Genomic DNA, 243,793 nt, shown 5'->3' with positions numbered 1-243,793 from the left:
TCCCTGCTCTCCCTGATTCAGAGTAATTTTTCCATTCCAGATCACTCTAAATCAGGCAGATCAATGACTTGAATATAGGTCTCCCATAGCACAGGTCAGAACCTTAACCATCTGGCTGTAGAGTAACTCTGTCTGTCTCTCTCAGAAACCTTCCTGATGAGGATTTTGTGGAAACTATCACATCACCAAATGTTTTGGCTTTAACAAGAGTATTTTACCAAAACGTCATTTCAGCATAAGTGTCCTGACTAGCTCCAGTAGGACCCAATTCTGCAGTCTTCCTCAAACACTTGATTTCCATGAGACTACTTGATTGTAAAATCAAGTGTGTGAGAGTCTTTGCAGGACCAGAGCTGTTAAAGGGTGGGCTTTGTCACCTGGATTTCTCTTTGCAAGCAGTCCTCATATAATACTCTTTTGTAGGTTCATCAAAGTGTACTTTATTTACAATGTCATAGGCAGCTTCCTGTCCCATTACCACAAAAGGTGCATTCCAGTGGCGAGGATAACCCCAACATCTGTTTCTGCATAGTCTGTCCTGTTCCTTCTTTCTCTAGCTCCTACTTTGGCTTCTTGGCATCTCCCCTGGTCCCTCACTCTCTAGCCATTTGGTTCTCCAGGCATTTCTCTCCTTCCTTAAAGGAAAAGAGCTCTGATTTGTCATAATTAACAGAGATTGGGGCAATGCCTTGACAACTCCAACCTGCTTCCTCTGAAATGTTCCTCCAACTTCCAAAGGCATCCTGGCCACTGGAAGATTTTTCTTTCCCTGTGGATACGTTAGCCTCAATCTTTCTCCCAGCACCCAGTGTCCTAACCAACAAGCATCCCTCAGCAAAATCTTCTAGACCTGTCCCGTGTCACCACCCAACTCTCAGAGAGACTATGAGTGCTTGCTTTAATTGCTTCCTTAAGATTCCCCCCCTCCCACCCGAACTTGGCAAGATTATACAGTAACTTCTCACTTAACGTTGTGGTTATGTTCCTGAAAAATCCTACTTTAAGCAAAACGATGTTAAGCAAATCCAATTTCCCCATAAGAATTAATGTAATAATGGAGGCGGTTAGAGTCCAGGGAAATTTTTTTCACCATACAAGAAGACATTATATAGCAGGGATCAGCAACCTTTAGCCCATGGCCCGCCAGGGAAAGTCCCTGGCAGGCTGGGCGGGTTTGTTTAACTGCAGCGTCTGCAGGTTCGGCCGATTGCAGCTCCCACTGGCTGCGGTTCGCCGTCCCAGGCCAATGGGGGCTGCGAGAAGCGGCGCGGGCTGAGGGATGTGCTGGCCACACACACGCACACACACACACACACAGTATAAGTTTTAAACAATACAATTTAATACTGTACACAGCAATGATGATTGTGACACTCAAACTGCCTGGCAATTGCCCCCACCAGCTAGCGCCAACGGGCTGCTCTTCCTGCAAGCAGTGGAGAAAATAGGCGGCTGCCAAAAAACACTATAAGGGAGCATTGCACAACTTTAAACGAGCATGTTCCCTGATTGATCAGCAACGTAACAACATTAAGTGAGGAGTTACTGTAGTCTACATGGGGCAGTCCGTTTTCAGATGTCCTGAGCCCCCACACTGATAAACAATTTGGCAATTTGTGGGTGGGGTCTCCTTCCTCTCTTCTCTTTTCTTCTCCAGCACTTTGTAATCAGTAGTTCCTCATCTTTCCTCCCCAGGTCATGTTCTTTAAATGAACATCTTGTTTTACTAGGGACACCAGCTTCCACAAACTCCTCGATGAATTTAACAGTGGCTTCCAGAATAGTGGGTTAGTGCCTCTGCACCCAAGACCTAGTGACTTTGGGGAGGCACTGAAAAAGCTGTTCCAAAATAATAAAGTCCATGATCTCCCCAACTCCTCACCTGGCCTCAGCCACCCAGTGGTCCAATCCAATAATTTGTGCAAAGCCCCTAGGTCTTATCCCCTGTGACCACCTGGCTGCCTAAAACTTCTGGCTGTATCCATCTGCTGACAGACCCATCTGATCTAAAATGGCAGCCTTTATGGTATCATAATCTGATGCTTTTTCATCCCACAGCACCCTATAAACAGCTTGAGTTTCTCACGAGAGGTTGATAGGGAGCCCATACCCTCTTTACCCAGTCTGCTCCTGAAACCACCCGTTCAAACATTAACCAGAAGGCATCAGGGTCAGGCATATGGCCCATTTTGCACAGCCCCATGACCATCCCCCACTTATCACTCCCTATCATGAGACTCACCAGCTTCTCTAAGAAAAGGAGGACTTGTGGCACCTTAGAGACTAACAAATTTATTAGAGCATAAGCTTTCGTGAGCTACAGCTCACTTCATCGGATGTTGTTACGGCACCTGCGACTGGCCTGCAATAAATTGCTGTAGGCTTTATTGCTGTTCTGCTTTGTTTGCTCCCCAATGCTTACTGGCCCGGTACCTGTCATCCCCCGCCTGTGATTTATTACCAGCAGGTTATGGTCTGCAATTTGTTTGCTACCCCTGGCCGATTATAACCATATTTTATAAGCAATCGATGCCAACTGAGACAATCCCCCGCTGTTGTAGCAGCTCCTCGGACGCCCTCCTATGTCCCATCTCCCCGGAGCAAAGCTCCCGGCCCTGCCAGGATTGCGCAACCGCCGGCCCGGGGGGCAGACTCCACATGGTCTAGCGGAGGGCAATGACCGAGGGTTACTGCAGAGGGCGGGGCTGAGGCTTCGCAGAACCCACCTCTATTGGCTGCGGGAGAAAAAGCCGCGTCGCTCCAAAACCGCGGCGGCGGCGGCGCTCGCCCCTGGCCCCGCCCCCTCAGGAGACGCGCCCCGTCCAATCGGGCGCGGAGGGGGCGCGCGCGGGGCTTTTAAGCGGCACGCGGCGGGGGGTGGCGCGCCGTACGACCGGGGTCGTCGCTCCCCTTCCCGCGAGCGCTCTAAATTTAAGGGCACCTGGTGCCTCCGCCAGCCCGCCCGGCCTGCGACGCGGAGCGCCCAGCTCAGGTAAAGGGCCGGGGGCTGCCCCTTCTTCTTCTTCTTCTTCTCCTCCTCCTCCTCCTCCTCCTTCAGGCGGGCGGGGCTGGTGCCGTAGGGACGGGGAGCGATGTGGGGGCTGCCCTTACCCCCCCTCTCAGGTACTGGGGAGGGACGGGGCTGCCCCCTCAGGCAGGCGGGGGGTGGGTGTGTGTGGGGGGGCTGCCCCCTCAGGCAGGCGGGGGGTGGGTGTGTGTGGGGGGGCTGCCCCCTCAGGCAGGCGGGGGGTGGGTGTGTGTGGGGGGGCTGCCCCCTCAGGCAGGCGGGGGGTGGGGTGTGTGTGGGGGGGCTGCCCCCTCAGGCAGGCGGGGGGTGGGTGTGTGTGGGGGGGCTGCCCCCTCAGGCAGGCGGGGGGTGGGTGTGTGTGGGGGGGCTGCCCCCTCAGGCAGGCGGGGGGTGGGTGTGTGTGGGGGGGCTGCCCCCTCAGGCAGGCGGGGGGGGTGTGTGTGGGGGGGGGCTGCCCCCTCAGGCAGGCGGGGGGGGTGTGTGTGGGGGGGGGCTGCCCCCTCAGGCAGGCGGGGGGGTGTGTGTGGGGGGGGCTGCCCCCTCAGGCAGGCGGGGGGGTGTGTGTGGGGGGGGGGCTGCCCCCTCAGGCAGGCGGGGGGGGTGTGTGTGGGGGGGGGGCTGCCCCCTCAGGCAGGCGGGGGGGGTGTGTGTGGGTGTGTGGGGGGGCTGCCCCCTCAGGCAGGCGGGGGGGGGTGTGTGTGGGTGTGTGGGGGAGGGCTGCCCCCTCAGGCAGGCGGGGGGGGGTGTGTGTGGGTGTGTGGGGGGGGGGCTGCCCCCTCCCCCAGGTACGGCTTGGTGATGGAGGGGCTGCTTCTCCCCCGGAGATGGGCTGGTCGGGGAGCTGGGGGGGGGGTCCCCTGCTCCCTTCCTCTCCCTCTGCGTGGGCAGGAGTTGGCTTGGCGGCGGCTCCCTGAGCGAGGCGCCGGGCGGGAGCTCCGGTGACCCGACCCGCCCCGCCCGGGTGGAGCCGCTCGCTCCCTCCCTAGCCCGCGGGCCTGAAACGTGCCGCGGGCGGGAAGCCGCGTTGCTGGACGCTCCGCTGCGGCGGGCGCTCCCCGCTGGCCCCCCGGCACGGGCTGGTAGCGGCGGCTCGGCTCGGAGAGGGGCTGGCAAGGCAGGTGCCTCACCCCCTACAGCGGAGTGAGGGCGTGGGTGGACGGCAGCTTCCTCAATGAGCTCATGGCTGGATGGCGCTTTTCCGGCCATAAAGCGGCAGCATCCGTGCCACGTACTGGGTTTCCCCTCCGGGGGCGCGCGCGTGGCGGGGGGAGAGACGCATCATCTGGGGCACTTGAGGTTTTGTGTGTCTAAGGGGAGAATCGGAATTTCCATTTTCTCTTTTGGTCCCCCCTCCTCCCCCCCCCCGGCACAAAGAGTGAGCGTTTGGCCGCTTATTAGCGCGTTTCTGATATGTGCTTGCTCAGAGGGGCCCCCCCGCCCGAAGGTAAAAGTCCTTCTAGCTACAAGAACATTAGTCTGTTCCCTTACAATTGAAATCTGCCAGGATGTTTGTAGTTGTCACCTGGTTTCTAGACCTTTGTTTTGTTGACACTTCCTTATGCACATTAATACAAAGGTTTCAGAGTAGCAGCCGTCTTAGTCTCTATTCGCAAAAAGAAAAGGAGGACTTGTGGCACCTTAGAGACTAACAAATTTATTTGAGCATAAGCTTTCGTGAGCTACAGCTCACTCCACCAAATGCATCCGATGAAGTGAGCTGTAGCTCACAAAAGCTTATGCTCAGATAAATTTGTTAGTCTCTAAGGTGCCACAAGTCCTCCTTTCTGTTTTTATTAATACAAAGCTATGCCTGGGTGTGGGCTAGTCACTTATGTGTGTCACGTGATGTGATAAAATTGTTTAAAAAGACTGTTTCTCTAATTGCTGAACTAAAATCTTCATGACAGATTTCAGAGTAGCAGCCATGTTAGTCTGTATTTGCAAAAAGAAAAGGAGTACTTGTGGCCCCTTAGAGATGAACAAATTTATTTGAGCATAAGCTTTCGTGAGCTACAGATCACTTCATCGGATGCATTTGGTGGAGTGAGCTGTAGCTCACAAAAGCTTATGCTCAAATAAATTTGTTAGTCTCTAAGGTGCCACAAGTACTCCTTAAAATCTTAACGTATCCCATATTCTTAATTGGTACTGGGGCTGACCTCATCAAATGTGAGATCTGATCAGATTTGGAAAAGTCAGTCTCTCAATGCTGAGGAACTTCCTGCTGCAAAAATGATGTAGATTGTGCTTGGTATATTTTATACCCTTTCTTCTGTAGCTGTCATGTAAAAACTGCCAGTATACTTCAGAAACTGGTGCATATTTTTTTAAGTTTAACTGCCTATTTCCAGTTCTGGACAAAATGTTTGGAGCTAGGGTAGTCCCTAGAGGAGAGATCTCATCATCTGCCTCTATTGAAACAAGATCAATATAGCGGTGTATCAAAGAATCACCAGTACACTTCCTGCCACGTACATAACTTCCTGTGGAAAAATGGCTATAAACTGTAAACAGTGCTCTATAGTTTAATACTGATGAAAGTGTTTTTAGCGTGTGTGTCCATCTGTGTGAGTAACTCGTGGTACCTCTGCTGTCTGCCTCAACAGGAAGAAGTGCACTTGTGACATCTACAACAGGTTAATGTTCTCTAGTAACCTCTAAGCTTATTCATTCAGTGTCTTGAGACTATCATGTGTCAAAATGATGACTTGTAATGTCTATTGGCTGAAATAATCAGGTTACACTTGCATGATGCTGTACAGGGAGCCTGCAGTGTTAGGAAAACAGTGCTGAAATGACTAACATTGGTACAAGACATCAGAACATTCTGCAACCACCAAAAATTAATAGTTCATTCCAGTATTTTACCAGGATTTTTAAATGTCCTCTGTGTGCATTCAGTAACTCAACATTTTTCTAAACTTATGTCAGTTAAATCCAGATGTCAAGTAGAATTGCTATATAGAATGATTACAGTAGTATCTAGTCCAGGGTTTCTGGATTTTTCATGAGGTGGTTCACATCATAATTGTGCCATATGGAACACCACCACTTCTGTTTTGCAGTAGTATGGACCACCATATCTGCCAGTAACTATCAAAATACCCCTGTGGCAAATACAGACACTGCTCTTCTAACATTGTTCTGTGGAAGCAAGGTGGCTTAGCAGATGGCTACAAGGGAAGTTGGAAACCTGTGACTATGCAGTCTCAACAGATCACCAGTGTTCCATGGACCACAATTGTTCTAGATTTGAGATCAGATTTATAAACGAAAGCTAAACACACAGTTAAATGAGAGAAAGGAATCTTATCTTAACCAGCTCCTACTAATTAACTTGTAACTAGTGTAGCCTTAACTAGTGAACAAAAATTACTACACTTGCTGTGATGGCTCACCAAATTTAACTGGTGGAGTTCAGGCTGCATATCTAGCCACTTCCACTTGTGTTCTGGATATCTGCAGTGAATTGTCCTTTTCAGCCTACAGTTCTGTATTGAAAAATGCATACATTTATTGTACATGAGAATTTTTGGGAGAGTAGGCAGGGAAAATGGAGGTTTTAGCATCTGGTCAGAAGTCAATTGAGAATTCTGGCACCCAGAAAGGGCTGGATAAATTTCCAGTTCCCATTCTGGGCAGGAATAAAGAAGATTAAATGTTTAGAGGGGGGAGGAGAGGTTTATATCTATTACTCTTCCCTAAGCAGCCACTAGCTGCCTACCTACATTTCCCTGTCTCCTGTATTTCCCCATCTCTCTCCTGGTGAAATATAGCTACAATGTACTAAACTTCTGATTAGTAGAAACAGCTTAAAACTACCTTAGATTCAGTAGGGGTACCATTGACTTGAAATTCAGTCAGTTTAAAAATTCAGGTTAAAGGGATAGTTTTGAATACTACACCAACACTCTGGTGGTCCTGTCAACTTTTGTGGTTTTAAAATTACAGCATCATGCTTCAAAAAGTGGCTTTTCACTGTGTGATGGGAGGAACCCCATTCAAACAAAAAAGGAAACTGACTGTATAGTCAAACTTATTTTGAACTTATGCTCAAATTTTATGTACCACAAGTACTCCTGTTCTTTTTGTGGATACAGACTAACACAGCTGCTACTCTGAAACCAGTCAAATTTAGGTTCCCCTGTCTAATGTGCTATCAAATGCACAAACAGAAAATAGCCTACTGGTAAAGCTATGCTGGTAGGGAATTTTAGCAGTTTCCCATACAGATGCAATCTCTCTAACCTGAAGCATTAGCTTTTTTTAAGCATAATGTTTAAATGTCAACTATAATTGTTTGTTACCATAATCTGTTTGACACCCCTCTGCTGTAAATCAACGAAACCTTTGAGAGAGGTAGTGAGGAAGCTGTAGTAACGGTCACGCTATTTCCCATATGTAAGCAACTCTCCAATACAGGGCAGAAAATTGCAGGAAAAATCATTTGACATCCATGCTCCCTTTCCTCCACCCATTAGGGTCATTTTCAAGAAAATAAATGCTTGCGTAGCTTCCTCTATGTCAGTGCCTTGTGCACAAGGAGATCAAGAATTAAAACCATAAAGTACTCCTGCACTAGAAACCATGTAATCTGAAACCTCTACTCCCTGCCTTTTGTAAAGGTACAACCTGCTCTAAACATTAAGGCCAAATTAATTTTAATACAATTGCCAAATAGTCCCTTTCTTGTTCAAATAGTACAGTCTCTGAAGTGATGTTACTGAAATATTAACTCTAATAGTTCCAATATTAGACTAAGGGACATCAGTTAATTCAGTTTTGGCCAAGAAGCTGACTTGCTGAAATTATCCTGTCTGGTGCAGCTACTATTTTCAGTGTGTTCAGTTTCAGAAATATTTCCAGAGTACTTCTTAAAGTTAGACTTTCTGCTCCAGCATCCAGTGTTGTTGCTGTGTCAATCCCAGGATATTGGAGAGACTAGGTGGGTTAGGTAGTATCTCTTAATTGGACCAACTTCTGTTGATGAGACACACAAGCTTACACAGAGCTCTCCTCCCGATCTAGGACCAGATCTACACTACCACTTGTGTAGCTCAGGATAGGGTGTGAATAAGCCAACCCCCCCCAAGCAATGTAAGTTACACCAGCTGTTCTCAAACTTCATTGCACTGTGACACCCCTCTCCCTTCTGACAAATTACTACATGACCCCAGGAGGGGGGACTGAAGCTCAAGGGCTTCTGCCCTGGGCAGGGGGGCATGTAACCTTAGCTGCCCCTTCCCTTCCCTGGGCTGAAGCCCTCAAGCTTTGGCCCCAGGTGGTGGGGCTCTGACTTTAGCTTCAGTCCTGGGTGGTGGGGCTTTGGCCCGAGGCCCCAGCAAGTGTAATACTAGCCTTAGTGACCCCATTAAAATGGGGTTGACCCACAGTTTGAGAACCCTTGATTTATACTGCCATAAGCATCAGTGTGGACCATCCTATATCAGCAGGAGAGCTGCTTCTGCCAACATAGAATCATAGACTATCAGGGTTGGAAGGGACCTCAGGAGGTCATCTAGTCCAACCCCCTGCTCAAAGCAGGACCTAATCCCCAACTACATCATGCCAGACAGGGCTTTGTCAAGCCTGACTTTAAAAACCTCTAAGGAAGGAGATTCCACCACCTCCCTAGATAACCCATTCCAGTGCTTCACCACCCTCCTGGTGAAAGTTTTTCCTAATATCCAACCTAAACCTCTCCCAATGCAACTTGAAACCATTACTCCTTGTTCTGTCATCTGCCACCACTGAGAACAGTCTAGATCCATCTTCTTTGGAACCCCCTTTCAGGTAGTTGAAAGCAGCTATCAAATCCCCCCTTGTTCTTCTCTTCTGCAGACTAATCAATCCCAGTTCCCCCAGCCTCTCCTCATAAGGCACGTGCTCCAGACCCCTAATCATTTTTCTTGCCCTTCACTGGACTCTTTCCAATTTTTCCACATCCTTCTTGTGGTGTGGGGCCCAAAACTGGACACAATACTCCAGATGAGGCCTCCCCAACATAGCTACCACCTCTCACGGAGGTGGATTTATTATGCCAGTGGGAGAGCTCGCTCGCGCTCTCTCTCTCATCTGCATAGAGTAGGGGTGGCCAGACTTGTGGACCCCCTAGGCCACATACTGCCATCTTCAGAAGTTCAAGAGCCAGGGCATGCCAGCCAGGGCTTAGGGCTTCAGCCCTGTGGGAGACACCTGATTGGGCTTCAGCCTTGCCCCTGCAGAAGCCCCGAGACTCCCACTCGATGCTGGGCAGCAGCCCCTACCACCTCCACCTCACTGAAAAGCAGAGGTCCCAAGCTGCTCCCCCAGTCTGGTAGGTGGGGTGGGGGGTTTGCAAGCCACACTTCAACAGTAAAAAAGCCACATGGGGCACTTGAGCCACAGTTTCGCCACCCTGGCATAGGGCATCTTGACCAGATATGCTACAGCTGCACTGATGCTACTGATGTATAGGCAACCCCCTAGCGATGCAAGTTTCGCACTGTAAAGTGGCTGTGTAGACAGTGCTACAGTGCTGGGAGCCATTCCCCTCACAGAAGTGGCTTTATTACAGCACTGGCAGAGCTCTCCCCCAGTGACGGAGCCATGACTACACAACCATGTTAAAGTGCTGCCACAGCAGAGCTTTAACATGGCTGTGTAGGCATACCCTAGAGCTGGGAAACTTAACTGAAGTGTCACAGCTAAAGACAAGGTGGAACAGATTGTTTAGCATAAGTAGTTAACATTTCAAGGTGAAGTGACCTGTTAACACATTTCAGTCAGAGGGAGGAAAGGGGGAGGGGCAGAGGCTTGTAGACTATTGAACCTTAAATCCAGCCTTGACAACTGTGACCCATGGCTAGAAAGAGTTAAACATCCAGTAAAATAATCACAGGTTTCAGAGTAGCAGCCGTGTTAGTCTGTATTCGCAAAAAGAAAAGGAGTACTTGTGGCACCTTAGAGACTAACAAATTTATTAGAGCATAAGCTTTCGTGAGCTACATCGATGCATCCGATGAAGTGAGCTGTAGCTCACGAAAGCTTATGCTCTAATAAATTTGTTAGTCTCTAAGGTGCCACAAGTACTCCTTTTTTCAGTAAAATAATGTTTGTGTATATGTATGAGTAGGGTGGACCATGTAACAAAGACTGATTACTACAAAGGTCACCATCCGATGAAGTGAGCTGTAGCTCACGAAAGCTTATGCTCTAATAAATTTGTTAGTCTCTAAGGTGCCACGGGTACTCCATCTCTGCTGTGAATCAGGATTCAATTCATTGAGTTTCAATCTGTATGTATATTGATCTTTTAACCATACTTTTTTGTTTAATTTTTAATTTAATAAGAATTGGCTGTAGTGTATATTTGGATAAGCTCTGAAACCTTCATAAACCTGGGAGGTAAAGTGTCCAATCCTTTGGGACTGGTAGAACCTGTTCTTCTACATGATGAAATATTTGACATGCATACCTGGATGGGGGCCTGACCCTGGATCACTTTAAGGAAACTGTTTGGACTTGAGTAACCAGTAAGGTAACAAACAAGCTGTGCTGGTTTGGTGAATTTAAGTATTGGAATATACACCAACTTTTTGGGGATTGTCTGCCCCATTCTTTGCAGTTCACCCTAATTGAGTGACCACAGCTAGCTCCCCCACTAGGACCCCAGTAACAACTGACCAGATCATTGTACAAGATTCACTTACGTTATGTAACTACAGACATTACAGCAGCACAGCTGTACCACTGCAAGGTCTCCCATGTAGCTGCTCTTTGCCAGAAGGAGAGCCTCTCCTGCTGACATAACATTGCCCACACAAGCACTTTTGCCAGCAAAACTTATGTCAGTGAGGGGGTGGTTTTTCATAACCATGACCGACACAAGTTTTACCAACAAAAGTGATGGTGTAGACAGCCTCTAGATTCAGTTACCCAATCCAATGGCTAAACATTAACAAATTTTGTTTACTGTTTAAGTAATTACTTATGCTAAATGAAATGGAGGCTGAGAAATCAGTCTGTCTTCATATTAAGAATGTATACAAGGGCAGCCAAGCTATTTACCAACAGTTGTGCTACAATTAGCAACTATGGTAACCTTTTAAAATGAGTATTTTCTCTAAGCTAGGTAAGTTAATACCTGAATATTTGTAACTAGTGCATGAACAAGTGACTAAATGGTACCATGTAAAGAAATGTGTAACGCAGCAGCTTCTTGCCTTCGCGGCAGACAGTGCAGTAGGACAGAGCCATCCGTCTCCTGGGTGCTCCTGGCAGACCTTGGTGAGGTTGATCAGGTGTGCCTGGACAGACATGGCTATCCTCCTCCTAGAGCACCGAATGGGAGCCAGAGACTCCAGGTCATTCTCCAAGTTTTGTCTCATGAAGATTCAATCCTGCCTGGAATGTCATGCGAGCTGGAGGCTTCAGCACTGTGCAGTCACGCCTACCCCTTGTTCCCATGGCTCATGAAGCGTGGACAGTAGTAAGGAGCAGTTCAACTATAGGCTGAGCAAGCGCAGAATGGTGGCAGAATGTGCCTTTGGCTGTTTAAAAGATCACTGATGCTGTTTGCCAACTAGGTCAGATCTCAGCACAACCAACATTCCCATTGTTGCTATTTGCTGTGTGCTCCATAATATCTGAGTAAGGGGGAATACATTTATGGCAGGGTGAGAGGTTGAGGCAAATTGCCTGGCTTCTGATTTTGACAAACCAGACACCAGGGCATCTAGAAGAGCACAGCAAGGCACACTGTGCATCAGAGAGGCTTTGAAAACCAGTTTCATGACTGGCCAGGCTTTGGTGTGATAGTTTTTCTCCTTGATGCAAACCTGCCCCCTTTGTTTTTAATTCCCTGTAAGCCAACCACCCTCCCCCCTTGAAATAAAGTAATTATTGTTTTGAAACCATGCATTCTTTCCTTATTAATTAAACAAAACCAAAAAAACCTGACTGGGTAGCCTGAGTGAGGTAGGGAAGGACAAGGCCACATTGCTTATTGTAGCAATGCTCAAAATCAAACTGTTTGTTTGAATGACAGCCTTCTGTTGCTTGGGCCATCCTCTGGAGTGGAAAGGCTGGGTGCCCAGAGCCTTCCCTTCCCCTTCTCCCCCCCCCAACATTCTTGAGCATCTGGATGAGGTGGCTATGGAACATGGGGAGGAGGGTAGGCCATTATACAGTGGATGCAGCAGAGGTCTGTGCTCTTGTTGGCTTTCCTATTAGCCTAGCATCACGTCCTGCCTCTGCTCTTCACGCTCACTCAATTCTTTCTGGCCTCTGCCACTGAATGCCTCCATGCATTAAGCTGTGCCCTATCAGTGCGGGAGGACTGCATGAGCTCAGAAAACATGTCATCGTGAGTGCTTCCTTCCCACCTGCAATCTCCTCAGGGATGGAGATGATGGGGGAGCATAGAAACAGTCTACACTCTACAATTCTGGGGGGACTGCATGGTCATCTGTGCTGCTGAGTTTGCCATGCTAACCAAACAGGAAATGAAATTCTAAAGTTCCTAGGACTTCTCCTGTGTACCTAGCTAGCGCATCGGAGTTCAAAGCGCTGTCCCAAGCAGTCACAATGGAGCACTCTAGGATAGCTCCTGGAGGCCAATACTATCGATTTGCATCTGCACTATCCCAAATTTGACCCAGGAAGGTCAATTTTTAGCACTACTCCCCTCATCAGGGCGGGGCACAAGTTTATTTTAAGAGCCCTTTAGGCTGATGGAACAGGCTTGCCTATGTCAACGCAGTCCTTTTTAAATTCTGTCTAATGCAGCTAAATTCAATCTAACCCAGTAGTGTAGACCAGGCCTTAGTCTTGCTGGATGTTCTGATTTGATTTGGGGTCAGTTTGAGCCAGTCTTTAATGACTTAGCTCTTCCACTCAGACCACTAGGTGACACTCCTACTTCATGCTTTCTGCACTGTCTTAGCAGGAGACTTGTACTTTTTTTACAGTGCAAAGTACAGAGGGGAAACAGGCACAAAGGCTTCATAATAACTATTTCAGAGAATTCCCATATTGTCTCCCAAACTGGTGGCTTGACTACCCTCCTATCACTGAACATCTGTAAGAATTTCCGACTGGGATAAGAATCTAGGATACTATAGATTGGCCATGGTGAGACAACCACACAATATATTTTGAAGAGTTGCTCTGATGCAGCAAAATGATTCAGAGCTGCTATTACCCTCTCCTCTCAGCCCCACAGTTCAGCAGACTCTGTGCTTCATGACTAGCTAGAGGAAAGCAAATCAGCGCTTAACCTAAATTCAATAAATGGGTTTTTTAGGTTATCATAGTGCCTTGTATTTATCACTTTAAAGTTATTACAATGTCTTACTATTTTTTTATTTTAACTGTTTAAGAGGCATAGTTCACCATACTTGTTAACAGGAATGTGTTTTCCTTCCTGTTTATAAGGTGATTCTCTTCCAGGCAAATAAAGCCCAACCCAACTACCCTGAGTTTGAGGCCCGTGTACTAACTAATGCAAAGCTCAAGTAAAACTGACATTTCTTCTAGCATTAGGTTAATTTTAGATGAACAAACTCAACCTTTAAGACACAATAGTGATACATTCACTTAATGCTGACTAGGAAACCCACTTGGGAAGAACACAGCTACTGAACATTCATTATAAAAATGAATTGTGCATACTATTGTGTTCAAATATAATAGATACTTTGCATGCAAGTGCTAACTTGTACTACAGGCAGTCAGTAACCCAGTTCCTGTGTTCACATCACAGCTGTTGTGGATGTGTTCCAGGCAGGAAAAAGGAAACTATCCAGCATCCTCTAAGAAAGTAATAGCATGTGCTGGTGTTGCAGGGGGAGGAGGAGCAAACATATGATCAGTCTTTCCATATAAGGAGAAAAGTGGGGTGATGGGCTACTTCCAATTGCAATGCAGAGAACACATGACCTAAGATGTTACAGCTCTTCCTAGTAGGTACTAATTTAAAAAAAAAAATAAAGGATGTTGCACATCTGTGCTCATGCTGACAGACTGCAGAGGAGAAGGATTGGACAAAGGCACAGAAAATGCACTGAGATTCTAAACCATAATTCTGTGGTGGTGGTTGGGTTTTTGGGGGTTAAGATCTAAATTCATTATTTCTGGCTAAATAGCATAGGATATAAATGGGAACCTTTTTATGAGATGTTCAAAATTGTAAGCAGTTCAACTATGACTATATAATTTTTAAAATGAATTGGGAAAATCTGACAATTAACATCTCATAGAATATATTCTATATCTAGCACTATCCTAGTACTGGACCAGATAAAGAATCTTTGCAAATACAAATATTGCTGCCTTCAGAGACAGTTGTTTGAATTGGCTTGTTCAGATAACAATGTTGATGAGAACTGGTTTCCTTAAAGCAATTTTAAACTATCACTTTGTCATTTTAATCTTTTGCAGGGACAATGCTGTCTGAATCAGAAATGGGTACCGTATTGGCAGATTCAGCTCCTAACTCAGATGTTCCAGTGCCATGTGGGGTGTCTCTTAGTGATGTCTTGGTGAACTCTCCATCCAGGTTTGTCCAGTTTCTTTAAAAATTTAACTCCATTTGATTAACTAGAATAGTTTCCATGATCTACATTAACATGGGCTTGTACTATTAAAATCTAATGCTGTGAGGAAGGAAAAGAGCAGAATAGAACTTGCTTTTAGTGCAGTGACTAGCTTCTGAAATACACTGTGCATTTGGCTTATGTTCAAAAAGCATTCTGTACAGGCAGATTCTCTCTTATAAGAGTATGCATTTAATGTTAACTCTCTGGCAGAATTTAAATCTTTCTGTAGAAAGACATTGGCCGATACTTAACACTTCTATATTATGGAATGTTGCTATACTGCAAACAGAATATTGGGTGTCTGCAGGGAAATCTCCAAATGTAGGAAAGTACATCTTGTTTGTGCCACATATGAGGGAAGTAAGGGGGATTTTGTCAAAGTAGACCATGTGTAGCTATGTCTCTTAAAGCCTGTGAGCAAAACTAAAAAATTGGCTGCACAGAGATGGGAGATCATTGTGCAGCCTCCTTCTCCCCCCACCCCCGAGGACACACACTCAGTGGTGCAGCTGCACCCAACCCTGACACCACACAAGGAGCAGGCCTGCCCCAGAAACATCCCAGGGCCCTTCCCCTCCATGCAAGGTGATTGGCGGGCAGGCTCAGCAAGGCAGGATCCAAGAGTGGAGGGGCTTAGTGTAGGGAGATCCAGGTGTGGGTTGTGTGGGGCAAAGTGGGGAATCTGGGTGCATGGGCTTGATGGGGCTTCCTGCAGGGGGCTCCAAGCAAAGGTGGCTAGGGCTCAGTGGGTGGGAGTGCAGGTGGCTCAACAGGATGGCCCAGATGCAGGGGGAATGGGGCTTACCAGGGGGTGCTGTGGGAAGGGGGGTGTGAGACTCAGGAGGAGGGTCTAGTTATGAGAGGGTCTGGATGCATGGGGGGTTGGGCAGACAGTGAAGCATTTCTCTGTACAGGGATCCCTCCCCTTGCAGCTGAGGAATGATGGGCATAGGAAGCAGGGGAAGTTTGCAGAGTTTCCTGCAGCTGGATGAGAAATCTTTGGGTGGGTCTGACCCAGGTCCCAGATTCCATGTGGGGGAAGAGGAAATCCTGTCCTCCCCAGCCCAGCCAGGACTAGCAGCTGAGTCAGGCACAGGGTAGAAACCACCAGCCAGATCTTCCCCTGCCCCACAGTGATTTACATCTCTGCTGGCTGCCCTGGGTACCCAAACCATACTGCTGGGGAAGGTCACATGATCACTCTTGTGGCTTTCCTTTGCTTCCCTGTCATTTTTCTGCAGTATTTGGGGAGGAGAGAACTCCATAGGTTCACCTGACCAGCTATAGTCTATCCCTCCATGGCCCATAAAACCTTCCCTAATTTAGGTGGCCTGGAACAAAGATGTGTATAGCCTTGAACCCTAGCCAATAGGGAAGTGTCTTGCAAAAGGTAGCCTTCATTGAAGATTAAGGTGATTTAAGCAATTGTATTTCATTCACACTTGCTCCTGCATAATTATAGCATAAGAGCCTTGTCAAACCAACTGCTGCTGGAGAAATTGATTTTTTTTTTTAAAGGAGCCTAAAAATTAGGCTCCCCAATTCAATGAAATTAGTGGGATTTAGGTGCCAAACTCTCCAGAGGCTCTCTGTGTAAGAACTTGTCTCATTTTATTTGAAACACATGAAGACAACTTTTGCCCTGATGTAGGAAAATGGCCTGAATCTCCAGGTAAATCAAAAGGAAAGCTTGTGCTGTGGTGGTAGCATTGTGTTTGGAAGTGTTTGTATACTCCAGTGCCACAACCTGCTAGAAAAACCACCCACATCTTGCTAGTGAATACCAAACCATGTTAAAAAGCTGGTACCTCTTAGCCCTGTAATAGTTTCCCAAACTTCCTTCCATTAATAAGCAACCTCATTGTACTGCTAATAGAGTAAATTTTACCATTTGCAAATACTGCAATACTGCTCCTCTCCTATTTTCTTAATGATGTGGCTTTACTGTTTGATCCATAAGATTCAGTAAGAATGACCAGTCTGGCTTTTCAGTGGTTCTGCATCCATTTAGCAGTATTAAATTATCCTCTGCTAGCTTACAGCTACCAAATGCACTAGTGAGAAGTTTCTGCAACCTCTCATTGGTCTTCAGTTTTATGTACCTATCTGCCTGATTAACAGTCCTTAGTTTATCTCCCCTTCCCTTGCTTTGACCTCCTGAACTACTCTCACAAATACACAAACACTTCAGCAAAATGAACACTTAATAGTGACAAGAAAAGGAGTACTTGTGGCACCTTAGAGACTAACAAATTTATTTGAGCATAAGCTTTCGTGAGATACAGCTCACTTCATCGGCTGTAACTCACAAAAGCTTATGCTCAGATAAATTTGTTAGTCTCTAAGGTGCCACAGGTACTCCTTTTTCTTTTTGCAAATACAGACTAACCCGGCTGCTACTCTGAAACCTGTTAATAGTGACAGTTATTTATGCCAATCTGTCAACAGAAGTGCAAATTGATATGAAGTATACTTTACGCTGGCCCTGCAGTTAAGACTCCATAGCTTGCTGAGCAAGGTTAATGGACAGACTTGATTACTTTCTCCTGTTCTGGATTGCAGACCTAGTACGAGAAGCAAGTTTTTTGTTTGTGCAGTGTCAAAATAGCTACCTCAGACTTAATTGCAGTGGTTTGAATCCTTCTATTTTGGCAGATCATGAGAGAACCGCCTCCAAATACAGCAGTTGTGCACCCACCCCTGGAACTCTAGGGATGGTACAAGAACTTAACTTTACTGATTCAAAACCAGTGACAATGTACTAACTGTAAAATGTCAACACTTCTCCTCCCACATCTGCTTGACTACCAGTTAAAACAGTCACCTCTCGTGTAATGAACAAGTTTGCTCATTTTTACAGTGAGATAAACATAGCACCTCAAATGCCAGTATGCTTCTCCAGAAAACTACATTTTAAGCAGAACAGTTAAATTTCTCTTCCAAAATGGGGAGAACTAGAAGTTTGGGGTGAAGGACACAAGTTCTGACTGAATCAGGAACAGAAACATGCCTGGGACCAACATTATCTCAAACCAAAGCCAATAGCTGAAACTACCAACCTGTCTATAGCCAATCATGTGCCAGGACTCTTGTATGTCACAATGATCTAGCTAAGATTTGCATTTCTATAGCAACAGTTAGTGTCCTAGTGACCCTGCCTGCATGTAGGGTCAAAGTGGATACCTAGTGCTAGGGACAGCCTAGAAGTCAGTGATGTCATAAGAACCTAGTGAGATCTAGAAGACTGGCATTTACTCAGAAAATACTCTGGAAGTGGACACTGAGGGATACAGTCAGACTTAAACTGTGGATCAGTACTTAACAGAACAAAAGGTGGGACTCTTCCCCCACCTGACTCTTCATGAAGAGTGAAGGTTCAGTGCTGACATGAAGTGCTCACCAGCCTATCAACCTGCAGTGATGTCAGAGTGACATACTTTAGAGAAACAGGAAGGCAAGATAGATGGGGAATATTCAATCCTTCTGAGGTGGATAATTTTTATATATAGATTCTTTGGCAGTCATGGCTGACTAATAGGAGTTAAGGTGACTGAATGGCATGTTGTACATTGCAGGGGAGCAAGCACCAGCCATATGAATACTAGGAGGGCAGGACAGTTACACTTGTAGCTCAAGGGATCTCATTCTGGTGAGTGGTTCATGAGTCTCCAAAGGCCAGGCCAGAGTTCAGCTTCCAGTTAGGTTATCTGGAAGGTGCAGTTTGTGACTGCTGGCAGATTCATTATGCCAAACATGCCTGGTTAATGAGGGCAGAGAATGAAGGTCTGATAGATAAACCTGTCTTGGAGAGGAAGAATACAAAGTATTCATTCCTATCAGCAGCCTAGAGGGGAGTTCACTTCCTCCCCATCTTCTACAAAAGTTAAGGGACAGTGCTTACCAGGTGTCTTCCAGCAAGGTTGAACGTGGAGTAGAGCTACTGCCCAGCACCATGATGGCATGATCCCTTAACCTTTAGGTTGATGACTCAATTAACTCTAGTTGAGGCTGTTTTAGTCACTGGTATTTTTAGTAAAAATCCTGGACTGGTCATGGCTGGGGGTCCAGGCTCTGGGGTGGGGCTGGGGCAGGAGGTTGAGGTATGTGGGATAAGAGCTCCAGCTGGGGGTGCAGGCTCTGGAGTAGGGCCAGGGATGTGGGGTCTGGGGTTCAGACTGCCCCAGGGCTACAGTAAGGAGAGGACCCCCCAAGCTCTCCCCCCACAGCAGCACCTGGGCTGGGGGAGGGGGTGCCTCTCCTATGGCCACAGCAGGCCTGGGGCTGGGGGGAGGAATCTCTCCCTGCTGCAGCCCTGAGCACCTGCATGGAGCTTAATAGGCTGCTACACAGCTTAGAGAGAACTTAGCCCCTGACCTGTCCATGACTTGTACTATACCCCTGACTAAACATTGGGGGGCACTGTGGGGGGAGTTGGTGGGACTGACAGGTTCCCAACCTGGCTTCTTGGAAGTAACATGTCCCTCCCTAAGCTCCTAGCTCTGTGCACTGCCAGCACCATAGCTTCCATTGGCTGGGAACAGTGCTGGCAGTGCCTGTGGGTGGAGGCAGCACACAGAGCTAGGAGCTGAGAGAGGGAGGGACATGTTGCCCCTTCTGGGAAGGGCCCCACCAAAGTAAGTGCTGCCCAGAGCCCTCACCGCTCCCACACCAAATCTCCTCCCACCACTGGGGGGCAGGCAGTGGCCTCAGACTGGCCCAGTGGTGGCTGGTGCAACTGGCCCATGGGCTGCCCCAGAAGTTATGAAAAGTCATAGAATCGGTGATCAACTCACAGCCTAAACTATATAGTTTGTCTGAACTTGAGGTGAGTCATACATAACTTTGAGGAGGTGATCAAAGTCTAGACCATAAAAATGGTGAAACACTAGTTAGGTGGTGGTTTGTCACATAACAGGTATCTCAAACATTGTATGACTTGTGAAAAGCTACTTCCATGGCTTTTTGGAGGAGGTGGGGACTAGTGTGTGTGGTAATGCCCTAAAAAGGGACTGGAGATTCATGGTGGGCTAGGAAGAGACCTCAAGACTCTATTGAGGCAAACAGCTTAGTAGGAGTCAAAATAGACTTGTATGGCTCAGATGATCCACAGTTCCATAAGATGGAATGCAATAGGATATAACCTTTATGCTTCAGGAGAAAAGCCAACCATTAACTGATGAGCATTTAGGAAAAACTTCCCTTAATGGACTAACCAAACCAGAGTGGATTTCTTTCATCTTCCTTTGAAGCATCTGGGGTTGGCCTGTTGTGGTTTCTGTTGACTAGTGATGGCTGAAGCATACTAGTTTGGGCAAAAGTAGTGTTGTGAAAATTTACCTACTTTCAGGCTGCTGAATCCTTCTGAGGGAAGTTGGGGCCTCTTGGGGACTTTCCTGAGAGAGTGCTGGGTGACCACTAATCTGAGTAGTTAGAAGGGAAAGCTGCTGGGGCCAAGTGTCCTGGATTGGCTCTGTGATAGTGAGCAGGGAAGACCTGCTCCCTAGAAGGAGCAGAAGAGAGCTCCTCCACTTCTGGCATCTGCTTTTGTAAGTCCTCTACTTAGGAAGTTTGTTTTGTTTTTTTTCAATTGTGCCAGCCTTCTTAGCTGCCAGTGGATGCTAAGCTTGAGTTCAGACACAGCTTGCCTGGAAATGCAAGTAATCAGTTTGTTGGTCAAAACCAGTTCTGTTTGAACTTATGTTAACAAACACTTTAGATTTAGATTGTAAACTTTTTGAGGCTGGGACTGTCTTGCTAGTTTAGCCCCATATAGACTATCAGTAAAAGGAACGACAATCCCAAATCCAGAATATTGGGAACCAATAACATAGTAGGAAAATTCCCTTCCTAACATCAAGGGATTAGCAAAATGAAATTATGAAACTGAAAAAATCTGAACTGATGGGAATATGCTATGCACTTAGGTTGGTGTACTAAAATAACATCCAGTACTTGTTACTGCTTGCAGAACTGCTGAGGACCATAGTGCTGAGACAACTGAAGAGACTAAGACTGAGGAATCTCAGTTAAATATGTTTGGATCCAAAGGTAAGCAAAAAGGAATCTGTTACAACCATCTTTTGTTGTAGACTAATATATTACTCCAAATTGTTTGAATTCCAAAATTGTATCTTATAGAACAAAAATGTGAACTGCAGGATAGTCTCCTGAGAAACCATGCTGAATTTAGCTTTGGTTGCAGTGGTGGTAGCCCTCAGGGAGGGTAAATATCCACTGGCACAAAGTGTAGTAACACAAGTCCCTGCTGTGGGTGGGGCAGAGGCACTGAATGAGTTTGGCCTCTTGTGCCAGTTGTTCCTGTACAAGCATCTTTTGGCAGAATAGCACCCTCTAACAAGGAGGGTATGTGAAAGTATTAATGGGAGGGAGAGGTTTCAAGTTCCCCATTTTTGTTCTTGCATACAGCTTGAATATAGCTCAGGTTTCAGCAAAACTCCAGTCTTAAAATAGAATCTGAACTACCTGCCAACTTGTCCAAAGTACAGAAGTGATAATTCACATTATACCTTGGGTATAATCTCACATCTGACCTCTTTTTTTCATAGTAGCAGAAGGAAATATCTAAATGCAAGACATTACACTAACCTTATTTATTTAATACTAGCTTCATCCCCTGCCTCAGGCCTATGGACAACACGACGGGATGGAGAAGTTAAACTGAGGCTAGATCAACATGGTATTGGTAGTGAGACACCAAAGACTGTTCATGAACTATTCCAGGAAGCTGTTAAAAAATATGGGAACTATTTTGCCCTTGCATCAAAGAAGGGTGACAAGTGGATAAAGCAAACTTATAAGCAATACTATGAGGAATGTCGGAAGGCAGCAAAAAGCTTTATAAAGGTATGTCTTGTAGAATTTTTATTCACCCATCCACTGTTCTGATTGCAGTAAATGTCCATATTCAGTTACTGAAACTTAGGCAATGTTTAAGTATGCCCTAATCTTACAGGAAGAGGGTGGGGCACAGTGGATAGTGTGGCTCAGTATCATGGAGTCTTAATGAGATACATTTGCTAACTGAATTGTTCTGTCAAACTTCTCATGTGCTCATGCCAGAGGATGACTCTTCAGGAGGCATGAGTTGGCTTTTCATCTTGGATATACTTAACATTCCTCAAAGGAATGTTAAACTTCAACTCCAAACTTTTGGCTTATTCTGTTTTAACTAAGTCTAAAAATGTGGATTAATTCTGGACACTTGTTATATATGTTTAATTTTCCTCCCTGCCCATTCAAAAATTCAAGACAACCTTACAAAACTGTCAAACTTGCCAGCCAAACCTCAATCTATTTGCATATTCTGCTGCAATAAGTAATGAGAACTAAGGATGTGATTACACTCTCCAGAACAATTGTTTCAAGTCTGGTTCCAAGTGGTCAGGCTCTTAGACTTCTCAGCAACTGGCAGGGGCTGCTGCTTGACACCACTGTTTGACACTGTATGCAAGTGTCTGCTACTGTCCACGAAATGTTTTCTGTTAATACTGAAATATTTTATAAAGGAAATGGCCAAACTGGGAAAAGTGACCTTTGTATAAGAGTGAAAAGTGGCTTCAAAACTTTCTGCTTGGCTTTTCACTAGCATAAGTCTGGTCTGCCACCCTCTTGCAGAAACTTATGGCTGAATATATTAGACCTCTTTTGTACAGGTTTCCCTCATGACTAGAGGATTTGTCAAACTAAAAATAGCATGTGCTTTCTGTTAACCTATTGCCCTAATTTAAAGCTCTGAAATCCAAGATTCCTGCCCCTTCAATTGTATAAGTTCCTGCTGCAAAATCAGGAGGATTTTAGGTGAAATCCTGGTCCAGTTGAAGTCCATAGTAAACAAACCTGGGCTTCAATGGAGTCAGGATGGATGCCTTTGATATTACTGATGCATCACATTTTAAATTGACTAACACTCAAAGTAACTATGTAAGGTACTAAATGCAAGGGTCTCCTACTAACTTTCTCTTTCTGTACTTTTTAGCTTTGCCCAGGTCCACAGAGGGAGCAGATATCTATCTGGATTAAACTCAGGAGTTCTGATTCCTGATCTGGTCTTGCACGATACAGTATTACTTCATACTAATGAAGTGGTCTTATTACATTTGCACTGTGTCAGCATTGAACAAAAACAGCAATATCTTGAAATTAAAGAAATTCCCTCAAGAATTAGCACAGAACCAAAACAAGTTTAAATGTAATGTGAATCCTCCTGTACACTGGCTGGGGTTTTTCCTGAAGATTAAGCTCAAAGTATATGCCTGCTTCTAGCAGCCATACAGAAAAGATGTTCAACAAACTAAGGCTATGTCTATACTACTAATGTTGGCAAAACTATATTGTTCTGGAGTGTGGAAAAACACATCTGAGCAACACATTTCACCAGCAAAAGCAGTGGTGTGCACAGGGTTATGTCAGTGGGAAAGCTGCTCCCACCAACATAGCTACTGCCGCTTGTTGAGGTGGTTTTATTACCTCAACAGGAGAGCTCTCTGTCAGCATAGAGTGGCTACACAAACAATCTTAGAGTGGCACAGAAGTTTGCTAGTGTATACATGGCTTAACTCATCTTAAGGCATTTATTTTTCCCAAGAGAAATAGATCCTATCTGATCTTTATTTACAGTTGGGATTGGAGCGTTTCCATGGAGTGGGCATTCTGGGATTTAATTCTGCAGAGTGGTTTATTGCTGACATTGGAGCTATTCTAGCTGGGTAAGAAACCAATTTAGTCTTTAAAGTGCCAGTGCAAGCTATTACATTTTCAGATGCCAATAGATGTTAAAAACATGATTAAACAATTATTGTCAAAGGCTCTACTTTTTATTTGTGGTTAGCAGTTTGTTTAGACTCTAGATATACCTCTTTATCATTAGTACCTCTAACAAATGAACAAGACAGGCTAGAGGGATACATATATAGCTTGATTAGAGCAGAGGTTCTCAACCTTTTTCTTTCCAAGCCCCCCTCCCACATGCTATAAACTCCACTAACCACCTGTGCCACAACTGGTTTTTCTGCATATAAAAACCAGGGCCGGTGTTAGGGGGGCACAAGCAGGGCAATTGCCTGGGGCCCCACACCACAAAGAGCTACATGAAGCTAAGTTGCTCAGGCTTTGGCTTCTGCCGTGGGTGGTGGGGCTCAGGGCCTCAGGCTTCAGCCCCATGCAGTTGGTCTTCAGCTTTCTGCCCTGGGCCCCAACAAGTCTAATGCTTAATGGACTCCCTGAAACCCGCTTGTGGACCCCAGTTGAGAACCACTGGATTAGAGGATGTGCTTCCATAATGCTGAGCTGAAGCAATAATATGCTAGTCTGAAAGAATATTTCATTGCACTTCATGTTGGGGGGAGGGAAGTGAGCAGAAGTTCTACAAAGACAATCTAGTATATTGTGGCTCCTGAAAAACACACATTGTAGATCTTTATGAATGGAATTTCAATTTCTAGAATTTAGCACAAAGGAGGTATCCTCATTACCAAAAAAAAATTTAGATTAATCTGTCTTTACATCATGGAGCCCTTTTCCAGGTGGGAAGGCTCTTCTGTTAAAGAGGCCAACTTCTGAGACTGAAATCCTTTATTAGTTATCTTCTAACTTTGATTTATTTATAGTGGTTTTGCTGTTGGCATCTACACCACAAACTCTCCTGAAGCCTGCCAGTATGTAGCAGAGAACTGTGGTGCTAATATCCTGGTTGTGGAGAATCATAAACAGCTGCAGAAAATCCTAGAAGTAAATATCTTTTTATAGAGTTGTTTAGGGGTGGTAGTGGCATATGGAAAGCATTTGGCTGGGTTAGATAGTCAAGCAAGTATTTAAACTCCATCCCTAGCTCTACCCTAGGGTGTGTTCCTTCTCCTTTTTATTCATTCTGTCAAACCAAGAAATGCCTGTTCTTTCTGGGCTGGGGATGGAAGGGGACTTGACAGTATAGCAGAACTCCCACTTCCCCCTACAACTTCAAACTGCACCTGTGTGCATAGCACTCTAAAGGGATATGGTGGAGTACAAACACTCACTAATGCTTGCAAGCCTACCTGTGAGTGGGCAGGGAAGCCAAATTGGGACTAGAGTGGAAAGGTGATTGCAATCTTAAATATAGACTGGAATCATTAAAACTGAATTTGAACAGTCCAACCTCTGAACTTGCCTATTGGAGGTGGATGGGAGGGGACTGGTAGCCGAAGCAACTTTAAAAGGGAAGTTAAAATTATAAACTCTTCTAGTCAAGGCTCTGAAACAGTCACAGAATACCACAAGCAAAAATTAAGTATCACTAAAAATTGCATGATACTTCCTGGAAACCAAGGTGTTCTTCTAAAACTTCAGGTAGTTAGAAAGTAATTATCCAGAGTGAAGTTAGAATCCAACAGGCTTCAGACTATAGCATTAATATTCTCCACTCCAAAGGTGGCTGCAATTTCAGTTGTGGGTGAAGCTATTGTCTTCAGACAACAAAAGTTCTGTTGCATACCTCAAAGGAAGGTGCAAGAAACACTAATTTACTCTGATACCTGGCTTCCTCTTTACTGCAGGTTCAGCACAAGCTCCCTCTTCTGAAAGCAATCATCCAGTACAATGGAGAGCTTAAGGAGAAAAGACCAAATCTCTACACTGTAAGTATCAGAGTAGCAGCTGTTAGTCTGTATTCACAAAAAGAAAAGGAGTACTTGTGGCACCTTGTAGACTAGCAAATTTATTTGAGCATAAGCTTTCGTGATGCATCCGATGAAGTGAGCTGTAGTCACAAAAGCTTGTGGCACCTTAGACTAACAAATTTATTTGAGCACAAGTCCTCTTCTTTTTACACTGTAATGTTTGAGGTGTTACTTGCATATCACAAACGCCTCTGTGAATAACTAGCTACACTTTGGTGCTGCAAGTACACCTCGACGCTCGGCTGTAGTGAGTAAAACTGGCAAACTGTCCCACTGCCATCTCTCATGGCTCACTCATGGAGGGGCCCCTACTAGATGACATTCTTGTTAATTAGGGAACAGTTTGGGGTGGGGAAAGTTTGTTTTTTTTATAAATTGCTTACACTTGTATGCAGTGGATGGAGGTAGGGGGGAATATTACAAGATAAGAATTCTCCACTCACACAAGTGGTAACTTCACAGCTGTGTACAGTGGATGTAATGACTATCCAAAGTAAAAGCCATGTAGAAGTAGGTCCTTCATTTCTCAATCTCCTGGAGGGTAACCCTTTCCAATAAAGCACAACAATGGCTTTCCTGCTAGTGTTCCCCATCCTATTTTTAAATAAGCCCTTAGACAGGACACCACCAAGACTCAATGAAATCATCACTACCAGCCCAGGAAGCTCCCTTAAAACTACTCCCCCCCCCCCCCCCAAACATGGCTTCATGTGTCAGAACAAAATCACTGCACTGGGGCCGCACACAGACATCCCTGTATTCCTCCCCATATCCACAGCTTTATATGCTGTATTGTAATTGAAGTGAATTCTTGATGGAAAGATCTTCCATGGACTAAGAAGATATATGTGTAAACTGTGACAAAGCTCTGTCCTCTCCTCCATGGGTCCCATGTTTCCTGACAGATTTCACTAGCCTCAGAGGCTCACTATGACCCTCCACATAACCCTTCTCTCTAGAGACAAGGGTCACAGTCTGAGACATTTTTATCATAAGCTGGTGAGGAGAAGTTATCCTTCTTTGCACAGTCTGTCTCCCAGTCTGTGATTAATCAGGGGGCAAAGGGGGGGAACCCAGGCCCACCCTCTGCTCCAGCCCAGGGACCCTAATAGTATCAGCTATGGTAGCTGACCTTTTAGAAACATGACATGTACAATTCCCTGGGCTACTTCCCTCACTTCCTTAAGCTCCACTTCACCCTTACCTCAGGGCCTCCTTCTTTGTGCCTGATATGATGTGTACTAGTCAGTCTCTCTAACAGCACAACTTCCTCCCACAGCTCCTGACATACATGCACACCTAACTGACTGGGAGGCTTTTAACTAGTTTCAGCCAGCCCCTGATTGGCTTCAGGTGTCCTAATCAACCTAGCCTTCTCCCTGCCTTCTGGAAAGTTCTTAACTGACCTGGAGCAGCTGCCATTTCACTTATCCTGGTACCAGGGATTTGTTTAGCCTGGAGCTAATGTATCTATCTCCCACTACTTTTCTATAGCCATCTGGCCTTGCCCTGTCACAAAACCTATGAAAACTCACTGGAAAAACAATAGTGGTCTTCGCCAATTTAAATCCCTCCACCTACCAATCCCTTCCAGACCGCTTAGTTGCATATGTGAAAGATGATGTAAAGCCTGACCAACCTCTTTGCTTTTGAATGCAGTGGAGTGAATTTATGGGCCTTGGCAGAGGTGTTCCAGATTCCCAGCTTGATAAGATCATTGATTCCCAGAAGCCTAACCAATGCTGTATGCTGATATATACCTCAGGAACAACTGGACAGCCAAAGGGAGTTATGCTCAGTCATGATAATGTAAGTATTCTTGCCTAACTGCTATTGGTGTTCAGACTTCTCTGGGATGCACTATTTTTTTTAAATGGTATTTGAGGTTGGAAGAATGGCTCTAGCCAAAATATTTTAACACTAGGACATAATTGAAACACAAATTAATTTTGGAACAGTTTCTCTTTTCAAGACCACTTTGTTTAAGCAAGATTTGGCAAAATTAATTTACTTCTGGTCAGAGGCAAATCTTGCCTACCTTGTCATGCCCCACAAGTGTATGTCCCAAGCACCCATGGTTTGGTCAGAATAGATCTCTAGGAAAAGAAATACTAGGCATATTTTGTCCTAAAAATGCAGACAACCATTTTGCACATGTAGTGACAGACTAATTTCAACAAGGGCAGTACTCTCTCCTATAACCCAGATCAGGACACTGAAACTGTTACTGGGTTTCTTGTAGACTTGAGCCCTACTGTTCATTACTGCTACTAATAGCTAGCTCTTAGGTCTCTTAAGTCTCAAAGAAATTTACAAAGATCAGTAGTTTCATTTTATAAAGCTTAACCTTGGCCAGCATTCATGTGGGCTATTAATGTCATAAGACTAAAACCCTCATCTTGCATCAAATGGAATGGCAGAGCCACTAACCTAGGCACTCCTCCATGGTGGCCTCTGCATAGAGGTGACTGAAGTAGTTTAGGGTAGCTTGTTTCCCTAGTATTACTGATGCTGTTTTGCACACCTATGTAGTTTGCAATTAGTCTGCCAGCAAAAAAGTCAGATAAAACAGATTCGAGATGCTGCTAGAGATTATGCTCTTTGTTCAGCTGGTGAGTCTTAAGACACCAAGAGAGCCTCTAAAAAGCAGAGTACTTGGATTCAAGGGCTACACTGTGTGTGTGTGTGTGTGTGTGTGTGTGTGTGTGTGTGTGTGAGGAAGGATAAGTATGGGTCAGATCAAAACCAAGGCTTTAGCTTAACTCCAAAAGCATTGGACTGGTTTGTTTTGTGGTCGTGACTTGGTCTTCTGTGGATGCAAGTTCATACAATTTGCTTTTAAACCCTCCTTAAGCTCTAAGTCAGGGGTAGCCAAACTACAGCCTGAGGGCCACATCCAGCCTCCAGACTTTTTAAATCTGGCCCTCAAGCTCCCACCAGGCAGCAGGGTCAGGGGCTTGCCAGATTGCATGCAGCTCCTGGAAGCAGTGTATGTCCCATCTCCACTCCTAGGCATAGGGGCAGCCAGGGGGCTCTGGGCACTGCCCCAACCCCAAGCACAGCCCCTGCAGCTCCCATTGGCTGGGAACTGCAGTGGCAGCACCTGTGGACAGTGCAGGGCACAGAGCTTCCTGACCGCACCTCTGCATAGGAGCCAAAGGTTCATCTTTGTCTTCAAGCATTCATGTCCTGCCATACAATTTCCATACCCAGATGTGGCCCTTGAGCCAAAAAGTTTGCTCACCCCTGCTCTAAGTGCTACAGTCCCAATCTCCCAGACAGCAATCCTAGATTGAAAGCAGAGTAGTACTGGCCACAGACACTAAGGCAATCGAGGCAAATGTGACTGAGATGTCATGGCAGGTGTAATCTCCACTTTCTCTTTGTAAGTAGCTTCTGTGTACACAAAGTGTCTTTGCCCAATTCTCTTGATCAAAACTAATTCAGTGCTGGGTCCAGGATGCTTTCTTGGTGCCTGCACAGGCCCAACAGTGAGCATGAGGAGAATTTCCAGACCAGTACTCCATCTAGTCCAATAGCCTGTCGAAAAGTTCAAGACTGCCCTGCTGAAAGCAGTGATGGAAATACCTGCCCATAAGTGACATTTCTTCTCTGCTTCCTCAGAGTATAAATGACCTGCCTTCAGTCACCCCTGGGAAGGGGTGGTATAAAGGGGGAGGTTGACTGCTGCCCTTCCAGTAGCAGGGAGCTGAACATCTGTTCCTAGATGTAGGCTTCAAGTAGAAGTAGGCCATAATACAGGATGGGGGACTCTAGTCACCAAGACCCCCCAAATCTTTGAGTTATTGCTTCCAAGGATAATCAGCTGAACACAAACTCCCAGTGTGACACTGACCTAAAGGGCTAATGTGATCTTTGGAAGCATAAATGGGAGAATCTTGAGTAAGACTAGAGGGGCTTTCCCTTTTATTTTAAATTGGTCATTGTTGAGATCATAGCTGGACTACTGTATCCACAATTCAAAAATGATACACTGGGGGTGCTTGGAGAGTCCAGAGAATGATTTAAAGGATTGGAAAACATGTTTTGTATAGGGAATGGATAGACTCAAGGTATCCATTCCCTACTCAAGTGCCCAAGTCCCAGTTCTGGCTCCAGTGTGATCCACACCCCTCCTGCTGAATTCTGTAGGCGCTGAAACTCACTTGGTGCCTAAGCTTCTTGTTCAGGGTAAACATTCCCTCAGTGCCTATGTTTCATGCTCTAGCCCAGCCTAGACAGTGACTCTCAAATCAAGGAAAGACAGGCTTTCAGCAACTAAAGCCTCATGCAGAGCCTGATCTCATAGGTGGCCTCAAAGGAAGCCCACTGGAGCAGCTCTCATTCAAAATCTGGCTGGAGGAGAGGGTAATGGTGGTGCCCACTAGCTTTTAGCCTCAATAGCTAAAGCACTCACCTGGATTATGGGAGACCCAGGTGGAATTCCCACTGCTGAGGTGGGCTCTACCACTGAGCTATAGGACATTCTGATGTGGGGCAGTCACTGGACAAGAGAATGGGAATGACTGTAGCCCAATGGTAGGGCACTCACCTCCTGGGTCCAGTCACACATTATTTACACACAGTGGAACAGCTTCCTCAGGAGAAACTGAGCCCCACATCAGAATATCCCAGACCTCAGTGGCTAGAGCACGCTTCTGAGAGAGACCCTTGTTCATATGCTCCCTTATCCCCCTCTACCAAAGGGGGGGGAATCTAACTTGGAGTTCGTTTCCTAGGTGTGCTCTAACTTCTGAGCTAGAAGCTGTTTGTAAGGTGGGCATCACCCCCTCCAGCCACTTTGTGTGGAGTCGGGCAGAGTAACTCAGTCTCATGAGAAATGACTTCAGTGCCTAAACTGCCTCATCCAGATGGCAGGTTCCCATTCATGGATTGCTAAGCAGAGATAGGCACCTTTAGGACACACCCCTCTGATCCACATCTCCCACTGGCTATCTTAGCAGGCTTCCCATGTGTAACAGCTTTTGTGAATTGCATTCTTAGGTGCTTATCTCTCTCTATTTGTTAGAGGAAGCTTAAGTACCTAACTTGGCATTATGGATCTCCATGTTTTTTCCTGTGACTTTCTGGATGCCTAAAAGTTGGGTGCCATGATGCTCAGCATTGCAACACCTGAGTCCTTTCATGAATCCCACCCAAGGAGCACTAGGATAGTTAGCCTCAGAGAAGGTTAAAGGGTGACTTGGTCAGCCGACAGGTATCTAGAGGGGGAACACATACCTGATTGTCTCTTCAGTCTAGTGGACAAAGGTATAACAAGCCAATGTCTGGAAATTGACACTAGAGACCTTCAGACTGGAAATAAGGTGTAAATCTTTAAGAGGGCAATTAACCACCGGAATAATTTACCAAGGCTCATGGTAGTCTTAATCAATGGCAACTAGTAAATAGCCGATCTTTTGGAAAAACATCTGTAGTTCAAAAGGAATTATTTTGGGAGTTCTATGGCTTGTGTTACACAGGAGGTAATTAGATCAGTGGGCCTTTCTGGCTTTGGAATCTAGTAATCTAATTCAGTTACCTGCTTAACCTTAACTGAGGCTCATTCTGACATTTCCACCCCCCCGCCCCCCATTGATTAATTTAAACACAAGTTTCAAACTAGCCAGAGACACCAAGAAAAGGGAGAAACTCTCAAAGTGAAATGTTTAATGGATTTAAAACACACACAGCGTACTTGTTATGAACTGGAGTATCTAAACATTAAATGGCATCAGTGTTGTGGCTTGCAGACTTGTTCAGAACCACTAGTGTGAATGGTAATCATGAGATGCTTCTGTTTTCAGATAACTTGGACTTCACTATCAGCAGGGCGCTATGTACAACTGACAGAAGCTACTGAACAACAGGAGCTGGTGGTCAGTTACCTTCCCCTCAGTCATATTGCTGCTCAAATGATTGATATTTGGCTGCCACTAAAATTTGGTGCACAAGTTTTCTTTGCTCAACCAGATGCACTGAAGGTAAAGACCATGCTACTTAATCTAGATGCTTATGGACAGTAACTGGGCTGTATCTTGGGGGGGTGTTGTCACAAGAGGAAACCTAGGTTAGCCATGAACAAAGCTGACACAATCCCAAGAAATTCAGATTACGTTGATCCAAGTAATAAATTACACCAATTTTGTAACATAAAACAGACCCTTAAACTTGACATGAGCAAGTAACTTGCATCTATTCACCTTTCTGCTCTGTATGGTACAAAGATGGATAAGGTGACCATGTTCTCTGAATCTATATGAATATATTGGGTCCTTATGTCACTTCAGACACGCTATTCTGCAACTTTCCTTTCTCTTAGCTGGGTAGTGCCGTGGGTTTACTGGCCATACTCCAAAATCTCTACCCTGATATGCAAAGGGCCAGGTTTTTGCCCTTGATGCAGAGTTGGCATATGTGCATCTGGAGTCCAAGTGAGGGGCATTAACATGCCCTGGCCTTTGAAAACCAGAGTTTCTGACTAGCACTCAGAAAGCAAACTCCTCTCCACACTGCTAGCAATACAAAAGGTGAGGTGGCTAGTATGAATTTCAGGGCTAGACTAATTGCTGAGCATAAGAGGTTAGTTTCTGGGGGCACCGAGCTTTTGCTTGGGAGTGACATTTGACACTAATCTGGAGTCCAGAGTAGGATTCCTGAAAGTTGAGCTGAGGGCTGATTCTGGGTTTGTGCCCCTTGAAGATGAGTGTACTATAGAAATGGAGTACTCTACTCATTAGTAATAAGTACTGACTTAGTTCACCATCAGTGGCTTTTGGAAGGAAATCTAGGTGTCAACTAGAAACTATCTTCTGAACAAAAGTGGTTTTAAACATTTAAAATTCTACTTCGTTTAGGGCAGCTTGATAAACACATTACAGGAGGTCAGACCAACAGCTTTTATGGGAGTTCCTCGCGTCTGGGAGAAAATGCAAGAAAAAATGAAATCTGTGGGTGCAAAATCATCTGCTCTCAGAAGAAAAGTGGCAGCATGGGCTAAGGAAGTAGGATTACAAACTAACCTGAAACGAATGAATGGGTAAATTTTTTTTTTTTAAAAAGCAATTTTAAATGCAGCCTGTAGATCCTAATAGCATCCCATCAGATTAGAGCATAATATGCTATCAAATGTAATATGCAGGATTCTGTCTTTAACTAATGGTCTAGTAAAAAGTTGAGTATCTTCTGAAACTAAGTAGAAGCTTGGCTGTCTAGGCTGGTCAACAAGGACAAGTGAAGAGTTCTGCACTTAGGAAGGAAGAATCCTATGCACTGTCATAGGCTGGAGACAGACTGGCTAAGCAGCAGTTCTGCAGAGAAGGACCGGGGATTACAGTGGACAAGAAGCTGAATATCAGCAGTGTGCCATTGTTGCCAAGAAGGCCAATGGCATATTGGGCTGTATTAGTAGGAGCATTGCCAGCAGATCGAGGGAAGTGATTATTCACCTCTATTTGGCACCTGAAGTACTGCATCCAGTTTTGGTCCCCCCACTACAAAAGGGATGTGGACAAATTGGAGAGTCCAGCAGAGGGCAACAAAAATGATTAGGGGGCTTGGGCACATGACTTACAAAGAGAGGCTGAGGGAACTGGGGTTATTTAGTCTGCAGAAGAGAGGAGAATTGATAGCAGCCTTCAATTACCTAAAGGGGGGTTCCAAAGAAGATGGAGCTCAGCTGTTCTCAGTGGTGGCAGATGACAGACGAGAAGCAATAGTCTCAAGTTGCAGTGGGGGAGGTCTGGGTTGGATATTAGGAAACACTATTTCACTAGGAGGGTGGTGAAGCACTGGAATGGGTTTCCTAGGGAGGTGGTTAAGGCCTGGCTTGACACAACCTTGGCTGGAATGGTTTAGTTGGGGTTGGCCCTGCTTTGAGCAATGGATTGGACTAGACCTCCTGAGGGCTCTTCCAACCCTAATAGTCTTTGGTAAGATAGACTAACCTGAGCCTCTTTCACTTCTTCTCTTAAAGGGCTTCTGAACTCCCAGTGAACTTCCGTCTAGCCAGGCAGTTGGTATATAAAAAAGTTCGGAAGGGTCTTGGGCTGGATCGATGCACAAAATGCTACACTGGGGCTGCCCCAATTACTAAAGAGACTCTGGAGTATTTCCTGAGTCTGGACATTCCTGTGTATGAGTTGTATGGCATGAGCGAGAGCTCTGGACCTCACACAGTCTCTCTTCCAGACACATTCAGGATCACTAGGTATGTATTCCTCATTGTGGAGAGGAACTAGATAACTGACTCTTACATAAAGAACAACTTCATTAGTTTCTCTCATACCAGAAACTTGTATACAACTTGGGTCACTGCTGCCCTCTACTGAGACAGGCAGCTCCCCTCCTTCAGCCTGTACCAGCATCAGCTAGCCACCAATAAGAGGGGATTGGGAGCAAGCAAACTTCTCAACTTTTTGGCTGAGGTACAGGAATGGTGGAACTTGGCAGTGGCCTATAGAACAGGAGCTCTGTCTTAAAGCCTAAATCAGCCAGGCTCTCTAGGAGGTTCAATTGAGAAATGGAAGGATAGAGAGAAACTAGTAAAAGAGGAATAGTCATTTGTTTCTCAATTGTTCTTCATGATATGATTGATACATCCAGTAACTTAAGAAAGATCAATGTGAATATATTGCAACTTTTGAAATCACAAGCCCCAGGGTATTCAATGTTTGGAATAAATAGCTTAATTGTAATACAATTTTCTAAACCTCAGGTATTCTAAAACAATCTTCTGAAAACACCAAGGGCAGATCTATACTTAAAACACTGCAGCCTTGCTGCTGTGGCACTTCAGTGAAGACCCTACCTGTGCCAGTGGGAGGGCTTCTTCCATCAGTGTAGGTAGTCTACCTCCCTCAGAGGTGGTAGCTAGGTCAACAGGAGAATTCTCCTGTCAACCTACTGCTGTCTACGCTGGGAGCTAGGTCTGTTTAACTGCATCACTCAGGTGTCTGGATTTTTCATATCCCTGAGCAACATAGTTATAGTGACTTAATTTCCTAGTGTAGACCTGGCCTAAATGCCTAGTACAGGGGTGGCAAAACTTGCTGAAGCCCCAAGCCCTGGCAGGCACCTTCCGTGGGGCTGAATCCCCTAGCCCTGCCACAGGGCAGAAGCCCCAAGCTCTTAAACTTCTGAAGATTATTGTATGCTGCTTGGAGGGTTGGTAAGTTTGGCCACCCCTGGTCTAGTAGGTCCTAATCTCTCTCTGGTTAATATCAGATCAGTTGTAGGTTTCATTACACTGACAGGCAGCTTATAAACATGAATTCCTTGCTGAAAGATGTGACACAACAACCTGAGTATGTCTCGTGGCTTTGTGCAAATACTTAAATTTTTAAAAGTGGTACTGATGGGGAATCTAACAATTCATAGCTCCTTAGCATACTAAATCTTAAGGAGAATATCTCTTTTAGCTGTGGAAAAGAGATTATAGGCTGCCGGACAATGATTTACAAGCCAGACAGCGATGGCAGTGGAGAGATCTGTTTCTCAGGTAGACACATCTTTATGGGCTATTTGAACATGGAAGATAAAACCAAAGAGGCCATTGATGATGAAGGCTGGCTCCATTCGGGTGATCTTGGCAAGCATGACAAGAATGGATTCCTTTACATCACTGGAAGAATTAAAGGTAATACCTCATCCTTGGTTTGAACTATCTAGCTGCACCATCCTGTGCTATGAACTGTTACTACTTGCAAGCTAAGTAGGCCTCTATCATGGCTTGGTATCTAATAAGTACCTTGGGAGGAGTTATCCACTTATGACCTAGCCTGGCATCAAGGTGATGTGGTAGAGTATATTCTAAATGTGGTGTAAAAATGCTGCAAAACCAGAGAACAAATTGTGAAGTCAAGACTTCAAAAGGTGGGGGTTAAAGAGCCAGTGGCCTGCTCTGCAACATGATAGTTGTCTAAGGCTGACTCTTTCTAGCTATAGTCTGACTTGAGGGAATCAAGACTGGTAGAGTAACTTTTCTAGTTTCAGCGGGCTGTGGTATTAGCTGTTACCACATCATCCACCTTCTCAGTCAGATGAGCCAGCTATTTGGATATAAAACTTTATTAAGGGAAGCTGTTTCCAGGAATGGCCTGTGTATACCATTCCTTGCTATGAAGGACACCTACTTAAATCCAAGTTACTATAGGACAGATACAAAAGCAGATCATAGAATCATAGAATATCAGGGTTGGAAGGGACCCCAGAAGGTCATCTAGTCCAACCCCCTGCTCAAAGCAGGACCAAGTCCCAGTTAAATCATCCCAGCCAGGGCTTTGTCAAGCCTGACCTTAAAAACCTCTAAGGAAGGAGATTCTACCACCTCCCTAGGTAACGCATTCCAGTGTTTCACCACCCTCTTAGTGAAAAAGTTTTTCCTAATATCCAATCTAAACCTCCCCCATTGCAACTTGAGACCATTACTCCTCGTTCTGTCATCTGCTACCATTGAGAACAGTCTAGAGCCATCCTCTTTGAAACCCCCTTTCAGGTAGTTGAAAGCAGCTATCAAATCCCCCCTCATTCTTCTCTTCTGCAGACTAAACAATCCCAGCTCCCTCAGCCTCTCCTCATAAGTCATGTGCTCTAGACCCCTAATCATTTTCGTTGCCCTTCGTTGTACTCTTTCCAATTTATCCACATCCTTCCTGTAGTGTGGGGCCCAAAACTGGACACAGTACTCCAGATGAGGCCTCACCAGTGTCGAATAGAGGGGAACGATCACGTCCCTCGATCTGCTCGCTATGCCCCTACTTATACATCCCAAAATGCCATTGGCCTTCTTGGCAACAAGGGCACACTGCTGACTCATATCCAGCTTCTCGTCCACTGTCACCCCTAGGTCCTTTTCCGCAGAACTGCTGCCGAGCCATTCGGTCCCTAGTCTGTAGCGGTGCATTGGATTCTTCCATCCTAAGTGCAGGACCCTGCACTTATCCTTATTGAACCTCATTAGATTTCTTTTGGCCCAATCCTCCAATTTGTCTAGGTCCTTCTGTATCCTATCCCTCCCCTCCAGCGTATCTACCACTCCTCCCAGTTTAGTATCATCCGCAAATTTGCTGAGAGTGCAATCCACACCATCCTCCAGATCATTTATGAAGATATTGAACAAAACGGGCCCCAGGACCGACCCCTGGGGCACTCCACTTGACACCGGCTGCCAACTAGACATGGAGCCATTGATCACTACCCGTTGAGATAGATCAGTGATCTATCTGTCCTGTTGTGTCCTCTTTGGAGAGAAATAGTTGATCCTTCCACCTTTGGGCTGTCAGTAGCACAAGCATACTGGGGGGGCAAGGGGAGGAGGTAAGGCAGTGGGGGAAAGGATTAGCATTTTCCTCATGGGGATGGGAGGGAAACTCTCTGGCAGCAGATCATTATACTGCAGATGTAGGAGGCACTGCTTGGCCATATAGCAGTTGTATAGGGTATCATCCACTATGGTTCTGGTGTGTACATACTCCACTCAGTAAGTGGGGGAGAGGGCAGTTGGTGGGTTTTTTGTTTTGGGGTTTTTTCTTTGGCCTCCTCTATACAGCTGTTTATACCCGTGCTATCTGTACCCTTACATGCTACTGTAAGGGAAGAAATAGCCTTCGTCCCATCTCCCGCAGCCCCTTCTCCCCCAGCCCCTTATCCTCTTCCCAAAGGGTCTGAAACTGCCTAGTTCTGAGCCACTGTAGCAATGTTCCCCTTCCTGTCTCACAGCTCTAGGGCACCTCAGACTGACACTGTCTACCCCTACCCAAATACATGGCTGGTCTTGAGTCTCTTGAGTACTGAATAGGCACCCCTCTGCATTGGCACACACAGGGAAGAATCTGCCTCTGGGTCCCCCTCCAGTTCTGATGCCTGGCTACCAGCACTAGAGTTCTGGTAAGAACTGGGTTAAATAGGGTCCCTCCCTGCCTGTGGGTGTAGAAGTATGGCCCAAGACCCTCAAGGGAAAGAGTGGTGAACAGTCAGGTACAATAGCTTAATGGCTCCAAATGACACCTACAGCAACAGCTCAAACTCCATAATCCTAGATGGTGGATTGTCCCCAGGACCTAAGCACAAATAAGGCCAAGGGAGGGGGTGGGGAAGAGAACAAATAATGGCAGATAGGGCTGAAGACCTTTTTTTATTCTTTGCATGCAAAGGAACACTAGTCTCTTCTTTGCTCTTGGGGGGGGGTGGTTCCTCTCTGGGCTTTCCTAATGGGAAGATTCTCCCCATCCTAGTTGGATCTGCACAAGTCAGGATGACCATTGTCCCAGGGAATCTTGGAGTACTAAGCTGTTAAAAGGTTCACTGACAATAACCTGATACTCAAGGCCCCATGTACTACATAGCCAACTGTACCTAAATTCTGCAGTCCAAGTTCTCCAGTGCATTGGGGGAAAAACACCCCTCTACAGCAGTTTTAAATCTGTTTAGTCACTTGTGTATTTTAATAGCACAGCAGACCATGTATGTCTTTACTAAATTGACTTCATTGTTTGGTAGCTACAAGACAGAAGTTGCTGTCTAACATGCAAGTGCTGTAATCTTTGCACATGTCAACTTGTCTCTGAAACCTACACTTCTCAAAACACACAACTGAAACAGTAATGAAAGATCATATTTTCATAGTTATGCCTTACTGTCTTCTAGAGCTCATCATTACTGCTGGAGGGGAGAATATCCCTCCTGTTCCAATTGAAGATGCTGTAAAGGAGGCTGTTCCTATAATTAGTAATGCTATGTTAGTTGGAGACAAGGCAAAATTCCTTGCTATGCTTCTAACTCTGAAGGTATGGTTCTTTCCATTATCTCCTGATAGCTAATCTTATTTTCTGGCTACTTATCACCTTAGCCAGAATAGCTTACTCTGGGAGTAGAAGAGTTGAGGGTTTGTTGCTGTCAAATCAAAGATCTGAAACTGTATCTAATACCTGCAAATAAGCATTTCACAAACTAATCCTCTGATCAACACCAGACAGCATGTCATGCTGTAACTTTAAATTACAAGAACCTGACTGTAAGAAGTACATGGGAGCAACTCTGACTGCCTGTTTAGAATCTATGGCTCTAGTTTTGAAGAGGTGCAATTCATCCCTCTGTATATACATATTCAGCAAAATAGAAGGGAGTTGAAGTTCAGGACATGGAAGCAGTAAGATGCAAGAGGGAAAATGTGGTTCTCACTTATATTTCCTCCCCAGATCTCACCCACCATAGCAGTAACAAGCTGTAGCTTCTTTGTTTTAAATCTGATTTGCTTTAAAAGTTTCCCAGGTTGGTAAGGACAAGCTCAAGAGCCTGTAAAACACCTGTCTCGATCTTTTTACCAAGGAAGATTGAGCTCTAGATTTCTGGAGGCTCGTTCCCACTCTCCATAATAAGAGCTGTTGGGTGCTGAGCTGTTAAGAGACACTGACAAAGCAGTATGGGAAGCCTGTACTGCATTCTTGTCTGTCAGTGCTGCAGGCCTCTCCCAGATTCAATGCATTTCTCTTTCTAACTCCCTAGAAATGCCCCAATAATCAATGGGAAAAGAGCACAAACCACAACTGTAGCTATAACAAAATAGCCCTAGAAATCCTCTACCTACTTCTAGAGCAGCCTAGGTGCTGAACAATTTTTTCCCCAGCATGCTGAGATCTGAGCAGTTTCACTTGAACATCTCCTTCAACTACCAACTGTCAGTCAATTGGTAAACTATTGCACCAAGGTAATAGGAAAATAAACTTTGCTGGGTTAAATAACAATGTGACTATAGAAAAACTATTCTGTAGTGTAGCTAATATATAAATTGTTGGACCAGTGAAGTCATGTTTTTCTGTCCTTCCTCTTACAGTGCAATGTAAATGAAGAAACGGGGGAACCAGAGGACAACCTTACTCAGGAAGCCATAGCATACTGTCTCAGATTAGGCAGCAAAGCTACAAAAGTCTCAGACCTTGTAGGTGGCAAAGACAAAGCTGTTGATGCTGCTATCCAGAAGGGAATTGAATTAGTCAATGAGAAAGCAACCTCAAATGCACAGAAAGTACAGAAGTGGGTCATTCTAGAAAAAGACTTCTCAGTCTCTGGTGGAGAGTTAGGTAAGTGACCTGGGCTACTACATATTGAAACAAATGCAGGACTCCTGATTTCAAATTAGGGGGTGGCACATCTTCTCATTGCCCTAATGTCCTGAGTGATGTGATCTGTTGCATGTATTATGATACTAAAGGCAGTCTTAAACTGCCCTGTGAATGTACAGTGTGTGCACTCCACTGTGCTGGACACTCAAGCAACTTAATTGTAAGAGCCTATCAGCTAGGTAGGTTGTACAACAACCACTTTTGGCACTCTGAAAGTCTGGCATGTAGTAACCAGAAATTAGCTGAGGTTTCTGGTTGACAGGAGTGAGGGGAGGAGATGCTGTCTGGCTTGTGGGTGGAACTGGTTGTGACCTTAGTCTTTAGAGTGGGATGGGTTAATATTTCATTGCCAACTCCAACAAGCCTTGCTGGTAACCATCTGCACCCTGGCATCCTGTTGTAGCAACTTGTTGCTGCATCTGTAGCAGTTGAATAGTATCCAAATCTTTGATTTAATGTCCAAGCTTCAAAGTGAACATCCCCCAGAGGTATGGAAATAACTTGCACTTCTTGGAATTAATTTCTGGTGCCTGCTCCTACTTAGACACGTCCAAAAGGGTAGAGTACTCTGGGAGCACAAGTAGGTAGCTATTTGCAGGGCTGCTTAATTGCACTATGTGAGGGAACCTGGTTAATCTCAGGGCTTGGCTATACTTGCGAGTTAGAGCGCATTAAAGCAGCCCTGGGCGCCCTAGCTCACTATCTGTCCACACTGGCAAGGCACGTACAGTGCTCTGACTCCATGGCTAGAGCACTCCTGCTACTCCACCTCAGCAATAACACTGGCTGTGCCTTGGCTGAAACACCCCAGGTGTCGGTGTGAACGAGGGGTTGCGTTACTGCGCTCTGCCCTTAAGTCATGTGGCCACTCCTCATCGTTTTGGAATCTCCGCAGGAATGCAGATATGCCCTTTGAAAGCTGTTTCTGACAGCCAGCATGCTTATCAGGAGGGAGAGCTGCTGTCTGAACTTACAAGACAGAACTTACAAGACAGGCATGCTCTCAGCTTCTCTCCCCCCCCCCCGTATGCACATGCTCCCTGTCACACTCCACACCCCACATTTGAAAAGCATGTTGCAACCACTTGCATGCTGGGATAGCTACCACAATGCACTGCTCTCTGGCCATTGCAAAAGATGCTAATGTGTGCTTGTAGTGTCCGTGTAGACAGATTGCAGCGCTTTCCCTACTGCACTCTACAAATGCTGACTTAACTCAAAGTGCTCTACATCTGCAAGTGTAGCCATGCCCTCAGTAACAAGTGAATACTGTTAAAGAATGTGCCAAGCCTAAACTCCTTCCTGGAGGATTGCAGTAAGCTGCCTCAGGCTGTCATGCACCTCCCCTCTGGTGCCCACTCACCAAGAACCATTCAATTCCTGGCCTGCCAAAGGACTCTGGTGCCTGGACAGGCTCAAGCTCAAGACCAGGCACTTCTGTTCACTACAGCCCTGAAAGTCTAGATGGTATGGGAAGCCAAGGCTTAAGCCTTCTCTCCCTGGCTCTGAAGTTGGCAGCCTTGCTGCTTCCTTCCATCTGTACACACTGCCCCATTCAGCAGTTTTTTTTTCTTGTGCCTTTCACCCTGATAAGTGACTTTCTTCCAAGATGAGAAACCATAGTAACTAAGGGAGACTTTCCAAGTTGGATGCCCAACTGTCTCAGGTCTTCCTTTAGAATCAGCAAGCAGCCTTGCTTCAAGAAATTAAACTCTTTGGAATTGGTCTTAGTAGGATAAATAACAGTTGAAATACTACTTCCCTTTTACAGGCCCAACAATGAAACTGAAGAGGCCTGTTGTAACAAAGATGTATAAAGATAAAATAGACCACTTCTACACTGTGGAAACCACATCAGCAAATCCTCTTTCAAAGTAACCTTGGAACACTGCAGGTCTCAACATACAATTCTCCAACTCTTCCATTGCTGTGTAAGTGTGTGTGCATGCTGTTCGTTGCTTCAACTCCCAAATGAAGGAATAAATGCATCTCTGAAATAAACCAGGCTTAATATTGTAGCCCTGCAATCACTGAATATTTATATAAATTCCTTACTCCAGTTATTGGTGGTGCTGCACTAACATTCTCTCTTTGGATGGACTTTTTCTAATGTCCATGGTCTGCACAATTGATTGTGCATCATATATGGGCAAATAAAATATTTAATAGTACCTTAGCACTACTTGGATTGTAAAAACCATAACTTATTTTTCCACCAAAGTTTTTTTTCTCCACTGAAAGTGAATGTAAAACAAGCAGGAATCTTGGTTTCTTTGTAGTTACACTTGAGGGCTGGGGTACTTTTTTTAATAGCAATGACTTTTGTAAGTAAATTGTATACATCAAGCATATAAAGGATTTCTATAAGGTACAGATGAAAAATACAGGTTTACTTGGTTTGTCTAATACTGGCTTTTAGACTTCCTAGAACGTCTTAAACTTCTCACTGGTAGAACTTCTAGGTTTTTAATCGTATAGTACACTTGGGGTGGGTGAGAAGTCTTAATGACTTTTTGCAAGTATACTTTCAGGACAGTAATGGACAGAACCGTTTTTTAAAGGCTAATTATCTCTTGAAAGGAGGAAATAATGCATGTGTTAAACTAGAAATGCTCCAATGACTTGTATTGCCTTTTCTGGTAAAAGGGCTAATTAGGGGGAAGTTCAACTTCTGGTGGGGGTGTGTGCAGGGAACTAGATGTGTGCTGCATTTCTAGAACATCACGCAGTCTTGCACTGTAGGCCCCTCTACAGAAGCAGGCAACTCATGATGAATTCATGGATGCTTACAGTAAACTCTATTGCACAACCTGTTTTTGCTCAGGGGCACTCTGCCTGATGTGAACAGGCATATCAGTTACCTTTCTGCTCTATGCCTGGAGGAGTAAATTAGCTCTGCTTACCTCCTCCTGTTAACCAGTTATGATACAGTAGTCATGCAGAAATCTGTATCATTGTATGATAGCCTAACTCCAGCTAAGTTCAGGGACCTTAAATGTTTGAAAGATCTAACTTTTTTTTTTTTTGGAGAAACTTGTATTCATCTGTGATCATGAACACTGTATGAACCATGTATGAGATTGTGAAGGATTGAACAAGTGCAATCATTCTAGCTACTTTAAGACTCAACTCTTACTGATGTAGTCTTCAGTTCATTATCTTTGTCAAGTGCCTGGAGTGGAATGTGTAATGAGTAAATAAGGCATCTCAAAAGGCTGAGTAATACTTCAGGACACAAGGATTAAATGGCTATTCTGATTTGTATATCAAATGTAACTTTGCCATAATTTGAGCCACATCAGGATTTGTTGTTGTGTTAAACTGCCATCTGTAAGATGGCAAGGGAAGGAATTTAAAGCACTTATACAAGAATTGAGGAGCTATATGTAACAAATTATAATGAAGATTCCACATGTGTACATAAGCTTGTAATTTGATAAAGTGCTATGCACTATTACCACTGACTGGTCTTCTGTATCTATTTATGGGACAAGTGTGTGAAATGTCAACTTTGTTAATGAATGGTTAATAAACATCTGAATCTCATTTGTCTTTGAAATAGCATTTCAGTAACTTGCCACAAAGTAGGCTTTAGTTAAATGTCACTAAATGAAACTTGGACCAGCAAATTAGTAGTGAAGGGGAAGTTGAGCATCTATCTTGGTTCATGGGAGAGTAAGATTTAGAACAGCTGTACAGAAAAAGCAAGCTTTCATAAAATCAAGTGAGGTGACTCAACCCCTCTAGGAACACCACCTGTACAATACATCATGTTGGTTATAGTGCTGACATTCTGCCAAGTTTTTTTTCTTCATAGTGACTTGCAATAACCTTCACTGCCTCTAAAGTAGGGAGAGGATTCAATTTCTCAGGTAGAGAAAATGAGGCCCTTAACTATCAGGTTTTAGAACTTAAATGCAAGGACCAGTGCTTCTCCTGAATAGCTAACAATCCCTGCTCTAGGAAGGAGGAAGCCTAAAAGTAAACAGTGGACAATGCAGAATGCAAATTAATTGGGCTCTATAGCTGACTTAACTAATAGCAGAGAACTCTAAACATTAGAGAAGAGTATTGTTTAATGGAGAACACATTGAACTGCCCCATCAGCCCTGTAATTAAAATACCACATTTGCCCACCTGTGCCAAGTAACTTAGACTCCAGCTAAGGAGCTGTTTAACTGTGGTGTAGATTTTCAGGCTCCAGCTGCAGCATGCACTCTGGGATCCTCTGACCTCAAGCTCTTAGAGCACATGTTCTAGCCAAGCTTTAACAACTCCAGGACTCTGGTTAAGGGACTGTTTAATTGTACAAGTCACCTGGCAAAGGTCAGCTGTGGGTAAGTGCAAGTTAACAGATTAAACTCAAATTAACATTAACAGGATGATTAAACTTTTAGAGAATTCCTTAAATTTTCAAATATTGATTTCTATTACAAATATTTGCATTGTAAATGATTTCAATTCACTTCATACACTCAAGACTGTACTACAGTACTTGTAACTTTTTTTTTTGTTACATAACTTCAGAGCCTATAAGACCACTCAGTCATCCTCCTTGTTTGTCATAGCAATTGGCAGAACAAGTTTTACATCTATAGACAATACTGCTGACTGCTTATTTACAATGTCACCTGAAAGTGAGAACAGGCATTTGCATGGCATTTTTATAGCCAGCATTGCAAAGTATTTGTGCCATATATGCTAAACATTCATATGCCCCTTTTGGCCACCATTCCAGAGGACATGCTTCTATGCTGATTTATTTAAAAAAAAAAATAAATAAATTTGACTGACCTCATTGGGTGGGAGAACTGTCTCACCTGCATCTGTCATTTCATGTTATGGCAGCTTTGGATGATGACCCAGTACATAGTTTAAGAACACTATCACAGCAGATTTGACAAAATGCAAAGGTACCAATATGAGATTTAAGGATAGATACAGCATCTGACCCAAGCTTTAAGAATCTGAAATGCCTTCCAAAATCTGAGGGATGAGGTTTAGAGCATGCTTTCACATCTCTTAGAGCAACATTCCAATGCAGAAACCGTAGAACCTGAACCACCGAAAGAGAGAATCCATCTTCTGCTTGTGGCATTTGACTCAGATGATCCTTCAGTAGTCCACTCTGCCTTGGATCATTATCTAGCAGAACCACTTATCAGCATGGATGCACATCTTCTGGAATGGTGGTTGAAGCAGGAAGGGACATATGAATCTCCTGTGCATCTGGCACAAATATCTTATGTTGGCTACAATATCATTGAGAATACCTGTTCTTGCTTTCAGGTGACAAATGAGATGTGGGTAGCATTATCTCCTGCAAATTGTCTGAGTGGACTTGTAGGTTCTAAAGTTTTACATGTTTTCTTTTTTAATGCAGTTTGTTTTTTGTACATAATTCTACATTTGTAAGTAACATTCCTAATGATAGACTCCAATTCACCTAATGCAAGTACTGTAGTGCAAATATACTTTTTTTTCACAAGGCCCATCTGACACAATGAGTACTATACACTTTTCAGTATAATTGAAATCAATATTTGAAAATGTAGAACACCCCCAAATTTAAATTGGTATTCTTATTTAACAGTGCAATTAATCTTTAAAATCACTTGACAGCCCTAGTAGACATATGATGTGGTCTATAGAAACAGGTTCCAGCCCAAAGGGAGTTGGGGGTATTTAATAGCCACCTTGTATAAAAGGCTAAAACTCCTTATACAAAACAGTACTTGAGCCTTTTCCTATTAAGAGGGCAATTCAGCACTCCACTCTCTCTAGAGAACTTGGGGGGGTGGGCTGTTTAATTCCAGTAGCATCAAAGAGAAATTTCTACCTTTATCTACAAAAGGGTGATATACACTAGCTGTCCTAAAGCTTAGGGTGAAATAGGATGTATTCATGTTTCAAATGAACTCCACATTCAAGTACCATCCTAAAGAGCCTGTACTCCTTATTCTAAATATCCTTTCTCCCTTGAAATACTCACTTTAGAAAGTGATGTAAAATAGCCAGTTATGAACTCCAGGAAAGAGCAATGACAGGACTGGTTTTGGAAAGGCAATTAATTCCTTTGAGTGGAATTTAATTGCATTACATAGATCCATCTAGCTCAGTCTAGGGGCCAGCACCAGCTCCTTGAGGAAGGTAGAGAACCTGCCCACACCAAAAGTTTCTTCCTAGCCTTTTCCAGTTTGAGGCTGGATTTCTCTTCTGAAACATAAGCCTTAGTTCTGGATAGATACGTATCCTTCTGAAACATATGCTCATGGTCTTATCCTAGAGTGCTACATGCTGTCACATTCACAAAATGTCACTTAACTCTAGAAGTGCTTGATCTACCTTTCACACTTCACTTACCTTTTTACATGGATCTAGGAAGAGAGTAGGACTCTTTCCCTATCAGACCCTGCTTTCTCCTGGTGATAATTCTAATGCCACTCTCTCTTCATGGAGCCATGGGCACCAAAAATCTCTGCTTCAAAGCTATTCTCCTGGGGTTGCTTTAAATGTAAAAGTGCAAAATGCTCTTTAACTCAGAGCCAAGCTCTCAGTGATGCCCCCAAATTGGGTTGCTCAATGCTGATGAGGCAGCAGGGAGAATTCAGTACACTTGAACTATTTTTTTCAATTAAACATCTGTCAAAGGGGTTGAGGTAGTACACATGGTAATACTTCCACAACAGCACTCACAATTCAACTTCCAAGATCATAGAGCAGGCTTCCTAGTCATGCACTCCAAGCCCAGGGGACTTGGATCTACAGAAGAGGGGGAAACTTTTCCACATGTACTGTCCAGCCTAATGAGAGCTGCAATAGTTGTAGTGTTACCTTAAGTCAAGGGTTTTTAAATCCATGTAGGAAGTTGGGTCTTAATTTAGCATTGTACTGTCTCCAGCAGACTGTAACCTGCAGGCAGGGAGACAGAGGGTGTGTTGGATTAGATCTGTGGTTCCAACCTATTTACCACTGTGGGCCACACGCATACATTCTACCTGTATGGCCCAGAGGATGTCACATGGGACATATCTGTGTGCTGATTGGGCTGCAAGTTGAGAATCACTGGAATAGAGACATAGGCAGAATGTCCTGCCATCATGGAGAATTCTGTTCGAGATCATGAGCCAGCCACCCTGTAACCAACCTGCTACCAGTGCTGTTAAATCTGATGGGCAGGTTGCCTCCTGCAATTATTCATTTTATTATTATGCATTGCTAATGGGGGTGTGTTCACTGCCCATGAACAAAGAGGACAAAGTTAGTATCATATGGCAGAAGCCGGGATAAACACTGATGTGTATTGCTTAATCCTGCAGTGTATTCTAAGGTTTATAAACCTTTGAAAACACCTGTTAAGGGAATTTTAGTAACACTACTCATAATTCCAGCCAGAAACAGTATCCTTACACATTAGAAAACATTCTAACCCCACAGAAAATAGTAGTCCTAGTCTGACTGATCACAAGAGATTTTACAGTAGACTAAACAGCTCCGGATGTTCACCATAAAATTCTACCACCATACCTGCCAATATACAGTTTCAATTCCATGCAAATACTTTAACTTCCAAGGTAAAAGTGTAGTGAGATCTTTAATTGGTGACCTGGAAAGGAAAGACAATTGGGTTTTATTCCATCTCATTTTTGTGTTGTATAAAGGCAGCCAAAGGCTGGGGGAGTTTTCCTGCTTGTTTTGCTACCTTAAATATCAAGTTTGGACTTCATTGCTTTTGCTGAAAGACACTGGGAAGTGTGAGAAGGGGTAGGGAACCTTGAGCCTCTAACAAAGATGGCACAAATATAGTCCTGAGGTTAAGATGCTGACTTGGGAACTCAGGAGGCCTGTTTTGATTACAAGCTTTGACAGACTCTGACCTTGGACAAGTCAGTTTCCCAAATATAAAATTGGGATAATTCTTCCCTCTTTAGGGGTCCCATGAGCATAAATTCCTAAGTCTGAGGTAGTCTTATTGCAGTGATGGGGGGATCCGTTGGTTGTTAGATAACATTCAAAAATAACACCCATGTGAAAGAAAAGCTGAAACTTGAATTTTAAACTCTCTTCCTCTTACTTAGATTTCCCTTCCTTGGTACCCAGTATCATAATCACAAGTTGCTGTGCCCCACAGCCTCTTCCAGAGCAGACAAGACCTGCATTTCTCATAAAAATAAGCAGAAAGCGTTCGTTAAAAGCAGAAACTGCCTGGACAGTAGAGTGCTCACTGACAGTTACTGCTAAACAGCAAGTTGTTCCTTATGGCCAATACAGGCCAAATCAGAATGCACTACACACCACACTGATGAAAATTAGTTTCGTGTGAGTGGTGAACAGTTTAACTCAGAAGTGTGATAACATTTAGCACTTGTGCCCTTTTCCATTTGTCAAGTAGTTACTGTTCTGTATTTAATGGAGCAGATGACAAGGCTCTAGAATAGTTAATATTTGTCCCAAGTATTATTGATACTGCTGTAAGAGCAGAGTTGCAGGGGTCACATTAAGTTGATTATTTCAAGTTTAAGCTAAGGCCACTGTTTCCATATTATTTCTCTAGGGGAAAATATTTTCTGAAGCAGAGATTTACAATGTAGAGGTCATTTTCTAGTAGAGCATCTCCTTTCCAAGTCAGGAATGAAGTTAAGAGAAACAAAATACCCCTTCATTTTTACTTTTCCATCTTACTTTATTTCACGTTTTTCTATAAAACTCCTCCATAATTCCACAAATTTAACAAAAAGTTTAAAATTCAGGACAGAAACAATCCTGTAACTTATTACAAACATTATTCTTCTCTCTTTTAATCTTGGGGGCCAGATGAATTTCTTATAGTTGAGTGAAGAACTCATTTCCCAGCACAACCTTTCATATCCTCAAATGACAAGGTATTTAATACCTTGGGTTTTAGGGAGAATACAATTAAAAATCTAGAAGCTGAAGTACTTACACACTTTTAGGAGTGCAAACTCATCTCTTTAGTTCTTGATGGCTATTTCATGCCTCATGAAAGCAATACCCATCTGATTTTAATTTATCTTTAAAAGTAAGAATCATTACAAGGTGCACAATGGTTGTGTCTAGTTTTGACACTTCAGAATGTCAACTAGCAAGTGCCAGGCACCTGAAATGATCAAGGAAGCTTCTTTTGAGTATATCAACTGTGCTATAGTGCGTGTAAAGCCATCAGTGGCCATTGGACATTACATTTGAAATTTACTGAACCAATAATGACACAGGTCTCTGCATGCAGGGAATATGATGGGGCAAGTTCCATAAAGGGAAGTTTAAATGTTTTACCATCAAAATAAGTTAAAGATCTCTGACAAGAACTGGTCCTAGATTGTTGCATCATAGCTCCTTACGAGTTCTGATGCTCCCACCATGGAGAGCAGTATAAGAACTTGTGGCTAAATCATTGCACTTCCATATATTCAGGCTGACTACATCAAAGCCTGTTTTACACTACTATTGTGTCCAATGTTCTTCCTAACTGGCATTCTGTGATCTGGTCACAACCTTTTGTCCATTTCTACAGTAAATGCCAGTAATGAAAGCCTCAAGGCTTAATACAGATCAGACCAAGACAACTGGACAGTGTTCTTGACCCCCTATTCTGCCCTTTTATACAAAGACCAAGGGCAAAAGAAAAGCTGTGCCCTGATCTCACATCCACATTACTCAAATCAATTACTCTTAAAGCCTTCAGGTTAATCATTACTTGTACATGCCCTTAATACCAAGCTGAAGGACATTTAGAGTAAACTTGAGTTTTGTCCATTTTCCTTGGAAAAATCATTATGGCTAAAACAGTCAGACAATTGCATTATTTTAAACAATGCAAGTTACTATGCATTGTCGTACAGATTTGTAGTGGTACTATCAGTAGCAGTATCAAAATCTCCTTTCTATTTTACAATTATCCACCCATGCTCTCAAGAGTGACACAAGAACAAAACACTTTATCCACAAATACTTGTACATGGCATGTTCAGAATACCAGTCAGCCTACTAGAGAATCTAAAAGTGGAACTTTTCTTAAATGTAACTAAAAGGGGACACAAAGGTTGGGAGGTCCATGATTTAAGCAATTTTTCCGTATTTGCAGAGTCATTCCTCATGTGGTCCCCAATCCTACCACCACCACCCCCCAAAAAAACTAATGATTTGGTAAAATACCAGCAAAGTACTTGTGAGAAACAAAGTACTGTTAGTAACAAACCAGCAGGTGCACACAAAGGAGAACACTATTGTTGGGGAACATTTCCATTTCAGGTTTCCCAGATAATTATAAACAGTCTAAAAAATTCATATGTAAAATACCTTTTATAAAAAAAAAAAAGATTCCCCATGAAATAGTAATACTTGTTAAATTTCACAAGTAAAGTAAAAGTCCGGGACAAGACGGTGCAGTGGCCACAGGGGGGAGCCCTAGGCACTACCAGATGGCACAGCTATGTTCAGGGACAACCTCAAGACTCTTGCTCCTTGGCCCAGCTGGGGAGCATCATGATAAAGGTTCTGTTTTTAACATGATGGGGAAGTGTCTGTCTGTGTGCCTCTCTCTAGTCCTTTGCGCTATATATCTGGAAGCTACTTTGTCCCAAGGCCAATACAGTAAGTATGGGTGCTAGGGGTGAAGTTGATTTAGAAACGGGATTTGGGAGCAGGGAAGGAAGTTGATCTCCGAAGAAGAGAGGAGGTGAAAGTCGTAGGGACTTTCCACACAAACAGCTCAGTTAACACTGTTGCTGTTACATGGGAGGGGAAGGCCTCACTCATCCCTTGACTAGAATCTCCGGAGCGAGGCTATTTGGAGGCTTTGAATACCCGGAGCCATTCTCCATACACCCAAAAACTTCTGGAGTGGGCTTGGACATGTTGCAACATGACAGAATTCACTCCCTCCATCAAAAATAGTCTCAACAAGCACTGACTGCTCTTATAGTTTAAAAGTACTCAGTAAGCCCTGAACAGCACAAGGGATCTGCAGAGCATTAAAAAGCTAAGTCTCTGGTGCGACTTCCTTCACTTAGCCATATCCAGTTGCAGAGCTTGAGATAGTACTGTAGTCTCATCCTTTCCTGGTAATCCTCTTAACCTTGCCATAGCACATTCTTGTACACAGTTTCTATCCAGGCTTGGAAATGTCCATCAGGAAAACAAAAACAGATCAGATCACCGTCAGTGTGACAGGGGATAGACCTGGCATGAGCTTGACGTTTCTATAAAGACATGTGACAGATGGTACAAACAGACAAAATTAACAGGAATCAGGTCAACATGACCCAACTCAAACAAGCTTATCATTATATTGCCACTTTAATCTATTAGTTGCAACATTTCCATGATAAAGAAAGGGAACATCCAAAACAAGGGACTACAATTTCATATTGAAAAATGGTTCAGCACATGGGAGAAGCTTTAGAATGATCTTTTATACCTCATCCAACTCCCACGTGGAACTTTTAAAGAGGTTTGTTTGTTTGTGTAGGGTTATTCTGAACTGTTGCTTTCCCCACAATTTTCGGCCAGCAGCCCATTTACGACTGGCAAAAGCTTAGAACTTGATTGGAAAAGTGAAAATTATTTCTTTAAAAATAGTGACTTTAGGAAAGAAGAGTTTAATCTATTTCTGAAGACATGACAGGTATTTCCCCCACCTCCATCTGGAAGTTGAACTAGGGTTAGTGTTTGCCATTACCTGCCATCTTTCGAACAGGTGACAGAAAAACCTGAATTCACTTGTTCCAAGATCTTTTCGTTTTCTAGGAAGTGTCCCAGGATTAAAATACTCCCTTATTTTGGTTTTCCCAGAGTATAGCCACTACTATAGGGGCCACTATAGGAAAAATTCATCCTTGAGAACACAGAACAAGAACCAATGACATATTTTGGCAAAGTTATTCAAACACTGAAGAATGAAAGTGAGACAGGTGAGTCCCTTCCAGAGCACAAAACGCTTTGAAGATCGCTGTTCAGCTTTCATACACTAAAAATTGTTCACAAGAGGCCTTTTAACAAACAAACAAAGTCAAATCTTATTAACCACCCCCCTCCCCTGCCATTACCATTAAAAAAAACATAACAGAAAAAACACACCTTTAAAATCTTAAGACCCAACTAGGCCCTTCTTATACATACAGTACATACATATATATAATATATATATATATATATATATAAAATATACAGCTTACAGTTTTGTAGTCCTATTACAGTTAAAGCAGACTGAAAGAAGTGAGACTTTGTTTAGGGGCTTGGATCAATAAGAAGTCTCAAAACCCCAGTGGGAGACAGCAGATTCTGGAAGCCTCTTCAAAGAGCACAAACTCTGTCTCTCTGAGAAGCTGAAACACAGAATAAGGCCCTGCACTCTGCATATGAAACAATGCCTTCCAGGGATCAGGGACCAGATTACATACAATAAGCTGTTGTACCAAACCGCTCTAGAACTTGCAAATGATCAAAAGCAACAACTATCCACTTCCTCTGCAACAGACCAACAGGACCCATTGGGAAGCATTCTCTGTTGCAAGTCACATGGCTAGCTTTGTAAAAGCCAATCTTGCTTACACAGCACGAACAATTCTTCCCCGAGCTGGGAGAAATCTGACTCAGTCGAGTCTCTCTGTGGGAAAGTTGGTCCCTGGATCCAGCGAAGAAAGCATTGTCCAAATTCCTTCAGCTCTCAGAGACACCTGAAAATGTATTCTGAAAGACAATTTCTTGAAGTAAAACCAAACAAGGTCACGCTCTTGTGTAGTTGGGAGCAGCACATCTTTTGCTCTACTCAGTACCTGTGCCCAAGTGTACTTACGAAGCGAGGGAGGACAGACTCAGCAATACGGGTGCTTGTTTGAAAAAAGTGCAGCAGGCTGTGCATTCACAGAGCATGGCTGTTCTCTAAGGCAGTGCTTCGGGTGAATTGAGAGAGTAGAAAGGCCTAGTTCCAAGGGTTTATTTCCTGGTACCAAGAGATGGGATTTCTGGTTTCAAAAGCAGCCCGCTTCCAAGGCTAAGCGTCATGTTGCCACTGCTTCCAAATAACTCTGCAGCTTACGGACGGTTGTTTCATCCAAGGAGAAAAGGTCAAAGTCAAAGGTTGTGTTGGTAACGTTGAAATGCCCAGTTTCCTCAATAAGATTTACAATCTGAAGAGAAAGAAGCAAGGATGTGTGTGAGGAGCTCAGATTCAGCCATACCTATTGCACTGGAAGGGAAGAGTCGGTTTGGCCCAATCAAACCCCCTCTCTTAGCCCTCTTGTGAGGGTGAGGGTATCTCCTGGCAAGGACAGGTGCCCAGCCACAAAAAGGCACTGGCAGGCCATTTCCCTTTAAATCTGAGGCATTTTAATTATCGGGACGCTCCAAGGAGCCCAAGTTGGGTATGGCTTGAACAAAATACGGGTAGGAAGGGTCCTGTACACTATATTTCAACCCTTTTTTAATACAAGCACTCAACGTGTATCTGGCTTCTTTCTACACTTTTTTGCTTTAATGAAGAGGAATCACTCACTTGTGGTGAACCATCCATTGCAACGGAAAAGTACAGGGGCCACTTGTTAGGATATAGATATTCAGGCCTGTCTGTACAGGCCTATACTCTAAGAATTTAGGTGTATTCTTATCACTTGGCTAGTTATAGAGGTATTAAAAAAAAAAATCAAAATCACTGTCTGCTGGTGTAAGAGCCTTCTCTCCCTGTGACAGTCTGAGGCCCTGTGCTTAGGCTAAGGCCTTTGGCTAAGCAACAGAGGCAGCCATAAGCTGGGAAACGACTGGTCACCTCCTCACATTCCAACCTCGTCACATTGAAAGAAGGTGCTATGGGCTGTTAGGATACAATCCTGTCCTGATAATGCCTATCGCCTCCAGAGAAAGGGAAGTGCCTAGAAAATGTAAAAGGAAACTTAGTTTGATAGCATCCTGTCTGGCAAGAACTCACTTATCAATAGCTGGGATGTGAAATCCTCATTTCTTTGTTGTTCTATCACTGTAGTCCCCATTTCCTTATTGTTTGTCTGTATGATCTCTGTCTGGTTCTGTAATTGTTTCTGTCTGCTGTATAATTAATTTTTCTGGGTGTGAACTAATTAAGGTGGTGGGATATAATTGGTTAAATAATCATGTTACAATATGTTAGGATTGGTTAGTTAAATTTCAGGAAAATGATTGGTTAAGGTATAGCTAAGCAGAACTCAAGTTTTACTATATAGTCTGCAGTCAATCAGGAAGTGGGTGGGGGATGTGGGAACAGGGAATGGGGTGGGGAAACTGGAATCATGTTTGGCTAAGGGTAGGAATGGGAACAGGGACACAGGTGTAAGGCTCTGTGGTGTCAGAGCTGGGAAGGGGGACACTAAGGAAGGAAACTGGAATCATGCTTGCTGGAAGTTCACCCCAATAAACATCCAATTGCTTGCACCTTTGGACTTTGGGTACAGTTACTTCCCTGGTCCTTCTTGCATGAACAGAGAGCAAGTGGGTGAAGGAATAAGCCCCCTAATACCACTTAAAACACAAAGGGTCTGACTTAGACCAGCGATGTGAGAAGATTACCTGCGCTACAAGGATATAGGGTGCAATTTAACACAAATCTGACAGACTCTCTACCTGCTGTAGTACATTGCGCTCACGCAGCGCCATTAGCCGTCTGTGAAGCTCCACCAATTCATCAGTGTAGGCCTGTGTAAGAGAGGGTAAAAAGGAATAAAATAACGCATCTGGCATGTTTCCAGTACGGCCAGGGAAGCAAAGCAGTTACTTCCCCAATGAAGATTTTGGGCAGCTGCTTGAGGGTCTTCTGTCACTTTTTTGTTCCCATCCCCCCCCCCCCCCCAAAAAAAAAAAACCTTCCAGTCCCTCCTCTGTAGTCTAATTCATCAACTCTCATCTGCTTGGAAATTAAACTGATTGAAATCCAGCTGCGTTGGATCCAGTCAGGTATGTTTCATAGTGCACCACAAGGTGTCTCCCTCCAAACAAATGGCTTGTGAGAAGTGATCTGAACCTTTGAACTTAGAGCACCCCAATTTCAGGCTGAATGTCTCTTGGTGAACTTCCATGTTAGTGCCCTATGAGCAGTCTGTGCTAAATGCTCACCTGTGACCCCAAATACAGTACCAAGTAGGTGGTCACCTATGATGGGATTCTAGCAATACATTGACACTAGTTTGTGTTCATATGAAGCTTCCAACCAAACTGAGGAAGAAACTTTTTGAAATCATTGTTCCCCAGAAAGTTTCACTGATACCACATCCAGGAAAGGGGACATTTACACCCTCACCCACTTCAGTTTAAGAATTAGACCAGACTTTCAGGGAAGCCAGCCAAAAGGGCAAATCTCTGTTAGCACACTCTAGTGCAGTGGTTCTCAACCCGCAGCCCAGTCAGTGCACAGCTGTGGCACATGTGACACCCTTAGGGCCATAACTAGGTCGGGGCGGGAAGGGCACCCGCAGAGCCAGCGGGGAGGGGGTGTGCGAGCAAAAATGGGATGGCACAGGATCAGGCCCAGCGGCATCAGCAGGAGGCCAGGGTGCTTAGTGTCCCACCTCCAAGCCTCAGGATTGCGGGTCCAGTGACCCTAGCTAGAGGAAGCTCCTCAGCATTAGGACCGCAGAGGCAGGTGGGCAGAGCTATGTGCTGCCAAGGTAGGAGACCAACGGGCGTGGTGTGGCATGCAGGGGGCTGGGGCTGCAGGGCGAGGGTATAGCCAGTATATGGGGTACAGACTATAGGTGGGGGAACTGGTGGCAGTCCCTGGATAGGGGGCTAGATACTGGGACAGAGTCCCTGGATGGGGAGATTGATTGCTGGGGGCAGTCCCTGGGTGGCAGATTGGCTGCAGAAGGGGACAGTCCTTGGGAGGGCCATTCTGCCTTGGACAGAGCACTGTCTCTGCAGGGCAGGCATGTATGCCAGCCCAGTGTTTTTTTTTGGGGGGGGGGGGGGGCAGTCCCAGGCTGGTTGGGTGATGGGGGGCCTTCCCTGGCTGGGGGGCCATCTGGGAGGGGGTTGGGGGCAGTCCGTGCCTCGGGGGGGGCACACCACACCAGGCAGGGCTCCCCATCTTTGCAGGCAGGCTCTGCAGCCACGCTATCAGCAGCAGTGCAGAAGTGAGGGTGGCAATATACCATGCCAGGCCACCTGTACAGTAAATTAATTCATTTTAACAGTTAATGTTTTGTCTTATTTTACTAATTTAAAATGCCCTTGGTAGACATTTGCCAGTATTGAAATGAAAGGTATTGAATCGTATTGCTGTCAGATAAATATTCAACCTTTCTTTTTTTTTGGTAGATACACAGGTAGTACGTATATTGTGTGGATGTGGCCCACATAACATATAGAGAGCTGCGTATGCGGCCCACAATGGTAAATAGGTTGAGAACCACTGTTCTAGTGCTTTCAATCAGAGAACAGATTCTTTACCTGTAAAGCTGTCCCAGAGTTATTCATGCATGTACCAGCAAAACTGAGCTCATTTAAGCAATCCTACCAAGGCAAAGAAATCAGTCATGAGATACACCTTAGCACAGCACCCTGAAGTTTCACCTGGGGACAAGCATCTCACCCAGTACACTATGCTGACCACTGAAAGTGTGTATTCTGACCCTTCTGCTAGCAAGATCACAAACACACGTTGTCTTTAATATTTAAAGATTGCCTTTCTTCTGGCTGAATAATATTCAAGCAGAAAAGAAACCAGCTTGTAGTCCAATAGGTATCCTCATATTGTGATTTTTAGTAGCATGATGCGTGGCTCAGAAATGAAAGTATTAAATGTCCATTTGAAGGATTTCTACATAGGAAGAGTTCTCCCACTGAGACCTTTCCGAACAGTGAAGAAATCAGCCAATCACTGTTGACTGTTTAGCATCTCAGTAAGTGAAATAGTGTGTGTGTGTTCAAAAAACTTGATTAAGTTGCCCCAGAGGGGAGAAAGAAGGAGCATCCACTGAGATAAATAAAGCTCTCAGTTAGGTGTGCAAGGCTCTGAGCAAGCAGAGTGTGAAACGATAATCAAACTGCTATTCTAACATTCTGGCAAAGATCAAACAGCTGTAAACTGCCTTGTCACCTGTGGCCAGAATGCTCCTCAAAGGGAAGACAAAGACCAAAGTAATAGAGAACACTTCTAAGAGGCAACACCTGGAAAGGATGTGGGGTTCATTTCTTAAACACTTACAACATTTCTATCACCTCATTTTGAGTCAGGACTTCCAGCGTCAGTATTTCAGGGTTCAAGCCTTTAATGGGCCAAAATTGTTTCAATGTGGGGGGCAAGTACTCCTTCGAGCTCTTGTTTTCATGGAGAAATGTCCTCCTGTATCCCACAATACTATGCTATGCCTACCCTAAGCAAAAGTACCTTGTCATATGTTCCCTTCTTCAGGATCTTTTCTGGCTTGTTGCAAGATTCTGGACTCTTTCTTCCAGAGGCCTGAGAGGAAAACAAATAGTGGGTTGTGACCAAAAATAATTCAGGCAGAGCAGAACTGTAATGGTTTGGCTGCCAATGGAAGGAAATCCTCTGGCTGACGTGGGCAGTGAAGTAGATGAGCTGTGGAGAGAGCTGCCTTTGGCAGTCCACAGCACCAAGGACAGAACCATGATGCAGGGATTGAAGGCAGAGAGGGGAAAAGTTTCTCCATCACTAAATATTTATAAAAGACTTGAAACACTTGCTGGCTTGATTGACTTGGGCAAAGGGAATGATCTCAACCTCAGCAGCTCTGCAACTTAGAGCGACAGCTCTTATTTTTCACAGTGCTGGATAAAGAAGTCAACTGTATAGTACGAAAAAGTTGTGCTTACAATTAAAAAAGTCCTTTACGAATGGCACCCCTGGCACTTGCAAGCAGAGGCAAACTGATTCACACTGCTAACCAGCTATGGAGAAGCCTGCCAGGAAAACATGGCAGTCATGGCCTAGTAGGTCAGTAGGGCATTCCCTAGGAGTAGCACTGAATTGTTCCCTAGAGGGTATGTCTAGCGTTTTGCCCATTTTCCACTGGCTTGTGATTGGACTTCCATCCTTGACAATCCACAATTCAAAAGATCTCACTTAGAAAACTGTTTCTGATGCACTTTCCACTTATTAGTTTAACATTATTTCTAATGGATCTCCCAAAAAAATTCTTTTCCATCTTGGTGTTTCTGCCCTGCAGCTAATTGTAAGCACTCTTTAGTCATCATCTAATCTCTGTTTAAGAACATAAGAACAAAGGTCCATCTAACCCAGTATCCTGTGTTCCGACATTGGCCAATGCCAGTGCCCCAGAAGGAATGAATAGAACTGGTAATCATCGAATGATGCATCCCCCATCGCCCAATCCCAGCTTCTGGCAAACAGAGGCTAGGGACACCATCCCTGCCCTTCCTGGCTAATAGCCAATAACCTATCCTCCATGAATTTATCTAGTTCTTTTTTGAACCCTGTTATAGTCTTGGCCTTCACAACATTCTCTGGCAAAGAGTTCCACAGGTTGACTGTACATTGTGTGAAGAAATACTTCCATTTGTTTGTTTTAAACCTGCTGCCTATTAATTTCATTTGGTGACCCCTACTTCTTGCGTTATGAGGAGTAAATAACACTTCCTTATTTATCAGAAGGGTAGCCATGTTAGTCTGTATCCACAAAAACAACAAATAAGTGTGTTAGTCTTTAAGGTGCCACCGGACTTCCTTGTTTACTTTCTCCACACTAGTCATGATTTGCTAGACCTCTATAATATACCCCCTTCTTCAACTCTTCCAAGGTGAAAAGTCTCAGTCTTATTAGTCTCTCCTCATATGGAAGCTGTTCCATACCCCTCATCATTTCTGTTGCCCTTTTCTGTACCTTTTCCAATTCCAATACATCTTTTTTAAGATGGGGCAACCACATCTGCACACAATATTCAAGATGTGGGCATACCATGAATTTATATAGAGGCAATATGATTTTTTTCTGTCTTATTATCTATTCCTTTCCTAATGATTCCCAACATTCTGTTTGCTTTTTTGACGGTCGCTGCACATTGAGTAGATGTTTTCAGAGAACTCTCCACCATGACTCCAAGATCTTTCTCGAGTGGTAACAGTTAATTTAGACCCCATCGATTTATATGTATAGTTGGGATGATGTTTTCCAATGTGCAGTACTTTGCATTTATCAATATTGCATTTCATCTGCCATTTTGTTGCCCAGTCACCCAGTTTTGAGAGATCCTTTTGTAGCTCTTCGCAGTCTGCCTGGAACTTAACTATCTTGAGTAGTTTTGTATCATCTGCAAATTTTCCCACCTCACTGTTTACCCCTTTTTCCAGATCATTTATAAATATGTTAAATAGGACTGGGCCCAGTTCAGACCCCTGGGGGACACCACTGTTTGCCTCTCTCCATTCTGAAAACTGACCATTTATTCCTACTCTTTGTTTCCTGAGGGGAACATTAAACAACTGTTTAATGAGGGGACGGAGAGATTTACTTATAATAAACAAATTAATCTGTTGTTCTTTTCTGAATTCCATCCAATTTGTTGCCCTTTTGCTGGCAAGATGCTAAGACCTGCATGCAATATGCTACGGTCTTATCATTGCTGCAATGAGACAAGTTGCAACCCAAAAATCTGACATGTCTAGCTGGCAACTCACATTAACGGTTGTACCTAATTTTCTCTCCATCACCACACAGTTCTCTTGGCATCACTGAGTTCTAAAGAGCCATATTTCACTGTGTTAAAGAGATACTGTACAACAAATCATTTCTGACTCAAAAAATCAATTACAATTAACTTCAGATTACTGTAATTGAAAGATACTAGAGTAAAAGTTATTCCTATTTTTCAATTTGCTTACTTTGTATGTAGTCAGTTTGCCTTGGGGAGAACACAAAATTAATAAGTCAGAAAATGTGAATGTCAAACCAGGGAAATTTGCAGGGAGTCTCACAAGTAGGTATAGCACCTTGAATTCTGAACTCTGAAATTGACTAGATGTCAAGTTGATAGTGTCCTCTCTCCCCCCCCCCCCCACAATTAACATGAGTTCTTCAAGGGCCTAGTCCTATAGTTCCTTCTACAGGCAAAGCTTCCAGGGTGTTCAGTCTTGCCTGTTTAGGAGATGCAGATCCAAGCCAAAAGCCAATAAAGGAGCATTGTGTCGACACCCACATTGCAAGTACCTTATTATTAGTTGGGGGAAGTTTCTGACTGGGAGGGGGTTCTCGACTTGGCAGGCAGGAGTCCGCACTGTTGTCACTGTCACTGTCGCTAAGACTCAATCTGAGAAGCAAGTAGCATAGAATTACCATCACCAGTTAGTAGGAAACTGCTATTTAGCTATAAGAGAAATACATGGATCAAAAATCATCTTTTTGTAGTTTAGGTTGCAGTTCTGTTTTGGTCAACCTGCAGTTCCAATACAGCACATTTCAATCTAATTCAGAATGAAAAATATATTCCAAATGATGACATGCTATTGCAATTGTTCCCATACAGAAGCTCCATGTTTTGCAATGCTGTAGGTACTGTACACAAGTAGCACTAAACATTTACAATGAATAAAGGAGGAAAACCATGAAATTTCCACCAAAGACTCATCCTCAGTGTATAAACATGCAAAAGCACCACAACTTCAACTGTATTTAAATATAGGTTGACCATCAATGACAGACCCTTAAAAAGCTCCACACTCCTTTTCAGCCACTATGATATAAACAGAAGCTAATCAAAGTAGTATATTTTTGTGGTGGATAGAGGGCCCCATTGAAAACCTACAGCAGCCACTTAGGCTAAATCAAGGGTTCTCCAACTCGGGGTTGGGACCCTTCAGGGGGTCACAACGTTATTACACAGGGGGTCGTGAGCTGTCAGCCTCCACCCCAAACCCCGCTTTGCCTCCAGCATTTATGATGTCATTAAATATATTTAAAAAAAAGTGTTTTTAATTTATAAGGGGGGGGGAGGTCACACTCAGAGGCTTGCTATGTGAAAAGGGGCACTAGTACAAAAGTTTGAGAACCACTGGGCTAAATGCATGAGATTCCAGATCTTGGCTACAGCAGCATACCCTCAGGGGGGATGGACAAAACCCAACTATTTCCATTGACTAAAGCAAGAAACTACTTTTGGCCAAGTCCTGCAGGAGCACAGTCTAATCAGCAGAAGGAATGAGAATTACTTCTGGGCTGTCTATTGGTAACCTGAGGTAAGGAGAAGATTACACAGCCAGCCAGCCTTGCCATTTCTCTATTCTATCCAGCTCAAACTCATTCAATGGAAAGAGATGAATTTCAAATTCAATTACGGTTCCTGAGTCATGGTTTGAGTGTTGGATTAATTACTGCTTCCAGTCCACAGCAGAGCTCCCACCATGGTCACAGGCTAGAATATGGTGTTAAATAACCAAGTTTCGGAGAAGATTTTCAAAGCCACCTAAGGAAGTTAGGAGTACAAATCCCATTGAAAGTCAATGGGGCTTGTGCTTCTAAAGCCTTTATGCTCCCCCTTTGTTAGTGACAGTTTATCATCTGATATATTTAAGGTTCAAGTCCCACTCAGGGCACAGACTGTCTCTTTTCTGTGTTTCTACAACATCCAGCACATGGAACCCCAATCCTGATTGTGTGTTACCATAAATATTTACTACTGCTACTACTAATAGTAGTTCATTACCTTAAGTCACATCCAGCACCACTCCATGGAAAACTACGCTTCCCTTTGGGATCTTCACTATTTCTACTCCATCTCTTCTTTTCTCTGTATCTCCCGCTCCTTTATCCCTTCTGCATTTTCTTCACTGTAGCATCTACAAGTTCCCAATGTCACCCGCAATGCCCACAGGCTTCACTCTACCTCTACTGCATCCCCTCCACTAAAACAATCAGCAATTAAATAGTCCATGCTGACATTTAAAATATCATTAGGCTTTGGAACCTGAAGAAGAACTCTGTGTGGCTCGAAAGCTTGTCTCTTTCACCCACAGAAGTAGGTCCAATAAAAGATATAACCTCATCAACCTTGTCTCTCTAATATCCTGGGCCCAACATGGCTACTCCACCACCACAGATATTAGGCCTTAGTATCAACACTCCAGGGAGATTAAAGGGGAAGGAGAGAGAGGGGAGTTGATTTTGTTGTTTGTACAGTGCCTGGCACTGCAGGACCATGGTCCATGACTGGAGCTCCTATGTGCTACTGCAATGCAAATAAGAACATCACAGGCTGCCTGCAGCCTCAGTAGGACAACACTGCACTGGTGGAAGGTTTAAAAGTTTCCTAACTATGAGGACTAGCAGCTTTCACTAAAAGAGCCCAGATTTTGCAGAAGTCTTCAGTCTACCTCTATTCCTCATTGTCTTATCGCCCATGTCTTTATTTCCAAGCACTCTGACCTGCTCCCCTTCATCTCTCTCCTCTAATTCTTCCAACTCAACTTCTGTCCTCTGTATTCCAGTGAAACAGCTCCCATGAGACTCTAATGACATCTTCCTTTTCAAGTCTAAGGGGCTTTCTATCATATCAATTCCCTTAGTCACTTTGTTGACCTTGAGTCTAGCAGCCACATACTACTACACAACGCCCTCTTCTTTAAACCTCCATGAATTTGTTCCTTTCAAAAAACCATTCCCCCCCCCCCAGCATTCATGTCAGTGCCCTCGTTTCCTTTCTCTTACAAAGTTATGGTCATAGAAGTTACAAAGACATATAAACATAAGCAAAATGAAGAGGTGGCTAGGCATTTTTCATTCCCTTATCACCTGGAATCCCGGTTGACCGGGTTAGCTTTCACTGCTGCCTCTTCCTCAGAAGAGGTGTCATCATCGTCTGATTCCTCCGACTGTAGATCCTCTACCATTGAGCGCAGTGGGCCTGGGATTAGAGGTAAGGGAGGAAAAGGGAGAAAAGCAGTTTAACGCAGATGCAATATGTCTTCAGCATGATTGCTACAGAATCGTATTTGACTGCTACGAAATCAACTTGGCTTTGTTTATCCCTAAGGTAACCCAGAAGAGTCATGATTTATTAGACAGGCATCACAGATGTTTAAGTTCTATCCAAGGATGTGTCAGCTTGTGTTTCTCAAGACTGAAGTAGTGTTGGAAATTCAGTGTTCTAACATAGTTCACTGGGAAAAGAACATTAACTTTTAAAAACCCTTTTTATACTTTAAAGGGTTTTTCTACTCCTCCTGCTCGTGTCAAAATAAAAACAGCCACTTTTCAGTGCATGTGCCAGGCAAGTTTTAAGCGTTACCCAAGAAGTGGCATTTGCAGCACCACAGTGCTTGTTATGACTGCCGAAAATAGTGGTGGATGCTCCATCTCTTTGAGTAATTAAAGCTGGACAGAACAAAGTGCTGGAAATGTAATAAAGGGCACATGCCTGCATTGGCAAGGGAATGAACTTGATACAATTAAGAGGTCTTTTCCATCTCTAATTTCTATTAATTGGGACAAATTGAGTTTGTGGGAGAAAGTCATAAGCCTGGTGATGCCATGAGATTTTAGTCAGCACTGAACAAATTCACAAACTAAAACCTCTTAAACTGAACAGATCACCAAAATCTTAAAAGATTAAATAAAAGCAGAAGCCAACACATTGTGCAGGAAAAAGCCAGTTCCAGAGATATTCAGTGCCCACAGATTAACTACCAAAGCAACAAATATTTGTTTATGGCAAATACATAAGATACTACTTTTTCCCTTGCATAGAATCACATAGTAAATTCAACATGCATCAATTCCATTCAGCAAAACCAAGCTACGTCCTTGGCCTTAGATAGCCTTGATGAAGCAGGTTTAAATTCTGCCTGTTGAATGGTGGTGTAAAAAGGATAACATAAGAACGTCCATGCTGGGTCAAACCAATGGTCCATCTAGCCCTGTAAATTTGTTAGTCTCTAAGGTGCCACAAGTACTCCTTGTCTTCCAACAGTGGCCAATGCCAGATGCTTCAAAGGGAATGACAGAACAGGGCAATCATCAAGTGATTCATCCCATCATCCAGTCCGAGCATCTGGCAATCAAAAGTTTAGGGACACCCAGAGCATGGGGCTTCATCCCTGACCATCTTGGCTAATAGCCATTGATGAAGTTATCCTCCATGAATTTATCAAACTTATTTAATTAATCTAATTCTTTTTTGAATTAAGATGTACTTTTTTCCTTCACAACATTCTTGGCAACAAGTTCCACAGGTTGTCTGTGCATTGTGTGAAGAAGTATTTCCTTCTGTTTTAAACCTGCTGCCTATTAATTTCATTGGGAGACCTCTGGTTCGTGTGTTACGCGAAGGGGTAAACGCCACTTCCCTATTCACTTTCTCCACATCATTCATGATTTTATAAACCTCTATCATATCCCCCCTTAGCCTCTATTACATCTCCCTGGGGAATTCCTGGACTGTAACATATGGTAAAAAACACTTTATACAAATCAAGTGAGAAGGTTTTTGAAGAATATCACTTCTTGCAACACACCTTGACTGTGGTTCTGAGATGGTTCAAAATCCGAGTCAGAACTGGAGTCTGAGCTGGAACTGGAGTTGGAAGGACTGGAGTGGACAGACTTCACCCCCCATAGAAGGTAAAAAAAAAAAAAAAAAAAGAAAAGAAAAAAGAAAAGGAAAAAGAAAAGGAAAAAAAAAAAGGAAAGAAAAAAAAATCTTAACCTTTCAATCCACAGAAAAGAATGACCAAAATGCAACATGGTCTAGCAGTGCTCAAGAACGTCACATCATCATTCCATTCTACATCATTTTATCTACAGCACTGCTCACTAATTTTTTTAAAAACATATAAAATGTAATTTCAATTAATTAATATTAGTGAAAGGTTCTGGACTAACTAGGGTGACCAGATGTCCCAATATTAGGGGCTTTGTTTTATATAGGCAACTATATACCCCACGCCCCTTTAAAAAAAAAAAAAAAGTGTCCCGATTTTTCACACTTGCTCTCTGATCACCCTATTCTGGGTTGATAGTTTTTGAGATTATGTAGTCCCAGGACAGCTGAAACAGCAGCAGCACAAGCTTCCAATACACACCGCCCTCGCTACTGAGTCTCAAATCATCTCAAAAAGCATGAAATAGTATGACAACCTGTATGACAACCTGGAAGTGAAAGCGGATACAAAGTCTATTTTCACTGTGAAAGACGAAATGCAAAAAGTAAACAACCAGCATAAATCATGAAAAATAAATTAAATGTTTAAGATTACTTTAATCCTCATAGCTTAAATTGCTCTTTAAACTAAGAATATGTCTATTTAGAACTATATGTGTTAAACTGACAGTACATCTTCAAACTAAGAATTCCTAGCAGTGACTGCTTTACAAGACGACTGTGATTTGTCTCCAGTTTAGATTTTTATAGAAATTGTAACAAAAGCCAAGATCAATAAAAATGCTTCCATCTTTAAAAAAATACCAATGAAAACCATTAAATATTCCCTTGCATTGTTTGCAATGCTAACACTGAGAACCTGAAAATAAAAGTGACCAAACAAGTGAAATCAACTTCAGTGACATCCTTCCAAGCAGAAATGCAAGAAACAAACAGTATAAAATTGTGACAAGTAAATAGGAGTTTTAATAGGTGCTGTTAATAACATACGGAAATTAAGTATTAAAATCTTTTTACAGTATTTCATGTAGCATCAGATATTTGCAGAGCACTCACATTCTGTAGTACCAGAGACCACAAGGTGGCAATCAAGGCTAAATCAAGTATTCTGGTCCAAAACAGCAGAAAGTAAAAAGATAATTAAAATTATTTGTTGTAAGGATTATTGTAAGATATAGTGCTTTGGGTCTAGATTTACTTTAAGTTCCTCTATGTAACAGGATGCAGTGCTATTTCTTGGTAGTTCTCCCAGGAAACAGCATTTTAATTTGTACATAATCCTAGAAAGCCAATGGTTATTTCATGCAATGGAATACCGAGTCTGAAAATCCTACTTTTCTATTGCTGAATATATTTTATATACTAGGAAACATTAATACTATATAGGAGCATGCAGTGGACTCAGCAACGTGCATGTCAGCTTTTAACATTAGCAAAAGAAGGCAGCGATCGCATTTTCTCTTTATATTTTTATGTTGTAGGTTTATTATCTAGCGCACCAGAGATGCATGTATCTCATACCAAAACCAGGGAAATACAAGTGTTAAACAAGTTACAACTTATTCCATAGCAAAGTAAACATTTTAACACTGGGGATATTTGATACATTGGCATATAGCAGCAAGGGTTAGAAAGTTCACAAGACACCTATTTGCCCATGAGGATTAAACCTACTAAGCAGAAGCAGATACCAAAGACCTACAGCAGAGCTCCTTCAGGATTGCTGGGAACAGGAGGTGCTGCTACTCTCACCAAGGTGCTGCTTTTAAACTTAGATCTGGGAGCCACCCTGATAACTCTAGTATCTGACCAACTAACAGGCGTTCTTCCCCCACACTGCACCTTCTTGGCCCCTTAAACAACTAACTACTTAGGGGAGGGGTCATTCATTAGCATCCATTTATTTCAAACCCTTGGGAGGCATCCAGCATTGCAGTAGCTGGGCACACTTTGCACAGCTTAGATTACAAACAACATTTCCCCCAGGATAAGGAGATAACAAAAAACAAAGCAAAAAACCCCATACTACTCACACTGCCCCCTGCTTCCTTGGGCCTTCCTGGGACAGTTAACTGAAGCATTCCAGATGAACAAAGAGATGTGCTTAGGGTTGCCAACTTTCTAATTTCTGAAAACTGGACACTATAACAGGAGCACGGGAATCTTCACCTACCCCGCCTCTTCCCTCAAGGCCCTACCCCTGCTGCTCCTTTTCCCTTAAGGCCCCACCCCACTCACTCCTCTTCCTTCTCCCCCGTCACTCGTCACTCGAGCCTCCCCACATCCCTCCACTCCCTCAGGCTGGGCTTTCTCTGCTCCAGGGCTGAATCAGGAGATGCCGCTAGGAGGAGGCCCCAGCTGAGTAGGAGCTAGTGTGGTTGATGACCCAGCACCCCTCCCCCACCCAGGCAGCTGGACTTTTGTGTCCAGTCAGTACATCTGACTGGACACTGTACAGGACCCCTTTTGACTGCACTTTTCAGCAACCCTAGCTGTGCTGAGTCACAGGGAAAACCTGTTTGAGGTACATGGGCTACAAGCTACTTAGAAATTCAAGATGTTGGTTCTACCATCTATAAATGTACCCAGGCGAATGGCTTCAGTGCAGAGTGCACAGCACATGTGTTAGATGCTCTTCCAGGTCCATCCCACTTTACTAAGGCAGGTAGCCACACCCCTGCACACCACTTAGCTACAGTTTACTCTACTCCTTGCAGACTATCAAAGAAATGTGCTTAAAATGCTTCGCTCAGTGGGACGCTCTTGTCCTGAAAGACAGGGTCTTTTTGCCTTGCATTTACAGTTTCAAATTACCCTAGGTTAAGGGGTCTCTGTTTTATGAGATGGGATCTTATAAGCTTGTTTCAGCCAACACCTATCCAGTCAATAGTTTTGGGCACACAAAAATGCCAAACTATGGACTAAAGGATGACTATAGCAAAGCTATTTTCCAATTACATGGCCTCTTCTCAGACAAGTAGATTGTTTTTGGAGTGCGTTTATGACTGTTGGATGAGGTTCTACCTGTCATATTATTGTGAGCAAGGACAATCTAAAGTTGGGCTGAAGTTAACAGCTGAGTGAAATATTTGTCTTTATAGAACAAGTGATTAGACTAATTTCCTCCTGCAATATTCCTCAGCATCTGTCACCTGCTGCATCCAAGATCTACTCCCTTACCACCTAAAATAGCCTTTCCCCACCCTATCCAGAGTGGAATTATGTGTATTTCTAAACTATTTATCTATGTTTGTTTATCTGGAATAAAGCATCCCCAATTCGTAAAAAGGTCATGGTTTTGACATTTCCTAAACTTGTGAAAGCTGAACTTTCACTAAGGAAAAATGAAGCCAATCTCACACATCCTCCCCTGCAACTCTGCTACATGTTGTTAAAAGACCTACACATCTTCTACATCTTTCATTCCCCTACCTCCCACCTAGTCCTTTGTGCCACGCTTTCCCACAACTTCAGAAAATGCTTGTGTAGACCTTAATAATATAATTCTTTTTCTCTTGCATACCTTGAGGAGCAGTGAAATAGTTAGTGTCAACATCTGAAATATTACTGTAATCTGATTTAGTACCCATCGGTTTAAACAGGGAAATTCACACCTCAGAACTGTTGTTTCAGGCTCTTTGCAAATTCAAGCAGACTCCACTGTATCAGTTACACGTGTCGTCAGGTTTTGAAGATTTTCTGCTCAACCATAATTGCTAGAGATTTTTTTTCCCTTATATAAAAGCTCAGACACAAGAACAAATGGGAGGCCTATTCAAGTACCCTTCACATGCCCCATATTTTGGGAGCCACTGATCTAGAGAGTCACTGGAACACCTCACCCATACAGAAGAATGTCATACTAAAACTGGAAGGAGAGGAATCTTTACTTTTAGAACAATCTGACCCAACTCTTATTTGACTATTTTGAGATTTCCACTTTGTCATTCTAGATTGTGGGAGTGATCTCTCCTTCACTTTTACACATTCTCTTAAAAGAGATATCAGTTCATTAGTACATGTTTTATCAGCTTTAAAATTTAAACAGTTCAGAGTTCGCATTATGTATAAGACTGGCTACAGTGAGTTCCAGGAAAATGATTCCATCTAAAATTTTGATTGTTTATATTTCCAAAAATCATTGATGGAACAGTCATTCCCTGCTATACACATGCATATTGTACATAACCTATATATACACACTACATGTGCATTGACACCTGGAAAAAACTTCCTCCAGGAAAAATTAGCTGGAGTCTTTTCTGCCTTTCCCTGGGATGACAGGGATTATCCATGAGCATCAGGTGATCAAATCACACATGATCTTATAACCACATCCTATTTCCTATGTCTATATGTGAAGCATGCTGTGTTGTTGTAGCCATGTTAGTCCCAGGATACTAGAGAGACAAGGTGAGTGAGGTTAATATATTTTATTGGACCAACTTCTGTTGGTGAGAGAGAGACAAGCTTCTGAGGTTATGAAGCACAAAAAAGCGACGATGAGTTTAAAGAAAAAAAAAAATCTCTATTTGGCAGGTAAGTCAACATTTCACTCCTGAAGTCCCTCTCTACCTATATCCTCCTCAGACGGATATTGTACATTCTATGACTGACATAACCACGATAAAAGAAGAAGAAAAAATTTAGAGCATTTTAACTAATGTGATCACAGTTACAAATGAATAAAATCAATTATGACTGGCTGAATTACCTTTGCCAATTTCCACTGCTCAATGAACATGTTTCATAACTGCACTCCCATATTTAAAACAACAATAGCTACACCTGCCTCAATTTTTTGCATATGGACAGTAGCCCTTCATCTTCTGGCAGATGTCCAGAAGCTGACCAAAATTTGGGCTCAGATTATTTTAATAGATCAGGGTCAACACCAATGCTAATTTAGCAACAAGTCTCTCCAGCTGTTTATTTTTAAGTATCACCTCTCATTGAGGCTGTTATAAAAACAATGGAGTTTAAAAGCATTACACTTATTTAGATCTAAGCATTGTATTATGTACTGCTGTGGGTAAGACCACTGTCCTGCCACAGTGAGGGAGGCTCAACCATTTTATACTCCATTCTAAACAGGAAGGAGGGAGTTCTTTTGAGACCAGCTTCATCCTGACCAGTAAGGTGCATGGACATTCTACCAGAAAACGGAGCGGATATTCAGAATGCTGCTCTCTTCGTAAACTTTTTTCAATTTTCCAAATTCCATGCAGTTCTCACCAAGGTATCCAAGGCCCTCCCTGAGTTTAACGCTGAATCAAAACATTGAGGAAAAGACATGCAAAGGGCAGGGTTTGGAAAAAATGCCCTCTGCCATAGCCAATTGGCAAGAGGGTACGTGATGTCCTGTCCATGGTCCAGTCCCCTATGGCTTTCTGCCTGAAATACACAGGCAGAAAAGCAAATCACAGAACACACCAACGGAGCACTCCACTTGAGCACTCCAAGGGCAAAAGAGGAGTGCTCCTGTGATTCAATGCAGAACAGGTAAACAACCATCCTGGGAGAAAGTGGCATTTCGCCTCTCCCAGCAGCCAAAGATAGGGGAGAGATAATGAATGAATGGAACTCTCAGTTTACCAAGGCTACATCCACACTCTGAGCTAGGGATGTGATTCCCAGTTCACATAGATATACTCATTCTACCGCCCATCCGAGCTAGTGTGCTAAAAACAGTAATGTAGCTGAGTTGGCATAGGCAGCAGCAGCATGAGCTAAGCCGTGCTGGAGTACGTACCTATGGGAGTCAGACCTATGGGGTTTGTATTCGGTACTGCTAGCCCTGTACGGCTGCTGCCCATGCTAGCACAGTAGCTCAGATGAGACCTAGCACGAGTATGTCTACATGAGCTGGGAATCGCACCCTAGCTCATAGAGAGAGGCAGTAGGAAAAGAGGGAGTGGAGCAGTGGTACCCAAACTTTTCCTCTTGTGCCCCAACCTTACCAGTATTTGAATGTGGCGTGCCCCTCCATGGCCGGTAGCGGAGTTGCAGCCAGGTAGGGGGCCATGGCCAGGAAGTGGGGGCTGTGGGCTGGCAGCCGAGAGTGGAGCTGGGGCAGAGCAAGGCTGGGAGGTCCCCCTCCAGTCCAACATGGGGGCTGGCCCAGGCCCTGCTGCACCTTCCCTCTCTCTCCCACCCTCTCCCCCCCAGATGTTCCTCCATGCCTCCCCAGAGGGGGTGTGCCCCACTGGTGTAGAGCTTCTCAGAGCACCAGACATTTACACCACAGAACTAAACATACTGAGTCAACATTGGCGCCATAAATTAATTTTACTACAAGGCCTTGTGATGATCTTGGAGCCACTGCAGGTGCCCATCTGTAGAAGAACCCGTCGCTTAGTATGTTTGGTCCTCTGGCTAGGCTAGCAAGAATCAGGTAGAGTTTCTGAGGTCTGCCTAATAGTACTATATTCTCTGTTCTTGCCATCAGCCTCAGACAAGTCACTACATTCTATTTTCACAGTTATGATGCTTTTCCAAAAGAAAAATTATTTACTCAGTTCTTTAACTGGGACGAGGGCACAAAATCATGATGTTATCACCAAAGAGGTTGAAGGCATATTCAGGTCTACACCATAAATGTTACTGCAAAGAAACTAAATCTGTATGACAGACCATAACTTAGACACATGGGCGGTGGGTGAACCATGGGCTCGGGGAGGCTCGCCCCCAGCCCAGCCCATCCCTTCCCCTAAGGCCCCACTATCACGCATTAACAGTTCATTATTGCACTTTCATCTAATCCTCTTTGAAACAGGACTAGATCAAAGACTATATCTAGTCTGCATTTTTTCCATGAAGAAACCCAAGCAACATTCCCACCAGGCCAGGTTGGAGAAAAACTCTCTCTCACCTCTGATTTAAAAGAAGTTTCATCCTCTGAATTTGACTCCTCCATCTCCACAGGTTTTTTGATCTCCTTGGCTTCGCTTTCAGATTTTACTTTCTCCACTTTGGCATTCATCTTCTCCTTGGTTTGTTTCTTCTCTGGATATGAGGAAGACGCAGTTCGGGGAGAAGTTCCTGGGACGTTCTTCACCCCTTTGGAGCTGCTCTTTTTTTGCTTTTTGGCGCTTGGCTTTGGTGACTCCACGTTGGAGGGCCTCTTGCTGGAAGATTTTGGCTCCGGCTGTGGTCCACCCTTTGGAGAAGTGTTCTCCAGTTTGGTCTCCTTCAGGGCTAGTTTTGGTTCCTTGAAAGCAGCTTTAGGAGGTGCTTTCTCATCCTTAGGCAGTTTGTTCTCAGCTGGTTTTCTGGAGGAATCTTTCAAAGGCTTGCTTTGTTCTCGTTCGAGGTCTTTGGAGGAGTTTTTGCTCTCAGAGTCTTTCCTTGGCCTCTCTCTATGCTCCTTGGTTACTTTGTGTGGTTTGGATGCTTTACTACTGTCCTTGTTTGCATCCTAAAATTTAGGGACAAACACAGAAGTTACATAAAAACCTGAAACTCAGTACAGCACTATAATCCAAATTTGCACAGACTGTGGTGAAGACTATATTATTTCATGTAAGTGTTAAACATAAGGTGAACTTTTATACCAAGCTGTCCTTTTAAAACAGACACATTTTAGGAACAAAACAATTCAATGGAGGAGAATTATTAGATCTTTTACTCTGCCAGAATAAGCTGTGGTCACACTCATCCCCCTCCAAAAATGCCTTACCTATCAAGCATTAAACTAGTACTATGTTGGATCTTAGGAAAATGACTGAGGTCTCTGACACTTGCATCACAGCCAAGGCTTCCTGCCACAGCAGATCTTTAGCTTAACAAGCAGTACAAAAAAACACCTCAGTAGGCACCTGCCTATCTCGGGGATAAAAATGCATGATGAGGAGTCATTTGCCTTTGCCACTTTTGGATGACTAGCCCCATTTAGTCCACACATGCTGCTCTGCCATCATGGAAGCAGAAGAGAGAGGGTCTGTATGGAATGAGACAGTAGAGAAAGCATCTCTAATTTAGGCCAGGTCTATATTACCCTTATGTTGGCAAAACTTATGTCACTCAGGGGTGTGAAAAAAAAACAATACCTGCCTGAGTGACATAAGTTTCGCCAGCATAAGTGCTCGTATGCACAGCACTAGGTCGGCGGAAGACGCTCTCCTGCTGACATAGCTACCACGGCTCATTTAGGTGGTTTTATTATGTCGATGGGAGAGCTCTCTCCCATTGGCATAGAGTGGCTATATGAGCAATCTTACAGCGGCACAGCTGTATCGGGATATCTGCGCCACTATAAGCTTGCTAGTGTAGACATGGACATAGTCTTTCTTCCTGATTCAGCATTTTCTATCGAATACCTGTCCAAAAATCAAATCACCCACTGTAAGACAAGCAATACTTGATTCAAAGTCATTGTTCCCTGTTGCATCCCATAAGTATCAAGACACAGCCAAAATACAATAACTTCAGAAGAATGGAGAAAACGTATAGTAGGACTGAACTCTTTGGTCATTAGAGAGACAAGGTGGATGAGGTAATAGCTTTTTCTTCTGTTGATGAAAGAGACAAGCTTTCGAGCTTAGACAGAGCTCTTCTTCAGGTCATTTGAGCATTCTGTTTGGCCATTAATTTTTGTAGCTATGCAAACTGACAGAATACATGTAATCTGCTTCAAGGCACATTGCCTGTGGGGATCATGCGAGAATTGCCCTTGCTATGTACAAAAACCTACACAAGGTCAGCTGCATTAGGCTGGTGGAGGCAGAAGGTGAATTTCACCTTCTGGAACCTCTGGGAACTAGCTATTGCTACAGGCAGGATATCAAACTCTTTAAACTACTGGCTTGATCAGGTCCAGCACATCTTGTGCTCTTTACATGGCCATCCCAAGCATTCATACTGCTAGAGTAAGTTTTGATTCTCTAGTCAACCTCTCCTTCCTGCTGGGAGATTGAATTCCTCAGAGACTCTGACCACAGCTATTACATGAGACAGGGGGCAAAAGTTGCATTCAATTATTCTATATCCAGTGATATGGAAACAAGTTATGAAACTGGAAAGGACTTAAAAAGAAAGCTTTACTAGCCTCAGTTGAAGATATCAGCTCTAGCAGTTGACAATATTCACAAATCCTTCAGCTTTAATTATTTAAAATCTCTTCAGAGGGGCCAGGAAGTCACAAGAATTCTAAAGGCCTTCTGGACTTGAGATAGAGAGAAACAGGAGCAGTGGACTCAATGGGACTACACTAGGGACATGTTCATCTATGAATTTCCAAAGCACTTATCACTATACTAGGTAGGGACTAAATAATAGCCTGTGTGAGTGAGCTACTAGAAAGGAAACCTAGGCTCCTAGGAGGCATTTAAAGGGTTCTTAACATGTCAGATACAGAGGATGACAACAATGGTTACCAAGTGCTGCACCTCCTCCATTAAAAGTTGAGGAAATCGCAGTGCAGTTGCTTGGAAGGGAATCCTACAGAGCAAATACAACACAATTGCCTGAGACACTAGAGTCTAAGGAAGAAGAAATCCCAGATGCTCAGAGTAAGTAACCAGAATTAGTTACTACAGAGGAAACTTAATTTTGGGGTGCATTTCCAGCAACAGAGCCCTGTACTCCAATGGTCCAAAATAAATGCAGCACGCTTCACTGACCTTTGACCCATGGGATGGTTTGGTCTTCTTGGGATCAGAGAAGGCAGAGAGTGGTATTGTGGGTAACATAGGGTAGTCAGGACTTGGCCTGGACACCGTTTCTGCTCCTTCTGGCATTACCATCACCTAGTAATAAAGAGGAGAAATGATATACAAGTAAGGAGAAATGTTGACTATTTTAACATGATTACTCTTCAGCAAGTGACTTTTGATCATTTCTAGCTACTATTATTTAGGTCTTTTTTCCCTTTAAAGATGCAAGATATCTCCTGAATAATTCCAGTTAAGATTCCGAGCTCCAATGACAATGTCTAAATAGAGACCATTCAGATAGATGAGTTTGGGAGCCAAGATGCAATAACAAGTTTCAGTTCCACCAAGGGGAACTTCAGCACCCTGTGTACAAGTAGGATGCATAACTGTGGCTATGACCAAGAGAGGCTGGAGACACAGAGTAAAATGCACCAGTCTCTCTTATGCCCTAAACAGTTTGGAGGCAAACTGGGGGCCAGGGAGAGCAAGATTTCACAGAATAGGAGATAGTTGGATTCTTTCAGCCAAAAAACCTCCATGAAAAACATTTATTGGCAAGATCAGAAACACACGTGGACAGCCATGAGAGGCCAGAATGTCTCTAGGCTCCTCTCTATGTAGCTAAAGTAATTCCCCTGAGAATTTGGGGCTGAAAGAAATGTCTTCCACATTTTTTGCCAATGAGCTATGGGACCGATAAGATTTTTGATGCATCATATCAGACATGACTCACCGTTGATCCACCCAGTTTCTAAATAACGGCCCAAATATTATGTTACTCCAATATCTGATGATCCTAGAGACGTGCAAGAAAAATGCATGACTAAAATCCTAAAAAGTACAAGTGTCAAAAAGCAAACAGTGCTCAGCATCATTGAATGGCTGAAAAAAGCCTCTTCCTCTTCATCCTCATTGCAGGAGGATGTGGGACTTGTAGGGAAGTTCTGGATAGACTGACTTAGAATTTAGTCAAGTAAAATTAATAGTTCCACTTCTGGGATCTTCTGCTTACAAACTTCTTCATGGAACAAGACTATTTCTACCACCCCAGGCCAGAAAGATGGTTTTAGGTAGACAACTTTTTTTTCAAATTAATTTAGGAATACCTGGAATCGTAAGGTGCTTGACTGGAATGGAGTCATGTGTCAGATGTGCCCTAAAACCCTGTCACATTACAACCTCAGCTGAAAAAGACTAAAGGAAAGACTTACTGTCAAAATATTAGAACCCTGACTGCAAATTTGCCAGATCTCACAGGGAATGTGAGTCAAGGTAACTTGCTTAGACCTTATACAACTATCTGGCAATATTCAGTGAATGATTCCTCAGTACCAATTTCCACAGAACCAGTAATGTACCCACTGTGGCTGCCCAAGTCTTCATTATTGCAGCTTTTCAAGGATCTATCTAGCCTTTTCTCCATAACTTTACTTTTACTATTTACTTCCACTTTTTCCTCTCTCACCTGCTTTCAATTCTTTTTACCATTATTTGCCTCCTTTCTCCATCACACAATCTTGATCCCCCATATTTCCTATTCTCCTTTAACTCAGTTTCCTTCATTTTCTGCTTCTCCTGGCATGTCGTGTCTCTCCATTTCCTTCTTCTCTTTTCCTTTCATTCTAATTCAGTCTCTATTTCTCCAAGTTTGTGTTTCTAACCTCTCGACAGACATAGCAGCTTTAAAAAAGCAGACATGATGAAATGGTTCCTCTCTCCTCCGCAACTGATGGCCCCCACCAGCATATGCAGAGAAAGAATGTTTTCTCACATGCAGAGGCGTGTTCTCCTCTTAGCCTGCTTTAAACAATCTGGCACCCAGAACTTCTCCCTCATTCTGCTTCCTATGCGATAGGCAGCTGATGCCAGGATTAGGGGACACTTACTGGCCAGAAGTGCCAACTATTAAGCCTGCTTGTGGGAAAGAGGAATAAGGACACTGTAGGATATCTTTTTTCTTGAGTTTCCTTCTGTATATTGGTACATTTGGAGGAAGTTATTTACACCAACCAGTTCAAAAAAAAGTTCACACAATCTGAAAACAGCCAGATGGACAAAAAAAGTCACCATCCACAGACTGGTTTCAGAGTAGCAGCCGTGTTAGTCTGTATTCGCAAAAAGAAAAGGAGTACTTGTGGCACCTTAGAGACTAACAAATTTATTAGAGCATAAGCTTTCGTGAGCTACACCCACTTTAGCTCCTCTGTTTTTTCCACCAAATGCATCCGATGAAGTGAGCTGTAGCTCACGAAAGCTTATGCTCTAATAAATTTGTTAGTCTCTAAGGTGCCACAAGTACTCCTTTTCTTTTTGCCATCCACAGACTGGCACCTGCAGCCACAAGTTTATGGCCTTGGCACAGTGTGCAGACAAATTTACACTGAAAATACAAATGCATCAAGTGATCCACACAAGAACATCTTGCAGCTGCTAGCATTTCAGTTAAGTCACCAGAACCTGAATCTGCCCCAAGACAAATGCAGCAAGGGTTCATTTGAGATGGTTTATACTAAGGGTATCTAAATAGCTAAGTTAATCAGAAAACAGCTGGGTCTCAAGTACAGAGAGAACCCCCAGAATAGAATTAGTTGGCTACACCTTTTCACTAAAAGTCTCTTCACATCCCTGGTTCTTTCGGCACTCACCCCTCCAGCCTTAATAAGTTTGCGTCTGAAGTCCTTGGTGGGGTTGTTGAATGTCAGTTTCTCACAGCGAAGATGGTTCACAGGTGGGTTTCCCTCCAGATTCAGGAAAAGGTCATATGTGAAGCAAACTTTCTTCGGTTCCTCCTAAAACCAAGAAAGCAGAAGACTCATGAAGGGTTTTGGTAAGTGTGCTAGGTTAGAGGTTTCAAATGGTCAGTCCTAGGAATGCTCAACTAACTCTTTGAATTAATGTCACATTCATAACAGAGGTTTTTCATCTGGGGAATCAGAGTTTTCAAAATCTAGATACAAATATCTCATTTTCTAAAATGCCTGCAATGACTGCAGTTGCCAATACCTCACACATGAATTTCCCCTAGAGTGACAATATTGATTGACACCTGCCAAAACCGATTGTTTACAGGGATGCTGGTCTTTGTAAAGCATCCAAGGTCCAAGAAAGAAGGTACAAATTTTATCCATTCCACTCTTTGGTACAAACACACAATCTATCTATCTATTCAGCCTCTTTGGAGAATAATGGAACTATAGTTACCACCATTAAAAATGTATTTTGCTTTATTATTTAGGGAAAGGACAACTGCTGGACTCCAAAGGGATGCAGGTACTAGAAAGATTAACCACTGTGAGGGAAGGAGTGCTAGATATGCAAAATCCCTTTTGAAATAAAAACTGAATGAGTTGGGTAGAAGCTAATGAACAAGCAGATGCCCTAGTCCTTTCAGCTTTCCAAGTACTGTAAATGAGCCATCTTTATCTGATGAAGTCTGGGATTTGTATACAAGTCAGACTGTTTTCCTATTTGTGACCAACTGATTCTGTTCCACCTGCCCCATCAGTGAAGAGAGTTCTCATGCATTTGCTGTGTGGGACAGACAGACAGTATGGGGCAGAGTACTGCTGGAACTCTTTCCACACAGGTAAAACAATTCCTTAATCTTCTTCAGAAAAAGTAGGAGTGATGTCTCCTCAGTCACCTATCCTCGTATATCAAGGAACTAGGAGAATCGATAATACTAGGTTAGCAAATGGACAGACATTTACTAGTTTTAGTTCCCAGGTTTATATTAAAGGTTTTACAAAAGATAATATGAATATTGTTTGTCTTCAGTGCTATGAAAAACAAAACAAAACAAAACAAAAAAACCCACAAAACCCTGTCTCCTGCAATTGATTCCTTGTACTAGGTCAGGAGAACCAGAAAATGAAGACGTACGTCAGTGAAACGGATTAGTTTCTTTCTGTCATCCAGCCATAAGGCAATTGGAGAAAATAAACAACATAAGTGGTGTAAAACAAACCAGGTGTTTAAAACTGAGTTAGTAATCCAAGGTGAGGCTAGTAACAGAAATAAGGGTTTTAAATACGAGTTTTATGCTGACTGTGTCCCTTTCACGTATCACTGGCTGCTAGTTTTTTGGCTGCTACTAACATAAGTGCAGCATTAGTGAGAGGGGAATTCTCAGCCATTGTGATGCTTTATCAGTCTCTGTCAGTGCAGTGTCTAGTTCTACTGCTAACGGAAGGACTCTGCTTGCTGCAGGAGTATCACTTTACACACACAGATAAGTGAAAGGGTATGTCTACAATACAATCACTGCTGGGAACAGATGCAGTGCTGCAGATATGCTGCTGTAGCATAGACATCACTACAGTAACAGAAAGGGTTTTTCTGTCAATGCACTTCTCCATCTTATGTCAACGTAGCTGCATTTACAGTGGGGGTTAGCAAAAAGAAAAGGAGTACTTGTGGCACCTTAGAGACTAACAAATTTATGTGAGCTGTAGCTCACGAAAGCTTATGCTCTAATAAATTTGTTAGTCTCTAAGGTGCCACAAGTACTCCTTTTCTTTTTGCGAATACAGACTAACACGGCTGCTACTCTGAAACCAGTGGGGGTTAGGTTGGCCTAACTACATCACACAAGGCATGAAATGTTTCACAGCCCTGAGTGAGGTAGCGAGGAAGTTCTCCTAACTCAGATGATGATCCTTAAAATAGCACACAGTGCTATTAGGGAGGTGTACAATAACAGATTTCACTAGAAAAATAAAATGGAATGCCCATCCGGCACAATTTGCATCCCAGGCAGTGGTAATAAGTGAAAGAACGGTTTTAGTTGGCAAATTGCATGGATAATGGTCTCTAGGAAGAGAAACCTTCCTCTATTTGCCTATTTAAGGCTATGTATCACCTTTAATTCTATAATTTCAAGTGCTTTTCTCCTCTGGGGATTTGCAGCCCACGTGTCCTCATGACACCACTGAAATTAGACATGTCCTATTTATTACAACAGGGAAAAGCCGCAAGGACCACGGTGAACCAGTATTGCCTTCTTTCTTACAAACACAGGAAGCACAGAAGCCTGCTTCAGACTAACATTCTGTTCCTATTTTAAAGGAGAGGAAGGGAGATTTTGGTTCCCTAGACACTCACGCTTGGGTCCTCTTCTCCCTAGTCCTTGTTTTACCCTACCCCTTTGTTTAGGTACTATAGTCAACACCACCCTGATAAGCTCTTACTACTCAAATCCCTTTCAGAGATCCCTTCAAAATGAATGCTGCTGAACATGGCCAGAGGGTGACATTTGCCAGTGACTCAGCTATAGCGTCACACCCAACACTCCTGGAGGTCAAGTAGACACCCTCTGATGTTCCTGACCTTAGGAAACTTCCTGATCTTCTCCTATGTAACAATGAACTGTTTGGTCACAAGATAAGGCTTGGTATGGCTGGAAGCTGCATTTCCATTACACCAGATTTCATTAGTGAATATGTCACACGAATTGTCCTATAGCTCCACAGCATGCTTCAGAAACAACGAGGAATCTGGTGGCACCTTAAAGACTAACAGATTTATTTGGGCATAAGCTTCTTCAGATGCATTCTTGTCCACATCAGGACAGCACCAATCCATTTCCCCTCCTGTGCTTCAGACCATTGTACACACTTGTCCATCACCCTGTATATTGATACTCCATTTCCTAGGATCATCCCAGAAAGCAATGCTTCAAGAAATGCTACTGAGCACAGCAAAGGGGACCGTTCTGAAGCTACATGGGGAAAAGCGACTCCCCTTAAGAGCTAAGCCACTGTTAACCTTAAAACAAACATCTGTGACCACAGCAGGCCTTTCATCAGAAGTAGTACCTATGAGAGAGCTTGGGAGTCAAGTTTTTAGTCTCTAGCTTCCCAGGCCAGAAAAGGACGAACGTGTAGGTGATTGTGCTATAGCACAAAGGTTTTGGGGCTCTCAGGTAAACACAGTGTGAACATACAAATTACACAGATGAAGACAGGGTCTTTAAAATCCAAGGAACCCCTAAGGTAAGTTTTGGAGAATACAGTTTCTCAGTGCTATGTTAAAGAGCCACTGGTACCTCACAGGAAAGTGGAAAAAAATATATTTAGTAAGGATGCCACAGTTTAATTTCATTCTCAGTTTGTCAAAAAGGACATTTTCATGAACAGAGAATTTAAAGACCTCTGCACTGTCTTCTCTCCACTTGTTGGGAATCCATATCTGCTGTGGAAGGTATCCTTAAGGCTGAGGTAACAATCTCAGGTGCAAAATATGCAGAAAAAGTAATTAATTCTGGAACAAAAGATTGCAAACATATCAATTGCCTCATGTAACTTAAATAGATGGAGAGCCCCAGAAAGTGTGACCTACATAGAACTAGAAAGAAAAGGAGTACTTGTGGCACCTTAGAGACTAACAAATTTATTAGAGCATAAGCTTTCGTGAGCTACAGCTCACTTCATCGGATGCATTTGGTGGAAAAAACAGAGGAGATATACACACACACACACACACACACACACACACACACACACATAGAACTGTTTCTAAAGGACTTCTCAAGGTTTGCCACATGGAGTAAATGGCTTGAGGACATAAACTAGCAAAAACAGGCTTTATCTAAAGACCATTATCCTGTAATACTAGGCAAATGAGGAAGCACAGCTATACTGTTTTCAAAATAGGAGATTTACATTTACAGAAGCAGAAGAGACAATTCCCTTTCATCTCATGTAGCTAGATACTTATACAGCCCTCAAAGTAACTGAGGGTTTCCCATGTATTTATTCTAACAACTCTATGATGAATCTTTAGATTTTACAGATGGGGAATTGAGGCAGAAGAATTAAGTGATTTGCCCAAAGTCAGAGACTGTGGTAGAGCTGGGAATTGAACCCCAATCTCCTGAGTCCCAGTCAAGTGCTTTAACCATAAGATCACCTGTCCTCTCATCTCTAGATGCAAACAGCCCTGTATGGGAGAATAATCCATTTAGTAGTCATGGAAGCATTAAATACACTCCATTTCACACAGGTTTTCAACTCTAGAAAACAAGCATTTTTAACTAAAAAAAGGTATCATACCAGAGAAATGACTGCAAGCAGCCTTAAACCTGAGAGCTGCTACCAAGTATGTGTTTCTTCAGTGCTGTGTTCACTGACCACTAGAGCTTAGAACCCTGTGGGTCCCAGAAGGTTAAGATCATCCAGTTTCTCCCCCAGGACTCTCCGAACACACACCTAGAAAAGCCCAGAAGCACCTGCACAACATGATTTATTACAGGCTACTCACCTCCAATTCTAAAGTGAAAGTCCCAGTATGTCTACAAGGCCAGACTTCAAAGCCATTATAAATAAGAAACCAGGTTTTCCATTCTTCCTTTCTGAAACTGCCTTAGGTGCATAGCTGCATGCACTGTTGCACTTCTCCCAGGCCTCATATACATGTGACATGAGGACTCAGCACAGTTATTTACTTGAGTTGCTGAGATAAGGGCTGATAACTGTTGTAAGCTCAAATGATCCCACTATATAGAGCCCAACCTCTGATGCTGATAAGTATGCCAAGAAAGGAAGAACCAACTAGGTACATTCAAATAGATAAGTGGCAAGATTAATTTCTAAGACGTGACAAACAGATGCATAAGGGGAAAGGCAAAACGTTTGCAGAGTCCAAGTCCCTTCTTAAAGGGACAGATCTCCTACCTCTCCAAGAAGACAGCGGGGATGTTTCAACAGTGTCTCTGCAATGCTAAAACTTGCTAGAACTCAAATTCAAGTCCAAGGGTTAACTCAACCCTTCATGCTGTTAATCTTGTATGGATCTTTTCAATTACAGGCCTTGGAAACTGAGGTTCTGTCCATTCCATGTGGACAACAATCCCTTAATCCTGGGGGACAAACAAACCCTTAAAGTTAGGAGCTTACAATCCCTTTTTCTTCTAACTTTTCTTGTCTTTCCTCTGAAAGAGAATAAGATAGAACTATTTTACTACCTAGGTTCTTATGCTTGTGTTTACCTTACAAGTTTTAGTAATATATTTTATACACTGCACTTTCCATATATTCATTTGTTTTTGTGATGTATAAAAATTAATAAAAAATTGAAGTGTCATATAAACCCTCCATTTTAAGCCAATACTTTCTGAGAGCAGTGAATATGTTTTTATAAGGTAATTTTCAAATCCAGGTATATGTTTAATTAGCTGCCAGCTCTTAGAAACGCTGAAGAGGACACTGTCCCACTTAGGAAAGCAGCTACATTTGACAACACTTCTCTGCCAGCCAGAGTAACAGCGATGTGTAACATACAGAATTGCACGTAAAGAGGCACCACATAACTCCTTGAGCACCAAACTGGAAGACCTACGAAAGGCAGCAAGACACACAAGAAAACTTAGGCTGAGGAAACATACTGAACAAACTCCAGTCCATCCAAAAAGAAAATGGCTAAAACAAAGCAACAAATATGAATTTAAGATGAAGTACAAATATTGTTCTGTTCAACAGCAGCCCACTAGAAAAAGTTGCACGGCTGACTGAGAATCAGATAAGGAATGCTATTGAAAAATGCAAGATCACAATGTGTTTGATCTAAAGCATGAACAAAATAAATAGTAAACTAACTCTTGTTTTTTTCAGCATGCTACGATTAAACAACAGATGAAAGAGGTCAAATCTACCCCTTCTCACCCCCAATCGGTTCAGGAATTTTCCCCTACAGCAACTTAAAAGTGCTTTCTTCAGTAAAGTTTTAAGTGTCTCAGGTAAAATGGGTTCTCCACAATTTCCCTGGAAGACGATTCCACAAATTAATATAGCTCACTGACAAGAAGATTCCTGCTATTTAGCCTAAGTTTTCCTTTGCTCATTCCATCCCTTTTCTCCTAGTTACACTCTTTTGGATCACAATAAACAGTTAACTCAAACCCTGAAGGAGACTTGCTAATGCAAAAGAAGTTTTCTTCCAAAACAAATATTAGACAAAGTAAAAAAACCTCATTTTTTAAATAATAGCAAAATGTTTGATAAGAACCAAATTGGTATCTCTCCTTGCCCACCCATCTCCCTTCTTAGTAATGGAGAATAAATTAAGTTTCACTGTATGTATTCTATTATGTAAATACTGAAAATCGTCTCTCTTTTTAACACTGCAGTTTGAAGATGGTAAACTTTATTTAGGTCCTAATGCAATGGTTTTAGATACCTATCACATTAATATCTTCTGTCTGATCTTAATATAATATGAAACTGTATTTGGTTCTTTAGTTTTAATGATATATGTGATCTATGCCATCATGTGCCAGCAATGCCCCTCTGCCATGTACATTGGCCAAACTGGACAGTCTCTACGTAAAAGAATGAATGGACACAAATCAGACGTCAAGAATTATAACATTCAAAAACCAGTTGGAGAACACTTCAATCTCTCTGGTCACTCGATTACAGACCTAAGAGTGGCTATCCTTCAACAAAAAAGCTTCAAAAACAGACTCCAACGAGAGACTGCTGAATTGGAATTAATTTGCAAACTGGATACAATTAACTTAGGCTTGAATACAGACTGGGAATGGATGAGTCATTACACAAAGTAAAACTATTTCCCCATGGTATTTCTCCCCCCCACCCCACCCCACCCCCCACTGTTCCTCTGATATTCTTGTTAACTGCTGGAATTAGCCTACCTTGCTTGTCACCATGAAAGGTTTTCCTCCTTTCCCCCCCCTGCTGCTGGTGGTGGCTGATCTTAAGTGATCACTCTCCTTACAGTGTGTATGATAAACCCATTGTTTCATGTTCTCTGTGTGTATATATAAATCTCTCCTCTGTTTTTTCCACCAAATGCATCCGATGAAGTGAGCTGTAGCTCACGAAAGCTTATGCTCTAATAAATTTGTTAGTCTCTAAGGTGCCACAAGTACTCCTTTTCTTTTTGCGAATACAGACTAACACGGCTGCTACTCTGAAACCTAAATTTTATGTTGTAGATTTAAGTGGGTGCTGTTCTGATATATGTATTTGGAAACAAGCAGCAGTCTGTGAGAAATTTCAATACCACCAGATTTCTGGGGAAGGAGTAGGAGAAAGATTGCAATGCATTTACTGTAACCAATTCATACTGATCCAATTACAGGAAGAAATAGAAAGGGTTTAAAAATAGAAGTGGGCAAGCTAACATTTTCAGTCAAACAGTCCCAAATGAATTGGCAGTTACTATAAGTCAATTTCACTTTCACAAAACTGCTTTTCACATAATCTGCTGAGAACCTTCCATTTTATTTTCAGGCTTGATTCCAGAGGCAGGAGCTCTAGCTGGCCACCAGCATTAGATTAGCAAATGAAAGGATCCCCCCTATCTTTATGGTATGAAAGTCTTATTTCCCACAGGGGCTACTCTGACATTATGGAGAACTCAAATCATTTGCCTTCAGATCATTAGGATCTTTTTCAAAGTCAAATGGACAAGAGTTTAAGCATTCACCCACCCACGATGAACCAAATTATAGTATAGTGAAGGTGAACACACACAGTCAAGGCAGGGCCACATGGGGTGGAAGGGTAAGAACAGCTCCCAACAACACTTTCAGTACTCTGTCATCTCAGAGAGGCACCAGAAGTAAACATGCTTCAGCTATGGTGGTGCTGGGGCTGCTGACTCTCCCAACTCCAACTGGGCAGTGAGAAAAATGTAGAGGACAGAGTTGACAGGCAGCTTTATACCATGCTGACCAGAAGTCTCTGATGAAGCTTATTGAAGATACTCTCAAAGCAAGATTCTCCAGTAGTACTAGATGGCAGCCTGCTTCATTACGCAAAAGGTAAAGAGTACATTGGCTCCAACAACCACTACTTCCCGTCTTAGCAACAATTCAGAAACTAACCAAATGGGAAAGTGGAAGAGTTAGAGGAGAGACTAAAACCTTGGAATTAAAAATTAATTTAAGCAAACCATGAAAAAGATCTACCCTCGTGGATTATGAGTCCATTGCCTCTTCAGTCTGTTTCCACCCTCCCACCCTTCAACCTTTCAAAAGGCTATTAAAAAGTGGTATTGTTACAGGGCCTAAACCCTTTGTAAATCTCAATTCACCTACAGGAACACAATATGAAGGTCAAAACTGACAAACACCTTAGTCACCAAGCGGACACATTTCAACCATCCACCAAAACTGTCAAAATTCAGAGATTTTAAGACCGGAAAGGACCAGTGTGATCGTCTAGTCTGATCTCCTGCATAGATACAGGCTACAGAGCATTTCACTAAGTGATTCCTGTATCAAATCCAAAACTTTTAACTGAGCTAAAGCTGGGGCATCAAATTCATTTGGAATTCAGTGCCAAATTCCATATTTAATTATGACCCATGAACTGCGATATAAATTCAGGATTATATGTGCCCACAATATATAGCAGACCTTCCGTTGACATCAGTAGGTTTGCACAGAGATCATGGGGAGGATACAGCCTTTAAGTAATAAACATTTAAGGTACTGAACAAACAAATAACTAAAGTCACTTTCAATCACTCAGTGAGAAAGCATGCTCCCCTATAAGCCAACAGTAATCCTTAGAGCCCTGCGTTGATTCAAAATTTGTATCTGCATCCGATCTGCAAACATGGTCCACGAATATAAAGCAGATATCCGCAGATTTGCAGAACTCTAGTAATCCTGCCCCCTCTTTTCCTTCCTCATCTTCTTTTCTGTTTCTCCTCCACTTCCCGATCTTTGGGATTTTCCTCTCTTCTCCTCCTCCCCTCTTCGCATTTCCTTCTCTGCAAAGATCCTCAAAATGGCTACCGTCTCCCATTGTTCTCAGGGGAAAGAGAGCACCCCTGCTTTTATCAGTTAAGATGGACACCATGTCCCTAATATCTGTGAAGGAAGAGATTTAAGCAGTCTTTTGCAATAATGGCCACCACCTCCCTTTGTTCCCCAAAAGTGTGAAACCAAGCTATATTCAGGGAAGGTGGCAGCCCAATATGCCATTAGGTGGCAAAGAGGGGACACTGACAAGCATGTGAATAGGGGAGGAAGACAGGGAATGCAAGAGAATATGGAGGGCAAGAAGGACAATCGAGTGTGGGTGCAGAAGAGAGAATTTGGGAAGATGGGAGACTGAGGGCATGTGAAAGACAGTGAATTATAAAGGTAGAATGGAGGGAGAATGCAAGTGGGGCAAAAGAATGGGAGGAAAATGGAAGAGAGGAAAAAGACAGTGATAGGAGAGAGAAGTGAAGAGCAAGTGAATGGACTGTTCACCCACACCAGGATTTGGCAGTTGGGAGGGGACTCTCCTAAGGGGAGAGGATCACATTTTTTGTTTGGTTATTTAAAGTTGAATTCTGAACCTGGAGCGAGTGAAGGGAGGGGGATGTGTGGCTTTCACCTAAAAGCTTTCAAAAAATCCGAAGGAAAAGTCACAAACTTTGTCTATTTAAAATCTCATTATTTTGTGGGTCTGGGCAAAGCTGCTTCTATCACCCACCCTCATGCCCCATGCACTGCAATCCCCACCTCCCTTTACATGCCTTGGGCTCCCTCATGTCCCAGCCTCAGAACAGTGGCAGTTTTGGGCAAAAAAAGCTTCCAATACTATGTCGGAGGTGCTCCCTCTGTGGCAAAACATGGGAAATTTATTGGACTTGCTCACCAGCTCTTTACTGCTTCAGTAATAAAGGTCAGAGCTCCACAAACTACAAAGGGAAAGCAGACAAACACACCAAACATTCACATCTAATAGTGTTGGGAGGAGGTAGTGTGGTGAAGAGAGGGGCAGAAGGAAAGGATGGAGATAGCCTAATGTGTTCAGTAAAGGAGGTGCTGGAAGGCAGATAGGCAGAGTTACAGTATTGATGTGTGGTATACAGTAGTTGTGGTAATGGTAAGGTATCTACCCATGGGTGAGGAATTAGAGGTTATGTACTGTTAGGTGGCTTAATGGTTTCATTTCCTAGTTTTTCAGGGTTTGTGTCAGCTATATTATACATAACAAACACAACTGGTTCACATCAAATTTTTTGTGTAGTTACCAAAAGAAGAGAAAGCAACAAAGAGTTAATTTGAAACTGAATATACAACCAGCGAGTGCGAAGTTGGTTTGACAAATCCCTAGTCTCTGTAACCTTCTTTAAGTCATGTGGCATAGGACTTTTAAGGCAGGACTATACTTTATCTTGACCGTATGCAGCGAATACTATATTTTAACTTTCACATTGTTATCGTTGAACCTTAAGATTTAACGTCTTTAGCATTTTTTGGGGGGTGAACATAAACTCAGACCTATAGTATCTATTGTGAATTACTATGTCCAAGACACACAAGTCTTATGTTTGTGTCTACATACCATATTAATACTGGTATAACTATTTAGGTTAAGGGTGTGATTTTTTTTAAAAAAAATTTTAATAGCAGTACAATCCTTAGTGTGCAAGACATTCTACCAATATAAAAGGAGTTTAGAGTTTACTCCTGTACAACAAGACAAATAAAATTACTCTGGTATACACATTTTTATATCAATATAACTGCACCCCCACTTGGAGATCTGTACAACTACACAAACTTGTGTTTAGACAAGCCCATAACTTGCTACACTATCCTTATATTATCTTTATTTACAACATTCTCTCTACCAGACAGGAGTGTTTCCTTTCAAAGTCTGACAGAAAGCTTGCTATAACTTCCAAAAATCAGAGTCAATTTCTGTTTATCAGAGCAATAAAAACCACACAAAATGGTCACATAATTTAGCACATTTTTACCAAGCAGTTTAACTGTCTGGTGCAGTTCAAAGCAATCAAAACAATTAGGCGAATAGGACTCTACCTTATTTTTGAAGTGTACTTCAATGGGCATAATGAAACCAGCGTAGCCGGACTCCTCCACTTTGTAAGGAGGCTCCTTGCACACTAAGAATTAAAAAGCAAAACAAACATTAGCTTCAGACATATGTAACAATATCCAAGATCAGAGCAATTAAAAGGAAGAGAAATGAGCCTCTGACAACGCAGGGCAAACCTTAACCTTTATAAACACAGAATAAGATCATATGCTTAATTAGGGGTAGGAAAACTGCTTGCCCGCTACCCTCAAAATGAAAGGTTACTCACCTTGTGCAGGTAACTGTGGTTTCTTCAAGATGTGCGCCCTAAAGGTGCTCCACTTAAGGTGCAAGTGGGTCTCTTGAGCCCTCAGAGATTTTCTATTAGTAGCATCTGTTCGGCCTGCGCATGCACCCTACACAACCTCATGCTGCGCTGCGAAGGTATATAGGGCTGCCATGGGGAACCACAGTCACATCCGTCTGTAGCTGAGCATCCAAGAAGAGCAGTCCGAAGCACAGGGGAAGGAGGGCAGGTAGCGGACCACCCACAAGAACACATCTCTCAAAGAACCACAGTTACTGCACAAAGTGAGTAACCTTTTCTTCTTCTTCTTCTTCTTCAAGTAGTGTCCCTAGGGCTTCTCCACTTCTGTTGACTCCCGAGCACTATCCTCACAGGGAGGAGCGAGCTTCAGAATTGAGTACAAAAGACTGAAGACAGTACAGCAGAACAGACTCACTAGATCTGGGAGCATGGACTAAGGCATAATATTTAGAAAAGGTAAGCACTGAAGCCCAAGTAGGAGCTCTGCATATCTCAGACACTGGAATGTTTTTGAGTAACACCATGGAAAATGCCTGTGATTTGATAAAGTGTGCCATAGTTCTTTGAGGAGGCAACACATAGCTGCATCACAGAAAGCAGTAATACACCCAGAGATCCAGCTTGACAGTCTCTGTGAAGAGATCATGGATCTCTTTGATCTTTCTGCGATAGAGACAAGAGTCTAGGTGATTTCCAAAACTGCTTGGTCCTATCCAGACAAAAGACCAATGCCTGTCATACATCTATGGGAAGGGAAGTCTCCCACTGAGATTTATGTGGTTTAGAAAAAAATACTGGTGGATAAATAGAGTGGTTAAAATGGAAATCTGACAGCACCTTATGTAAGAACTTTGGTTGCAGTCATAGAGGGATCTTGTTCTTGAAAAAAAATATAAAAGAAGGGTCTGCTGCTATCAAGGCTCCAATTTCTCCAACCTTGTGGGCTGACGTGATAGCTACTAGAAAGGCCATCTTCATAGATAAGTGAAGTAAGGAGCAGATCAAACCCTATGCGGCCTCCATATCTGTGTACAAGATTGAGATCCCGTGTCGGAGTAGGATTCTTAACCCGGGGGTAAAGGTTCCCCAGACCCTTAATAAATCTCAGTGACATAGGGGGAGTAAAAATAGAATAAAATCCTGATATCGTGGTGAGCTGAACCTTAATACAGTTTAAAAATTGGGTTTATTAAACAAGTCCAGCAGAAAACTGAGAGCAGAAAGATTCTGGCACATGGTGGACACCAGTGGTTGAATCTCTTCCATTTCTGAAGGTAAGTAATTCAAGTTGACTGCCTTCTACCATTTATGACAGGTTTCAGAGTAGCAGCCGTGTTAGTCTGTATTCGCAAAAAGAAAAGGAGTACTTGTGGCACCTTAGAGACTAACAAATTTATTTGAGCATAAGCTTTCGTGAGCTACAGCTCACTTCATTGGATGCATTCAGTGGAAAATACAATGGGGAGATTTATATATATAGAGAACATGAAACAATGGGTGTTACCATACACACTGTAACGAGAATGATCACTTAAGGTGAGCTATTACCAGCCGAGGTGGGGGCGGGGGAAGAGAACCTTTTGTAGTGATAATCAAGGTGGGCCATTTCCAGCAGTTGACAAGAATGTCTGAGGAACAGTGGGGGGTGGGGTGGGGGGAATAAACAAGGGGAAATAGTTTTATTTTGTGTAATGACCCATCCACTCCCAGTCTTTATTCAAGTCTAAATTAATTCCAATTCAGCAGTCTCTCGCTGGAGTTTGTTTTTGAAGTTTTTTTGTTGAAGGATAGCCACCCTCAGGTTTGTAATCGAGTGACCGAAGAGATTGAAGTGTTCTCCGACTGGTTTTTGCATGTTATAAAATTCTTGATGTCTGATTTGTGTCCATTTATTCTTTTACGTAGAGACTGTCCAGTTTAACCAATGTACATGGCAGAGGGGCATTGCTGGCACATGATAGCATATATCACATTGGTAGATGTGCAGGTGAACGAACCTCTGATAGCATGGCTGATGTGATTAGGACCTAATATGGTGTCCCCTGAATAGATATGTGGACACAGTTGGCAACGGGCTTTGTTGCAAGGATAGGTTCCTGGGTAAGTGATTCTGTTGTGTGGTTGCTAGTGAGTATTTGCTTCAGATTGGGGGGCTGTCTGTAAGCAAGGACTGGCCTGTCTCCCAAGATCTGTGAGAGTGATGGGTCGTTCTTCAGGATAGGTTGTAGATCCTTGATGATGCGTTGGAGAGGTTTTAGTTGGGGGCTGAAGGTGATGGCTAGTGGCGTTCTGTTATTTTCTTTGTTGGGCCTGTCCTGTAGTAGGTGACTTCTGGGTACTCTTCTGTCTCGGTCAATCTGTTTCTTCACTTCAGCAGGTGGGTATTGTAGTTGTAGAATGCTTGATAGAGATCTTGTAGGTGTTTGTCTCTCTCTGACGGGTTGGAGCAAATGCGGCCGTTGGGAACAGTATCCCTGATAATATCACAGCAAACCTGGTAGCTGAACTTTGTGACTTTGTCCTCACCCATAACTAAGTTCAGCCACCAGGTTTGTCGTGACATTATCGGGGATACTGTTCCCGACGGCCGCATTTGCTCCAACCCCTGCCTGATCTTGTTCATCACTCTTAGAATTAGTAGTATTGGAGGGAAATGCATAGAACAAGCCCCCAAGGGAGGAGGAAGAGTCTCCCAAAAGAAAGGCAATCTAGACCTCCCCTCTAGCAGAATAATGGGCACTTCCACAGGTGCACCTATTCTCCACATCCAGCAACAGGAAGTCCCCACCTCTGGAATATCCCATGAAGGATGCGAGAGTCCAAATCCCATTTATAGTACTGGAAGAAGCATCTGCTGAGCATATCAGCTGTGACATTCTGAACTCCAGGAAGGTAAACAGCAATCTGATGGGCTAATACACCAGTTCCATAACTTCATAACTTTGGCACACAGAGATGGACCTTGTTCTTCCTTGTTTGTCCATCATGATTCTGATTGATTTGCCCTTGATGAGGGATAAGAACTGAAGGCAGGCATTTCTGACTGCCCTGAGTTTTAATAAGTAGATATGAATACCAGTTTCCTGAGGTGACCATCTGCCCTGAGTTGTGAGTGTGTTGAAGTGTGCTTCCCACAATAACAGTGATGCATCTGTTGTCACTGTTATTGTTGGAGCTGGCTAGATAAATGGATGCCTGTGCAGACATTGTATTGATCTTTCCACCAACCCAGGGAGTTCTTCATCTAGAGGAGAATAGTAACCTGTTTGTCCAAGCTGTGTCTGGTTGAGGAATAAGTCCCCCTAAACCAGCCCTGAAAACAGCAGAGGCATAATCTTGCATGCTCCATCACAAAGGTACAAACTGCCATATGACCCAGAAGTTGCAAACAGTTCCTTAATGGAGTATGGGGGATTCTTTGAATTGTCCCAACCAGATTCGACAAAGTTATGAATCTGTCTGTGGGAAGGAAGGCCTGGCTATCAATGAATCCAAATACGCACCCTATCAATTGTATTCTCTGTACAGGGGCTAAGTTGGATGTTTTTACATTTAACTGGAGATCCAACTCCTGGAAGAGGGAGAGAGCCATCTGAGTGGAAGTTAGTACTGCTTCATAACATTAGCCATTGAGGAGACACGCACTGAGATACAGGAAGACTAAAATTACTTCTTTATGAAGGTAAGCAGCCACTACCGCTAAAGCCTTCAAGAACAGTGGCTGAAAAGAGGCTGAAGGGAAGTACTCAGTATTGAAAATGATCCTGGCCCCTGGTGAAATGCAGGTATTTCCTGTGTGGTGGGATGTATCACTATATAGAAATAAGGGTCCTGTAGGCTGAGGGCCAAAACCGATCTCCTGCCTCTAGAGAAGGGATTAGAGCCGCCAGAGTCACCATCTGGAACTTTTGAGACGTTACAAATTTGTTCAGTTGTCTTAGATCTACATCAGCCTCCATCCTCCATCATTCTTTGACGCAAGAAAATGCTTTGATTAAAACCCTTTCCACCTGTGAGGGGATGGGACCGGTTCATTGGCTTCTAAACAAAGGAAGGAGCATACTTCTTGACTCAAAATAGTCTCATGAAAGGGGTCCCTGAAGAGAAACATGAAGTGGATGGTTGTAGCGCGATGTCTATAACCACTATGACCAACTTATCTGTTGTACTATGCTGACAGGCCTGTTGGAAATAAGAAAGGCAGCCTCCAGAAGTGGGGAGTTAGGCAAAAGGTTGTGGCTTGCAAACTAGAGGCAAGGGAAGAGTTGAGCTCTCAATCAACCTGTGAAAATTGTTGTTTCAATGATAACTAGATAGGAGCTGAAGGAGGGTGGGAAGCTCTTTTCCTCTGGAATCTCTTTTTCTAGTGTGTTCGGTGGTTCTGTAAAAATCAAAGAACTGTACTGGGTGCAATCTCTGGGCAGTTTGAGATCTACAAATAAGAGGACATTTAGCAGGACTGTATATACTGAAAGACCTCAGTATGGTCCTGGAGACCCTCAGGGTGTGCAGGGATGCGTCCGTAGTTCGTGAAAAGAGTTTCTGACCATCAAACAGGAGGGCCTCAACTATATTCTGAACCTCTCTCAGAAATCCTGGCAACTGGAGCCACAATGCCCTGCACATGACAACTGCTGTGGAGATGCATCTAGCAGCAGGGTCTCCAGCATCCAAAGATGCTTGGAGAGAGGTTCTGCCCAATAATAGACCCTCCTTAAGACAGCCTGGAAGCACTCTCTATGCTCCTCTGGAAGATGCTCAATAAAGGATGCAAACTTGTTGCAATTCATGTAGTCATACTTGGCCATGATCGCCTAATAGTTTGCAATTCAAAACTGGAGGGTTGCAGATAAGTAGGCCTTCCGTTCAAAAAGGACCTTTTCTGGTCCTTGTCATAAGGAGCAGACCTAGAGTAATGCTGTCTACCCTGCTCATTTATGGTATTCAGCACCAGGGAATTAGGTGGGAATGGGTAAACAAAAATTCCGAGTCTCAAGGGCAGGGAGATAGTATGTTATTGCCCATTTACAAGTTGCCAAAATGGTGGCAGGAGTTTTCCACACAGTCTTGGCTGTATCTAGGAGCACTTGTGCTCGTGTAGAGTGTGCTGTGACTCCATCAGGCGGTGGGTACACTGGATTGTGTGTAGCATGCGTGGATGCACCGAGACCCCTTTGGAGATTCACTGGGAGAAGAGCGCTTGGCCCTTGGATTGGTCGCAATGGCCACAAATAGTTTTGGCAATGTGCAAAAGGAGCGAGTTCTGTGGAGGCAGAATGCCAGTGCACAGCAGATATCAAGGAAACGCCTCCTATGCAGATAGGGTCCTGTGTGTGGTTTGGAGAAGAAAACAGGTAGGAGGATGCACGATGTAGGTGGAACTCTGACATTACTTTTGGGAGAAATTTAGGGTGTAGTCGTAAGGACACTCTGTCTTTGTGGAATACAGTGTATGAGGGGTCTGCTATCCTAGCCACCAGTTCACTGACCCATCTAGTTGAGGTAATGGCTACCAAGAGAGAGGTGGGAGAGGGAGCACGTTGCCAGCACTCAAAGGGTGGCTTCATGAGAGTAGAGAGAACAAGGTTAAGGTCCCATGAGGGTGTGGGTTTGACTACTGGTGGGAAGGTATTAAGTAAACCTTCATGAAACAGATGGTGGTCGGGGTGTTGTAAACAGAGCAGTGCCATCCATGGGAGGAGGAAAGGCACTGAGCAGTGCTGACGTTTTGAGATTGAGAAGGTAGTCGAGGATGATAGGTAGATATTGCACTCAGTGGTGGGGGACTGCGGTGAGCCCATGATGTGAAGCATCTCCATTCAGCTCGGTAGCAGGCCCTGGTGGATGCCCTCTGCTCTGGTTAAAAAGGTGTTGCACTGGGCTGCAGCATGCCCTATCTACCCTCGAGCCTCATCCAAACACCAGGCCATGAGGTGAAGAGCGCCCAGATTGGGGGGCCAGATCAGGCCCCAGTCTTGTGTAAGGAGATCCAGGAGTGCTCGGAAACAGAGCAGTGTGTGGGTGGAGAGTCTGAGGAGGTCCATGCATCAGAACTGACAAGGCCAGAACAGGGCTATGAGTACCACAGTGACCAGTCCCGAGGGTTCTTGCGTATCACTTGTGGGAGGACGGGAATGTGTGGGGAGGGGGAGGCATAGCAGAGGTCACCTGTCCAGGGGAGGAGGATAGTGTCACCCTGCAAGTCCTCTTCTATACTCCCCTAGAATAATAAAGGAGGAGCTTTTGGTTCTTTTACAGTGGCAAAGAGGTCCCACCGAAGGGTGCTCCATTTGTCAAAGAGGTACCAGAGTGTGGTGTCGTGCAACTCCCATTCGTGGTTGAGGTAGAGAGTCCTGCTGAGCGTGTCGGCTAGTGAATTCTGGATGCCTGGGATGTACATGGCTTGGAGCCTCATATGGTGCTTGATGCACCAGTTCCAAGGTGGATGGAGTTGGAACAGAGGGAGGGAGCCTTGGCGCTGCCCTACTTGTTGATGTACACAACTGCTGCACCTTTGTTGGAGAACAACTGAACGCGGTGGGACCTGGATGAGAGGAAGAAATGCCTGGCATGCAAAAGAGACTGCCCACAGTTTAGTATTTTTATATGCATCCTGGCTTCCCGTAGTATCACACTCCCTGGGCTATGTGATGGTTTAGATGGGCTCCCCAACCCATGAGAGGAGCGTCTGTTGTGATGGTGGCCTATGGGGTGGGAGGGATGAAGGGGTACCGACCATGACCTTGGAAGGATCGGTCCACCAAGTGAGAGAGGTCAGCACAATCTGGGGAACAATACGGTTCATAGACGGAGAGGAGCCACATCTGGAGGCAATGCATGTGCAGACATGTGTGGCGTCACATAGGTGCAGGCTGCCATATGTTCACGGAGAGCGAGAGAGAGACAACGTCGGACAGTGGTGTCAGTCTAGGTAGGGGTTATACCAAATAGTCAAGGTGATGCATGTGTGCTGCTGCCACAGTGAAGACCTTTGTGAAGACTCGCAGAGCCGTCACTATGCCGAAAAGACTCGGAATTGTAGTGGTTGTGTCTACCAAAAAAGGGAGAATTTGCAGTGGGCTGGGTGAACAGTCTGGACTTTCTGATAAAGGTGTTCAGCACCCGAAGATCGAGAATGGGGCGGTGCCTTCTGCCCTTCTTCGGGATGAAGAAGTATGGTGAGTAGAAGCCTCATCCCATGTAGTGAGGTGAGACATGCTCTATGGCTCCGTGGAGGAGGGAAGGGAGATGATGCGGGGGGCGGAGGGGAGATGAGAGAAATTCTATGGATGATCTCCAGTACCTAAATGTCCATGTTGATCTTGCCCCAATTGCACACAAATAGAGCAAGACGACCCCCAAAAACGACATGGAGCACCATGGGTGGCGTCAGGCGAGGTTCTCAGGTGTCGATCAGAATGTCAAAACTGAGCTTTTGACTGCTGGTGGGAGAAGGTCGAGGAGGTGATTGTGGCAGAGGCAGTTGTGGAAGAGGGGGGAATCGAGGTTGTGAGAATGGTGCCACCTATGTGGGGCCTCCTGAGGACGCTGGTAGTAGGCTGGGTAGGAAGTGTGGGGGCACAGACAGAACTGCTGCCTCTGTTGTCTGCATCATGGCACCAGAACACACATCACACCAAGGGACCGTAACATGGCCCTGGAGTCCTTCAACGAGTGAAGGAATTCATCCATTTTGTTGTGTAACAATCTGTTCTCATCAAAGGGGGGAGGTCCTCGATTGTATTTTGGACCTCCCTGGGCAAGCCGGATGACTGGACCCACGAATGTCATTGCATGATGACCCCAGTTGTTAGAGAGCGAGAAGACTTATCAGCTGCATCCACAGCTGCCTATAGGCCCACCATGGTCACTAGGCACCCTTGTCTACCCGCGACTGAAACTGCTGCTGTTAGTGTGATGGTAGCTTGTCCCAGAACTCTACTAGCCTCACATAGTTATTAAAAATGTACATGGCCAGCACAGCCTGATAGTTCGCAATCCAGAACAGTAGTGCTGCTGAAGAATATACTTTTCTCCCCAGCAGGTCCATGTGTTTTGCTGCCTGGTCTGGAAGGATCGACTTCTGTGGGTGCTGGCATGCGTGCTCTGCTGCTGTGTGGATGACAAGAGCTGGGGGGTGGATGGGAAAAAAGAAAATCCCTTAGCAGGTACAAAATACCTCCTCTCTGCCCGTTTTGGTGTGGGGGCACAGGAGGCAAGGGTCTGCCACACTGCCCACACTGGTGGAAAGATGGCCTCATCAATAGGTAGTGCCAAATTAGAGGGCCTGAGGTTGGAGAATGTCCAGGAGTTGATGTTGTTCATCCTGAATCTCCTCCAAGGGAATCCACAGGTCTGCTGCTACCCTGATATTACCAGTTGTCTGGCAGAGAAAGCGAAAGGGAAATAAGCACCTCATCCGGGGAAGAGCAAGCAGCCATTGGGACCGGCAGAGCAGACAGTTCCAGTTCAATGTCTGCCTCTTCCTCAGAGCTCAACGGTGCCGGTGGAAGAGGAGGGGAAGCACGATAGGATGCCTGGGAGGGTGTGTGCTGTTGGCGGTAGGGGTGTGAGGGTGCCCGGTACAGCCAAGGGGAAGGGTCCCACGGATGCGGTAGGTAATGGTACCAGACCCTTGCTGCTGGATCATACACTGGTAGGGATACAAGTCTGAACTGCAGCGTGACATCGGGGAGAACGAGGGTTCTGGCTCTGAAAACTCTTCCAACTCCACGGATAGTTCTGGCAGTGGGGGGAATCGGTGACACAGAAGGGTCACAGCATGGCAGGAGTCTGTCCGGCAACAGCAGAAGAGGTTCGTCTTCTGGAGTGGGGACATCTCTGGCAAGCGGGGGTCCAGAGAGGAGAGGAAATGGCGGGTATGGGAGCATCAGCTCTGCTGCTGCTAAGAGAGGCTCCAAGCAGCCAGGAGTCCTTGGTGTGTCCGTGGAGATATCAGAGGGCCCTGGTGGCATCTGCGGGGCCAGCTTCTCCAGGAGCCACGAGGACAATGGCAGGATAGGTGTTGCAGATGCCAGTGAGCACTCCAGACACATGGGTACCAGGGTCATCACTGAATCATGTTTGCACTGAGCTTTACCCTCCATCCAGAGAAGCCAGTGCTGGTCCAGCAGGATTCATGCGTGACATCTCATCTAACCTGGCCCAGCTCAGGTAGGAAAAGCTGCACTTGGGAGCAGTCTGCAGCTCTTGTGCCCATGAGAGAGTCTCACGTTAGAGTTTGTTTATCTTCAGTATCACCAGACCTGGGGCTTATGAGGTGCTCGTAAGGGCACTTACCGCTGGGTGACGGCCACTGTACAGGGGTTCTGATGGTCCTGGATTCGAGTGTGCATGTGGTCGCATAGCTTACTCCATTAGGAACTTATGGAGGCGGAGTTCCCGAGCTTCCCAGGTTTGGGGCAGGAAGGACTTAAAAATGGAGCAGCAAGCCACAATGTGAGCCTCGTCAAGGCAACAAAGGCATAGCTGGTGCTCGTCACTCACAGAGAATGGGCGAGGGCAAGAGAGTTTTTAAAACCCAGAATCCAAGGCACCGTCTTTGGGCGGGACAGGGGATGACATTCCCCAAACAGGGAAAAAACACGTCACGAACTAAATTATCTACTCTAAAACTACAATCTACAACAAATGGACAGAAGTAACTTTTTTTTTTTTGCAAAAACTAAGAGCTCAAAGGAACAAGGGTTTTGACTCGGGCAATGCAGCAGTAAGAAGGAACTGGAGAGACGTCAACCCGCAATACCTAGTATACCCTCAGCTGCAAGCAGGAGGGGATATACTACGCATGTTCGGGTCAAAGGACACTGCTAACAAACACATCCAAACTCAGGCGCATGCCACACGTGTGCACCCACATATGGAATACATACAGGGACCATCACTCAAAGAATTTTAAATTAATAGCTTGATTAGGAAATTGCAATTTCCTCAAATCTAATACCACACAAGTTAACTTCCCCACTTCCACACTCTTACTCAATAGTAAAGGTGCCAAGAGATGCAACTCAACAATTCCCTGCATTCCCAACAATAAAAAAGCCGGTTTGAAATAAGGGTCAATTGACTTGATTTTAACTCTGGTTTCACATTAAAATCCTACCATGAAATGATTTCAGATTTTTAGACTATTTGCAGACCGCCTTTTATATTTTATTAAAAACTGTTTCTACAATATTTTAATTGTTAAAATAACTTGTTAGCAGTGCAGTGAAGCCCAGCCCATGTCAGCAATCTCTTGCTCCAGGTTAGGGAAAGAGTCATTTGCAAAAACCCTTCAGGCCAATCTAGGAATAGCATTGATGGACTGCAAAATCCCTCTATTCCAACCCCTCTTTGGTGAAAAACAGGTTGGCATGATGGCGAACCTTAAGGTAAGTGTGAATCAAGAAGGGGGAAACAAGCTACCATTTTTAGTACTGGGTGACATAATAATCTGGTTAGCAAAGATGAATAGTCATAAAGATGTTTGTTATAAGGTAATTGCTGTGCTGGGATCCTTGTCAACCAGCATAAACTGCAACTTTTATTCAAGTCTTTCTATAAATTTGTTTCTAGTTCAGCAGTCCAGTTTCCTACCATACATCAATTTTATTGCCACCAACTTGTGGCAGACATAATCATTATATGTATTACCTGCACAGGTTTAAGACAGAACCACCACCTTTCAAGTTGCTTTTCACAGCATGAGAGTCTCACAAATAACCATGACAAGTATATACCCTTAAGACAGCTGCATAGCCACCAGTGGCACTTCCCACCATGTAACATGATAGTCATTTGTCCCCATTCTCTTGGCATTAAGTGCTCTGAAAACACGCAAATAATAATACTTCAGAAACAAAAACAAAAAAAAAACAAAAAAAAAAGATGGAGGAAGCATTTCACCTTTGACCCTTTCATTAGAGGAAAGGTCACATTCTATCTAATCTTCCTCAAAAAAGCGGCAAACCTCAAGACTCAAGTGTATGCAATGTGTGTTTTGTTCCTCCTTAAGAAAATGTTTCACAGAAACAACAGTGCAATGCCAGACCCAGACTGCATGACTATCCCCCAGAGAAAGGAGACTGAATGCTAGTTAACATGCATGCTCACCACGTTTGGGTTTAGGGAAGCTCTCATGTAGCCGAAAGACCACCTTCTCCACAAAGTGCTGGATGTCGCATTGTTCTGGGCCACGGACAAACACCATCCAGTCATGAGTAAACCCTTCGGTGGTGGGCTTTTTACGGAGTTGGGCTCGGTGCCCCAGCTCCAGCTTCACTTGCACCGTGCACTGGAAAGGGAGAGAGATGTGGGACACTAGTCAATACAGGCCAGAGGACACTGTTTTACAGAGCTTTGAGATCTACAGACAGAAGGTACTAAGTATCAGAAGGACAAGAATCAAATTAAGTGTTTATCACAATGAAACTAAGTTGCTACAGAAGATGATGGTGATTCTTTAAAACTAAATTGTGGTCAGTCAGAAAAGTGATTATGAAAATGGTTTCTAACATCATAAATCTATTCTGTGTGCCTGAGTCACACCTTACTCTGCAGAGTCAATACATCTATAGAAGACAGATACATCAACTAAGCTGTAAGCTAAGTTCTGACTCCACAATCTTTATCATTCAGGAAGACAAAGCAGAACAACTGGATTCTCAGATCCAAATAGTTTACAGCATCTGCAGATAGTAAAATAATCTTGAAAAGAGTATTAGGCATTTGCTCACTGTGTTAGACCATTATGAAAGCCCACAAAAAAAATCTTACAGTACTGCTTTTTCACAGCACTTGAGTTAGTAAACTTCCAGGACACAAGTATCATGTATTTTCAAAGGAACTAGAATTTAGTTACATTATAAGTTTCATACATTAGTTGATTTACATGGCTTATGCTTACATGGACTTATACAGACAATACACTATTGTGTGTTTGCTAGTAGAAGAATTGTGTAGTTTACCAAAAAAATGTAACTATGATGTTCTGTGTGTTTACCAAATAATTTATGTAACCTCTTTCAAAAAAGGATCACAAGACTCTTTAAGGGCAGGGACTGTGTTTTTGTATTTATTTGTAAAACACGCAGCACTATAGGGACCTAGTCCCGATTAAAGTTTCTGAAGTTTAGTCTAAATAATATTAAACAGATAATAGAAAAAAATGGGTATTGTGCCCCATACAACGAACAAAAAGCCCACTACATAGAGCATAAGAAACAGCTGAAATTAAATTAAGATGCATACATTACAGCAGACAATTTACATCTGAGACAGTGGAAGGAGGTAGGTGGATGTAGGAGAGGGAAGGCAAGTATTAAATTTCAAAAAAACTAGCACACCAAAAGGTTTCAGGAGAGATTTGAAGAGCCAGAGACACACCTGAGAATATGTGCCATGTACTTCACTACTCTTTGAAGTATGTGCCCTATACAAACTGAAGTAGTTGCCAAGACCACCTTGCACTAAATTTAATAAAATGATCGAATTAACCAAGTAGAAGTTCAAACCCACACGAAGGTTGGCGGTGCTTGGTTCGGATTCCTACTCAACTAAGATTTATGAGGAATAAGGGATTTGATTTCAATTATACATTGCATGTGTAACCTAGTCAGGTCTCAGATGGGCATTTTTAAAGGGAACATTATTATTTGTATTACAGCTGCATGCAGGAGCCCCAAATGAGATCAGGGTACTCACTGTGTTAGGCATAGGACCTATACATAGTAACAGGTTTCAGAGTAGCAGCCGTGTTAGTCTGTATCCGCAAAAAGAAACGAGTACTTGTGGCACCTTAGAGACTAACAAATTTATTTGAGCATAAGCTTTCGTGAGCTAGCTATAGCTCATGAAAGATTATGCTCAAATAAATGTGTTAGTCTCTAAGGTGCCAAAAGTACTACTTTTCTTTATACATAGTAAGAGTCCCTTCCCTGAAATGCTTAGTCTAGACCAGTGTTTCCCAAACTTGGGACACCGCTTGTTCAGGGAAAGCGCCTGGCGGGCCGGGCCAGGCCAGTTTGTTTACCTGCCGCGTCCGCAGGTTCGGCCGATCGTGGCTCTCACTGGCTGCCGTTTGCTGCTCCAAGCCAATGGGGTATGTCCCTCGGCCCACGCCACTTCCCACAGCCCCCATTGGCCTGCAGTGGCAAACCACGGCCAGTGGGAGCCGCGATCAGCCGAACCTGCGGATGCGGCAGGTAAACAAACCCGGCCCGCCAGGGGTTTTCCCTGAACAAGCAGCGTCCCAAGTTTGGGAAACACTGGTCTAGACAGATAATAGTTGAAAAAAGTATTTTCTCCTTATGTGAAATTGTGATCTGAGAGTATGAGAATAGTGATTTTGAGTGTCCAAACTTGACACACTTGGAAGGGGCTTGGTTTTCAGAAGGTGTTTATTTAGCAATTTCTGATAACCTAGACCAGGGGCGGCCAAACTGTGGCTCACGAGCCACATGCAGCTCTTTTATCGTTAAAGTGTGGCTTGAAGAGCACCCCATGCTCCTCCCCATTCTCCACCTACCAGGCTGGGGGGAGGAGGAGGGGTGCCTCAGGACCTCTGCCTTGCAGTGGAGTGGTGGGGCTAGGGCTTCTGCCCAGAAAGGAGAGGAGTTTTGGGGCTTCAGCCCTGCAGGGTGCACCTGCCAGGGCTTCAGCAGGAGCTGGGCTGAAGCCCTGAGCCCTGGCAGGCGCCTCCCATGGAGCAGAAGACCTGAGCTTTGACAGGCGTGCCCTGACTCTCGAACTTCTGAAGACTGTCGTATGCAGCTCAGAGGATCAGTAAGTTTCACCACCCCGATCTAGACCCTTTAAGGAGTCTTAATTAGAGCAGCCAAAAATCAGACTGCTTTCTGAAATCTTTGCCTAAGCTACTTGCTGAAGATCACACAGGAAATCTATAGCAGAGCCAGAAATTTAACTCTGATCTCCTGAGTCCCAGTCTAGTACCTCAATCACAAAACCTACCTTCAAAATTGTTTCTCTAAGGCAAAAAGATTTTTAAATTTTTCTTCCAAGCTATCACTTGCACCATCATACACTTTCAGAGATTAGCAGTTCATGCATCAACCATAAAACCCAGGTACCAGCTCTTCTAATTAACTGCTTAATCCATTCTATCAAAGTCTTTCTCTTGAGTCACCTTCCTCTTAAAGATATCTTGCTAGGTCATTTTCTTCTTCTGCACGTTGGGACCTGTCATTTCCATGGGCTGCATCTCAATATTAAAGATAATGGTGCTCTGTTGTCAAATATTTCTGTTTCCTAACAAATGCTTCCTTTTCTTTAGGCTTAAAAATCATGAAGGTCCAAGGAAAAAGGCAAACTGAGTTTTAATCAACACACAGGAATCTAGTACATGGTGATGCACCATTGTGTAGATAGTCTACCTAAATTCTGACATCCATGGGGGAAACCTCTTGAAAGCAAGTTTATCTGGGATATTTCCCATGATATTCAAAGAGGAATTCTTTTCAACAGATTCATTTTATTTTGTAACTTCAACTACACCTTAAATTTTGCTACTGCATTTAGAAAAGAACTGCTTCGAGTGGGAACCAGTCTCGACATTTTCTTTAGGTCCAGTTAACAGCTGAAAGGAAATCCAAATAAAACCTCCCCGCCTAAAATATTTGAATTTGCCCCATTTGGAATTATGGAGGAAGAGATTTCTCTCATGCCCAGAGGAAATAAAAACCCTGTTCAATATACTCTACAATATTTTACTAAAGTCTTCAACCCTCCCCTCTAATTTTCTTTTGATGTATCAATTGTTTTCAAGTCACCAACTCTACCTATTCTCTCTTCCTTTTGGATTATCAGTCAAGTTCTAACTGAGCCTCCCATATGACTTCATAAGCCTGAACTTGTGCGGATATGATATGTTACACTCCAGTCAAAATACATACATGGACACACGGAAAAAGACTAGGAAAAAATGATGATCTGAAATAAACTTCTAGCCCTGACCTCCCATTTGGCTGAGCAGGGTAATACCTGTTCTGAGAATGCAGGGTCTCCCCCATGACCAGAGCCAGCAATAGCCCTGTTGATAACACTACCTCTTCCCCTTCTCCCTCCATGTCGGACAAGGGGCAATAGCACTACTGCTGACATGACTTCCCCCAAGCAGACCTGAGTGAAGGAGAGCTGCAGGGCAAGAACCTTAATGCTAACACTGATCGTCCCCCAAACTAATGCCTAGAGAAGACAATGTCCCTGCAGATACAGTTGCTCTGCTCACTCATTGCGGGAGGGGGCAGTATACAGAGCTCTGCTACTGATACTGTCCTTCTTCCTTCATGTCTGAGTGAGGGAGCAACAGGCCCGTTGCTACCCATCATACCCCCTTCCCATGTCTGGGTAGGTTGTGAGCTGGCTACAGGCCAGCTGTATCATTGCTCCTCTCCCCCCCATGTCTCTGAGGGGGCAGAGGGGCAACAGTCCCACTGCTTCCCCTCTCCCCAATTATGCCTGAGAGAGCAGGGGAACACAATAGCCCTGCTGTTGCCCCTGCCCCAACCATTACGCCTCTGAGGGGACAGGAGGAGAGAATAATCCTGCTGGCCTTTTCTGCCCCCTTATGCCTTTGAATGGGGGGAACAGCCCCACCGTGTTTCCCCCGCCCCTTATGCTTCTGTGGAGGCAGCTGGGCAACAGCCCCACTGCTGTGCCCCCCTTATAACTCTGAGGGGATGGGAGGGCTACTGCCCCTCACTCTCATTATGCCACGGGGGGGCAAGAACACTCTGTCGCTCCTGCCCCCCGGTACACCACTGGGTAGGGGAAGGAGGGTGGCAACAACCCTACTACCGCTCCTCCCATTACTCCTCTGGAGCAGGCAACACCCCTCCCCCATTATGGCTCCAAGGGGGCAAGCAGGGCTTAATTTGTACTGAAAGAGGTGCCAGGCCTCAAGCATTTTTTTTTTTTACATTCATAACTGATGCGGCAAACCCAGAGGTGCCGGGGCTCTGAACTGCCATGCTGAGAAGTGTCAGGGCTGAGCCCTAGCAAGCCCAGAACAAATTAAGCGCCGGGTAAGAGCCCCGCGGCTGCCCCTCCCCCCTCCCACGACTCTGAGGGGACGGGAGGGGGGAGCAACAGCCCCGCGGCTGCCCCTCCCCCCTCCCACGACTCTGAGGGGACGGGAGGGGGGAGCAACAGCCCCGCGGCTGCCCCTCCCCCCTCCCACGACTCTGAGGGGACGGGAGGGGGGAGCAACAGCCCCGCGGCTGCTCCTCCCCCCCATGACTCTGAGGGGACGGGAGGGGGGAGCAACAGCCCCGCGGCTGCCCCTCCCCCCTCCCACGACTCTGAGGGGACGGGAGGGGGGAGCAACAGCCCCGCGGCTGCTCCTCCCCCCCATGACTCTGAGGGGATGGGAGGGGGAAGCAACAGCCCCGCTGCTGCCCCTCCCCCCATGCCGCTGAGGGGGCGAGGGGCCTATCACCCCTTGCCTCTCCCCGTGTGTGGGAGGCCGGACTTCCTCCTCCTCACCTGATTGTCCATGGCTGGGCCCGCTGCTTCCCCCCGCTCGGTCCCGGCCCCTCACGGCCCCGCCGCGGCCCCTCGCCTCATTGTGTGTCACTCACAGCCACAGTCCCTGCCTCTCCCTCCCCCCCCCAGCCCGCCCACGGAACCGGAACTGGACGCGCCCGGACGGGCAGCCTCCGCCGCCAATGGGAGCTCAGCCCACATCCAGGAGGTGGGGCATCCGTCGGGAATCGCGAGCCCCCCTCAGCCGCCAGCTGACTGGCCGGCGCTGCGGCCAATGGGAGGTGGCTGGGGGCGTGGCCAGCCGGCGCATTGCCGGGGTCAGGCGGCAGCGTGGAGCTGAGAGGGTTGGGCCCGTTGTCGGGGCCGGGGGGAGGCGGCGCGGCGCGGCGGTGGCTGCTGCTGCTGAGCCGCGCTCCCCACCCCCACCCTCGGCCCTGGGGGCTACCCGCAAAGGGGTCCCGCCCAGCAGAAATGCTCCACGCCCGCCCCTGGGGCGCTGCCCACAGTGCACAATGCTGCCCCGCCCGCCCCGCGGGCCACGGCTCCTGGGCGACCTGCACGGCCCTGGCTCCCAGCCCAGCCCCGCCCCGCCCCGCGGGGCCCCTGGCTCCCGTCGCACCCCGCGCACCAGCCCCGCGGGGCCCCTGGCTCCCATCCCAGCCCCGCACCAGCCCCGCGGGGCCCCTGGCTTCCAGTGGGCCCCATCACCCCCCGCACCAGCCCGCAGGGCCCCTGGCTCCCAGCCCCGCACCAGCCCCGCAGGGCCCCTGGCTCCCAGCCCCGCACCAGCCCCGTGGGGCCCCTGGCTCCCGTCGCACCCGCGCACCAGCCCCCCGGGGCCCCTGGCTCCGAGCCCAGCCCCGCATCAGCCCCGCGGGGACCCTGGCTTCCAGCGGGCCCCATCACACCCCTGCACCAGAGCCGCAGGCCCCTGGCTCCCAGCGGGCCCCATCACACCCCTGCACCAGAGCTGCAGGCCCCTGGCTCCCAGCGGGCCCCATCACACCCCCTGCACCAGAGCTGCAGGCCCCTGGCTCCCAGCGGGCCCCATCACACCCCCTGCACCAGAGCCGCAGGCCCCTGGCTCCCAGCGGGCCCCATCACACCCCCTGCACCAGAGCCGCAGGCCCCTGGCTCCCAGCGGGCCCCATCACACCCCCTGCACCAGAGCCGCAGGCCCCTGGCTCCCAGCGGGCCCCATCACACCCCCTGCACCAGAGCCGCAGGCCCCTGGCTCCCAGCGGGCCCCATCACACCCCCTGCACCAGAGCCGCAGGCCCCTGGCTCCCAGGGCCCCATCACACCCCTGCACCAGATCCGCAGGCCCCTGGCTCCCAGCGGGCCCCATCACACCCCCTGCACCAGAGCCGCAGGCCCCTGGCTCCCAGCGGGCCCCACACACCCCTGCACCAGAGCCGCAGGCCCCTGGCTCCCAGCGGGCCCCATCACACCCCCTGCACCAGGCCCCTGGCTCCCAGCGGGCCCCATCACACCCCCTGCACCAGGCCCCTGGCTCCCAGCGGGCCCCATCACACCCCCTGCACCAGGCCCCTGGCTCCCAGCGGGCCCCATCACACCCCCTGCACCAGACCCGCAGGCCCCTGGCTCCCAGCGGGCCCCATCACACCCCCTGCACCAAACCCGCAGGCCCCTGGCTCCCAGCGGGCCCCATCACACCACCTGCACCAGCCCCTGGCTCCCAGCGGGCCCCATCACGCCATAGGTGCTGGAACTGTGGGTGCTGTTGCATGCCCTGGCTTGAAGTGGTTTCCATCATATGCAGGGTGTGCAGTTTGATTGAATGGCTCTCAGCACCCCCACTGTACAAATTGTTCCAGCACCCCTGCCTGCACCAGCCCTGCAGGGCCCGTGGTCCTATCACACCAGGGGCAAGAGCATCCGATGAAGTGAGCTGTAGCTCACGAAAGCTTATGCTCTAATAAATTTGTTAGTCTCTAAGGTGCCACAAGTACTCCTTTTCTTTTTGCGAATACAGACTAACACAGCTGCTACTCTGAAAACAGCTCCTAACATGTTTCAGAGTAGCAGCCGTGTTAGTCTGTATTCGCAAAAAGAAAAGGAGTACTTGTGGCACCTTAGAGACTAACAAATTTATTAGAGCATAAGCTTTCGTGAGCTACAGCTCACTTCATCGGATGCATTTGGTGGAAAAAAAAAACAAACATTTTTTTTTTTCCACCAAATGCATCCGATGAAGTGAGCTGTAGCTCACGAAAGCTTATGCTCTAATAAATTTGTTAGTCTCTAAGGTGCCACAAGCTCCTAACATGAATCACCCCAGTTCAGCCAGCTGGAAGCGGAGGATCTTCAGAACACAGAGCAGCAGAAACAGTACAGCTCCCTACACGCATGCTGGTCTCCTAGCATGGAGTGTGTCATCTTGATCTAAACTGTCCTTCATGTTCCATGGAGACAGATGATTCCAGTAGGGGGAAGTGCAATGCACTGCTGATTATCTTGCATGAGAAAAATGGCACAGAAAAGTTGATTGCACGTTTTCAGTTGTACATCAAGAAGCCTTGGCAATGCAACATCATATGAAGTGACTCCTGCAAAATGAGTGGTTATTAGCCACAGGCCCAGCTGTGCTATGAGATGCAGCAGTTACTACCACAAGCCCAGCTGTGGATGAGGCGCCTGAAAGGAACTGTTGTCTGTAGCATGCAGTTCACTGAGAAAAGATCCTCAGATGTGGGTCTCAGCACTGCTGGTGAGTTTGTGTGTCACATTTACAACCAAAAAAAACAAAAGTTTTTAATTTTTTTAAGCCTGGAAAGCAAGTTATTTTTCTCAGTTACGTAAGGCTCCAAATAAGCCCTTGGCTATCATCACATTTTGAAAGTTTGTTGAAGTCTGTAGGGGTAAATACAAAAATACATGTCCTCCATTAACATAGTATGTGTAGCCAACTCATAGGGAAGAGGCAGGGATGAAAATGAGGGTAAGTTAGTGACATCTGAAAAAAATTAACCAAGATCCTAAATTATTCTAGACACAGAAACAGTTTCATTAGCCTGATGTCAGATGTTTGCAGAGGACAATGGACTAGAAGTGTTTAATCTCAGTTGTCTAACAGCAATGACTCCATCACTGTCTCCTGGTTTGAATTCCACTGCTAAATGCTACTCTTTTAGTTTTCCATGTTCCCCTCTGCTAGAAACGGGGTCTGAAGACTGTCTCTCTGGTCTTCTCCATAGAGCTTCTTTTTATGGGAGGTCTCATTGATAGCTTTGACTGTGAACATCACTTCCATGCAGATAACTCCCAGCTCTACACGTCTCTTTTTCCTCTAGCTCACTGTCCTGATTGTTAGTTCCTAGTGTCATCATATGGTCCTTTAGTATCTGCATGCTGCAAAGACTGAAATCTGTTTTGGAGAACTGTCTTCTTTTCCCTTGTCTCAGACTCCGCTATTGATCTCTTAAACTTCGCTCCCAAAACTAGTCATTTGTGTCATTCTTCCCCTTGAACTTTTCATCCTACATCTTCCTTCTCTGTAAATTGTAAACTTCTCTGTATTCAGTTTAATTGTACGTGAGTATTATCAGAATACTTTTCTTTGAGCCTGCCCCTGTCAAAAATATTTTAATTCCTTAATCTTTCTTTATCTCAAATATTACCATTCTTTCTTTAACACTTTCCCTAAATTACCATCCTCTAAACTCCAGGGAGTCCACAATGCAATGACCAGACTATTCTCTCACTTTAGAATGTGGGACAGTATCTCTCCTGTCTTTGAGTACAAGTTTCCCTTCTGGCTTTCAGTTGTTCCTGGACTCCGCGCTTACTACAACTCAGCCATTTTCTCTTCTGGCCTTTTGCCCGAGACTTCTCTGGCTCTCATTTTATTAAAGACCTCTCTGTACTCTGCCCCAGGCCATTGTGAATTTTCAAAAAACATGTATCAAGGACTCAGTACAGAGCCAATCTAACTAGCACAGCTAAAACTATTGCCATCTGAAATGAGTGGAGAATGAGGAAGATTTCCACAGTGCAAATGTATGTAGCACATACAACATGAACATTCCCGCATCTGAAGTGCGTTCTAAGGAGATGATAAACTAATGAGAGGGGTGGTTCTCAGGAAATTTTGGATTTTTTACGTTTTCCGATGCTCTACTCCCATACTAGTCAGGAATATATATGCTTCAAAGCCACGTCTGGGGGTAATAAATTGCATCCGGTCTTCTCCCTGGTAAAGTTTGTGTGCAAAATGATGGTGTTTTGAAGTAAATTCATACCAGAACATGAAATCTAATGTTAGAGAGATGCACAGGTTGGGTTAGAATAGTCAGCTTTTGAGAGAGAAAATTTCTTCTTAAAGTATGGTTCTAATATATGTAAAAATGACACTGTGTTACGCCATAGACTGCTTCCGCCGACGTGCACGAGCTGAAATTGTGGAAAAGCAGCATCGCTTACCCCATAACCTCAGCCATGCAGAACACAGTGCCATCCACAGCCTCAGAAACAACTCTGACATCATAATCAAAAAGGCTGACAAAGGAGGTGCTGTCGTCATCATGAATAGGTCAGAGTATGAACAAGAGGCTACTAGGCAGCTCTCCAACACCACTTTCTACAAGCCATTACCCTCTGATCCCACTGAGAGTTACCAAAAGAAACTACAGCATTTGCTCAAGAAACTCCCTGAAAAAGCACAAGAACAAATCCGCACAGACACACCCCTGGAGCCAGGACCTGGGGTATTCTATCTGCTATCCAAGATCCATAAACCTGGAAATCCTGGACGCCCCATCATCTCAGGCATTGGCACCCTGACAGCAGGATTGTCTGGCTATGTAGACTCCCTCCTCAGGCCCTTCGTTACCAGCACTCCCAGCTATCTTCGAGACACCACCGATTTCCTGAGGAAACTACAGTCCATTGGTGATCTTCCTAAAAACACCATCCTAGCCACTATGGATGTAGAAGCCCTCTACACCAACATTCCACACAAAGATGGACTACAAGCCGTCAGGAACAGTATCCCCGATACTGTCACGGCTAACCTGGTGGCAGAACTTTGTGACTTTGTCCTGACCCATAACTATTTCACATTTGGTGACAATGTATACCTTCAAATCAGCGGCACTGCGATGGGTACCCGCATGGCCCCACAGTATGCCAACATTTTTATGGCTGACTTAGAACAACGCTTCCTCAGCTCTCGTTCCCTAATGCCCCTACTCTACTTGCGCTACATTGATGACATCTTCATCATCTGGACCCATGGAAAAGAAGCTCTTGAGGAATTCCACCATGATTTCAACAATTTCCATCCCACCATCAACCTCAGCCTGGACCAGTCCACCAAGAGATCCACTTCCTGGACACTACGGTGCTAATAAGCGATGGTCACATAAACACCACCCTATATCGGAAACCTACTGACCGCTATTCCTACCTACATGCCTCTAGCTTTCATCCAGATCATACCACTCGATCCATTGTCTACAGCCAAGCGCTACGATATAACCGCATTTGCTCCAACCCCTCAGACAGAGACAAACACCTACAAGATCTCTATCATGCATTCCTACAACTACAGTACCCACCTGCTGAAGTGAAGAAACAGATTGACAGAGCCAGAAGAGTACCCAGAAGTCACCTACTACAGGACAGGCCCAACAAAGAAAACAACAGAACGCCACTAGCCATCACCTTCAGCCCCAACTAAAACCCCTCCAACGCATCATCAAGGATCTACAACCTATCCTGAAGGACGAGCCATCGCTCTCTCAGATCTTGGGAGACAGACCAGTCCTTGCTTACAGACAGCCCCCCAATCTGAAGCAAATACTCACCAGCAACCACACACCACACAACAGAACCACTAACCCAGGAACCTATCCTTGCAACAAAGCCCGTTGCCAACTCTGTCCACATATCTATTCAGGGGATACCATCATAGGGCCTAATCACATCAGCCACACCATCAGAGGCTCGTTCACCTGTGCATCTACCAATGTGATATATGCCATCATGTGCCAGCAATGCCCCTCTGCCATGTACATTGGCCAAACTGGACAGTCTCTACGTAAAAGAAGGAATGGACACAAATCAGACGTCAAGAATTATAACATTCAAAAACCAGTTGGAGAACACTTCAATCTCTCTGGTCACTCGATCACAGACCTAAGAGTGGCTATACTTCAACAAAAAAGCTTCAAAAACAGACTCCAACGAGAGACTGCTGAATTGGAATTAATTTGCAAACTGGATACAATTAACTTAGGCTTGAATAGAGACTGGGAATGGATGAGTCATTACACAAAGTAAAACTATTTCCCCATGGTATTTCTCCCTCCCACCCCACCCCCCACTGTTCCTCTGATATTCTTGTTAACTGCTGGAATTAGCCTACCTGCTTGTCACCATGAAAGGTTTTCCTCCTTCCCCCCCCTGCTGTTGGTGATGGCTTATCTTAAGTGATCACTCTCCTTACAGTGTGTATGATAAACCCATTGTTTCATGTTCTCTGTGTGTGTGTATATAAATCTCTCCTCTGTTTTTTCCACCAAATGCATCCGATGAAGTGAGCTGTAGCTCACAAAAGCTTATGCTCTAATAAATTTGTTAGTCTCTAAGGTGCCACAAGTACTCCTTTTCTTTTTGCGAATACAGACTAACACGGCTGCTACTCTGAAGCCATAGATCTTGTACTTCTGATTTATATTTGTGGCTTTAGTGATTAAAATAAGGTTTTATTGATTTTTTTACTCCGGATAGCCCTACACAATCAGCGTAGCTAGGGTCTTATATTCTTTTAACATGGAGTGACTAACATGTATTAACTCGCACATTAAAATCCTTATGTATGAAAAACAAGTTGTAGTTTTAATATATGTTAGCTGGTCAAGGTAAACTCTAGGTTCCTGCAGACATATCTCCACTGCTGCAGTGATCAGCTCCTCCACAAAACACTTTTGAAGATCCGTGGGTCCTACTCATGCCTATCACAACATGTTGTGTACCTCATCCCATGCACTAAAAGCCCTGATAGCAACTGTCTGGGTGAAACCAGACAATCACTATGCTCTAGAATGAACTTGCGTAGGAAAGTGATAAAAGACAAAACCTGTGCATCACCTGAGGGTGAACACTTTTGGCAAAGCGATCTCTCTCTATCTGACCAATCAGTCCTCACCCTCAAAGGAAACTTGCACCACATTTTCAAAAGATGAACCTGTGAGCTAACACTAATGATTTTGCTAGATACTAAAAATTATGAACTGAATAAAGACACTGATTTTATGGCTTACTGCCACAATCTCTAACCCACTCCAAACCCTGCTTTTCCCTTCCTTCCTTCCTTTCCTCCCTATGACTGGAGAGGTATTAATGGGCCACTTCACCTTGAGTGGTCCCTTGAAATATATGATAACTACTTACGCTAAACAATCTGCTCTACCTTGTCTTTAGCTGTGACACTCTGAAGCCTGGTCTTCACTACAGAGTTAGGTCAACATAAGGCAGCTTACATTGACCTAACTCTGTGTCTACACAAAAATGTAGCTCCCACTGATGTAACTTGCCCACTACGCCAACTTAATAACTCCGCCTCCACGAGAGGCATAGCGCTTAGGTTGATGTAGACATTGCATTGTTTACATCATAGAATCATAGAATATCAGGGTTGGAAGGGACCTCAGGAGGTCATCTAGTCCAACCCCCTGCTCAAAGCAGGACCAATCCCCAACTAAATCATCCCAGCCAGGGCTTTGTCAAGCCTGACCGTAAAAACTTATAAGGAAGGAGATTCCACCACCTCCCTAGGTAACACGTTCCAGTGTTTCACCACCCTCCTAGTGAAAAAGTTTTTCCTAATGTCCAACCTAAACCTCCCCCACTGCAACTTGAGACCACTACTCCTTGTTTTGTCATCTGCTACCACTGAGAACAGTCTAGATCCATCCTCTTTGGAACTCCCTTTCAGGTAGTTGAAAGCAACTATCAAATCCCCCCTCATTCTTCTCTTCCGCAGACTAAACAATCCCAGTTCCCTCAGCCTCTCTTCATAAGTAATGTGTTCCAGTCCCCTAATCATTTTTGTTGCCCTCCACTGGACGTTTTCCAATTTTTCCACATCCTTCTTGTAGTGTGGGGCCCAAAATTGGACACAGTACTCCAGATGAGGCCTCACCAATGTCGAATAGAGGGGAACGATCGTGTCCCTCGATCTGCTGGCAATGCTCCTACTTATACACCCCAAAATGCCATTGGCCTTCTTGGCAACAAGGGCACACTGTTGACTCCTATCCAGCTTCTCGTCCATTGTAACCCCTAGGTCCTTTTCTGCAGATCTGCTTCCGAGCCATTCGGTCCCTAGTCTGTAGCGGTGCATGGGATTCTTTCGTCCTAAGTGCAGGACTCTGCACTTGTCCTTGTTGAACCTCATCAGATTTCTTTTGGCCCAATCCTCTAATTTGTCTAGGTCCCTCTGTATCCTATCCCTACCTTCCAGTGTTTCTACCTCTCCTCCCAGTTTAGTGTCATCTGCAAACTTGCTGAGGGTGCAATCCACGCCATCCTCCAGTTCATTTATGAAGATATTGAACAAAACCGGCCCGAGGACCGACCCATTGGGCACTCCACTTGATACCGGCTGCCGACTAGACATGGAGCCATTGATCACTACCCATTGTGCCCGACAATCTAGCCAACTTTCTATACACCTTATAGTCCATTCATCCAGCCCATACTTCTTTAACTTGCTGGCGAGAATACTGTGGGAGACGGTGTCAAAAACTTTGCTAAAGTCAAGGAACAACATGTCCACTGCTTTCCCCTCATCCTCAGAGCCAGTTATCTAGTCAAAGAAGGCAATTAGATTAGTCAGGCATGACTTGCCCTTAGTGAATCCATGCTGACTGTTCCTGATCACTTTCCTCTCCTCTAAGTGCTTCAGAATTGATTCCTTGAGGACCTGCTCCATGATTTTTCCAGGGACTGAGGTGAGGCTGACTGGCCTGTAGTTCTCAGGATCCTCCTTCTTCCCTTTTTTAAAGATGGGCACTACATTAGCCTTTTTGCAGTCATCCAGGACTTCTCCCGATCGCCATGAGTTTTCAAAGATAATGGCCAATGGCTCTGTAATCACATCCGCCAACTCCTTTAGCACTCTTGGATGCAGTGCATCCGGCCCCATGGACTTGTGCTCATCCAGCTTTTCTAAATAGTCCCGAACCACTTCTTTCTCCACAGAGGGCTGGTCACCTCCTCCCCATGCTGTGCTGCCCAGTGCAGTAGTCTGGGAGCTGACCTTGTTCGTGAAGACAGAGGCAAAAAAAGCATTGACTACATTAGCTTTTTCCACATCCTCTGTCACTAGGTTGCCTCCCTCATTCAGTAAGGGGCCCCACACTTTCCTTTCTTCTTGTTGCTAACATACCTGAAGAAACCCTTCTTGTTACTCTTAACATCTCTTGCTAGCTGCCACTCCAGGTGTGATTTGGCCTTCCTGATTTCTCTCCTGCATGTCTGAGCAATATTTTTATACCCTTCCCTGGTCATTTGTCCAATCTTCCACTTCTGGTAAGCATCTTTTTTGTGTTTAAGATCAGCAAGGATTTCACTGTTAAGCCAAGCTGGTCGCCTGCCATATTTACTATTCTTTCTACACATCGGGATAGTTTGTCCCTGTAACCTCAATAAGGATTCTTTAAAATACAGCCAACCCTCCTGGACTCCTTTCCCCCTCATGTTATTCTCCCAGGGGATCCTTCCCATCAGTTCCCTGAGGGAGTCAAAGTCTGCTTTTCTGAAGTCCAGGGTCCGTATTCTGCTGCTCTCCTTTCTTCCCTGTGTCAGGATCCTGAACTCGACCATCTCATGGTCACTGCCTCCCAGGTTCCCATCCACTTTTGCTTCCCCTACTAATTCTTCCCGGTTTGTGAGCAGCAGGTCAAGAAGAGCTCTGCCCCTAGTTGGTTCCTCCAGCACTTGCACCATCAACTATTACTGCCTTTCAGAAGCTGCCCTTCACTGACAGTTAAATCGATGCAAGTGCCCCTGATGAGGACAGGCACCGCTGACACAAGGAGTGTAGTATGGACATGCAAAAGTGATGTAATTACTGTGATGGCTGTACGTCAGTGTAACTTAAGTCAACTTAATTTTGTTGTGTAGACTTCCCCTGAGTTAGTTCTGTAGCCTGAAGAAGAGCTCTGTGTAAGCTTGAAAACTTCTCTCTCTCACGGCAGTTGGTCCAATAAAAAATATTACCTCACCTACCTTGTCTCTCTTGTTTACACTAGGAATTTAAAACCAGTTGGCTAACTTGTGTTAGCCGACACATTAAAAATACACCTTTTTGCCTCATGTATATATGGATACTTTCTTGTGTACTGACTTTCTTGTGATCTGGAGTTACAGAACCCTGTGAAGCCATAGGCCATGTAACTTTTCTGAGTAGAACAACATTTCAAGGAAAACCTTTAAAAATTCCCTTTGGGAAAATGTTATGGTGCATTTAGAATTACATTCTACATCATTCAACAAGGGAAATGGGCAGAACAATTTGCTACACAAATTCAAATTAATTACACTTTCTAGAATCTTTGTAGATTGGAAAATACATGAGTATTATGAGTATTTTGATAGGATAGCGCTAAGAAAGGTAATTTGACAGTCTTTCTCTTAACTTCCATGGGACTTGGCTCAGTCCCTTTGGGAGGAATATAGGAGAGGAAAGGATCCTGGCCAAGACCAACCAATCCTTAATGTGGGATCAAGTCCAGAAACTGTGTGCTGAGGAAGGAGAATACACATTGTTTGAGGATAGCTAGAATGATCTGACATCAAGTAACAGTCATATAATACTCATGCCGTGGGAATGACAAAATGGACCAGCGGGCGGGAAAAGACAAATAAAAACCATAGCTGAGTATGAAAGAAAAGGAACTACAATCCTCATTATTTACCTACAGTCTCTAGAATATTCCCAGTATGACAGTGGGAACACATCGTTTTCCCTGCAGCTGCTTATTTAAAGGAGCACTGTCAACATGTTTAGGTTTCAAAATATACTTGCAAAAATCTAACATTACTCCTTCAGTGTATCATAGAATATCAGGGTTGGAAGGGACCTCAGGAGGTCATCTAGTCCAACCCCCTGCACAAAGCAGGACCAATCCCCAATTTTTGCCCCAGATCCCTAAATGGCCCCCTCAAGGATTGAACTCACAACCCTGGGTTAAGCAGGCCAGTGCTCAAACCACTGAACTATCCCCCCCTCCACGACTAAAGTGGATAATCCCCTCCCCCTTAACAGAAGCTGCAGAGCATGAGGTTTGCCATGCTTCCCCTGCAACAACATGGGGTAAGTTTTACTATAGTCAGAAGTGTGACTGCAGCTTGGCATACCTGTGCTAGCTTTAATCTAGCTAGCCGTGCTAAAACTACCATGAAGATGCAACAGCTCAGGCTTCACCAGGGGCTGTACAAGCCTGTCCAGGACCCTGGGTACTTATTTGCATTGCTAGGCTGCTAACTGCGTCGCCACATCTTCACTGCTATTTTTAGCCATGATAGCTAGATGGAAGCTAGCGTGAGTATGCCTACTCAAGCCAATCAGACCTTCAGTCGCAATGTAGATATACCCATGGTTACAGCAGCATAATGCTTTGTCACAAGGGACAGGAGTACATTTCAGAAGTGGGAGAGAATGGATAATACGGAGAAAATTGTGGGGATTTTGCAGAGATTTTCCTCAGTTTTTGCTGACATTTCTCCTGATTAGGAGGAATGATCTACCTTTTTGAGGTACATTCACCCTTACACTGCAGTATTATAGTAAAGCATGTAGCTAGGACTAATAGAGAATCTCTCAATCTATCTGTTTTAAGATTCTGTACATCTACCTACCACTGTAGTTTATGAGCCCCTCTCACATAAAATAGATTGGCAATAGGAAAATCCAGTGTGGCCTTCTTGGAGTCTCTGGCACACCAATTTTGTATTATAGAAATCTTTCCGCATGGGGATGAAAGGGTGGATATTTCTGGTGGGGAAAGTGGGGTGGCTGATGTTGTAAATACTGTTCTGGTTTTGATGGAAAAACTTTATCAAAAAGGAAGGTTGTCCAGCATTTCCTTCAGGTGGTCAGACTCTGGTTTCATCTGTTCTCCTTTGCAAGTTCATTCCGTAGCTGGATTCCCTCAACCAAGAATACTTTGTAGAAGTATACTTTTGGGTGGAAAACAATTTTCCATCTTGTGAGAGTTTTCAATATTTTGAAATGTTTCCTATCCCAAAATAGGACACAATGTCCCAATCATTTGAAAAATGTTGGAACCGATCAATCAAAATGTTTCTTTTGGTAAATTTTTGAAACATTTTATTTGTACCTTTTTAAAATATAAATAAATTAAGATTTCAAAACAAGTCATTTCAAATAAAAAAATGATTTCCCCTCCCCCTAAAATGTCAGAGTGGGATGTTTCAACAATCTTGACTTTTTTTCCTTCAAAAACTGTTCAATTTGAGAGATTCATCAAAACTGGCCCTTTCTTGTAAACAGTTTTGGTTCCAACAAATCGACATTTTCTGATGTAAACCATTTCACCAGGACATTCCCGACCAGCTCAAGTCCTCCGTGTTTTGTTCTGCATTGTCTCAGAGAAGCATAACTGCCTTGGTGATTCATAGATTGAAATGTTTCAGAGTAGCAGCCGTGTTAGTCTGTATTCGCAAAAAGAAAAGGAGTACTTGTGGCACCTTAGAGACTAACAAATTTATTAGAGCATAAGCTTTGAGCTGTAGCTCACGAAAGCTTATGCTCTAATAGATTGAAATGTGGTCTCTAATGTAGCTAGAACCTGATCCATTAAATGTTTTGGAGATTAGGATTTAAACTGGCAGCAGAAGGAGTCGGTGGTAGGACTGGAGCAAAGACTAAATGTGTTCATGGAGCTGGAGCAAAGGCTTAATGTGTTCATCCTAAACCACAAAGGAGGTGGGCAACTGCATTTGTATCAGTTGGACTCTTTTCAGAGGTTTCGACAGTCAGCTTGAGATACACAACTATACAGCAGTTTCATTTATGAAGAGAAAGAGAATACATCATTTTGTTGAAACTGTAGAGGGAGTTTAGGAGGTTGAAAGCAGTTACCCAAATTAGAATTTGGCCAGGACACTATGATTAACTCCTGTTACTCTTGTGAAAAATACCTGAAGACGTTAAACGACCACAAGGGAAGCTATCCTTTGAATACATCTTCATTATTTAGTTACAAAAAGGAAGCAGGATTCTAAATGGTTGTGTGCTACAGTCACGGCCACACAAATGAACTGACCACATTTTCTATCTATCTATCCATCTATCTATCTTAGAGTTTTATACTGCCTATCATCAGTATCTGAGCACCTTCCATGTAAAATCGGGTGAGATTCGGTGGCCTGCATTGTGCAGGAGGTCAGACTAGATGATCATAATGGTCCCTTCTGACCTTAATATCTATGAATCTATGAATAGCAATAGAAAAGTGGATTTCATGGACTCTGTAGCTCCTCCTGCCTTTTTGAGGTAAAAACTCTGCTTGAAGTGGTTTGTGACGGGTTTTGGTTTTGGTTTTTGTTTGGTTGTTATAGGGTTTTTCTGGGGAGTGGGTGTTGTACGACGTCAGCAATAAGAAAAGGAGTACTTGTGGCACCTTAGAGACTAACAAATTTATTAGAGCATAAGCTTTCATGAGCTACAGCTCGTGAGTGACAATTTTGCGGAAATGCGTTTTTCAGAAGGAATGTTTTACGGCATTTCCTAACAATGGTTAACCTCTGTATTCGCTTGATTTCTGAAAGTTTATTCCACAGCCTTATCCCCTTGACTGTCCCCTGCTCTCATGTACTTCGTCCTTGGGTTTGTGATCCCCATTGTCCCAGGAGAGTGCAACTGTCTCAGTAGTCCAAAGATCAAAATTTGATCTATAATGTAGCTGGTGCTTGATCCAAAAATCAAGTTGAATATTAGGACCAAGGCCTTGAACTGGCATCAGCTGAATTGATATCTTAATGCAAGGTGTACTTTGGGACTTTCTACTGTGGCCATACAGTAGAAAGAGGTAGGTACACCAAATGTACTATAGAATGTATCTTTTGGCTCACTGTGTAATATTCATCACTTATAAATTAGTATCACAGACTAAGTATGTGTGTATGGAAAAGGGACAAATTCTGCCCTCAATTAAACTGTTGTAAATCTTGACTAATCCCAGGCTTATCACAGAATTACATGGTGAAAGAGGGCAGAATTTAGCCCAAAGTTTATACTAAATTGAGCTGTCAAAATGTTTTTGTTATTCATTGTAGTTCTTATTGCAAAACTTGCTCTACCACTTACATGTAATGACATCTGAAACTCATAACTAATCTACATAATATGCCAGCTCATTACATATTCATGATATAGGGCAATGTGAACTCTGAGGCCTTGTCCATCCCCCCTTGTGGGGGAGAGATAGCTCAGTGTTTGAGCATCCGCCTGCTAAACCCAGGGTTGTGAGTTCAATCCTTCAGGGGGCCATTTAGGGATCTGGGGCAAAAATTGGAGATTTGGTCCTGCTTTGAGCAGGGGGTTGGACTAGATGACCTCCTGAGATCCCTTCCAACCCAGATATTCTATGATTCTAGACTGGAGAGATCAATTGAATTGTTCTTCATTCAGTAGGCTGTGTCCTTCACACATACAAATTTGCTACAATTGACTTTTCACTTGTTATCAAGTCTGTTCAAGTTATCCCGATTTCTTGTTAACCTTAATTGGAATTAGCTCAATCAACTGTTTGCTTGTGTGAACCCATTTCACTACTGTGCTAACACAGTAAAATACAAATAGTCCTCCCTTCTGCTGTCCCACAGTACCCCAGTGACTGCAAAAATGGTTTGTCTGATTGGTCTTCTTTCTGCACTCTGCTGTCCAGGGATCAGTTTGGCTGGAAGTCATCTACCATACCAGCAGTGCTGGGCACTGTGTGACGTACATTTGTGAGCCATATCATAGTGAGCAGCTTCTGGATACAGAGCTGTTTTTTGCAACAAGAATTTATGGAAATTCCTTAACTCCTCTTCCCACAGTTCCTTTGAGTAGCCCTGGTTCTATCTCACAATACTGAGCACAAATTACCCAGAAGTTAGAAGGCATAGCACCATGCTAGTGAGCAGTGCCAGGAATTCTGGGATACATACCCAGAATGCAACATACCACAATCAGGGTAGCCCAATACTAGTGTGGATGCAGGACAAAGCTGTACATGTTTACTTGTATCAGTATCACTAAGAATGTAAATACACTCAATTGGAATTTAAGCATTCTGTATAGGATTTATACCCCACTTGTCACCATAAATCTGAGGGTGTGTCTTCACAGCATAGTTAGCTCAAGTTGTAACTCGAGTGTTACCCCTAATTCAGCTCCCACCTACACACACACAATTCTGACTCAAGTTAAGTGGCGCTTTAAGCCTGAGCTACGTACCCTGTTGAGGGCAGGGGTCGGGGAAGGGGTTGAAGCTGAAATGCTCAAGCTAGTAGTGCTGTGGAGATGCAACAACTTATCGGCGCCTCATTTGATCACTCTGTGCTGCTCATCAAATCACCCTGTGTAAATCCAGAGTTGTTTTGAACACTAAGGACTTGTCCTTGGTGTACAGTGCTACTACACCAATGGGAGAGCCTCTTTTGTTGGCATAATTAAGGCACCTCCTCGAGAGGCAGTAGCTATGTGAATGGGAGAAGCTCTCCTGTCAACAGGGCTGTGTACAAGGGAGGTTCAGCTGGTATAACTACGTCGCTCAGGGGTGTGGATTTCTCATACCCCTGAGTGACATAGTTACACCAATATAGGTCTGTAGTGTAGACCTGGCCTAACTCGAGCTAGCTATTGCAGTGAAGACATACCCTGAGTGCCTTCCAGCAGTGCATTAAGCAACACAGCTAACATCTGCTAAATGTTGTTTGTTCTCTGCTCATGAGATTAAACCAAATGATTTTCGTAATAGAGACAAGACCTGTATTGTTTAAAAACATACTTCGTACTTTACCTGACAGACTTTACTTAATATCCCTTAGCACTGTTCCTGAGGCAATTGATCAGCCCTGACTCAGGCTGGGTCTATACCTAAAGTGTTTAGATCCACCTAGCTACATCACCCAGGGGAGTTTGTAGTATCTGTAGTGTAGATACATCCTCTGAGAAAACAGTGTTACCAACATAAGTTCCTCTGATACCTGCCTGTTCTTTGGGGGTCTCCACTGATGTGCTTATCCCTTCATGCTATATGAGATTTGAAAAGATCCCAAAGGTGGAATGGTTGCATAAGTAAATGGGAGTGCATAAGGAATTTAATGTACACAAAGCACTGGGGAAGGCATAGCTAGTAGACAAATCAGCCCTCTCAATGGTTCTAAATGTATGGGGATGTCCCACATTAATGAGCTGCCAGCTGAATGTCTCAGCATCCAAGACAACCATGGGCTGAGCTCCTGTTTCTTTATATTCATTCCAGCAACTTCTGCATTTTGCAGGGGTGATGCAAATCCAATTAGCTTTCTTCTTTCGGGGGCTGTATTCTGGCAGAGAGTTGCTATTTTGCTGTCATTTACAGCAGATCCAGTTCTCATGGATAAGAAACTGGCCTAATTTGCATATTTATATATGCAGATTCAGTATGGTAGATCTCCTTTATTCTTGTTTAGGTTTTTTCTTTCAGAAGTTCTGCTTCTGAAATCCTTGACTTGGGCCTTGCCCACAATAGAAAATTTTACAAAATAATTCCCACTGGTTCTACAACCAGGATTAAAACTGGTGGGTGATTATATAGCCAAGCAGGTCACTGTGGCTCTCATTGGTGCTACCATCAGATAAACTGGTGTTAGGACCAGGAGGGATATTTTTTGGAAAAATCTCTCATGTAAACACTGCCTCAATGTTCATGTGTAAGAGGAAAAGGGAATCATAGAGTCCAAGGATGGAGAAGACCAACTAGATCATTTTGTTTAATGCAGGTGGAGAGATACCAAGGACAGACTAATCTCCAGCCCTTCTTGAGAGGGTGCAAAAGGAATATCAAACAAACCCTCTCTGACTCCTACAGGTGCACAAGCCTGAACCAGATATATCCCCATTGCATCAGCTAAGTCTTGCTTTCCGGGGAGCTTACAAGTTTGTGTCTGATACCAGTGAGGGGGAAACTCTTCTGTGTCGAGGGGGAAGTGAGTCCAGATGCGTTGGTAGAGAGTCTGGCAGTATCAAGCTAGCAGAGTGCAAGCTGTTCTCAGTTACCCCACAAGGCACACTTCTGGGGAGCCAACTGGCCATCAGGCACTGAGTTCCTCACTTCTGTCACCCCCTCACTCAGTTCTAAGGCTTCCTTACCTGAGCCCTTTGAGAGCGTTTGACTGGATCTGTTGGAAAGAGGAAACAGGAGAGCAGATGCCAAAGCTGAGTCCAGGAGGTTCTTTCTACTCCCCACACCCCAACCCCCACCCACCCATTACCATAGTACCTTCAGGCCTCAACATGGGAAACCTTAATTCTGGTATTTCTAAACTTTGGAGTGATTGATTTTGAAACCTTTATAAAATCCAGCTGTCTAATTCCTGTTCTCTTTGTCACACCCATGGAGATATACTGATCATTATCAGTATTACTGTTATATTATTACTTCATTTGATTCTTTGAGGATGTGTGTGAAAAGCTAAGGGAGTGTGTTTTGCACTCTGAGCTGAAGGTGCCTGACTTTATGGTCGTTCTGTGCTTTGGTGGGTGAGAGTTTTGTTGTCGTGGTCCGGTCTCTAAGAAAAAAACACTATCTCCTGTACTCACGAGTGTCAGATAATATGTTTGCAGTTTCTGCAGAACATGGCTGATGTGGAAAGTAGTGACTGTGGACACTCTTTAATAGCTTGAACCTGTCCTTGTAAGAGCTTTGAAGATTAAGACACAGACCTTCATCTAACTTGGTATGCACTGGGGAGCCGTTTTGTTCCTCTTTTGTTCCTTATGCCATGCAGCCTAGTGGATAGAGCACTGATCTGAGGCTCAGAAGATCTGGATTTTGTTCCTGGCTCTACCACTGGTCTGATGGGTCACCTTAGGCAAGTCACTTCACCTCTCTGTGCTTCAGTTTCCCATCTATAAAATGGGTATAATGATGCTTACCTCCTTTTTACAGCACTTTGAACTCTACTGATGGAAAGTGCTATATAAGAGCTAGGTATTATTGATGAACTTCAAAAATAGCAGAACTGCATCGGAACCAGAGAGACTCTGGTTTGTATATTTATGGATATAGATATCAATTTCCCAAACACAGTAACTAACAAGGACTCGAAAACAATGAGGAGTCCAGTGGCATCTTAAAGAATAACAGATTTATTTGGGCATAAGCTTTCGTGGGTAAAAAACCCCACTTCTTCAGATGCATCACAAGGACTCAACATTTTTCTCTTGGCACATATAATTGCTGGGTGGTATTGCTAGTAATTATATCACATCCCCCCCACTTACACACTTAGCAAATATTTTGAATCCAAGGTAACGAAATTATTCAGTTACTATGGGCGGAGTGAGGGGCAGTGTGCTGCTTTGGTTCATGCCACAGTGTTCAATGAAGGATGCTATCTCCAAGGAACACTTCCATGTTGGTTGCCAGAGAGAAGATAGAACAAAGGGTAGTAACAGAGAAAGAAAACAGCTGGCAGGATGAAGAAATTTTGGTTCTGCAGCCATAGATCCTTCTGATGTTCTAGTCCGATGAAGTGAGCTGTAGCTCACATAAGCTTATGCTCTAATAAATTTGTTAGTCTCTAAGGTGCCACAAGTACTCCTTTTCTTTTAGTACTACCAGTGTATGCGCAATGTGCCTCAGGTGGCATGTGACCAGGATTCATCACTGATTTGATCATTAGCTACCCTGGCCCGGGCCAGGGACTGACGGGGAGTGTGATGTGAATGCTGATCCATGCCCCGGTTATAGTACCGATACTCAGGGACTCCCAGCATGTTGCTGTGTATGGTGACCCTGACAATGCATGAGATCTTATGAGCACCTTAGGTTTTAAAAACAAATCAGATGCTTATCCCCAGCAATATATTTTTTCTTCTCTCGGGAACTGCTGTTTAAAATGAGGTGCAAGGCCTCTTCTTCACCCCCACTATTCACAGCACATATTTAACTCCAGCACACAGTATAGTGAAGGCCCAGATTGTTAATAGCCAAGAAATTGGATTGCCAAAAAGATGCTCTTAGCAACTATGAGCTGCATCTGGGAAAAATTACTGACAGCTTGAAAATTCTTCTAGTCTCCTGATTAGCGAGGGACTCAGTAGGGAAAAAAAAAAAAACGAACAACACTGTCATATAGTTAGCTTAACTAAGTTCTTTTGTGGTAGAGAAAAATCTAAATTATAGTGTGTATCAACCGAAAAATGCAAAAGTCGTTAAAAGCACAATCACCCTCCTTGCCAGAAGGATGAGAGAAATTTTTCTTAGTAAGTAGGAACACAATGGAATTTATTTTCTTCTTTCAGTGTATTTAGTGCTGATGAAAAGAACCAGATGAACAGTCATGAATACAGCATGTTCCTAGCAGATGCAGCACAGTCAGTGCAAGTGTCCCCAGGCTGCTCTGCTAACGTGCTTCAATTCTGAATTAGAGGGACCAGCGTTATGGGTAGGAAAGGCACACCATCCGTTTCCACGTCTATTCAGCCCTTCACCTCTCTGCTTCAGACTGCTCGTGAGAGGTCCAATTAACACCAAAGGTGAGGCTGGTTTTACATTGTGGCCATTTGTCCACTGGGATCTAAACCAAGACCCACCAACTCCTGTTGCACAGACTGTTGAATCACTTTTCATCACACTCTACAGACTTGTGCTGGATTTGAAGGAGCCTTTCCATCGCTAGTTCTATTATCAGTCCCTTGAGCCAGCCAGATCCTCCGCAATGAACACTTTACTTGTTTTACGTGTCCAATACTGAATATGAGATCTTGGTAGTATTGCATGATAGACAGCAAATCCTGCCACGGAAAGGCCTAATCACATGACTTGCACTTGGCAGCTTATGCATTTCTGATGCAATTGGAGGGTGACAGCGCATTGAAGAAACCTCCATCTGCTCTATAGGTGCCTCCTGGCTGATACATGGGCTAGCACTGGTGATGGTTTTACTGGAAGCTGCTCAATTGCAATATCAGACTGATGCAGCCTTTAAGCAAAACGTTTGCTGCTGACAATTCACCTAAGAAAGGATTTCCCTGATAACTTATAAGCCGATCAAACATCCTAACAGAAAAACAAGGTCACAAAAAGTAGGATATTATTTTCTATGGAGAACATATTACCCTGCCTCCTAAAGGCAGTGACCAGCAGTGGCAGGCAGGGGAATCAGACCTGTGCTGAGAACTCAGCCCATGTTGAACAGCTCACATGCATCAAAGAGGTTCAGTGTCCAAAAGGGGAGGTTTGTTTCACCACTTGAGAATCCGCCTCTGAAAACAGCCAATACAAAAATATACTGCCCTGGAGTTTAACAGCTCCATGGTCATTGCACTTACGGTGGCTGGTGTTTCCCCGTACCCTGGAGTATAGCTGGCCATGGCATACATGCTTACTGGTGTTTCAGAAGATCTCAGACAGCTTGGTGTTGGTGGTCCTCACGCTGGCTGATGTTTCTGATGCCCCAAGCCCTAAGTGTCCGAGTTCGGTGCCCACAGTGACGGTCACTTCTAATACCTTTGAAGTTCCAACATGGCAATTTGAGTCTCTCAGCCCTCACAGAGGACTGAACTTATGAGGTTCCCAGGTGTCAGTGCAGCATTTCAGTGACAACAGACCTCAGAATTACTGGAATTTCTACTGTGCCTGAATCCCAATATGGCAGCTAGGTGCTGGTAGCTCTGACTGTAACTGGTGCTTCCAATGTTACAGACCCCAATACGGCATCTGAGTGCTTGTGTCTCTAACAGTGACTGCTGTCTTTGGTGCTTTGGAATCCAGTGCAGCAGCACAGAACCACAGCTCTCTCGGTTTTGGTGGCCCGTGTTGGGCCATAAGGAGTAGCACATATGTGATGGCTGCCATACCAGGAGCTGAACCCGGGGCCTCTAGAGCTATAAACATGAGCTGCTATTGTTTGAACTACTGAGCCAGATCTCCCTGCTTAGAGCTATAACACCCATGTCCACTGTAAAACACACTTACCAGTGGGTTGTGTATATTTCTTATACATCATAAATATTTTATATAGATGGAGGATAGGATCAATTTGGCCACATTTCATGCCTTTAAAATGTAAAAACTGCCATCACAGTGACTCACTGAGTCTGGGGATTGTTGCTTCCCTGTATGGCATCTGTGTGTCTGATTATCTAGGGCCTTGGGAAATGCCCACCACCACAGCCCTTCCAGGCAGCCCCTGGAGGAGGCTGGGGGAGCATAGGTGACCAGCTCTTCCTGTGCCAAGTTACCTGGCAACAAAGTCATTTCTTTGAGCAGGGGGGAGGGGAATAAAAACCCCACTGCACTTTTGAACTTGGTGCCAGAATGCTGAGTGGCTGGGGCTGGATAGCTCCATTGGTGGGGAGGGCACCCAGCAGTCAACCTGTGAAATTGACCAGAAGTTATTAATAGGCAGAAGAATGCAAGGGGGGGGAAGAGGGAGGGAGGGAGCGAGCGGGTGAGTGAGTGAGAGAATTAAATGGGGAGGAAAAGTGAAAGGGAGAGAGTGTGACAGACGGAGAGACAGACAGACAGTGATGGAATATGAGAGACAAAGAGAGGGAGAGACAGACGCACTGGACGAGAAAGAGAGCAGCGAGCCAGGTGGACAAAGACAAGGGATCTGATTCTCCGTTGTCCAGCTTGTGCAGTCATTTGACTAGGGTAAAGTGAGTGCACAGTGGGTGTAAAATACCACCACAGCATTCCCCTTTGTACTGGTGTATATGTCTGCCCAGGGCAGCAGAGAATCCAGCCCACTGTTTCATTTCTTGCACCTTTGTCTCTCTCTGGAACCATAAATGTTTACCTAATTTTACATGCAGTGCTGACATCTAGCGGCTGCAGAGGGGGTAGGAAAGGGAACCGGCAGGGTTGGGCTGAAAGGTCTGGTGTCCGTGGGAGCTCTCCTGGCACTTTTGCACAGTGTCTCTGGCACCAATGCAGCTCTCCTGGAGCTAGCATCACCAGGGCACTGGTGTTCTTAGGGCTTTGTTGTCGAACTCCATTCAAAGCACATAGTGCCAGGGTGAACACACTGAAGCACCGTCTGCCGTGTAGTGTTTCTGCTGTCGCTTCAGCTGTGAGGAAAGGGCTGACCATTCCCAATGCAAGTGCACCCACAGTTACCTGACTCCGGGAGGCATGTAACATTGTGGGGAGTGAGCCACTGCAGCCGCTGGTCCCCATTCGGAGCCACCCTTTAAGCTGTCTGCAGAGATCTTCTCCTACTGCTTGTGCGGGGACACAGACTCCCCAGGCAGCGTGGCCCCTGGGAGGCAAGGCAGTTCCCAGCCGACAGAGAGGACATGGAGAGATGGGGCCAATAACTGTGTTCTCTTCTCAGCCTGAACAACCCCACTGAGTCCTCAGTGTGTGTCTATTTTGCTGCAGTTGGGTGAAGCCTTTGGCATCAGTAAGGTCATGGGGCTGACGATCCTGGCAGCCGACACATCTCTGCCCGACTTCATCGACAGCATTGTCATCACTCAGAAAGGCTCGGGGACACGGCTGTGCCCAGCTCCATCTTCGACACCATGGTTGTGTAGGCAGCCAGAAAAGGCTGCAGAGTGGCTGTGGCCTGGCGCAACGCAACTCCCTCTGCTGGGGCTTTAAATCCGCTCTGGCTCCTGCCATCCAAGGGGCCCAAAGTGCTTTGCACCTGTACCTCAACTCAGCATCCCCCATCCCTCCCAGATGGCAACGGCTAGCATGTGGCTGCCGTATCTTCTGCTGGGCCATGGCCAGAGAGTGTCGGAGTAAGGGATGGTCCCCAGATGGGAGGGGCAGGGCCAGGTGGAGATTGGTGCTCGTGCGGGAAAGGGATAGAGGGAGACAGAAAGGGAGAGCAGTAAAGGGAAGGCGAGGGGGAAGTGTAGCAAGAGAACTGGAGAGGTATAAATCCAGGTACCGAGCTGCACTCCTCAGGAGATGCAGACCGAGAATGTGGGGAGAGAAAGGGGATGGCTCTGAGCCACCTTTGCCCCTCCCTGATTCTGGCTGCTCCCGGGGCTTATATGACCCCCAGGGTAGATTAGAGCACCCCTGACCTAGCCCCCAGGGCTAACATAGTCCCTGTTTTGGCTGTGACATGTTCTCCAAGCACTAAGAGGGTTTCTCTTTCCCAGGCTTCCGGCTCCATGGCTCTTGTGCTCTCTCTTCTCACATTTCTCCGCCCTGCCACCCTCCTCTTCCTCCCGCTGCTCTTCCTCGTCCTCTCAGTGGTGCTGGGTAGGTGGAGGATAAGCAAGCCTCTGGGGGGGCTGGCTGCTTGTGCTCTGCCTCCCATTCCTCACTGTAAGCATCCCGTAAGAGAAGACTGGCGTGAAGATCCCCATCAAAGCCAGGCTGCTCCTCGCCTCCAAAGAAAGGCAAAGAAACAGGGGGGCTGTCCCTTTGTGAAATCTGATCGTACAATCACAGAAGATCAGGGTTGGAAGGGACCTCAGGAGGTCATCTAATCCAACCCCCTGCTCAAAGCAGGACCAACACCAACTAAATCATTCCAGCCAGGGCTTTGTCAAGCCAGGCTTTAAAAACCTTAAAGGAAGGAGCTTCCACCATCTCCTTAGGGAACCCATTCCAGGGCTTCACCACCCTCCTAGTGAAATAGTGTTTCCTAATATCCAACCTAGACCTCCCCACTGTAACTTGAGACCATTGCTCCTTGTTCTGTCATCTGCCACCACTGAGAACAGCCGAGCTCCATCCTCTTTGGAACCCCCTTTCAGGTAGTTGAAGGCTGCTATCAAATCCCCCCTCACTCTTCTCTTCTGCAGACTAAATAATCCCAGTTCCCTCAGCCTCTCCTCATAAGTCATGTGCTCCAGCCCCCTAATCATTTTTACAATTTTTCCACATCCTTGGAGACCCTGGAGAGCTGGCCCTTCCCTGCGGACTGGGGATTGGAGCGCAGGAGCTGTCGGAGCGGGTGGAAGAGTGTGTGCATGCTGGGGAGTGTGGGGGGAATGTGGCCTAGGGGTTCCAGCAGTGGACTGGTGTCAGGAGAGCTAACTGTCACAGACTCGCTGCTTGACTTGGGACAAGGCTGCTCTGTGCCTCAATTTCACCATCTGTGAAACAAAGAAAGTGACACTGACTCCTCTCATGTGGGGGGGGGGGAGGTCATGACGCTCAATTCACATTTGGTAGGTTTCTACCAGAGGGGGTTGGGGGCTTGTATTGGTGTCTAGAGGAGCTTGTATTGGAGGGGACTAGAGAGGGCTTGTGTCAGAGGGGTGTGGTAGAGGGGTAGGCCTTCTGTCAAAGTGGGCAACTGTCTCATGAGTGGTAATGGATGCTGAGCTGCACGAGGTGGACTGTGCATTGTGACAAAGTTCCTGCTCTACCTTGGTGGGTCTTGCACTTATGTGCAGATTTGCTCGCCTTGGAGCTTCACGGCAGCCCTCAGCTTAGCTGTTTTTCTGATTCACAGTCCAGGTCGTACGACTCCTGTGATCTGACCAGGAGTTTGGGAGGATTTGTGGGGGAACCCAGGCCCGCCCCTCTACTCCGGGTTCCTACCCAGGGCCCTGTGGAACTGCAGCTGTCCTAGAGAGTCTCCTGGAACAGCTGTGCGACAGCTACAACTCCCTGAGCTACTTCCCTATGGCCTCCTCCCAACACCTTCTTTATCCTCACCATAGGACCTTCCTCCTGGTGTCTGATAATGCTTGTACACCTCAGTCCTCCAACAGTCCATGTTCTCACTCTCAGCTCCTAGTGCCTCTTGCTCCTCACACACACACCACAAACGAAGTGAGCTCCTTTTAAACCCAGGTGCCCTGATTAGCCTGCCTTAATTGATTCTAGCAACTTCTTGATTGGCTGCAGGTGTTCTAATCAGCCTGTCTTAATTGTCTCCAGAAGGTTCCTGAGTTGTTCTGGAACCTTCCCTGTTACTTACCCAGGGGAAAAGGGACCTACGTAGTCTGGGCTAATATATCTGCCTTCTATTACTCTCCTATAGCCATCTGGCCCTCCCTGTCACCGCATGTACAGTAATTCTGACACCTGCAAGCTAGCGAGGTCCCTGTCTAGAATAGGAAAATAGCTCACTTTGTGAAAACATGTCAGGCAACATGTGCTTGACCACAAGTGTAGACAGAATTAACACTTTTTAAACCATGTAGCTGCTTATGGTGAGCTCAGACTCCCCCCTCTCCTAAGGATGCAAGGGAATTTGACAGTTGCTAAATCTTTCCCTCTGGTAGGGAGGGCCATGGAGAGGAAGACGTTGTCATCACTGAAGTTTCCCAGGCATGGGCCAACTCACTTCATAAAACCTAGCACTTACATGGTGCTTCGCATCATATCAAAGCAAATCCTGGTTTGTGAATCTGACTTTCCAAACACCCTGAGGCATGATTACCATCCTGAGCAATTACCCAGTGCTGTATGTCTTCAAAGCCTTGTGCAAACATTAATTAATCTTAACAATCCCCTGGAGGTGAGTCAGCAATATTACCCCCATTACACAGAGGCTGGGATAGAAACGGGTGAAATAACTCATCCAAAGCCATAAATGGAATCACTGTCACTCAGTAATTCCTGGCTCCAAGTCCTGTACTTAATCCAACCTCCCAGCTGGGCAGAGAGACTGATCCCTTTGTCACCGATAACTTTGATGTGCCTTATCAAAAACCAACTATCAGCTTTGGTGTGCATGCAACACAGGGAGAGGGAGTGAGGGGCAGGAAGCTGGAGGGATTCCAAAGTTCAGAATTTATGAGAACGTCTTTGGTTTGGGAATCTGTGGAGCTTTTGTTCACCTGGGAGTCTGGTTTGGGTTGGTTCATACATGCTTCTAGATCAGCTCCTCCTTCTGTGAACACCTCACGAAAGTGGACAGAACCTTCTTGGATGCTTGGTTGATTGGAAGTTGGGCTGATAGCTTCTCAGTAGATTTGTGGGGTTAGAGTGGCTCCATGGAGAGCAGAGAAATGGGTCTTAAAATACTCTGTGTAATCTGAGATGTTTTTTTAGCTGGGGGTAGGGGGTGCAGAGCTGGGGAGGTTAAGTCTGGGAAATCAAGTGACATAGTTACAGAAGGATAAACCCAAGTGTTCTAAGTGTAGCTGGGTGGTGGATACTGTGTTTCTGATCCATTCCCTCTCAGATTCCTGACTTGGTACTGGACAATGAACCATAGGGTTTACAGAGGAAGACAGAATCACCTTCCCAACCCACTTACTGGGTCAAATTCTGATCTCAGTTACATCAGTGTAAAGCCAGAGTAATCCCAGTGGAGGTACATCAGTGTAATGTTAGTCTGAGTAAGCTCAGAATCGTGCCCATAGATGCAGTATCTTTCCTCTGGTCCCACCACAGAGATGGCTGCATTTCTGCAGTGAGTGAAGGGGAATTTTTCCTATGCGTGTATGGTTTGTAATAGTACAGAGCACTTTCTGGCTGGCTGTACTGTTGGTTTAGGACCACATTGTGCCTGATAGGATCTGGGCCCGTGATGGGTGTGATGCTCAGCTGCACCTTCCATAGGAGGGACTCGAGAAGAGATTGCATCTCCATGCCTTCTGCGGAAACCAGGCATGCTGGGAGAATGCACTGGAGAGAACACAGCTTGATTTGCATGTCCGGGTTAGGCCTTTCGTGTTAGCAGCTTCACCAAGGATGCCCCCTATAGGGTTAGCAGAGCTACAGGTAACAGTAGAAGGGAGCAGCACCTTTGCTCAGGAGAGTTGCAAGATCTGCAATTACACCTGGCTCTTACCCAGGGTCTGTAAGAGGGAATGGCTCCTTGTATCTCACCCCTCTTTGGACACCCAATCATCATCTATCACTTCGAAAATCTAGCCCTCTCAGGATCAGGTGGCAGACGGATGTTTTGGTGGAAATCTTTGTCCAAGTGACTCACAGACAATGGGTGTGAAATTAGGTACCGAGATGTGTTCCGGCAGTCATCAGTGTCTATAGCTTTAATATACAACACTCATGAGAGGTATCACATACATCAATAAATAACAATAATGTTAATCATAGCAGCCCCATAGCCAGTTACCAGCATTTTGGCTTCTGTTTTATTAATAAAAAGAAAAGGAGTACTTGTGGCACCTTAGAGACAAACAAATTTATTAGAGCATAAGCTTTCGTGAGCTACAGCTCACTTCATCGGATGCATTTGGTGGAAAAAACAGAGGAGAGATTCATATACACACACAGAGAACATGAAACAATGGGTTTATCATACACACTGTAAGGAGAGTGATCACTTAAGATAAGCCATCACCAGCAGCAGTGGGGGGGAAAGGAGGAAAACCTTTCATGGTGACAAGCAAGGTAGGCTAATTCCAGCAGTTAACAAGAATATCTGAGGAACAGTGGGGGGGTGGGGGGGGGGGCGGGAGAAATAACATGGGGAATTTTGCTCCTTTTGCCCCTCCACCCCCATGAACATGATACATTTCGGTGGTAACCTAGAATCCTATTTTCGACGTCTCCGACTCAAGGAATATTTCCAACACACCTCTGACCAACATATTAACCCACAGAGACCTTCCTACCAACACTACAAAAAGAAGGATTCTGGGTGGACTCCTCCTGAAGGTCGAAACAGCAGCCTGGACTTCTACATAGAGTGTTTCTGCCGACGTGCACGAGCTGAAATTGTGGAAAAGCAGCATCGCTTACCCCATAACCTCAGCCATGCAGAACACAGTGCCATCCACAGCCTCAGAAACAACTCTGACATCATAATCAAAAAGGCTGACAAAGGAGGTGCTGTCGTCATCATGAATAGGTCGGAGTATGAACAAGAGGCTACCAGGCAGCTCTCCAACACCATTTTCTACAAGCCATTACCCTCTGATCCCACAGAGAGTTACCAAAAGAAACTACAGCATTTGCTCAAGAAACTCCCTGAAAAAGCACAAGAACAAATCCGCACAGACACACCCCTAGAACCCCGACCTGGGGTATTCTGTCTGCTACCCAAGATCCATAAACCTGGAAATCCTGGACGCCCCATCATCTCAGGCATTGGCACCCTGACAGCAGGATTGTCTGGTTATGTAGACTCCCTCCTCAGGCCTTACGTTACCAGCACTCCCAGCTATCTTCGAGACACCACTGACTTCCTGAGGAAACTACAGTCCATCGGTGATCTTCCTAAAAACACCATCTTAGCCACTATGGATGTAGAAGCCCTCTACACCAACATTCCACACAAAGATGGACTACAAGCCGTCAGGAACAGTATCCCCGATAATGTCACAGCTAACCTGGTGGCTGAACTTTGTGACTTTGTCCTCACCCATAACTATTTCACATTTGGGGACAATGTATACCTTCAAATCAGTGGCACTGCGATGGGTACCCGCATGGCCCCACAGTATGCCAACATTTTTATGGCTGACTTAGAACAACGCTTCCTCAGCTCTCTTCCCCTAATGCCCCTACTCTATTTGCGCTACATTGATGACATCTTCATCATCTGGACCCATGGAAAAGAAGCCCTTGAGGAATTCCACCAGGATTTCAACAATTTTCATCCCACCATCAACCTCAGCCTGGACCAATCCACACAAGAGATCCACTTCCTGGACACTACGGTGCTAATAAGCGATGGTCACATAAACACCACCCTATATCGGAAACCTACTGACTGCTATTCCTACCTACATGCCTCTAGCTTTCATCCAGATCATACCACTCGATCCATTGTCTACAGCCAAGCTCTACGATATAATCGCATTTGCTCCAACCCCTCAGACAGAGACAAACACCTACAAGATCTCTATCATGCATTCCTACAACTACAATACCCACCTGCTGAAGTGAAGAAACAGATTGACAGAGCCAGAAGAGTACCCAGAAGTCACCTACTACAGGACAGGCCCAACAAAGAAAATAACAGAACGCCACTAGCCATCACCTTCAGCCCCCAACTAAAACCTCTCCAACGCAACATCAAGGATCTACAACCTATCCTGAAGGATGACCCATCACTCTCACAGATCTTGGGAGACAAGCCAGTCCTTGCTTACAGACAGCCCCCCAATCTGAAGCAAATACTCACCAGCAACCACACACCACACAACAGAACCACTAACCCAGAAACCTATCCTTGCAACAAAGCCCATTGCCAACTCTGTCCACATATCTATTCAGGGGACACCATCATAGGGCCTAATCACATCAGCCACACTATCAGAGGCTCGTTCACCTGCGCATCTACCAATGTGATCTATGCCATCATGTGCCAGCAATGCCCCTCTGCCATGTACAATGGCCAAACTGGACAGTCTCTACGTAAAAGAATGAATGGACACAAATCACACGTCAAGAATTATAACATTCAAAAACCAGTCGGAGAACACTTCAATCTCGCTGGTCACTCGATTACAGACCTAAGATTGGCTATCCTTCAACAAAAAGCTTCAAAAAACAGACTCCAACGAGAGAGACTGCGGAATTGGAATTAATTTGCAAACTGGATACAATTAACTTAGGCTTGAATAGAGACTGGGAATGGATGAGTCATTACACAAAGTAAAACTATTTCCCATGTATTTCTCCCCCCACCCCACCCCCCACTGTTCCTCAGATATTCTTTTCAGAGTAGCAGCCGTGTTAGTCTGTATTCGCAAAAAGAAAAGCAGTACTTGTGGCACCTTAGAGACTAACAAATTTATTAGAGCATAAGCTTTCATGAGCTACAGCTCACTTCATCAGATGCATTTGGTGGAAAAAAAACACAAATGCACCAAATGCATCCGATGAAGTGAGCTGTAGCTCACGAAAGCTTATGCTCTAATAAATTTGTTAGTCTCTAAGGTGCCACAAGTACTGCTTTTCTTTTTTCAGATATTCTTGTTAACTGCTGGAATTAGCCTACCTTGCTTGTCACCCTGAAAGGTTTTCCTCCTTTCCCCCCGCCCGCTGCTGGTGATGGCTTATCTTAAGTGATCACTCTCCTTACAGTGTGTATGATAAACCCATTGTTTCATGTTCTCTGTGTGTGTATATATAAATCTCCCCTCTGTTTTTTCCACCAAATGCATCCGATGAAGTGAGCTGTAGCTCACGAAAGCTTATGCTCTAATAAATTTGTTAGTCTCTAAGGTGCCACAAGTACTCCTTTTCTTTTTGCGAATACAGACTAACACGGCTGCTACTATAGAAACCTGTTTTATTAGTGTGATTCCTCCAGCAGGGGTCACCCCCTCTCCCTGGGGATCAGTGCAAAGTGTGAACTCAGGAAAACGTTGGATTCTTCCAACTGTGCAGATGTCACAGTCAGTCTCCAGCATCAGATGCTGCACCCCAGTCACCACGGTGGCATCCAAACAGCCATTCAAAGCAACGCACAGAGAGATTTGGGTATTTTAGCAGAAAATGGTTGTGCTTTGGCACTCCTCCCCCTCCCAATATATACCAGGGATCTGAAAGACAGCACCTCACCCTAACACCATTTGTAAGGTGTCCTCAGAGCAAGGTAGGGCAGTGCAATTGGCCAGGAGTCACTAGGCCAGTACTCCAGCTCCGGTTCAAAGGAAGGTATCTCATACCGAGAATCGAAGTAGATAAACAAGGGACAACAATAGAGGATAGCTATGGATATCAGTACATGCCTGGCAAAGAAACAAAGAATGGGTGTGAGAACCTGCAGCAACACCAAAGCTAGTAAATCTTACTCTCTGCAATGACAGCCTCTGTCCATGTGATGGTGGAAAGTATTCCAGCCACATGGTAGTTGCCAGGATAGTATGGTATGGATTTGTTGAAGAACACACTAGACCACATCTCTGGACACAAACCAGGCCAGATTCTGGTGTAAATCCATGTGGCTCCATTGAATTCAGTGGCCAATTAACTCCATCGGAGGTCTTGGCCCAGTCATTACCCTCTCCTAATTCTCAAACGAAAACTCAGTCTACACTGAGGAACATCATGCTAGAGCCCTGATAATGTGGCAGATGCTAGAACAATTCCACCACAATGAGGCTACAGTTAGATCAAAACCAAATTATCAAGAAATCATATGCTGTCTGGCCTTGTATGTTCTGGATTTCAGGGTCTGATCATTTAGATCTCAGGTCTCATAACATTTAGCTGTGGGGTGGAATTTGGAGGTGCCTGAGCATAGAATTTTTGAACAAACTGGCTGACCCACTCAGGCAACTATAAATCCTGTGAAAGAAAATTATTCTCCTTCTCCTTCACTGTCAGTTATTCAGAGAATCCAGAGAACATGACAATTGATACAGCTCCCTGAGAAGAGATCCATCATATGGAAAGCAAAAGAAATAGACTGCTATTTAATCAGAACAGTGTAAGTAAAGGTCTGGTTGGTAAGAATGTATTTGGCTAGTGCCAAGGGCTTAAGTGGTGTTTAATCAATTGTTAAGACCAAATATTGAGTGGTGCGAAACTTCACTGAGTTTTGTGTAAGTAAAGACTGTGGCCACATCTATACACTGTGACAAATCTCTGTCCTTGCCTCTGTGGGTCCCACATTTCCTGGCGGATTTCAGTAGCCTCAGAGGCTCACTGTGACCCTCCACGTAACCCTTCTTTCTCTAGAGACAAGGGTCACAGTCTACTGAGCCATTTTCATCATAAGCCAGCGAGGGAGGTGAGGAGAAGTTATCCTTCCTTGCACAGTCTCTGTTGTCTCCCAGGCTCAGTGATTAATCAGGGGGCAAAGGTGGGGGGGAAGAAGGGAGCCCGGGCCCACCCTCTACTCCAGGCTCCAGCCCAGGGACCCTAATAGTATCAGCTATGGTAGCTGACCTTTTAGAAACATGATATGTACAATTCCCTAGGCTACTTCCCCCACAGCAGCCCTCACTTCCTCAAGCTCCGCTTCACCCTTACCTCAGAGCCTCCTTCCTTGTGTCTGATATGGTGTGTGCTACTCAGCCTCTCCGACAGTGCAGCTTCCTCCCACAGCTCCTGACATGCACCCCCACCTGACTGACTGGGAGGCTTTTAACTAGTTTCAGCCAGCCCCTGATTGGCTTCAGGTGTCCCAATCAACCTAGCCTTCTCCCTGCCTTCTGGAAAGTTCTTAATTGGCCCCAGGTTTCTTAATTGACCTGGAGCAGCTTCCATTTCACTTACCCTGGTGCCAGGGATTTGTTTAGCCTGGAGCTAGTTTATCTATCTCCCAGTACTTTTCTATAGCCATCTGGCCTTGCCCCGTCACATATCCCCCCCCTCTGCTCAACACCATAGAGTTTGGCAACTTGGGACACCAGGCAGTATGCTCGTGACAGACCATCAGCATTGCCATGGTGGCATCCAGCCCTGTGCCATATGCAGAACTGGAATGGTTGGAGGGATAAGAACCACCAGGTGACCCTTGCATTTTTTTCCTTATTCCGCTGCATCCACTGGAGGGGTGCATGGTCCGTCACAAGAGTAAATTGCTGGCCTAAGAGGTAATAACTCAGTGTCTCCATAGCCCATTTGACAGCAAGGCATTCTCTCTCAACTACTGCATATTTCTGTTCTCTTGAGAGAAGCTTTCTGCTTAGGTAGAGGATCAGGTGTTCCTCTTCTCCCACCATTTGCAACAGAACTGCTCCCAACCCCACCTCCGAAGCATCTGTTTGTAAAATAAATTCCCTGTTAAAGTCCGGGGCTATGAGTATGGGGTCATTACAGAGGGCCATCCGAAGGTCTGTAAATACCCCCTCTCTGCTTCAGTCCACTTTATCATGTCTGGATCTCGGGCCTTCACCAGGTCCATTAGGGGACTTGCCCTAGTGGCGAAGTGGGGAATAAACCGTCGGTAGTAGCCTACCACGCCTAGGAACGCACAGACCTTTTTCTTTCGGGTCAGCTGGGGCCAGTTTTGAATTGCCTCTAGCTTATTCGTTTGGGGCTTCACTATGCCCCTTCCCACAATATATCCCAGGTACCTAGCCTCTGCTAGCCCTATGGCGCATTTAGTGGGATTAGCAGTGAGGCCAGCCCACCTTAAGGTGCGTAGTACTGCCTCAACTTTCTCCAAGTGGGTTCCCCTGTCTGGCGTATGGATGATGACATCATCTAGGTGTGCAGCTGTATAACTAGTATGGGGGTGCAGCAGCTTATCCATGAGGCGCTGGAATGTGGCTGGGGCCCCATGTAGCCCAAAAGGGAGGACGGTGTATTGGAATAGCCCATCCGGGGTGGAGAATGCTGTCTTTTCTTTAGCTTCTTTGGTCAGAGGAATCTGCCAGTACCCTTTTGTCAGATCCAGTGTAGTCAAGAATTGGGCACTACCCAGTCGGTCAACCAGTTCGTCGATGCGTGATATGGGGTATGCATCAAACTGGGATATTTCATTCAGTCGACAAAAGTCATTCCAGAATCTCATGGTACTGTCAGGTTTAGGCACTAGAACAATTGGACTGGACCACTGACTAAAATTCTTCAATAACCCCTAATTCTAACATTTTCTTTACTTCGGCCTTGATTTCTTCTCTTTTGGCTGCTGGGATTCGGTAGGGTCTCAGTGTTACCTTGGCTCCAGGGATCGTGCGGATATGGTGATAGGTCTCAGTCGTTCGCCCTGGTTTTGTAGAGAACACATCTCTGTTACGATTAATCATGTCGGCTGCCTCGATCTTTTGGATCGGCGTCAAGTCGGATGATATCCTCACTTGCTCGTGTAAGTTATCATCCTGGGGAAGGGTCTTTTGCATGACTAAGCATGCCTCTTGATCATGCCAAGGTTTTAGAAGATTGATGAGGTAAATTTTCTCCTATTTCTGGTGGCCTGGCTGCCGCATCTTATAGTTCACCTCTCCCACGGCTTTGATTATTTCGTAGGGTCCTTGCCACTGGGCCAACAGTTTACTTTCTGCTGTGGGCACAAGTACCATCACCCGATCCCCTGGTTGGAACCGTTGAAGCTTCGCTTGGTGGTTATAATGGGTTCATTGAGTCTCCTGTGCTCTCTCCAAGTGTTCCCGTACAATGGGTGTAACTCGGGCTGTCCAATCTATCATCTGCAGTACATGCTCAACTATGTTCTTTCCAGGATTTGGCTCCTCTTCCCAGGCTTCTCTGGCTATATCCAATATGCCCCGAGGGTGGCATCCATATAGTAGTTCTAATGGAGAGAAACCCGTGGAGGCTTGCGGAACCTCCTGGATGACAAACATGAGGTAAGGCAATAGGGTATCCCAATCTTTCCCATCCCGGCTCACTACTTTCCTGATCATGGCCTTGAGGGTCCTATTGAATTTTTCCACAAGGCCATCTGTTTGCGGGTGGTATACAGAGGTCTGTAGAGCTTGTACATGGAGCAATGAACAGAGATCTTTCATCAACTTGGACATGAAAGGTGTCCCTTGATCAGTCAATATCTCCTTGGGTAGCCCAACCCAGGCAAAGATCTGTACTAGTTCCTTAGCTATTGTCTTGGAAGCTGTGTTGCGCAGGGGAACAACTTCCGGGTACCGGGTTGCATAGTCCAGTACAACAAGCACATGTTGGTGGCCCCGAGCTGTCTTCTCTAGGGGCCCTACCAGATCCATGGCTATCCGTTCAAAAGGAACCTCTATTATTGGAAGAGGTATCAAAGGAGCCCGCAAGTGCGGGCGAAGGCTATGTAACTGACACTCCGGACAAGAAGTGCAGTATCGCCGGACATCTTCATGTACTCCTGGCCAGAAGAACCTCCGCAGGATCCGTGCCTGGGTTTTCTCTACCCCAGGTGTCCTCCAAACAGGTGGCTGTGGGCGAGACTCAATATGGCTTTTTGATGTTTTCGTGGCACCAGAAGTTGTTGTATCTCTTGCTCCTGCATTTGCACCACACGGTACAGGAGATCTTTCTTCACTATAAAATAAGGTCCGGGACCCCGGACCTTCCCATCCACTGGTATCCCATCGATCTCGGCCACCTCTTTCCTGGCGTTATCATATCTGGGGTCCTCCACCTGGTCCCGCCCAAAAGTCTCTCTCCCAGGACTAACCTGCCCAAGCTCCCAGGGGCTGGCTTCTGCTTCTTCCAATGGCTCGCTGTCGTCATGGCTGCGGGCAGCTTCTGGCTCACCTTCTGTGGTGGAAGTTTCTCTGTTGGCTGCTCGTGTCCATCTGCCTACTAGGGAGGTCTTCTGGCCCTGGGTCAGGATCCAGGTTCCTGCGGCCTTCCTCTCTTTTTTTGTCTTCCAGGTCTTTCAGGGGGCTGAGAACAGATCCTGAGAAATCTCAGCTAACATCGGGGGTTGACATTCCACTGGTGACGAGTCGCTGTCCTCAGGGTCCCCACTTCCCTCCAGCCTCTCCAGGGGCAGTAAATTATCAAACCCTGGATAGACCCTCCCAATGACTACAGGATATGGGAGTTTAGGAACTATACCCACGGTCATCGCAATGGGGTTTTCCTGAACCTCTATCTCCACTGGGAGGGTGGGGTAATGGCTCACAGCCCCATGCACGCACGTCACTGCTACACGTTTGGCTAGTAGCAGCTGACTATTTTTTACCAGCTTACCCGATATGAGGGTGATAGCACTCCCAGAGTCCATAAGCGCTGTAGTCTCTGCTCCATTTATCCTCACTGGCCTGGTGTAATTATACGGGGCTAATGCGACCCCCGCGAGGTGGATAAGGGAGCATGGGACCTCCCAATCCCCCAAGTTACATTGCATAGGCTCCTCGGTGCTGGGACACTGTGCTATGTGCCCCCACTCCCCACATGCATAACATCTATAATTGCTTTTATTCACTCCCTTGACCCGGGGTTCCCCCCACTCAGGCCAATCCCTTCCTTCTGGGGTCCCTGCTGGTTTTCGGCCCCCTAGGACTCTTCCACCTAGGACTCCCAGGGGTTTGGCTGCCCAGCCTTCCAGGGTTGGGGTCGGGTGCTTGCTTCGAAAGGGGCTTTCCTTGGGTAGTCGGGTCAGTCCCCTGGCTGTCATCCGTCTTTCTACCAGTGTGATCATCCCGTTGTATGTGGATGGATTGTTCTGGCCTACCCATTTGTGGAGATCTGGCGGCAGTCCCCTTATGTAATGGTCTAATACCAGGGTCTCCAAAATCTTCTCCAGCCTGCACACCTCGGGCTGTAACCACTTCTGTGCGAGGTGTATGAGATCGAATAGCTGGGACCTCAAGGGTTTGTTCTCCTGGTATTTCCACTCATAGAAACTCTGGGCCCTTACCACTGCCGTTACCCCTGATTGTGCAAGATCTCTGCCTCCAGACAGGTATAGTCAGTGGCATCCGTGGCAGGCAAGTCAAAGCAGGCCTTCTGGGCCTCTCCACACAAAAAAGGGGCGAGGATGCTGGCCCACTGCTCCTGGGGCCACGCCTCACACTGAGCAGTCCTTTCGAATGAGAGGAGATATGCCTCTACATCATCTCCTGACGTCATCTTTGGCAGACAACCAGTGGCCCTCAGAGTTCATGTCCCGTCGGACCCCTGGGCCTGGGTGGTGAGGATCTTCAGCTGGGTCCACCACCTCTCTCAAGAGGGCACGATCTTGGGTCACCTGGCTCATCAATAATTGATTGGTTTCCTGCTGTAACCGCATAGACTCCCTGTTGTGCCATTGCCTGAACCCGGGTGGCCTCCTGCTGGGCTGCCGTGGCTTGTACCAGAGCTCTGACCACCTCCTCCATTGTGGTACAAAGCAAACAAACAAAAACCAAAAGAAAAAAAAATCCAAAACCCCAGTGCACTTTTTTTTTTTAAAAAAACAAACAAACCTCTTTCTTCTGCCACGCTGTGAACAAAGTCCCACTCCTGACACCAGTTGTGACAAAGCTCTGTCCTTGCCTCCGTGGGTCCCGCATTTCCTGGCAGATTTCGCTAGCCTCAGAGGCTCACTGTGACTCTCCATGTAATCCTTCTTTCTCTAGAGACAAGGGTCACAGTCTACTGAGCCATTTTCATCATAAGCCAGTGAGGGAGGTGAGAAGTTATCCTTCTTTGCACAGTCTCTGTTGTCTCCCAGTCTCAGTGATTAATCAGGGGGCCAAGGTGTGGGGGGAAGGGAGCCTGGGCCCACTTCACCCTTACCTCAGGGCCTCCTTTCTTGTGCCTGATATGGTGTGTACTACTCAGCCTCTCCAACAGCGCAACTTCCTCCCACAACTCCTGACATGCACACCCACCTGACTGGGAGGCTTTTAACTAGTTTCAGCCAGCCCCTGATTGGCTTCAGGTGTCCCAATCAACCTAGCCTTCTCCCTGCCTTCTGGAAAGTTCTTAATTGGCCCCAGGTTTCTTAATTGACCTGGAGCAGCTTCCATTTCACTTAACCTGGTACCAGGGATTTGTTTAGCCTGGAGCTAATATATCTATCTCCCACTACTTTTCTATAGCCATCTGGCCTTGCCCCGTCACAACACACAGCACTGCTGCAGCGTGTCTGATGAAAAAGCTTTATGCCAAGAGGAGAAAGCTGTCCTGTCAGCATAAAAAACACCCCCATGAATGGCGGAAGCTATGTCAGTGGGAGAAGCTCTCCCACCAACATAGCACAGTGCACACGAGTGCTTATGTCAGTGTAACTTATGTTGCTCATAGGGGTTGGAATATTCACACCCCTGAGTGACAAAAATTATGCTGACATAGGCTGTAGTGTAGACAGACCCTGAGTAAAAACTGAATCAGGACATCAGGATGCAGTCCTTATGGCAGAAAGTGTCAAATAAATAGAGCTGTGCAGAAACAGGAATTTCCATCCTGCAGGAAGTTTCATACTTCAGACAAAAATTTAGTTACAAACTGGAACAAAAAGTCAAAAGTGTGAGAGTTTCTGCAGAACAGAAATGGTTGAGAAAGTCCATTCTGGAAGAACTGTAAGGGAATGTTTTAAAACTCTGTGGGCCAAGCCCAGGGACCCAGCTTCCCAGGAAGATGGCAGACCAGGGACCCAGGGAGTCAGCTGTCTGGGGAGACTGGCAGGTGGGTGAGCTGCCGGAAAGCCATCCAGGCTGCCTGCAGTGTTTACTGGCCACTTCACCTTGAATGGTCTTTTACAGTATGTGTTAAATACAAATGCTAAACAATCTGTTCCACCTTGTATTTAGCTGTGACACTTTTGAGGCTTGGTCTACATGAGCAAATGAGGTTGGTATAACTGAAAAACCCACACCCCTGAGCAACACAGTTAAACCCAACCTAGGCCCCGGTGTAGAGCAGCGCTAGGCTGACAGGAGAATTCTCCCATTGACCTAGCTACCACACTGCCTCTCAGGGAGGAGGAATAACTACACCAATGGGAGAACGCTTCCTGTTGGTGTAGATAGTGTCTTCACTGAAGTGCTATGGCTGAGCAACTGTGCCGTTGCAGCGTTTTAAGTGTAGACAAGCCCTGAATACCTTTCCCAGACCGGAAGATGAGCTCTGTGTAGCTGAAAAGCTTGTCTCTTTCATCAACAGAAGTTGGTCCAATAAAAGATACTACCTCACCCACCTTGTCTCTCTGGTTTTCATAGAAAGTTTCAACAGAATCGACACGTTCCGGTGGAACACTGCAGTTCTGTTGAATCAGCATTTTTCCTACAGACACTGGTCCTTCAGAAAAATTTCAGCCAATTTGAGAAATAAAGATTGATGCTGGGATTTTCAAAGCAGACTAAGGGAGTTAGGCACACAAATCCAATGGGATTTAGGGATCTGACTCCCTTAGGTTCCTTTGGAAATCCCAGCCTAAAAGAATTAAAAAATGAAGATGAATGTAACATTAAGGGATCATTTATCAACCCTAATATTGATTTCACATCACCATAGAGTTTCTCATGCTCCCCACCTCAAGTGCTTTCTGATCTCCTAAACTCCCAGGCTGTCTCTGGGCATTCCATTCTGAAAACCAGCAAGATGGATTTTCCTGTTGTGGAGTAACTCCCCATAGCAACTTCCCCACTGAGTCAAAGCAGCACTGGGGAAGAAGCAGCCACTCTTACCAGAAACTGTGAAGGTAACAAAAGTTGATCCTCTGCCAAAATCCACAGAACCACTTGTCGCTTAACCAACAGCTAATGGCTAGCACCCACCACATGACCATGAACGCAGCTATGCGGTGAACACGTGGGTTACTGCACCTGGGAGACAGGAGTGGGGGAAAGATTGGTATCTTGAGGTTAGGAGAAAATTGTACTTTCGGTGTAGAATACATTTTTTAAAAGCAACAGTAAGATTTAATTTGCCAACCTTGATATATCAGAGCAAGACTTGGTTGCTTCCCATTGGAAATGGACAAACCACATTTTCCTGCTGTTCCAGGCACTATTTTATTTATGTAAATGGCAGTGTGCAGTGCTTAATTTTTGCCAGGGCTGAGCCCTGGCACCTCTAGGCCTGGCAGTTCATAGCCTGGCACCTCTGGACTTGCTGCATCAGTTATAAAAGTAAAAAAATTGCTTGAGCCCCAGCACCTCTTTCATTACAAATTAAGCACTGGTTTGGTGATGATGAAACATGCAGGATTGACAATCCTGGAAACCTTCAGGTGGGATTTCCAAAAGAGCCTGAGGGAGGTAGGCACCTACCTCCAATTAGAACATTTTCAGCTCCTAACTCCCTTAGGCTCTTTTGAAAATACCAGCCCCTGTCCCCAGAACAAGTACAGCCCGGGGAGTGGCAGAGCGAACTTCTGCACAGATTACTATGTAGACATACTCCTTAGACTGTCAACAGGAGGGTGCATTCATACCAGTTGTGCTGGTGGTTTCATGTGTTTGGGCATTTGCCCGTTAAGAACTGAGCCCACCTCACAGAAGCCATCAAACAGCTGCAAATTGGGAACACCAATCGCTCTTCACTGACAGAAGCTGGATTTGAGCCGCTGACCTACGGATGAAGATTCCCTTCCCCAGCTCACTAGATTCTGAGCATCTTCAGAGAAACGATAATTTGTCCATTCTTTCTCAGGTTGGCGAGCCTGAATCTTCTGATTTTGGGGCAGCGAAGCCTGTATGAGCTCACTCTGAGAGGCTGAGTGTCAATCCCAAATGTCAATTGGTTCCAGATGGCCAGCCTGATCCTTAAAAGAAAGGCAAGTTGTCTTTGTTCACAGTTTTGTGTGCACTGTTTACACTGGTGCTTTACAGCGCTGAAACTTGCTTTGCTCAGGGGGTGTTTTTTCACATCCCTGAGTTAGAAAGTTGCAGCGCTGTAAATTGCCAGGGTATACAAGCCCTAAGTCATGTCTAGCAAGCTAATAGCAGCACAGTTGTACCAATACAACTGCACCATTGTAGACTCTCACCAGCAGCCGCTCCATGCTGGTGGCAGAGAACTCTCCTGTCGACATAATTAAACCACCTCCTACAAGCAGCGATAGCTTTGTTGATGGGAGAGCGTCTCCAGCCACTATAATGCTGTCCACACCAGCGCTTTTGACGGTGTAACTTACATCATTCAGCGGGGTGTTTTTTTCACACCCCTGAGCAGCATCCAAGTTATACCAACCAAAGTGCTAGTGTAATAGGATTACCAGATAGCAAGTGTGAAAAATCGGGACAGGAGGTAGGGGGTAATAGGTATCTATATAAGAAAAAGCCCCCAAAATCGGGACTGTCCCTATAAAATCGGGATATCTTCTCACCCTATAGTGTAGACCTAGCCTGAGTAGGTTTCCCAGACCTGAAGAAGAGCTCTGTGTAAGCTTGAAAGCTTTTCTCTCTAACCAACAGAAGCTGGTTCAATAAAAGATATTATCTCACCCCCCCCTTGTGCCTGAGGTTTTTGTGTCATTTAAGCCCCACTTTAGCACAGCACTCCAATCCCTATTTACCAAAGCACTTAAGCAAATGCTCAATTACTTCCCTGAATAGGGATGTACTTAAGCAGGTACCTGAATGCCTTGATGAACTGGGGCCTTAATGCAGGCAGTGGCCCTGTATCTGTCTAGCGACCACCTGAATCGGAACTGATGGCCTGTTCCAAAGCACCTTGGAGTCAATGCATCCGACGAAGTGGGTATTCACCCATGAAAGCTTATGCTCCAATACGTCTGTTAGTCTATAAGGTGCCACAGGACTCTTTGCTGCTTTCACAGATCCAGACTAACACGGCTGTCTCCTCTGATACTAGTCTTTCCATTGACATCAGTAGGTTTTAGATTAGGCTCATGGAGAATAGAATTAGGATGTAATCATTTAGAGTAGCAATAGACTTACTCAGATGTTATCTTAGCTGTTTATACAATCCTCATTACCCCATCTGAGCATCTTCCAGTCTTTAATGTATTTATCCTCACAAACACACTGTAAGGAGGGGCGTGCTATTTATTTCCTTTCTAAAGAAGGGGAACAGTGGCAGAGCAGGGCGTTCCCAGACCTCCCAAGTGCCAGGCTAACACTCTAATCAATGAGCCACCCTTCCTCTTCATAGAGCCCTAATGGGCAGAAGCAAAGCAAGATTCATGTCTTTGAGTTACGTGTAGGTTCCTCTGTGCCTGTGTGAATGTCTCCCTATGGTTGGGATTCACTCATTACTGTTTTCCTGATAACAGGTTTCAGAGTAGCAGCCCTGTTAGTCTGTATTCGCAAAAAAGAAAAGGAGGACTTGTGGCACCTTAGAGACTAACAAATTTATTTGAGCATAAGTCTTCCACTGAATGCATCCGATGAAGTAAGCTGTAGCTCACGAAAGCTGATGCTCAAATAAATTTGTTAGTCTCTAAGGTGCCACAAGTCCTCCTTTTCTTTTTTACCGTTTTCCTGTTTCAGTATCTTGTTTCCTTTCATTTTGTCATTAGAATTGTCAGATGAGGAAAGTGCTCCTTTTTTTGCACTCAAATGGCTGAAGGGGTTTAGTGCAAGCTTAACAAAAAAATTCAGACACTAAAGGGTGGATATTGTGGTCAGTTCTGAGTATGTGAAAAGAGGGGGTGTTAATGGAATGCCTTTTGCAACCTTATCAGCAGTGGGTGCAATTCAGCGTCCACTATCACGCTGTAACTTGATGCTTGGCTGACTTCCCACAACACTTACCTGGTAAATAAACTAGTGCCAGTTTCTAAATACTAAAGGAGTACTTGTGGCACCTTAGAGACTAACAATTTTATTTGAGCATAAGCTTTCATGAGCTACAGCTCACTTCATCGGATGCTCAAATAAATTTGTTAGTCTCTAAGGTGCCACAAGTACTCCTTTTCTTTTTGCGAATACAGACTAACACGGCCGCTACTCTGAAACCTTTCTAAATACTGCAATTGATTCAAGGCATTTGCTTCACTTTGAGTTGTTGCTAATTCTACTGACTCGGTTCTAAACTAGAAAATTGTCGCATGGCAAGTTCTTACATATTTGCTTATGTCTGTTGAAATAAAAATTAAATTGTAGGTTTGCAAAGCCCTTTGCACAGACATTGTACAAACTTGTACACCTTGACTTCTATTCATTTCAGCCATGGTTTAGGGTCCTCACAGATTGTAGGAGAAGTCCCCAATTTGATTTTCAGTTTAATTTCAGGACTGTTATCCACAGGTACTATTGATTATTAAAAGTCAGATTGAGGCACAAGGCAAATAAGCAAAAGAAATCTGAATGGACAGATGTAGGTCTATCCAAAGTGTTTGTGTATTCTTTTGGCGGCTTCTTTGGAAATCTTGATTTACTGCAGTGCTGGTGATGCGGTGTATGTGCCTGTTTGTGCACACATGTGCGAGGATGTTTGTACATGCACAGGTACCTTTGCATGTGTGCGCTGGCATGCTTGTGTGCTTGTACTTTAGTGCATGTGGGGGTGTGTGCACTTGTGTGTGTGTTTGTGTGTGCATATTTGCCTGCGTGGGCACATTTGTGAGCATGTATTCGCGTCTTTGCTTATGTGTGTGCAAATGTGTGTGTGTGTGTGTGTGTACTTTTTTTGTGTCTGTGTGTCAACTTTCCCCTGTACTCCTGCCTGCAGAAGCATGCAATAAAAGTGCAAACAAACTGTCCTGCAAAGAAATATCCCACATCTTACTTTTTCAGCTCCTGACATGTTAAATACAGGAGGTGGAGGGAAATGCAGTTGAGCAGATAAGCGTTGAAGGTAGGTTTGATGAATGACATCAGGGTGCAGACAACAGTGGTGAAGCCAACCAGCCAGACAAACTGAGTCCTAATGAAAAAGGGGAGACAGACAGATGGGAGTGAGTATTATGGGTTATACATTTCACAGCAATGCAGGGAGAAGAAAGTTCCCTGTCAGTTGCTGAAAGGGTTAATATTAGGTCTGCTGATTAATCACAGTTAACTCACACAGTTAACTCAAAAAAATTAATCGTGATTAAAAAAATTAATCACGATTAATCACACTGTTAATAATAGAATGCCAACTGAAATGTATTAAATATTTTTGGATGTTTTTCTACATTTTCAAATATATTGATTTCTGTTACAACACAGTATACAAAGTGTACAGTGCTCACTTTATATCATTATTTTATTACAAATATTTGCACTGTAAAAATGATAAAAGAAATAGTATTTTTCAATTCACTTCATACAAGTGCTGTAGTGCAACCTCTTTATCATGAAAGTGCAACTTACAAATGTAGGGCTTTTTTGTTTCATAGCTGCATTCAAAAACAAAACAATGTAAAAATGTAGAGCCTACAAGTCCACTCAGTCCTACTTCTTCTTCAGCCAATCGCTAAGACAAACAAATTTGTTTACACTTATGGGAGATAATGCTGCCCACTTCTTATTTACAATGTCACCTGCAAGTGAGATCAAGTGTTTGCATGGCACTTTTGTAGCTAGTATTGCAAGGTATTTACATGCCAGATATGCTAAACATTCGTATGCCTCTTCATGCTTCAGCCACCATTCCAGAGGACATGTTTTCATGCTGATGATGCTCATTAAAAAAACAATGTGTAAATTAATTTGTGACTGAACTCCTTGGGGGAGAATTATATGTCTCCTGCTCAGTTTTACCCACATTCTGCCATATATTTCATGTTATAGCAGTCTCACATGATGACCCAGCACATGGTTATTTTACGAACACTTTCACAGCAGATTTGACAAAATGCAAAGAAGGTACCAATGTGCGATTTCTAAAGATAACTACAGCACTCAACCCAAGGTTTAAGAATCTGAAGTGCCATCAAAAATCTGAGAGGGACGAGGTGTGGAGCATGCTTTCAGAAGTCTTAAAAGAGCAACACTCTGATGTAGAAACTACAGAACCCGAACCATCAGAAAATAAAATCAACCCTCTGCTGGTGGCATCTGACTCAGAGAATGAAAATAAACATGCGTTGGTTCGCACTGCTTTGGATTGTTATCACACAGAACCCATCATCAGCATGGACGCATGAAGGGACATAGGAATCTTTAGCACACCTGGCATGTAAATATATTGATATGCCAGCTACAACAGTGCCATGAGAACGCCTGTTCTCACTTTCAGGTGACATTGTAAACAAGAAGCTGGCAGCATTATCTCCTGCAAATGCAACCAAACTTGTTGGTCTGAGTGATTGGCTGAACAAGAAGTAGGACTGAGTGGAATTGTAGGCTCTAAAGTTTTACAGTGTTTTATTTTTGAATGCAGTTTTTTTGTATATAATTCTACATTTGTAAGTTCAACTTTCATGATAAAGAGATTGCACGACAGTACTGTACTTGTATGAGGTGAATTTAAAAATACTATTTCTTTTGGTTTTTTACAATGCAAATATTTGTAATAAAAAATAAATACAAATTGATCCCTGTGCACTTTGCATGCTGTGTTGTAATTGAAATCAATATATTTGAAAATGTAGAAAACATCCAAAAATGTTTAAAGAAATGGTATTCCATTATTGTTTAACCATCACAATTAATTTTTTTCATCACTTGACAGCCCTAGTTAATATTAATGAAATGTTGCCCTTCTCTAGCGCCTTTCAGCGTTTTGCACAATGAACTCAGCCTCACCCTAAGGGGTTGGTGTTGTATTCCTATGGTACAGATGGGGAAACTGAGGTACAGAGAGAGGAAGTGACTTGCCCAAGGCTTCAGAGGGACTCCATGGCACAGCTTAGCTGAGATTGGCTAACCATCACCCCAGGCACAAAGTGATCCATGTGCACATTCACAGTGACTGTGCTCAGCAGGTTAGCAAGTCTGCCCAGGGCTGCCGTCTCCATAGCAGTCTCTCCCTAGATCTTTCTGCAGTGATAGCTTGGGGGTGGGGAGGTTGGAGGGTGGCGAGGGCTACACAGCAACGGGATCTCAGCGAGGGCAAGTGACTGGCACTGCACGGGGACTACAGACACTTCCAAAGTAGACCCCCTGGAGGGCACAACGGGAGGATGGGTGGGAGCAAGTTAACTATACATCTGCCCCAATTTCCAAGGCTGCTGGGGTCAGGATGCGTTGGATCAGTCCCTCAAAGCTGTTCTGACAGCAGCTTGTAATGGTCCCCAAGGGACCATTATGCCAGTTGTGATTGCTGGAGCACAGTGCACTCCGGCTTTGCCTCCAGCATGCCGCAGAGGAGGGCTAAGAGGAAATGGCATGGATCTTGCTGCACCAGCTTCCTGGGAGTTCCCCCGTTCAGGGGGAATCCTCAGCTGTCAGCTTAGGGCAGCTTTAGGTCTGCTTTGGACTGCCAGAATGGCACAAGCAGATTTACAACAAGGCAAGATCTAGTCCCTTATGTAGGACACCTGCTTTTGCTGGCTTGTCTCGTTGTGGTTCCTTCTTTCTGTCCCTAATACACGGCACAGGCTGCCCTTTGGCTAGGAAACCGTGTTTGTTTTATTAACTGAATCATTCTGGGAAGGAAGCCCTGTGTTTACATGTTGGCAAACAACATTTTGTTCCGTTAGCTGCCCCACCTGAATCTCTGGGATCTTCGGCAGGAAGGGAGATGAGGACGAACGACCGAAATCCTCCCTTCAGGCTGCTGGGATAGGAAAGCCAGCTCACTGCCCTGCTGCGCCCGGACGAGGCCGGCCTGCTGCAGCTGGTTTTGAGTGAATGATCCCGGCCGCACAAGTCCCATTCTCTGTTGCCCTCCCCCTTCCCCAGGCCTTTTCACTTTCGGAAACTCAGGGCAGGTTTATGTCCAGGACAGGCCCATTAGAAATGTCCCAAAGAACCAAATGCCCCTGCAGGTTCATATTATCAGCATGCCTTCGCAGAGCCCAAACCAGCAGCTGACTCTAACTTTGCACCCAGCTTCTGCCTTGAGGTCTCCCGGTATGGAGCCCAAGTATGCTTTATCCACCCGGAGAGGCCCAGAGCTGTGCCTGGCAGAGGGCAGGGGTCACCTGAGCAACAGTTGGACTGAGACAGCAACAGAGCAGAGCCCAGGAGAACAAGACCAAGAACAGAGTCTCCCAGAATGTCTGTTCTCCGAGGGAAGCTTCCCAGAAAGCAGGCACACCTCTGAGTGAGACAGGGGGGATTTTCCAAAAGGCTCCTGAGAGTAAGGCTGGATTGTCTGGCTCCTGGGGTGGGCATGGAAGAGTTGGGGATTCCCAAAGGAAAAGAAGGTGGAAATGGCGACAAGAAGCGGCAAGCACGAGCCGCTTCTGCTTTGTGCTTTGCAGGAGAGTCAGGACGGATGCAAAGTCAGTGGGAGTTTTGCTTGCATAAGGGGACTGTAGGATTGAGCCCAGTGACAGGAGTTCTGTCACTAATGACAACCCTCCATTTCTCCTGCAAACCCATTCGGATTTTGCCCATTGCTGAACCACAATAGGGCTCTCGCATGGGGGCATTCACATGCAAATCCCTTGCAAGGTCCCTCCCCAGCTCCTCCCACCCACGGCTCTGCAATGAACTCCCGATGACCTCCTCTTTCGCCTGGAAATGACAAACTCCAAATGTCACCAAGCCCAGCTTGGAGAGCAAAGTGCGGGGTGCAGTCACAGCAACACAGTCAGGGCCGTCTCACCGCCCTGAAGGGGGAAGACAGACTGTCCCCCCAGACTCTGCCCTTACCCCACAATGAGAAATCCAGAGCTGCCGCTGTGAGGCTGCCCTTAGCCGCCACTCTAGATGCGCTCATGGATTTTATTGCCACTTGTTTGCCATTTGTTTATTACTAACAAGCAGCAATCGTGCTAGTCTGACTAGGAAATGCCCAGCACAATGGGGCCCACTGGTCCTGGTTGGGGACTTGGGGGGCTGCTGCAAAAACAGAATAAATAGTAATAAAATAAGCCAGGAGAAAAACAATTGCTCCCTGTGAGTGAACAAGGACAATTGCAGGGCTCCTTTCTGGCTGGTCTGGACTTTCCTCCCCCACTGCTCTATTTGCCACCTGTCCGGTTTTTACCCGGGCCGTCTGGTTTTTGGCTTCTGGGTGCCATTTAGAGTGCCAGGTGCCTGATTTTCAGAGATCTGGCATCCCTAAATGACACGCGAACCAAAAGCCCAGTTACTGCGGGGCAGGAGGAGGTGATGGGTCATTACCGCCTCCTATCTGCAGGTAGGTTTCAGAGTAGCAGCCGTGTTAGTCTGTATTTGCAAAAAGAAAAGGAGTACTTGTGGCACCTTAGAGACTAACAAATTTATTTGAGCATAAGCTTTCGTGAGCTACAGCTCACTTCATCGGATGCATCCGATGAAGTGAGCTGTAGCTCACGAAAGCTTATGCTCAAATAAATTTGTTAGTCTCTAAGGTGCCACAAGTACTCCTTTTCTATCTGCAGGTAGGCTTCTTGAGACAATCCAGCGAACGACCAGCGGCGGGTGGTGAGAGGAACAAGCAATAGGGGCAGGGTCTTGGGGAAAGCGGCGGAGAAAGGAAGGGGCCTGAGGGCAGAGGTGGGGCCTTGGGGGAAGAGGCGTGGCAGGAATGGGGCCTCAGGGATCCGGTTACCAGGAATTAGAAAGGTGGCAACCGTAGTCTTCGGGGACCCTTTCTCACTTGCTGCAATGGGAGCACCTGTATGCAGTGACCCAGCTCCAACCAGCAGTCCTGAGATTTTGGTGGCAGCCCCAAGAAAGCCCCCCGAAGCCTGAGGCTCAGACAAAAAGCCTGAGATTGGAGCAGATTTGGCCCTGATTTCTGCTCTTGGGGACAGGGCCCAGGGATAGGCAGAGCAACCTCTTGCATACCAAGCTGCAGCCATGTCCCTCAGCCTATCAGAGTGACCATCTGGGCATGGATGGTACTGCAGGGTCAGTTACAGGGAGATAAAGACCATCCAGAAATTAACCAGGACAAGGAAATAAGAGGTTTCAGTGATCAGAGGGCAACACAGGAAGTGCTAAAGGAGGAGGAGTAGCAACCAGTGTATTGATGTTGCCCACTGCTGCTCCTCATAAATATTTTTCCAATCGTTTTTATTTTAAGAGTTCTTGCATTGCCATGTTCTGGAGCAGGAACTTGAAATTTGGCAGGGGATGGTCCTGGGGGCAGCCTTCTGCTGTCCCCACGAAAATCCAGCCAGATTTGGTGGAGTTATAAACTGGTGAAAATCCTCATTTGTTTGTGTTCAGTGGAGCTTCTTATTTGTTGCTAAAAAGTCTGAATATTCCATCTGCTCCGAGCATGCTCCCCAGAATTTCCCTGTATCATGCGGAAGCAGAAATCCTGAACTGAACCCCCCATACGGGAGAGGACACAGATAAGGTGGAACATCACCCTCATCCTCATGCTTTCTTCCATCAAAATACCCTTTGACTGAGGCCTGGTGGGCTGGGAACTGGGAGACCATGTGTCCTAAACTCACTTCTTGTAGCAACGGGTGATATAATAACTTCATCCTTATTAATAAGCCAGCAACCCTGCCCAAACATGAATTCGCTAGAGCTCTTAAAATAAAAGTGGTTGGGAAAATACATCTAATGGGAAGCATTAGGCAACCTCATTATAGTGGTTGCTACCCACTGAGAGGTTATACAAAGGGGCTAGATCTTAGGTCTCTAACTTGGCAAACCCAAGTCTTCTCCACTCAGCCACATGCCCTGTAAGAGCGATCTTGCCAAGTCTATGTATTTGAAATTCTCCAAGCTCAGCTTCCTGGTAAGCTTTGCAAAGAAAGCCAACTGCAGCTGAGATGAGCTATTGGAATGGAGGATCCCCTCTTGGGTTCATTGACAGAGCTTCTGCCTGTGAACTATGAGGTTTCTGGTTCCCAGTACAAGTGATGGTACCCTGCAGGGTGTCTCCTCTCAGTAAGGCTGGCTGATGAATGCGGGATTCTCTGGTTCAGACAAATCCAATATAGTGTCATAGCCCACCCAAAGGCAACTGCTGGAATCTGCAGCATGTGTCCTGCCCAGGTCGTACCTGTCCCTGATGAATCCCGGGAAGTAACATTTTGGGATCCAAAAGGTGTATGTCAAGGCGAGTGTCCAGAGGATGGAGAGTTCGTCCAGCAGCTGTCCCACATAGCTCAGGGTCAGGTGATAGTAGGTAGAGAAAATACCTGCAATGAGTGAGGCTGGTTGTGTTAATAACCTTCCTCCTTCCAGCTCAGCACCTCCCTCAAGGAGACAGTCCACTGCAATTCCTGGGAGAGATTCTCTGCTTCAGAGGATCCCGCAGTTCAGTTTCGTCCCACCAGCCCCTTGATGCTTGTGTTGCAGGACCCCTCCCTGCCTTTCAGGGCCTTCACTAGGCCAAATCCTGCCCAGCTGCTGTTCCTGTCTAACCCCAATGGACACAGCAGGGTTGGATATTTATAATGGAGACTAAGGTCCAGCCCCACCTGTCCAGTGGGGGAGAACTGGGTGGAACTCCCTTGGGAGGTGGCAAAAGCACTCCTGCCTTAAGCAGAGGAGGTCACACTGGGCACCCCTTTGGGGGATTGGTGTATCCCTGGCACAGGATATGCAGCCTCTGGTGAGCCTGGGCAGCAAGAGAGCACAGCCAGGAGTCAGCGAATGGGAGATCTGAACCCTTTGGGCTGATTCCTCTTTATCCTAAGGCCCCTTTACACTGCTTCTGGCCAGGTAAAAGGGCCTTCAAGTATGACCGGGCCTTAGTGTAAATGAGAATCAGCCTTGTCGTTCAATGGGACTGGATGGCAGGGGAGGTTTCCATAGCAGACAGCATATGCTCCTATTTTCAATTTCCAGATATACACACCACCCCTTCTTCCTACGGGAGTTCCTAGGCACCGCCCTGCCAGCCACAGAGAGCAGAGGGGGACTCTGCTCAGAGTCTACATGAAGGGACTTCGTCCCATGCCAGTGAAAATTCGTTAATATTGTCAGGGCTGCTAGTTGCATGGCTGGGTCGCTGTTACATACTGTGAAGGACTCGCTCCCCATGGAGGCCCTGATTCAGGAAGGTCCGAAAGCACTTGTCTAAGGTGGCAGACATCCCTGTGCAGTTATGAGCTTAAAGTTAACCACATACTTATGGACTTTCCTGAATCAGCGTCTTAGCCTGTAGGGAAGTGAGGCAGAGGGGATCTGCAGGAAGTGTCCTGGGATGATGGAGGGGCTAATCAATCCCTCTTCTTTTCACCCTTTTCCATAAGAAGAGAACAAAGGGTAGCTCCAAAATTGTGAATCTGAGACTCTCCTCGAAGCTTCAGTGGGTGTATCTATGCTGCAGCTGGGAGGGGTTGTTCCCAGCTCGGGTAGATGTACACGCACTAGCTGTGCTCAAGCTAGCATGCCAAAAACAGGAATTTGACTGCAGCAGCATGGGAGACACCTCAGGCTGGCCACCCAAGTGCAACCCCATCCAAGGTCTTAGGTATGCACTCGGGCGGCCACACGGCTATTTTGGCGTGTTAGCTCGAGAAGCTAGCACATGTACACCTCCCAGCTGCAGGGTAGACCTACCTGGTGTGGGAAAGGGCTAAATTATCCTGCAGCCCCCCAGGGCTTTACTGAGAAAATATGTAACCCGCAGAGAAAAAATAATTGGGCTGCATTCTGGCTCCTGCTTCGGTGACCTAAAGGGGCTGGGGAGAAATCGCTTGGTCCAAATGCAGCTTAGGGCTTGCATATACAGCCTTTTGCCACCCCCTGCCCCCTGGCATGCCTGAAGGGTTCAGCACTACAAGGATTCTGGGCTGCAAACCAGCCCATTTAAGTCTTATGCCTGGGGCCATTTTAAATCCTGCAGGCAGCACAGAATCTGGTGGTACGTCTACACTGCAAGGAAAAACCCCTGGTTCCAAGTCTCAGAGCCCAGTCAATGGATCAGGCTTGTGGGGCGTGGGCTGCGGAGCTAAAAACCGCAGTGTGTAGACTTTCCCCACTCGGGCAGGAGGAACCTGGGCTCTGAAACCCGGCGAGTCAATCGACCCAGGCTCTGAGACTTATTGCTGCAGTGTAGACATGCCCTAGGGGTCTAAAGCTATCTTTGGCTCCTCCCGGGTTGTGTCCTTTCTTCAGCGTCTCTCAGGAGAGGTAGCACAGAACAGAATCTCACTCCTAGTCACTCACAGTCTGGTCCTTTGGAAAGCTGAAGGCAGTGGGGGTTATGTTAGGCCTTTTAATAACCCTGAAACATACCTATTAATAGGAACATGACGGAGAGGCTATAGGCAGACAGGGGGCGCTGCTGGACATACTGGTGATTCAGGTACAGCAAGATGGGGAAAAGGAGGAAGAAACTCACATTGCTGATCTGAAAAACAACAAGCAACACACACATTCAGCTTAAAGGGCAAAGGGCCCTGTGTCAGCTTGGGCAAGTCACTTCACCTTTCCGTACCTCAGTTTCCCCCTCTATAAAATGGATACCTACCTCCAGTGAAAAGCGTGTGAGAGTAAGGGGTTGTTAAAGATGCAAGAGACGAAGGTGTCAGTCAAAAAGCAGGGGTGAACATGGGTGTAGAGTGACTCCTGGGGAAGAGGGTAATGCTGTATTCTTTCTGACTGAAGTCCGCAAGCCAGTCCTTGGGCCAGATTCCCTGGTGTAATTCCATGCAAGTCAATGGAGACATGTCAGGAGTGAGTCTGGCCCAGTGAGGTTAAACTGGCTTCTTTACTCAAGCATATCCACAGAAATGCCAGTGCTCACCCACCCATTCTGTCTCTCTCTCCTCACCTGACTCCTTCCCCAAACTCCTCTAGTACTACCAGCTCTGTCCAGCTAGCCCTGAACACACAGGGAATCTGGGTGGTGTTGGTTGGGAATGAGGAGCTTTGCATAAAGAGGCCAGTAAACCATGATGGGGAAGAACTAGCATTTGCAAGGGATGTGGGTGTGGATGGGGTGGGATGGGGCAAGAGCAGGAAGATAGATGGGGTAGGGATTAGACTGGAGCCAGAGTAACGGTGTGTTACATGGGAAGCTCTCTAGGGCAGAAGGTAGGGAGAGAGGTGGCAGCTGTTCAGTACAGCAGTGATCCCATGAAGAAATAAACATCCGTTAATCATACTTGTAAAATTAATGTGACAGGATGACTCTTCCCAGTCCATCTTCAAAGCACTTTGTAACAATTGCATGTTATTACAGTAATTAGCATGTTTTAATACGTTTAGAATCACAGAAATGTAGGGTTGGAAGGCACTTTGCGAGGTCATCTAGTCCAGCCCCCTGCTCTGAGGTGGGATCAAGTATACTCACATTGACCCCGACAGGTGTTGTTTAACCTGTTCTTAAAAACCTCCAGTGATGGTGTGATGGGGTAAAGAGCCCCACACCAGCAGAGAGCCTATGGGCCAAGCTAGCTCTGCCCCACTATACCTGTAGCCAGTGCCAAGCCTGAAGGGGGAATAAAAGGAGAGAGTCTGGTTCAATTCTGGGTTAAGACATTTTAGCTGTCTAACAATGTGCAGCAATGTCCCACAGTAGTTATGGGCAAGAGGAATCTTTTATCCAGTTGAAATTGCAAGAGATATTGAAAGAAGTGAAATGTAGCAAGGACACCAGTGCTAACAGCCTGATTCTTGTGAAAAGTGCCATGAAATCTCTACAGACCACGAGGGTCAGCAGCTTGGTGTTAAACCTCATCTGAAACTTAGCACCTTTGGGGTACATCCGTTAAGTACTGAACCAGAAGGAGGAAAGCCAGATGATGAACAACCAAGATGACTTCCTGCCTCGCCTAGGTGGTCCTTCTTTTGTCTCCCATCTAGGTACGAACTTGGGCCCTGATCCTGCAGTCAGTTCTGCAGAGGTGGACCCTCGTATCCGACTGGACTCTCATTCATCTCATGAATCTGATTGCAAGATCAGGCTTTGCTTATCTTGTGAGACCCAAAGGGATCTCAGCTCAAGGTAACATGGCTGTAGGCTAGAATTAAGTTGTTAGAGGTATGGTGCACAGCCTAGCATACTTGGGATGCAAATGTTGACTCTCTCCTTTAACTTCTACTGATTAATCTTGAATTGCATCAAGTCTTTCATGAAACAAGTTGATGCTTTTGTTTACAGGAATTTTCAGGCCAAGGAGATCTGCCTGTTGTTGTAATTTAGCACTAATTGCTGCAGCATTCACACCCTGGACTGGGCAATTAACCAAAACTAGAATCGGTGCAGCCTTACCCTTCATATCTTCATGTTGTGACACAACAGACACAAGTCTCTTAATTAATTGGAATTAATTTGCAAACTGGATACAATTAACTTAGGCTTGAATAGAGACTGGGAGTAGATGAGTCATTACACAAAGTAAAACTATTTCCCCATGTTATTTCTCCCCCCCACCCCCCACTGTTCCTCAGACATTCTTGTTAACTGCTGGAAATGGCCCACCTTGCTTGTCACCATGAAAGGTTTTCCTCCCCCTGCCCCGAACCCCCCCCCCCTCCTGCTGGTGATGGCTCATCTTAAGTGATCACTCTCCTTACAGTTTTCAGAGTAGCAGCCGTGTTAGTCTGTATTCGCAAAAAGAAAAGGAGTACTTGTGGCACCTTAGAGACTAACAAATTTATTAGAGCATAAGCATAAGCTTTCGTGAGCATCCAATGAAGTGAGCTGTAGCTCACGAAAGCTTATGCTCTAATAAATTTGTTAGTCTCTAAGGTGCCACAAGTACTCCTTTTCTTTCTCCTTACAGTGTGTATGATAAAACTCATTGTTTCATGTTCTCTGTGTGTGTATATAAATCTCCCCACTGTATTTTCCACCGAATGCATCCGATGAAGTGAGCTGTAGCTCACGAAAGCTTATGCTCAAATAAATATGTTAGTCTCTAAGGTGCCACAAGTACTCCTTTTCTTTTTGCGAACAGACACAAGAGGAAATACTAGTCCCACTGATGAGATCAGTGACAAACTGTTCAAGAAAGGCAGAGAAAACATACCAAAGATGTAAAAATCACAAACAGGCTGTAAAAAATTCCTGAAAACCAGGTAAAAGAGGCTCCTGGAGAACAATCAAGGATTACAAAGGACAAATGGAGAGAAAGTGTGCACAGAAAGGATGGCAGAGAGCAGATTACAGGAGTTAGCTGTAGGAATTAGCACTGATTGCTCAATCAAACACTCAGCAGACCGGAAACATAGATGTTTAAGGTTGCCCACACAGATTGCCTCATCGTGCATTGCGACAGTGTCCTTAATATCTTGTCTCAACACGATTTCCCAAAAAATACAGTATGTGAAGCACAACAAGAGCTGAGATTAGTGGAAAGATATAATGTACAGGAGGATGCTAGGCTGGGAACTGTGCAAATGAAAATCAAGAAATATCAGAATAGCTGAAATCAGGGCAGTTAAGCTTGGCAGCTAGATGCTGAGGCACTATAATATTGTTGGCCATAATGTCAGCCCACACCCCTCAGCTGTGAACCCTTAAAAAATTAGAAAGTAGCAGCTGACCTCCTCCAAGCTGCTAAAGGGATGGCAACAGGAATTCACCTCTAAGAGTAAAGGAGTACCCGTGGCACCTTAGAGACTAACAAATTTATTAGAGCATAAGCTTTCGTGAGCTACAGCTCACTTCATCGGATGTGCCACGGGTACTCCTTTTCTTTTTGCGAATACAGACTAACACGGCTGCTACTCTGAAACCTCTAAGAGTGAGTCAGTTCATTGGCTTTCCATCTCTTGGGTTCACATACAGGTTTAGCTCTTGAGGAGAGTGAGTCAGAGTTATAGCTCCCCATTTGTCCAGGTCACATCATTTGGCAAGATTCTCGGTCTCAGTTTAGGAGCAAACCTGGACTGGGATAGCAGAGATGCTTCCAGGGAGGACTGAGCAATAGCAGGGCGATGCGAGGTGGCCCTGGACTGGTGTAACCGGGCATGCTGCAAGTCAGGCTAGAGGTGCAGGTGTGGAAGATTTTTCCAAAGAAGCTGCCTGAACTGTACATGGCTTAGGTCTGTGCTGTTCACTGTCACTAAATTCATTTCCACAGAAAGGGGATCTCCTTCTAGGGAAAATACCAGAAGAGGCAGCAAGAACTACCAGGCTGTTCTTTGCCCTAGATTCTAGTCAGACTGAAACCGGTCGTTCAGCAGGTGGCATCTCCAAGCCACTCCTTTGGAATCCATCTCATGCTCTAACCGTCACCAGCGGAGCGGGACTGTACATACAAATGATACCTTTGTCCCACTGCCAGGTACACCTACCCAGTAGTATCAGCCTGGGCCCATTTCAGACACTGTATCATATTATAATCCAACTCTGAATCTGTCTTGCATTGCAAAAGCAAAAGTCAGTTTCTCTGGCAAAAGCTCAAGAAACAGGTTCAACTGACATTGTCAGTTGTCCCAAAGAATTTTCCTTCAGACACAGGCATTCTTAGACTTTTAGGCCACCTTTTAATAGTGAGACTGTCTCCTGGGCACACCTCCCCTCCCATTCATGATTATATAATATCCCTAGAGCTAAATGAGCAATGGCCCACATGGAAAAGTAAAACATTGATGTGTTTCTAGCTGCCCAGTGCAGTGAGGGTTAATCAAGCTGGATGGGATTTTCAAAAGCACCACAGAGAGGGAGGTGCCAGACTCTCACTGAAAGCCAGTGGAAAGTTGAGCATCTAACTCTCTTGGGTGATGCTGAAAAACCTGATCTTCACTTGCTCTTCATTTTGTCTCTGGATTAACACGGGTAGAACTGAGAGTGTGGAGTGAATAATTGATTTTTAGGTTCAGTGGCCAAACTGGGGGTGGGATTGAGTTCATTTGGAACCAGAACTGATTTTTTTCAGGTGTCCTCGAGTCACGAAATGAAAAAAAGAATTTCATTTGGGTCGACTGCAGTGTTTAAAATGTTGATTGGAAACCAAGTGCCCAAACTGTTCATTTGGAAAATGTCAAAACGAAACATTGTTTTGACATTTCCCCCCAAATTTTTTCTCTCTCTCTCTTTTTTTTTTTTTCAGCTGAAGCTCTTTGTCAAATTCAACCCAAGTTAGACACACACACCCCCAGGCACTTTTCGGCAAATTTACTATTTGCTGAAAATATTTCACCCAGCTCTATAACGGGGAGCAGGATTTGGCCAGGTGGGGGTGGAGAACAAACCACGACATCTGTGATTGGCAGAGAAAAAGGTCTTGTCCAGAAGGCAAAGAGACTTTCTCACCATGCTGTACCTGAGTGGTTGAGAATGATTATGTGAGCATAATCAATTATTATTGCTCACAAGTTCCAGGACCTAGATTTACCTGACACCCTAGGGCCTTCAAGGCTTGAGCTACTAACAGTAGAAGCAAATACCGATGAAGCAAGCTGATGAAGGGTAGACTGAAGGACTAGCTTGGGGTTGTGCCTGACACCCATCCACGCCCCATCCATGGGATCCTCTGCATTAGCAACAAGAAGCCATGATCAGAGGGCATGGCTACATTGGAGCTGGAGGTGTAATTCCCAGCCCAGGTAGATATACACGCACTAGCTCTGATCAACTTAGCATGCTAAAAATAGCAATGTATTTGCAGCGACCCGGGTGGCAGCATGAGTTAGATGGGGCTATTGTCAGGGGGGCTAAGATCCTAGGTAAGTACTTAGGCAGCTTGTCTGTACTGTTGCAGCTACACTGCTATTTCAAGCGTGCCGACTCGGTCAAAGTTAGCATGTGTGTGGCCACCTGAGCTGGAAAATGCAGCCCCAGCCTGCAGCACAGACTTAGAATCATAGAACCATGCCGAACAGATTTAGCATGTACTGAGCAGACACTTACGCTAATTCAGATGTCACCAGATGGCTTCGTTAGATAATGCCTCCGCTGAGAGACAAAGATGAATAGGCCACTCAGCCGTGCCTATATTTTGAGAAAATGCCACAGAAACGGTTGTCGTTCCCAAGGAGTGAGGGAAGTTTGACACTCACAGCCCACTTGGAATCGTAGAAGGCTTTTTGAAGTGTCCCACAAGCTGCTGCTTCATAGAACTGTGGGATCATTATTAATAAAAACACAATAGCAGCAAGAGGCTCCAACTGAGATCAGGGCCCCATTGTGCTGGGAACTACACAGACACCTCATGAGACAGTCTCTGCCCCAAACAGTTTGCAACCTAGATCAGGGGTCTCAAACACACGGCACGCAGGCTGCATGCAGCCCACGGGGTTATTTGCTGCGGCCCGCCAGCTCCCCGCGGCACCCCCAAACCTCTCCTGCACCTCAACTCCCTGCCCTGAGCCCCCTGCCACACCCCACACATCTCCTGCACCCCAACCCCCTGCCCTGAGCCCCCTGCTGTGCGCCACACCTCTCCTGCACCCCAAACCCCTGCTCTGAGCCCCCTGCCGCACCCTGCACCCAGAGGTGAAAGTAAGCCGGTGCACCGTACTGGGGCAGCCCAGCTTCCGCAGGGGGCAATTTAAAGGGCCTGGGGCTCCTAGCAGTGGCAGAAGCAGGGGAGCCGCGAGCCCTTTAAATAGCCCCCGGAGCCCTAGGATAAGCGGGGACTCCAGGGGCTATTTAAAGGGTCAGGGCTCCAGCAGCCTCTGCCGCCCCGGTCCTTAAATAGCCGCTGGAGCCCCACCGCTTCCCCAGGGCTCCGTCAGCTATTTAAAGGGCCAAGGCAGTAGAAGAGGGGAGCCCCGGGCCCTTTAAATAGCCCCCGGAGCCCCGGGCTGCTGCTGCTACCCTGGTGGGGGGTGGGGGGCACTGATCTTACAGGGTGGGCTGGGGCCGGCTCTGACCCCCTCAACCCCGCCCCTTCCACCCTAGGCCCCGCCCCTTCCGGGGGCCAGAGCTGGTCCCAGAGTACCGATAAATCACTCGACTTACTTTCACCCCTGCCTGCACCCCTCCTGCACCCCCTGGGGGCAGGGAGGGGGCAGAGTTGGGGGGTGGGGATTTCAAGGAAGGGGTTGGAATGGGGGCAGGGAAGGGGTGGGAAGAGGCGGGGCAGGGCCTCACTGAAGGGGTGGAGTGAGGGCGGAGTCAGGGCAGCCGGGGAGGCAGGGGTGGTCAGTGAGGGGTGGCCCTCAGGCCAATGTACTAGTCCTCATGTGGCCCTCGTGGTCATTTGAGTTTGAGACCCCCTGACCTAGATGGACATGAGGTAGAAGAGGAAGTGATTTGCATAAAGTCCAAGTGGCAGAACCAGGAGTAGAGCCCATGTTTCTTGATTCCCAGGCCAATGCTGTACCCACTAGACCATGCTATCTACCCAGAGTGCAATGGGACTGCAGTGGTGGCTTAGAATCCTGTGTGCAAGGCAGAAGCTCATCTGGAGGAAGCTGACTAGTGTGGACACACTCCACTGCTGTTGGTTCTACCTGTGCGATCCTGAGAGCGCCCTGACCAGCGGTCCAGCACTCTAGTGTAGCTGCTGCTGCTGCTGCTGGAGAAGCCCCAGTGGGGCTGGGAGCAGAATGTAGCCCTCAGCACAGTATATCTTGGTCATGGGTTATCTGCCACAGCAGTTTGTTGGCAGACAACTGCCAGGCCAGCTGGTTAAAGCACTGGGTATAATAGCCAGTGTGAGAGGCATTATGCTATCTAGTTAAGCCTGAATTCCAACTTCAATTCTAACCCCTCTTTCTAGCTGCTAATAACGTCCCAAACAAGTGCCTTTTTTGTGCTGAAATTTTCCATGCTAGGTCTGAGCCTGGAGGCAATTTAAAACAAACAACCAAAAAAGTTTGATCCAGATCAGTTCAGTTTCAAGCATGAAAAGCAAAACAGGTTTGTCTTCTCCACCATCAGCCGGGTGGAGATTCCTCTGATAATGCATCTGGCTGCGTAACCTTTCTATGCCCTTTTCTTTTAGAGATGCAGGGGAGTAAACCCACTTGATGGAACAGTTGGCTTAAGTGCTTGGTGGAATCAGACTCTAAGCGTTAACAATGTGCATGGTGCTGTACAAGGAGCCACGGGAGCTGTGCACCTTTTGAAAATCCCACTACATGCCTATTTTCAGATTTAGGTGCCTGAATCCCCTTAAAGATCTGGCCCAAATTCCTTACCCTGAGTTTCCCACAATCTTTGGGTCCAGTCTTGCTCCCATTGAAATCAACTGAAAATCTTTTGTTGGCTTCAGTGGGTGCAGGATTAGGTCCTAAATACAGGCGGATACCAGAGGGGCTGGTCGGTCACAAACATCTAATTGATTTATTGATTTTCTCCATTTATACTTTTATCTGTATCTAATTCCCACTTATTTATATTTGCCAGAAGCTGGGAATGGGTGACAGGGGATGGATCACTTGGTGATTCCCTGTTCTGTTCATTCCCCCTGGGGCACCTGGCATTGGCCACTGTTGGAAGGCAGGATACTGGGCTAGATGAATCTTTGGTCTGGCCGTTCTTATGTTACCTGCCTATGTGAGTTTACAGCAGTCCTGTTGTTTTGGAAATATTGATTTACTGCTATGTACTTGTACTGCAATTAGAATGATAATTGACCATTAATGATTGATTGTCATTAATAATTATTAATAATATGTGATGATGTAATCTGAGCTCAGACTTGGGAGAACAGAGATCTTGGATTCTTCTATTCCTGGCTTTGTCACAGACTTACTGTGTGACTTCACACAAATAATAGAAATAATATAAGATGAGATAAGGAAGCAAAAATGGGTCCTGAGAAAACTGTACCCATTGGGTTCAGTTTTAATTGTGATTGCGGGCTGTTCTGGGCTTGGGCTTATTTTGTGCCTGGCTAGGAGGCCAACATTAGACTACTTAGGAACACTATTTCCATAGATGTGTTTGCAAAGCAGAGACTAGAGATGGATTTAGGATAGTAGCTGTAGCTATCTAAAAGTTACCATTGCACCTGCCTTGGTCTAGGATATTTCTCAGAAGAATAATTGACAGCTGGTGTAACTGAAATAATCATTGCCTGCCCACAGCTAAGGGGCTGATCACAGCAAGTACCACTACAATTCTAAAGAAAATGAATGACTAGCAACAAACCACAATGGAAGAAAGCCAAATGCAGGAGGAAAGCTTAATAGGAAAGACAAAGCAGACCGATTTCAGAGTTGTAGCCCTGTTAGTCTGTAACAGCAAAAACAATGAGGAGTTCTTGTGGCACCTTAGAGACTAACAAATTTATTTGGGCATAAGCTTTCGTGGACTAAAACCCTCTTCATCAGATGCATGGAGTGGAAAATACAGTAGAAAGATATATGTACATAGTACATGAAAAGATGGGAGTTGCCTTACCAATTCTAACGAGACAATTCAATTAAAGTGGGCTATTATCAACAGGAGGAAAAAATCACTTTTGTAGTGGTAATCAGGGTGGTCCTGACGTCGTCATGAAACAAACTGAAATGGAAAAGACAGAAATAAAGATAGAGCCTGATTTTTCCTTCACTTTGCACAGTTTCAGAGTAGCAGCTGTGTTAGTCTGTATCCGCAAAAAGAAAAGGAGGACTTGTGGCACCTTAGAGACTAACAAATTTATTTGAGCATAAGCTTTCGTGAGCTACAGCTCAGAAGTGATTTCCATACCACTCAGTGATTTCCCTTTCAGATTTACATGGTTTTTCTTCTTTGAGTATGGGGAGTTCTCTGCTGACCCTCTATTGTCTCAATGGCCCAGATTCCCATAGGTATTTATGCACCTAACTCCCATTGAGTTAGGATCTGGCCAATATCTCTCCAGCCCTCACCAACAACATGACTTGGGCTCAGATCAGCAGGAAAAGATCCAAAACCTTCAAGCTGGCCCGTGGAAGCCTGAGAGGGAAGTTATTGAGAGTGGTAAATTCCAGCACCGCATTTGGCTCCTGTGCAGGTGGACATTAGAGTCCTATTACAATGAATGAAGTCAAATGACAAACCTGCTTCCTGCTCTATCTGCCCTTTTTATGAGCCCATTAAAGCTGCTTGAAAAATGGGAGTTTGTCTTCAATGAATCACCGCTTTAGTTGTATCAGTACAAGTGTGCAGCCCAGACCTGGATCTCTCTGAGCCTAAAGTCTTTCCAGCAAAGATAGGGTTGATACTACTGGAATGGGGATAGGATGCAATTGATCGAATGCTGTACCTTCTGTAGCTTGCTGGTTCCATTTCTGTTAACACCTGAGGAGAAACTTGTGCTCCTAGGTTTCATGGATCACGGGGCACATGAAGGAGGATGATGGACTCCATAAGAACCAGAGCCAGAGCCAAGGAGGCACAAGGGGACACATGCAAAAAGGGATTGAGATGGAAGTGAAGGGAAGTATACAAGGGATTGTTAGCACCCTAACAGTATCTGTCTCTAAGCTCACTATTTCCTTGTGCTCTGCCATCTGTCTGTATCCACCGGGTTCCTCTTGTCTGATACAGATTGCAAGCTGTTTGGGGCAGCTTGTTAACTTTGTGTTTGTACATCGCCTAGCACAATGGGGTTATGGGTCCGTGGTTGGGGCGTCAAGGCACTACAATATATAACTAATAATAAATAATAATAGGGCAGCAATGGCTGGAGAATTTTCACTTAGCTAATATGAATTATTACACTTCTGCTACTGAATTACAGTGCAATCATCAATTCTAAATAATTGATTACATATTTAACTATTTAATTTATATGTAGCTTTATCTTTTGTATCTAATTTTTATATAACGTTTTAAAAAGGACCTGATCTAAGACATGGGATGGAACAACACAGTCTTGCATAAAGTTATTCTGTAGCAGTAAACCACAGCGGATGGTAAGAATTTAACTTTTTAGATGCCACCCAGGATCATTTTGAGAAGATGCCTTCATTGAAAGTTCTGCTGATTTAATGCTGCAGCTGGAGCCACAGATAGGGAGGGCCATATCTTCAGCTGGTGTATCTAATTGGGCATAGCTCTACTGAAGTCAACACTGATAAATATCCAGAAAAGGATCTGGCCCCAGGCCATGCATGAGAGATAAAGCCCAAAAGATTTGTATAAAGTGCTGACGCATACAAAACGAGTCGTATTATTTATTCATTTTAAAGCACCCACTGCTGTATGTGCACCTCACAGTGAAAACAAAAGGGGCAGATCCTCATGCAAATTGTCATAGTTCGATCCAGCTGAGGGACTGCCTCAAAGAGGATATGATCTGCATACAACATGGCCCTACCAGTAAGGGGTATAAACAGACTAAGGGGGAAAGGTGGGAGGAGAGGAAGGACAAAGGTGCTGATCAATGTCTCATCTGATTCCCCGCCAGTGCTGTCAAACACCTTATCTAAGGCTCACTTGTGAGCTGGCTGACATACCTGCTCAGGGGAGTTGGGGTATAAGATACTACTCTACTCTCCCCTGCGGGGTTCACTCACGTTACAGGTCAAAGTGTAGCTCGGAGAACCACCACCATGGGGTGCTCTTGTCAGCTCCCTTGCAGATAGAGGAAGAGTGGATCGAGCCCTGAATCCAACCCCAACCCCAACGCACTGGCCAGCAGAGAGGAAGAAGTCAGCTGTGCCACAAGAAGAGCTGGGATAGCTGACTTCCCCCATGGAACAAGCTGGGAGCAGTTGACTCTGCTCCTGGGCCCCACCCTCAGTGCACATTGCAAGATGCCAGCCCAGCCCTTCGTGTCTGGTAGGGGCAGAGAGTTGCTAGATAAAGCTGCACCTGGAAAAGACTAATAAGCTAATGCTGGTAAACTGCTGAAAGCAACTGGAAGATGCAGTGAGGATTGTTTCTGCCTGCCAAAGGGTGACAGGTCATTTTTGGGAGAGGGGGTTCCAGTGCACCTCTGGGTAATTACCTGGTTTAAGGGAAAGCATCTGGGCCTCATAAAGGGAAAGGAAGAGAAAGATGCTGCTAGAAGAAGCTGTGTAGAGTCAGCCGAAGGGACCTGTAGGAGACCCTGAGGGACCTTGGGTGTGGAAGATGGGGTTTGCCTGCTGACTAGAGAGAGCTGAAGAAGGCTGAGCTGGCGAGGAGAAGGGCTGCTTGGTTAAGAGCTGACTGGCACAGAAGAGTAGGGTTGCCAACTTTCTAATTGCACAAAACTGAACATGCTGGCCCTGCACCCCCTTCCCTGAGGCTCCGCTCCTTCTCCAAGGCCCCACCCCAACTCACTCCAGCCTCCCTCCCTCCAGCTCTCGCTCTCCCCCACCCTCACTCACTTTCACTGGGCTGGGGCAGCAGGTTGGGATGTGGGAGGGGGTGAGGTCTCCGGCTGGGGGTGCAGGCTCTGGGGTGGGGCCATAAATGAGGGGTTCAGGAGGGGGCTCCCGGCTGGGGTAGGGGTTGGGGTGCAGGAGAGGGTGCGGGCTCTGGCTGGGGGTGCAGGCTCTGGGGTGGGACTGGGGATGAGTGGTTTGGCGTTCAGGAGCGGGCTCTGGGTTGGGGCTTGGAGTGCAGGAGTGGACTCAGAGCTGGGGCAGAGGGTTGAGTGCGGGAGGGGGTGCAGACTCTGGCTGGGGGTGGGCTCTGAGGTGGGGCCGGGGCTGAGGGATTTGGAGTGTGGGGGCGGTTTCTAGGAGGGAGTTTGGGTGTTGGAGGGGGCTCAGGGCTGGGGCAGGGGGTTGGGGTCTGGGAGGGAGTTAGGGTGCAGGAGGGGATTCTGACCTGGGGCAAGGGGTTGGGGTGCGGGCTTGGCCAGGTGGCGCTTACCTCAGGCGGCTCCTGGTCAGCGGTGCAGCAGGGCTAAGGCAGGCTTCCTGCCTGCCCCGGCTCCGCACTGCTCCCAGAAGCAGTCAGGGGCTGCGGAGCCAGCGCTGGGGATCGGGGGAGCATGTGGAACTTCCCTGATTGCCCCTCTGCCTAGGGACCAGACATGCTGGCCGCTTCCGGGGAGCTGAGCAGAGCCCGTGCTGATCGGAGCCACCAGGGCCCCTTCCTGTTTGAAAACCAGATGCCTGGCAACTCTATGAGGCACCCTTTTATACTGTCCCTTTAAGGGAGCAGGCATGCCTGCCCTTTGTTGTTAGAGTTCTCCTTCCGGGCATGTCGCATTAGAGTCTCCTTCTGGGCATGTCGCAGCTGTTGTACGATGATCACCTAGCAGAGTTTCTAGGAAGGCTTTTTATTCTCTTTGCCTGGCCAGGTGAATGTGATTGTCTCTTTCGGATGCAGACTCTGCTCCTGTGATCCAGGCATGTATTGGCGCAGGAATTGGATTACAACAGCATGCTGTACCAGGGGAATCCACCTGGACACTGCAGGATCCAGCAGCCTCCTTATTGAGCAGAGAATCTTGCCACAGGAAAACTGAACTGGTCTGAGGTCACCCCTTTCCCAGGGGGCCTCTAAACCACCCTCAGGTGGCACTAACTTTTGGTCACTATGGCTCTGTAGGTGAAAGGCTCCATATCCTATGACCAGCCCCACCCTAGAGTCCTCCTTTTTTCTGAGATGCTTATTGATCTTTTAACCACCATGGTCCATAGTGGCCCAGCCATGCCCTGCAACAATGGGTCAAAGCAATGTTTGCTGACAGTAGCCTAGCAGCCACATTATCGTCACCAGCGACTCAATCCCATGGTTGCCAGATGGGTGACGTACGATAATCTGTTGAATGTTGCAATTTGTTAGTGGACGCTGTGCCGCATTCTCCTTGGAGGCCGCGTGAGAGCATTTGTGGGTCTGTTTGCCAACGCACAACCTGAAAGCATTATCATGGCCCCAAGCAAAATGGGACAGCGTTATGGGGGAAGGGCTGGGTTTTAAAGGTGGAAAAATGGTCAGTTACGATGGATGCAAAGAGGAAGATGATGGTCCTGATTTTCCTCTTGCTGAGGGCCTGCTCTGAGGGGTGCTGAGTACTCTTAACTCCCATTGATTTTAATAGAATAGCTGTGGGTGCTCAGCACCTTGCAGGATAAGGCTCTTACAACTGAATGCAAGAGCCCTATTCAGGAGAACACTTATGGATGTTCTCAAGTCCACTCCCAGTCAGGACAGCACTTCAGAATATGCTTTAGTCCCAAGGACCTGCTTCCAACTGGGAATTAAGTACATGCTTCAACATCCACTTAAGGGATGCTTTCTTGAATCGGGAGCTGAACCTGAGTGTGGATCAAAATTACCTTCATAGGGCACGATTCCACTGCAGTCAAAGAAGTAAAGCCCAGATCCACAAGATATTTAGGCTCCTAATGTCCATTGATTTCATTGGAAGTTAAGAGCCTATATCCCTTTGTGGTTCTGGGCATAATAAGTGTACAATTGGAGTAAGTGAGATCAGGTGCCCCCAAGGACCAGAAAAATCTCTCTCTCTCTCTGAGCAGTTGCTCTGAGTTCAAACTGAAGGGACACAACTAGCCACTTAATCACCAAAACAAATCCTTTAAGGTTTACGCTGTCTGCATAATCTATATTCGTTCTTGGTCTCACTAGTTGAGCACCTGGGTATAAAAATACTTTTATCTCGTTCTCCATCCTATGAGAGACAAGCTTGTGTATGAGGCCTGGCTAGTGGGAATGAAATAAGACAAACCTAGTTAGGTCAGAACTTTAGGCCTCCAGGTTTGAAAGTTAAGCACCTAAACCCATATTTAGACATTTAAGGTGACATTTTCAGAAGCACCTAGAGGATTTAAGAGCTTCTGTCCCAGATTTTTACAGTCATTGCTTGGCTCAGCATTCCAGTGCCTAAGTCTCCTTTTCAAAAGTGACTTGCGCCCACCTTCTCAAAGGTATTTCAGCATCTAACTCCCATTGATTTCCTCCTAAATGCCTTTGAGGGTCGGGGCCTTAGGTCCTTTTGAGAATCCCATTGGGGCTTATCTGCATCTTTAGGTGCGTTAGTATCTTTAACAATCTGGCCTGAAGAGCCCAAGTCTCTTTTGAAAACGGCACTCTGCTCCTACATCTCGTGACATTTTTACCTTTGAACTTATTTAGGTGCTAAAAAACATAGGGCCAAGATTCATGATTTTTTTGAGTTTGAGACGTCTCCAAGGAGCTTCGTTTTCAGAGGGTGGATTGCTCACCGCTTTCTGATACCAGGCCCCTTTAGGGTATCTTTGGGGGCACTGGGAACTGCTAGTCCCATTTGAGAATGCTGGCTTAAGTGTCTGACTTGAGTAAACCAAGTGTAAAAAATGTTAGCGTCCTTGCTTGCTATCCCCCCATCTGATATGGGCCACTCAGCAGCGATGCACCACCACTTGCTGTGCAAGTTATATGCAGTGTAGGCCTTAGTCAGTCAGACAGTGGGTGCCAGTGGCAATGTAGGGATACTTGCACTGATGATGACATTTGCTGGGTTGTGTAAGACCAGGGTAATGTATACCACAGGGGTGTTCTATCTGGACCAAACTCAGCTCTGGTATAAGCAGGTGCAATACCTCTTTGAAATCTGTAGGATGTGTGTTCACTTGCACCAAGGGGGAATTTGTCCGGGGGACTTCAGGGTAATGTCTACTCTGAGCTGGCACTGTGCCTCCCAGCCTGGATAGTCAGGCTCATGTTAGTGGGCTAAAACACAGTGTGGACATTATGGGACAGGCAGTGGCTAGCCACCCGAGCTGGGACCCAGGGGATCAGACAGATTTAGATGCAGCTGGCTAGCCTGAGCCACCACCAATTTGCGCGGAGCTAGCGCACTTCTGTCTGCCAGAGCTGGGAGGCTCGCTCCCAGCTGCAGCCTAGCTGTACCCATAGAGAACTGTGTGAATTGAATGGGTTCCACGATCGAACAGAAGATCCACTCCGCAGTGCAGGCGCTGGCAGTGGGTTAGTAGGGGGAAGCTGCAGTAATGTGTTAAGGGAATTGTTAAAACTGGGAGATATCACAAAAGGAAGAACCATCTCTATGGATGATGGGAACGTCCAGAATTAGAACAGTTATTAAACAAGAGCCTGGGGAGGGATACAAATGCACAAGCTCCAGTTCCTAACTATTGGGGATGGGGGAAGGAGGAAACATTCCCAGGGCAGGTTATGCCATGACTGCCTACTGCAGCACCTTCCCCTGAAAAAGCTAGTCCCGGCCACTATCAGAGAGAGGACCCTGGGTTAGATGGGCCCTCTCCTCTGATCTAGCCTGGCAGTGACTGCGTTCTTAAGTGTGGTGGGGATGTGGTTTGTTAATGCATTAACATTCCACATTCTGGAGTCCTGGGTTCAGAAGCTGGCTTGCGGTGCGTTTCAGCCCCTCATGTATTTTTCTCTGTATTACATGAATCTGGCTGTGGTGTATACAGCAACTGGCAGAAGACCTGCTGGACTGAAAAGCAGGATTTTCGCAGAGCTCTCAGAGTGGGAACCCTGCACCATACCCACCTCCAGAATCCCCAACTCCAGCTGACGCTGCCAGCACCTCACTTTCATCAGCAATAAATATCCCATGATTTACCTGGCTTTTAGCACCTTCTTTCCACACCCACTCTCCCAAAACACTGATATTCAAAGCAGGGGGTGCCCGGAGATAGCCAAAGCACAAGCCCACTTCTCAGACCTGCCTGGCCTATCCCATCTCCGCTTGCCTCTTCCCTCAATTATACACAGCATTTGCCCCACAGTTGCTGTTTTCAACTGCCCCAGGGATGTGTGTGAGTTTCACAGTCACAGCACAGCAGACCGCAGTGAGTCCTTGCCCCCCTGGCTGCTCACACTCACCGTGTTGTAGTACTCCGCGATGACCTCAGAGTGCTCAAAGTTGCCTTCGCACCAGTCAACTTCGGAGGTGAGGTAGGCGAATATGCTCGGCATTTTGGGGCTCTCTCTGCCAAGGGAGAGAAGCTGGTTAGGTTGTTCCCGGAGAGGAAGAGTGCACTGCATGCCACTAGGGAAGAGGTGAAACCTGCTCTGCCTGCCTTCCTGCATCTCTGTTCATGAGCACATATTGCACCAGCCAGTTTGAGCAAAAAACCAACATCCAAGCCCTTGGCAGTCACACTCCTTGTAAAACTAGGGTGTGCCACTGGGTTAAGCTAGAGATTAGCCCATTCACCCGCCCCCTTGTTTTTTAATTCAAACCCAGGGCAGGGCCAGATCCAAATTCTGCAAATGGATGTGCTCCTTATGCTGCAAGCCAAAGTCCTGGATCCAAACTCCCTCAACCTTGGGGGATGGGGTTTGAAATCTGGATCCAGACTTTATGGCTTGAGCCCCATCTCTAATTACAGCAGAGAGGAGAGAAAAGGCGAGGCCCCTTTTCTCCCCTTCATTACCACCCCCTGCTCCCCAGTTGCAGTTATGGGAAATTGATCCTGTGAGCCAGACACACCTCAGCCTAAAAAAAGATGAGAAAACACCGGGCTGTGGGGAAATTCCTTCCTGACCCCAAATTTGGCAACCAGTGAAAAAACGCCATAGTCCCAGAGGCCAGATTACTCCTGCTGCAGAAAGAGTTTGAAATTGTCAAGGTGTTTTTCAGTCGTTGGGACCCTTTAGGTGTGTAATTTACATTCAGCAGAGCTGGGGGGGTGGCTGGACGAGTCTCTGGTTTCTATGGAGCCGAGCAGGCCTTCCTCCTGGTTTTCCCACCCCTGAGAGATGTAGCTGGCTTTTTAGTGTAGACCTGGCCTAAGTCTCCTTCTCTTTCTGTTGTACATCAAATTGCAGAATGTGTCTTCCTTGTCCCTTGCAGCTCAGGAGCTGCATGACATTCTAGAAACTCCCCAAATATAAGCACTAAAACAGCTGCCAGCATCACTGGTCATCTCTCTCACCAGACATAGAATCATAGGACTGGAAGGGACCTCGAAAGGTCATCTAGTCCAGTCCCCTGCCTGCATGCAGGACTAAGTATTATCTAGACCATCCCTGACAGGTGTCTGTCTAACCAGCTCGTTAAAATCTCCAATGGTGGAGATTCCACAATCCCTCACAACACAATTTATTCCAGTGCTTAACCACCCTGACAGGAAGTTTTCCCTAATGTCCAACCTAAACCGCCCTTGCAGCACTTTAAGCCCATTGCTTCTTGCCCTATCCTGAGAGGTTAAGGAGAACAAGTTTTCTCCCTCCTCCTTGTAACAACCTTTTAAGCACTTGAAAACTGTTATGTCCCCCCTCAGTCTTCTCTTCTCCAGACTAAACAAACCCATTTTTTTCAAGCTTCCGTCATAGGTCATGTTTTGTAGACCTTTCATCGTTTTCGTTGCTTTTCTCTAGATTTTCTCCAATTTATCCACATCTTTCCTGAACTACTCCAGTTGAGGCCTTATCAGCATGCAGTGGAAGAATTACTTCTCGTGTCTTACTTATAACTTATTACTTATAACGCTCTTGCTAAAACATCCCACAATGACATTTGCTTTTTTTGCAACAGTGTTACACTGTTCACTCATATTTAGCCTGGGATCCACTATGAAATCTAGAAAATGGCACCCAGAACCTAATGGCTTAGAGGCAGGTACCCAATATCCACAGAAAATCAATGAGTTGGGCACCTTAGGTGCCATTGAAAGCCCCAGCCAGTGCAAACTAAATTCCCTCATAGATGTGCTATGTAAATGTTTTTCAGTAGTTAAATCTTCTCCTACAGTAACCATTGGAAACACAAATTCAATAGATTTACATTAGGACATAAGGTTCCCAGACTGAAACTGATTAGATACATAACAGAAACTAATGCTTCTAGTTACACTTCCCTAGCTCTGAAAAGTCTAAAATGTGAAATAATAAAACTTGGCATTGACATTGTGCTTTAAATCTTCTAAACACCCAGCAGGCATTACATTTGATTGCTTTCTTTTTGCCTTTTTCAGTTTTAATAATCTAAGAGTGAAGAGAATGTTTCGGGGGGGGGGGGGGAAACAGTACAATTTGTATCTTGACCATGTTCCTTGAAATTAGGGACCCAAATTCTGCTGCCACTTACACCAGTGAAATCCAGAGTAATTCCACTGAGTACATGCAGTTTCTCAGATTCATACTAGCGTAAGTGAGACCTGAATTTGATTTATTTGTATCTCCATGGGGAAATTCAAAGGGAGAGAAAATAGGAATGTAATATTAAAACAAACAACTTCTCACATCATCTACTGTACCATAATAACAAACAAACTGGGCTGTGAATAAACATCTGTCCCTTATTTTGCTCCAGGTTAGCAGACTATGTTTAAGATACCTCTACCTTAATTAAACTCATGCTGTTCCTCAGTAAGAGTGGGAATGCAACTCTGGAAATAAAACCAAACATTGGAGAAGCAGATTAAAGTTATTAGTGGGTCTCATTCTCCATGGCCCTGCATTTTGTGTGGTCGTTCATGCCAAAGCAAAGTGGATGTAAACTAATTCCATCCTGATCTGGCAGCAGTTTGCGTTCACTTTTGCAGTGGTGTGAATGACTGCACCAGCTGCAGGGTAAGACAGAATCAGGCCCACAGTGTAGATAACTTGTCTCCCAGCAAAATAAGCCTTTGTCAACTATTAGCATGAGGGAAGTACAGAAAGTCCAGGTGAAGAAATCCATAAAGTAAAAAGTGAAAGGGAAAAAAAATCTAAGCAACACTATTGAATGAAGCTCTAGGTAGCTTGCTCACCTGCTGTTTGCTTCTTAGCTGGGTCTAGCTTATCTGTATTTCCCCTCACACCACCCAAAGCTGCTGTCACACTGAGCAGCCAGATATTGAGAGCCTCAAGGTGCTTCTGGCAACGCTGGAGTCACTTACAACCCGCCCTGCCCCTCTGGTTCTAAAGGAGCACCCACTATGTGAGGTCATCGAGAGCAGAGCCAGGAAGCATGAACTCACTATTGCTCCATCTCTGGGAAATGCCACTAGAGGAGAAAGCAGCACTCTCCGTCCAGACCTTCCAATGTGCTTGCCAAAGAGAACAGGTTGGCTGGAGGGTTTAAATCTCTAAGCCGGAAGGTTGTGGGGAGGGATGGAGAACGTGAGCTGGAAAAGTAGATGCAGCTGTAATCAGAAACCATTTCAAAACCTCTGTGCCTGCCTACATATGCACACAGACATTATAATCTTTTATTTTCCATTGATATGATAGGGGCTGTCCTTTTCGGATTTGCTGGTACAGCTGCTTTTAAAAAAAATGACACTTTTCACCAACACAAAACCCAAAACTTTGAAGTTCTTTCCATTTTGCAGTTTGAAATAGAATCCATTGTTCAATTTTTTAAAATTTTGTTTGTGACTACCAGATATCGTGTTTGCCAAAAGAAAAAATGTGATTTTTTTGATCAACTACTTTTTCCCCACTTACTAAAAAAGAAAGAAGGAGAAAAGAACTCAGGTTTGGGTAAACAGCACATTTTTGAGAATGCTTTTAACTAAAAGCAATTTTGATTTTAAATGTCACCAAAAAAAAAAAAGTGATGAATGAAAACTTCCCCAAAAGTCAGTATTTTTCGCAAAAGTTTCAATTAAAGAAAACAACAAATTTTCGGATGAAAACTCTTTTGTGAGAACAGTGTTGACCAGCTCTACTTACTGGAGCATGTAGAACTGCCAATTTAGCAGCACAGAAATTACCAGATTGGATGAGAGCAGGATCCATCTAGTGTAGTGTCCTGTCCCTAGCTACTTCAAGGGAAGATTAAAGATCCCCTGCAATAGGCAAGTGTGAGATAACCTGTCTGTTTCCTCCTGACCCCATTTTTTAGGGTCTGGCTCATGCTCTGAAGCAGATGGGTTTAGATCGCTTTATAAACTTCCTGTTTGTTAATTTATTTATTATTTTCTGTTATCACTCTGAATGTTCTTGTTATCCCGTCCTTTTCCAAAAATAAGTGATCAACAGTCATCATGAGGTTTGAAAATGGAGCATAGTCCGCTCCAAACATAAAAACCAGCAAACTTCTTGTTAAGGCAAAGTTACACATCATACATTACTTATTCAAAGAACCTGGCTAAGGACTGTGGTTTGCTGGCTGGGGAGCCCTCCTCCTCCTCTGAGTATGCTAAAAAGGGTAAGCAAATTTCTCAATACCTCTCCTCTTTTTGGTGCTTCTCTTGTGTACAGACTTGGTTTGAAAGCTTTTCCTTTACAAGCACCATGTTTATACCACAATTCCACAGGAGAAGAAGTCACATTTTTCTAATAGCAGCAAGATTTTGTACTGCACATTAACAATAAAAAGGAAATTAATTTGTCATTCTGTTTAAATGTAGATCCTTGAGTAAAAAGGTTGGGGATCTTTCGGAAGGTGGCATTTTGTCATAAGAGAACTCTCTTTATAATAATTTCCTCCCAAAACCATCTCATTCCTGGGCACAACCACATGTGCAACTTTCCATGCAGCTCCTCCATCAGAGCACCTCCCTATGAATAAAATAGATCTTAAATCGAGTCAAATACCACGGAGAGGATGGTGTAATGAGATTGCCTACAATGCCATGTGGCCCTGTGACTGCTAGTAGCAAATATCTCCGATGGCCAGAGATGGGACCCTATACACTCACCAGTGGGTTACACAAGGAAGCAAGTAGGTGAGCAGAGGTAGCTCATTGGGGCCAGGACTGTCTCTTCATCTGTGTTTGTACAGCGCCCAGCACAATGGGGCCCCAGTCCCGCCTGGGGCGATGGGCACCACTGCAAAATAAATGAGCCAACAATCATAACGGGGTTTGAACCTGGAGCATAGTCAGCTCCAGGTGTCATGATAAAAGAATGCACTGTAATGAATGGCATGGAGAGAGTAGAGCGGGAACATCTCTTCCCCTGTTCTGCTGCTGTAAGAAGGGGACATTCAAAAGGTGGCAAATTGGTAACTGATCAAAGGAAATAGTTTTTCACCACACACTGTTGACTTGTGGAACTCCCTGCCATGAGATCTCGCTGAGGCCAAGTGTTTAGCAGGAGTCAGAAAAGGACTGGACATTTACAAGTTAATGTCTATAGAGCCACCGATACAGGAAGGGCCCCTTGTGATCTATTCTGTGGATTGTGCACATCGCAAGCCACAGAACCTCACCCACCCACTCCAGCAAGTGACCCGTGTCCCATGCTGCAGGGGAAAGTCAAAACCCCCCATGGTTTCTGCCCATCTGACTTTGGGGAAAATTCCTTCCCGACCCCAAATATGGCAATCATTTAGGCTCTGAGCAGGTGGGCAAGACCCACCAGCCAGACAGCTGGGAAAGAATTCACTGTAGTAACTCAGAGTCCTCCGGGTCCTCTGTGCCTGATCTGCAGAGGATGCACGTCTGCTACAACCATGTGCTCCGAAGCTTGGACTCTTTAGCTCAAGCTGCAGCAGCTCATGCTTTTAGCTCTGGAGCTCCCTGGTTCAATTGTGTTAGCCAAGACAGCAGCCATCACATGTCCTCTCCCCCATCGAAATAACGTTTGGTCTAGCGGGAAGGCGCACTGGGCTGGCCAAAGAGGATTCTTGCTAGAGAGGGGCTAGACTAATCTGAAAGCTGATTTCAGCAGAGCCCACAAGGCCATGTGTGTGACCTTGTCTGCAGGTAGGGGAGTGCAGGGTAGGAAGAAGTCAGGTGACTCAGAAGGGGAGGAGAAGCAGAAGGTTATTCTGTTGCACTTAATCCTAGAATAAAAGAGAACAACTTGTCAGGGGCCATGTCTTTGCCTGTTCCCAGCTGAACTTCTTACCATTGATTGGCAGGAAATGCAGGATGATATTTCACACTCCCCAAAGGAAACCAAACCCTTTCTTCCAAAGATCCCAGCTATCCCCCTCCTTAGACAGCACCACATTCTTTAGAGGGGGTATGTGTCCCTCTTCCAAAGACTCAAGATAAGAAGGCAAAGCCTCCCTCTGAAGATCGCAAAAAGAAAAGGAGTACTTGTGGCACCTTAGAGACTAACAAATTTATTTGAGCATAAGCTTTCGTGAGCTACAGCTCACTTCATCACTTTTTGTGAGCTGTAGCTCACAAAAGCTTATGCTCAAATAAATTTGTTAGTCTCTAAGGTGCCACAAGTACTCCTTTTCTTTTTGCAAATACAGACTAACACAGCTGCTACTCTGAAATCTCTGAAGATCTAAATTCAGACACTGTCCCTCCAAGGACTGGCAGTATAAAACCAGCTTTTCACATACAGTTGCCTTATTGTTTCTATTAATAGAGCACCTCTGTCAAGGGAATTGTTTCTCCAATTTGAAACATGTGGGCAGACTAGTCTCTGGATTATCACATTTTGAGGTTATCTGATTAGGGAGACGTGCTGTCATACAATACTCCTATGGGTACGGCTTCCTGCTCTAGGGTTAGGGTTCCTATGAGTACGGGACTTGGGGCTAGGGTTAGGGTTTCTATGGGTTGGGCTCCCTGCGCTGGGTTAGAGTTCCTATGGGTATCAGACTTGGAGCTAGGGTTAAGGTTCTCATCCCGTTCCACATCCTTTCTTGCATTTCCCAAGACAAGTGGGAATTTTTCCAAGCTGCTCCCATTGCGATACTTGTAAACAAATTGTCACCAAACGTGCTGAGCTGGCTTGAAAATCGGACCACTTATTTTGGTGCCTAATGGGAGTGAAGCTGTTTTGGAAGATCTGGTGCATACGGTATAGTTCCCTTTCAGCATTTACACACAGCACAAGCTGCACCACAAATTCTAAAGAGAAATCGGGTGCAAAATTTTTAACAGTGAGTGATTAATCACTGGACCAACTTCTGATGGATGTGGTAGACTCTCTGTCACTTGAGGTCTTTAAGTCAAGACTGGATGTCTTGCTAAATGACATGCTATGGCTTGAATGAAAGTTATGGGCTTGATGCAGAAATTACCTAGGATTTTGAATGACGGGAGGGCACATCACACACAGGGCTCAGGAGAGATTCTCTCCCCGTGACTTCCGCCATTCTACCCCTTGCTGCCTAACATGGCAAGTAGATGGGCAAAGTTGGAGAAGATGAGGGTGTCTGAAGCCAACGTGTCAAAGTCAACAACAAGCTGTGGTAATATCAGCCCTACTTGTCAGGAGATGTTCTCTGTGCACAATGGTATTCTTCTTCTGAGCCATTGCTTGGAACTGGGTTCCATTGTGTTAGGAACTGTCCAAACAGTTCCTGTTGAGAAAAACTTATTCTTTAAATAGACAGGGTGGGAGAGGGAAACAGAGGCAGGATGAAAGTCAGATCAAAGCAGGTCCCTAGCAGAGCTAAGAATAGACCCTATGTCTCTGACCCCACTCTAGTACTCTGGCCACTAGACCACATTGCCTCTTTGCTGACGGCCTGGTTTCTCTGCATCAGCTCTCACTGCAGTATCTAAGCATTGCACACAGTCAAGATATGTGTAAAGCTGGAATAACAAAGTCTGTTTTCTTTCTCCACCCCTCCAAGGCAGAGGGGTGTGACTGTGTGTGTGGGACATTATTTTTTTGTTTTGATCTGGGGGAAAGAAACCCAGGAAGTTCCATGAGCCAGCAGATTGAACAAGTTTTTCCCCCTGAAGGGAAAGGGGCACTCTGGATTCAAACCAAAGGAATCACTGGTCAGTCCTTGCCCAAAGAACAGCTTTCCCCCTACCCAACCTTAAATAACAGAGACAGAGTGTGTCCAGCTGTGTAGACTGCATTAGCAAGGAAAGTTCCAGGCCATGAAATCCTGAGCTGACCCTGATGAGTATCACAATGTGTCTCTTTCTGCGTCCCCCCCACATCCCAAATGGATAGGTCCCATATAGTGGTTTGCTATTTATTCCTCCCTTCTGGGCAAGCTGCTTTAGTTCAACGAGGAGCAGCTTCTGCTTTCAGGTGCTGAAGGCCCCCTGTTCAGATGTTGCAGGTCACGCATAGGCGATGAGTTATATGGGCCCATGGTGCCCGTGTTCCACCAATATTTAGGAACGTGGGCAGGGCTCCACTAATGTTTGGGCTTATATTTTATATACATTTTGATGTGAACAATACCTCTGTTCACAATTGTCCACTGAGCATCAACGCTTAAACTTATTTTCATAGGTGCGGGAACTAGGGATGCAGGGACTGCTGCAGCACCCCCACGTTTTACGCGGGATCACGGCTTAGGCCTGGGGCTCGGCCCCCTTACCCTTATCCTGGTCCCCCACTCCTGGAGACATGGCCCTGCTCCTGGTCCCAGCTGGAGGAGTGGTGGACAGGGATAAGGATATATATCGGCTTATAAGGTAGGTGTGGGGGGTGGGACTTGGATCCGTTCTGGGCACCCCCAAAAATTATACAAACCTGGCACCCATGTGCAGGTGATATGACCCTGTAGTGTTGTTACATCGCATTTTATAATACTTAGCACTTACAGTATATAATGCTCTTTACTCATGAGCTCTGTGGAGCAGGGACCAGGCCTTCTCCTCTGGAAGCCACCTAGCACACTATGGCCCTAGTAGAAATAATAATAACAATTAATAAACAGAAGCTCTTTCCAAAGCTGGGAAAAGCAACCGTATCACCATGTTACGAGCCTGTTGTATACAACTTGGCCCATTATTATTTCTTTTATAGGACTGTAAATATCTGTGGTCCAGGGAAAGGTCCATGCCCCAGACCATGCAAAGACACAAGTGGAGGCAAAGAAGACAAGACAGATCACACTCAGTGCAAGGTATGGCTTTTATAACTTGAATGCCTGGAACTCATTTTCAACATCATTGCATCTGTGGTTATGCAAGCCACATTACAACTTATCAGATCTCAAACTAGGCTGACAATCACTTGATTGCTGTAGGGGTCTCTGAGAATTTTCCCACCGTTCCAGCTACATACAGCATTATTGCACAATAGGTCAGCACTTTATTAGCAGGTTTCAGAGTAGCAGCTGTGTTAGTCTGCATTCGCAAAAAGAAAAGGAGTACCTGTGACACCTTAGAGATTAACAAATTTATTTGAGCATAAGCTTTCGTGAGCTACAGCTCACTTATTAGCCACTCTTGTAGGCAAGGTACTATACCAGTTAAACCAGTAACCTAATACAGTCTGACGTAGCCTGTGTCTTAAATCCATGGAGCATTCAACTCAAGAGAGATTTAAATTCAGATGCTCAAATTAAGTAAATAATTATCCGGTTTATTAAAGTCCTAATTAAAGCACCAACCTGGCGTGATCACACAAAAAACATGGCTTTGGACAGGGTCTCACACTGCTATGTCATCTGTAGCACTGGACATTTGTAGTTGGGTACAAGCCTCGTACAACAAAGTAGGCACCACAGATAAATTTGGGCAAAGAGTGGATTTTTCAGTCAGCTGGAAATTCCAAAAAAAATTGGACAAAAAAAATTAATTTTGGGTCAAACCAAAAATACAACTTTTCAAACTTTTTGGTGAATCAAAAAGTTAAAAAAAATAATTTGGGATCAGACAAAACATTTGATTTTGATTATTTTTTCATGTTTTTAAATTCTTTTTTTATTCATGAAAATTGTGAAACAAAAAAGCTGTTTTGAATTTAAAAAAAATCAAAAAGCTTCATTTTTTTCAGACTTTTTTTCAAAGTCCGTCCCCCACAACTGAAACAATTTGGCAAAGTCCATATGAATTTGCAAAATGTTTTGGTGTTGCCAAACCTGGATGGATTTGTTGTTGTTGCTGCCAAAATAGCATTTTGGTGGAAAAATATCTACTCATGGATACTTCCACTTTTGTATCCCATGAGGCTCTGCTGGATGTGAATATGGGATGCCAAGCAGAAAAATCTGTCTCTCTCTCTAGAAGAACGGAAGCGTCCCATTTATCGTTAAAAATATGAACCATCTAGTTCAGAAGGAAGAAATCATATTACAGAAGCACCTGGAAACCCCAGTCATGATCAAGACCTCACAGTTCTGTACGTACACATAGTGAAAGACAATTACTGCCTTGGAAAGCTGACTAAATGGACAAGCCAAAGAGTGGAAAGATACCCTTAAATAAAATCAAGTCCCAAGTTTATACGTAGATTTGAAATGGCTAATAATTTGTCTTTCCTTCTGAGCAGCAGATATTACATGTAAACATATGGGCAACTCCCTGGGGGATTTTCACTTAGCCTGAGCCTGCAGCTTTAGGTCTTAATTGTAAAAACTTTATAACATTTTGGACTTGCGTAACACCTTTCAGCTGACACTCCCAAAGCTCTTTGTAAAGCTGGGAAGGTGTGAATGCCCCCTTTGACTGGAGGAGAAATTAAAGGACAGAGAGATTAAGTGGTTTGCCCAGATTCTCATAGCTAGTGAGTGGCAGAGTCCAGAAAACAACCAGGCATCTGATCTCCCAAACATGCCATCAGGCATTGTCTGGGAATAATCTAGGTGGTGGGCAGGGTGTGAAAATCACCTAAGGTTTTGAAGGAAGGGAGGGACATTCACATTCAGGAGAGATTCCCTCCCCCAAGACTTCTACCACTCTGCCTTGCCTCCTGCTCCATCTGTCACCGGGTGACCTGTGAGGACAAAGCTGAGGGAGAGGGTGTCTGGGAGCCACCAGGTAAAAGACAATAAGCTGTTATAATGTCACCCTGACTGTCAATAGAGTGGTCTGTTGGCACAATGAGATTCATCCTCAGAGCCATTGTTATTATAGTTATTTGTTATTACACAGTAATAACGAAATTTGGGGCTTTTTTTGTGTTAGGATCTGCTGAGAAGAGCTTACATTCTGAACAGGCAAAGAGTGGGAAAAAGACTTCCCAAACTGACATAGGAGGACAGTGGCAGAGCCAGAATTAGCACCCAGGTTTCTATCACTGCTGTGCCCTCACTATTAGCCATGGTGGAGAAGCATCACAGAGTTGCCTAGTGGCAACTGAATGATTGCCACCAAATTATTTTCACTCGTGGTCTAAAGGGCTGAGGGGCCTGATGACTGCTGAGGTTCCTTTCACTGCTTGGCCACCCATTTACATTCAGTCCAGGTTGGTAGCAATCAAAGGCTGTCTCCATCTGAAGGCTGTGTGTGTGTCATGTCAATGGTCTTATCCAAGCTGTCCACATGACAAAACTACCCCCCCTCTCCTCACGCCAGCTGGCACCTGCTGGTCCCACTGTTGGCAGCCTTTATAGAGAGAGGAAGGAAGGAATGGTCCATGAAGAGCAAACTCCTCTTTCTGCAGCAGAGCTGGTCTCTCCAGATCAGGGGTAATGCACCGTAGCAGTGGGAAACTTACTGTGCCACTTTCCATGAACAGAGAACCTCATGTCCTGTGGTGTTGGAACAGTTTGTATAGTGGGGCCATTGCCCCAAACTGTAAACCCTGCATATGATGGAAACCACTTCAAGCCAGGGGGTGCTGCTGCACCCCCAGCACGCCTAGTTCCACCGCCCCTGCCATCTATGGATCATGTTTTCCAAAGTGCTGGGCAGCTCTCAGTCTGTCACTAAAATCCAGATTTCCAGGAGAGCTGGAGAGCCCTTTTGAAAATGTGGTCCTGAATGTGTCTAATTTATTGAATATCTATCGCTCTACCTGGCACTTTTCATCAGCACTGAATTCGCTTTAATTTTTATTATAACTATTCTCCATTCCTCAAATGGGTTCCCCTTTCCCCCATCTTCTGGGAGGACGGGACTAAAAAACCTTTTAAATAATTAAACCAACTAGACATCAGTGGTTTTAATTCTGCAGGTTTCACTGGCTGAATTTTAAGGGCTAAAATCATCCCACGATGCGTGAAGCTACACTGACTTCATTGTGAGCTTTGCCTGCTTCCACCTGTGCAGAGTCCAGCTCAAATGTACATCTACACTGCAATTAAAAACATGTGGCTGACCCGTGCCAGCTGACTTGGGCTTGGGCTAAGGGGCTGTTTCATTGTGGTGTCAACATTCAGGCTTGGGCTGGAGCCCAGGCTCTAGACCCTGTGAGATAGGAGGGCCCCAGAGCTTGGGTTGCAGCCTAAGCCAGAACCTACACTGAATTCCAAAGTGAATTGACTTCCAGAGTGAATTAAACTAAACCAAATTAATTCACTTTGGAAGTGAATTTAAACTAAACTAGCTCTGTCTACACCGGGCGTTTGGTTGCTGTAACTACATCACTCAGGGGTGTGGATCTTTCACACCCCTGAGCGACGTGGTTATACTGATATAAGTCTGTAGTGTAGATCTGGTGAGAGTGTCTACACAGGCATTTAATGGTATTCAACTAACACACTTTAAATTCACAGTTTTAGTTAATTTGAATTAATTTTCCTGAGTGTCCCTGTGAGGTTAAATCCTGAGAAATGGATTAACTACATCAATGGAAAACCCCCTACCATCGATGTAGAAGTGTACACATACCCTAAGAAATCACTGACTACACCAGTTCTCTGAGTTCTCTTTTCATAATGGCATTAACTTCTGTAAGGAGCCCAAGGCACCAAGGCACCTTTGAAATCCTTGACCCCTTCCAACATCCTGCATCCCTCCTGCCTTTTTGGCAGGACCTATTCCAGGAACACCAGTGTCTTTGATTCCAGGCTCTGTCCTTCTATCGAGGAGAAGATTGAATGGAGTTTTACTGCAAGGTAATCTCCCTTTACATTGCTTGGAAATGGCTCCCCTTACTGGTCCCAGCACATCTCTGCAGTTACAATGGAGCCTACGAAAAAAGAAAAGGAGGACTTGTGGCACCTTAGAGACTAACAAATTTATTTGAGCATAACCTTTCATGAGCTACAGCTCACTTCGTCGGCTGAAGTGAGCTGTAGCTCAAGAAAGCTTATGCTCACATAAATTTGTTAGTCTCTAAGGTGCCACAAGTCCTCCTTTTCCTTTGTGCGAATACAGACTAACATGGCTGCTACTCTGAAACCTGTTATTAATGGAGCCTAGGAAAGCTTTCATTGCAAAGAGCTGAGGGCTAGAATCTCAGCTGTCTCTTAACTCAGTGGAACTAGGCCCATTCACACCAGCTGAGATCTGGTCTTCAATGTCTCTGATAGTAAAGGGAGGACATTGACCCAGAAGGACCAGCAAACTAGGCCTTAAAGTCTATGCAGCTATGTGTATTGCCAACCCCAAGCATTATAATAGCATGAGTTAGGGTCCAATCAATTTAGCTAATCAATTTTGGGTTTTCTTTATTTGCTTTTTGCTTTCTTGAGTCATTAGGGTGCACCCAGGTCATATTTTCAAGCTTTTCTTTGCAACCATCAGAGGAACCCAGTAATATATATATATATATTTTAGTGAAAGCTGAGATTCTCACCTAATCACATGCCTCCAGGAGCTGGGGCTTTTTGGAAAAATGCCAAATATTGTGAGACTTGCAATTAAGTTGCAAGAGTTGGCAACAATGACTGTAAGCTCTTTTTGGCAGGGACCATCATGTTGTTTGTGCAGCGCCTAGCACAATGGAGTCCTGGTCTAAGACTAGGGCTCATAGGATCTACCACAATATAAATAAATAATAATAATAATTAATAGCGTATCCCTATATAAAGGTTTTGGTTATGGGATCAGCTAGGACGTGAACCTTCATCCTGTATTTTAAGAGACATCCCTTGTTTAATGTCTCACCATCTTTCCCCAGTAAGGAGCTACTGAGAAGCATTTGATCAGATAAAGAAAGGAGCAGACCCGGTGATACAAATGAGAGTTTTGTTCCAGGAATGAAACATTCTGGGAGGGTGCTCGTTAAAAATAAGCTTTGCTCTGGATTTTAATGCTGTCATACTTTCCCTTGAAACGTAATCCAGTTCCGGTCACCAGTTCCCAAAAAAAGATATGGAAGAAGATGGGTCGCTTCAGAAGTATGATACGATTGCTTCCCTATAAAGAGAAATTGGAAAGACTGAGGCTGTTTTCTATAGCTAGGAAATGAAGAGGACAGGCTATGCAAAGTAATGGCCGGCATGGAAAAATACTGATTGAGAACTTCTGTCCATGCTGACTCAAGAGACAAGAACAAGGGGGCATTCCAGGAAATGAAAAGAAAGCAAATCTAAACTAATAAAATGAAATACTTTTTTATGCAATATATAATTAACCTGTGGAACTCCCTGCCACAAGTGTGCTTGAGGCCAAGAGCTTAGAAAAGTTAACAAAAGATATTTAGATGGGTAATGAGAACATCCAGCGTTATGCTAGGGGGAAAAAGTAGGAGGGTTATTAACTCTCCTGATTCAGGACATAAACCAGCCTCTAATTAATGGGGGTTAAGAAGAGATTTTCCTGTGGTCCTTCTATAATTACCTACTTCAGGGTTTCTTACACCTTCTTCTAAAACATCTGGGACTGGCCATTGTCAGAGACAGGATACAGGACTATATGCACCACTGGTTTGATCTGATCTGACAGTTCTTATGTTCCTATTTTGAGGTTGTGTGATCAGAAAGCCATCGTAATTCAGAGACAGCCATTTATGTCAGATCATTTGTGGTGACTGGTTTTTGGATTGTGTTAAATTTGATCTTAGGGCTTCCCTACATGGAAACTGGAACCAGAATAACTAAATCAATAAAAAAAATGGTGTTAGTAATACCAAAATATGGCTTTCTTATTCCGAAATAAGTGTCCACACACAGACTTGCACTGAAACAGCTGTCAATGGGAATTACCACCAATATAGTTATTTTGGTTCACGATCCTGAATAGCCCAGCCCTTAAATTTGTGTCAATTCTGTTGGTAAATTAGTGATGTAAGCTAAATCTACGGAAGCAAAGTTTAAAGTGCCTCTCCAGTAGGAGCTTGTATCATTTAACTAGACTGAGTCTAAATCAATTTAGTTACATCAGTGCAATTTTTCTAGTATAGACAAGGCCAAAATTCAACTTTATAGTAAACCCAATGTAAGGACTGGTCTACACCTAAAACTTAGGTTGATCTACCTATGTCATTCAGGGGTGTGAAAAATTCACACCCCTGAAAGACATAGTTAAGCCGACATACACCCTGGTATAGACATCGCACTAGGTTAATGGCAGATTTCTTCCCTCAGCCTAACTACTGCCTCTCAAGGGCAGGAGTTACTATGCTTCTATAGGTTTCAGAGTAGCAGCCGTGTTAGTCTGTATTCGCAAAAAGAAAAGGAGGACTTGTGGCACCTTAGAGACAAACAAATTTATTTGAGCATAAGCTTTCGTGAGCTACAGCTCACTTCATCGGGTGTAGCGTAGACATATTCTAAGGAATCCCAAATGGCTGAGCACTAAAGCCAGGCTGGGATGATGGATGGTGAAAGAGGGAGGGGAAGTGGGCAAAGGAGCATTGTCCTCGACAAAAGAACAGGAGAGTACTCTTAAAAGCTCTGTTGAAAGGACCTTAAAACAAATGCAGATTAGGAAGCAGAGCAGAACTATGGGGCATATCTTCCAGCAGCTCCACTGGGGATGCATCAGGACCATACAAGGCTGCTTTGGCAAGTGAAGATCCCGGGAAAGGGGATGAACCAGCTGGGAGTCAGGTATTTCTTTATTAATGGGACCTTGTTTTATGAAACCTAGATCTTTGCTCTATGTCTACATTGAGCCAGTAAATCCTAGCTCTTCTATAAAGTACTTCTCAGCCACAGCTCTAGAAGTGCTTTACACAGTGTCATTATACTCATTTTACAGGTGACATCCCTGGATTGTAGATTGTTCATCATCTGCAGGGGGTGGCAATTCAGACTTGATCGAAAAGCAGGAGCATCTGCTGTCCCTCAGATCAAGAACCCATGTGCCACAACTGAAGGCTGTAGCAGATTAAAAAAATCTCAATTTTTAGACAGGTTTCAGAGTAGCAGCCGTGTTAGTCTGTATCCGCAAAAAGAAAAGGAGGACTTGTGGCACCTTAGAGACTAACAAATTTATTTGAGCATAAGCTTTCATGAGCTACAGAAGGAGACAGAGAACCACGCTATGTAAGCATGAGTTACAATAGCTCTGGCTGGATCCCTCTGCAGCTGAGCAGGAGGAGCCACCAAGGGGATCTAGATTAAGGAGTTAATACAGTTTCAAGCTGTTTGTCTCCTGGCCTGATTTTTTTAAATTTACAGAGCAATCAGGCAGAGCTGCAGGGAAGAGTGCCAAAGATTGCAGCTGATTCCCTTCCCCCACCCCTCTCTCAGCTTTGAGATATAGGGGGGTTAAGGGGCTAGAGTACAGTTGTGGTGGTTGTGGGTTTGTGTCTTGCTTGATCTCAGTGAAAGGCCACCTCCAGTTCCCCCCCGCTGCAAAAACGGTACCTGACCCGTATGGGTAGGGACCTCAAAGGTGGGTAGACGTGATGCTGGCCACACCACTCCCTTATGTATTGTGGCTATGGAAACTGAGGTGCCTTAAACCACATCAGCCTGATGAGCCGCTTGACTTGACCCCCTTCTCAGGCCCTGACACCCCCACCTAAAACTCTGTAGTGTACCAACTACAGGGGCATCCATGCTGTTATAAAGGTAGGAAGGAGATGCCAGCAAAGAGGCCCTGCATAGGGAGGAGACCATGTGAAGGGGAGAGAAGGACGAGGTGGTGGGGCAGCAGGGGAGAGAGGAACAGAACAGCTGGGAATGGGAGATGAAATGAAGAGTGAAAGCAGGCAGTGAACCTGATTGGTGCCTGCCAGGGCCCATGTATCACACACTCACACCTGTGCCATGAGGGTGTACAAGGCTCCTGCTGACCTGGCTGGAAGGGTCTGACATGGGAATATTGACCCAAGCAGTGGGGCAGATAGAAAAGCCGGCCCAGGGGGCCAGACCTTGAACTGGTGAGACTGGGGCTACACCAGCTCAAGATGTGGGCTGATGAAACCCTTCTCCCATTAAACACACAAACACTCTCCTAATATTACTTTGTCCTGAAGGCAATTGCTGTCATCGCCCGAGGGATCCTATGCCCGGTGGCGAAGGAGGCTGGAAGGGGTGAGGCCTATGAGCCAATCATTCCATGAGCATGTGGCCCTCGCTGCACTGGAGTTGGGGACCCAGGAGGTTCTCTAGTTTGTAGATATTGGAGCGGCTTTTGAGTTAGGGGAATTTACTGTGTTATAAGGGGAGCAAATCTGGACCTAAGGGCAGGAGCAAAGGATGCAGCAGTGGGGATCTGAAGGCGAAGAGGAATAGCAACAGGGTTAGGCTCCCGGCCAAAGGAGAAAAGGGGGAGCGGCCTGTGGCAGGTGGTACAAAAGTGATGAACCTTCTAAGTTCTGCCATCAGATGTTACTTCCTTGTCAAGGGCCCACTGCCTCCAGGACAAAACCATCGACCCTTCCACCTCCATCTCTCCCAAGGAGGGCAGCGGCTGTGCTACGAACACCTGCTGTGCAAGCCAGCATTGCCACTTACCACATTTTCCCCAGGTTCCTGCTGATTTCGATGGGGGCTGGGCCATCATACCAGCTCCACTGGATCCAGGTTCATTGGTGCGGCTTGCCCGTCAACATGAAAAGACAAAAGAAATATATGGGAGTGGAGAGATAGAAAGAGACTCCTTCTTGGGTTTTATTCGAGAGCAGGTAAGGTGCTGAAGTATTACAGCAATGAGCACAGAGTAGCATTAACTGCTAGCCAGATTAGCTAGGGAGAAGCCAAAGACTCTGATGCTACAGCTGTACAAGTGGTCATAAGACGTGAGTTTATCCAGTGGCCAAAAGCTTCTCTTCCCCCCCAATGTATTCACCCTTCCCCAGGATTCTTGGGCTACAATAACTTGAGTATTAATTTTTGTGGGAGCCACTTGTCTCCTCTGATTTTGCCCTGCTTGGAGACGTCTGGGATACAGGGGCCAAGTCCTGGGGCCTCCTGGGAAAATTCCCTGTAGGTCAGTCTGAGTATGGGAGGGTTTTGCCTCTCCCTGAAGCGTAAGTTTCTGGCCCCTGCCCGAGGTAGAAGACTTGGCTACAGGGACTGACGGTCTGATCTGGCATGACAGACAGTCAGATACGGGGTTATGGGGGTTGATGGTCTGATACAGCATGGCAGGCGGCTATGGGGCTAAGAGGCTATAGGGATTGATGCTCTGATCTGGCGTATCAGGGGATTGGATACAGGGTTATAGGACTGATGATTGGATCTTGCACAGCAGTGGGTTGGATACGGGGCTGACGGAGCACAGCACTCCCAAGACAACACTATCTTTGTGCACTCTTGGCAGAGGAGAGGAGCAGGGGGCTACGCCAGACCTGTTCCAGACTCTCAGTTCCTTGCCAGGCTGGTGAGCCAGGGCTGTGGTGTGGTTAGTCAGAGTCAGCAGAGGCTGCCCCAGAGTGGGTGGGCCATGGAGGCAGGGCAATGGTGGTCCTGACCAGCCAGGGGTGCCACGGGCCCGAGGGGCTGTGGCGGCAGCGCAGTGGTGGGTCCCAGCCAGCAGGGGGCGCCGCAGGGCGGGTGGGCGGGGCAGCAGGAGGTGCTGGGGGGCGCTGGGGTGGCAGCGCAGTGGCTGAGTCCCAGCCGACAGGGGGACTGCAGGAGGAAGGCGCAGTGGCGGGTCCCGGCCGGCAGGGGGCGCCGCAGGGCGGGCGGGCCGGGGCAGCGGCGCAGTGGCGGGTCCCGGGCGGCAGGGGGCGCCGCGGGGCGGGCGGGTCCCGGGCGGCAGGGGGTGCCGCGGGGCGGGCGGGTCGGGGCAGTGGGCGGTGGCGGGTCCCGGGCGGCAGGGGGCGCCGCGGGGCGGGCGGCGGCGCAGTGGCGGGTCCCGGGCGGCAGGGGGCGCCGCGGGGCGGGCGGGTCGGGGCAGCGGGCGGCGGCGCAGTGGCGGGTCCCGGGCGGCAGGGGGCGCCGCGGGGCGGGCGGGTCCCGGGCGGCAGGGGGTGCCGCGGGGCGGGCGGCGGCGCAGTGGCGGGTCCCGGGCGGCAGGGGGCGCCGCCGGGCGGGCGGGCCGGGGCAGCGGCGCAGTGGCGGGTCCCGGGCGGCAGGGGGCGCCGCGGGGCGGGCGGGTTGGGGCAGCGGGCGGCGGCGCAGTGGCGGGTCCCGGGCGGCAGGGGGCGCCGCGGGGCGGGCGGGTCGGGGCAGTGGGCGGTGGCGGGTCCCGGGTGGCAGGGGGCGCCGCGGGGCGGGCGGGCGGGCCGGGGCAGCGGCGCAGTGGCGGGTCCCGGGCGGCAGGGGGCGCCGCGGGGCGGGCGGCGGCGCAGTGGCGGGTCCCGGGCGGCAGGGGGCGCCGCCGGGCGGGCGGGCCGGGGCAGCGGCGCAGTGGCGGGTCCCGGGCGGCAGGGGGCGCCGCGGGGCGGGCGGGCGGGGGCAGCGGGCGGCGGCGCAGTGGCGGGTCCCGGGCGGCAGGGGGCGCCGCGGGGCGGGCGGGTCCCGGGCGGCAGGGGGTGCCGCGGGGCGGGCGGGTCGGGGCAGTGGGCGGTGGCGGGTCCCGGGCGGCAGGGGGTGCCGCGGGGCGGGCGGGTCGGGGCAGTGGGCGGTGGCGGGTCCCGGGTGGCAGGGGGCGCCGCGGGGCGGGCGGGCGGACCGGGGCAGCGGCGCAGTGGCGGGTCCCGGGCGGCAGGGGGCGCCGCGGGGCGAGCGGGCCGGGGCAGCGGGCGGCGGCGCAGTGGCGGGTCCCGGGCGGCAGGGGGCGCCGCGGGGCGGGCGGGCCGGGGCAGCGGGCGGCGGCGCAGTGGCGGGTCCCGGGCGGGAGGGGGCGCTGCCCCGTGGGTTCCCCCTTTGTTGCCTTTGGCGCCTTCCTCTATATAAGCGGCTCGGGCGGCGGCGCTCTCCTGGCTCGGGCGGCGGCGGCGGCGCGGGCGCGGGCGCGGGGCGGCGGCGGGTCTGAGGTGCGCGGCCGGCGGCGCAGGGATGGAGATGGAGAAGCGGCTCACGCTGGAGCTGCGGAACAAGAAGCCGGCGGAGGTGAGCGGCGCCGGGGCCGGGGCCGGCCTCCCCCCGACACGTGTCCCCGGGTGCGGGGCCGCCTGGCCGGCGTCTCGTGGAGCCGGCGGCTGCCGTGAGGGGCGCCGGGGGTGTGTGTGAAATCCGTGCTGGGGGGGGGGGGTGTAGCCCTTTCTGTGGGGCGCGGAGCCCCCCCGGCAGGGCGGTGAGGGGCAGGGAAAGGCTCGGGGCCCGCCGATCCCGGGGCTCGCCTGGGCGGCCCCGCTCCGGGGGGCAGCGGCGGAGGCTCGGCCCCGGGCTCGCTGGCGGGCCCCGCGGGTCTCGCCGCGGGAAGGAGCCGGGCTGCGCACGTGTGCGGCGGGGGCCGGCCTGGGCGCTTAGGGAAGAAAATCAAGAGGGGGTAGGCCGGGGGGGGGCGCCCAGCGGCTTCCCCCCCCCCACCCCGCCCCGGAGCCGAGCGTGTCCCGGGGCCCGCCCGCGCCGGCGGGGAGCTAGCGGCAATTGCTGTTGCAATGCAGCTCCTGTTAACATGGCCGAAGCGTGACTCGCCTGAAGCCCCCGCCATGCCTGCTCGGCCGCCCTGGGGCCTCTTCAGGCTGCTGGTCCCCCCTCCCGCAGCCTGCTCTGGCGCGGGTACCCCCCGCTTCCCCGAGGCCAGGCCTGCAACCCGCCCCCGCGCCCCCCTAGGTACGCAGTCGGCTGGGCTGCAGATGCTGTACTTGCGTTTCAGGGCACGGTGCAGAGGGACCTAAAAACAAGTCGCTGCATGAAGCTTTAGTTTGTGCCGACTTCGCTAGTGCGTGTTTTTTTTTTTTTTTTTTTTACGTAGCCTGCTGTAAAACTAGGCCAGGTATCTCGATGCGTGGATGTGCCCCCTCCCCCGACCTCTCTGTGCCCTGGCTCTAGAACATGGGGGGGCGGGGGGGGTTAAAATAGTTCGTAAAACTTGCATCTGGCGGCCCCTGCCCGGACACAGTGCGGGCAAAAGCCCTATCTGGCTTCAAGATTAAATTCGATAAGTGCATGGAGGGGATGGTGGGAGGGGATGACAACGTGATTTTGGCGATTAATTGATCTTTAACTAGTCATGGTAAATAGACCCTATGGCCTGTGATGGGATGTTGGATGGGGATGGATCTGAGTTGCGACAGAGAATTCTTTCCGGGGTATCTGGCTGGTGAATCTTGCCCATGTGCTCAGGGTTCAGCGGATGGCCATATTTGGGGTCGGGAAGGCATTTTCCTCCAGGGCAGATTGGCAGAGGCCTTGGAGGTTTTTCACCTTCCTTTGTAGCATGGGTCACTTGCTGGAGGATTCTCTGCACCTTGAAGTCTTTAAACCATGATTTGAGGACTTCAATAGCTCAGACATAGGTGAGAGGTTTATCGCAGGAGTGGGCGGGTGAGAGCCTGTGGCCTGCGCTGTGCAGGAGGTCGGACTAGACGATCATAATGGTCCCTTCTGACCTTAATATCTGAGTCTGATGTTTAACCATGTTCTTTCTTGCACAGTGTTAGCAGAGTGCCCTCTTGCCAGTGAGGATGGGTGCCTGAAACGCACATGTGGCACTCAGCCATGTTCGATCTATCCTCAGAGAAGGTTGCATATGTCTCTTGCCCTGGAATTTGGTATTACTGGTTAAAAATTAGCCAAGGGCTTTTGTAAATTTTTTTTTCCATTTTATGTAACTGGCATTTATTCCTTGAGCAGTGACTGGCCTTTCCCCACTCAGTGTAGCTGCACGCAGAGCTCTTCTCCTATTTGAGAGCTTTATTCATAAACTGTCTCCCCGCTTTTCTTCACGTCACCCACATGAATAATTCTGTTGAGTCTCTGGTGTACTTCAGCATGTCATGACTGCTTTGCATCCTCTCTTATTCCCCCATGGCCTTTCCTAACCGCACCATGCCCATGCGTGGCATCTGGCTCCTCTGACACTTTGATGCCCCCTGTAGTATTTATTTCAGGCCTCCTGCCCTGTTCAGAGTGTTTGGTGTTGGCTGGTTTCATAGACTGCTTGTGAAAATAATATACCAGATGTCTTGTGACATCAAAAATGGATTCCACTGATGCTTGGCAGGGACAGTTCCTGGTCTCTGAATCAGGGATTTGTCTTTGAAGCTTACCCAGGCTAATACAACCCATTTCCTTCTTCCATTACCTCCCCTAATTGTTTGCTTGTGGTTCAAGTGGACACTTTTTTGAGTTACTGAAGGTTGGGGCTATTGTCATCAGCAACTTTGGCTAGGTTAGGAATAAAAACACCTTTCTTCGGGCTAGGAGTCAGCTCAATTTGATTGTCTACATTGGTGTTCATTGGGGTTTTCAATTAACACTTGATTAGGTTTTTAACTGCTAAAATAGCGCTAATGTTGTTGAACTGTCTGCATTTTTACTGGTTTCGATATGGTTAAATTAGCACTATTGAGCAAACTCATTTCAGGTGTGGGGGTTTGATACCCTTTGTGCTAGTCTAGATGAGAGCCAAAGTGGCTTATCACTGGTGGTAAGTGGATGAGTGGCTCCTCAAACCTGGCTTTCGTGGGGTTTTCTTAGCTGTTTCACCACCTTGTAAAAATGCTATTGATGACTGGGAGTAGTATGGGAATGGGGGTTCAGAGAACCGTGAAGAATGGGGTAGATCCATGCTCCAGTGACGGCTGAGACCCCAGACTTGGTTTTTGTTAATACCATGGGCTCTTTGCAATTTTTAAAATAACGTTTTCATGAAATAAAGTGGAGCCAGTGTTTTGCTAGGTTTATCCCTTCATTGCAGTGATGGCAATGTCAGGATTGCAACATTGAAAGGGCAGAAGAAAGGACAAGTGCCTGGTCAGCCTTTCGCTGAGCAAAAGGAGTGAAATGTAAACAATAAAGCAGCAGCATAGATAGGGCACATTAGTGACTGTCCCTTTATTTGTATTGTGGTAGCTCCCAGGAGCTCCAGTCATGGGCCAGGACTCCACTGTGCTAGGTCTTGTACAAAAGAATCATTATTGGTACAAAGAAAAGGAGTACTTGTGGCACCTTAGAGACTAACAAATTTATTAGAGCATAAGCTTCCGTGAGCTACAGCTCACTTCATTGGATGCATCTGATGAAGTGAGCTGTAGCTCACAAAAGCTTATGCTCTAATAAATTTGTTAGTCTCTAAGGTGCCACAAGTACTCATTTTCTTTTTGCAAATACAGACTAACCCGGCTGCTACTCTGAAACCTGTCATTATTGGTACAGTCTCAGCAGTGGTATTGTCATGGCCTGGACTTGCAGGTAAGCGTGCAGGGGGTCTTGGAAGGAACTGGAGAGCGAACAAGACTTTGGCAGCTGAGGAGCTATGTTTGTAGGCTTCTGGAGAAAGAGAAGAATGAAAACGTTGATGACCTTTAAGGCTTTGGAGGGTATTGAAATCACTGGGATGCAGTGCAGTAGAGAGCTAGGCAAATCTACCTTGATAGTGGGGACTATTGGGGCTGAGTTCAGCTGGTGAGGAATCATTTGAAATTCCCTAGTTGGTCCTTGGTAAAAGGAGTGGAACAACCTGACCTGCCTGTTGATCTGCAGGAATTCCTGGTGATGTAACCTGCAATTTGGAAGCAACTTGTGGCCTGTTGAAAACCTAGTCTGATTCTCTGCTAGGTTTCCCCGTGTTTGACCAGCCTGTTGGCACTGTGGCTCCCTTTGGGCTAGTCTCTCAGACCCAGTTCTCTAAAGAGCAGCAGGAGGCTGCTAAGCTGTTTCCCCAGTGCTCGTTGGGAGCACTTAACTTTAATTTCCCCTGCGCTCTTCCCCCATGCTCCGCTCTGACCTTCTGCTGTAGCCACCCCATTTCTAGCTGGCTGTTGTCCAGGTGCTGGGCTTGAGGCTACACCTTGCAGTAAATAATAGGAGTGGAGCCGAGTTGCCAGGCTACTGAAAGGAGTGCAGGGGTTCCTGCTGATCAGCTTACCGTTTGAACTCACAAGGTAGTGAAATGAACTTTTTCACATTGAAGGTTGGGGGGCTGGGGAAATGTCCTGCCCAGTGTCCAAGCCCCAGGGAGCAAGTGCTGACCCTCTTCCCTCAGCCCCACTTGAGATACTTCCAGGCTTTGTGATTCTTCCCCTTTTGGAATTGGGACAGCTGAAAAATTCACCTTGTGAAGTGGGGGAAAAAGTCAAGCTAGCAGAACAGTGTTTGCTGCTATTACTGTTCTCTGCCTAGTGCAAGTGAGTTAATGGGGAAAAGAATTCTTTATTCCAACCTGTCCCGCATCTCCCCAAATCTAACTGAATATGTTAGGGGTGAGAAGGGAGCTGTTCCTATGTGTGTGTTGATATAGGGAAGTGTGGAGGCATAAGTGGACATTGAGTGCTGTGGCTGGGTAGGAGAGATCCTGGCTATTGGTCTCAAGGTGAAATTTCCCTACAAAACTGAGGTCTCCTGCAGGGGGAGGAGTTAAATCTCTTGGATGGCTGGTGCAACAGGATATGGGAGGGTCAGCATAAAGAATCAGGGATCTCTGGTAATGCCTGATCTTTGGGGTGAGGGGTTGATCAGAGGAGTGATCTGTGCTGCTTTGAGTAACTTCTCCCTTTTCTGAGTAGCAACCATGTTAATCTGTATTTGCAAAAAGAAAAGGAGTATTTTTGGCACCTTAGAGACTAACAAATTTATTTGAGCATAAGCTTTTGTGAGCTACAGCTCACTGTGAGCTACAGTGCCCACTGCATTTTCCACTGAATGCATCCGATGAAGTGAGTTGTAGCTCACGAAAGCTTATGCTCAAATAAATTTTAGTTTCTTAGGTGCCACAAGTACTCCTTTTCTCCCTTTTCTGTAATCTTAGTCAGTTGCCTTGGCTGTTTCTTTGTCTTGAAGAGCTATTGGTGGCTAGCACCTCCTTAGCCAAGCAAGGAATGCTGCCCCTGCCTTGTGGTGGGGCCAGTTCAACTGCATTGTTGCTGGACTGCTTAGACAACACAGCTGAGTAGCTGAATCTTGAGCATTTGACTCCTGCATCCTTCAAAAGTGCTTTGTCCTTCATGCCTGGGTTCATGGGTGCTGGCTTGACTTGCTATAAGTACCAGGCTTTGCTTATAACAAGGCCTTCCTCTTACCTAGGGACAACCTTGAGTCTAGGTAACATTTATGGAGGGAGATGTGGTCTTGCTCTTGATTCACCCACAACTGTGTGGCAAGCCAGAGGAATGGTGTGGATCAACTTTAAATAAGGCTAGGGACGCAAGGACAATTGTAGGCATTAAATAGGACCTGACTAGGGCTAGACAAAATGCTTTCTAGATGGTGGGATGGCAGGGGAGGCAGTAATAGCAGGAACTGGGGTATAAAACTTGAAACCAACTGCAGGGTACCCTGGGTCTTTTACAAACAGAGTATTTTTTGACATTTTGCAGCACTTTAGTCACTCATACTCACTCGTGTCAAATGTTGCAAGCAGAAAATAGGAAACTCTAAAGTACGTGAAGTGGCAGAGTGGTGGCTTGTGCTTGCTGCTTGACTCTAAGAAATTCTTCCCACCACCAATCTTGAAGGAGCTTGGCTTGTTTAGCCTAACTAAAAGAAGGTTGAGGGGAGATATGATTGCTCTCTATAAATATATCAGAGGGATAAATACAGGAGAGGGAGAGGAATTATTTCAGCTCAGCACCAATGTGGACACAAGAACAAATGGGTATAAACTGGCCACCAGGAAGTTTAGACTTGAAATCAGACTAAGGTTTTTAACCATCAGAGGAGTGAAGTTTTGGAATAGCCTTCCAAGGGAAGCAATGGGGGCAAAAGATCTATCTGGCTTTAAGATTCTACTCGATAAGTTTATGGAGGAGATGGTATGATGGGATAATGGGATTTTGGTAAGTAATTGATCTTTAAATATTCAGGGTAAATAGGCCAAATCCCCTGAGATGGGATATTAGATGGATGGGATCTGAGTTACTATAGAAAATTCTTTCCTGGGTATCTGGCTGGTGAATCTTGCCCATATGCTCAGGGTTTAGCTGATTGCCATATTTGGGGTCGGGAAGGAATTTTCCTCCAGGGCAGATTGGAGAGGCCCTGGAGGTTTTTCGCCTTCCTCTGTAGTATGGGGCATGGTTGACTTGAGGGAGGCTTCTCTGCTCCTTGAAGTCTTTGAACCATGATTTAAGGACTTCAATAGCTCAGACATGGGTGAGGTTTTTCATAGGAGTGGGTGGGTGAGATTCTGTGGCCTGCGCTGTGCAGGAGGTCGGACTAGATGATCAGAATGGTCCCTTCTGACCTTAGTATCTATGAATCTATAAGTTTCTTTAGCAGTGGTAAATGTGCCTGATAAGAAACTGTCTTTAAATGTGGGGTTAATGTGATCATTCTAAAACTGGCCAGAAAAACTGTTTAACCTATGTGAACTAAGCAAGGTGGGATTCAAAGGATGAGTTTGGAGAGCATCAGTAGCTTTTTAGCCAAGGTTGTGACTTTTGGCCTGCTTTGAAGAACATGTAGGACAAGAGCCCACTTTGGGAATTGAGCCTGTAACAACTGCTGTTGGAGTACTAGGACTGAATCCTACTTGTTTCTGAGGTTCTTGCCATGCATGTTTGCCTATCTGACAAGTCATCAGAAGCAGCATGTGGCTGTGGGGTGCATTTGCATCGACTGAAGGGAGTAGATTTTTTTTACTGTGGCAAATACTGAGTGTATGCGAGGTCTGTGTGAGCTGACCATGTTGGAACCTGTTTATATTTAAAAAAAAAAAAAGTTAGAGCAAAGGAATTGTCATGCACCCTACTGTGCTGTTGTGCTCCTCTGCTGGCTGAGGGCTAGTGCACAACGTAGATGGAGAGTCGGGCCTTTGAGCCAAGCTGGAAATGCTACTTTGAAAGATTTTTCTGGCATAAGAGGGAAATCCAAATGGATGGAGAGATAGGACCCAAAGGGGATTAGTAACTGGATCAAACCTTGTAGTTTCAAATCTGGGTGAAAATAATTGCCATATGAAAGCACTTTGGTGCCATATGAAACAAGTTGAGATATTTCAGTTCAGCTCAGTTTTGCTGCTCTTGTTAAATCTTGCTGCTTGGAAGCCACGAATTAGCTGGGCCATGGAGACTGAACCTTTTTTAGAGGTGATCCCACCATATCTTGGTGACATGGCATAGTGGCAGTGAAGATTATCAGTGCCTTCCCTTTAACTGTGGGTAGGACTGTGGTATCTAGGGACTGCCAGTCTGGCACCTTGTACCCACATTAAGGTAAACTTGGTTTACAAATAGAGTACTTGCATAACCCCCTTAACAGGGTGGCTGGGAGGGGTTTATTTGGTATTGGTGCCTTAGACCGGTGCATGGTGCTTCAATTTTAAATCTGTCCCACCCTCAGGAGCTTGATATCAATGGGTTAATTCAGTAGGTTAATACAAATCAATTTTAGAACCGAGACACTCGAGCAATTGTAAGTGACAATGATGGCTCCTTGTGCCAGCTCCTGAGTGTTTCTCCCTTCTCCTGTAGGTGAAGGAGCTGGTGCTGGATAACTGCCGCTCGGACGACGGGAAGATCGTCGGCCTTTCTTCGGACTTTGAAAATCTGGAGTTCCTCAGCATGATCAATGTCAACCTGCTGTCTGTCTCCAATCTCCCCAAGCTCAACAAACTCCGCAAGGTAAGCTAAGGGGTGGTGCCAGTCGGACGTGAGGCTATGCAGCCCTACCATGAGTCTTCTGACAAATGGGGCAGTAGTGGCTGGCATTAGAACTGAGCTTCTCTTATAGACATTACTCCATCCCCTTGTATCGCTGTCCTACTTCATCAGACGTATTCGTACCTGCCTTCTGCTTTCATGCACATTTGTGCTAGAATAGCCTCTTGTGATAGGATTACCTTTGCATCGTGACTCCTTCTGAGCACACCTTAGTGTCTCAAGTTGAGCACCCAAAACTAGAGACCACTTGTGGTGATCTTGGCCTCTTTCCTAAGCCTCTCCCATAACAGGGCCATTGTCTCTTTTGGTGCTGCAGCTACCTTACTGCTTTGAAATGCTGAGCAAAAAATCCCTTTCCAAACTGAAGTATGTTAAAGAAACATTTCTTAAAAAGCAGGGAAGGCCTGAAGCCTAAATTAATCTCCCCATAGCCCATATGAATGGACCACACTAGAAAAATTCTGTTGCTGGTCCTGGGTGCTAACAACTGGCTCAGCACCAGTTCAGAAGCTATGGGGTTGTCTTCGTCTCGGGCGTTGGCGATGATTTCTCAACTCTTGCTGTCCTTGGCGTGTCCCTCTCTACATCTGCAGCTAAACCAGCATGGGAACTTGTTGCTGACACCTGTTGTGGGTGCTGCCTTACATCACTCGGCTGTATGGGGAAAGGGCCTGAGCCTCTCAGCAGCTGCTTTGCTGCCCATGATGTTTATATGGGGGTTAATCGAATAGAGGTGGGAGCAGTAACCAAGCAGAATGACTGTACAGTCTCATTTAACCTTTTAATAATCTTCTGTCCTCCCCTGAGAGGTTGAAGATCATATATGTGGTGATCACCCTATGTGCATGTGACCCCAATTTGTTGGAAAGCACTGTGGTCTTAGCAGATGCCTGTGACTGATCCCAGAAGCAACACTGCCTTTGGGGCGTACCTCATTGTGATGGGAGCTGCCTGGTGAATGGCTGGCTGTGCTAGCTTCTTTCTGAAAATTTCCACCATTGCAAACATCTCTGGAATGGCTGAATGTGGTAGGGTGGACTGAGCTCCAGGGTGGCTGCTGGCATTTTAAACACTACCATATTTTCTGTGAAACGGTGGTTGAAATGCAGGCAGTTGCCTGGAGTCTCATCTGCAGTAGCCCTGTCACCAGTGGAGATGCAGTGGTGTGAAATCTTCTGGAAGAAAGGATTAGTGTAACCAAGGTTGTAAAGATTCTTGGCAGTTTCATATCACTGACCTTGTGCTCTGACTGGTGTAAACATGCCCCTTGTAGCTGAAGTCTTGGTGATTTTTCTCCCCCCCCCCCCCCCCACGTCGGGCATGTAGGAGAGTAGAGGAGTAAACCTCACATTATTGCTTTTAACTTGGATTTTTTGGCACTGCTTCTTAACTTGAGGGATTGTTACTAGTGTGCTATATACGGCCTTGAGTGGGCTCAATAGAGCTCCCTTCTGACATGATCATTCTGCTGTTTGTGTTAGGGAGGGTGGGGTATCAGAGCTGTACTGGAAAACTGCCCAATCCCCTGCCCTGATTCCTTTCCTATTTCCCTCCCTTTCCAAACAGCAAATATTCAGGGGGAGGAGAGGGGCTTATGTTTGCCTGCTGTGGGTTACATAATGAAGTTTAAAATAGATTCTTAATCTGCAGATTATAGGTAGCAAGATCTAGTGGTTAGAGAACAGGCTTGGGACTCTAGACTCCTGTGTTCTGATCCATGCTCTGACTCACTTTGTGGTCTTAGAGAGTCAATGACTTACCCATCTACCCATATGTAAAATGGTAATGTTACTCACCTATGTAAAGTGTTGAGATCCTCTAAAGCAATGCTCTGAATGTTTCGTGGCAGCTGGAGCTGAGCGATAACCGGATCTCCGGTGGCCTTGAAGTTCTAGCAGAGAGGACCCCTAACCTGACCCACTTGAATCTAAGTGGCAACAAGATCAAGGACATCAACACCCTGGAGCCCCTGGTGAGTGAAAGGCATGGTGCATGGATCTAACCGATAGATGCAGTTTCCTTTGGGGGTCATGTGGGTGCAGCTGAAGTCAAACTGTCTTGGTAACTGTTTCAGCCATACTTTGGTTCTAATGTGAACTGATGAGTTGCCCAATGTGTGGCTGGGCTAATAGTTGTTGGTGCCTCTGTCTGGAAAACCAGCAGCCAGTTGCTAAAGGAACATGAAATGAGGCTGGATGAGCAAAACTGTGGTGTAGTGCCCACTGTCCACCTGGGAAAGGACTGCTAAGGGGTCAGACGTTGTTTGAGGTAGGTGGCACCTGGGGTGTCATGGAGAGGACTTGCTTGGCCCTCATGGGGTGTTTGACATCAGTCCTAGGTTTTCTAAGGGGCATGTATTATAAAAAATAGTATGCATGAAAGAGTTCCTTTACTATAGTTCAGGTAGTAAACCACCTGCTCCAGGCACATCCTAATGTCTCCCTCATCCCTTTGCTCATAGCAAGTTTACCAGAACAGTCTCGTAATGCCCTAACAAATTAATCTTTGCAGAAGAAACTGCCAAATCTGCATAGCTTGGACCTCTTCAACTGCGAGGTGACAATGCTGATCAACTACCGGGAGAGCATGTTTGCCCTTCTGCCCCAGCTCACCTACTTGGATGGGTTTGATGCTGATGACCAGGAAGCCCCTGACTCGGACCCTGAAGCAGATGGTGACGGGCTGGATGATGAATATGATGAGAACGGAGAAGGTAAAGGGGGCTTAGAGTGGCTTTCTGTAATTGCCTCCCACCCATTTCACTAGCCATCCCCCACTGACCCCTCCATCATGGAGTGAACTCATTACCAAAGTCTAATCTTGCTTTGGTAATCCCATCTCCCGCAAGCATGAACTGGAAAACCAAACTTGATTTGAGCCAGCTGGGCTTGTCAGTTGACATACTTCCCATGCACAGGTCTGTTCTGTGGGCACAGGGCTTTACCTAATGTCAGTGGGGCTGTTCTGGGTTAGTTGCTTTTTCTCAGTTGGCACATCTTTGCAAAAAGCTATCTGGGAGCATTTCCTGGCTCCCTTTCTCTGGTGTGTTGCTTTGAGCACATTGGTGGGGAACCCACTCATCTTCCTCTGTGGTAGAAGGTGAGGAAGAGGATGATGATGATGAGGAAGATGAGTTGGATGAGGAAGTCATTGATGACGAGGAAGAGGATGAAGATGATCTGGAAGGTGAAGAGGAAGAAGATGGAGTAGATGATGAGGTGAGGCTATTCTTGTTGACTTGACTTCAGCGTGAGCCTTTGGGGCTGCCTGTTAGTAAATACTTCATCTGTGCTCTTGCTGATGAAAATCAGTCCTCCTGAGAAACTCGGTAATCTGGCCAAGTATGCTGTATACTTGCCTGAGAAGTGCTTGCTATGTAGTCAACTGCTCTGGGAAGTGACGCCTGGATTCCTAATGCTGTAGGTGGGGATGGTATGAGGGAGAAACACCTTGCTGTGTTTCCAAGTGACATTATAATTTCTCTTCTTTGTGCCCACGAGTTCCTGTCCCTGTGGGGTGAAGGATGAGGAAGGAGAGCAGGCAACAGGGTGCAGGGATGGGGGTTAATTTTGTTACTTGGCCATTTTGAGTTCCTGTGCTGCCAGAATGCAGTGTCCTCTTGAAGTCATACTTGAAGAGACCATGAATGACTGAGTGGAAAAGGAATTAGATCTCTAGTCACTGGATCTTGGTCCTTGTACAAACAAACTTTTTTTTAACTCAAGGAGGAAGAGGATGAGGAGGATGAAGATGATGACGAAGGTGAGGAGGGTGAGTAGATATAACTCTCCTAATTAAGATGCAGCACTCGCAAAGGTAGCACTAACCATCCATTATTCTGATGCGAACAGTCACTGTCTCTTTCTGGGGGCTGAGCAATAGAACTGGGCACTTCTATCTTTTATGGCAAGGAAGCCTCACTCCCGTCACCACTGAATCAGGACGCTGTCCCAGAGCTAAATAAAATGTTAAGTATTGAGGTTGGGAAACAAAGCACACAAGTCAGGAAATTCAAAGTTAGGGCTTCCACTCTGCTACTCAGTGCATCCTGTGTGTTCCATGGGAATGTATTGCACTAAACATCAGTCCCAAACTGCACATTCTGTGTTGTTGCGGTCAATGTAGCATTAGAAACACAAACTTTTGAGTTTCCTTATCTTACAGTTTTTCCAGCCATAATACTGCATTGATTTTTGCATTTGATGTGCACGTTTAAGGGAAGAGACCTGGTCTTTAACTGCAGGTGCTCATTGTTTTAAACCACTGTTGAATGAGGGTGGTGGGACCCCAGAGTGTGCTAATGTAAACATGCTGACTGGACATTCAGTGCAGCTAACTCAGATTAAATCAGACTCAGGTAGAATCCATTTTCCTTCCTCAGTGAGCTCTATAAAACAAGCCATGTTTTTGTAGCTTCTAGCCTCAGATCCTGGAGTCTGTCTGTTCTGTGACTTAGGGGGAAATGGCTCTCCTAACTTGGCACTTTTACCAAAATACTACTGCTTTGGACTGAGACGAAGCGTGAATCTACAGCCCAAGAGAAACTGGTTAACACTAGAACTAAATTATACCACCATCCCAAGATATTTAAAACAGTCAGTTGGTATTAATAGGTTGTCAATAGTTAAAAAGCTGATCAGGTAGATTGGCAAAATAACCCAGTTCTGTTTAATTCAATATGATACTCTGGAAGGAGGAGAGGCTCTAATGGAAGCTCTGCTGTTAGCATTTTTATAAAGCACTTGTTCTAGGAACTGTGGTTTCTTTTATACTCTAGCTGGGGTCTTGCTTCACTCTAGGCAACAAAGCCCTGGACATCTCCTTCTAACTTTGAAGTAAATTCCGTAGATGAAGACTGGATCTGAATGGGCTTACGTATAGTTGATTAAAATATTTGTAAGGATATTTATAGGAAAATGGAGGTTGGCACAACTCTTGAATGACAAATCACCAAGAATAAACTTGGCTGAGAGTCTCAAAAGTGACTGGTGATTTTAGGTGCCTCAGTTTTTGGGTTCCCAATTTCACACCTTGAAAAAGGGGACATTAGAGTTCAGGTGGCCACACTATCTAAAATTTGGGCCCTCTGAAGTATCTCAAGAGCTCCACAAATCTCTCGTCACTTGAAAATCTTGCCCAGGGCTTTTGCTTGGATGCCATGTAAAATGGAACAGTGGGTGGGACTCGTACAGCAATTGCTGTGATTCTAGTTCATACTTGTTCACCTGCGAGATGTGTAGCTTAAACAGCCTGTGAAGAATGAGATCAAATGCAGTTCTGCAAGACTGCAAATGGAATTTAATTCTTACTCCCTCCCTGCAGACCTTCCACAGGGAGAGAAGAGAAAAAGAGACCTAGAGGATGAGGGAGAGGAAGATCCAGAGGATGAAGAGGATGAGGAGGATGACTGATAATCCTAGCGAGCCAATCAGTTTTACGGACTATGACTGTGCTTGTCCTAACCTCCCCATTGTGTCCACGTGAGACTGTAAACCCCCTCTCCTGGCCCTTCCCCCCCCTTTGTATGGCTGCAGTGTCCACAATATATTTTTTTAAGACGTAGAATACCGTAGGTGTTCAGGGGAATCTTTCCATACAAGACACACTTTCTTGCAAGTATTTTATGACCAAAGGCTTTCTCCGTTCTGTGGCTTGCACAGCATTTTGCAAAAAAAAAATCTCCTAGAGCATCTCTCATGTCTGAAATCAGCCTTACCACATGGGACCGAGAGCTCCAGCAACCCTTTGCCATCCCACACGACCACAAGTGGCGAGCGCTCACCACCTCAGCATACATGTCCTCAGCCCAGCTTTTGAAGAAGCTGCAAGCATTCTGAGCAGTGGATGCAAACTCTACGCATGAAAGTGGACACTGAAAGCAAACAGTCACCCAAGGTGAATTGAAATCACAATAGTGGTGTGATAGTTGGAGATGCCTGAAGATACTTTGGGGGTTGGGGGAAAGGGCTCGAGTCCCTGAGAGAATCTGCTCTTTGCTGCATCTCAGACTTGTTAGGAGGAACTTTGCAGTAGCCTTGTCTCATGCTTTCCTATTTTTTTTTATAAACTGGAATTTTTTTACCCATTAGCTACTTCTTTGTAGCTTTCAGTTCTTGGATGTCTGCAAAGCAATTCTGGTTGGCAGCTGTGAATATCTTCACTTGCCATAAGGTGGCTTCCTCCACCCCCTGCCAACCTACACCTTCAAGGAAGGATAGGAAACATCAGGCAAGGGGATACTGCACTGCTACCAAACTGCATTTTTCACTGTACAGAATAACCATTATCACTGTGATACACCTAACTCGGCATTCACCGGGAGACCGTGTTAGCCTAAATATTCTCAGGGTCCTTCTGGCTAGCCAGTAACAGATCTCAACAGTGGCCTCAGTTGCTAGCCTGGCGCATGTACACCTCTCCTTTTTTTCCTTTTCAGAGTGATGAGAAGTCCAGCTCTTTCCCATTTATGCACTATGTGCTGTGACAGCTGTCTCTCTTCCCCTTCACCCCAGCCTGTAGGAGTGGAGCCACTGCTTCTCTGACCTGTTTGAGGCATTTTTTTAGAACAGGGAGGGTGGAATCCTGCCAAGTGCAACATGGGATTTCTGACCTGAGTTCACATGATACATCTGTTAGTTTCTAAGGAGGGCTTTGGCCTCATGGCATCATGGGCATTAACCAACCCTTCAGTATTGAGTGCCTAGTGATCTCTGCTCAGATAGGTTGGTGAGAGTGGGGGAGAGTAACTACCTTTTAACCATGTTTGTGGGGTGTTCCTTGAGGCTTTATACTAATGCAGATGCATTGGCACTTAACAGGGTTCTCCCTCAGCCACTGTGGGCAAATATGTCAGCACCCAGCAGTTGCACGTATTCCTCTTGCAGCAAGAAGAGAAAAATCTCACCCCCTCCTATAAAAGGCAATTTTTGCAAAGGTGCATTGGGTACTGCAGCACATCTGGATTTCTAGCCCTGCCCTTGTCTCTTGCATTGTACAGTAGCTATAACCATTCAGAGATAAACTTCTCCTGTAAAATGCAAACTGAGTAACTTATAAATGCTAAAGGAATTTAAAAAAAATTCAGAGCAGCAGTTATTTTTAATTTCTTCCCTGCATTTTTTCAGCAGATTGTATGGATTTTATATTAGCCTAGTAACTGTCAGGTTTTGATTGGTCAGACTAGTCCCAGAATTAAGGATCTTCACCCCCTTTTGTATCTTTTTTTGTTACAAAATTTGGATAAAACTTTTAATAAAGACTTCAGTTTTTAAAAACCTGTTGTAACAGATGGTGTGTTCACTGCTTCTTGGGAAACTTTACCTTTCTTGGGGAAATTGGCACTGGATGCGAGACATGGGAGTGTATCGACCACTCTTGCTCAGAGCAGGGTTTTCATTCCAGGACTCCTCAATCTAGAAGCACAGCTTATGGCTAGCTTTTCTTGTGAACGCCAGGATCTCTTCAGGGAAGCCAATGACTGCTTTGTCTCTGGTTACCTTTAATAGCTAATAATGTAGGCACATGCTCTCTATTGCTCCTTCATGATGTATCAAGATCATGGGCTTAGAAATATTCTGCTTTTTACTCTTGAAATAACTAGAATATGGAGCCTTCATTTATCTCTCTACTGGAATGGAAGACCTGGTTAAAATCTGGAGGGCTTGTGCTACGTTATCAGCTCCATAGGGCAGATGCCCTTAAATTCCATAGGAAGAGGCTGACTTTCAGGTGTAGTGAAAGGGATCAGGTTGATTGGGTGGGGAGGCAGAAGAAATTCCAAATTTCTTTCCAATCCTGCTTGATTGGCTTTTCTGTAACCTCCACGCTTGCCCCACAACACAATTCCTGCAGAACATTTTGCCATGGCCAACTTGCTTAAAGGGACACTGGCCAAACATGGTGCCTAGACCACTCACACCTTCATAGTCTTCATTTGGAAGAACGCTTCCAATAACCCTGTCTGAGGAATTGTACTGCAGCCTACTGCCAGGGCCACTCTGGGTGCAAAGGAAGTTTAGCTTCCTAAAATGGGATGGAAAAGACTTTACCAGATGGATTTCAATCTTCCTCCCTAACAGGGGCAGGGTTGTTTTAGTATATGGGTTTTGCTTTGCTGGCTTTAAATAGTCTGTTCCCCCTGCCCCATCCTGCTGTAAACAAGAGGAAGTTGCATCCCAATAGTGACTGATCAAACTCTCCTTGTCTGGGATCTGTAGATCTATCCAAATCTTGCATGCTGCTGTGGCAAGCTGAGCTACCTTATATTGTCAGGAGAAGGCCTGGCTGCTACAGCAAGGTGGCAAGACTGGCAACCATGACTCTGCTCAATGACAAAATCAAGTGCTCCCACTTACCCAAGACTCCCAGTGAGTTGGGAAGCAGGTACCCCCAGGAAGGATGGGCAGACAACCTAGAGTGGCTCCCATAGGAGATCCAAGCTTGGGAGAAAAGCACCACCCCAATAGGCTCAGTCTACAAGGAAAGTGGAGGGGGAGTTCTGCAGCAGGTCTTGAGTGCTGGTCTACTGCAGAGCTGCTTTGGCTAGTTTCCTGTTCCACCTCAAGGCTGTGCGGAGGCAAGGGAAGTCCTGTTTTGCCAGCCTCTGATTCCTCCTGGTCAGACACCCACTTTCTTCTTCCCTTCTGGTGGTGAATAGGAGAATCTGGCCCTTTGCTGGGAGAGAGCCCTGACCAAGGCGGCTGTGACTCTCCTGCTCTGCATCCCAGCAGTCTGTTCTCTCTGGGGGCTGTGCTTTCCGTGAGTCTTGCAGGTGGGCAGATCTCTGGGGAAGGGACTAGCTTGGGCCCAATCTCTGGGGTGGGGGGGGGATTGAGGTGAGAGACCATGAACAATTCCTGTTCCCATTCTATTTCCTGGTGCTCTGCAGAATTGGGAAGTGCTTACCCCGTCCAGTTAGCTGTATGGGCAAAGCTGCTATTGGTGAATAGCCACTTGCCATCATAGCACCAGCAGGGCTGTGGCTGATTCTGGGAGTTGGTGGGAAAGGGAACCTGTGGCCTGTCAAATGGCTGGGATGTCCACTTCGGTTTTTCAATGCAAAGGGAAAGGCCAGTGCTCTAAATATTTAATTACAGTATCACCCAGAGGTCGCAAACCAGATCAGGATCCTGGTGTCCTAGGTGCTGTACTAGCACGAGACAGTCCCAGGGACCCTATTGTCTAAAGAGAAGACACAAGGTGTCTTGGAGCCACAAGAATGACAGGGACTTGCCCAAGCTCAGTGATGCAACCAGTTCTCCTGGATCCCAGGCAGGACCTGATCAGTAAGCTGCTGCCTCCAGAGAGCTGCTTTTCCTTCCCTGCAGAGGGGGTCCCACAGCCTGACTGGCTGGTAGTTCCTCCTGATTGTCTATTTACTTCTTGATCTGCCCCAAATACCCTTTGCTGTGGTATTCATCTCGGTAAGATGCAGGCATGTCCTCTCCCCTCCCCAGCAGACTTGCTGAAGCTGTTCCCACAACCCAGCCCCTCACAGCTGCGCTCCCTCGGTGGTGGCTGGGTGGAGTGGGCTTGTTGCTGTTTATGCTGCTTGCTGTTGTGTTGGCACAATGCAGAGGCAGCAAGAGGCCAGACTTTCCCTCTGGAGCTGAGGGGTCTGGCTCTCCTGCTGGCTGACTCATGCAGGGTGTAGTTGCCACAGGCAAGTCTGAGGAAGGGTTTGCAGTTGAAGCTGCCTGGACAGATAGGGAGGAGGGAGGGGTGGGGGGGAGAGAAGGGAAATTAACCCTTCATGGTCTTGGAGGAATTGCTCACCAGCTGTGCTGGGGGTACAGGGAGTCTCATAGCCCAGAGTGGCTGCCTACCCCTTCTCTCTGCGTAAGGTAACTGTATAGTTCCCCCTTACCACAATACCCTGGGACCTGGTCTCTACATTCTCGTACGGCGCACTCATCACTGTAGTATGCGAATGCCTTCCACTAGAGCAGTGGTTCTCAAACTGGGGGTTGGGACCCCAAAGTGGGTCATGACTAGGCATGTAAATATTGTTTAAAAGTTAAGTCATTTAAGCAGTGAATTATATTTAACTGGCTAACTGATTTAAAGGGAGAGGGGCTGGGGCTGCTCTGGGCAGTGTGGCCGGAGTTGGTGGGCCAGCTGGCCCGGGGTTGGGGATTAACATTTAGGGTGGGTTAACTGGTAAGACTAATGCTTACTGGCTAACCATTTAATATTTTAAATCCCTCATCAACCCCATTTTAATGCGGTCGCCAGGGCTAGCTTAGACTTGCTGGGGCCAAAGCCTGAGCCCCACATCCTTGAGCTCAGGTTACAGGCCCCCCTGGCTGGGGCTGAAGCCCTTGAGCTTTGACTCCTTCCTGCCCAGGGCAATGAGGATCAGGCTTTGGTCCTCCCTCCTGGGGTTGTGTAGGTTCTTTTTTTTTTTTTTTTTTTTTTTTTTTGGGCAGAAGGGGGTTACAGTGCAGTGAAGTTTGAGAACCCTGCACTAGTGCGTCATCTGTCTTGTTTGCTCCTGTCCTCTTCCCAGGGGGAGACTTGAGGGTGGTTGGAGCAGTTTGTTTTGGTAGGGTTTTGTTTTGTATTCTTACTGGTCCCATTGCTCTGTTTATGCTGGAGCAGGCAGGTCAGAGAAATGTGCTTGGCCCAGGCCATGGCATGCCTTCATGAAAAGTACCAAGAAGCTGGTGTAGAGAGCAGCAGACAGGTTTGATGTGCTCACATTAGGCTGTGTTGCTGAGGAGCTGGGTGCAGTGTTCTTAGTGAGGGTTTCCTGAGGCTGGTGGCCTCCTCCCCAGAATAGGGTGTTGCTATGGTCCAGCTGAGTGGGGATGAAGACTGGTATAAGTTGATGCCACAGCATCATTCACTGGGATAGGACAGGCTCCCAGCCAACTGGCGATGATAGCAAGCGTCACTATGTGAGCCTCCTGAATTGACCAATTGTGGGGGTGAAGCTTCAACCAGGGCCTCCGCTACAGCTGCAAACTCTTCAAAGTGCTTTCCTTGTGCCTCCTCTCCTCTCCCCACCCCAGCACCTCTGCCTTCCTCAGGTTGAGCCTGCTGATCTCGTCCTAGCCATGGGGGAAGGAGAAGTAGAGTGGGTACCATCTGCCTAGTGGTGCTAGTTGAGTCCCTGGCCTCTGCTCTGCTTCATCTAGTGAAGGCAAATACAACCAGAGTCAGAACTGAGTCTTGGGGGGAAAAGGGGTGGGTAGGAGGTGGAGTCGCATGATGGAGGGCCAGTTTCCATGCTGCAGGTAGCTAAGTATTAAATCCCTTTTACAGCTGAGGCCTAGCAAGAGAAATTTGTCCAAGGGCCCCAAGGGCTGGGGCAGACCCTGTGGCTGCCAGACTAGCTGCCTCACTCCTGCATTAGCCTGCCCCTTACCCACAAGCAGGTGTGTGGCTCCAGGAGCTTGGCTCAGTCCTCTGCTGAGCATTCACCCTGGGCATCTGAGGTGGGGTAGCTTTCCCTTGGCACCATGGGCCAATAGTGCCTTTGTTTGTATTTCCCAGCCCCAGCCTGTGGAGCAGGTTGGGGAGTGAAATGGTGCCTTGGCCCAGTTTGTTGTTGGGCCACTTCAAGGGCCATGCTTTGCTCTGTGGAAAGCGATAAGTAGTGGTGTCCCCCCTGTGCTGTTCAACATATTTATCAATGATCTGGAAAAACGGGTAAACAGGGAGGGGGTGAAATTTGCAGATGATACAAAACTACTCAAGCTAGTTAATAACCAAAGTAGACGGTGAAGAGCTACGCAGGGGCCTTACAAAACTGGGTGACTGGGCAACAAAATGACAGATGAAATTCAATGTTGATAAAGGCAAAGTAATGCACATTGGCAAATGTAATCCCAACAACATATAAAATGATAGGGTCTAAATTAGCTGTTCCTCCTTGAGAAAGAGAGCATTGTGGATAGTTCTCTGAAAACAGCCACTCAATGTGCAGGGGCAGCTAAAAAAGTTAACAATGTTGGGAGTCATTAGGAAAGGGACAGATAAAAGAGAGAATATGTGGGTGGGTGGTAAACAAGAGGCTGGCAGAGAGTAACTGATAGGGCTGTGTCAAGCACCCTATTCCCCATCTGGCTAGGCTAGCTATTCTTCTGCTTCCTTGTTGTTGTGATTGTGAGATCTGTGGGCCAGGCCCCTCTCCCTTTCCTGGGTTGGTGTAGAGCACCTAGCATAGGGGGGAAGCTGGCGTCACCCTGCTCGGAGCCTGTAGGCAGCAGTTCAATACAACAAATTCACAGGGGAGGTCAAACAGCCTGCAGGTTGTGTAGGGCAGTGTTTAAAAGTAGCTGCTTCTCTCTTATTTACACACCCCCATGTGAGATTGAAATAGGCTCTGGTTGGAGTTAAAGAGGTAGGTAAGTCTCAACTGCAAGTTGGACATATAATAGGAAATAGCTTAGGGTTTTGTAAACCAGTCCACCAAGAGTTACAAGCCCCTCCTGAACTAGGGAGGATTTTCACCTAGCCAGGCTGAAGGATTTTACTGGGCAACCCCCCCCCCCCCACATCTTGACAGGTTTGGCTCCCGCTACCTTCAGTGAACCTCACTTGCAAGGAAAAGGCAGCCCCTAGGCACAGTGTGGGCCATGAACCAGCTGCACTTGGAGTGGAGGGATTTTCCTCTTCCCTCTGGCCTAGGATTATACTTGAGCCCCCTCCGTCCCCGAGCACCAGAGCCAGGTTAGCCTACCCCCCACCCCCTCGGCTAGACACAGCTAGTTCAGCAGCAGCAGTCTTCTGGCGCCCTTGCTTTCCCATCCCCGAGAGCTGGATTAACCAGTCGGCAGAAAAAAAAAAGCCTGTTGCTGCCAGAAACATCTACACACCCAAAGCTACTGCTGTAGCACCAGCAAGTCCCTTACGGTCAGTTTTGGGAGGTTCACCCAGAGCATATGGCATGGCAGGGAGGAGTGGGGGAGACTTTTGAAAACTAGGCCCACCAGCTTGCTCTCTCTGTTTCCCCTGCTATGAGACACGGCTAGCTCTGCCTTGTTTTCTTAGAGCAGAAGCTCTAAAGGACAAAGAGGGACTGGGTGTTTGCACAGCAGGTCCCAGCCTGCAGGTGCGGCCGGTAGCAAGAGCACTCCTGCTCAGGCCAGCTCCCTCGGCCTAGACTGATGCTGTCAGCCTCTTGCTCCGCTCTAAGCAAAATCCTGCAGGTTGCCCATGTCCCCATGCTCCTGCCACAATGCTCTGAGGGAGCCAGGCCCTGCCATTACCCTATTAAGAGTCAATTATCTGGCCCTGAGGCTACTGCCTAGCCAGCCCCCCTCCCCTAGAGCCCTCCCCCATGCAGGCCCACCCCACATCCAGCTCCATCCCCCAAGGGAAATTCCCAATGGTTTCTACCCAGCTGCAACCCATGCTCATAGCCCTGCCTAGCAGCCCCCTGCTCCCCACCCAGGGAGAGGTCATGCCCGAGGCAGTGTGACACAGAGCAGACGCAGCCCCCTTCTGTCCAATTCCCATTTATTTCTTAGCGACCTCATCCCCAAGAGGAAGTCCACTAACTCCTGAGCAACTCTACCAGGCTGTACAGCGAACCCTTGTGCCTGAAGCAATAAACTCTGGAACAGGGAGGGGGAAGGTACATACAAGCTTCCAGGACTTAAATTAAAAAGTTTCAAAAAAAAAAAAAACCCAACCCCCAAACCCCAGAAAAAGCCCCTTCCCTGCTCAAACTCTTTGCAGTGCACAGCTTGAAGTCAGTGGCCTGGTGAGGGGATGGGTGCAAACACAGCACGGGAAGAAGGGGGGGGGGGTAGGGTACTGCTGCAGCACTGGCTTTTACATACACCCGTTACTACTGCATTCCCATGCACACCTCCCTCCCTACCCCTGGCTCAGCAGGAGCATCAGAGCTGTGAGTACAGGGAGTTCTCCATCTCCGGCGGGAGCTTTGAGTGGAAGGAGGCGAGGCCAACGCCAAAGTCTGCAAGAGAAGCACAAGGTTGAAGGATCAGCGCTAAGAAATCCTCCCTGGCAGCTGCTTGAGAGGCTGGGGGAAAGTGGGACATTGGTGGCATGGCCTCCTAGCTCGTGTGGGGCCACTGCTCTGGCTTTATGCCACACTGCTGCATCTCAGCAGAGGCCCACGGCGTTGGGTTGGTGTAGAAGGCAAGCTTCTAGCCCAGCTGGTGACCAAGAAAACCTGGTCAGGTCCAATACACCAGGAGCTGGCAGAAAGGCCCAGGCTGTTATCTGCTTCAGGCACCTGACCTGACTCTAAATTCTTATGATAAGTCCAAGGTCACTGCAGTTTGGTAGAACCATCCAGTTGTTCTGGGCTTGTGGGTGGAGCTGGAGTCAATGCACCGGCACCTTCCCCTAAACTGGCCCCTATAGGAGCACTTTGGCCAGGACACCCAGTCAAGGGGCAGGTTTCCCAGACAGGTTGCAGGATGGAATTGGTGCCACTCAGACAAGTGGGGAAGCGGTTAACCTCAGGGGCCATTTCTATGGCAGCTTTAGTAGTATCCACATCTCTCCACTCCCTGGCATTGAGGCTTACTCCCCTACCTAGATCAGCAAGAAGTTTTCCTCTTCACCTAAACCTCACCAAGCCAGGCTTCCTGCTTCTCCAGCCAGGAGGGGCAAACTGCAGCCCTGTCAGGCTCTGGGGAAGGGTGTGACTTTTGGACGCTGGGATATGACCCACTCCTCCCACTGAGACTACAGGCACACTTGTCATGCAAAGGAATCTGGGCTGAATTCTAGGGCTCAGGATCCCAAGATCAGCTCCAAACAGCTCCTCCCCCCAGCAAGCATGGCAGATTCCCATCCCCCAGCTCCCCTCACTGGGCCGCACCCATCTCTCCATCCAGTCGGCTGGGCAGGGGTGGATTCTTGTGCTGATCCTCAATGTGCAGTGTCATCTCTTCCCGCGAGGCGCTGGAGTACGGGCACTGCATGCAGGTGTAGCGCCCTCGCGTGTGCTCCCACACGATGCGGCTGTTGGAGGAGTGGCCTGCAGCACAGGGGGGGGCGGAAAGCATGGGCGCTGACTCGCGGGTGCCCTGGGATAGCAATCACATGGCCATCCCCCCCCTCAGGCATGCTCAGCTGTTCACCACCACAAGGGCAGCACCTGGGCCACACCCCGTGAAACACACCCAGCAGCTGATGGCCACCAGGAAGGGAGATCGAAAGGTCAAGGCAGGCAGCATGGTATATCGGACTGGGATTCAGGACGCCTGGCTTCTATTCCCAGTTCTGCCACTGACCAGCTGGTCCCCTCCCACCCTTGGCCTGTCTTGTCTCTTGAGACAGTGTGCGCTTTGGGGCAGGAACGGCATCTCTCTGGGCAGCACGCAGCAGGGTGGCCAGGGTCGCTGGTGCCTCTCGAGGTTTGTGTAACGCCCCTATCATAGAAAAAGGAACAGGGGGCTGCACCAGCGGCTGTTCCAGCTTAAGCCCCAAAAGGGCAGGTCATTCCCCTGCCCAAAGCCTCCACTGCCACATGCTTGGCTTGGCTGGGGAAATCCAAGCCTCCCTGGTATCATAGGAGAGCAGCTGATTTCCCACACCGCCCAGCAGGGACAGGCCAGCAGACGCTGCTTTCGAGAGCTGCCAGGCCTCCGAGACCATCCCTGCTCTGAAAATGGTCAGAGCCCCCAGGAACTGCAGGGCCACTCTCTCTCCCCCAGTATGTGGGGCGCTGGCCCTAGGACACACACTAGCACCACGGCACACAGCCTCAGGCTGAGGGTAACAAAGCCAGCCCTGCCCAGGGTTTGGTTTAAACAATGAATCTTGTGCCTCAAGGCACCGCAGCAGCAGTCAGTCCCAGACAACGGATAGATTTTTTCCCCCGCCGGGGCAGGCAGCACCCTCCCTTGTCAGCTAGAGGTATTAAACGGTTGACGTACAAGGCCTCTGTATTATGTTCCTTATCAAGGGGTTCTGAGGTCCCCCATCCAGTGACTGAGCAGTCTTGACACTGCTTAGCTTGCAGCGCAGAGGCAATCAGGGCATGTGGCTGCAGGTTAGAACGCCAGAATGGGTCCGACCACTGGGCCATCTCACCCAGTATCCTGTCTTCCGGTGCCAGGTGCTTCAGAGGGAACGAATCGTTATTGGACTAAGCCTCCCAACCACACGTATTGTGGTTGTTTTGCCCCTGGGTGGTGCCCTTAGTCCTTGGAAGGCCCAAGAGCCCTTTGCTATCCTGCGTGACGCGGCTAATTCAAGCCCTCCTCCCTGCTTTCCTTGGGTTCCCCCAGTTCCCAGGGCAGGTCACCCCCTCACTGCATAGCAGCATCACCCAGTGACCAGAGAGCAGCCCAAAGCCGAGAGGTGCCGGACTAACCTGAAGTCACACCTGAGCCAAAGCATGGGAGGCGTGGGCCGACGCACACACCTGCGAAGGGAATCGATGGGCGAGACAAGCATTAGGCCTTCCCCTCCCTTGGCTGGGGAGGGGGGGGGGGGAAGGGAAGCGACCGAGAGGCCCTGGCTTGGGTGCCAGCGGTGTCCAGCTGCAGCTGCTACTGGCTTTTCAGAACAAAGCTGACAGGACCAGGGGGCATCGCTCCACGCGCTGCCCCCGCAGGACTCCACGGACATCTCCAGGGGGTGGAAGCAGGATGGAGATGCTGAACTGGGACTTTTTTTTTTTTTTTTTTTTTAAAAAAAGCACAAGGAGGGACTTTCACACTGGAGCAAATGAGAGCCAGGAACACGCCCTGGTGCCCACACCATCCGCAGGTTTGCCAGGGCGTTAGCTGTAAAGCAGTCGCAATAGCCTGTCACCGGGGCTCCTCCTCCCGCCAGATCCTGCGCCGAAGGGGTCCCCAGTGCAGACCGACGACGGCCATCACGGGAAAGGGAACGGGGCTCACCAGCCGAGCACAGCGGCCACAGGCTGGCAGGAGGGAGGAACAGGTCAGGGAGGAGTCTCTGCCTCGGTTACAGAACGAGAGGGAAATTCTCAGCTGGCGTGGTAACTCCTGAGGTTGGTGGAGCCAGCGGAGGATTCAGCCCCATATGCCCCCAAGCCTTGGGCAACAGAGCAGGACAAATGGGATCCTGCCTCACGCCCCACGTCCAGGGAGCCCTCCAAGAGAGACATGGGCCTTGTGATCAAGTTTCCCCATCGAGCAGCTGGTTTGTTGGGGGCGAGATTGTGGGACGAGGGGCAGAGAAATGGCCACTGGAACCCCCCCCCCCCCACACACACACACACCCACCATGGAGCCCGGGACAGAGGGCACCTAGGAGCTTGAGCAAGTGGGATCTCTCGTTCTCAGGGTGGCAGGAGGAAGACAGGGCAGCTGGTGGGTAGCGTCCTCGGCTGGAAGTGCCTCCCTGCCCACCTGTGGATTCTCGCAGCAGCAGCCTGGGGCGAGCCTGGAAGGAGGTTTGCTGTAGCATGGGGGATTCCCAGCTGAAGATGACAGATTTACCTGCTGGCCCCGTGTTCTCACCTTGACTTTTCTTCCACACAGCATTGGAGACCGGGAGGCCTGGGCTGGGCAGGTACGGCCTGAGGCGATGCTGAACCGAAGCCTGAGGTAAGCTGTAGGGAGACGGGTGCATGTAGGACAGGAAAGGCCCCGGCACCGTGGAGTGAGGCTGGCCCGAAAACCGGGTCAAGGCCGACGGCCCGAAGAGCGAGGGCTCCAGCAGAGGGAACGGGTGGGAGGCCGGAGAGACCAGAGGCATGGACTCCAGGGAGCCGTGGAGACCAGGGAGACTAGTGGGGAGCGAAGCTGGCACCGCGGTGGAGACAGCGTCCATGCCGGGGAGGATGGCTTCCTTCTCCATGTGCCGGATGACGCTCTGGAGTTTGGGCAGCCCCTCCGGCGGCTTGGCCGGGGGGTCCTTCTCCAGGCTGGAGGTAGCAGGTGGGGGGGGCTTCTCGGCTTTGTGCGCCGGAGCCGGGCTGCTGGCGCTGTCGGAGCAGACGTGCAGGTGCTTGAAGAGGGAGCGGTGGGTCCGGAAGCGCACGAGGCAGTTCTCACACCTGGGGAGCGACAGGAGAGGGCAAGTCCACAACAGCCTGGCCCGAGGGGAAGCCCCCATCCTGCAGGCTCAGCAGAGAGGCCAAGAGCCGAGCGGACCAGGAACTAACTCTCTCTCGGGTAGAAAGGAGCCATTCCAGGCACATGGCCAGAGGTTGAGCCATTTTCTGACCTGACCCTCCCCCCCACCAAACCGGAGCCAGTGCTGCGGCGGTCTCCTGCCCCTGGGGTTGGCCCAGCGGTGCCAGCGGCCGCGTGCCCCTCTCGGCAGTTGCCGCCCCCCCTGCTGCGCTGCCCAAGCTGCGCGCACCGGGGTGGTCACTCCGCAGCCTGGCAGCCGGCAGAAGCAGCGCATCCAGCGGCTGCGCAGACCCTGACCCTCGGAGGCGGGTCCCGTTGGGTTGTGGGGCTCTAGACGGCAGGGGACAAAGCCAACGCCAAGGAGGGAGAAGAACTGGCCCATTGGATCACACAGGGGCACTGCCACAAGCAGAGGGACAGCACAGAGCTGAGGAGAATTTATACCCTGCAGGGCAAAACCCGCTGCCTCCTGAACAGTCCCCCAAGCCACAGGAGAGAGCCCCATTGCTTGGCACATTTACAACAGTGCCCTGGAGAATAGCTTGGTGGGTGCAGTGCCCTGCCTAGGAGATCTGGGGGCTCTGGACATGCTGGGACCAGTGAGGGGGTCGGTGAGGGAGAGGGGACTTACTTGAAGTAGCGGTTTGGCTTGTAGTGCACCTTCATGTGAGCCACGAGGTCCTGCATGCTGGGGAAAGTTTCCGTGCAGCCCTGGGTGGGGCAGTGGAATATTTTACCTGGCAGAAGAGGGGCAGAGGGGTCAGTGAGACACCCAGTCAGGTCCACCCTAGACACAACGGTCTCAACTTATAACTAGGGGATTCTTTATCACCAGCTATGCAATGGTTATGGAGCCCAGCCCCTTCGTCATGCACAGTGCTCACCTCTGCAAACACACTCAGAACGTCTATTTGCCAGTAATCCTCTGCAGGGAGGGCAGGGGACCCAGTTATCACAGCAAGGCACATTTCAAAACACCCCCCCCCCCCTTAAAAAAAAAAATGTTAGACAGTTTACCAGCGCAGCGGCTCAGCAAAGAGTGGCTGATAAGATGAGGGGAGGGGGTTCAGAAGAGAACCTGGAGGTGGGGAAGTTAGTGAATTAGCTTCTCCTCTGACAGCCAAGGGGCAGATTTGATCTAGGTCCCAAGCAGCCAGACGCACAGAGCGGGGGCACGTTGGTGAGCATGTGTATGATCAGAGCCAGTGGGCTGAGCGTTTGGGATCAGGGAGCTGCTGTTTGCGGACACTGGGCTGGGCGAGTGCTGCTTCACACTGTCTTGGGGGGGCAAGGAGGGGGTGGTTGAAACACAACCCCCCCCCCAGTTTTATAGCTATGAGCTCCCATTCCCACGTACGGCTATAAAAAGGTTACGACCAGAGTACCCAGCACCTCCCGTTGTTCCTTGTTGGAGCAACTGAGAACTGAGCTCCTGGGAGAGTCCCACACCTGTACCGGAGCCAAGCCCACGTCAACCGAGCCTTGCAAATTCATAGCGTTACAATTCTCCCTGCACAAGAGTTTCAACCAGCCGGTCAGTGGGTAGCGATACCATGCGACTTCAGTGGACAATCACAGCTCCGACAAACGCTCACGCAAGCCACCCACAAGCAACCCGCAGGCTGGTGCCTCGTCACCAGCTGCTCAGTCATCAACAGCAAACCGACGCTTTAGAAGTAGCCCAGCAGGGCCGATGCCCCAGAGGAATCACTGGGAAGGGATAACGAAGTCTCCCCATCCAGCCTGCCCTAGCACGTGGTGTCCTGGCACCCCACCTCTCGGCAGCAAGGCCCCCCGCTTCTCCCAGCACCTTGCTGGGACGATGTGCAACCCAGGTCTTACCCTCCAGGGACTGGGTGGGTCTGTAGTGGACTCTCATGTGATCCATCAGCTCCTGCATGCTGTGGAAGGCCAGCTTGCAGCCGTAGCTAGAGCACTGGTAGTGCTTCCCTGGAAGGAGAGAGAGCCGCCGGAGTCATTTCTCTCCCAAGCCCCAACGTCTCCCCTCCCTTCATGTCCTCCCTCTTCCCCAGAAGAAGTGCAGGGCCTCACTGGTCCTCCACGGCAGGCATCAGAATTAGCTGGCTTTGGCATGACGCACATCACCCACCCGTGAGAACACGGCTGGCTGCCTTTGGCCGAGATCTGGGCCAAAGATCCTGCAGATGGGACCCGTAGCGGGTTTACCCAGGAAAGGGGCGTAGATGGCGGCAATGGCCCTTTGCTCCCCCCACAGCATACCTCACCCCGGACCTAGGGGGATCCCCAATGGGTCATTCAGGCTGGGGCTCTCTGCCGAGATGAGCAACCAATGGGGCCAGTTCACACAGCGCGATGGTGATTTTTGCACTGTCCCTGCGGAGACCCATCAAACTCATGTCATACAGGCTGCTGAGCGGTCAGACGGCAACAGTTTCCAGTCCCTATCAGTCTGGGCTCTGCTTGGACCAGAGACGAAGAGTCCAGAGCTTAGAAAGATCCCATCACGGCCCTTTTACAGCATGGTCCCCGTTTTCTGTTCTTCCCACCTCTGCCTCTCTCCTGCCACTGCCTGGTCTCTCTCCCCTGCTCCAGGTAGCCACTGCTTTCCCTTGCCATCTCCTTTGGCACCGCCCCTCTAGGACCGTTCTCAGGGTGAACAGGAAAAGTTTAGCAGATTAGCCCAGGAACAAAGTAAAGGAGTCCAGCCCAAACCCAAACTGCTCCCCTTTCTCTAGCTTAGATGGAAAGCCCCGAGAAGGGGCAACGTCAGACTAGCAAGAATCCCAGGTTAACATTTAAGGGACAAGTTCGAGTTAGTCTCCCTAGAGAAAACGGATGAACGGTCGTGGCCCTGAATGTACCTGGAGCGGTGCCCTCTGCTAGAAGAGAGTGGACCTGCTGGGAATCACAGTTCAACCCCCCCTCCACCCCATACACTGCTACTCCCTTGAGCTCACCTGGGAGGGGTCTGCGCTTCGGGAGCCCCAGGTCCTGAGCTTGAGCCCCACTGCCTCCACTTCCTGTTGGGTGCATCTGGCTGCCCGACACTGCTGGGTCATTGTAGCCTGCTGGAGAGATCCTGAATTACGACGGGCGCGTGGCTACCTGAGACAAACTCCCAGCAGCCGGGCGAGGCTGAGCTGCAGTCAAGAGCAATGTTGCCCAGTGCATAGCAAAGCTATTGCCAATCAGCCACCAGGCAGAGGCCATCAGAACAGGAGCGCGCTAGGCACAGTGGGATATTTCAGCCGTCGTGGCGGTCTCAGAGTTCTGTATTTCGATCCAGGCCATTGCTGGGTGCCACTTCCATGCTTCCAAGAGTTTGGATTCCTTTTCAAGTTGAACCTGGGTTTTGGTTTTATTGGAGGTGTCTGGGTTGGTCTACCCTGCAATTCAAAACCCGCGGTTGGCCCGTGCCAGCCGACTCAGGCTTTGGGGGCTCGGGCTATGGGGCGGTTTCAGTGCGGTGTATATGTCTGGTCTCAGGCTGGAGTCCAGGATCTAGGACCCTGCAAGGTGGGACGATCTCAGAGCTTGGGAGCATCTACACTGCAATTAGACAGCCCCTTAGCCCAAGTCAGCTGGCTCAGGCCAGCCACAGCACAGACCTACCCCCTGAGTACATCATTCCGGCATGGGTCTCACCCGAGTTTCTTGTCATAGGCTCTCAGCCGGAACGCAAGGCTTTTAACACCTCGGAAAGGTTTGGGAGCCACGCTGGGAGGGAGCCACAGGCAGGCCCCTCCACAGGGCATCTGGGGACAAGGAACCAGCTCTGCAGTCACCATTCAGCTCATCTCTATTTCCTAGCTGCTCAGAGGCACCAGGTCTTCCACATCCCACCTTTGGAGGCCAGCAGGAATGAAGGCCTCAAGGCGGTTTAAAAGTCAATGTCCAGCTCATGTACTAAGTTCTGAGGCTCTGTTTGCTCTGGAGCAAAGAAGAATTTTATGCAAAGAATAGGTTAGCCCCTGGATCCAAGAAGGGCATGCCCAGAACACTTCTACACATGGGTGTCTCTCGCCTAGGGACAATTTCTACGGAGCACATGAAGGATACACTTTGGAAGTCAGAACTTTCGTTGACCCAAATGGATCCCCCCCACCCCCCGAAAACTAAAGGGGAGACACTAGATCTTCACCACCACCAGGGCTATGCCACAGTCCAGACCTGGGGGCGGGGGGTTCGTTAGTCCAAATTCAGCTACTCTGAAGAGGGTAAGACATTTTTTCAAGTGGGAAAAGCATTTATTATCCTGTTCTCCCATAATTCCAAGAGAGAAGCTGGAGGGATCTTTCCACCATCTTAGTCTGATCCATTAAGTCACCCGCCCACCCCGTCCAAGCCTGAAAGATTGGAGGAGGAAGGTTTCAGAATGGGAAGAAAAGGAGATAGCTTGGCGCTTGTATAGCTCATGTCACAGCCTCTACCCAACCTGAAGAGGGACATGCTGTCTTAACACAGGTGGAAGGTGGCAGTGACAACCACAAGACGCACACCATGCTAGAGCAGTGCTCAGCTGTGTCAGCAGGAGAATTCTGCACGTGGTTCCCCGATATCCCACGTTTAACACCTCCCTGAGCAGAGCCTCGTGGGGGGAACCCAGGCAACGGGTTCAGCTTGTGTGTTACCGTGAGTGGGGGCTTTCCACAAATGGACGGCATCACTCTGCAGCCTGCCACACACACACACACACACACAGGCTGCCCGTGGCTCTTCCCTTGCATGCCAACTGCCTTGCAACCTGCATCCACCCTCTGCATCTCCCACAGACTCTTCTGCTCCCTCTGAAACATATTTACCATCCAAGGAGAAGGACGGCAACGCTGCGTCTTTCTCGGTCTTCAGGGCTTTGCTCTTGACGGGGCTGGGTGAGGTGTAGTGCTCGTGGTAAGCGAGGGCCGTGGCGGAGCGGGCAATGCCGGGCACTGGCGAGGGGCTCTTCTCCTGGTGATGCTAAACCAGACACAAGGGGACAAGGTCAGCCGTGCAGAGAGGTCTTGTGAACATGCAAGACCGACACCTCCCCTCCCCAGCTGCTGGATGCGATGGACTCCTGCAGGGGATAGCAGGCAGGGCTGGGCCCAGAGATGGGCAGGGGAAAGGTTCTGTATGAGGGGAGGCTGAAAAGGCCAGGAGTGATCAGTCTGGGGAGGGATACAAAGCTGTGTGGCCCATTGGAGCGGGGAGCCCACCACATCCTCTGAACATCATGCCAAAAGCAGGACCTCCTCTGCCCCCCAAACCAGTTGCTCCTTAAAACATTTTAGCTTCTCCTGCCCTGCCCCTCCCGAGTGTGGCATGGGCCAAGCTGCTTGAACAGCGGTGACCAATTCCCCCCCCCCCCCCCCCCATCTGCCTATTTGCTACTCAGCTACTGGGGCATCTGGGTGCTAAGGAGGTAGCTTTACCTGGGCCCTGTGGCCACAAGGCCCACGGGAGCATCAGACTTCCACAGCGAAAGAACAGGAGGCCCCATCCAACGGGGAGGAGAGGGGCTCGCAGGGAAGATTTTAGTCTGTGTGGGGAGGCATGTTAGGGAATTGTCCTGGCCCACAGCATTCTGCTCTCCCGCGCCACACACCCTTCCCTGCCCCTTGTCCCCCACCAAGGAGAGGCCAGCGTGGCTGGAATGGAGCTGGACGGGGGCAGTGGCTGGGCAGAAGGACCTTGGGGTGAACAGGAGCACATGATGCTGGGGAAGGAAAGGAAGGGGGAGCTGCTGGAGGGGACAGCTGATGAGGGGGGGTGGGGATTGCTGCTCATTCAGGGCCTGGTGAAGGACCTGCCCCTTCGAAGCTGGGTCAGGCTCTCGGCATGAGCAAGGTGGCAGGGGCTCACCAGACAGCAAATGTGAAAAATCAGGACAGGGGGTGGAGAGCAATAGGCACCTATATAAGAAAAAGACTCAAAAATCGGGACTGTCCCTATAAAATCGGGACACCCTATACTGCTCCCTCAGGCCAGGATGTGGGATGGCAGCACCAGTGAGGAACAAATTACATCAAACCAACCAAATGTCCTTCTTTGACAGCGTTCCTGGTGCAGTGGATAGAGGGGAAGCTGTAGATGGGGGATCTCTTGAATTTTAGGCCGTCCCACATGACGCTCTCATAAGCGAACTAGGAATTACTACAAAATGGGTGGTTGAAAGACTGCATTCAAGTAGTAGTGATCGGTGTCAAACTGGGAGGGAGTTTGTAGTGGGGTCCCACAGGGGTCAGACCCGGGTCCGGCACCATTCAATATTTTCATTAATGACTTGGATCACAGAGTGGAGAGGATGCTTCGTAAATTTGCAGATGTCACCAAGCTGGGAGGGGTCGCCAGCACTTTGGGGGGCAGGATTAGAATTCAAAACAACCTTGACAAATTGGAGCATTGGTCTGAATTCAACAAGATGAAATTCAATAACGACAAGTACAAAGTACTATATGTAGGAAGTGCGGGGGGGGGGGGGAGTCAAACGCACAACTATGAAGTAGGGAATAGCTGGGTGGTCATACCGCTGCAAAGGATCGGGGGGTTACAGTGGATCACAAATTAAATAAGAGTCAAACTATGTGATGCAGGTCTGAAGAAGGCCAATATTCTGGGATGTATTAACAGGAGTGTTGTATGCAAGACACAGGAGGTAATTGTCCCACCGCACTTGACACTGGTGAGGCCTCAGCAGGAGGATGGTGTCCAGTTCTGGGTGCCACACTTTAGGAAAGAGGTGGACAAGTTGGAGAGTCCAGAGGAGAGCAACAAAAATGATAAAAGATTTAAAAAAACCCGACCTATGAGGAAAGGTTAAAAAACTCATGTTTAGTCTTGAGGAAAAAAAGATAACTGAAGGGGACATAAAAGTCTTCAAACATGTTAAGGTCTGTTACAAAGAGGATGTTGATCAGTTGTTCTCCATGTCAGCTAAAGTCAGGACAAGAAGCAATGGGCTTAAACTGCAGCCAGGGAGATTTAGGCTAGATATTAGGGAAAAACCTTCCAACTCTCAGGGTAGTTAAGCTCTGGACCAGGCTCCCAAGGGAGGCTGTGGAATCCCCATCACTGGAGGTTTTTAAGAACAGATTGGACAAATCCCTGTCATGGACGGTCTAGGTTTACTTGGTCCTGCCTCAGTGCAGAGGGCTGAATTTGACGATTTCTCAAGGTCCCCTCTTCCAGACCCGCTTTTCTATGATTCTCCTTGGATCAGTGCAGCAGGTGGCCAGGCATGCTGGGGGCCGAGCTAAACCCAGGATCTTGGCCAGCCTTAGCCAGAGCCCAAGACAGTCCTGAAAAATAGGAGACTCTCACAAAATTGGGCCACATGCTTAGCCAAGCGAGTAGGCGATGAACAGGGAGCACAGAAGAGCATCACATGGAGTGGGGGGTTTTCAGACCCATGGTGGGCTCCCAGCTGGGGCCTGGGTGGACACCCAGCACCGAGAGCAGATCATCTATGATCAGGCACTACCTCATAGGAATAGCAAGAATAAGGACCCTATTTGACATGTTGCTCTAATGGGGCTCTCATATCATGACACCACACTTGAAACTTGATGTCAGCTTCACGGACAACAGGTCTTGTCAAACAAACAAACTGGACACTGTTCTTTGGCTGGCCCCCCAGAGTGCATTGTAAAGGTCACCAGGTTGAAATGACAGGTTTCAGAGTAGCAGCTGTGTTAGTCTGTATTCGCAAAAAGAAAAGGAGGACTTGTGGCACCTTAGAGACTAACAAATTTATTTGAGCATAAGCTTTCATGAGCTACAGCTCACTTCATCGGAGGCATTCGGTGGAAAATACAGTGGGGAGATTTATATACACACACAACAGAGAACATGAAACAATGGGTTTTATCATACACACTGTAAGGAGAGTGATCACTTAAGATGAGCCATCAGCAGCAGCGGGGGGAGGGGGGGGGGGAAGAGGAAAACCTTTCACGATGACAAGCAAGGTAGGCTATTTCCAGCAGTTAACAAGAACATCTGAGGAACAGTGGGGGGTGGGGTGGGGGGGAGAAATAGTTTTACTTTGTGTAAAATGGCAGGTTGAAATGGCGTGTATTCGGCAAGGCATCCAGCCCGGAAGTCTACACAGCAATGAAACAGCCCTGTGAGCCTGAGTCAGCCGACATGGGCCAGCTGTGGGTTTTTCCTTGTGGTGCGGACATACCCATAGTCTATGCATCTAGCCTGTACCCCAAGCCTGACAATGCAGAGTTGCAAGAACCTCCCTAGTGGACAGCTAGGGAATAATATGCCCATAAGGATGTTTTCCCCACCCTCTGGCACTTAGAGGTGGGGTGTGCCTGGAAGCAAGAGGGCTTCCCTCCCAGGGATGTTCTAGTTCTTTGAGCTCCTATGCATTTTCTCAGGATCTAGATCTTCTGCAGAGCACCCCCCAACAGGCCATTGGAAGATGCCCTGCATTCGTATCAGGAGCCTGCTCCTCCCAGCCAGCGCATGCACCCAAACGCACAGTGCGCGCTCCAACAGATTGTGCTGGCCTCAGAGGCGCACACCCACCAGTGGCCAGTTTTTGCAAAGTCTTCCCCACATGCAGCATTGAAGACATCAGTGAGCCCAGTGCGTGAAGCTAAGCTCCTGCGAGGAGTACGTAGATCAGCTGCAAAAACCCCTTCACCTCCCCATGGCAAGGAAGGTGGGTCAGATGCGGGAAGACACTGGCTTGGTTGGTCATCTGCCTGCCAGGACAGCTGATGACAGCAGTGCATTGTGGGAGCCTGCTTTATCTTTCTCTCCCCCACCGGGGCAGGGAAATAGGCCTTCCCTACGTGGGTCCCAGCCTAAGCCTATTAGAAACAGACCGTCTTGAAAAGCCATTTTAAGTTTCATTAGCTGCAGCGAGGATGAAGCATTGAGGAGTGGCAGCTGCCAGGCTGACAGACAGATGGGAGCTGAGGCAGGGAACCACACACACACACACACGCACCCCTGCATGCTGTGCAGAGATGGGGAGCCAGTCCTCACCCCGAGAAGCTCGTCATCTAAATGAGGCCAAGCTGCCAAATGATATTTCCCCAGAGCTGTCGGAGCAGAACAGCTCTTTAGGATGGTGCTGAGATCAACCACCCCTGCAGAGTGGCAGCATTAGCCTTGGGCTGTGAACTCCTCTCTCATGGCAGGGACTGGGCTGTTCCCCCTGACCTGCACAGGGAGGCAGCAGTGGGAGATAGAGGACAGGGCTATGTAGGGGACCCCATGCCATTCCATCAGTAGGCTCAGTGCCCCACCTCTCCCCATGGAGGGCTCAGGGCAGCCCAGCTGCTTGGGGACAAGGAGGTGCCAGAGCTCACCCTTTGTGCAGGCTCTCGTGCAGGGATGAAAATCTAATGCCAACGCTACTAACTAGAGGGCAGGTCCAGCGGGAGACCATTGGGCCAGTCCACTCCAGGCAAAGCGCCCACTGTTACAGCTGGAGCTGGATTCCCGGTTTGTCTGGGCAGATGTCCTTGGACCAGTGGGGCTGCTTTCCCCCCTGGAAATGGCCGTGTAGCTCTGGTTCACATTGGCACATCAAGAGCAGGGCACAGCCGTGATGCAACTCACTAACTTGTTTCCAGTAGAGCCTGGTGTTTACTCTGTACCAGGCCTGAATGCAGCCAAGTACCCCACAGCCCTGACCATGAGGGAGGCTCACATAGGTCGCTCACCAGCCTCCTTGATGCTGGCCTTTCTGCCAGTTTTGGACACTTGTCCCACTAGGAACTGGCCTTTGACCATTAAACTCATTTTCTTGCAAACCACTAGTCAGGTGAATGATTTTTGATCATTATTGCCCTGGACAGGATCTGAACCCATGACCTAGAGGTGCAAGACGCCCTACTGCCAAAATCCCCTGGATACCCACCACATCCCCCTAGTATCCAATGTGTTTCTCCTCCCGGCACTTAGTGAGGTTTGACATTTTACAGATGACATGCCCATGGTCACACAGGAGGCCTGTGGAAGAGCAAGGAATTAAATCTGGGTCTCCCAAATGGCAAGCTAGCACCCTAATCACTCCTCTCGAAAGGGCCACAGATAGATCCCTCACTGCCAGGGATGCCCAGGCCACTTGCAAACCACCGGCGAGCGGGGCACCTGCCATGCTTAGCTCGGTGCTTGGGGCAGCTGGTACTGCATAGAACCAGACCCCCTCAGGCGCCTCTGAGCAGCGAGGCTGATGGCGGGCAGAGGCTCGGTCCTGGTTTGTACAGAGGCAGCACAATTTAAAAGCCTGCTCTGTGGTACACAAAGAGGAGCCTGTTTCCCCTCCTGGCCGTGCTGCAATAGAGCGTGTCGGGGCTAGGGATTCCCCAAGCGAACGCAGGCCCCGTGCAGTGACAAGCATCGCAGTCAGCGCCAGCCAGGAATGGAAGGAGATAAGGACCTTGCCCCAAAAAATTGCCACATGGCTTCTAAACCCAGCTGCACTGTATGGGAGTTGTCAGCAGTGGGGATTGAACCTGGGACTTCTGGTTCGGAAAGCAGGCGGCCCACTACCTGAGCTAACAACACCCCTACCTGCTGGCAAAGGGCCATAGCAGGTTCATTGGCCTTTGTGGGCCAGTCACCACCCAAGCACCACTCTGACCTCCTGTCTTGGTCAGCCATATTCCCCTCATGGATTTTTCAGTGGAAAAGTAAAAAAGTGACAGAGGAAGAACTCGGGCAGAAGAACGTCCTCACCATGCCCGGCAACTTCCCATTTGCAGGTACAGTGCAGGAAAATACTTCCAGGTTATGGCTGGGTGACATCTCACCTTTTGTTTACTACAAGCAGTTAAGCATGATCTTAAGCACTGGCAGAATTGGGGCTGAAAATTGTACTGATCCAAGGCTGGCTGCTTAACTCTGGGGTTTGTATTAAATACAAAAAGAACCAAAACCCCCAAAATTTACCCCCTGGCTATTATCTAGCTCTTTTCATCAAGAGAGCTCAAAGTGCTTTACAGAAATCACTATCCTCCTTTTGCAGGTGGGGAAACTGAGGCATAGGAAGGCAAAGTGACTTGCTCCAGAACACCAGACAAACCAGTGGCAGAGCCAGAAACTGAACTGGGATCTCCCAAGTCCCAGTCCAATGGCCTATCTACTAGGCCACCTTGCCTTCCTCTTAGGCCAGATGTCAGTTTTAGAAAGTTAGGGTGCTCAGATTGTTCGCTTGCTGGTTTGGCCGCCTCTTTGCAGCCATCAGCAATAATTTTATGCTACCTGCCCAGTCTGTGCCTTTAAAGCCAGAAACTCCCTGGCCTTGTCTAGAGGATTTTGCTGCCAGTACACTGTGGGATTTATTATGGGGTGAATCATCAGCTGTCACAGGGTCAGCACAATGAGGCTACTGCTGCTGCTCTTTTTCTTCTCCTCCTTAGAGGTCAGGAAGGGAAGGTTCGGGGGCAGTTGGGAAGGAGCAAGGACAGAGCCAGGGAGCCAGTGGTGCAGTAGTGGGGCATGTGCAGTTGGTAGATGGATATTTGGGATCCATCAGGTACAAAGGCTTCAGGGCCCAGCAGCTCAGGTGCCTACAACACTTGCCTGAGAAGTGGTACCTAGGACAAAGGTGAGTGATCACAGCACTCCAGTTACCCCGACACATTCCAAGTGTTTCCTTAAATCCCAAAGAGGGGACCAGACCGGGCATATGGGGAGATGTAAGGCACCTCACAGGGCTATGCATCTATCAAAGATGCCTTAGAGTGGTCCCTGGACCAAACCACAGACCCCGAGTGGAACCGAGCAGCCTACAACAACCACACACAAGCAAAGGGGGAATCTTTCAGTGGGGCAACTGCAACTTAGCTCAGAGGCGATGCCGCTGCCATCCCCCCCTACCCCCCCAGGGATCAGAACTCCTCCCCCTCAAACCAATACAGGGGCTGGAAATTCTATGTTCTCTACACTTAGGCTGGGGTTTTCCCCAGGCAGTTGAAGAATTTTTGCCCCCAACCCCTAGCAGGGGTGAGGCCCCAGGGGGGGTGTTTGCTCTGTAAGCCGTGAACTTTTCTGCACGTCTCCTCCTTTGGAAAAAACAGAGTAAAGAGACACAAAGAACCATTAGCTATAGCGTCAGCTTGCGGGTCTGTGCATTTGCTATCATCAGTTTCTGTTGGAAATCCCCCCCCCGTACAATCTCTGCAGGGGTAATTTAAAAAAAAAAAAAAAAACACGAGAATTACCAGGTCAAAAAAATCCCTACGTGCAAACATTCAAATGACCTCCCAGAGGTAGAAAAACAAAAAAAAACAAAAAAACAAAAACAAAAAAAACTGCTGCATAGCAGACAAGTCTTAGGGAAAGTCATCATTCCGCCCAACCTGATCAGTCCACACTGGACTGTCCCAAAGGTTGGTTTGGCTCAGTCCCACGGACACACAAGAAACAAAGACCAACAATCACCTCCAGCTAAAAGTAATCTAAAAGTGTGTAGAGAATTCCACAGAGATCACGGAGTCATCTGACTGCCAGAGCAGTCTGTACATACAACTTTAGCTCTGCCCCCACTTGCATATGTGCCTTAGGGTAAAGGGTTAAGTTTTCCAAGAGCACTTGAGACTTATGACCTAAATCCCATTGAAAGTCAACTATGCTGGGCGCTGGACAGACCACATAAGTGACAGTCCTTGCCCCCAAAGAGTTTACAATTTAAGAGAGAAGACAGTGGAACAAACAAGGAGCAGAAAGGGGGAGAGAGGGGACAGGACAACATATAGGATGTTTCAAGGACTGTGTCAGTATCTAGTCTTGGGGTACTGTGAACCAGACACATGAAGGTCATTGGTGTTCTAGATTTATCCTCTGTAGGCTAGTAAGATGCAAGCTGCAGAATATTAAAATTTGGGAACGGCACGTGACCGTGTATCATGATGCATATACACAAAGGGACAGAGTTAAGGTTCTTCGTCAAGGTTAGCACAATATTAAGGCGGAGTGGCTAAACTGGGATGTTAAAAAGCACCTGTTTGACTTTGAAGCACAAGTTCCACTGTACGTCAATAGGATTTGTGCTCCCCTCCCCCATGCAAGTTGCACATGCAATGAGACAAGGGCTCCTCATTCATTAAGCCCCTGTTCCAAAGCTTGCTTTAGCAAATGGGCATCTTTCCATCAACTTCATGGGGCTTGGATCAGGCCTGAAGCATGCCCGTCACACCAGTGAAAAAACTGGAACTGACTGGGACCCAGAATTCCTGTTCTGTGGGAAATTCAGATGTTTAGAAAAAAAAAATTCTTCCAATTGGGAACGAAGAACAAAGTTTCAGAATTTCCTATAAAACAAAAAGTAACATAAAATCATCATCAAAGACTCAGGACCATCAAAATATTTAATTTTGATAGCATCAAAGTTTCTTTAGTATCGTTTGATTCATTCTGACTTGTATTAAAAAACTCAATCTACTAAATCTACCTAATATTAAACATTGTGTAATATAAAAGTCTGAAGAAGCAAACGGAAGCAACTGTGTCAAAATGAAAAGTTTTGCCTTCCCTCCCATCCAAAAAATTGCACGTTAAGAAGTTCCTACAAAACCTTCTGGATTTCAAAGGAAGCCTGTTCTGTTAAAAGATTTTCCACCAGCTCTAGTGTAAACCTCCAGGTGCCGAGCACAAACCGTACAGCCACATAACTCAGCATGTTGGGAGTTCAATCCCCGAGGGGGCCATTTAGGGATCTGAGGCAAAAATTAGGAGTTGGTCCTGCTTTGAGCAGGGGGTTGGACTAGATGACCTCCCAAGGTCCCGTCCAGCTGCAACCCCAAGCACCGGTGGACAGCCCCAGGAGGAGATGGAGATGAGGGGACAGGAGCGAGTGCCATAGAGCAGTAGTTCTCAACCAGGGGCCCAGGGCCCCCTAGGAATTCTCGAGCAGGTTTCGGGGGGGCCTCCAAGCAGGGCCAGCATTAGACTCACTGGGGCCCAGGGCAGAAAAACAAAGCCCCGCCGCATGGGGCTGAAGCCCAGATCCCTGCCACCTGAGGCTGAAGCCGAAGCCTGAGCAATGTAGCTTTGTGGGGGCCCTTGTGGCAAGACCCTGGGCAATTGCCCTGCTTGCTACCCCCTAACGCCGACCCTGGTTTTTATATGCAGAAAACCAGCTATCGTGGCACAGGTGGGCCGTGGAGTTTTTATAGCATGTGGTGGTGGGGGCAGGCTCAGAAAGAAAACGGTTGAGACCCCCTGCTCTAGATGTTCTTGGATCTCCTCTCCGATCTGGAGCTGGAGGCCTATTTGCAGGGGAGGGGCCAGGGAGCCTCCACGTTTCTTCTCTTTGAAAGCCAAGGGTATTTCTGAAGGGCTCTCCATGAGCTTTATGGCCCAGCGTGCCATGGACAGGGGCAGAGGAGTGGAGAAAACTCAGTGAAACACCAAACAATCCCTGCGGATTTGGAGTAAGAGGATGGAGAAAACCCTGCTGATTCGGGGGGGGGGGGGGGGGGGAAGGGGAAGGTAATTGGACAGATTTTCCCAGATTCCCCAGCTGATTTATAGCACCCCAGCTCAGGCTTCTCCATTGGGAGCAGCACCACTCGTTGCTATGGCAACAACTATCCAGCCTCTTTTCTTCAGGGGTTCGATCTCAGGCAGGGAACGAGCATCTTCGAAGCCCTACAGGAAGCTGCGAGCATGCGCCTGCGTCGTGGGGGGGGGGGGGGGGGGGGGGGGGGGAGAATCCAGTTTTCGGCACAGAACGTTCCGAGTTAAGAAAGGGAAGCGGTGGTCGGGTGTTTGAAATAGAGAGAGTTTCTTCAGATCCTCGTTCCTCACTTTGGACACCGCTTCAGCTCCTCCCCAAATGGCCACTGTGTTTTGAGAGCCAGAGAGAGAATTTTAGGCCTGATCTCCTCTGGGGTTTAAGCCCCAATTTCTGCCCAACTCCAATTCTCGCGCCCACTCACCCGCAGTGCAAAGCGGGGGCAGCATATTATCAGATCAGAATGGGAGTGTTCTCAGCCCGCCTCCAGATCAGACCGGGACCTTGCCCTGGTGTGACTGCACGCGGTGCAGGGCCATGGGAATCTGGGCCATAACTCCTCGGTGTATTTCCGTCCTCCAAACCTTAACTCTTATGGTATGTCTGCAGGACAATCAGAGGCAGATGTACCCGAGCTCGCACTGTTAAAAGACAGCAATGTAGATGTGGCGGCACAGACTTCAGCATGGGCTGTACCAGCACGCCGGGAGACTGGGTAAACACTCACGTTTCTAGCCAGCCTGCACCGAAGCCCGGGCCACTGCATTGTCACTGCTCCGTTTAGCGGCACGAGTGCTGGTTGAGCCAGCTCAGGTAGGTCTACCCATCCTGCAATCACGCCTCGGATTGCCGTGTAGACACACCGTTCGAGTCAGGATTCCAGCCCCGATCGCTAATTCAAGTCACTTCCTGCAAGTATTCTGCTTGGTTGTGCAAAAATTCACCATTCCCCCCCCCCCCAAGAGACTTTCACTAGTGAGCTCTCTCACTAGAATAGCTGCAGGAAGCAAACGCAGCCAAAACACGGTCCTTCACAAAATCCAAACAAACGGTCGTTCGTGGGGGAGGTGTTCACAGCAACTACGCAGCCCTAATGAGGGGAGAAGTCACCATTGCCCCCTCTGTTAACTGCCCTGGCTTGGCTCCCCAGTGCAAACACGAGGGCTCCTTCAGACCAGGTAACAGAAGACATTCACAAGTCCACAGCAGCGGGCTACACGGAACAAATAATCCTATTTGAGGATCTACACCATCCTCTGCAGCCAGAGGTTTAATGCAATTTCTGAAACATATATTGTCACACACAGAGATGAGAGACAAAGAGCCTGGAGCCAGGGACTCCTGATCACTCACTACAAACGTAATAAAAGAGAAGGGGCCTAGAGATACAGGAAATAAATGCTATGACAGCAGAATGGCTTTTTCACGGATCGTTCTGCTGAGCTTTCAACCCACAGCTCTGGCTGCTGCTTGCTCAGTGTTTCCTGCTCAGTCTGGAAAGCATAAATTTGTCTCAGGTAAGCCTTTTCCTTTCTTGATGTACACAAGCAGACCAGGGATCACAGGGTTAATTACGTACACATTAAATAAAAATAACTATGTTAAAAAGAACACCACAACTGAGCTCAAATTGCATGAAAGTGAGATAATTCAGATTTCTCTTCCAAAGTCATCTTGACTCATCCCCCCTCCCACACGTGTGTTTTGTATTATCGCATGGGGATGACCATGAACTTCAACGCCATAATCTACAGTTTATAATAGTTCCAGATGACGACACTTGATTTTTCCTTATTTGCAATATCAATATTTCAGCCTTAAATGTAGATTTCTTCCTTTCTTTTCTTTTTAAGAGACAAGAACTTTGCATTTGTGATTAAATACATTCTCGGTGGAGATCACTCTTATTTATGAAGCATGTGACCCCTGCTAGTGAGAGGAACACACAGAATTGCTTTGAATCCTCCCTGTACCAAGCTGTAATCACACCCGGGTGTTAATTTCAAGATCTATTCACTGGAATAAATGCAGCTGTGATGGTGGATTACAGCATTTCCCCTGCTCTTAATTATGTTCAGAGAGGGCTGCACGTCAGGGTCCTAAATTTATGATGCTTTCACCATTTCTATGCCAGCTTTTAATGGCCCCAAGTCAAGCGACTTACGCTAAGCAACCTTTTTAATAGTCCTTCTGAAAATGCTTCTTTCAAATCCTTCCTCATAGCTCACTTAGGCCATGTCCACGCTCCAGTGGAGCAGCTTACGGTGCCATGGCATAGACGCTTCCTACATGGATGGAAGGGGTTTTTCCATCGATGTTGTTAACCCACCTCTCCGAGAGGCAGTAGCTAGATTGGCAGAAGAATTCTTCCACTGACCAAGCCATGTCTACACCAGGCTTAGGTCCACCTACCTAGAGTGCAAAAATTTTTAAGTGTAGACCAGGCCTTAATTTGGAACCTTTCATCACTAATCTCTGCCTATTCACACACCTGGTCATGCAAGTCAAATAATCAGGCATTAGTAAACAGAATAGATTATATGATCTACTGTCATCAGTAAAACCACCTTCTCCCAAGAAAAAATAACGGAGAGTCTAATACATTTATTTGGGCATAAATAACTTATTTATATTTTATAATATTTTATTTAATATCTATGCCCAAATACATGTCTTCATTTCTAAGGTGCCACAAGGACTCCTCGTGTTTTTGCTGACACAGACTAACACGGCTACCTCTGAAACCTTCTCCCCAGAGCCTCCCCCCTCCTTCCCCCTCCACCCCACATCTGACAGTGATCTGTTACCACTGCCCCATGTGCTATCCTGCAAATTGAGCTGCAGAGGAACCCTCCTTCCATGCAGGGCCCATCTGAAGTTATTTCAGCTTGCAGGATCTTCCTATGCATCCGTACTTCACCACACGCACACCGGACATTACAGCAATAGGGGGTGAGGGGGAGAATTGCCCCCCCCCAAAACAAAGGCTTGAACCCCAGTTTTCCCAACAAACAGCCACCACCAGCCCAAACCGGTGCAACAGCCCACCCATTGTCACTGCGTGCAAGCAACGCCTGACAGCCACCTCCAGTGCAGGCCGGCCTGAGCCCTCGGAATAACTGTAGCATCCCAGAGCATCTGCAAGCAACTCTAAGACAACAACAACAAAGCCAGTGCAGGCAGCTCTCGGACAAGGAGTCAACTAACATGTGCAGTCAATCGGGGTTAGGGGTGGGGGGGGAAGAGAAACAGGTTTCCCGGGGGGGGGGAAGAGAGGGGAGGGTCTCCTTTACAAACAAAGACAATTTATAAAAAGGGGAAAGAAAAATCAATATGAAATAAGCAGCTTCCTGGGAAGAAAAATGGGGCCACTCCAGGTCCATGTGACAGATGGGCGGGAGGGTACAATGGGCAGGGCACAGTACAACGTAAATTCCTATTAACAACCCTATACCAGGTTAGCTCATGATCATCCTTGGGGTGGGGGAAGAAGAATAGCTGTAATGACTGGGCCCCTGCCCAATGGTCCCACTCCTCTCCACCCCCCAAGGAGCCATCTGCCTGGCTCAGCTGAAAGCCAGTTTCAGTTTTCCTTTCCCCTCCGAATACAGAAGCTGCTAGCCAGTGGGCTAGTTTAGAGGGTCCTGTATCCAAATCCAGGAGCCCCCAGAACCAGGCCTGTCATAACCAAAGGACATAAGGCCACCTAGAGCGCCCCCTCCCCCGCAGGCCCGCACCCCTCCTCCCCCACCGGAGCTTGAATCCCCCCCATCTCCACCCTAGCAGATGAGGTGACATTTTCTCCCTTTGCAAAACACAAAATGCGATGGATTATTTTTTTGGGGGGGAGGAGGGGAAATATGTAACGCTACCCCCTCCCCTTTTTAAGCATGATCTGCTTCTCTCTTTGTGGGGGCGACCCCCCCCCCCCCAACCAGCTCCTCCTCACTTACTTTCAGCCCCTTCTGGTTTATTTCACAGGCAGAGAGCCCAGCTGCCTCTGGTCAGTTTCGGGCTCTCTCTGTTGTACCGGGCTTGTTTATTTCGTGTCTCGCCTGGCCAGGATCAGGGAGGTGAGAAGGGGGGGGCTTGCCCCCCAACACACACACACACACACACACACACACACACGAAAGGCTGCTCCTGGATTAGCAGAGGTCACCTACCATTTCTCTGGCAGGTCCTGCAGGGGAGGGGCTTTTGCTCTGGCTTTAGATCCCAAATTCTCCCGGAGCAGCAGCGAGAGACATCACAAGGCAAAGATGTTACATTGTAGCCATTTTATGTTAAGCAGCTGTCGCGAGACCGAGGGTGATGGTGGAAGGGGGAGGGATTTGTTATGGGAGGGAAGTGAGGGATTAGATTCCTTTAGCAAAGGGGGGAAGGGGGGGGGGAAATCTCCTGGAGTTGACAAGACTCCAACACAAACCCAAGAGGCGGTGACTCCAGCGCCCTACCCCCTTGGTCCCCCCTCCTCCCTCTCTCCTATCACATAATTGTGTCTCTCATGTGCTTCTCCCCTGCTTTTTGTTTGCTTCCTTTTTTCCCCTTCCTGTTTTGTTTAAAGGCCAGAGGTGATGGTGCTAATAGAAGGGGGCAGATCCCCGTCTTCCCCCTTTCCAGCCCCAAAGATCCACGCAGGCCAAGGGGCCTCCGGGCTTTGTTTAGGGCAATGCACGGAGTGGCAGATGTGCACCGAGCCATCACATCCAGGTGCAGAAAATGGTGGCAGCATCCTGACCTTTCGGGGGTTTGTCGCGGGTGTGGGGTTGGTGGCTCGCTGGCAGGTGTTGCTCTGTGCAAGGCAGGCGTGTGAGATACCTCCACGTCTGTTCGTTAAGATCAGCCACGGGATCTGAGCCGATCTCACAACAGCCCTGAGCCAGCAACAAGGTCCATGCAGATGGACCCTCTACTCCACCACTTCAGGGCCTAGCGGCAAGATTTGCCAAAGAGTTTATGGGATGTAGGCACTCCACTCCTATCAACCTTCAGTGAGAATTGGACACCTCATTGCCTGAGGCACTTTTGAAAATCCCACCTTATGATTACATTTTAGGTTCTTTAAGAACTTGCTAGGCTTGTCTAGGTTGAATTGGCATGGCTATTCGTACTGCAGAAGTCCCTACGGGCCCCAATCCTTTTCAGGGCCCCATTGTGGTAGATACTGGACAAAAACAGAACCACGAGACAGCCTCTGCCCCTAATGGCTTTCACAGATCCTGGATGACAGGAAAGGAGAATATTAGGTTCTCACACTTGCCAAAGCCAAAGATGTCTTTTCTCATTATTAAAAGGACCAGCAGCCCCTCCTTCCATATCCCCAAACACTGCAGCTGAACATAATGCTGTGTAAATGTTGTAATTGTACAGTAAAATCCTGGTTCCTTGGGGCCTTAGAAAATGTTCACATAGGACCCCAAACCAGTCTGTGGCCCGCTGACATGAGTCATCCACTAAATAGTGAGGGATTTCCCCTAATTATCCACTGCTTTATCCAGTCTAGTTTTCAATAACTCTTAGTAATGGGTCTCGCAGAAATGAGATGAATGGCTGAGACTGATGTTTATGTGTTTATTAGATACAGAAGAAACCTCTGGGCCAGATCCTGCCCTAGGTTCCCTTTGTGCTATTCTTAGTGGGAGCTGTACAAATCTTTCTGAAGGGAGACTAGGCCCCATGTTTAGTAGCTCTGATCCTTTAAGAGAGATCCTGGTGGCTCTTCTATTCCCAGCTCACCCACGGGCCTGCCGGATGACCCTGGCTAAGTCACTTCCCCTCTCTGTGCCTCAGTTTTCCCATCTGTAAAATGGGGATAAGGATATTGACCTCTCTGGTAAAATGCCTTGAGAGCAGCTGATGCAAAGGGCTAGTGACGAGCTAGGGGTTAGTATTGTTACAAGGATTCCTGGGATCAGTTTCTGGCTCTGCTGCAGACATGCGGTGTGACCTTGGACAGGCCCCTCCTCCTCAATGGAGATAACACCCCTTCCATCCTTCCCTCCCGTAGGGAGCCTTTGGTCTTTAATGTACAGAAGATGCTTAGCTATTACAGCCATCAGCCCCTTGGAGAGGCCTATGATTAATGCACAGTAAGTCCTTTTTCTCAGGCATTTGTACATTTTCTGAGTTGCCCTTGGGGCCGAAGTTTCTCCAGTTATTCCCAGACCAAAGGCATGTTTAGCTCTGAGGAAGTTCCACAGGGTAGTTTTTGCTGTTACCAGGCGTGGCTCTGGGTGGAAGGGGCGGCATGTGGTACCAAGCAGCAGTATAGACTCAGAGGCTTTAGGCCAGAAGAGAACCCTATGGCATTTAGTCTGACCTCCTGCACCTTGCAGGCCACAGAACTGCACCCACCCACTCCTGTAATAGACCCGTAACAAGGCTGAGTTATTGAAGTTCTCAAATCATGGTGTAAAGACTTTAAGTTACAGAGAATCCACCACTGACATTAGTTTAAACCTGCAAGTGACCCGTGCCCCATGCTACAGAGGAACGTGAAACCCCCGCAGGGTCTCTGCCAGTTTGACCCAGGGGAAAATTCCTTCCTGACCCCAAATATGGTGACCAGTTAGACCCTGAGCATGTGGGCAAGACCCATCAGCCAGACACCTGGGAAAGAACTCTCTGTAGTAACTCAAACTAACCTTTTCCTTCTGCCTCAGGTAATGGCTTCAGATTCAAGATGGCCTCCCTATCCGTCCTCTCCCGATCTGATTTGTCCAAAGACAGTCAGTTTATAAATAATGAAGACATGAAAAATCACTGGAAGCAACAGCCTACCGTGCACCCTTCCAGGGTGTTGTGACTCCAACAGCTGCACTGTGATGGGAGACCCAGCTATCCAGATGTTCAAGCAGCATTTATTGCAGTGATGCGTTAGTGACCGCACTGGGAGGAACTATAGTTGACTGGTGACAGCATAGGGACCCAGGAGACATGGTGCTATCGGCCTCCGTCACTGATTGCATGCAGTGGTGTTGTCACAGTGTCGGTCCCAGGATATTAACGAGACAAGGTGGGTGAGGTAACGTCTTTTGTTGGACCAACTGCTGTCTCTGTCACCAATAGAAGTTGGTCCAATAAAAGATACTCACCCCCCTTGTCTCTGTCACTGATTGGCTGTGTGTGCAACCTTGGGGCAAGTTACTAGGTCCCTGCTCCTCAAAGGTATTTAGGCATCTAATTCCCATGGGAGCTAGGCACCTAAATATCTTTGAGGAGCTGGGCCATTGCCACACTGTGCCTCAGTTTCCCCAGCTGTAAAATGGCTGCTAATACTAGATGATCCCCACCACGCCTGTGCATGAAGGATTCTCAGTTCTGGGGGACCTGGAGTGCAGGCCATGGCATGGGGGAGAGTCACATCCTTGGCATCGTGTCCCCTTCCTGCAGAATCTCCCCTGCCAGGGGGTTTTGCGGTCTGGTGGGGCAGAGCAGGCCACCCCCTGCTTCTGCTGATGTCTGAGCAGCTCTTTAACAGGGAGATTCTGCTGCTTGAAGAACCCATGCAGGAGTTGTGCTGCTGGAGAGGGCAGGTGCAGCGAAGCATCTGGACCAGATGCCCTGTCTGTTCAGGATGGGGGCTCCCCTTCCCCTGATCACCATAACCGTGGGGCACTTTCCCAGCCCCCAAAGGTACCCAAGAGGTTTGATCTAACTGTAGCACAAATGATTAAAAAATTGCTTCTGCTTCACCTCCTGGCGGGTGAGGTTCTGGACTTTCTGGCTGGGCGCATGGTGCCATCTAGCGTTAACTGTAGTGAATTAAAGTGATTTAAAGGTTACTACTGTTCTTCATATCATTAGAAATATCACATGGTAACGTCCTCGCCGGGCTTCTTGTTTAGCGTTCATGGATGCTTTTTAATAAAATCTAACAAGGCAATTCCCTGACAAAAGTTCCATTGAGGTGGAGGTCAGGCTGAGAAGGGAGATCAGTAATTTAGGGCAAACGATATTAGGGTTTGTTTCTTTTTTTACGTTGTGGGTTATCAGCAGGCTTTGAACCCAGCCCTGTCACATGCAGAGACAGCACAGACCTCTTCCATTGAACTAAGACAGTGGAGATCCTGAAAGGGGTGTGGGGGTGGGTGCACAGTGGAGGCCTGGGGGATTTGTTGAGTGTGAGGGACCAATCTCTCCTCTCCACGTATTCTGTCCCCCTACCCACAGGCATGTTCGCTCAGCCCTCCTCAATGCAGGTCCCTGCTGGCCATTCTCATCTCCAGATGGGGTGGTTTTCCTAAAAGATCGGCTGTAGGAATTATTTGGGGGGAGTTCTCTGGCCTGTGTGATACAGGAGGTCAGAGATGATCCCAATGTTTCCAGCTGGCTTTGGAACCTATAAATCACCACCCTCCCCCAAACATTGAGCTACACCCCCCATCCCCTTGCCTCCTGCCCCTCTCCTTTGGTCTCCCATCCTCCATCCCTTGTCCCCTGCCCCCTCTTTCATCTCCTTCCTCCCCTTCTCCAAAGTCCCCAGAGTCAGTTTTGCAGCAACCTGGGGGAAAACAAACTTCGTCTCCCAGCAACCCCCCTGCCTGTGTCCTGTCACTCCCCGCCCCTTCAGAGAGAGGATCTACCCCACCCTAGAGAGAACTAGCTATAGGGTGACCAGATGTCCCAACTTTATAGGGACAGCTCTGCTATTTGGGGCTTTGTCTTATACAGGTGCCTATTACCCCTCACCCCCGTCACGATTTTTCACACTTGCTCTCGGGTCACCCCAACTAGTTCCCACAGTCCCTGCGCCTGCATCTCCCCTCATCACCTCAGAGAGTCTGCCCCACCCTAGAGAAACTGCCATCACCCCCATCACTTCTGGAGTGGAACATCTGCTTGGCAGGCTTGTGGCTGAATGTGAGGGGAAGGGCTCCCAGGGATGGGGAGCAGAACTGGGTGAGAAGGGAGAGAAAGCGGGCCTGGAGGGGTTATTAGTCTGACGACGGCTGGCTGGCAGCGGGTTAGAACTGTTTGTACAGTGGGGGTGCTGAGAGCCATTGAACCAAACTGTAAACCCTGTATAAGATGGAAACCACTTCAAGCCAGGGGGTGCAGCAGCACCCCCAGGACCCCTAGTTCCAGCACCTCTGCTGGCTGGACAGGCAGGGAGCACTGTGCCTGCTAGCACTGACCTTTTCATCACCTTCCCCCTGCAGATGTCCTCAAAGCACAACCAGCAGATTGCAAATGGACACACATTTGCATATATACATTTGCATAACGATAGAGAGAGGAAGGAAAGAGTGATACCCCCAGCCACTGGGGTCTTTACCCTGTCCCCCCACAGCCATTTCGGCCCTTAGAAACCTCCTCCTCCCCCTCCTCCTCTCCTTCGGCAGCAGCAGGCTCTCTGCCCCACTACCCCACAGAGCGTTGGGAAGGGGAGGGTGGAGGCAGGGGGGAGTCTGAGGCCAGCCTGGTGTGTTTGGAAGATTTACTTTGGCCCAAGGGGGTACTGAGGGGCAGGCAGCCATAGGGTGGCAGAATTCCAGCGGCAGTGGATGGGCAGAGTAGTTGCAGCAATGGTAAACATGTATGGAGCGCCTGGAGGAATACAAGAGATGTCCTGTCAGGTGGCCCAATCTTCCCATTTCTCTGTTCTGTGGAGCGTGTGTTATAAGATCGTAAGAACATGAGAAAGGCCAGACTGGTCAGACCAATGGGCCATCTAGCCCAGTATCCTGTCTTCCAACAATGGCTGGTGACAGGTGATTCAGGGGGAATGAACAGAATCGTGCAATTATCGAGTGATCCATCCCCTGTCATCCGGTCCCAGCTTCTGGCAATCAGAGGTTTAGGGCCACCCAGAGCATGGGGCTGTGTCCTTGACCATCCTGGCTAATAGCCATTGACAGATCTTCTGAAGTGCTTCACAATCCGGGAAAAATTTCACTACAGAATTAACTTGGGTGATGGGGTCTCACAAGAAAATTTTTGGTGGCCTCAGAGTGCGGCCACCAACTCTCCCCCCAACCTAAAGCAAATACTCACCAGCAACCACACACCACACAACAGAACCACTAACCCAGGAACCTATCCTTGCAACAAAGCCCGTTGCCAACTCTGTCCACATATCTATTCAGGGGACACCATCATAGGGCCTAATCACATCAGCCACACTATCAGAGGCTCGTTCACCTGCACATCTACCAATGTGATATATGCCATCAGGTGCCAGCAATGCCCCTCTGCCATGTACATTGGTCAAACAGGACAGTTTCTACATAAAAGAATAAATGGACACAAATCGGACATCAAGAATTATAACATTCAAAAACCAGTTGGAGAACACTTCAATCTCTCTAGTTACTCGATTACAGACCTAAAAGTTGCAATTCTTTAACAAAAAAACTTCAAAAACAGACTCCAATGAGAGACTGCTGAATTGGAATTAATTTGCAAACTGGATACAATTAACTTAGGCTTGAATAGAGACTGGGAGTGGATGGGTTATTATACAAAGTAAAACTATTTCCCCATGTTTATTCCCCCCACCTCACCTCCCCACTGTTCCTCAGACATTCTTGTCAACTGCTGGAAATGGCCCAACTTGATTATCACTACAAAAGGTTCCTCCCCCTGCCCCCCGCTCTCCTGCTGGTAATAGTTCACCTTACAAGTGAAAAGAAAAGGAGTACTTGTGGCACCTTAGAGACTCTGAACGCTAGGGTACAGATGTGGGGACCTCCATGAAAACCTCCTAAGCTTACTTTTACCAGCTTAGGTTAAAACTTCCCCAAGGTACAAACTATTTTACCTTTTGCCCTTGGACTTTCGCTGCTACCACCAAACTAACACCGGTTACCGGGAAAGAGTTCATTTGGAAACATCTTTCCCCCCAAAATCCTCCCAAATCTTACCCCCCCCTTTCCTGGGGAAGGTTTGATAAAAATCCTCACCAATTTGCATAGGTGACCACAGACCCAAACCCTTGGATCTTAAGAACAATGAAAAAGCATTCAGTTTCTTAAAAGAAGAATTTGAATAGAAGAAAAAGTAAAAAGAATCACTTCTGTAAAATCAGGATGGTAAATACCTTACAGGGTAATTAGATTCAAAACATAGAGAACCCCTCTAGGCAAAACCTTAAGTTACAAAAAAAGACACAAAAACAGGAATATCCATTCCATTCAGCACAGCTTATTTTCTCAGCCATTTAAAGAAATCATAATCTAACGCATATCTAGCTAGATTACTTACTAAGTTCTAAGACTCCATTCCTGTTCTGTCCCCGGCAAAAACATCAAATAAATTTGTTAGTCTCTAAGATGCCACAAATACTCCTTTTCTTTTTGCGAATACAGACTAACACGGCTGCTACTCTGTCGCCTTAAGTGATCACTCTGGTTACAGTGTGAATGGTAACACCCACTGTTTCATGTTCTCTATGCATATAAATCTCCCCACTGTATTTTCCACCAAATGCATCCGATGAAGTGAGCTGTAGCTCATGAAAGCTTATGCTCAAATAAATTTGTTAGTCTCTAAGGTGCCACAAGTCCTCCTTTTCTTTT

The 243,793-nt window shown here is 46.7% G+C and overlaps 5 protein-coding genes across 22 annotated transcripts; 2 read left to right on the top strand and 3 right to left on the bottom strand.

Annotated features, from left to right (window-relative positions):
* Nucleotides 1-2,806: 2,806 nt before the first annotated feature.
* Nucleotides 2,807-42,946, top strand: ACSBG2 (acyl-CoA synthetase bubblegum family member 2). Of its 4 annotated transcripts, none has more exons than XM_038383845.1 (15): nt 2,807-2,992; nt 14,450-14,567; nt 20,576-20,655; nt 21,233-21,471; nt 23,245-23,333; nt 24,234-24,354; nt 25,158-25,238; nt 26,940-27,089; nt 31,088-31,264; nt 32,138-32,319; nt 33,256-33,489; nt 34,700-34,917; nt 37,926-38,065; nt 39,112-39,358; nt 41,172-42,946. In XM_038383845.1, the coding sequence occupies exons 2-15, from the start codon at nt 14,455-14,457 to the stop codon at nt 41,276-41,278; spliced, it is 2,178 nt and encodes a 725-aa protein (XP_038239773.1). In that variant the 5' UTR covers nt 2,807-2,992; nt 14,450-14,454; the 3' UTR covers nt 41,279-42,946. The 4 variants fall into 4 exon arrangements, with proteins under 4 accessions (XP_038239773.1, XP_043358669.1, XP_043358668.1 ...); XM_043502734.1 differs by having other exon boundaries at nt 2,827-2,992; nt 21,251-21,471; XM_043502733.1 differs by lacking the exon at nt 2,807-2,992 and adding an exon at nt 3,043-3,123 and having other exon boundaries at nt 21,251-21,471.
* MLLT1 (MLLT1 super elongation complex subunit) lies at nt 41,635-104,422 on the bottom strand. Of its 4 annotated transcripts, none has more exons than XM_038384244.2 (13): nt 104,287-104,422; nt 98,899-99,079; nt 87,461-87,543; nt 76,311-76,454; nt 73,633-73,758; nt 70,884-71,429; nt 63,867-63,963; nt 62,146-62,257; nt 59,569-59,668; nt 56,772-56,843; nt 55,832-55,894; nt 54,011-54,082; nt 41,635-52,548 (listed from the first exon to the last, which is right to left on the bottom strand). In XM_038384244.2, exons 1-13 carry the CDS (start codon nt 104,296-104,298, stop codon nt 52,420-52,422), a joined length of 1,737 nt encoding a protein of 578 aa, XP_038240172.1. In that variant the 5' UTR covers nt 104,299-104,422; the 3' UTR covers nt 41,635-52,419. The 4 variants fall into 4 exon arrangements, with proteins under 4 accessions (XP_038240172.1, XP_038240173.1, XP_038240174.1 ...); XM_038384245.2 differs by having other exon boundaries at nt 63,867-63,954; nt 104,287-104,421; XM_038384246.2 differs by lacking the exon at nt 55,832-55,894 and having other exon boundaries at nt 104,287-104,421.
* A 30,225-nt stretch (nt 104,423-134,647) lies between these two features.
* ACER1 (alkaline ceramidase 1) lies at nt 134,648-189,868 on the bottom strand. Its single transcript, XM_038384164.2, has 7 exons — nt 189,649-189,868; nt 172,194-172,299; nt 155,858-155,972; nt 153,672-153,810; nt 147,411-147,548; nt 143,402-143,539; nt 134,648-135,118 (listed from the first exon to the last, which is right to left on the bottom strand). The coding sequence occupies exons 2-7, from the start codon at nt 172,284-172,286 to the stop codon at nt 134,950-134,952; spliced, it is 792 nt and encodes a 263-aa protein (XP_038240092.1). The 5' UTR covers nt 172,287-172,299; nt 189,649-189,868; the 3' UTR covers nt 134,648-134,949.
* A 2,068-nt stretch (nt 189,869-191,936) lies between these two features.
* Nucleotides 191,937-207,064, top strand: LOC119848440 (acidic leucine-rich nuclear phosphoprotein 32 family member B). 4 transcript variants are annotated; one of them, XM_038384269.2, is made up of 7 exons: nt 191,937-192,132; nt 199,599-199,748; nt 201,637-201,759; nt 202,299-202,500; nt 202,884-203,005; nt 203,513-203,558; nt 205,110-207,064. In XM_038384269.2, exons 1-7 carry the CDS (start codon nt 192,079-192,081, stop codon nt 205,196-205,198), a joined length of 786 nt encoding a protein of 261 aa, XP_038240197.1. In that variant the 5' UTR covers nt 191,937-192,078; the 3' UTR covers nt 205,199-207,064. The 4 variants fall into 4 exon arrangements, with proteins under 4 accessions (XP_038240197.1, XP_038240198.1, XP_043358707.1 ...); XM_038384270.2 differs by having other exon boundaries at nt 191,949-192,132; nt 202,887-203,005; XM_043502772.1 differs by having other exon boundaries at nt 191,966-192,132; nt 202,887-203,005; nt 203,513-203,549.
* A 6,170-nt stretch (nt 207,065-213,234) lies between these two features.
* Nucleotides 213,235-236,594, bottom strand: ZNF414 (zinc finger protein 414). 9 transcript variants are annotated; one of them, XM_043502768.1, is made up of 9 exons: nt 236,438-236,594; nt 222,610-222,763; nt 220,765-220,875; nt 219,668-219,775; nt 218,457-218,562; nt 217,187-217,746; nt 216,091-216,141; nt 214,591-214,749; nt 213,235-213,714 (listed from the first exon to the last, which is right to left on the bottom strand). In XM_043502768.1, exons 1-9 carry the CDS (start codon nt 236,438-236,440, stop codon nt 213,638-213,640), a joined length of 1,329 nt encoding a protein of 442 aa, XP_043358703.1. In that variant the 5' UTR covers nt 236,441-236,594; the 3' UTR covers nt 213,235-213,637. The 9 variants fall into 9 exon arrangements, with proteins under 9 accessions (XP_043358703.1, XP_038240329.1, XP_043358704.1 ...); XM_038384401.1 differs by having other exon boundaries at nt 217,208-217,746; XM_043502769.1 differs by having other exon boundaries at nt 220,765-220,872.
* Nucleotides 236,595-243,793: the final 7,199 nt, after the last annotated feature.

The sequence above is a fragment of the Dermochelys coriacea genome, chromosome 25, assembly GCF_009764565.3.
Source record: "Dermochelys coriacea isolate rDerCor1 chromosome 25, rDerCor1.pri.v4, whole genome shotgun sequence".
Lineage (NCBI taxonomy): Eukaryota > Metazoa > Chordata > Testudines > Dermochelyidae > Dermochelys > Dermochelys coriacea.
This window is presented reverse-complemented; position numbering and strand designations above follow the sequence as displayed.

What these genes read in the sequence shown, in the direction of transcription:
- ACER1 (XM_038384164.2), bottom strand. Translation starts at nt 172,286, where the DNA reads ATGCCGAGCATATTCGCCTACCTCACCTCCGAAGTTGACTGGTGCGAA. An exon ending in TCGCGGAGTACTACAACACG is followed by an intron (nt 155,973 to 172,193) that starts GTGAGTGTGAGC and finishes GTTGTTTTTCAG; the next exon opens with ATCAGCAATGTGAGTTTCTT. An exon ending in CCGGGATTCATCAGGGACAG is followed by an intron (nt 147,549 to 153,671) that starts GTACGACCTGGG and finishes CTTTTTCATTAG; the next exon opens with GACTCAGTTTGTCTGGCTGG.
- LOC119848440 (XM_038384269.2), top strand. Translation starts at nt 192,079, where the DNA reads ATGGAGATGGAGAAGCGGCTCACGCTGGAGCTGCGGAACAAGAAGCCG. An exon ending in AGCTCAACAAACTCCGCAAG is followed by an intron (nt 199,749 to 201,636) that starts GTAAGCTAAGGG and finishes GTTTCGTGGCAG; the next exon opens with CTGGAGCTGAGCGATAACCG. An exon ending in TGATGACGAAGGTGAGGAGG is followed by an intron (nt 203,559 to 205,109) that starts GTGAGTAGATAT and finishes CCCTCCCTGCAG; the next exon opens with ACCTTCCACAGGGAGAGAAG.
- MLLT1 (XM_038384244.2), bottom strand. An exon ending in ATCTCAGAACCACAGTCAAG is followed by an intron (nt 62,258 to 63,866) that starts GTGTGTTGCAAG and finishes CTCTAATCCCAG; the next exon opens with GCCCACTGCGCTCAATGGTA. An exon ending in ACTCTGGGACAGCTTTACAG is followed by an intron (nt 54,083 to 55,831) that starts GTAAAGAATCTG and finishes TCTCTTACACAG; the next exon opens with GCCTACACTGATGAATTGGT.
- ACSBG2 (XM_043502732.1), top strand. Translation starts at nt 3,093, where the DNA reads ATGTGGGGGCTGCCCTTACCCCCCCTCTCAG. An exon ending in AAATATGTTTGGATCCAAAG is followed by an intron (nt 20,656 to 21,232) that starts GTAAGCAAAAAG and finishes ATTTAATACTAG; the next exon opens with CTTCATCCCCTGCCTCAGGC. An exon ending in CAGCAAAAAGCTTTATAAAG is followed by an intron (nt 21,472 to 23,244) that starts GTATGTCTTGTA and finishes CTTTATTTACAG; the next exon opens with TTGGGATTGGAGCGTTTCCA.
- ZNF414 (XM_038384399.2), bottom strand. An exon ending in GCCGTCCTTCTCCTTGGATG is followed by an intron (nt 220,876 to 222,609) that starts GTAAATATGTTT and finishes GGATCTCTCCAG; the next exon opens with CAGGCTACAATGACCCAGCA. An exon ending in ACCCACCCAGTCCCTGGAGG is followed by an intron (nt 218,563 to 219,667) that starts GTAAGACCTGGG and finishes CTCTTCTGCCAG; the next exon opens with GTAAAATATTCCACTGCCCC.